The 277,758-nt window shown below is 49.6% G+C and overlaps 2 protein-coding genes, 6 long non-coding RNA genes, 1 other non-coding gene and 2 pseudogenes across 16 annotated transcripts, besides 41 other annotated features; 5 read left to right on the top strand and 6 right to left on the bottom strand.

Annotated features, from left to right (window-relative positions):
- Positions 13,518-13,812: a silencer, noted in NCBI's record as "tiled region #3838; HepG2 Repressive DNase matched - State 21:Repr, and K562 Repressive non-DNase unmatched - State 21:Repr". NCBI's record gives its function as "represses a minimal TATA promoter and a strong SV40 promoter by Sharpr-MPRA in HepG2 and K562 cells {active_cell/tissue: HepG2 | K562}" and the evidence as "EXISTENCE:reporter gene assay evidence [ECO:0000049][PMID:27701403]".
- On the bottom strand, positions 19,337-21,626 carry LINC01944 (long intergenic non-protein coding RNA 1944). The gene is made up of 3 exons (NR_146726.1): positions 21,551-21,626; positions 20,479-20,707; positions 19,337-20,114 (listed from the first exon to the last, which is right to left on the bottom strand). It is a non-coding gene; the product is annotated as a long intergenic non-protein coding RNA 1944 (long non-coding RNA).
- Positions 38,392-39,139: an enhancer, noted in NCBI's record as "H3K4me1 hESC enhancer chr5:172002783-172003530 (GRCh37/hg19 assembly coordinates)". NCBI's record gives its function as "activates a minimal SCP1, AML or CMV promoter by ChIP-STARR-seq in naive H9 embryonic stem cells {active_cell/tissue: H9 hESC(naive)}" and the evidence as "EXISTENCE:reporter gene assay evidence [ECO:0000049][PMID:30033119]".
- Positions 47,268-47,768: an enhancer, noted in NCBI's record as "H3K4me1 hESC enhancer chr5:172011659-172012159 (GRCh37/hg19 assembly coordinates)". NCBI's record gives its function as "activates a minimal SCP1, AML or CMV promoter by ChIP-STARR-seq in primed H9 embryonic stem cells {active_cell/tissue: H9 hESC(primed)}" and the evidence as "EXISTENCE:reporter gene assay evidence [ECO:0000049][PMID:30033119]".
- Positions 58,116-58,615: an enhancer, noted in NCBI's record as "H3K27ac hESC enhancer chr5:172022507-172023006 (GRCh37/hg19 assembly coordinates)". NCBI's record gives its function as "activates a minimal SCP1, AML or CMV promoter by ChIP-STARR-seq in primed H9 embryonic stem cells {active_cell/tissue: H9 hESC(primed)}" and the evidence as "EXISTENCE:reporter gene assay evidence [ECO:0000049][PMID:30033119]".
- Positions 59,555-60,477: an enhancer, noted in NCBI's record as "H3K4me1 hESC enhancer chr5:172023946-172024868 (GRCh37/hg19 assembly coordinates)". NCBI's record gives its function as "activates a minimal SCP1, AML or CMV promoter by ChIP-STARR-seq in naive and primed H9 embryonic stem cells {active_cell/tissue: H9 hESC(naive and primed)}" and the evidence as "EXISTENCE:reporter gene assay evidence [ECO:0000049][PMID:30033119]".
- Positions 65,119-65,697: an enhancer, noted in NCBI's record as "H3K4me1 hESC enhancer chr5:172029510-172030088 (GRCh37/hg19 assembly coordinates)". NCBI's record gives its function as "activates a minimal SCP1, AML or CMV promoter by ChIP-STARR-seq in naive H9 embryonic stem cells {active_cell/tissue: H9 hESC(naive)}" and the evidence as "EXISTENCE:reporter gene assay evidence [ECO:0000049][PMID:30033119]".
- LOC105377729 (uncharacterized) lies at positions 68,528-79,454 on the bottom strand. The gene is made up of 3 exons (XR_941229.2): positions 79,378-79,454; positions 69,871-70,076; positions 68,528-68,666 (listed from the first exon to the last, which is right to left on the bottom strand). It is a non-coding gene; the product is annotated as an uncharacterized LOC105377729 (long non-coding RNA).
- Positions 79,233-80,149: an enhancer, noted in NCBI's record as "H3K4me1 hESC enhancer chr5:172043624-172044540 (GRCh37/hg19 assembly coordinates)". NCBI's record gives its function as "activates a minimal SCP1, AML or CMV promoter by ChIP-STARR-seq in primed H9 embryonic stem cells {active_cell/tissue: H9 hESC(primed)}" and the evidence as "EXISTENCE:reporter gene assay evidence [ECO:0000049][PMID:30033119]".
- LOC107986478 (uncharacterized) lies at positions 80,284-101,090 on the top strand. 2 transcript variants are annotated; one of them, XR_001742996.2, is made up of 3 exons: positions 80,284-80,438; positions 94,031-94,086; positions 95,017-101,090. It is a non-coding gene; the product is annotated as an uncharacterized LOC107986478 (long non-coding RNA). The 2 variants fall into 2 exon arrangements; XR_001742995.2 differs by lacking the exon at positions 80,284-80,438 and adding an exon at positions 93,237-93,280.
- Positions 84,694-85,379: an enhancer, noted in NCBI's record as "H3K4me1 hESC enhancer chr5:172049085-172049770 (GRCh37/hg19 assembly coordinates)". NCBI's record gives its function as "activates a minimal SCP1, AML or CMV promoter by ChIP-STARR-seq in naive H9 embryonic stem cells {active_cell/tissue: H9 hESC(naive)}" and the evidence as "EXISTENCE:reporter gene assay evidence [ECO:0000049][PMID:30033119]".
- Positions 88,862-89,516: an enhancer, noted in NCBI's record as "H3K4me1 hESC enhancer chr5:172053253-172053907 (GRCh37/hg19 assembly coordinates)". NCBI's record gives its function as "activates a minimal SCP1, AML or CMV promoter by ChIP-STARR-seq in naive H9 embryonic stem cells {active_cell/tissue: H9 hESC(naive)}" and the evidence as "EXISTENCE:reporter gene assay evidence [ECO:0000049][PMID:30033119]".
- Positions 93,161-93,661: an enhancer, noted in NCBI's record as "H3K4me1 hESC enhancer chr5:172057552-172058052 (GRCh37/hg19 assembly coordinates)". NCBI's record gives its function as "activates a minimal SCP1, AML or CMV promoter by ChIP-STARR-seq in naive H9 embryonic stem cells {active_cell/tissue: H9 hESC(naive)}" and the evidence as "EXISTENCE:reporter gene assay evidence [ECO:0000049][PMID:30033119]".
- Positions 103,637-103,926: a silencer, noted in NCBI's record as "silent region_16623". NCBI's record gives its function as "represses an Ori minimal core promoter by ATAC-STARR-seq in GM12878 lymphoblastoid cells {active_cell/tissue: GM12878}" and the evidence as "EXISTENCE:reporter gene assay evidence [ECO:0000049][PMID:35858748]".
- On the top strand, positions 103,875-154,152 carry NEURL1B (neuralized E3 ubiquitin protein ligase 1B). 3 transcript variants are annotated; one of them, NM_001142651.3, is made up of 5 exons: positions 103,875-104,049; positions 132,397-132,942; positions 146,031-146,750; positions 148,783-148,908; positions 149,293-154,152. In NM_001142651.3, the coding sequence occupies exons 1-5, from the start codon at positions 104,019-104,021 to the stop codon at positions 149,535-149,537; spliced, it is 1,668 nt and encodes a 555-aa protein (NP_001136123.1). In that variant the 5' UTR covers positions 103,875-104,018; the 3' UTR covers positions 149,538-154,152. The 3 variants fall into 3 exon arrangements, with proteins under 3 accessions (NP_001136123.1, NP_001295107.1, NP_001295106.1); NM_001308178.2 differs by lacking the exon at positions 146,031-146,750; NM_001308177.2 differs by lacking the exon at positions 132,397-132,942.
- On the bottom strand, positions 118,971-119,349 carry LOC100130394 (translation machinery associated 7 homolog (S. cerevisiae) pseudogene; annotated as a pseudogene).
- Positions 121,427-122,421: an enhancer, noted in NCBI's record as "H3K27ac-H3K4me1 hESC enhancer chr5:172085818-172086812 (GRCh37/hg19 assembly coordinates)". NCBI's record gives its function as "activates a minimal SCP1, AML or CMV promoter by ChIP-STARR-seq in naive H9 embryonic stem cells {active_cell/tissue: H9 hESC(naive)}" and the evidence as "EXISTENCE:reporter gene assay evidence [ECO:0000049][PMID:30033119]".
- Positions 122,717-122,806: an enhancer, noted in NCBI's record as "active region_23639". NCBI's record gives its function as "activates an Ori minimal core promoter by ATAC-STARR-seq in GM12878 lymphoblastoid cells {active_cell/tissue: GM12878}" and the evidence as "EXISTENCE:reporter gene assay evidence [ECO:0000049][PMID:35858748]".
- On the top strand, positions 124,777-124,875 carry MIR5003 (microRNA 5003). Its single transcript, NR_049799.1, has one exon. It is a non-coding gene; the product is annotated as a microRNA 5003 (primary transcript).
- Positions 140,190-140,774: an enhancer, noted in NCBI's record as "H3K4me1 hESC enhancer chr5:172104581-172105165 (GRCh37/hg19 assembly coordinates)". NCBI's record gives its function as "activates a minimal SCP1, AML or CMV promoter by ChIP-STARR-seq in primed H9 embryonic stem cells {active_cell/tissue: H9 hESC(primed)}" and the evidence as "EXISTENCE:reporter gene assay evidence [ECO:0000049][PMID:30033119]".
- Positions 145,789-146,289: an enhancer, noted in NCBI's record as "H3K27ac hESC enhancer chr5:172110180-172110680 (GRCh37/hg19 assembly coordinates)". NCBI's record gives its function as "activates a minimal SCP1, AML or CMV promoter by ChIP-STARR-seq in naive H9 embryonic stem cells {active_cell/tissue: H9 hESC(naive)}" and the evidence as "EXISTENCE:reporter gene assay evidence [ECO:0000049][PMID:30033119]".
- Positions 146,290-146,790: an enhancer, noted in NCBI's record as "H3K27ac hESC enhancer chr5:172110681-172111181 (GRCh37/hg19 assembly coordinates)". NCBI's record gives its function as "activates a minimal SCP1, AML or CMV promoter by ChIP-STARR-seq in naive H9 embryonic stem cells {active_cell/tissue: H9 hESC(naive)}" and the evidence as "EXISTENCE:reporter gene assay evidence [ECO:0000049][PMID:30033119]".
- LOC107986479 (uncharacterized) lies at positions 148,917-163,036 on the bottom strand. The gene is made up of 3 exons (XR_001742997.1): positions 162,728-163,036; positions 160,188-160,332; positions 148,917-149,149 (listed from the first exon to the last, which is right to left on the bottom strand). It is a non-coding gene; the product is annotated as an uncharacterized LOC107986479 (long non-coding RNA).
- Positions 153,155-153,214: a silencer, noted in NCBI's record as "silent region_16624". NCBI's record gives its function as "represses an Ori minimal core promoter by ATAC-STARR-seq in GM12878 lymphoblastoid cells {active_cell/tissue: GM12878}" and the evidence as "EXISTENCE:reporter gene assay evidence [ECO:0000049][PMID:35858748]".
- Positions 160,259-160,418: an enhancer, noted in NCBI's record as "active region_23640". NCBI's record gives its function as "activates an Ori minimal core promoter by ATAC-STARR-seq in GM12878 lymphoblastoid cells {active_cell/tissue: GM12878}" and the evidence as "EXISTENCE:reporter gene assay evidence [ECO:0000049][PMID:35858748]".
- Positions 160,489-160,548: an enhancer, noted in NCBI's record as "active region_23641". NCBI's record gives its function as "activates an Ori minimal core promoter by ATAC-STARR-seq in GM12878 lymphoblastoid cells {active_cell/tissue: GM12878}" and the evidence as "EXISTENCE:reporter gene assay evidence [ECO:0000049][PMID:35858748]".
- Positions 175,401-176,008: an enhancer, noted in NCBI's record as "H3K4me1 hESC enhancer chr5:172139792-172140399 (GRCh37/hg19 assembly coordinates)". NCBI's record gives its function as "activates a minimal SCP1, AML or CMV promoter by ChIP-STARR-seq in primed H9 embryonic stem cells {active_cell/tissue: H9 hESC(primed)}" and the evidence as "EXISTENCE:reporter gene assay evidence [ECO:0000049][PMID:30033119]".
- Positions 177,224-177,829: an enhancer, noted in NCBI's record as "H3K4me1 hESC enhancer chr5:172141615-172142220 (GRCh37/hg19 assembly coordinates)". NCBI's record gives its function as "activates a minimal SCP1, AML or CMV promoter by ChIP-STARR-seq in naive H9 embryonic stem cells {active_cell/tissue: H9 hESC(naive)}" and the evidence as "EXISTENCE:reporter gene assay evidence [ECO:0000049][PMID:30033119]".
- Positions 189,265-189,765: an enhancer, noted in NCBI's record as "H3K4me1 hESC enhancer chr5:172153656-172154156 (GRCh37/hg19 assembly coordinates)". NCBI's record gives its function as "activates a minimal SCP1, AML or CMV promoter by ChIP-STARR-seq in naive H9 embryonic stem cells {active_cell/tissue: H9 hESC(naive)}" and the evidence as "EXISTENCE:reporter gene assay evidence [ECO:0000049][PMID:30033119]".
- Positions 206,444-206,945: an enhancer, noted in NCBI's record as "H3K4me1 hESC enhancer chr5:172170835-172171336 (GRCh37/hg19 assembly coordinates)". NCBI's record gives its function as "activates a minimal SCP1, AML or CMV promoter by ChIP-STARR-seq in naive H9 embryonic stem cells {active_cell/tissue: H9 hESC(naive)}" and the evidence as "EXISTENCE:reporter gene assay evidence [ECO:0000049][PMID:30033119]".
- Positions 206,946-207,445: an enhancer, noted in NCBI's record as "H3K4me1 hESC enhancer chr5:172171337-172171836 (GRCh37/hg19 assembly coordinates)". NCBI's record gives its function as "activates a minimal SCP1, AML or CMV promoter by ChIP-STARR-seq in naive H9 embryonic stem cells {active_cell/tissue: H9 hESC(naive)}" and the evidence as "EXISTENCE:reporter gene assay evidence [ECO:0000049][PMID:30033119]".
- Positions 212,497-212,846: an enhancer, noted in NCBI's record as "heart enhancer 25". NCBI's record gives its function as "activates a minimal c-fos promoter by transgenic reporter assays in zebrafish embryonic heart {active_cell/tissue: heart(embryonic)}" and the evidence as "EXISTENCE:transgenic organism evidence [ECO:0001131][PMID:20075146]".
- On the top strand, positions 218,115-225,174 carry LOC101928093 (uncharacterized). Its single transcript, NR_161233.1, has 4 exons — positions 218,115-218,311; positions 220,746-220,904; positions 221,703-221,765; positions 224,827-225,174. It is a non-coding gene; the product is annotated as an uncharacterized LOC101928093 (long non-coding RNA).
- Positions 224,689-225,934, bottom strand: LOC401218 (cyclin Q pseudogene; annotated as a pseudogene).
- Positions 228,026-228,245: an enhancer, noted in NCBI's record as "active region_23642". NCBI's record gives its function as "activates an Ori minimal core promoter by ATAC-STARR-seq in GM12878 lymphoblastoid cells {active_cell/tissue: GM12878}" and the evidence as "EXISTENCE:reporter gene assay evidence [ECO:0000049][PMID:35858748]".
- Positions 230,549-230,741: a silencer, noted in NCBI's record as "fragment chr5:172194940-172195132 (GRCh37/hg19 assembly coordinates)". NCBI's record gives its function as "represses an EF-1alpha promoter that drives an FKBP-Casp9 reporter gene in an ReSE screen in HepG2 liver carcinoma cells {active_cell/tissue: HepG2}" and the evidence as "EXISTENCE:reporter gene assay evidence [ECO:0000049][PMID:32094911]".
- DUSP1 (dual specificity phosphatase 1) lies at positions 230,708-233,807 on the bottom strand. The gene is made up of 4 exons (NM_004417.4): positions 233,198-233,807; positions 232,773-232,918; positions 232,187-232,406; positions 230,708-231,744 (listed from the first exon to the last, which is right to left on the bottom strand). Exons 1-4 carry the CDS (start codon positions 233,562-233,564, stop codon positions 231,374-231,376), a joined length of 1,104 nt encoding a protein of 367 aa, NP_004408.1. The 5' UTR covers positions 233,565-233,807; the 3' UTR covers positions 230,708-231,373.
- Positions 233,155-233,264: a silencer, noted in NCBI's record as "silent region_16625". NCBI's record gives its function as "represses an Ori minimal core promoter by ATAC-STARR-seq in GM12878 lymphoblastoid cells {active_cell/tissue: GM12878}" and the evidence as "EXISTENCE:reporter gene assay evidence [ECO:0000049][PMID:35858748]".
- Positions 233,294-234,055: an enhancer, noted in NCBI's record as "H3K27ac hESC enhancer chr5:172197685-172198446 (GRCh37/hg19 assembly coordinates)". NCBI's record gives its function as "activates a minimal SCP1, AML or CMV promoter by ChIP-STARR-seq in naive H9 embryonic stem cells {active_cell/tissue: H9 hESC(naive)}" and the evidence as "EXISTENCE:reporter gene assay evidence [ECO:0000049][PMID:30033119]".
- Positions 233,294-236,618: a biological region, named in NCBI's record as "VISTA enhancer hs1828".
- Positions 233,365-233,634: an enhancer, noted in NCBI's record as "active region_23643". NCBI's record gives its function as "activates an Ori minimal core promoter by ATAC-STARR-seq in GM12878 lymphoblastoid cells {active_cell/tissue: GM12878}" and the evidence as "EXISTENCE:reporter gene assay evidence [ECO:0000049][PMID:35858748]".
- Positions 233,805-234,254: a silencer, noted in NCBI's record as "silent region_16626". NCBI's record gives its function as "represses an Ori minimal core promoter by ATAC-STARR-seq in GM12878 lymphoblastoid cells {active_cell/tissue: GM12878}" and the evidence as "EXISTENCE:reporter gene assay evidence [ECO:0000049][PMID:35858748]".
- Positions 234,056-234,817: an enhancer, noted in NCBI's record as "H3K27ac-H3K4me1 hESC enhancer chr5:172198447-172199208 (GRCh37/hg19 assembly coordinates)". NCBI's record gives its function as "activates a minimal SCP1, AML or CMV promoter by ChIP-STARR-seq in naive H9 embryonic stem cells {active_cell/tissue: H9 hESC(naive)}" and the evidence as "EXISTENCE:reporter gene assay evidence [ECO:0000049][PMID:30033119]".
- Positions 234,282-236,618: an enhancer, noted in NCBI's record as "VISTA enhancer hs1828". NCBI's record gives its function as "enhancer in: neural tube[5/11] | hindbrain (rhombencephalon)[5/11]" and the evidence as "EXISTENCE:transgenic organism evidence [ECO:0001131][PMID:17130149]".
- Positions 234,818-235,577: an enhancer, noted in NCBI's record as "H3K27ac-H3K4me1 hESC enhancer chr5:172199209-172199968 (GRCh37/hg19 assembly coordinates)". NCBI's record gives its function as "activates a minimal SCP1, AML or CMV promoter by ChIP-STARR-seq in naive H9 embryonic stem cells {active_cell/tissue: H9 hESC(naive)}" and the evidence as "EXISTENCE:reporter gene assay evidence [ECO:0000049][PMID:30033119]".
- On the top strand, positions 234,823-244,946 carry LOC105377730 (uncharacterized). Of its 5 annotated transcripts, none has more exons than NR_188285.1 (3): positions 234,823-235,099; positions 240,104-240,522; positions 244,684-244,946. It is a non-coding gene; the product is annotated as an uncharacterized LOC105377730 (long non-coding RNA). The 5 variants fall into 5 exon arrangements; NR_188287.1 differs by lacking the exon at positions 234,823-235,099 and adding an exon at positions 239,104-239,162; NR_188283.1 differs by lacking the exon at positions 244,684-244,946 and having other exon boundaries at positions 240,104-241,583.
- Positions 234,855-235,084: an enhancer, noted in NCBI's record as "active region_23644". NCBI's record gives its function as "activates an Ori minimal core promoter by ATAC-STARR-seq in GM12878 lymphoblastoid cells {active_cell/tissue: GM12878}" and the evidence as "EXISTENCE:reporter gene assay evidence [ECO:0000049][PMID:35858748]".
- Positions 239,978-240,427: an enhancer, noted in NCBI's record as "active region_23645". NCBI's record gives its function as "activates an Ori minimal core promoter by ATAC-STARR-seq in GM12878 lymphoblastoid cells {active_cell/tissue: GM12878}" and the evidence as "EXISTENCE:reporter gene assay evidence [ECO:0000049][PMID:35858748]".
- Positions 250,310-250,811: an enhancer, noted in NCBI's record as "H3K4me1 hESC enhancer chr5:172214701-172215202 (GRCh37/hg19 assembly coordinates)". NCBI's record gives its function as "activates a minimal SCP1, AML or CMV promoter by ChIP-STARR-seq in naive H9 embryonic stem cells {active_cell/tissue: H9 hESC(naive)}" and the evidence as "EXISTENCE:reporter gene assay evidence [ECO:0000049][PMID:30033119]".
- Positions 264,869-265,777: a transcriptional cis regulatory region, noted in NCBI's record as "candidate enhancer chr5.4451 targeted for multiplex CRISPR interference". NCBI's record gives its function as "positively regulates DUSP1 and STC2 gene expression with high confidence in K562 cells {active_cell/tissue: K562}" and the evidence as "EXISTENCE:mutant phenotype evidence [ECO:0000015][PMID:30612741]".
- Positions 268,427-269,243: an enhancer, noted in NCBI's record as "H3K4me1 hESC enhancer chr5:172232818-172233634 (GRCh37/hg19 assembly coordinates)". NCBI's record gives its function as "activates a minimal SCP1, AML or CMV promoter by ChIP-STARR-seq in naive H9 embryonic stem cells {active_cell/tissue: H9 hESC(naive)}" and the evidence as "EXISTENCE:reporter gene assay evidence [ECO:0000049][PMID:30033119]".
- Positions 269,525-270,724: an enhancer, noted in NCBI's record as "MED14-independent group 3 enhancer chr5:172233916-172235115 (GRCh37/hg19 assembly coordinates)". NCBI's record gives its function as "activates an origin of replication core promoter dependent on BRD2, BRD4, P300/CBP and CDK7 cofactors, and independent of MED14, by STARR-seq in HCT116 cells {active_cell/tissue: HCT116}" and the evidence as "EXISTENCE:reporter gene assay evidence [ECO:0000049][PMID:35650434]".

Consider the following 277,758-nt stretch of genomic DNA (forward strand, 5'->3'; position numbering starts at 1 on the left):
CAAATATTTTCTCCAGCCTGTGACTTGTCTTTTTGTTCCCTTAATAATGTGTTTTTTGTTTTTTGGGGGTTTTCTGGTTTTTTTTTTCTTTTTTTTTTTTGAGACCAGGTCTCACTCCGTCACCCAGGCTCACTACAGCCTTGACTTCCAGGGCTCCCGCAATTCTCCCACCTCAGCCTCCTGAGTAGTTGGAACTAAGGCACTCACCACCACACCTGGATAATTTTTTGTAGAAATGGGGTTTCACCAGGTTGCTCAGGCAGGTCTCGAACTCCTGGGCTCAAGTGGTCCATCAGCCTTGGCCTCCCAGAGTGCTGGGATTACAGGCACCTTAATAACATCTTTTGAAGAGCAAAATTTTAAAATTTGATAAAGTCCTATTTATCAATTTTTTTCTTTTCTACTTTGTGCTTTTTGTGCCCTAAGAAATCTTTGCCTAACCCAAAGTCACAAAGATTGTTCTCCTGTGTTTTCTTCAAGAAGTTTTAGAGTTTTAGGTTTTATATATTTAGGTCTATGATTAATTTCAAGTGTTTTTTAATATATAGTATGAGATAGGGGTTCAGGTACTTTTTTTTTTTTGCATTTGTATGTGTAGCTGTTTCAACATCATTTGCTGAAAAGACTATTCTTTCTCCATTGAATTGCCTTTGGACCTTTGTCAAAAATCAGTTGGCCAGCTGAGCATGGTGGCTCACATCTATAATCTCAGCACTTTGGGAGGCCGAGGCAGGTGGATCATCTGAGGTCAGGAGTTTGAGACATGCCTGACCAACATGGTGAAACCCCATCTCTACTAAAAATACAAAAATTAGCCAGGCATGGTGGCACATGCCTGTAGTCCCAGATATTCGGGAGGCTGAGGCAGGAGAATTGCCTGAACCTGGGAGGCAGAGGTTGCAGTGAGCCAAGATCGTACCACTGCACTCCAGCCTGGGTGACAGAGCAGACTCCATCTCGCAAAACAAAACAAAACAACAGAAAAAACAATTGGCCATATATCTGTGGATCTGCTTCTGGATTCCAATCTGTTCCATTGATCTATGGGTTCATCCTTTTGCTAGTCCCACGTTGTCTTGATTACTGCAGCTTTATAAGAAGTCCTAAAATCAAGTAACACAGTCCTCCAATTTTGTTCTTCTTTTTCAAAATTGTTTTGGCTGTTCTAGTTCCTTGGCCTTTTTATATGAATCTTAATTTATCAATTTCTATCAGAAAAGGCCGATTTGGATTTTAAATGCTATTGTATTGAATTTTTGGATCAATTCAAGGAGAACTGACATCTCAAGTATATTGAGTCTTCCAATCCATGAACACAGTATATTTCTCTGTTTAGGTCTTCTTTGATACCTCTCAGTGGTTTATAGTTAGATAGTTTTCAGTATGTAGATCTTGCACATATTTTATTAGATTTATCTCTAAGTATTTCATGTGTTTTTGATACTTTGCAAATTGAACTTTAAAAAATTTTTCAAATTCCAATCATTCATTTTTGGAGTATTGAAGTTAAATCGATTTTTATGTATTGACTTTGTATGCTATGACCTGGCTAAATTCACCAGTTAGTTCAAGTTGCTTTTTCATGGATACTTTGGAATTTTCCACAGAGCCACTGTGGCACTGCAAATCAGGATGTTGAACCCTTATATTTCTGTATATCCTTGTATTTGCAGGACTGTCATCATAAAGTGTAGCTGTGGAGAGCACGGTTTTGCAGTCAGACATGGGTTGGATTTTGGTCCTCCATTTCCCAGCTGTGTGACTATGGCCTAGTTATTTGGCCTCTCTGAGCCTCCATCCCATCACTTGTAAAATGGGAAAAAAATCACCCCCTCTAAGATTACATTAGAGAATCGTTAGTTTTCAGAAGTGGAATTGCAGGTTAGCAGGCAGTCACAATTTAAGGTTCTTGGTATCTATCGCCAAAATGTTTGAATTGGAGTGCAACTCTTCACCAACCCCAGTAATATTGCCACTGCTATAGTCTGAAGGTTTGTGTCCCCCAAAACTCATATGCTGAACTCATAACCCCCTAAGATGATGGTATTTGGAGGGGGGAGCTTTGGGAGGTGATTGGATGATGAGGGTGGAGCCCTCATGAATAGGATTAGTGTCCCTATAAAAGAAGCCCTAGAGAGCTCCCTTGCCCGTTCTGCCATGTGATGACGCAGGGAATAGACAGCCATCTACGAAATAGGAACCCTCATAAAACACTGAATCTCATAAAACACAAACCTTCAGACTATAGCAGTGGCAATGTTGCTGGGGTTGGTGAAGAGCTGCACTCCAATTCAAGCATTTTGGCAATAGATACCAAGAGCCTTAAATTGTGACTGCCTGCTAACCTGCAATCCCACTTCTGAAAACTAACGATTCTCTAATTATAATCTTAGAGGGGGTGATTTTTTTCCCATTTTACAAGTGATGGGATGGAGGCTCAGAGGGGCTGAATAACTAGGCCACAGTCACACAGCTGGGAAATGGAAGGACCAGAATCCAATTCACCTTGATTTTGGACTTCCCAGCCTCCACAACTGAGAGAAATAAATTTCTGTTGTTTATAAACCACCCAGTCTATGATATTTTGTTACAGCAGCCCAAATGGACTAAGACACACATTTATAATTATGTGTGCTTTAAAAGATTTGGAGAATAATGTATACATATATCAAAACATCATGTTGTACACTATAAGTATATACATTTTTTATCTGTCAACTTAAAAATTAATTAACCAATTAATTTTAAAAAGAGAGAGAGACTCGGAGAGACATTCTTATCCTGTGTGCTCATAATTGTCAGCCAATCAATCTTCTTATATTTCCCGTCTGTTGTTTCTGGCCCATAGATGGCCATCACTATTGGTTTATACATGTTATTCTTTGATGTTTGAAGTGTTTTCCTTTTCAAACTGGAAACTTGATAACCACAAGAGCAAAAAGGGTTGACCTTCAGGGAGCACTTCCTCTGCGCCAGGCTGCGCTTCTCAGATATTAACTAATCCCCATGACAACCCTATGTAGTCTCTTTTTACCTCTATTTTGCAGGTGAGAAACTTGAGGTGAGAAGTCACTTGCTCAAGGGCACAGCCAGAGGGTAGCAGAGCTGGGATTTTTGCCCCCTCCCACCCCCCACCTCATTCAGTAAACCTAGAGTCTGAGCAAACTGGCCAGGGCTGAGACTAATTCCTGTCCTCATGAACTGGGTACCCATGAGCTAAGCTCTCAGCCCCTCTGACCCAGCTGGCCCTCTGCTCACAAAATTTTGATGAGTCTTCTGTGTCAGGCTCTCTGTTAAGTTCTAAGCCTCAGTTTCCTCATCTATAAAATGGGCCAAATGGTTATGTCTATGGCACTTGCCTGTTGTGAAGACTGGATAAGATGCTGGGGCCACAAAGGTTTGTTGATGAGCTTATGAAGGTTGGATTCTCGGAAGTTCCTGGCCATGAGTGGGGACCTTTGAGACATGATCAGGCTCCTTGACCTTGGTCTGTGCCTGGCTTGTCTCTCCACCTTCTGTTAGTATAAAAATGCCAGCTCTGTTCTTTTCAGTTCTCACCTTGTGAGAAAAGAAAAGTAGTCTAAGTTTCTCTTCTTTGTCCTGAACTGGGAGGGCGGGAGGGCTACCTCAAGCAGGAGGCCGTAGTCAGGAGACCCAGGTTCTCATCCTTGCCCCACCCTTCAAAATCAGCCTGGCTTTAATCCAGTGACTGCCTGTCTCTGAACTTCCGTTTCCTCTGCCGCAAACTGAGGAAGATTCTTCTGTCCCCCGCACCAGGGCCGAGTGAGTTAAATGAGATAATGAGTGGGAACACTCATTGTAAACTACAGGCTAAATGTGTTTTTATCATGGGTCTGCTTTGTGTCTCAGGGGCTACATGTGGTCGGAAGACGACGGGCTCTCGTCTGGTTTGGCTCGGGGCTCTGTTACTTATCAGCTGGGAGCCTGGCTTTCCCCTTCTATAGTGCTGGGATAATATTGGGGTAGTCTGCTCGTGGGGCCCTCTGCCTCCTGTGTACATGATAGGATTACACGTGCTGGCCTCCCTGTGATTGAGTGGGGCCACATGACTAGCTGTGAGTAAAAGTGACATGTGTCACTTCCAGGGGGAACATTTAACTGCTTGAATTGAATCTTCCCTTTGTGTGTTCTGGTAAATCTGCACATAAATGGGGCCTCAATCTGGGCCTCTGAGTGAAGCCCCTTAGGTAAAATATGTATTGTCAGCAAAAAAGTAAATAAGCAAATAAATGCAAGCTTTAAAATTTGAAGCTGTTAAAATTAAAATTATTGGTTATCACAGCATAACTGTGCCTATCCTGGCTGAGACAATCTCTCCTTCGCGAGGTGGCTGTGAAACTTCAATGTGAGGATACAGGTAACACTCTTGGTTAAAAGCCTGACAGGTAGTAAGCGCCCATTGAATGGGAACGGTAATTATTACTGTGGTAAGAACACAGCAAGAAATGGTTGGATTCAAATCCCAGCTTTGCTCTTAGCCCTCTGGGTGACCTTGGACCGAGAACTTAACTCTATACAATTTGGGGCTCAGTTGGGGGATCACAGGAGCTGAGCTGAGAGCCAGGGTTGCCTTGTAGTTTTAGGGCCCTGGGGCCAGACTGCCTGGCTTCAAATCCTGCTGTGACCATTCATTAGCTGCTGTATGACCTTGGGCAAGTCACTTAATCTCTTTGTACCCCAGTTGCCTCATCTATAAAATGGTGATAATAGAAGTACCTACTTTAAAGGGCTATGGGGAGAATTAAATAGGTTAACGAATGCAAAATGCTCAAAAGATTTCCTGACACATGGAAGCACTCCAGAAATTTGAGAGCTTATTTATTATTGTCCATTGGACAATATGGAACAGTGTTTGGGAGCCCTAGCTGGATCCAGCCCTGGCTGGATCCCAAACCTGTGTTTCATCAGCTGTGTGATCTTGGGGCCGTCAGATTACTTCTCTGAGTTTCACTTTCCTCATTCATGGAACAAGGGTAGTAATACCTACTCATAGCCATTTTGTGAGGGTTAAGTGAGATAATGTATGGCACTGGTAATGTATGCAGTGCCTGGCCCCGCAAGAGCTCAGTCGGGACCAGCTGTGATGATTAACACAGGAATGAACACCCAGCACCTAGTAGGTGCCTGGTCAATATTTGTCCCTCCACCATCCCTCATCTCGGACAATCTCTCCAAGGGAAAAACAAGGCTCACCCAGGCAAAGCAACAGCTTCCTGACTCAGGCGTGCTGGTGACCATGCTGGGGCAGAACTCCATTCTCTGCACCCCCACATCCCCCACCCCAGCTGGAGAGGCCACCATCCTGCTGGCGCCCCGGCAGGCCCGCTGCTGCCCACCTGTGCTTTGCAGTGGGATGGTGAGTGGCAGCTGGACTCCGAGGGCCAGGTGGCAGAGGGGCGGGTCTCTCCCCTGGGCATTGCAGCCACTCTAGTTACCCTCTTGGATTTCCTCACTCTCCAGGCTGCACGCTGGGTGGGCCTTTAGGGGCTAGTGAAGTGTTCAGCATCTTCCCCGTACCTTGCTGTTTCTGAGGACCAGGGGTGCTGCCGGAGCTGGGCCCTTTACCAGGGCCACCATGCAGCGAGCAGGTCCCCAGAGAACCTCTCCCCACATGCCGTGTGGGGGTTGCGAGACCCTGTCCCTGCGGAGTGAGCTGAAGGCCGGGAGCTGCCAGCAGCTGCAAGGTAGGGAAAGCCTCCCAGGCCCAGCAGAGAGCTGTCCCCAACATACATGCCTGGGTGCTCCCACCTTGGGCGGAGACTAGGGGGGAATGAGAGGGACCACTTGTTTCTCTCAACCTACCCAAAAATGCACATGGATCGAACCCTGACTTGGACCTGGCCTGACACTGAAGCTTGAGTCCAGCTCAGAGCACAGCTACAAACCCAGGGCCCCCACAAACCCAGGGTCCCCACAAACCCAGAGCCCCTGCAAACTCAGGGCAGAAGAATGAGGGATGCTGAGGAGGAAGGGCTGTTGGAACCTTCAAAATCCTCTTAAAAATTTCTTTATTGGTGTATAATAGTTGTGCATATTTTGGGGGTTCATGTGATATTTTGATACACTCATACCATATGTAATGATCACATCAGGGTATTAAGGATAGCCATCATCTCCAACATTGATCTTTTCTTTGTGTTGGAACATTATAACTCTTCTTTTCTAGCTAAAAAAATTCTCTTTTTAAAAATAGTGTGCACCAAACTAGATCTGTGCAGCACAACAAAAATGTATTGAGCACTGTATTAGTCAGCTCCGGCTGTCACCACCAATTACCACGGACTGGGTGGCTCAAACAACAGAAATGTATTTTTGCACAGTTCTGAAGGCTGGAAGTCTCAGGTCAAGGTCTGGGCTGGGTTCTGGTGAGGGCTCCCTTCCTGGCTTGCAGACGGCCACCTTCTGGCAATGTCCTCACTTGGACTCTTCTCTGTGCATGCATGGAGGGAGGGCAGTGAGTTCTCTGGTGTCTCTGCTGTTGAAGACACTAATCCTATTGGATCAGGACCCCACCCTCGTGACCTCATTCAACCTTACCTACTTACTAAAGGCCCTGTCTCCAAATACACTCACCACAGGTGTTAAGGCTTCAGCATGAGTTTGGGGGAGGGGCATAGGCATTCAGTCAGTAAGAAGCACGTATTTGAGTCACGTGCCGGCAACAAGACATGCGAAGTGCTCATTAGCATGGAGCTTATGCTCCTGAGGGGTGTGTGTGTAGGTGTGTGCACACGTGTACACAGCATGCATGTGTGAACAATTACCAGCCAGATAAATAAGCACACGAGTTCATGGGCAAGCTGTGGCCAGGCCTCTGGTTTGCAGTGCCTGAGCAGAGTGGTGAATAGTGCAACGTCTTGAGCTGGAAGGACCAGGTTCATTCATCTCCTGGGTCTGTTACTTCAAAGCTGCGTGTCCTTGGGCTTTCCCTCTCTTTATGTCGGCTTCCTTATCTGTGAAGTAAGATTAGCAATACCCACAACAGAAGGCTGTTGACATGACTTAGAATACTGGCTAGTAAATGCTCGGTACAGGGTTTGGAAGGTCGGTTATGAATAATAGATGGTTATTATCATCATGAACAAGGAGATTACCTCTAATTGAGGTGGAGGCTTTGAGCTAGAGGCAAACTAACCTTTGAGGTCATATGTTAGAAGGTCTTAGCTACAGAGTGGAGTATATCAGGGAGAATAGGCACTATTTGGGTCTGATATGTGATGCTCTTCTTGGGTACATATCATTCATTCATTCACTCATTCATCATATTTTCATCAAATTTACCCACTATCCCCACAAAGCCATTTACCCACTACCCTCCCAAAGCCACCAAAATCAGCTGAGATCTTGTCACACTGATCTGGCTCAGATTCTTACAGGTCAGGCAGGGGCTGAGAAGTTTTATTAGTGCAGCTGGCTGCCCACCAGATGCAGACAGATGGAACCTACTTGACACCCATAGCATTGTTCTTGGCAACGCCAGGAGGCTCTGAAGAGGATGCCAACTGCCTGATGGGGCGACTGAGCCCACTGTGAATTCAGGGTTAGCACGCAGATGTCTGGGCAGGAGAAGAATTGTCATGCCTTCCAACCCAAACTCTTTAAATATCCATTCAACATATTGAGCAGACTGTGTTCCCTGTGTCGTGGAAGGCAGGGCCCTTCTGGTGGCTGCCATAGCCTCTCCTGTACTGTGGTTGGCATTTGGGCTCCAGCTCCCACTTGGACACCCAGCCACAAAACAAAGCCCCATTGTTCACCTGCTGTCCCTGGTCCCTTCAGAAAGCCTCTCTGTGGTTACAGAGGCTCTCATCTTGAGGACCTAGGCTAGATGGGGTCTAACCTCCAACCAGAGGAGTTTGTAGAAGGATTCTTCCCAATCCTTCCAGTCCCTGCCTGAGAGGAGGTCTGTGCTCCCCTGTCCCCATCTCATCACATCCCCAGGGCTGCCTGAGCACCCCTTGGAGACCAGCGCCTCAGGGCCCAGCCTCTCAACCTTTCCTACCTGACCTGGGGCCCCTGAGCATTTACAGGGCAGCCTGGTGCCTGGGAGGGGTGGTTGGGCTCGATGGACCTGCAAGTTCCTTTCCTCTCGGCTGTTCTGAGGTTCTAAACACCCACCCTCTGCCCTTGTCTGGGCTTCTTGGTGGGAATTCAGGGAGGGACCAGGCTTGAGCCTGCCCGTGGGAAAAGCACAGCATCGTGTGCCCTTAGCCCACAGCGGAACTGTCCCCGCTTCAATTTTCATCATCTGTAACATGAGGATGACCACAATAGCGCCTGCCTTCCAGAGCTGTGCTGAGGATTAAATGAGTTAATTCATGGGCAGGGCATAGACTAGTCCTGCCACATGGGGCCAGGACGTAGAGCTAACACAGCTGTTAGCTCTCCACCTGGTCTGGGATTGAGCCCATCCAGGAACCAGCGGTGGAGCAAGATGGGGGCGGTAACATTCCAAATCCTATTGGCGATTGCATTTTCACCTTCGGATTGAGATCTTCCAGCCAACGTGCTGGGGGAGTTTTGGGATCAACACAGTATACAATGGCTAGAGTTCAATCCTTTCAGAGCTTGAGACTCTGGGTCACACAGATGCATCCATCTACAAGTATTTATTGGCATACCTACTCCATGTCAGGCACTGATTTCAGCACTGGGAATACAGCAATGAAAAAAATTACTGCTCTTGAAAAACTTACAACCTAGTAGGGAGGCAAATAGCCAATAAACCTATCTCAGAGGGTGACAATGATTAAAAACAAAAGTAAAGCAGAATGGGGGGACAGAGAGGGATAGGGGCTACAGGAGGCTTTATTTTTTAGAGAGGCCTAGGAAGTTCTCACTGCGATGATGTCACTTGAGTAGAGGCTGGAGTGATAGAGGCACTGAGCCATGAGGGCATTGGGGGGAAGTGCATTCTGGGCAGAGGGGACTGCCACTCCTGTGGCAGGAGTGTATCTGGCATAGATGAGGCACAGCAAAGAGGCTGGCATGACCTGAGCAGAGTGAGCGAGGGCAGGGGGGCAGGATTTGAAGTCAGAGAGGCGTGGGATTCAGAGGGCTTTGAGGGCTGTTGTAAGGTTCTAGCTTTTACTCTGAGATGGAGGGCTTCCGGGGTGGGGGATGAGCAGAGGAGAGACAGAACCCAACGTACATTTTAAGTAGGCTGAAAAATGCACCCCTAAGACATCTACAGCCAATCTCCAGACCGTGAATATGGCTAAAAGAACTTTGCAGACGTGATGAAGGTCAAAGTCCCTGAGATGGGAAGATTACCCACGGATGTAACCACAGGTGTCCTTATTAGAGGGAAGCAAAGGAGATGCTGGTCCAGAGGAGGAGGGGAGGTGATGGCAGAAGCAAGACGTGGAGAGACGTGAGCTGAGGCAGGTGGTCTCCAGAAGCTAGACAGAGCAAGGACCAGATTAACTCTAGAGCCACTGGAAGAAACCAACTCTGCTGATGTCTTGACCTTATTCAGTGAATCTGCTTTTGGGCTTTGAGCCTCCAGAGCTGTAAGAGAATAAATGTGTGTTGTTTTAGACTATCAAGTTTGTGTTAATTTGTTACAGCAGCCACAGGAAACTAATACAGATCCCTGTAGCTCCTCTGCAGAGAACTAAAAGTAGTCTTGGGAAGAAGAAGAAAGACCTGTCGGGAGGCTTTTCAACCATCCCCCAGAAAGGCAAGGGGGCTTGGGCAGCATGGCAGGTGTGAAAAGGTGGTGGCAAGTAGCTGGATTCTGGCTCCATGTTGAAGGTAGAGCCGAGGAGAATTAGATACAGGGTGGCCAAGGAAAATCAAAGATGGTCTCAAGATTTTTGGCCAGAGTAACTGGCAGAGCAGGCACCGTTTCCTGAGATGGGGAGGGGCAAAAGAGGGGCAAGTTTGGAGGGGGTGGGGGCAAAATCAAGAAATCAACCTTGTGCGTATCAAGTGTGAGTCCAGGAGATCATCAGATACGTGAGTCCATTTCTGGGGCAAGGTCCAGGATAGCGACATAAATGTGGGTGTCTTCAATCCAAGTTCTCGCTGTCTGCCTGAGACAAAGGTGCGCTTTTCACTGAAGATGGGCTTTGGGCAGTGGTCCTAAAGAGCTGCGTTCATCTGATGACTGCTCTGCTCCAGGCCTTTTGCACATTATGTCGTCTGTCCCCACCAAGCCTTCGAGGCACTGTTATCACAATCCCCATGCTACAGGTGCAGACATGGAGGCTCAGCAATGCAACGTGAACTATGTGAACTGCCCACAGTCGTCAGGGAGGAAGGGGCAGAGCTGGGATTTGAACCCAGGTCTGCAGGGACACCAGGGAACCTTCAAGGGTTAAGCTGGAGACTGGCCTCTTAAATTCCTCCCCCTGCAGCCTGGGAAGGTGAATGCCATTATTTCCAAATTGTGTCGGCAGCATGATACCCCCTGCAAAGGGAGCCAGGCTTGGAGTGTTTGTCAGGAACCACCAGGAGGAAAAGAGAAGTTGCATGGCCGAAAAACCTTGAACTTGCTGAAGGCCGGATATTTCTGTAACTTTTGCCTTAGGCATCCCAAAAATTGATCACTCAGGGGAAACTGAGGCAGCACATCAGCCTTGTGCTCCTCGAAAGCTGGGCCCAGGTCAGCTCCATCTCTGCCTTCCTCCTGGCACTTAACGTGCAGTCCCTTACCTGCAAGAGGTGAAGGGCTTGGTTCTATGGAGCCGCTTGTACTATATTTGGGAAGGGGAGTTGGTCCTCCAGCCCTTCTCTTCTTTGTCCCCTGGTACCCTCACTCTCTGGGCCTTGCCAGCTGTCAGGCTGCTGCACACACCGGCCCTCTGATGCCCTCACACCTGAGCAGGGTAAGCCAACAGTGTGTGTGAGTAGCTTCAGAGAGAGTGTGGTGAGTGGGAAGTACGATGAGAACTTCGCTATCCAGATCCTGTGTCTTGTACAGATGCATGAGCCACGGCTATCCACCGAGGATGCCTGTCATCTCCTCCAAGAGCTAAGCTGCCGCCCAGCCTCTGACAGCTAGAAAGAACCTTTTGTTTCTTCTGTGCCTGGAGGAAGGCCTTGTATTGTCTGTTTGTTCAGCGAATAGGCTCTGCCTGATTGTGGGCCACTAATAAATGCATCTGTTTGGATTTCACAAGTATATTTGAATTCCCAAGTCTTCCATGGCATACCAGGAAGCAAACACAGCCAACACTTTCAGAACTAATACCCCAGCAGGACACGTGCAGGATTAAACTGGAAACTGCCAGAATGGAAGTATGCAGAGAAAGCACCTGGCACATAGCGAGGACCTGCTGTGTGTTGGGTGAGGTGGGCAGAGCTGGGCTGTGGACTCAGACAGATCGGGGTTTCAAACCTGTATCTGCCATTGACCAGCTGTGTGACCGTGCAAGGGACTGGCCTGCCCGAGCCTCAGTTTCTTTGTGTGCAGCTGAGAATTTCAATCCCTAATTGCATGGATTGTGTGGTATAACATGTGTAGAGTGATTGCACCGTTGCCTCATTTATTCCTTACTCTCTAAGGCAGGTATTAGGCATTCCCACTTTGCAGACGAGAACACTGAGTCTCAGAGAGGAAGTCAATTGCCCCAAGTCCTACAGCCAAGAATGCTCTGTTGGGTTACAAAGTCACTGCTGACTGCTAGTCTCTGCCTTGGACTAGCCAGTTAGCTCTTTAGTTTTTGTAAAACTATGCAGGGATTGGAGCTGTGGGATGATCTTGTCCAGGCCTCCTTATGGACCAGGCTGGTGGCTGCTGGTGGGCTGGGTTAGGGACTGCGTGGCCTTCCCCTGGACCCCAGGACTTCCCAAAGGGCGGCTTTGGGCCTGATGGCAGCTCGGCCAGTTGTTTCAACACAGCCTGTCTGCTCTCAGCTTCTTGGTCGCAGTTTGAATTGTTCGTTTCCTCCTGATACTGGGCGCCTGCTGGGGGCTTCTCGCCTGCCTCTGGGGCGGCCCATCCTGGTGGATGTGGATTTCCATGTATGGACTCAACACGGCTCTCCCCAGACCCTGCGTTGACTTTGCACAAGGATTTTTTTTTCCTCTCTTGTAGCTTCCTGGGAGATGGCCTGTTTGATTTTTACAGGAGCTGTCACTGTAATTAACCTTCACTGAGTTCTGCGTGGAGGCTGACTCAGGCTTTGTCCGGGAAGGAAGCGTGAAGGAGTGAAGTGTCTTATTTCTGCCTCTCACTTGCTGAATGATCAACTTACATGAGGGGATTTTGCCCCCCTGAGCCTCAGTTTCCTCCTCTGTGAAATGAGCACAAGGAAACGCAAAGGAGCCAATGAGATAATATTAACTTCATGTTTGCTAGGAGGACGAAGGAGATGGCCTGCACACAGGCCAGCACAGCAAGGGGCACACCCGTGGGTGAGCGCAAACCCCATGAGGGCAGGGCCCGGGTCAGCCTTGCTGTCGGCTGCATCCACAGTGCCCAGGACACTTCTGAGCTCCTAACAGGGCTGGGGAACGTGTGTTGAATGAGTAGTTATTGCTGTCACCTGTCTCTAGGGGCTTCCACTTAAGAGCTTCATAGTCTCAGGAGAGCGCTAGGAGAGACGGCAGCTGGAACAGCTCACAGGCAGAGATGCCTGCGAGGGGGAAAGGGTGTAATTAAATTGCTGTTTAAGGAGCAGCTCGTCCGCAGGCTGGGAGCATCCCTGCCTGGGTATGGGTGCACACGGCGGGCAGTGGGGCAGAGGCCTGGTGCCCCCTGCATGCCGGGTGCCATGCGAGGCAATTCATGCACCTTAACTCATTGAATGCTTTCAAGCATTCCTCACAGGCGGGAGGTCACCCTGTTTTGCTAATTAAGAAATTGAGGTTCAGGACAGGAAGTGACTGGTCCAAGGTCACATGGCAAAGAGGAGGGGGGCCAGGAAGCCCGATTAAGTCCCTGGAGAGTGTGTCTTTATGTTTCTGCCCATTGGCCTCTCCTCCCTTTGGGGAAACACCTTCCTCTGCTCCATGACCCAGGCTTGGCCACTCAGAGCCCCTCCGGAGGCTGGGGCTGAGGGCTGTATCTGCTGGGGTGGCTGAGCTGGCACAGTGGGGTCTTGGGTGCTGCTGCCAGCCATCTTGCCTCTGTGGGGAGGGCCTCCTGAGACGATAGCCCCACAGAGAGCAGAGCCACACGCAAAGAGGCCCTTCCCGACAACACAGTAGAGCCCCTGAGGCCGGCTCTGCCCTTGGCCTTTTCAGTCCTGGGAGCAAATAAAGGCCCATTTGGGCTAAAGCTAGCTGGAGTTGGACTTCTGCCACTTGCAACCAAAACAGTCCTGGCTTGTGTCATCTGGGGTGGGAGACCAGATAAGCTCTGTGAACAGAAAAACATGGAGGGCATGGCCTCATGTGCTGGACTGGAGAAGGGCTTCCTTGGTGGGAAAGGATTTCAACCATGCATCCAAGATCTAGGGGAATCCAACCGACACAAGTGGTGCTGGCTTTGGTTCTCTCTCTCTCATTGGGGCGGAATCTGATTGTCATGGACAGTTGGGTGAGAGTCTTTTCCTTGACTGACTGTTAAGCCCACCAAGGTAACACCCTATGAGTAGACCCTATGAGTAGACTCACTCAGAGCTTTGGGAGAAAAAAATTACATCTTCTCGGCATGAGCTGAGGATTCCATCAACTTGCTGGCTTCCTCCCGCCTCTGCCTGCCCGGCACTGCCTTGCTCTTTGAGAAGAGACTGGGCAAGCTGACTTCCCTGTGACTGGGCCCCAGAGTCCCCAGCAGGGAGATGTGATATCTGGGGAGACTCCCCACTCCCAGCCCTTCCTTCCCGGAGTCCCCAGCAGGGAGATGTGATACCTGGGGAGACCCCCGACTCCCAGCCCTTCCTTCCCAGGGTCCCCAGCCAAGAGCAGGGAGAGTGAGTAACAGCTCAGAACACCTCGGCCGATACCAGGGCTCACTCCCGCAGGGGAGCGCTTGCTCCCTGGAGCCCAGGAAATGCCAGGGCAGCATTCTTGGCCAGCAACCTTCCCCTCTACCCCTCCAGGCTTCCCTCATTCTTCAGCCCCTTCTTCCCCATCACTCAGAGGCCAGAGCAGCGGTTCTCAGAGTGTGGTCCCTGCACCAGCGGCATCAGTGTCATTCACATGCTTGTCAGAAATGCAACATTCCAGCCCCCATGCCAGACCCACTGTAATAATTTGCTAGGGCTGCCATAACAAAGTCCCGTAGTTTGGGTGGCTTAAACAACAGAGACTTCTTTTCTCTTCGTTCTGGAGGTTAAAAGTATGAGACCAAGGTGCTGCCCAGCTTGCTTGCCTGCCTTCCTTCCTTCCTTCCTTCCTTCCTTCCTTCCTTTCCTTCCTTCCTTCCTTCCTTCCTTCCTTCCTTCCTCTTTCTTTTCTTCTCTCTCTCTCTCTCTCTCTCTCTCTCTCTCTCTCTCTTTCTTTCTTTCTTTCTTCCTGAGACAGAATCTTGCTCTGTCACCAGGCTGGAGTGTAGTGGCACTATCCTGGCTCACTACAACCTCCACCTCCCGGGTTCAAGTGATTCCCCTGCCTCAGCCTCCCGAGTAGCTGGGACTACAGGCGTGCACCACCATGCCCGGCTAATTTTTTTTTGTATTTTAGTAGAGACGGGGTTTCACCATATTGGTCAGGATGGTCTCGATATCCTGACCTCATGATCCACCCATCTTGGCCTTCCAGAGTGCTGGGATTACAGGCATGAGCCACCGCACCCAGCCCGGGTTGGTTTCTTCTGAGGCCTCTCTGCTTGGCCTGCAGATGGCCACCTTCCTGCTGTGTCTCAGGTGGTCATCCTTCTGTGTCTTGTGGCTCACTGTGTCCTGATCTCCTCTTCTTATAACAACACCAGTCATATTGGATTAGGGCCCACCCCAGCGACTTCAGTTTACCTCATTTACTTCTTTAAAGGCCCTATGTCCAAATACAATCACATGCTGAGGTACTGGAGGTTAGGGCTTCAACATGCGAATTTTTTTTGGGGGGATGCAATTCAGCCCATAACACCTACTGAATCAGAAACCCTGGGGAGGGACCTGGCAGTCTGTGTTGTAAGGAACCCCTGGTGATTCTGCTGCCTGCTCAAGTGTGAAAACCACTGGACTAGAGTTTAGATCACCCATGAGGTACCAAGCCCTGTGCTAGTCGCCTAATCAGTCAACAAATGGTGTTAGCTCCTGGTTGATGGGTGCTGGGTCACACATAAAACCACCCCCAGCCTCGTCCTCCTGGAGGGCACACACAGTCTGGACAGGGGGACAGATGCAACAATTGATTTAAAAGACTCCATTAAATGATTACGAGAGAGACCAGGGCTGGAAGATACTCAGGGTGCCCTGGAGCAGAGGAGGCTTCTTGGAAGAAGCGAGGTGACCGCCTGGATCTGAAGGAAGAATGATGGTTACCAAGGTCGGAAGCAGTGGCTTCAGACAGGTGCCCCAGCCTAGGGATAGCACAGACCAGGAGCCTCGAATGTGACCATGGGCACCCCGGGGAATGTGCAAGGTAATTCCCTGGGGTACAGGAAGAAATCACTAAATTTTTAAAAATCTTGATAAACATTCAATAAAAGGATCAAAATGAGGATCCACCAATGAGGATCAGTGGTTCTCACACTGGGTTCCTTGGGACCCTGGAATTCTGTGGAGATGCCCCAGGGGGAGTGGTGGACTGAGCATTTTCATTTTCATTTGCCTTATATGTCTATTTTTCATCTTGCCTTTCATTCATTTCAACTATTGAAGTATACTTTAAATGTATGCAACATGTTAGCACAGAAGTACAGGTAGCTACTTTTGATGATAAAAAGTGTACCAGTATTGGAGGTGTGCTGAAAATAATTCTATGAATGTGGTGCTTGTCAACAAAATGTGGAGACCACTGTTGTATATATACAAAGGTGGGGAGGCTGGAAAGAACCAGGAAGGCTGCTGTGGCTGGAATCCAGAAAGGAGTGGGGCAGTACATTGACATGAGGCTGGAGAGGTATCTTAAGGGGCAGTGGGGAGCCACTGAAGGTGCTTGAGCAGGAGAGGGGCTCCATATCATATTTGTGGTTTTGTTTTTATTTTTTTATTTTTGAGATGGAGTTTTGCTCTTGTTGCCCAGGCTGGAGTACAAGGGCACGATCTTGGCTGACTACAACCTCCACCTTCCGGGTCCAAGTGATTCTCCTGCCTCAGCCTCCTGAGTAGCTGGGATTACAGGTGCACACCACCACACCTGGCTAATTTTCTGTATTTTTAGTAGAGACGGGGTTTCACCATGTTGGCCAGGCTGGTCTCGAACTCCTGACCTCAGGTGATCCACCGGCCTCGGCCTCCCAAAATGCTGGGATTACAGGCGTGAGCCACCGCGCCCAGCCAGATTTGTGTTTTAAAAACAACAGTCTGGCTTCTCTGGGGAGGATGATGTGAAGCAGGCAAGAGCAACTCCAACTTAGAACCTCTGTGCTCTTGGGGGTAGCAGTCTGGAGGGGTAAGGAAAGGATGTGTTCTGGAGCCCCTCGGTCTTGTTTCCGGTTCCCTCTCTACTCCTTTTAGTTGTGTGACCTCATTTACAGTGTTCAATCTCTCTGTGCTTTGTTTCCTCACCCTAAAAACAGGAGTCACCACAGGGCTGTAGTGAGGATGAAGCCACATCATGCAAATCAAGGACTGAAAACAGAGCCCAGCACAGAGAAAGTGCTCTGTGTGTGTTCGCTGTTTTTACTGCTGTTGTTTCCGCGATTTGCCTGGGCCCTCCTCCAAGGCAGGAGACTTATCTGTCCACCCTGAGCCCTCAGCAGCCCAGGCTGCTCCTGGTAATGCTACCAACTCACTGTGTGCCCTGGGGCAAGTCCTATCTCTCTATTTGGAGACTCAGTTTCTCCTTATGCAAAATGAGGACCAAAATGAGGATCCACCAATGAGGGTCAGTGGCTCTCACACTGGGTCCCTTGGGGCCCTGGAATTCTGTGGAGATGCCCCGGGGGAGTGGTGGACTGAGCATTTTCATTTTCATTTGTCTTATATGTTTGGATCATGTAAAAAATTTCATTTGAACAAAGAAATCTGTTGCTTCTAACAACCTTTTAAAAGCTTGAATACAAATGGATGAGATGTTCCGTAAAGGTCTTCCAGGTCCAGAGTTGATGAATCTTGTTGCAAAATCATAATGGGCTAGCAGCTTAAGTCGCCCGTTATAAATGTCTCCCCGGCACAGAGTTCAAGTTTCTCACGTATAATCCCTGCCCCCATTAGGCCCGGTAATGCCTGTGAGCAAGGATGTATAATACCTCTCCCCCATCGGCTGCCAGCTGGCCCTCAAGATTTACGTGTGGCTCCTGTTTTTCCTCATGCAAACGCTGCCCGTCGGTTCCTTCCATCTTTCCTAATAAGTCATCTTCCTCACCCTTGGTAATCTCTCTCACTTTTCCCTGGACCGCCTCCAGCCGGCCTTCGTTTATGCAGCCGGCAGATGCCAATTGGCAGCATCCAGGGGCTCCAGTGTGTGAAAGGGGCCCCAGTTCAGTGGGGATATTTGAGCTGAGCTTCAGGCTGCAGGTCTCGAACTTCGGTGAACATCAGAATCTCCTGGCAATGCAGTTTTCTAGGCTTCAGGTCTTCTGACCAGAGGCTGCCTTGGAGTCCAGGAATCTGAACACTTAACGAGCCGCATGTGGGCTTCTGAGGCAGTGTTCTTGAGAGTGTTCTAGGGATCTAGGCCTCAGTGTTCTAGAGACGATGTCTTCAGATTAACTTGAAAACCACTCCCCTTTTCACTCACATCCCTCCTCCATTCATTCATCCAGCCAGTCGGCAAACCCTCACCGAGCACCCACCTATAGCCAGCGTTGCACTGAGAATAAAAAGATAAGCCAGACCCCGACTCTCCCCTTGCCAAATGCATGGTACAATTTGGGAGCTTACAACTTTATGTCTAATACAATGAGGCATGAAAGCAGCAGGTTAAAGAGGAGATGACCCAGGCTCTGGAATGAGATGGGCTGCTCACTAACTTACTGGCTGTGATGGTTAATACTGAGTGTCAACTTGACTGGATTGAAGAATACAAAGTATTGATCCTCGGTGTGTCTGTGAGGGTGTTGCCAAAGGAGATTAACATTGGAGTCAGTGGGCTGGAAAAAGCAGACCCACTCTTTATCTGGGTGGGCACCATCTAATCAGCTGCTAGCACGGCTAGAATATAAGCAGGCAAAAAAATGCGAAAAGAGAGACTGGCCTAGCCTCCCAGCCTGTATCTTTCTCCCATGCTGGATGCTTCCTGCCCTCGAACACCGGACTCCAAGTTCTTCAGTTTTGGAACTCGGACTGGCTCTCAGCCTGCAGACGGCCTATTGTGGGACCTTATGATCACGTGAGTTAATACGTAATAAACTCCCCTTTATATGTATATCTATTCCATTAGTTCTGTCCCTCTAGAGAACCCTGACTAATACAGCGACCCTAGGAAAACAACTAGGCCTTCCTCTGCCATGCTATTATTACAATGGTGATAATAACAGAATGTGCTGCTGGGGGTTATCAGGAAGATTAAACAGGGTCATGGACGGGAAGCTCTTGGCTGATGCCTGGCACACAGCGGTTTTCAATAAACAGTGGTAATTCCATTTTAGGTGGAATTTGCTTTCTTTCTTTTTTTTGAGATGGAGTCACGCTCTGTCGCCAGGCTGGAGTGCAGTGGCGCGATCTCGGCTCACTGCAACCTCCGCCTCCCAGATTTTCCTGCCTCAGCCTCCCGAGTAGCTGGGACTACAGGCGTGTGCCACCATGCCCAGCTAATTTTTGTATTTTTAGTAGAGACGGGGTTTCAGGCTGGTCTCGTTCTCCTGACCTCATGATCCGCCCGCCTCAGCCTCCCAAAGTGCTGGATTACAGGCATGAGCCACTGCGCCTGGCTGGAATTTGCTTTCAATATTTAGGATATTTAGCTTCCTCTTTAATCATCCAAGTCATCTCACTGTTAAAAAAGAATTTTCTTTTTTGCCTTCTTGCAATGAATCAGAGCCCTGAATGAAGGCAGGGAGAAGGCAAAAAGTATTTCTTTTCAGATCAAGGTTCCCCTTTCCTAGGATGCCTTGGGCTGGGGCGTGACTAATCCTTCTCTAAACAAGTCCATGGCCATGTCCTCTCTTGGGAGAGTGGCTGAGAGCTCAGGCCCTGATGCCAGGTGAGTTTGAATCTGGTTCCAGCTGTGTGGCCATGGGCAAGCCACTTCGCCTCTCTGAGCCTAAGGACAGTATGTACAGCATGGTACTGTTGAGGTGTTATATACAGTGAGATCTACAAAGCTTATCTAGGCACATATTCAGCAGTTGTAAACTATTAGCAACAATTCGTCATTCACTGAATAGATATTTATTGAGCACCTAGAATCTGCCACATGTTGGACTTTACACCACAGACATAGCACTTCATTCAAAAACAGACCCAACAATAAGTAAACAAATACAGACATAGATATGTCAGGGTGCTGAGCACCATGAAGAAACATAAAGCAGGGGAAGGGATAGCGTACGATGGGGGCATGGGTTGGGGTATTTAACTAGGACACTGCAGGAAGTCCTATTGCAAATGGGCTGTTTGAGCAGAGCCCTGAATGAAGGCGGGAGAAGGGAGCCTGTCTGTGATGTCTCCTGACCAGGGTCTGGTGGCGGCAGAGACTGGGACTGCAGCCCCGCATTGGCAGCAGGTCTTCCACGATGGGGTGTTCCTCCCAGCTCCCCCCCTCCCTCCTCCTGCTTCTGCTCCCTTTTGGCAACCCCAAGAGGCTGAGAATGTCCTTGGCCACGCTGCTCCCTGGGGCCAGGGCTGTCTCCCCAAGAAGGAGTCCAGTCTTCCCTGTGGAGCTCATGACAGTATTCCCTGGGAACACAAGCCGCGCAGAGGAGACGCCCCGGGAGTTAACAAAGGCACTGAACTATTTAGCTTAATCTCTGACTTCTCTCTCTTGACCTCTCCTCCAACCAAGTAGATAAATGGCCTCGCTCTGTTCAGTGCTTGGCTCGGGTCACAATAAATCAGCTGGCTGTGTATGCATGCACGCTTACTCTCCCAAGCTGAGGCCAGCCTTCCTGTGATAAACCACCAGTATTTATTCCAGTCTGTCCTGTGTGTGTCCTGGAAACAGAAATAATTTGGGGTTGGGGTGTGTTTTCAGGTTCATGCTCTGCTCTTCTTATCCCACAGAGTTTGACAGAGCTAAGCCAAGCCAGAGTTACGCTGACACACAAAAATGACACAGGCTAAATCACAAACCCTGCAAAGGCTGCTGAGTTTCATCATCCCCGTCCCAAAGGCAAGCCCCTCTTCCCTTGAGTAAGGATACCTAATGTGTGTCAGGGGATTCACCAGATGCAGACAGGAACCAAGCCCCATCCTGCCCTAGAAGAGCCTGCAGGCCGGTGAGGAGGGCAGACAACTTTCACCCAGGACAAAAGTTGCTAAGAGAATAAAGAGACATCACATTTTCTTGAGTACTCACTATGCACCAGGAGTTGTTCCAAGATCCCAATTAGCAGTAACGCATTTAAACCTCAGAGCAGCTCAACATGGTAGAGGTGTGTTCCCATCCACAGCACTGCACTGACACCAGACAGCCTGGGAGGGCTGTGGGAGCCAGACTGGGTATGACTCTGTGGCCTGGGGTCAGATGTCTGCAGCTTCCCAGAGAAGAACACACTTGATTGAGCCTTGTTGGGGTGAAGAAGCACCTGACAAGTGGAAAATAATTCCAGGCAGAAGGACCAGTGTGGGCCAAGAAAGGCACATGTGGTCCTGTGGTGTACTCTCAACCACCCAGGTCCTATTATCGTGCCCATTTTCAGAGATCAGTGAGGTTGAGCAAGTTGCCCAGGGACACACAGGAGACTGTTCAGATTTTCACTCCTGGTCACCAACTACTGGGTCTACTGCCTCCAGACAATGCAGGTCACAGGGGCACATCATATGGGACCTCCTGGAGGGCTCGTTCTCATCTCAGATGTCAGGAGGCACGGCCCAGAACGTGCAGGGCCCTGAGATCTGTGCTCAGCGGCTTGGACTGGAGGCTGAGTAGACCAGTTGTGAGCAGGCTCTGGAGGCTATGGCCCCAGCAGCCCTAGTGGCTTAGCAGGAAGACCACAGCCTGCACCAGCCACTCACTTCCAGACCCCACACCAGAGGCCCCTGAAAGGGGGCAGGATGTGCCTCTGGACTTGCAGACACCCACCCCCCATGACAGTCCTCCAGGGGCCCATCAATCCCCACAGCCTTTCCTTCTTCTTCAAGGGCCTCCGCCCTAGAGAGGGACTTTTTCGTGAGAAAACAGAGGTGCCTTACCCCACCCAGTTCCCCTTCCACACTGGGAAGGCAGGGCTCGGAAGGCAGGGCTCAGACCGCAGGGAGGGATGGAGAAGGGGGAGCTCGGAGGCTGCTGGAATGAACTGGGCTGGGGGTGGGAGGCATTTCTGTAAAGGAGGACTCGAGGCCTCCAGGGGCTGGGGCGGGAGGCAGTCAGGCTGCTCGAGATTCTGGCCACTTGGCGCAGTCATATTTCAGAGCCTCGGCTTCCTCACCTGTAACCTGGGGACAGTGGTCGTTCCTTGAGGCACGCCAGGAGGGGAGAATGAAGCGGAATATGGAAAGGGCCTCCCCTTTAGTAGCTGTTCCCGGCACAAGGAGTTTGGGTGGTGGGTCCCCGGGAGGACCTATTTATTGTTAGTATGAGCCATGACGGCAATCATCTAGCAATGCCTGCTGCGGCACGAGACCAGAATGGCGGACACGGTGGAGAAAGGCAGCCCTGGTTGAACTCAGCCGCACGGGGCTGTTTTCCTTCTGCTGGTGGCTGCGGCTGGGGGGTGGAGGGGGCGGGTGGGGGCTGAGCTCAGCTCTTAGCTGGAGATGTCTCAGCATCTGATGTGACACTGCTGTTGTTTTTGGCTTCACATCCAAGACTCTTTCGCGGCTAATTACTCACTGTCTTGGGAGACTGGCCCAGGAACCTGAGAAAGGAGAGAGGAGAGAGAGTGCCGGTTTCTGTTTTGCAACCAGTTAAGGAGGCAGCAGTGCTGGGACCCATGGACCTGGCTGGAAGGAATAAAGTCTTTTGCACGCTCTCAGCTTTATTGAGATATAATCCACGTACAATAAAATTCACAGTTTGGATAAACCTACTAAAAACCTACAAAACCCACAAAACCAAAAAATCATCACCCCCCCCCATCAAGATTTAGAATCTCTCCAATAACATTTCCTCTTGCCCCATCTGTCAATACCCACTCTGCCCTAACTAATCACTAATCTGCCTTCTGTCACTATGTGTTGGTTTCACCTTTTCTAAAATTTTATATGGATGAAATCACCTAGGATGGACTCTTTGGCATCAGGCTATTTTCATGCCACGAAATGTTTCTGAGATTCACCTACATTGCTGAGTGAATCACAGGTCCATTCCTTTTTTTTTTTTTCTTTCGAGATGGAGTCTTGCTTTGTCGCCCAGTCTGGAGTGCAGTGGCGCGATCTCGACTCACTGCAACCTCCGCCTCCCAGGTTCAAGCAATTCTCCTGCCTCAGCCTCCCGAGTCGCTGGGATTATAGGGACCCACCACCACGCCTGGCTAATTTTTGTATTTTTAGTAGCTGGGATGACAGGCGTGCACCCCTACACGCGGTTAATTTTTGTATTCTTAGTAGAGATAGGGTTTCACCATATTGGCCAGGCTGGTCTCGAACTCCCAACCTCAAGTGATCCACCCCCCCCGGGCCTCCCAAAGTGCTGAGATAACAGGCGTGAGCCATCACACCCGGCCGGGTCCATTCCTTTTTAGTGCCAAGTTGTATTGCATTTATGTGGACACGACACAATTAATTTACTCATTCATTTACTAATAACCATTTTAGGTTGTTTCCAGTCTTTGGGTGAACATATGCTCTCATTTCTCTTGAGTAAATACCAGGAGAGTAAATATCAGTGGAGTTATTAGTGCATATTATAAATGTATGTTTAGTTTTATAAGGAACTTCCAGTCTTTTCCCAAAGAGGCTGTACATTTTACACTCCCATCAGCAATGTCTAAGAGTTCTAGTTACTCCATATCCTTGCCATCACTTGATATTGGAAATCTTTTAAATTTTAGCCATGTTGTTAGTAGGGGTTAGTAGGTATCTTACTGTGGTTTCAATTTGCATTTCTCCGGTGATTAATAATGTTAAGTATCTTTTCACAGGCTTGCATCTCATATGGGATTTTGAAAATGAAATGTGGGGAGTCTTGAACCAAGGCCTTGACACTCCCATGAGAAGACCTTGGAAATTTGGGAGGGGATTAGAGGATCATGTGCCATTATCCCTACCTCTCCTAACCTAACTTTTAAAACTGGAATGGTTTATTACATGAGTAATATACATAAATGTATTCATCTTGCAAGAATAGGAAAAATGTCTTATGTAAGACTTGAGACTCCCATGAATGCACTGAGGGATCCCTTTATAACCCCTTGTTTCTTCTCAGAGATCCTTCTTTATTTTTAGTTTTTTGAGACAAGGTCTTGCTTTATGGCCTAAGCTGGAGTGCAGTGGTGCGATCACAGCTCACTGCAACTTCCAGCTCCCAGGCTCAAGTGATCCTCCCACCTCAGCCTCCCAAGCAGTTGGGACCACAGATGCGTGCCCCATGTCCAACTAATTTAATTTTTTTTTTTTGTGGAGACAGGGTTTTGCCATGTTGCCCAGGCTAGTCTTGAACTCCTGAGCTCAAGCGATCTGCCTGATTCAGCCTTCCAACATGCTGGGATTACAGGCGTGAGCTACCACGCCCAGCCCCTTCTTTATATTTGCAGACATGTCCCCCCCATCACAAATATCCAGTATATGTTTTTATGGGTGTGTTCTTACATGCATGATAAAATGCTGTACAAATCATTCTTCAGCTTGCTTTTCCCAATCATCAAACTCTCTTAGAGGTCTTGCCATGTCAGTACATGTTGATCTGCCTTGTTCTTTTTGTTGGTTAGAATTCCATTGTAAGGATGAATCATAGTTTATGAATCAATTTTCCTACTGCTGGATACTTAGGTTTGCTCGTGGTGTTTTGTTGTTGCAGTGGTGCAACAAACATCCTTGTCCTTGCTTTCTTTGCTGATATGTGTGTGTTTCTCAAGGCAGATTCCAAGGAGTGGAACCATCAAGGTTTTGTATCAGTTATCTATTGCCACAACAATACTGTGTAACAAACAACTCAAGATTTAATGGCTTAAAACAACAATCGTTTATTCTCATCAGTCAACTGGTTGTTGGTTGGGTAGTTCTGCTGATCTGACCTCAGCTTAACTGATCACAGCTGAGTGTTACTTATGTGTTCAGGGCTGGCTGGCGGGTCAGCTGGGGGCTGGCTGGTCTTGGATGGTCTTAGCTGGGAAACTCATCTCTGCTTTATGTGGCCTCTCTTCCTCAATCAGACTGGCTTGGGTTCATTCCCGTGGTGGGGACAGGGGCCTGAGAGAGAGTGGAATTACTCAGGGCTTCTTGAAGTCTGGGCTTAGAACTGGCTCACCATCACTCATGCTCCATTCTATCAGCCAAAGCAGATCAGGAGACCCCACAGATTCAACAGATGGGAAAATAAAATCCACTACAGTCTGCCTCCTGGGCTCAAGTGATCCTCCCACCCCAACCTCCTGAGTAGCTGGGACTACAGGTGTTCACCACCACGCTTGGCTAATTTGTAAATTTTTTTGTAGAATGGAAGTCTCATTATTGCTCAGACTGGAAAACTCACTTCTTGATAGGAAGAGTGGCAAGTCACATTGCAAAGGGTATGAACACAGGGAGGGGAGGAATTGGGGCCATTTTTTGCAGTCTACTATGGTTTTTGAATATGTACATTTTCCATTTTATTGGATATGCCGAATTGCTCTCCTAAATGGTTGGTTCAGTCTACACCCCATGGGCAGTGGGCAGGAGAGACCGTTTCCCTATAACGTGTCATGCATAGAGTCTGTGCACTTTGCCAGCATGCGGGCCAGATCTGTGATTCTCCAACATAGTGCAAGAGCTTACAAGGCTACAGGAGAAGTGAAATGCACCCTCCAAGAGGCTTCGTTTTACTCATCTTTATGGAGGCAAAAACCCATTTCTAAAAATTGAAACAAACATGGAGATAATGCATGACCGTGCAAAATTCATGTGACGTTTAAAGATAAACCATAAGATTTCAAAGAAACGTCTTGCTAGCAAGGCCAGCTACTTCAGACTTGACACTGTACACTCAGAACTTCTGCATTTGCTCATTTGTGTGCCCAGTGAATATTTAGAGATTGCCTCCGGCATACCATGCATGGTTCCTCGTATGGGGTCATAGCAGTAGATGTGAGAGTCAAGGACTCCGTCATATTGGAGTTAAACATATAGGGGGAGGAAAGAGATTCTAAACATTAATAATTTCCGAAAGTAATAAATGCCATGAAGAAAATAAAACAGGGTGATATGATAGAGAGCCACCAGGGCTGGCGGCTGTGACCTTAGTCTGGGAGGTCAGGGAAGGTGATTTGAGTAGGTGACATTTGAGTTGAGCCCTAAGTGACAAGAAGGAGACAGCAAACTTGAAGAGCTGAGCTTGGAAGTGTGTATCAGCCTGAGGAAACACAATGCAAAGGCCCTGGGGTAGGAACAAGCTTGGTGCTGCCTAGCAACAGTGGGGAGGCCAGTGAGGCGGAAGCCCAGGGAGCCCAGGAGAGAAAGGCAGGAGAGGAAGACATAAAGGGTGGCAGAGGCCAGATGGCTATTGAGCACTCACTTGTGCCAAGCACTGTGTTAGCTACCTTCACAGTCTTCTGCCCTTGGGGCAGAGAAGAAGTCAGTGCACCCTCTGCAGGTCTGCTATGAGCTGGTTAAAATGGATTTACATCACAAGCAGCAAGAACCAGGGGAGGGTTGGCAGTGCTCACACTGACAAAATGGTGGTGATCTCCTGCCAGCATTGACAGGGCAGAGGGTGGACTTCAGGTCATGGTTTGGTCCATGGAACTGGAAAGAAAAGGGATGGGTTCAAAAGCAAGCAAGGGGGCTCCAGGAACAGCATCAAAGACCACTGGGAAGGGGCTGGCTGTGGGGACCCAATGCCAGGTGAACCTGGGAGTGAGGCCAAGCCACCCGGACTCCACCAGCCAAGCACACATGCCCGCACTTGACCATTTGGGGAACAGAAAGGAGAGCCCCCGGCCAGCATAGGCCACCCCCAGCAGCAGCACATCCCAGGCAAGCCCACACCCCCAGGTGCTGTCCAGGAGAGACCTGCCTTCCAAGACTCTGCTACCACAGCCCAGTGGCTCTGGGACCCTAGGCAAGTTGCCTCTTCTCCCAGCTTTGGTTTTCCTAGTATGCTAAGCCTCAGTAAGAAAACTGTCTCCAACCACAAAGGTATCCTACTGCAACTCTCCTAGAGGTCTCTGTTCAAATTTTGCCTGGGATCAGTCAGTAAGCCCTTCTTTCTGTCCAGCCATGTTCCCTCATGTGGGATCAGAAGCCCTGGGCTTGCATGCTGCCTTGGTTTCTCATTAGCTTTGATTGCCTTTCTTGGACCTCAGTATCCCCATCTACCAACTAAGGAAACTTCCGACTCCCAGATCCCATCAGACAGGAGACCAGCTACCCTCCCAAGGAGATTCTGGAGAAGTGGGGACAAAGATGAGCTGATGACAACCTCCTCCCCGTCCCCTCCCATCATGCACAGGGTGGAGTGGGGGGAACAGAGCCAGCAGATGAACATCCCAGAAGGTTATAAGCCAAATAAACAAGCAAAGAAAACACCACAAGCTTCGTATACCCAGCCCAGAACCATGCCAAAGGGCTCCTTTGAGGTTTGTATCGGGACTGCTGCTGCCAGGTAGGTCTTGCCCCTGCAAGACACGGCCTGGGAGGCCCCTCACCATTCCTGAGAGATAAGATCCCTTTCCTAATCGATTGCCTGAGTAAATGCACGCTAAGCAGCATGGGTGGGTGAACCAACACGAGCAGCGCTCACATTGATACACACGGTCTTAGGCAAACACTCAACTTGTTTGTTCAGGCTCAGACGCTGGCTGAGCACCTGCCATGTGCTGGGAGCTTTCACCTGCATTGTTTCATTTGATCCGCTCTGTGAAAGCTGGGGAGCAGCTTGGCAGCAGGAGATACTCCTGGTTTGTTCGTAAATTCCAACCAGTGACCAGGCAGCAACATATGCGTTTCCTCATTCAAGTCTTCCAACAGCTCTTGGAGGTGAGGATTTCCATCCCCGCTGTACAGATGAGGACATGATGTGCGGTGCTAAGCGCAATAGTGCATCCTCCTTTCATTTGCTCCCCTCAATGGCCCTGTAAAGTGGGTACTCTAATTACCCCTGTCGTACCAATAAGGTAATGAGGACTCAGAGTGACAATGACTTAGCCAGGGCCACCCAGCTAGCAGAAGCAAAAACAGGATTTGAACCCAGCTCTATGGACATCAGACTTGGTGGCTGACTACCCAACTGGGGCTGAGTTTGGGGAAGGAGCTGGCAAGAGCAGATTGGGAGAAATAAAGGGTGCAGAGCCCACTGAAGACACACCATTTCTCTTAAGACCTCTCTCTCTGCAGAGGAATAGGGGCATGTCGCTTGTGGCCCAGGGGCTTTGCAGGAAGTGAAATCCAGGGATGAGGCAGGCAGCCAGTCTCAGCCTAGTGGGCCCTGCTACGCTGATGGCAGCTGGTGGCTTTTCTCAGGCAGTACCTGGCTCCGGGAGGGCTTTAGGAGGACTCAGTACACAAGCTGTGGGCAACTTCCCAGGGAACAAGGACAGCTCTGCCTGGATTGCCACTGTCATGCCCCCTGGAAAACAGGAGAGCATGGTGGTTCTATCTTTGGCTCGGAATAAGAGGGAATTGGATCTGAATCCCAGCTCTGCCACACCCTAGACAAAGACCTCTCTTCCTGTTTTCCCATCTGTAAAATGGGAACCCCTCTAAGGTTGGCAGGAAGACTGAATGAGGACTGAATGAGGATGCTGGGGACTGCCACAGCCTCTGTCTGGCCTGGAAGACTTGCTCTCTCTGGGACCTCCTTTTCTCCTGTGGTCTGCCAGGGAACATTCAGAAATGGGGTGGGAAAACCCAGATTGCTGGCAAAGAAGGCCTGCCCCTCGCAGAGAAGGCAGCTCTCTCCTGCTGAGTGCTTGCGGAGAAGCACAAGTTTATGAGGGCTGCTGTAGCAACATGTGACACGCTGGGGGCCCTAAACTGCACAAGTGCATTGTCTCACTGCTCTGGAGGCCAGAAGTCCGGGATCGGGGTGCTGCCAGGATTGGTTCCTTCTGAGGCTGTGAGGCAGGACCTGTTCCCTGCCTCTCCCTGAGCTTCTGGCGGTTTGCAGGCACTTGGTGTTCCTTGGCTTGTGGGCATGTCACCCGATCTTGGCCTTTATCTTCACATCTCCCTGTGTCTGTCTCTCTGTGTCCGCATTTTGTGTTTTTATAAGGACACCAGTCATATTGGAGTATAGCCCACCCTAAAGACCTCATTTTAATTTGATGGCCTCTGTGAAGAACCTATCTCCAAATAAGGTCCCATTTAGGGATACTGGGGGTTAGGACTCCAACGTGTAAATTTGGGGATGACACAGTTCAGTTCCTGACAGCTGGGGAGGGAAGGAAATGGCCTCTTCCATCTGCTGTCCTTGGGAAGCTGCAGCAAGGCCGGGCTCCCGTCTGTAGCACCATCGCCCAGAGGCACCCTCTCCCCATTAAGGGGAAGGTGAGGCACTCGGAGAGGTAGGAGGGGCTGCCCCACTGCACCAGTGCAGGAAGGTGGGGCCAACAGAGCTGGGCTGGGACACTCCACCTCTCTGTAGACATCGCCACTTGGCTTAGCATCTTTGGAAGTTTGTCAAAAGGGGTAGGTAGGGTTTTCTGAAACACCTTTCCAAGAAAAAGGCCACCAAATTCTCCTCAAGGTCACCTCCCTCCACAAGGAACACCTCTAGGGAAAGGCCTAGACCTCATTCACATGTGAATTGACACCGACTGGCACAGGGCCTGGCTGGTGAGTGTGAGGAGCTCTGGCCTCAAGTGCCTGTCCTACCTCTTCCTTGCTGTGTGGCCTTGGGCAAGCTGCTTGGGCTCTCTGAGCTTCAGTTTCACAACTAATAAAGTGGAGGTAGGAACTGTACCTACTTTCCAATGTTATTATAAAGATTAGCTGAGAGAGTGTGTGAGAAAGCCTCAGCACAGGGCTGGGCACACAGTAACCACTCGAAAAACATTGGCTCTTCTTATAACTGATTATTGCACTGGATGGATGGATGGATGGATGGATGGATGGATGGAATGGTTCTTAAGTTGATTGGTTTCCTGGACATTCTCTCCGTTGAGAACTCATGAAACCTGCTTCTGGCATCAGATCCAAATACCAGCCCCATCACCTATTGGATGTGGTCTTGAGCAGTTACTACCACCTGACCCTCAGCTGCCCATCTATAAAACAGGGAGAAGAAGAGGCCACCCACAGAGAGTTGCTGTGAGAATAAAATAACATGATGATGTCTGGAATGAGCTTAACCCAGTGCCTGGCATGTGGGTGCTCTTGGAAGACGCTCACTCTATCTTGGTGGCCGAACAGGCATTCAGACGAAAGCCGCTTTCACCCACAGGCGGGCGCAGAAGGCCACGCCTCCTCCTGCAATAGTGTTTCCATGGCAGGCCCAGGCACCTTCTATTTTCAGATGACACTCAGTGACATCTTAACAATGCTGAAGCTAGATAGGACCCGCCGAAACAACTGTTTCCCACCAACATCAGAGCCCTGATGGACAGGGAGGGAGGGAGGTGTCCCCAGTCCTGGTGCAGTCCTGAGCTGGGTTCTAGCAGAACAACAGAGTTCGGGCCCTATGGTCTCTGCAGATGACCTCCTTGACCTCTACTCTCCCTGTGTGGCTCTGGACTCACTTTCCACTCAGCTCCCTGACCTGAGCCCCTGGAAGCCAACCTCCATGGCCTCTATAGTAGCTCCATTGCATGGTGACTTCTAGCTGGGTCCAGATGACAAGAGTGTGGCAGGGGCCACGGCACCGTTGCTGCAGCTGCGTCCCTATAGGGCCTCTGTGGGCTGGCTTCCGCCCAGGCAACACTGCCTGCAGCCCGGGGCATGACCAGCTTCCCCACTGCCCAGCTCTGGGCTTGTACTATGCCATGCTGATTTCCCTACACTCTGCCCACCCCTTTGAAAATAACTCTTCAGATTACCAGATTGAGTATACTTAGGTTATCTTCCAAATCCTATCGGATGCATTACCTTCATTCACCGCTTCCTTCCTCCCTTCCTCTCCTCCCCTCCTTCCCTGCCACCTCCCCTCCCTTCCCCCTCCTTTCCTCTTTCCTTCTGCCATAAATATCGATGGAGCATCTACCCTGTGCCATTATCTGTTCCAGGTGGCACCACAGTGAACGGGCAAGGTCCCTGTTGCCCCATGGAGTTGACATTCTAGTGGGGAGGCAGGTGAAACCAGCAAATAAAGAAACAATTTCACAGAGTGATGTGTGCTAAGAAGAAATCAAGCAGAGGGGTGGCCAGAGAGGGATGCGGGGCAGGAGAGGTGCTGGAGCGGGTGGCCGGGGAAGGCCTCTCTGAGGAGATGCAAGCTGGACCAGGAGCAGGCTCCAGCCACGGGAGGCTCTGGAGGGAGGGCCTTTCAGGCGGAGGAACAGCAAGTGCAAAGGGGCTGGGGCAGGCTTGAGCTCAGTGAATCTGAGAACAGAATAAAGGCCAGTGTGGCCTTCACAAAGAGCCACGCCCCTTCCTCTGCTGGGTCTTTGCCTGAACCATTCCCTGGGTTTCCCTTCCTCCAGGCCAGGTAAATGCTGACCAATCCTCCATCCCCAGCTCCAACATCCACCCCTTCAGAAGTGGGGTGGGGGGGCCCTCTCTCCTCTTGTCAACAGCCTCAGGGTCCTCTGCCACTAAGTCCTGGACTGTACTGTCTGCACTGTCACATCACAAGCCATGGATGCCTGTCTCCCACAACAGGACAGGGCGGGAGCTCCTTCCAGTCCAGCCTAGACCGAGTTGCCTTTGTGTCTTGAGTCCAACAAGATGCCCTGGGCCTGGCCCAGGGTGGATGCACAGTAAACATTTATTGGGTTAAATAAATGTACTGTTGGAAAAAGTCCAGGGATTTCAAAGGACAAGATGGTCACAAGGAGCAGAAGCAGTCAGGGAAGCCTTCCTGGAGAAGGTGGGGCTGGACCTGGGCCTTGAAGGAGGGTATGGAAGGGACCAGTGAGGGAGTTCCCAGCAGGGGGGATATTCCCAGCAGGGAGCTTCCAGCAGTGAGGGAGTTCCCAGCAGCAGGGGTGGCATGTGCAAAGGCCCAGAGGATGGATCAGGGGCCAGTCAATGGCTCTATCAGACCCCAGGAGAAGCTCGGGAGATAAGTTAGAAGGAGAAGGTAAGCCCCTTCTAAGCCTCAGTTTCTCCATTTGGAAATGGGGATAATAATCTTGCCTGCATTAAATGAGATTGTACATACAAGGCACTTGGTGTGTTATAGGCCTGGCCCATGGGAGTTTATCAGCAAATAACATGGGGTGAGCTGGTGTCACCCCAGCAAGTGTAGGACCCCAGGTCCTGGGGCACTACATGTGCCCGAGTCAGACTCTTGCTTCTTGGGAACTCGGACTGCCGGGCTTCCTGGATCTGACTGAGCTCAAAACCAGCAGGCTCCTGATACTCCTGCCCTCATCCAGCCCCCATCCACACTCCCAGAAATTCCCAGCCTCCAAGCCCCATCCTTTTGTGGGAAGTGCTGATCTCGACAAGGCTTCCCCATAAATACTTAGCAGGAGAGAGGTTCTCCTGGGCACTGTATAGCACTTAGAACCCACCAGACTTGCAGGGGCCACAAAAATGTTCTGATTTACTGTAAAATCACAAGAAAAAATGAATATAATGTACTCTGGATATATTCGTCTCTATACCAATGCATTCATAGTTATCAATATTTTTTTCTGGAATAAGGGGCCATAGAGACAAATGGCCTAGGGCCCACACATGTCCTAACGGAGCCCTGCCCATTGGAAGGTGTGGGTGAACCATGGGGGGACATGGAAACTGAGGCTCAGACCTGGATGGCCCAAGGTCACACAGCGTCTTAGTGTTGGATTTGAACCCAGGGCAACCTGGCTCCTAAATCTTTGATGGTTGTTTTTCTTCAGATGGCCTATCAAACCTACATGTTCCAGTCTTCTTTGAGGCCTCAGATTTTCTGACTGCAGTGCTCAGGAGGCGATAGACATCCCTTCCTCACCACCCACACATGCACACAGGGGGTCGCCCCCCTCACGCCACAGGCATCCTAATGGGGAGAGCTAGGAAGAGTCCTTCTGGATCATCTGGTCTACCTGGCTCACCACACAGCTGGGACTCCGAGGCTCCATGTGGGGACGTGCTCTCGTGGTGCTGGGGATGGGGTGGGATGGAGATTACCCATCACCCAGTGCTCCCTTCCACTCCCCACCACCTCGTTTACATTGAGTCTGAGTTAGACAAGAATCTGATGTTGTCCAGATGGAAAAGTCCCCCTGATTTTGGCTGAAAAGCTCCTTGCTGAGGGAACTATTCAAGGCAGGTGTACTACAGCCTAAACCCTGCTGGAAACACTCACCCGGGTCGGAGATCTGCTTTCTCTCCTGCCCCCGCCCCGCCCCGCCCCGTCCCACCTGTCTCTGTCAGAACAACAGGAGCCGGCCAAGAGGCCAAGCCCCGTCAGTCCTGTTCTGAGGGAAGGTGGTGGGTTAACTTAAGGTGGCGTGTTCATTTAAGGGCAGGCTGTCATCCTGGGCAGTGACTGGGGAGGCTTCTCAGCGGCACCCTGGCCTGAAGACATCCCCCTCTTGAGTGCCTAAAATCCCACCATCTGGGCTCGATTCAAAGCAGAAAGGTTGTTTACTGGGCATTTCCTTTAAAGGCAAAGAAGTGAGTGACTCTGTCAAGATCCTCTTTCCCTGTGGCCATGCGCCTGGGCAGCATGGGGACTCTGAGGTTCTGGCTGGGAATCTGGAGAGGGGGAGGGGATGTCATCACCGCTTTAGCCCTATATGGCCTTTTAGAGTCAACAACTTTGACCTGTCATGTCCAGGGAGGCAGGAGAGCTTTGTAGTTAAGAATACAGGCCGACCTGGTCACAGTCCTCACTGTGTAGCTCTGAGCCCCTCCCATCTGTCAGATGGAGATGAAAATTTTCTAGGAATATTTTGAAAATATTAAGCCAATACATTTTCTTCTCTCTTCCCTGTTAAAGGGAGGAAGGAAGGAGGGAAAGATGGAAGGAAGAAGGGAGGGATGGAAGGAAGGAGGGAAAGGAGGGAAGGAAGGACGAAGGGAGGGAGGGAAGAATGGAAGGAAGAAGGGAGGGACGGAAGGAAGGAGGGAAAGGAGGGGAAAAGGAAGGAGGAAGGGAGGGAGGGAAGGAGGGAAGGATGAAAGGAAGAAGGGAGGGATGGAAAAAAGGAAGGAGGGAGGGTGGAAGGAAGACAGAGAAGGAAGAAAAGATCCAGGAAGGAGGGAGAGAAAGAAGGAGGGAAACAGGGAAGGAAGGAGGGAAGGAGGGAAGGAAGGAGGGAAGGAAGGAAGGAAGGAGGGAAGGAGGGAAGGAAGGAAGGAAGGAGGGAAGGAGGGAAGGAAGGAGGGAAGGAGGGAAGGAAGGAGGGAAGGAAGGAAGGAAGGAGGGAAGGAGGGAAGGAAGGAAGGAAGGAAGGAGGGAGGGAAAGGGAAGGGAAGGGAGGAAGAAAAAGATCCCCAAACATGGAGTTTGTCCCTGGCTCCTAGGGAGGAAGGAGGATTTAAGAGAATGACCCAGTTTAACAGGAAGCAGAGGGAGAAGCCCCCTCCGTTCCAAGCTGGTTGAACATTTGTGAGTGAGGGACATTTCCTAAACATGTGAGGTGAGGGATCAGGAGGGGTTTACTCACAGAAATACAGATGTGGTGCAGTGTTGGAGTCCCCTCCTGAAAGGGACTTTCAGCCAGCACTGCAGCCCTTCCTCCCTGGCCCTCGTACTCTCTGGCTTTCTCCCTGCATTTCTTTCTGTCTGTTCCCTGCCCGTCTCTTTCCTTCTCCCCTTGCAGAGCCCAGCACCTGTGAGCTGTGTCTCCAGGCACAGTGCATGTTTCTGCCTGGTGGCTGTCTCTACACCTGCACCTTCAGAGTCTCACTCAGTGCACTGTGAGGTCACCTTGTGAGAGCCACACCACATCCCTGTCAGGAGGGCACTGCTGCTATCTGCATCCTACAGATGAGGATGCCAGGGCTCAGAAAGGGGAAGTCAGTTCTTCCTGGCCTACCTTCTTCTTGCCCAGGGGGCCAGGGTTCTGGGAAGGAAGCTTGGAAAACCCTAGGACTCAAGGGTTTCCATGAGAAGGGAGCCATCTTGAGTTCCGCATGCCTTGCAGCTGGGAGGTAGCTCATTGTGGTGGAAAGCAACTATTGTTGAGCCAGGATTTACACTCAAGTTGGAGCTAACGGACCCCCTGTGGCGGATCTCAGTTCATCTCAGTTAAGTGAAATGCATTGTCTTAATCATAAAGCTAGCGAGGAACGGAGCCAGAATCTGAAGTCACATCTGTGTAACGTCAAAGTTTGTGCTCAACCACAAACGTGTTCAAATCGCAGCTCTTCCTCTTGTAGGCTGTGTGGCCTTGGACAAGTCACTTGACCTCTCTGTTCCTTAGATTTGCCAACTGTTAAATAATGATAGTAATGTTTCTGATGCTTATGCTTATCTAGAGGATTAAATGAGATAATGTCTAAAGTTGTGTCCCTGTGGGAATTCTGGGGGTTACCAGCCATGTCTTGGCTCCCGTGAAGCGACAGTGATGAAAGCTGACATTTGACAGGCACCACTTCACTTTCTCCTCACCACAACCCTATAAGGTGCTGTTATTCTCCCCATCTCCAGATGAGAGAACTGAGGCACAGAGAGGGAGGGTCATTTGCCCAGGGGTCACAGAAGTCACACCAGCCAGAGGCCTGGGTGTTCTCTGTGCTTAGCCCCATGCGAAGCTGTCTTCCTACATTAAAAAATAAATAAATAAAATGTGAATGAAGTTAACCCTTTAAAAGATGCAGCATTAGAAGTAGAGGATTTCAGCCCTTTCCGAGAAACAGAGTCAGAGGCAGCCTGGCCATGCAGAGATGCATGTTGTCTGCCAGGCTCCCTGCTAGGACCTGCTGTCTTAGAATTTCCAGCTGGGTGGGAGGGAGCGAGGCTGAGGACAGACAACATGCCGAGACCCAGAGGCACAAGAATGGGGCCAGGACAGGGGGCTGGGGAGGGGTGTTGTATGAGGCCAGGGCAGGGAGGCATAGATTCTGCCAGGGTGAGGGGCCAGCCTTGTGCATGTTTTTGTTGGGGAGGGGGATGTTGAAGAGTCACAGGAAACTGAGGTGAGGAAGGTAACAGGTCAGCCCAGTTGGTGGACAAAGAGGGTGGTCACCAGCAAAGGCACAGTAACCAGAGAGCTCATGCAGTGTTTAGGGAACAGCTTGCTGGGGACACAGGCTGCTGGGGTAGGGATGATGGTGTTAGGGGGTCAGAATGGAGGCTGGAGAGAGATCTTGAGCCTAGGAATCTGTTTTTATTCAGCACCAGGTGCTTCCCATGGGCGTTGTCCAAGGATTACGCTTTGGGAATCGCAGGCTACACCCAGACAACCTGTCCTGGGGCCGCTACTCCAGAGTTGGGAAGGAAAGATGGTGTAGCTCAGCCAGGAGTCAGGAAGGCCTGGGGGTCAGCCCTGCTCTGGCATTGCTGGCTGTGTGCCCTTAGGCTAATCATTTGCTGTCTGTGCCCCAGGCTTCTTGCAGGTAATATTACGCTAATATTGAATTTCCAAGAAGGCCGTGAAGATTAGCTCTGAAAAAGATCTGCAAGTCACTGGCATGGTGCTGATTCATAGCAGGTGCAGGAAGCAGCCTTCCTTTCTTTCTCCTTCAGAAGGCGCTACTGTCCCCTCATGTGAGCAAAATCACAGTGACCAACTGAATTAGTCAGGTTGGTTCTACTGTCAGGGACAGAAGCCAACTCAAATTGGCTTAAAAGAAAACTGAAGAGGCTCCCGTCAAAGGGCCCAGCAGCAAAGGAAGCATGTGGGTGCCCGTCAGTCAACATTCTGTCTGTCTCTGCTTCTCTTTGCCGTCGGCCTTCTTTCTCCTCCTGTTGCTGTGCTGCCTCCAGGAGGCCAAGACTGAGGCTCTCAGAAGCCCCGGCCCAGCAACCCAGAAGAGGGAGAGCCGCTGTCTCCCGATATCTGTAGCTTAGTCCCAGGGAAGGCTCTGATTGGTTGTGCTTGGGTCATGTGCCCATTCCTTGAGCCAATCACGCTGGCCGAGGATGCAGTATTTTAAGTGGCCAGGCCTCTGACCAGAGGAGTGCCATCTAGGACCAGGGGAATAAGCAGCCCTCCCTGGCCAGAAAAAAGCCCAAGCGAAACAACTGAAAACCCAGAACCAGCTCAGATGCTTCTTCGTTTCTGTGCGTAACCTACCTTGCACAGGCATATGCATGTTCCAAGCTGCCTCTGGATTATTTGTCTCCACATCCTCTTCCCCCAAATGCGAGTTTCTCCAGATAGGACTAGACCCCACATCTCCACGGCCCCGATGCCTGCTATGGGGCTGGTCACAGAGCATGGGCTGACACGTCTTTACAGCCAGCGTCCAGTGTCCTCTCCACGGCCTCCATCTGAACCCACCCTCTGCTCTCTGCCTGCCTGTGCCCTGCCTTCTTCTAGGCACTGCTCCCGGGACTGCTGTGTCCTCTGGCTGGTAGGCGGACGCCAGCCCTTCTTTCCTTCTGAGTCCCCGAGGTCGGGCTGGAATCCCAGAGGCTGGCATCCCAGGTCACATGGTTACTTGGCTTCATGGTTGATCCTTCCTTCCTTTCTTCCATCTTTCCTTTCCTTCCTTCCTTCTTTCCTTCCTTCCTTCCATGTTTCCTTTCCTTCCTTCCCTCCTTCTTTCCATCTTTCCTTCCCTTCCTTCCTTCCTTCTTTCCATCTATCCTTCCCTCCCTCCCTTCCTTCTTTCCTTCCTTCCATCCTTCCTCTCCTTCCCCTCCCTCCCTCCCTCCCTTCCTTTCTTTCTTTTCTTCTCCCTCTCTCCCTTTCCCTTGCTTGTTCACTTGGAAGCTCAGTGGTCCTTCACAAAATGAGTGGACTATTTTATGTTCTTCTCCAACTCTGGCCACGAAGCTGAGGAAGGGAGGGCTGCTGCTGTTTCTGTGTGGGTTAGGCTGACCCCACTCACAGCCCCTCTTCCTCCTTGTGGCCTGAGTATCCTGAAGCCCAGTTGGCTACACCAGAGAAAAAGAGTTGCTGCTTTTCTCCAAGATCAGTTCCCTGCAGATACCACTGGGGATTTGTTGTCTCCTCTCCCCTCCCCCATTGGCCAATGCCTCCTTCCAAAGAGACGTTCTTTCTTTTCTTTTTTTCTTTCCTTTTTCTTTCCTTTTTTTGGGCACTGTTTAAAAGCGAGTAATATAAGTCTCAGATCCCCTCACATCATGTTAATGTTAAAGTACGACTAAAAATAAATTGTGGGTTGCCATAGGAACCCTGGCTGTTGCTAGGTTTAGTCTGTGGGGGATTGGGAGCCCTGCTTTTTCTGGCCCTGCTGGAAGGCGGTCTCTGTGGCTGCCAGAGCACCTGGGAGGGGCCCCCAGGGCACCACCCCACCCCCCAAACCCCTTGAAAGGTGGCCTCAGAGTCAGTGCTCCACTGGGAGCACTGAGATCACCCTGGAAGGAGGACTGGGTCTCTGCAAAGCCTCTGAAAAGGAATTTCCAAAAAGGGGGTTGGAGAGGGAGAAAATAAAGGAAGGGAGGTAAAGGGAGAGAAGAAAGGGAGGGAGGGAGAATGGACATAGAGAGGGAAGGAAGGGAGAGGGCACAGGCTTGGCCGGGCCTGTCCTCCAGCCAGACCCCCTCCAGGTACTTTTGGACAGAGGTGCTAGTCCTCCACAACTTTCCTGCTGTGCAGATGTTGAAGCAGAGGCAGCGAGATGGGAGGTAACGTGCCCAGTGGCACACAGCTGGAAAGAGGCACAACTGGACCCCAGATCACAGGCTTTCTGACCCAGCCTGGGCCACAGGGCCTTTTCTGTCCACCCTTTCCCCCTAAGCCCTCTCTGCAGCTGGACCTCTGCTTATCCAGTGGGCCTTGGGCCACTCGGGCTCTGTCCATCCCTGCCCCACGAGTAGACTTCTCAACCTCTGTCCCCTAATCGGGACGCACTGAGGACACTGTATGCCAGCCCCTAGCTGTCGCCCATGCGCAGTGGGAAGTGCCTATGTCCCTTCTCAGTCAGCCCCATTTGCAGCACAGCATGGGATCAAGAGGCCTGACTTGAGAATCAGGCAGACAGGAGTTCAAATCCATTCTCAGTGCTTGCTGCTGTGTGACTTTGAGCAGTCTCCCTGCCTCTCTGAACTTCAATTTCCTCATCAGCATGGATTCCTCCCTCGAGGGGTTGCTGTGAGAACGTGTGGGAAGATGGCTGTGGGCCCTGGGCCTGGCACGTTTGAAGAGCTGGCTGCCGCTGTTATCTGGATGATCTCGCAAAGATGCCCTGTGTTTGCAGCCACAGCACATGGCACTAGCCCCACAGGGGGTATGTCCCCCAGCCATGTGACCCAGGAACGCATTGGGACACTTGAGCGTTGTGCAAGCAATGCTGAAGAGGTGGGGGACTCAGGCGCAGGCCCTAGGCCGTGGCCCCCACGTGCATTTCTAGAACTGGCCAGAGTGCTGCCCAAGGGAGTCCCTTGCAAAGAAAGTAAATGGCAACCAGAGATGAAAGAAGGCTGGCCATCATGCAGATGCCATTGTTACCAGACTTCCCTCCCTCCCTTCCACAGACATTTCCTGATTGGATCCTCAGTGCTGGACACAGTGCCAGGGCTCCAGAAAGTGAGAGGAACACTCTACTTAGTTGTCCATGACATGTGGAATAAACAGAACAAAGACACCATTAGAAGGGGATTCCAGATGCCTGCAAGCTCAGAGCACTCATCTCCAATGACATCCAAAGGGCAGAGGGAAGCAGGGCTCTCAGTTGTGGGGGCAGACCTTGTATTTTGTCTGTCATAGACTGGAGCTGATGGGTTTACAGTCCCACTGACTTTATAGAACCTCATTGGTTCTGTCATCAGGATGCAGTAGGATCTCCTACCAGCAGGGTGGGGAGTATTAAAAAATGACTGTTGTGATCGAGACCATCCTGGCTAACACGGTGAAACTCCGTCTCTACTAAAAGTACAAAAAATTAGCCGGGCGTGGTGGCGGGCGCCTGTAGTCCCAGCTACTCGGGAGGCTGAGGCAAGAGAATGGTGTGAACCCGGGAGGCGGAGCTTGCAGTGAGCCGAGATCGTGCCACTGCACTCCAGCCTGAGTGACAGAGTGAGACTCCGTCTCAAAAAAAAAAAAAAAAAAAAAAAAAAAAAAAAAAGACTGTTGTCTGGAGGTAGCTTCTGAAAGCAGGAAGGCCTAAAAGAGGAGGGAGAGGGAGGCACAATGGGGAGAGAGCCAAGGTGGGCTTGGGTGGAGGTGGCAGCTTTTGGCTTGGCCATGCAGAGTCAGCCTACCCCATGATCCAGCTGCTGATGAAAGAGTAGGGTGAGGGTCAGAGACTGAGTGGGACTTAAGGGGCCCAAGAGGAGTGGGAGAGGACTTTGAACTACAAGAGAAAAAGAACACAAAGGGGCCAGATGCGGTGGCTCACGCCTGTAATCCCAGCACTTTGGAAGGCTGAGGCAGGTGGATCACTTGAGATCAGGACTTCGAGACCAGCCTGACCAACATGGTGAAACCCCATCTCTACTAAAAATACAAAATCAGCCGGACCTGGTGATGCATCCCTGTAGTCCCAGCTACTTGGGAAGCTGAGGCAGGAGAATCACTTGAACCTGGGAGGCGGAGGTTGCAATGAGCTGAGATCACGCCATTGCACTCCAGCCTGGGCAACAAGAGTGAAACTCCGTCTCAAAAAAAAAACAAGAAACAAAAAACAAAAGAACACAAAGGATGAGCAGTTCCCAGAAGGGTCAGCCTTCTTCGTTGCTGGGCTACCCTGCGCTTATCCACAGCTTGGCCCTGAGAGAGAGCTACAGAAAGGCAGGCTCTGTTCAGACAAGAAGAGTTTTTAAGGGGGAAGTTTGAACAAATATTGTGTTTGGTGCTTTGCAAATAACACCTCATTTTATCCACATAAATGTGCAACAGGTGATATTGTTATCCCCACTTTATAGATGGGGAATCTGAGGCTCAGAGAGGTTGAGTGACCTGCCTAAGGTCACGCAGCTATCCAAGAAGTCTCTAACACTGTACTCTTTTTATGACATCCATTCTTTGTGTTGCACAAGAAAGAACTTGGCAAGGGGGTCAAGGAAAAGGGAAGGAGCATTTATTGATCACCTACCAGGAAAGCCAGGAGCTTTCCTGATTTAAGGGGTGCATCCTCACTTTACAGATGGGAAACGGAAGCTTCGAAGAGACAAAGGCATGGGACAAAGAGGCAGAGCTGTGACCTTTTCAACTGCACATCCCCAGCACAAAGTCCAGCACCAGGTGCGCCAGACAGGATAGTGTATGTTTGTGGAGCCAAACTTGGGGGCCAGGGTAAGTCAGATTCTTGGATCTACAGAGGGCCACAGCTGCCTTATCTGTAGTGAGATGCTCATTTTGAGAAGAATTCAAGGCTCCTGCCTGAAGTATGGTAGAGAGAAAAGGACCATCCAGGAGCAGTTTTCCGTAAGTGTCAGTTTTCAAGTTCAACCATCACTAATCAGCCCTCCACTTGCACTGACACTTAACACTTACCTTTTTATTATCTCCTTTTTAAAAAAACTTAATTAAATCCATCCTCATTATAAACTCTATCTTGAAAGCATGTATACGACAGGCTAGTTATGTGATTTTTCTAATGCGTCTTAAAATTAATGCATACTTTTTGTTTTTTTTGAGATGGAGTCTCGCTCTGTCGCCAGGCTGGAGTGCAGTGGCACGATCTCGGCTCACTGCAACCTCTGTCTCCTGGGTTCAGGTGATTCTCCTGCCTCAGCCTCCCAAGTAACTGGGACTACAGGCACCCACCACCATGCCCAGCTAATTTTTGCGTTTTTAGTAGAGACGGGGTTTCACTATGTTGGTTAGGATGGTCTTGATCTCTTGACCTTGTGATCCACCCACCTTGGCCTCCCAAAGTGCTGGGATTACAGGCGTGAGACACTGCACCTGGCCAATGCATACATTTTAAATGTTTAAAGAAAAGCCTTCTCCTTGCCCCCTAAAATCCTCTCATGGCCCACACCTGGGAAGTGCTGTCCTAGAGGCCACCAAGTGTCCTTCAATCCCTGAAGTCTGGGACTGAGGCATAAATGGAACTGGAGGGTGGGGTGTCCCAACCTGTGCAGACACAGGCAGGGCCTGGGATCCGAAGGTGGAAAGCTACCCGCAACACACCTGCTTTGGCTCCGTTGGTCCCAGGGTGATGGGGATTTGTTGAGAAATACACAGAGGATCATGGGGATGCTCACATATGGCGGAGTCCTGCCTGTGGGGATGGGGTTAGCTTTGAGGGACCTCTGGGGGTGGTCAATGTCCCTTCTTCTGCCCCACTCGGGCGTGCTGAGCTCTCCCTGCTGGACTCTGGCTCCCCTCATTTTATTGCTCCCCTCCCTACTCGCTGCCCTTTTCTCTCGTGGCTCCTGCTTCCTTGTGGCCCACTCATGGCTCGTCATGGCCCCCACCTCCCTCTACTCTGGAACTTCATGCCTTTGCTCCTGCTGCTTCCAGCTCGAGGCCTCCGCACCTCCAATTCCTCCAGCTCGAGGCCTCCACACCTCCAATTCCTCCAGCTCGAGGCCTCCACACCTCCAATTCCTCCAGCTCGAGGCCTCCACACCTCCAATTCTGGGTCTGCAGAGCAGGATCTGCATCAGTCAGCCCTTTCTTGCTGGAGTCAGTCCCCATCGTGACCTGCGTGGAAGGGATGGAGAGGAAGTTATGCCAGCACACAGCTTCTGTGTCTGACATCCCCAGTACAGCTTCCCAAAGGAAACAACACTGGGGCCCATGGCTATAGCCAGAAATCTGTCCTGCCTCCATGGGCCAAAAGCCCTATCTGGGAGTTGTCAGAAATTTCTGGCAGACAGAACATGTGAAGGCAGACAGAGACCTTCGCAACCCTGCTGACCTCCCAGCCAAGGGCCACCCAACCCAGAAGATATCAGATACCATGGGAAGTGGCCACCCACAAGCAGGCCACCAAGGGGGAGCTCTGTCTGGCTGCCCTACACCACACCGCCCCCACTCACCTCCATCCTCACCTGCTGCCAAGTGAGGCTGGGGTGCAGTGCCCGACTCTGAGCAGCGCAGTGTTACCAGTGCTCTTGGCACAGCTTGGCTGGCATCCAGATGCCTGCCTGGAGAATAGGAGGCCAGCCCTCCTCTCCCCTGGTGTGGGCAGCAGCCTGCTGGCTGGACCCCTGCTTTCAGGGCTTCCTCTCAGATGCCCCATCCCTAGAGCCCCCAGTGATCCTCCCAATCCACACCTTGTCATTCTCCCACCTGACCCTTCTAGTAACTGCCTGGGAGCCCACAGACTCACAGCCATGTCATAGGGGCATGACAGCCAAAGCCCCCTGGGACCTGGCCTGCCTGGCTCTCCGGCTTCCTACCTGTACATGCCCTGCCTCCCATATGACATGCCAGCAACACTGACCTGCTTAGCTTCTTGTACACCCATGCCATTCTAGCCTCAAGCCTTTATTTTTGTTGTGCCTTCTGCCTACTCCTCAGACACCTAGAATGGCCTTTCCACTTCCCTGTCCCTGCGTCCACCAACCCTTGCTTCTCTGTAAGACTTGGCATTGGTACCCCCTATGGAAGGGGGGTCCTGTCATCCTCCAGGAAGCCTCCAAGGCCTTTCATGGTGCTTCCCTATCATCCCCCACTGTGCTGTCTGCTGCGTCACCGTCTTCTAGGGATGCCCATCTCCCCAGCTGCTCCTGGAGAGCAGGGGCTCTGTCTGCATCATCTGATTCCCTGGTGCCCAGGGCAGGGTGCAGAGCACAATTGGGTCCTAAGGTATTTTAACCCTAATCTTCTGCAAGGGGACAGCAAACACATCCTCTGCCTGGATGCGGGGTTTGGAGGGATTTTCTTTTAGGCACGGAAGTGGTGAGACACTTCCTTTGCCAAGCTCTCACTGGGTTGCCTTGAAGCCTGGGAATTTGTCTCAGGCCCTCTTGGAAGGTCTATGTAGTTTTGGGGGGTTTCTATTTTGGTAGTGATAGGATAAATAGATTCAAGGTTTAGAGATGCAGCCGTTCCGAAGAGGCCACAAGATAGCTAAACCTGGAGATTTGCATGCTGAGGCCATGCCCATAAGATCCAGGCTTGCTGATGAGGTCAGAGAAACCCAGTGCAGCCTCAGAAAGGGTGCTCAGAGTAGCTGAACCTCTCGACTTATATTTCTTGGGGTTTTTCTGTTTGTTTGTCGTTGTTGTCGTTTGAGGCAGGGTCTGGCTCTGTTACCCAGGCTGGAGTGCAGTGGTGCGATCTCAGCTCACTGCAACCTCTGCCTCCCGGGCTCAAGCCATCCTTCCACCTCAGCCTCCCTTGTAGCTGGGATTATAGATGCACGCCACCATGCCCAGCTAACTTTTGTATTTTTTGTAGAGATGGGGTTTGACCATGTTGTCCAGGCTGGTCTCAAATTCCTGAGTTCAAGCAGTCTGCCCATCTCGGCCTCCCAGAGTGCTGGGATTACAGGCATGAGCCACCTTGCCTGGCTCCAATTTGTATTTCGCAAACACCATGATGGGAATTCCTGGTTCCTAACAACTTTTCTTAAAGTCTCTCTTTCCTCTTCCATCTGTTGCCTCCATACCTGCAGAGCCTCCAGGTCCATCCCCTCCCCTGTTCTTCCAAATCTGCATCATCAACACCCCCAAAGAACTGAGGATAGTAGATCCTTCCTAGGACGGAAGGGGAAGAACCTGACTGCCCCTTTCAGTGCAGGGCCCAGACAACAGATGGGACAAGGAACTCCAGTCTCCCAAGGAGGGGTTAACGTGGCGACTATTTGGAAAGGTGCCAAAAACCACAGAGACCACCCTAGGCCTGAAAGGGAAGAGAGGAGGGAGCAACTGACCCAAACCTAGAGGTTGCTGGAAACCAAGGAAATAAAAGATTGACCTCTCTCCTCCCTCCTTCCCTCCAGCCTCCAGCACTGCCCACTGGGCAACCCGACTGGAAGCTAAAAGGGAGAACAGTGTGGCATTGAGCAGGGTGGGGAGGGACAGGGGGTCTGGAGACACAAAGACAAGACATCCAAGCCAGACGGTCTTTAGTGGCTGGGGAAGGGAAAGGCTGGGACACTCAGACTGTCATTTTTGCTTGGCACAAGTGATGAAGGACAAACAAACACAACAAAACAGTTTTTGATAATAATAATTTTTTTTATAAGAATGTATTCCCTTCTTAAAAAAGGAAGAGTAGCCAAGTCCAAGGACATGCCTCGGAAAGTTCTGGAAGATTATACCATGTGTCAGGCAGCTGATAGGAACCCAAAGGGGGGTTTTTGGAGCAAGCACAAGCCACCTACCTAGCACCAAAGAAATCCATTAACTGATGAGATGCTGCCTAATTTCCTTTCACTGACATATCCCAAGCTAAGGTCCCAACCTCCAGATTTGCAAAACGAAATGAAAATGATTAATGCAATCTACTGCAATTGTTTTCAAGCTTAATATTCTGCCTAGAACCCATTCAGGGAAATGTACTATAATTGCATTTTAAACCACGAAGTGAAAGAAAGGGGCTGGGGCCAGACAGCCGGAGTGTGGGAGGAGAAGCTCCATCCCGGCGACCAACTAGAGGCCGAGAAGGAGACCTGAGGGTGCAAGGGCTTTGGGGGAGATTTTCAACAAATGAGGTTAATGAAGGTAGGTGGGAGAGGGAGCCTGGGGAAGGGTCTCACCCTAGAAGCCCTTGTAAGCCCTTCCAAAGGAACTGGAGGGACTGGGGAGAAACAGAGACTTTCTTACCCGGCATGCAATAGGAACTTAAACCCAGTTCCAATGAGCAAATGAAATTAGGCAACAAAACTGATCAAATTTTTATTTCTCAAAATGTATTGTTCAAACTACTAGTCCCATGAGATGCCTTTGGAAAAGAGGGTTTCGTGGTCAAATATCTTGGGGAAGAACCACATGTAAGGCACAGAGCTCATTAAGCCATTGAAGGTGCTGAGTGAAAATACATTGAACCAGACACCACAGTGTCCACATATAGAACCAGGGCCCTTGGCATGGATGGCTACTAACATCCAGCGGCATCGCTCTGAGCAGAACTTCTGGGTGGTGCTGTCGGATTAAACTAGTGAGGAGGAGGCTCCCTGCGGAGGAGAGAGGACCAGGGCTGGGGTTGTTTTCTCCCCATGACCAGACACCAATAAAATGTATCTTTTTTTTTTCTTGGAAGGGTGAGATGGTCACAGGTGGCCCAAATAAGGCTATGTCCAACTCTCCCTCTTCATCTGCCAGGGATAAGTCCAAGATACTTGAAGTTCATTCATTCATTCAGCAAACATTTGCTGAGCACCTACTGTGTGCCAGGAACTGTTCTAGGCACCGAGTGCAACAAGGCACAGGACAAAAAAAATCGCAGCCACGGAGGAGCTTACATTCCAGAAGAGTGCCATGTCCCCTCCTTCTCCCACAGCCCGGGAGTGTTCTGTGACACCCCTAAACCCATCCTGCCGCCATTGCTGATTGGGCCGGGGAGGGACACCTGATCCAGGGAGACCCAATCCAGACACTGGGTCAGGCCAATTCATTTCAGAGCTCAGACCTTGGAGCCCAGCAACCTGGGTTCAAACCCCAACTTCCTTACCCATTAACTAGGTGATCCTGGGCAAGTTAACCCCTCCTAGCTTCTGTGTCCTTGTTTATTATCTTCATAAGTAAGGATGACAATACAACTTGCCTTGTAAGGTTATTTTGAGAATTACATGAGAAAACTCACATAAAGACCTTGGACCAGTGGCTGGCACATCACTGGGGCTCCACAAGTTTGCTGTCGGGTCGTGATGGTCATTCTTGCTCCCACAGAGGAAGAGACTAGATTAGTTGGCTGGGCCTGGGGGATCTGTAAGGTTTGGGAAGGAAGACTGCCATTTGAGGACAGCCATTTGGGGACCCTCATGAGCAAACAGAGGGAGCTGATCTCCAAAGCAAATCAGAAAAAATGGTGATGACGGAAGAGAGGTGGGCCAAGGAGGGACAGAGTGAGCATCCCCTTTGCGTCTGACAGTTTGCTTCTTGCTTTGTGTCTGATGGTTCTTCCTCTTGAGGCTTGGTGGTTCCCCTTGGGTTCCATGACCTTTCCCAGTCTCCCACTAATTTCAGTTATTTTGACTGGGTTTTCTGTTCCTTAGAGGCAAGTAGCCCCTGACCAAGTCAAGGTGTCCCGAAAACCCTGCTCAAGAGTGTGACCTAATCAGGAAAAAGAAATTTGTTTACAGCGAGCCCAAGCTGGAGAACAAACAGGCTTCCTCTGCCAGGGCTTCCCCTCACTACGTGGGGCTCGGCATCGCACCTCCCACCTCCTGGAGGAGGAAAAGGAAGGAGGCATTTGGAAAGTAGGAGAAAGGCCAACAAGTGGGACCCAGAAGCTCTCCCCACCCAACACTGCCAGGACAGAGGGAAGACGTCCAAAGCTCATTAGCAAGTCCCAAGAGCCATTTCCTGTGATTCTTCAAGGCTGACTAGGTCACTCAGAGGAGCAGAAGACATCTGCTGTTTCTTCCCCTGCTGCAGATAGAGTCCCTGTCCAGCTAAGAAGGATAGGCCTGGAAACATTCCAGAAAAGCCCTCCCTCTGTTCCCTCTTCCTGGAAGGAGAGCCAGGGACACCGTGCTCTCCACAGTCCCCCTGAATGACATTTCCACTCTGCTGGGAGGCCTGGGCAGTGCTGAGATTAGAGAAGGTGGGAGGGCAGGCAGGCCCCCGGGGCAGAGGTTGAGCATGTGGGATTGCTGGGGGAGAAGGCAGCAAGAGGGGCTGGAGGTGGGGAGTTGACAGGCAAGCCCCAAAATGGCTTGAAATAGATGGTGGCCGTGAATGCTGTGTCGAGGAATGGGGGAGCCGCCAAAGGTCTTTAGGAGGGCATGGCAGGGTCTAACCTGAGTTTTAGGTAGATTGCTTTGGAAGCAGCACAAAGATCTGATCAATGACAAGGTGTGGCTTGGTCACAAAGAATAAGAAGCTGGGTATGCGGCCGAGGGCATGGCATCATCACACAGGGACCCTGACAAAGTTGATGGGGATAGAGCTGTTGACCTAGAGTCCTTCAGGTCCTTCCCTGCTTCCCCCATGGCAGCCTCAGAGCTGAGGGCTGGGCCTGTGCGTGAAGCCCAGCTGTGCTTCCAGTCTCGCTAGGGAGCTCCTTCATGACAGGCAGCTTTGGGCTAGAGTGAGATCCGTGGGGAGACAGGACAGAGACAAGACGATGTCACATACTGCAGGCATATTTATTCACTCAACAAACACTCACTACACATCTGCGCCGAGTCCTGAGCAGACACTTCCAGCCCTCCAGGGAGCACTCTTGATCGGGGCACTCTCCTCTTCCTCCTCCTCTTTTTCTTTTTTAAACCCTTGGCCCTTTCTAGTACATAAGTAAGGCTTGCTCTTTATATTAATTTCCTGTGGCTGCCACAACAAATTATAAAAGCTGGGTGGCCTAGAGCAGGAATTAATTCTCTCGCCATTCTAGAGAACCGGGAAGTGTGAAATCAAGGAGTCGGCAGGGCTGTGCTCCTTCTGAAAGCCCCAGGAGAGAATCCTTCCTCCCCGCCCTCTTAGCTGTTAGTGTTGCTGACAAACCTTGGCATCCTTGGCTTGGTGACACATTGCTCCAATCTCTGCCTCCATGGTCACACAGCGTTCTCCCTGTGTGTCCCTGTGTCTCTCCTCTTCTTACAAGGAGACCAGTCATATTGGATTATGGCCCACCCTAATCAAGTATGATTTCCATCTTAATGTGATTACATGGGAAAAGATGACAATTTCCAAGTGGGATCACACTCACACGTATCAGAGGTTAGGACTTCCACCTGGCTTTTGAGCACACAATTCTACCCACAACAACTTGGGTAGGAAATCATAGGGAATTTGTAGGCAAAAACAGAGATAAACAAAAGAAAAAAGAGATAAAAATAAAATTGTTAAAAAGTTGCATTACCCAGAGATAACAACTCTAACCTTTTGGGATGTCTCCTAAATATTATTCCCTCTCTACAAAAATATGTCATTATTTATGCAAAAATTCAGTCATCCTGTGCACACCATTGGGACCTGCTTATTTCACCCGATGAAATACAGTGTATGTTCTCATTGTTTTTCAAGCCTGGATTAGATCTTCCCTATTAAAATTGAGATGCACTACCTATGTGTCCTTCTTGATGCAGAAAATACGACTGATATCGTCTTAGCCTTGCTCACTTCCTTTCTTGTTAATGTCAATCTCATCACTTCCCTATAGGTCAATATTTTGGTCCTGCTTTACAGGTGAAGATATAGATTCAGAGATGTTAAGTACCTTGTCCCAGGTCACGAAGCCAATAAACATCACACTGGAGATCTGCACCCAGGGCCGTCAAAGGATAGAGTTGCTTCTTTGTGTTATTACTTGAAACCACCTCCTTCGATGGAGCTGCTTCTTGGGTATTATTCTATCAGGGATGCTATTAAGATTCACCTTGCAGGTCTTGATGGATGTGAATGAAGGAGAATTTGCAGGTGAAAAGGCAGGTGGAGGAGGTGTCATGCAAGGGCACAAAAGTAGGAACCGGCTCGCCCTGAGAAGGAAAACGTGAGCTGTTTGCTATAGCAAACAGTGAGGCAGGGCGAGGTGGGAGGTGTCAGCTGGGTCCTGCGAGGAATCTGGGCGTTATCCAGACAGCGATTGGAGCCCCTGGCACTGTCAGCACGGAGAAAGCTTGCGTTTTGGAGAGCTCATTCCGGCTGCAGGGTGGAGGATGGCTGGGAGAGGTTGACCAGGGCAGAGAGATTGGGGAGCCAGGGGGCGAGTAAGGGTGGGGGCTGGGGATGGGGTGGGGTGCGGCTTGACCAGTTGTATGAGGAAGAGCGAGGCTGGGGAAGGCGGAGTAAGATCTGAGGTCCAGCAGCTGCTCTCTGGTCTCCAGAGGAAGCTGAGGTGTGGGCCTTGCCCTGGGTGGCTCCACTTCAGCCCTGCTGGCCAGATCGACCGCCCTCGTTCTCTTTCTTAGCAGGAGACCTCCTAGTTGGCATCAAGCTAAGCCTCAGGCCTCACTGGTTGGAAGCCCTGGCTCCACACCACAGAAGGCACAGAGAGAAGTGGTGTGGCAGATGTACTGGGAACATGGGATTAAACACTTAGGGAGTGACGGAAAGCTGCCCTCTGGAGGGTGCGGGATGGGGCCCAGGCCCTGCCTCCTGCGCAGGAAGGCTGGGTGGTGGGGGCTGGAGGAAACAAGTCCCCTCTGGGGAGTGGAAGCAGGCTCACCCGTCTGTTTCTGGGGAGTGGAAGCAGGCTCACCCCTCTGTTTCTGGGGAGTGGAAGCAGGCTCACCCCTCTCTTTGCCCCCCCGGCAACACACACACAGTGGACCTAGCCCACACTTCCATCATCCGTCCTCGGGCAAAAAGATGTGCTTGTTTCCTCCAGCCCTCGCCACCCAGCCTTCCTGAGCAGGAGGCGGGGCCTGGACCCCATCTCCCACCCTCTGGAGGCAGCTTGATGCACACATCAGTGGTGCAGTCCACTCTCAGGAGGTGGAACTCGGTCCTCTGTGCGGGCCCTGGAAGTTTGGGCAGAGAATTCTGGGCTCCTGAGTGTCTGGAGGAAAGTCAGAAGTGGGGAGAAGGAGGGTTCTGGGCTCTGGGTCTCTGGCTTGGACAGCTGAATAGACTTAGGTGCTGCTCCCCGGTTTTGGAATCCCAGAAAAGGGAAGAGGCAGCTGGGATAGGGGTGATGATGAATTTAGAGCGAGCAGGTTGCCCTGAGGGGCTTGTGGTCGAGGAGGCTGAGTGGGGGAGCTCACCAGTCCAGGCTTAGCTACAGACCGAGGAGGGCCTCAGCTGCTGACCCCCAACACCCCAGAGAGATGAAGGATTCCTTCCAAACTCCTGGGCCAGTTGTTCCTCCCTCCCAGGTGCCAACTATAGTTACGGAGCTCGAATCATGGGGGATGGTCAGCCCTGTCTCCTCTGGTCCCTCCCTTCCCTGGCCTGCTCTATGGAAGGTCTCTGGGGTTCTGAGCCTTCCAAGAAGAGGAAAAGACAAGATGTCTCAACTCTAAGGTCAGAGCACTTTTCTAAGGAGTATCTGGATGTGGAAGAGTAGGCAAAGACATGAAAATATTAAACCTGGATAGGCCAAAGCATAAAGAGCTCTGGAATAGATGGGAAGGAAGCTGCCACTGATGGACTGACTGACTGATTGACTGATTGATTGATCGATTGTAGTAAAATGCATATAACATAAAAATTGCCCTCTCAACTGTGTTAAAGTGTACAGTTCAGTGGCATTAAAGACATGCACAATGTCATACAATGCCTACTATCCAGTTCCAGAACTTTTCATCACCCCAAGTGGAAACCCCATGAGCTACCATTGATTCGGGAGAAACTATGCACTGTGCTGCATTCTTCACTCCCATTAGCTCAGCTAACCCTCCTCATAGCTTTGAGAGGAGTCTGTTTCGCAGATGAGGAGAATGAAGCTCAGGAAAGAACAATAAGTTGCTCAAAGCCATACAGGTGGTACATGCCCAAGACAGGATTTGTGTCCAGGTTTGTCCAACTCCAGAGCCCATTATGTCTGATGGGGGCAGTTGGAGGATGCTGAGACTGGGGTAAAACCCACACAGCTGCTGCTGCTGTCCACTGGGGTACAGCTGGGTTGATCTCTACCCACACCCCAGAAGATGGTAGAGGACCTAGCAAGGCATTCTGCTATGCAGAGGAACTGTCTAGATGAACCAGGGACTCAGGCTGGAGATGGGGCTTAGCTGGGGGAGCAAGGGAGTGGGGCACAGTGCCAGGGCTTGTGACCTATTGAGGGCAATCCCAGTTAGGGGCTGGCAGTAGGGACCAGGGTCCTATCCCTAGGGAAGAGCGCTGATCCCAGCCGTGCAGTGGACAGCCGGCGTCAGAGAGGTCCTCCATGCCAGGCAAGGGGCTGCCAGGAGCACCAGCTGGAGGTGGGGCCTGACTCCAGATCCCAAACCCTTCCCAGCAGGGGTCTGAGTCCAAGCAGGAAGTGCTCGTGGCCCTCAAATCTGTGTCTCCCGTGGACTCCGAAAAACTCAAGATTTCATTGGTGTGAAGGCCTCAGATGCACCCGTGCAGCAGGAAGTCAGAAAAGCTTTCACCTTTTCTCTTCTCTTTCTTCTACGTGTGTGCATGCAAATACACTCAGATGTAAAAATGGAATCTTATTATACATCCAGTTTTGCCACCTGTCTTTTTTTTTCTACTCAAAAATGTCACGGGAATCTTCCCAAGCTATTTAGACATCATGCGGTTTAAAGGCGACACAGCAGTCCATTGCACGGCTGCCTCCTAGTTTATCTGACCCAAGGTTCTTACTTGGCAGCATCTGGAGACATTTTTGATTGTCACAACTTGAGGGGCGGGGTGCTACTGGCATCTAGTGGGTAGAGGTCAGAGATGTTGCTAAACATCCTACAATTGACAGGACAGCTCCCTCTAATGAAGAATTACCTGGTCCCAAATGTCAATGGTGCTGATCTAACCAATGTCCCACTAATTAGCATTTAGACCTTATCCAGTAGCCAAATGGTTTGATTATTACAATGTCGCCATTAACATCTTTTTGACACACAGTCCATCCTCATTTTTCGTAGATTCCTTTTGGCAAATGTGCCTACTTGCTTAAATTTATTTGTAACCCCAAAAGCAATATTTGCTGCACTTTGACAGTCGTTCTCAGATACGCACAGAGCAGTCAAAAGCTTGCCTCACCCAATGGGCACTTCCCAGACGAGGTGGAGCGAGGCCAGGCTCTGCCTTCCTGTGTCAGCTCTCGCACTGGAAATTAGCGTCCTTTTGCAGTGTATTTAGTGCCACCATTTTTTGTGCTTTTTGTTGGTGATGTCACTGTTAAAATGGCCCCAAGCACAGAGCTGACGTGCTGTCTAGTGACCCTAGGCACAAGAAGGCTGCGATGAGCCTTATGGAGGAAAGACATGTTAGAGAAGCTTCATTCAGGTTTGAGTGATGGCCATGAGTTCAACGTGAATGAATCTGCAATATACACTAAATAAGGTGTCTTTGAACAGAAACACACATACAACGAGGTGGTGTATTGATCACTCGACAAGTGTGTTGTGACCAGAGGCTGAAAGGACCCTAACCCTGTATTTCCCCTGGGAGCAGTGCCTTGATGTTTGCTAATTCGGTGTTCCCAGCAACTTTAAAGAACATGACTGGCACAAACAATGAGAACTGATGGTACACCATGATTGTTTTACATGTTGTATACCCTGGAAGTGTGGTGGCTGCCTCACACGGTGAGGTCCTTTTGAGTATTGATACTTAGGATCAAACTAACATGCAGCAACAATGCTCTCACCAATGGGATATGAGAGTCTCAGTTCCCTGCACTCTTCCCAGCATGAAGTAGGGTTGATTTTTTGCATCTTTTTCAGCTATTAAATTTTTTTCATTTTTTTCCAACTATTGACAATTTCTTGAACTCCAAGGGAATGTGCACGGAAAGAAATAGTCTTACAATTTTGTACATTGCCCAACGTCTAATTTTTCATTTCCCATAATTAATACTCCTCAAAAAATTTAACATTCTAATAATTAAGCTGCTGAGTTCTTAAAACTTATGAATTTAATAAATTAGATGTTCCCAAGCATTTAAGCTTTGATTACAAACTTAACCAAATAAGCTCTTCACACATCTATTATTTCAAATTCTCGTAAGTGCTTTAAATATCTTGAAAAGTAGACAATTATATAACGATAAAGCTGACAAGAACACTTTCACCATAACTGGTGATAGCAGGACCAACATCATGGATTTCAACTTGTCTTTTTATTACTTCTATTCTTATTTTCATTTACTATCTCTTGTTATTTCTAGTTTCTTCCTGGGGCTAGGATTTTATTTACCCAACCAAAGAATTGAAGTTTACTTCCCAGGCTGCCTGAGCCTGCAGATACCAGCCAATGGTAGATGACTCAGGAGCCTGGTTTGTGAGACTTGGGTGCATCTTTCACCCATTATGTTGCTGGGCACACCCCTTTTTAGGACTTCCTATGCATTCTATCTGTTGCATTAGGCCCAGTGCAGTGGCTCATGCCTGTAATCCAAATGCTTTGGGAGGCCAAGGTGGGAGGATCACTTGAGCCCAGGAGTTCAAGGCCAGCTTGAGAAACATGGTGAGACCTCATCTCTACAAAAAATAAAAAATAATTAGCTGGTTGTGATGCACGTACCTGTGATCCCAGCTACTTGGGAGGCTGAGGTAAGAGGATTGCTTGAGCCCAGGAGGTTGAAGCTACAGTGAGCCATGATCGTGTCACTACATGCCAGCCTGGGTGACAGAGCAAGATCTTCTCTCAATAAATAAATAAATAAATAAATAAATAAATAAATAAATAAGGCCCCTGTTATTGCCCCCAACCAAATGGATTCATTTAGATTTGTTCACAGCCTTGATCTTTTCCTCGAAAGGACATTTGTTCATTCACATCCCTTGCTGCTGCTGAATGACTTGACATGAGCATTTTTTGCAATCCTTTGCTCCGAATGCTTCATCTGCAGAGGATATCTGCTCATGACACCATTTCATGAAGGTTTCTCCTGAAGGTTCTTTCTTCATGATATTATATAACCTGAGTGGTTTTATTTTGTAACTGCTTTTTTGTGAATGGGGTTTGCCCCAATTTGGACAAATCTAAAGCTTTTGGCTACTCTAATTATAACAGATCTTTCTTATCTACCACGAAGACCTCCAGTATTGACAATAACCCAACGGGACACGCCAGCCTTTTTAAGATCTTCTTAGTGCTCTGCTGTGGAGACGCATCATATTTTATTTAGTCAGTGCTGCATTGCTTGACATCTAGTAGCATCTAGTCTTTCACTATTATAGTTAGTGCTGCCATGGATATTCTTATGCATGAATCTCTGTGTATTCATCCAATTATTTCCAAAAGTAGAACTGACTGGGTCTAATTCTGAAGCAGTTGCCAACAATTAAAAGTCATATTCTCACGGAAATCTGATTTCTGACTATGGTTGACAGGTGGAGCAATCTGGCAGCCCAAGCCCATCCCTGCGAGATAATGACCTGGACGCAGGGTCTGCTCCCTCTAGAAGCTGGTCTCTTGGGAGTCTCACTTGGCTCTTTCTCCCATTTGCAAGACCTGCCTGGCTTTTATAGATTCTGAGTGTGCAAACCCTGGCATTTGTCGATTTGATGGGTTTAAAATGACATCTGATTGAAGTTGTAATTTTTATTTACTAAATGATCGGTGCAATTGAGCCTGTGCAGCTGAGGAACGTCTTCTGGCTTTTATTAGTCATTGATGTGTCTTGTTTTGTGACTTGCCTGTTCACGGTCTTTGCTCTAATTTTCTATTGGGTTGTCTGTAAGAGCTCTTTATCCTTTTAAAGTTAAAAGAAGAAATAAAAAAGCATCTCTACTTTAAATTAGCCTGGTTTGGGCAGCAGACAAGATATAGGCTGTCTCATGCACACCTAGAAGACTTCTGAAGTTGCCTGAGTCCAGGTTGGAGGGGCAAGAGATGACAGGTGGGCAGCCTGGCACTCTATTAACCATACCTGGATGCAGCTTGGGCTAGAAAGGACATACAGACTGAAAACAGGATCTTGAAATAATACTATTTTAGGTCAGCCTATCCCTTGATATGCACACAACTTTACATCCCATGGAACGTTCTGTAGGCAAAGAGCAATGGACCGGGAGTCAATTAGACCTGGAGTTCAGTCCCAGCTCTGCTACCTCCTAGCTGTGAGATGTTGGGTGAATCACTTCACCTCTCTGAGCTTTTTTTTTGTCCTCCCTCACGCTGTCTTATGGTCTTCCTAAAGCCAGCAGGTTCTTGCAACCATGGTCTCAAAAGAAGAAAGCCAAAAAAAAAAATCTTGAACTGGAAGAAATAAGTTCTGGGATCTAGTCCCAACTCTGATGCTTACTGTTTCTGGTTCTTAGTTTTCCCATGTGTAAATGAGGGGCTTGGGCGCTACAAGCCCTGAGGATGCAGCCATCTCTGGCATTCTAAGATGAAAAACTGCCTTCTACTGTCTTATCTTGAATTCCTGGTTGGGCCAGCTCAGCTCAGTAGATTTCAGCTTGATTGAAATAATAGCCATGTCCTGAGCTTCTTCAATGTACCGGGCACAAATTGGGTCAGGGACTTCAGAAAAAAGCAGAACAGATATGGTCCTTGCCCCCATGGCATCCAGGGCTAGACCAAGGGAAATTGACAGGCTGTTAATTTCTGGGAGCCCAGAAGGCATTTAGCTGAGCCTTGGGTCCTGGGAGGCTTCCTGGAGCAGGAGCGGTCTGGGCCCGAGGGTCAGCAGGAGTCAGATGCCCCAGGAGGGGGAACAGCATGCGCAAAGGCTCGGGAGGAAGATGAGGTGTGGCTCAGTGCTGGGAGTGAACTAAGCACGGAGGAGGTGGGTTCAGGGTTGGGGAGGACCACAGAGGTTGGCAGGGCCAGATCATGGAGACCTTTGCAAAGATGTTAAGGAATCAGGGCCTCTTTCCAGGCATGGAGAAGAGTTTTGATGACAGGACTGACAAGTCAGCTTTGTATCTTCGGAAGAGCACCCTGGCTGCTGAGAGGAGGCCCGAGGATGGACTGGAGGGAGGGAGACTATGAGGAGGAGAGTGGGATGAAGGGAAAGGGGTGGGGCTGAGGGTTTCCCAGGCCAAATACTGCCGTGGGTGTGGGGTGAGGAAGAGGAAGGTTAGAACGGTGGCCGCCAGCGAGGCCTGGCAAGGGCGTGGGAGAGCAGCTTTAGCGGGAGGCAGATGGCCAGCGAGGTGGGGCGGCTGTGGACATTTGGGGGGGATGACTGTCCGAAGGCCACGAGGGTAGGTTTAGTGGCTGACAGATTCATTCACTCATTCATCTATTGTGGCCCACTTTGGACCAGGCCCTGGACTGGGCCGAGCCAGTGAATGAAAGATAACTTGTCTCTGCACTTCAGGTGGGAGAAAGGCAGTAATGAAGGGATGTATTATCCAAGGACTACCAGGATGTGGAGAGCAAGGAAAAGACAGCAGAGGTGGGAGGTGGGGCTGCCAGGACTCAGGAGGGGTGGCAATTCTACTCAGGAGGACCAGGGAAGGTCTCATGAAGAAGGAGGCTTGTGAAGAAACTGTGCATCCGTTCCTCCGTCGGCCCATCCATTCATCTGTATGTCCAGCAACACTGGGAGAGGCACCAGCGGGAGGAAGTGAAGGAGTACGCTGCAGAACTTAACCTGTGAGCAACTGTGGGCGTCCGTCCTCTGGGGGTGAGTCAGAGGAGAAGCAGGGGACCAGGATGGGCTAGAGTAGGGAACTCCAAGCCTGGCAATGCCTGCCCAGCTTGCTTTTGGGGATCATCAACAACTACAGCAGGAAAAAAAAAAGCAGAACCACTGTTGCTTAACTTGGGTTTTGTTTGTTTGTTTGTTTTGAGACAGAGTTTCACTCCCGCCATCCAGGCTGGAGTGCAGTGGCATGATATTGGCTCACTGCAACCTCCGCTTCCCAGGCTCAAGGAATTCTCTTGCCTCAGCCTCCTGAGTAGCTGGGACTACAGGCGTGCACCACACGCTCGGCTAATTTTTTTGCATTTTTTTAGTAGAAATGGGGTTTCACCAAGTTGCCCAGGCTGGTCTCAACTCCCAAGCTCAAATGATCCGCCCACCTTGGCATCCCAAAGTGCTGGGATTACAGGCGTGAGCCACTGCACCTAGCTGGATTTTTTTCTTTTTATAAATCAAGTCTTCTTTTTAATGTTATTTCAAAGGTCTGTGGGGCATCACGACCCAGGTCCCCAGCACTAGCCTGCTGTCCTGTCTCCTCCCCAGGGCCAGGCTGACCTCTCACTTTTACCGTCTTCAGAATGGCTGAGTGCAGACCTGTCTCCTCCAGTGTGCAGGCTGCGACACAAGCCATGAGGCACAGTCACCAGAAACTATTGGCCGGCTTTGGGGGCTCAGGCCTTGATTCCAGCTCCTGTTCCGCCTCTGACCCACCATGTGGCCACGGGGAGTCCTCCTCACTTTGCTAGGCCCCTTCCTTCCTCTTTATAATATGGGTCGGAGAGTCCATACCTGCCTTCCTCAGAGGGCTGCTGTGAGGGTCAGATGAGGGAATGGACTTGAAGATACCCCAGGTGTTTGTTAAGCACCTACTGTGTGCAGACACAAGGTGAGCAGAATAGTCCTGGTTCACGCTCATGGAGTCATGGTCTGTGGAAGGGAGAGACATTAGTCAGATAAGCCCCCGGGCTGGGCACTGCGGGCAGGCTCAGGGCACACAGCTGTCCAAGCCGAGACAAGCCAGGGACATAGGAAGCCATTTGTGCCCCACTCAGAGGCAGAGTCCTCGGGCAAGGCCCTGGCAAAGGAACTGTGGTGAGGTGTTTGTGCTGAGGTCTTGGGAATCAGCTCTTACCGGTGTCTGAAAACGTAGGTTTTGTCATTGCTGTCCAGGTGTGGTGAGGCTAGCAGATCAGGGCTAATTTCCATTGGAAAGTGTGTTTGTGACTCATAGTTCTCAGGAGGAGAGGGGATGCCACACCCCAAAGGACCACACAGAAAGCACCAGGGCCAGTTGAGAGGCAGAAGGACAGATGGGAAAATGTGGGCAAGAGCCTTTGTTATCACGTCTGCAGGAAGGAGCGGGTGAGGCAGGGTAAGCAGGCTTAGGATTGACTAGTTGGAATAGTTGAAGGGGGTTCTGCAGCATAGGGTTTGTCCCTAGATGTCTTTGCCTGGCCCTGGTGTGATCAGGGCAGGGGGAGAGTGGCTGTTGTGTGTGAGCTGGATGGAAGACGTGGTGGATGTGAGCTCTGGGCTGGTTAGTTTGCAGAGGAAAGGCATGCTCTCGAGGAGTGGTTCACTAACCTAGGAATTGGCCAGTCCTGTCATTGTCAGTCTCCAGGGTCAGCGAAGCCACAGATGTCAAAGCATCAGAATTACATGGTTAATACACCCAGCTCCCAATCTCTGCTCAGCAATTCACAAGCTTTGTGACCAGGAAGTTATTTGGCTTCTCTTTGGTTCAACTTCCTCGTCTATAAAATGGGAGTGATAATCCCTTTCCCCTGGGCTGTTAGCGGTGGCTGATGGAGTGTGGGTGCTAGCAGAGGCTTTTTGCCTGGGTGACTGGGCTTGCTGCGTTCCCCTTTCTGGGATGCTGACTTTACTGGTGAACTGGGAGGCGGAGGCTTAGAAGCAACTAATGCCCCTCTCTTGACTGTTCTGCTGCCTGGGTCCACAGTCCTGGGCCTGCGGGCAGCCTCGACCCCTTCCTTCTGATTGCAAGACTGTGTCCCTTCAAAACCCCACTTCCCCTGGCTTTTGTGCACTGTGTAGCCCTAAAGGGTCCCAGGGAAAACCAGCTCCAAATCTCCAAGCACCTGCTGTGGGCCAGGACGTCCACAGGCACCACCTCTTGTAACTTCATCTCCACAAGACTGCATGGTCAGCGTTTTTTCTCCCCATTCTACAGATGGGGAGACTGTGGCTGAGGGTGAGGTGACTTGCCTATGCTGACTCAGCAATTCGAAGCTGTCGGGGCTGTTGTGTGTACCTGTGCATGTCTTCACCTCACAAGGCACCCAGATGCGAGGGGAGCAGGACTAAAGTCTAGCCCAGACCCTTCAAGCCAGCTGTGTGCTGCGGGCTGCCTGTCAGCCAGGAGGGAGGGCACCTTCAGTGTAGGGGCTTCGGTACTACTAGGGGGTTTAGGCCCAGGTGCACTCTTCTCTCTGCTTCTTTTCTAGGGACAGGAGTGTAGAGGCAGGTACATCCCAGCCTCCTCAGGCGAGGCTTCTCCTTCCTCCTGGCGCTGGAAGGATCTGTCCTGGGGTCCTGGGTGGGCTGGAGACCGGAGTTGCCTCAAGGACACAACCTTAGGCCTGTTTTGGGCCTAAAGGTTCACTTCCACGCAGGGTGTAAGGGAAACACACCCCCCCCACATGTATGCACACACACACACACCACATACACACACACTCCCACGCACACACACACACACCACACAAACGCACACATACACCCCACACACACAGACACCACACACACATACACACACCACACACATATATCACACACACCACACACAGACACCACACACACCCCACACACACACGTACGCACACACCACGCACACACATACACACACACATACACCACACACACACATATACCACACACATACACCACACACAAACAGACCCCCTCACACACACACAGTCACCATACATATACACCACACACACATACACCATACACACATACACATACACATACCACACACACATCTCACACACACACACACCACACACACACCCACACACATACACACATACATACACCACACACACACACAGACCACCCTCACACACATACACCACACACACGCCACACACACATATACCACACACCTACACACACCACACACAGACACCACACACACACCACACACACCACACACACAGACACCACACATATGCACACAGACACCACACACACATACACACACCACACACACCACACACGCACACCACATACACACACACACGCACACCACACACACCACATACACACACACCACACACACACTACACACACACGCACACCACACACACACCACGTACACACACACACACGCACACCACACACACACCACATACACACACACCACACACATGCACACCACACACATGCGCACACACACGCACACCACACACACACCACACACGCACACACACACGCACACCACACACACACACCACACACCACACACACGCGTGTGCACACACACACAGACACAGGTTTCCCTGAGCTTGATTTTCCATGCACCAAGGGCAAGGCTTTCCCCAGCCCCTGCCTGTGGTGACCATGTCCTTGGTGGGACGCTGAGGACGGGTGCGTGTCTGTGTGGGAGGGGAGCGGGGAACAGGTAATTACCCAGGTGTGTGTGATACACAGAGCATGTTTGCTGTGACATCCTCTAGAATGTGACCGGTGTGTGTCCTGGGATGCGGTGTGCATAATGCTGCGTGTGGGGTGTGCTATGTGTGCTGTTTGTGGGTGTGGGTGTCACTGATGACTGGGCGGAGCGCTCATACTGGCAGGTCCCAGGAGCACGTGGCGGGTTGGGATGCACCGTGTGGGCAGCCGGCCCAGGCCCAGGAGCAGTTTCTTCCCCCGGAATCAAGTCATAGCCTCTCCATCCAGCTTATTTCCATTTGCTAGGACCCGTCTGGCGCCAAGATTTTAGGCTAGCGTGATCCCTCAGTTCTGGAGTTTTCCGCAGCCACAGCCTTCATGGGCAAAGGAAGAGGCCAAGAACAATAGCGGCACCTTCCTCTGGGCCCCCAGGAGAGGAAGGCCATCAGGTGGGGAGGGCTCTCTGGATGCGAGCACAGGGCCAGGACTGACCTTCGTGTGTCATTTTCTTATTTAATCCTTTTCACGCCTGTGAGAAAGGGTCACCAAATCAGTCAGGGACCCAGCAGGAAACGGGAGGTTGAAGAGGAGTCCCGGGGCTACCAATTGTACCAAGCTGTTACCTCCCTCTGCCTGGCATGAAACTGGCAAGAGCTGGACAGGAGCTGTGGCCACTGCCACCCCCTAATGACCGTCGAGGAGGGGCCAGGGGAACCAACGCCGCAGCCTCTCTCCTCCCATTCTCCGAGCTCCGTCGGCACTGGCCAGCCCAGCCAGAAGACAGAGGGTGGGGGGCCAGGGTGATGGCTCCTGTGGAGGTCAGGCTCTGGGTTCACAGCAGGTGGGGAAGGGTGGGGAGTGGCTCTGGAGAGGCAAGCAGAGACCTCCCAGAGCAGTTCCCATCCTGGCTTTATGGAGGAGGGCACCATAGTGATATCCACTGCCCAAGGTCACCCATGCGGAGGCTGCAGAGCCAGAATTGAAGCCTGGCTCTGACGGAGGACTCCCACCCACTGGGAGTCGGTGGGCTGGTCGAATACCCTCTCAGCCTCCAGTCAGACCACAGCCCCCACGGGGCCTCTGTCTCAAGACTTTTGGGAGGGGCGAATGAGGTCTTGAAACTGTAGCAGAGGATCTTTGATCTGAGTGGCAAAAATAAATAAATAAATAAATAAATAAATAAATAAATAGTTTTTAATGCAGCTGCCAAGGTGACACAGGTGATTACCAGAATAATAAGGGGATGGGATGGGAAAGCCATGTGCTGGGGAACTCAGCTGGAACCTTGCTTTAAGAGGCCCAGAGAAGTCCTGTGGCTTGCCTCAGGTTCCCACAGCATATCAGGGGCAGAGCCAGGGCCGGTAACTGTCTCCATGTTGCTGAGGAGATCCCAGCCACGGGCTAGGAGGTCTGCTCCAAACATTCTGCCAGAATCATGGGCAGAACCCACTCAGGGTCCCTCGTCTGCTTGGGAGGGGTTCATTGCAGCCTAAGACAGGAAATAATCCAAGTGCCCATCAATAGGGCGGTGGTTAAGTAGGATATAGTCTTATGCTGGAATAAGAGGTAAGTAATGAACAGGTTGAAATGAGTCTATGACTCAGAGAAACCTTCAAGATACAACAAGAGAGAAAGCCAGGCTACTAATCAAGGCCACAGTGAGATGTCACCACATCACACCCACTGGGATGGCCACAGTCCAAGAGAGAATAACAAGTGTTGGTGAGGAAGTGGGAAAGATGGAATCCTCGGACGCTGCTGGTGGGGATGTCAAATGGTACAGCTGCCATGGAAAATGGCCTGGCGGGTCCTCAAGCAGTTAAATAAAGAGATATCATGTGGCCCAGCAATTCACCTCCAGGTACAAACCCAGGAGAAATAAAAATGTGTGTCCACACAAAAACTTGTAGACGAATGTTTATAGCAGCTTTATTCATAATAGCCAAAAGGTGGAAACAACCCAAATATCCATCAACTCAAGAATGATAAACAAAATGTGGTCTATGTTTTCTGGTTTTTTTGGTTCTGTTTTGTTTTGTTTTGTTTATTTAGTTTTTTGGGTTTTGTTTTGTTTTGTTTTTTTTGAGACCGAGTCTCACTCTGTCACCCAGGCTAGATAGGGTGCAGGGGCACGGTCTCAGCTCACTGCAGCCTCTGCCTCCTGGGTTCAAGCGATTCTCCTGCCTCAGCCGCCTGAGTAGCTGGGACTACAGGGACGCGCCACCACACCTGGGTAATTTTTGTATTTTTAGTAGAGACGGGGTTTTACCATGTTGGCCAGGCTGGTCTCGAACTCCTGACCTCAAATGATACGCCTGCCTCGGCCTCCCAAAGTGCTGGCATTACAGGCATGAGACACTTCTCCCGGCTCAAAATGTGGTCTATCTATACAGTGGAATATTATTCAGCCATCAAAAGGCATGAAGTACTGACATGTTACAGCATGGATGAACCTTGGAAACATTATGCAAAGTGAAATAAACCAGACACAAAGGACACACATTGTATGATTCCATTTCTACGAAATGTCTGGAATAGGCAAATCTATAGAGACAGAAAATAAATTAGAGGTTGCCTGGGGCTGTGGAGTATAGAGGAATTAGTGGCTGATGGCCAAAAAGTACAGGTTTCTTTTTGCAGTACTGAAAATGCTCTAAAATTGATTGTGGCGATGGTTACACAACTCTGAATATACTAAAAGCCATTCAACTGTACACTTTAAATGGGTGAATTTTACGGTATGATAATATTTCAATAAGGCTATTTAAAAACCAGGTAATTGAAGGGTAGGTAGAGTATGATTCTAAATATGTAAGGAAAACCACATACATGCAAATGATTGGGTAGGCATTAAATCTCTCTGGAAAGATGTCATCAACAAACTGTCAGCTGGGGATGCTCAAGGAGGGGCATTGAGTGGGAGGCACAGAGGGCCCCCTTTTCACTGTGAAGTACAGTATGTCAAATTTTCACCATGTGTCTTGTTTTTCTAATGGAAATATGCCCTGCATCTGGTCCTTGCTTGGGCTGGCCCAGCCCTCCTTGAGAAGCAGGCCTTGCTCCATGGGGGCTGATGTGTCTGCCTGAGCTCATGGGAGTGGTTCTGTCCAAGAGGGCAGGTCAAAAAGTCCTCCTTCCCAGGCCTGAAATAGATTCCTGTTCAAAACCTAGCAAAGCAACTATTTTTGGCTGCCTGGCCTACCAGAGGCGGGTCCGAGAGCCTGCTAGGGCACCATGCCCAGGCTCCCAGGATGGTCGCCCTAGGGACCATAATCAGTCCACCTCCCTGCCCAGGCTCTAAGCAGGCATTGTACCCTGCACCCATCGGATGAGATTTCAGGGGGCTCCTCTTTTAAGCCCAGTAGCAGGACTGGTCTGTACCCCAAGGGAACAATTCTGGAGCCAGTACATACTAGGTGCTGAGTACTGTGTTAGAGGTGCCAATTATGTTGTGTCTCTCCTAGTTGCCCAGTCAAGGAGGGGCTGTCATCATCATTTTACAGGTGGGGAAACAGGCTCCAAGATCCCACCCCTGGAGATGGGTCTCAAACTCAGGTCGGCTGCTTGACCCTACTACACCACTTGTATCATTCGAGAACCAAGTGACAAAAACCCTAACTAAAGCTGATGAAGATAATAGAGGAGATTCATTGATTTATTGATTCACATAGCTGAGAAGTCAAGAATGGGTGGGCTTCGGGTGAGGCTCGATCAGGACTCCAGCTCCATTTTTCAGTGGTTTTCTCAGCTCTACCCTCCTTTGTGTCTGTGAATTTCATCCTTTTTATTTTTATTTTATTTATTTATTTATTTATTTATTTATTTTTGAGATGGAGTCTTGCTCTGTTGCCCAGGCTGGAGTGCAGTGGCACGATCTCAGCTCACTGCAACCTCTGCCTCCCAGGTTCAAGCAGTTCTCCCTGCCTCAGCTGGGATTATAGGCACCCACCACCACACCCGGCTAATTTTTGTATTTTTTAGTAGAGACATGGTTTTGCCATGTTGGCCAGGCTGGTCTCAAACTCCTGACCTCAGGTGACCCGCCCGCCTCGGTCTCCCAGAGTGCTAGGATTACAGATGTGAGCCACCGCGCCTGGCCGAGCTTCATCCTTAAGATGATTTCTCTTAAAGTAGCCAGATGGCTTCTAACATGTCAGGGGGATCCTCATGCATCCTCAGCATATCCAGAGAGACAGCAAGAGTGTCCTGCCCCAGCATCCTGACCATCCTGCCAAGACTCTGAGATTCACTGTGATTGAATGGGTTTAGGCCACTCCTGCCCTTGAACAAAGTCCTGTAGCCAGGGCACAGGCCTGAAGGCAATAGGATCCAGCCCAGAGCTGGGTGGAAGCTCAGCCTTCCATGGAATATAGGGAATTTGGGGGAGCAGATGGGTTGCTGAATAAAAACTAGGAAGGGGAGAAAGTGCAGGTATGTTGTGCAGGCAGTCATTCAGACCCCCAACCTCCTCTTCTTAGTGAACTACATTAAGACATCATTCTGGGAATATTGCACTGAATACAATTATTTCCCAGTTTCTCATGTGTAAAATGGACGTGCAATTGGACCAGGCCTTTAAATCTAGGATGATTATTCATTTTTAATCAGTCACACTTTGGCTTGGGACACCATAAGAGTAGCTGGATTGGTTGATACCATCAGAATGCTTGCCTTTGTTCCCCAGACCCTAGCCTGACCCCACTGTGACCCCCTCCAGTCCCTGCTTGAGCTCCTCCTGTTACAACTTTGCCCCCATAAGAAGCAATCCAAGCCCTCTGTCCAGGCATCGTGATCTTTGGAGCTCTGCCTCCTGCCTGCTGTCCCAGCTACTGTCGCCAAAAAAGGAAGAATGGGTCCAGCCTGGACCTTGGGCTCATCTCAGGTCCCCAGTGGAGTCAGCATCCCCAAAACCACAGAGATCCCTCAACAGAAACAGGAACTGTCGGGAGAGGGACCCAGGACATGGTCACTTAAGGCCAAGTGTCAAATACCCACTCTACCCTATCCCAAGGCCCCCTGGTTGTGTTCCCTCGGGCAAGTCCCTTCACTCTCTGAGCCTCCATTTCTCCGTCTGTGAAATGGGAGCATTGATAACTGTCGCCCCGTGGGATAGCAGCAGGAGGTCTGTGTTCAGCAGACATCTTCCCCTCCTTGTCCTGCCAGAGTGGCGGGGCTGACGTGGCAACGGTTGCCTCACCCTCCTGTACTTCCCTCCCCTCCTCCCTTCTCCCTCTAGGCTTCCTTAGACGCCCCTCATCCTGGTGACCCCTTGCATGTGCCCAGTGTCCCTCCAGGCCCCCTCGGCCCACATGGAGGGCACTTTCCCAGCCCAGGCGACTCCGGGACAAATGGATTTTGGAAAGAGCCTAGCCCTGCCTCCTGCCAGTGCCTTGGAGAAGACAAAGAAACAGGGGTCAGGGAGGGGACAGGGAGGGGGCAGGCAAGCCCTGTCCCAGCAGCCTTGGGGCCCCTGGCCGGGCAGGGTTTCCGTGAGCGGTTCTCCATTGCTCCCAAAAATAACCAAGTGTGTATCTCGTCGGCCTCACGCCGCAGATGTTTAGGATAAACCTTCGTAAATCTCTGTTAGAAAAATGCTGAAAATCAGAGGAACGTGGCAATGGCCACAGACTCACAATTTCTCTCTCTCATCTCTGTTTCTAACTCCATCTCTCTTCTCTCTCCATCTCTGTCTCTCTGTGTTCTTTCTCTCTTGTTCTCTGAGTGTCGCCTTCTCTGTCTGTCTCACTATCCCTTTCATTTCTTCCTTTCCTCAGCTCTTTCCCCCGTTATTAAGCCATGAGAGAGGCCTCAGCCTACCAGACGCCCACGGAGCACATATTTTAATGCGCCTTCACAGTCTTCCAGAAAAACAGATGCAACATCTACGACATTCTTCCTGCTCGCTGCAACAGCAATTAAAGAGAGGATTGGGTGAGGGGGGAGGCCTGGGGAGAGGATGCGGGGAGAGGAGAAAAGAAAAGCTCCTTGTCGGGGCTGCTTCTCAACAAAGGGAGTCGACGGTGCACGGGGCTGCTTGTGTGACCGTCTAGCACTATGACATCTTTCTCCCGGAACGTCAGCTTGGGGAGGGTGGCTGGGCTGATGGTGGCTCGGTCAGCAAAGCCTGGCATTGGAGAGGCAGTCAGGGTAACCAGGGCCCAGGCTGGGGCTTTCTTTGCCAACATGATGTTGGGAGAGAGCACAGGATTCTGAGCCCTGCGTTCGGAGCCAGGCTACTTGGGCCTATTGGAACCCAGGCAGCTTCAACCCATTCACTCCCTCACTCATTTGTTCATTCGACAAGCATGTGCAAAATCTACAGCTGTGTGGCAGGACCACGGGGTAAATCATTACAGCACAATACGAGGGCGAGTGTGAACAAGGGTCACCTGGTGGTCCCAGTGGCCCTTCCAGGGGAGATGGCTCAAGTCTGAAGGGTGAGAAAGGCTTAGGTGAACGGGGTGGGATGGGCAGGAGTCTCCATGAGGAACTGAACTCCCACAGAGAGCACTGCAATTTACAAATGAGAAAACCAAGGATGCCCAAGAAGCTGAGAACCCAATGAGTTTGCACAGGATGGCAGAAGACCTTCAAGAAGGTATGGAAGGTTGTCCAGACCCCAGCATCATCCGTGCTGCCATCAACCAGAGCTCAGCCTCAGACGCCAACAGGGGAAGACAGAGGCCATAAGTAAGTGAGGCTCACCAGCCAGGGACCAGCACAGAACTCAAGGATGTATGCCCGTCAATGAGGGTACCAAAGATTGCCATGTGTGACTGATTGCCCAAGTTTTCATGAGAAGATCAGATATGCAGACTTTTTTAAAAAAAGGTGAAATATTATTTTCAAATGATGGTGACTTAGTTACTCTTTAAAATATTGATGGGCCAAGCTAAATCCATCGGCAGGGCATGTGGGGTCCTCGGCTGCTGTTTGTTAACCTTTGGTTCATTCTGAAGTACCACGTGACAGCAGGCTCCACCTAAGCCCAGCATTTAGTAAGAGGCAGGCCTGATCTTCGTGGTCCCTCCAGAAGCCTTGTTTCCAGAGGGCATGTCAGTACCCACTTGAGCAAACTCAGGCCCCAGCACCCTGGCAAAGTCGATAGGCCTTGCCTTCTGCTTTCAGCCTTGGGCTTGAATCCTAACCCTGATGCTAAATAGTTGTGAAATCCTGAGCAAGTCCCGTATTTCTTTATCCTTCACCTGATTCCAAAGAGTGTTTAAGGTTCTTCTATGAACACATTAGCAATGCAAAATGTGGCCAGGTGCAGTCACTCAGGCCTGTAATCCCAGCACTTTGGCAGGTGGATTGCTTGAGCTCAGGAGTTCGAGATCATCCTGGGCAACATGGCGAGAACTCATCTCTACAAAAAATGCAAAAATACCAAAAAAAAATTATCCAGGCATGATGGTGCACACCTGTAGACCCAGCTACTAGGGAGGCTGAGGTGGGAGAATCACTTGAGCCTGGGAAGTCGAAGCTGCAGTGAGCTGTGATTGAGCCACTGCACTCCAGCCTGGGTGACAGAGAGTGAGACCCTGTCTCAAAAAAGGAAAAAAAAAAGGGAAAATGTTATATAGATAAATAGAATCAAGCAGGAGGTCAGAATCTTTGGAAAATAAGAGACACCAAGTAATGGAAACAAAGGTAAAGTTTGTCTACAGAGCACAGGTTCTAATGACCCTGTACCACGACTAGAGTTGGACCTAAAACATTACCTTGGGATTCCCAGCAGCCAAAGCAAAGAAGGAATCATGTTTTTGTGATTTATTGTCCTTGAAAATAAAAACATACCAGTTGATCAGAGAAGCAGTTTTCCTGGTATTGGGCTTGAGATAAAATTACTTAATGGCTCTCCCTAAAAAGACATTTGTGTGATATAATAAATAATAATTCTATGTGCTAGTAAAAAAATTTCAATTTCCTATAGCTATTTCTTTAATGTCCTTCTATACAGGCTGATGATGTAATATCAAAACAGATCAAGTAACAATGGAGTGAGACTGAAGAATGCAGTTCTCCATTGCTTTAGTGGACAAGTTACTTCATGCCTCTGAATTGTATTTTTTTTCTTTATAAAATAGACCAAATATAATGCCTATATCTTAGGATTGCTGAGAAGCTCAAGTGGAATAAGGTAAATAAAATGCCTGTGATGATTTCTGGCATGTAGTAGATCTCATGGGATTCATCAGTGAGATTGCTGTAACAAACAACCCCTACATCCCTTAACATAATAACATTTTATGTATTGCTCACATCGTCCTCTAGTGTAGATTATCGGGGCACAGAGGGCAGGTGTGTGTATAGGTGCTGTGTTGAATCCATGCAGTCATTCAGGGATCCAGGCTTCTTCTATATGTGGTTCTGCCCTCCTCTAGAATGTCAAAGTCTTCTCCAGTCAGCAGGTGATGGAGAAAAAAGTTAAAATTGGGTATGAGAAGTTTCTATGGGCCAAGACTAGAAGTGACACACTTTCACCCACAACCCATAACTTCTGCCCATAAGCCACTGGCCAGAAATAAGTTCCTTGCCACAATTAATGGAAAGGCGGGCTGGCAAAGGTGGTCTGTGTGCTGCATGTCTGGGAAGAGGAGGATGACATGGCTGTTGGTGAGGGAGCCTGTTAGTCAGTGGAATCTCTGCCACTATCAGGAATCAAAATGAAGCTGGATTCCTCATGTTGGCCAGCAGTGAGGCAGCTCTGGGACCATCAGATTTCCCCCGGCTGTCCACCCCTTCTTCCAGACATCCTCACTGCTTTCTTTGGTCTTGAAGCACAGGAAATTTGAGCAATGGTCATTGGCCTTTCCCACATGCAGTTGTTTTTAGTTTTATGGACATGAGAGAGCAGAGACCTCCTGGGTCAGCTATTTCCTCTCCTGTTGCCGAGGCAGGGAGCTTCTTTGAGTTCACTGGCCTTTTGCCCTTTTCATCTACTTGTCTGCTCAGCATGGAATGTGCTGCTAAACAGTGGGGCTAAGGCGGAGGGGGTTGAAAAGTGCCTCAGAGGTGGTTCCTACTGTCCAGGGACTCACACTTTCACTAAGGAGGCACAGGTAGCCACATAAGCAGAACATTCTCATACAAAATACCCAATCTCTTACCAAAATGATTAAAGGCAGTTTTCAAGGGCACATAAGTTAGAGCAAGCTACACATGTAAATAGTAGAATAAGAGAAGGAACAAATGATAGAGCTGGGACATAAATGAAGCCATGAATAAACCCATTCACACAAAAAACCCTGATTACCTAGATATTTGCTGTGGTTGGGCCATGGAATCAATGTTGAGCTTCCTAGCAGCCAGCATGAAAATGGAAATTTGGTCAGTTATATAAATCACAACGATCATGCCATTTGAACAAACCAGTTACCCAAGAGAATAGTAATAATAGCTAGCATCTAGTCGGTGTTTACTATTCCTTATATACCTACACAAGGCAGAGACTATTATTATCCCCACTTAATGGGGAAAGAAAAGTTTACAACTGCCCACAGTCATACAACTGGTGGGACAAGGATTGGGTAATACAGATTGTTTAAATTCAGAGCTGGGCTCTAACTCATCTCCTAGTTCTAAGACAAGAATCTCACCAATGTTCTCACAGTGTGGACACTGTGTAATAACCAATATTCTTGCAGTGGCCGTAGCAGAGGTTTCATGTTCTCATCCTGTCTCACCAGATATTTGTGCTTTCCTGCCAAAGGACGTTTCAGGTTTTCAGCTGTAGTCCCTGTGGTGAGTCCTTTCTTCTGGCAGGCTCTCATCTGGCTGCCCCCAGGGGTGGATTGGAGCATATCTGGAAAGGAAGATGGACAACTTGTCTTTGACGCACACAATCCTTGCTCAATACCATTTCTCTCAGCTGAGTTTTGACTAAATATTGCTTCATTCATTCAACAAATTCATCTTGAGGATACACACTGCCAGGCATGCCTCAGAGCTCTGGCCCCACCGCCATGAACACAGCAGACAGAATCCCCATCCTCAAGAAGCTTATAGTCTTACAGAAGAGAGAGGCATTAAGTGAGTAAAAATGCAAAGAAAATACATCTTTACATGTTATGATAAGTCTATAAAGGAAGCATAACGAAGTGGGAATAATTTCGTTTGGGTTGGAGTGCTGCAAGTCCCTCTGGAGGAAATACCATTTATTCTGGAAACTAAATAAGGGCAAAGAGATGAGATAAAAGCCTTCCAGGCCAAGGGAAGAGCATGGAGAAAGGCCAAGTAGAGAAATAGCTTAGAGGGTTCAAGGAGCTGCAAGTCAACTGAGTTGCTGGAATATGGTAGATGGGTGGTTAACAGGTGAAATCAGAGAGATGAGCAGGAGCAAGAGCGTGACAGTCAGGGGGATGGAGGGTTTTGTTTTGTTTTTTAATTTGCTTGAAATTAGACTTCCTGGTAAGTGCATGGATTTCAGTAATTCCGTATTGTACAGCTAAGGATAAGATGAGTAATCAATTTGTTGGAAGGATGAGTGGATGGATGGATGGATGGATGGATGGATGGATGGATGGATGGGTGGATGGATGGATGGATAGCAGGCAGGTTGTGTGCTGGGACACTCATGAAACCATCTCAGGGAGGGAAGATTGACTGGGGAGGGACAGGAGGCAGGAGCCCCATCAGGACACTTTTGTCCCAACCCCTGCAAAGTCAAAAAAGACCTGATAGAGGAAGCTCCTGGAAGAAGACTTTAGATCTGTTCTCAGAAAAGTTGTTGTGTTTGGTCAAATGAAGGCACTGGGGCCAAAGAATCCAAAAGGGGTCCAGTTCATCCCAGAGGAGACTGGCTTTGGAGCTGGATGTGCAAGGTCCGTGGTGACCTGCCTGGTCCAGAGCAGAGGGGCTAGAGGAAGCTTGAAGGATTGTATGTGATATTACTACTTCCCATTCCTACATTTTACAAAGCACTCTGACAGTGTGATAATGATGATGATGATTGTCACCTACTGCCCACCTACTATGTGCTAGGCCCTGTGCTAAGCACTTAAAATGCTTTGGCTCATTTAATTCTTACCACAGTCTTGCATGGGCCATACTATCCCAACCCCACCTTGCCCCCCTTTTGCGGATGAGGGCACAGAGGCTCAAAGAGGTGAAATAACTTGTCCAACATCACACAGCTGCTGAGTTCAGTTAGACCTTCCACCTCTCCAGGTCTCCTTTATTTGTAAAGCACTTTGGATATTTTGTGCTGCCCAACTCGGCCTTGCCTAAGCGCAGGTCTGAGTTGGTGTCATTTCCTACAGCATGCTAAGTGTATGGTGTGGCATTTCCAGGTGTTCTTGCTGGAGATAAATGTAGGAGGGGGTGATGTCATAGGGGGTGAGGTAATCATGACAATATGGGATTGAGCGATGCCTCAAGGTGCCTTCTGGGAAAAGCTTTGATGCTGTTTGGTGGAGGAATGGATCTCCTATTTGATCTCATTAATGAGCAAAGCAATGCATCAAAGCCATGATTCCAAAGTTGCTTTCTGGACACCTATAATCCCCAAGGGCTTCATGAAATGTCCCTAAAGTTGCCCAACTAACACTTCATTTGACCATAAGTTTATAAACAGTTATTCACTAAAAACGATGCACATGAAAATAGCAAGGAGCTACTAGTATTCCATCGATCAGATGGGCAAGATTTAAAGCCCTGATAATAGCCATTGTTGGAGGGGTGGGGAGGGATGAACAGGCATCTCTCGCACTGCACGAGGCTGGTGGAGCACATACTGATAACGTCTTTCTGGAGAGTAAGGGGGTATTGCGCATCAAAAGCCTTGGGGTTGTGCATATGTTTCGACACAGCCCTTTCACCCTGGGGAGTTTATTAAGGAAATAATTAGGGACACAGTTATGAAGAGAGTCATTGGTGAGGTTTTGGTGTGCCAGAGCCAGCTCACACAGGCTCTCAAGGACTGTGCTGCTCTCTCGGTGACATGTTGGCAGCTTCAGTGATATTGGTAGCTTGAAATCGGTCATGGTGGGAATATTCACACTAAGACAATTTTTTTGCAAACACTGCAAACCAGGGTTCTTCCCCCGAGAGAGCCTAGCATGTCCCAGTTTAACAACCCTGGGTGGTTGTGAAAATGTATAATTGGTGGCCGGGCGTGGTGGCTCACACCTGTAATCCCAGCACTTTGGGAGACCGAGGCGGGCAGAACATGAGGTCAGGAGATCAAGACCATCCTGGCTACCATGGTGAAACCCCGTCTCTCTACTAAAAATACAAAAAATTAGCCGGGAATGGTGGCGGGCACCTGTAGTCCCAGCTACTCAGGAGGCTGAGGCAGGAGAATGGTGTGAACCCGGGAGGCGGAGCTTGCAGTGAGCCGAGATCGCGCCACTGCACTCCAGCCTGGGCGACAGAGCGAGACTCCGTCTCAAAAAAAAAAAAAAAAAGAAAAGAAAAGAAAAGAAAATGTATAATTGGTAACAACCAAAACGTCCCACAGTTGGAAATTGGCTCAATAGACGAAGGTGCATCCATCCCATAGAATACTGTGTGGCCATTAAAAATCAGACTGGGGAGGAGTGTTTCTTGGTTGACACGAGAAATATTCCTGAGGGCCACTAAGTGAAGACAGCATTTGCAGAACCATAGGCACATTTTGATACCAAGCACACATATATGCCTGCACACTCACGCGCGCACACACACACACACACTTGTACATGCATAGATTCTCTAGAAGTCTCTACAAGCATGCGTTAGCATCAGTTATTGCTAGGGAAGGAAAAGAGGAGAACTCAGGCAGGAACAAAATATATAAGCTTACTTTTTACTATAAATTCTTTTTACCGTAAAGGCTTTCTTACAAGCATGCTATCTGTAAACCTTTTTAAAATTACCTTTATTAAAACATACCTCTGCTCCTTACTAACTCCGGCACAGAAAACAGGACTGGAAGCATAAACACTAAAATATGAGCAGGGGCTTATCTCTGAGACTACCAGTGACTTTTAAAGTTTTATTTATTTATTTATTGTCTTCGGATTTCATTTCCTTCATGCTTTTCTGGGTTTTCTCCATGTCAGTAAAACATTATGTTTAATAAAAACAACGATCCAATTAACATGCCAAGTCCTTTTTTTGAGAGGGACAGGGTGTGTTGGAAGACTGAGGGTCACAGCTCTGACGGGTCAGCAGCATCCATTGGGAACTAAATAACACTTGACCGTGGAAACAGCTTCCCAGCCCCTGGAGTTCCAAGGGGACGCCTGTAAGACGGTTGAGTTCAAATAAAGGCTAGTGCTGCTTGGGCCCATGATTGCAGGTTTCCTGGGACAGATTTGAGGTGAGGGAATATAGTGACCAGCCTCCTGTGCTTGGGGAGAAAGGATGGGTTTGGGGTGAGAGTGGGAAGATAGATACCAGGTGGGAGGGGCAGGCTTGAGAAGACCTGGGCGTCCCTTGGGGAGAACTGGAGATTTGCAAACCTTGGGGGTGAGCAGGCAGGATGGCTTTGTGACTAAATGTGCATGCATTCATTCAGTAATTGATTGATTCATTCATTCATTCTACAGATAGTTCCTAGGTACCTCCTCTGGGGCAGACCTGGGTTAGAGCTGACATAAGTTATTGTAACTAATCCTCGTAGTCATACCGAGAACTCTGATTCCTATTTAAAAGTTGAGGGCTGAGCGCCATGGTTTGTCTGTAATCCCAGCACTTTGGAGGTAGAGGCAGGAGGATCATATTGAGCCCAGGAGCTTGAGACCAGCCTGAGAAACATGGCAAAACCCCATCTCTACAAAAAAATAAAATAAAATAAAATAAAATTTAGCCAGGCATGGTGGCATGTGCCTGTAGTTCCAGCTACTAGGTGGGGGCTGAGGTGGGAGGATCACTTGCGACTGGGAAGTCGAGGCTGCAGTGAGCTGTGATTGCACCACTGCACTCCAGCCTGGGCCACAGAGTGAGACTCTTTCTCTAACAACAAGAAACAGTTGAGGAAACTGATGCCCAGGGAGATGAGGTCACTTGCCCAGGTCTGTCTGTAGATGCAGGTTCTCTTTTGCTGAAAGGACATGCCTTCCTTTTAGACTGGAGGGACTCTTGCAGGATGGTCAAGGCTAGTGACAATCATCAGACTTTGGCAATTCATTTTTTCATCCCTTCCTTATTTTCTCTTTGGTAGCAAACATGGTAGCATCTCAGTGGAAGAAGGGATCTTTTTGACCAAGACCTCAACCCAAGCACTCAAAAGGGCCTTCTAGATCTGCTCACTCAGCACACAGATGAATGAGGAGGCTCAGGGAGACAGACCTCCTTCCCCTCGCTTCACACCACAGCCGTGCAGGGCTTAGAGGAGCTGTGGGCATGGGCGGCTACCCCACAGCCCCTCCGCTGCCCTTGCCTCTGCTTGTTATCTGCACTTGGCAGCCCCACCCTAATTGCTGAGGCCAGCAAGGCCCCACCCCTGACCCCTGGAACACCAAGGTCCAGGAGACGGGGCAAGCAGGCAGGACTGCTGACGTGGGTGCCAGAGCCCCCAGAGCCTTGTCCTGTCTCAGCTTGGCCTTCAGTCCCAGCCCACCCTGCAGCTGATGAGTGTGACCTCAGGGCTGGAACCATGAGCCCGAGCTCCTGGCCCTCCTTCTCAGCCACTCTGGTTCGGACTAGCACTCTGCCCAGAGGCAGTAGTTGTATTAGAGAGAAGGAACTTTGGGTCAACCAAGCCTGGTGCTAATTCTGGCTCTATCGCTTAGTAGCTATGCCACCTTTACCTCTCTGTGTCTCATATTTCGAAAGGTCTTGGACCCTGAAAAAGGCAATAAGAGTGTGGGGGTTAGTGTCATTCATTAATAACAGCTAATGCAGGACTTCTGCTTCCGACCACAATGGAATAACACAGTCTGCACTTACCCTCCCATCTGAAACAACCAAAAGCCAGACAAAATATACAAAAGAATGGTTTTCAAGACACTGGTCATAGGGCAACAAAGAAGAGCAATCCTAGAACATCAGGAAACAAATGAGGCCAAGCTTACTTACTGGCTGGAGAGAGTTTCTAGGCCATAGCATAGAGTACAACGGAGACCCCAACAGTCTCTCTGATTGAAGAGATGGAGCTGAGAGTCCAAGGAGGTTGAAGCTGCTAGAATTCACACAACAGAGTTTTGGACAGAAGACAGCTCATGGAGAGAGAGACCTCCAGGGAAAGTTGGAGGGTCTCCCCTGAGTATTCAGCTGAGCATTGACCAGTGCATGCACGTGAAGAAACTATCTGAGCCTGGGAAAGAGCCACCCAAGTGACTTAGATGGAACAGCGCCTGGTGCTCGCACAGGGCCAGGACCAGCACCTGTTCTCTCCAGCCAGACTGGAAAGCCTCATGATTGACAGAGCATTAGATAGGATACTACTGAAAGTCTTACCTCAGCTGCCGAGAATAGTTGGCCCTGCACTAAACTCTGCTCAGATCCAGCCTATTAAATTTTAAAAGCAAGACTTGAAAGGATTAAACTGTTTCTAAGTAACTTAACTTTGTCCCAGAACACAGGAATACAAAAATATCCAGTTCCCAACAAGGTAAGATTCACAATGTCTGGCATCTAACAGAAAAAAAAAAAAAAAGAAGAAGAAAAGAAAAAAATGACCAGACATGCAAAGAGGCAGGAAAATATAACTATAATGAGGAGAAAAATCAATCAATAAAAGCTGACCCAGAACTGACACAGATATTAGAATTAGCACACAATGACGTTAAAACATTTATTGTAACTGTGTTTCGTATGTTTGAAAAGTTAATTAGAGACATGAAAGATATAAAATAAACTTCTAGACCCCATACTCAATGGTGAAAAGTTGAAAGCTTTTCCTCTAAGATCTGGAACAAGACAAGGATGCCCACTCTCACTTCTTCTATTCAACGTAGTACTGGAAGTTCTAGCTAGAGTAATTAGGCAAGGGAAAGAAAGAAAAGGCATCCAAATCAAAAAGAAAGAAGTAAAACTATCTCTGGTTGCAGATGACAAATCTTGATGGGGGCACAGAGGCTTCACAAAGAAAATCCTAGAGACTCCACTAAAAAATCTATTAGAATAAATGAATTCAGTAAAGTTACAGGATACAAAATCAACATACAAAAATCAGTAGTGTTTCCATATGCTAACAATAAGCTATCTGAAAAAGAAATCAAGAAAACAATCCCATTGACAATAGCTACAAAAAGAAATAAAATACTTAGTAGTAAATCTAACCAAGGAGGTGAAAGCCCTGTACACTGAAAACTATAAAACATTGATGAAAGAAACTGAAAGTTACATGAATAAATGGAAAGATATCTCATGTTCATACATGGGAAGAATTAATATTGTTAAAATGTCCATACTACCCAATGTGATTGACAGATTCAATGCAATCTCTATCAAAATTCCAATTACATTTTTCGCAAATATAGAAAAACAGTTCTAAAATTCATATGGGACCACAAAAGACCCAAAAGAGCCAAAGCAATCTTGAGCAAGAACAAAGCTGGAGGCATCACACTATTTTACTTCAAAATATACTACAAAGCTATATTAATCAAAACAGCATGGTACTGGCATAAAAACAGACACATAGATCAATGGAACAGAATAGAGAGTCCATAAATAAACCTACACTTTTGTGTTTTTTTTTTTGAGATGGAGTCTCACTCTGTCACCCAGACTGGAGTGCAGTAGAGCAATCCCAGCTCACTGCCACCTCTGCCTCCCAGGTTCAAGTGATTCTTGTGCCTCAGCCTCCCAAGTAGCTGGTTACAAATGTGTGCACCACACCTGGCTAATTTTTGTATTTTTAGTAGAGATGGGGTTTCACCATGCTGGCCAGGCTGGTCTCCAAATCCTGACCTCAATTGATCCCCCTGCCTCAGCTTCCCAAAGTGCTGGGATTACCGGCATGAGCCACCATGCCTGGCCCCTAAACCTCCACTTTTACAGACAATTGGTTTTCAACAAAGATGCCAAGAACACACAATGAAGAAAGACCGTTTCTTTAATAAATGATATTGGGAAAACTGGATATCCACATGCAGAAGAATAAAATTAGACCCTCATCTCACGCCATGTACAAAAATCAACTCAAAATGAATTAAATGTAACACCTAAAACTATTAAACTAATAGAAGAAAACATAGGGGGAAAGCTCCACAACATTGGTCTGGGCAGTGATATTTTCAATATAATCTCAAAAGCATAGACAACAGAAACAAAAATAGACGTGGGATTACATCAAACCAAAAAGCTTCTGCACACCAAAGAAAACAATCCACAGACTGAACAGATAACCTACAGGACAGAATGAAGTGAGTATGTTAAGAGATATCTGCACTGCCATATTCATTGCAGCATGATTCAAAATACTCAAGCTATGGAATCAACCTAAGTGTCCATCCATCGATGAATGGATAAAGAAAATGTGGTGTACATACACAATGGAATACTATTTATCATTTTAAAAAAAAGGAAATCCTATCATTTTCGACAACATAGATGGACCTGGAAGACATTATGATAAGTGAAATATGCCAGGCACAGGAGGACAAATACCACATACTCTCACTTATATGTGAAATCTAAAAAGGCCAAACTCATAGAAGCAGAAAATGGTTAGCAGAGGCTGAGGGATGGAGGAAGTGGGGAGATGTGGGTCAAAGGACACAAAATTTCAGTTCAACAGGAAGTATAAGTTCAAGAGAGCTTCTGTATGTCATGTGACTATAGTTAATAACAATATATCGTATGCTTGAAAATAGCTGAGTCTATTTTAAGTGTTTTCAGCACAAAAAATAAGTATGTGAGGTAATTCATATATTAATTAGCTTGATTTAGCCATTCTACAATGTATACATATATGAAAACATCATGTTTTACGTCATAAATCATACAATTGTATTTGTCAATTAAAAATTAAAAAATAAATTTCGTAACCAAAAAAATCCCAAACTTCTAGAAATGAAAACTTCCTGTGTGAGAAAGTACATTGGATGGGATTAATGGTACAAGAAAATATTAGTGAACTTGAAGACATAGCAATAGAAATGATCCAAAAGAGGCCGGGCGTGGTGGCTCACACCTGTAATCCCAGCACTTTGGGGGGTAGGTGGATCACTTGAGGTCAAGAGTTCGAGACCAGCCTGGCCAACATGGTGAAATGCCCATCTCTACTAAAAATACAAAAAATTAGCCAGGCATGGTGGCGGGCGCCTGTAGCATCCGTTACTCGGGAGGCTGAGGCAGGAGAATCGCTTGAACCCGGAAGGTGGAGGTTGCAGTGAGCTGAGATTGAGCCACTGCACTCCAGCCTGGGCAACAGGGCAAGACTCTGTCTCAAAAAAAAAAAAGCAAAAGAAATTATCCAAAACGAAACACAAAGATAATTTTTTTAACAAATGAATGGCACATCAGTGAGCTATGAGACAACTTCAAGCAGCTTAATATATGTGTAATTAGAGGAGTGAAGGACAGAAGAAACATCTGAAGAAAGAATAGCTGACATTGTTTAAACCCAGATCTAATAGTGAACGTTCATAGTTGTTTACTACACACCAGATGCTAATCTAAGCACTTACACATATTAACTCATCCACTTACAATTCTTACAAAAGCCCTGAAATGCTTGATCTATCCCCATTTTAAAATGAAGAAAGTGTTAACCTCTCGCCCGAGGCCTGACAGCTAGTGAGTGAGTGAGCCAGGAATGGAATCTCAGAACTTCAAACCTTGTCTCTGTCGTTTGTGAATGCTTTCCACATTAGCAAGCCACATCTGTCCACCATTTTTAGTGGCTGTGTAGTATTCCATCGCTGGGGTTTATTTAACAAATCCCCTGTGGTTGAAATGTGGTTTCCAGTTTTTCACTATCATGAAGAATGCTGCCCAGGATAGCCTTAGAGCTGAGATGTTGATGCCCAGGTATATTCCTTGCCTCAGTTTCTAATAGTGGAGCAACTGGAGTCAAAAGGGCTCTTACTACCTATTGTCAAATTGTCCATGGAAAGTTTCTACAGCCCCCAGAAGCCCCACCACTGACTTTCTGTGCTGCTTTGGACAAGTGACTTAACTTCCCTGAGCCTCAATGTCTTCATCTATAAAAGGAGAATACTATTCCCTACCTCTTGGGCTGTTAGGAGGATTCAGTGAGATACCGGGGTCAAGTGACTGTCACAGCACGCTGTGTGGCACGCAGTGGGTGCTCCCTTTGTATGACATCAGCGCTGAAGGAGGAGGCGGTCAGTGGAGCTTCCTGCGGAGCTGATTTGCGCTGGGGGCGTGGGAGGAACGCAGAGGGGCGCATTCCAGCCTGAGGCCACCCCCGTGAGTCTCCCTGAGAGACCCAGGGCTGCTCTGAGCGGCTCCAGCTGGAGCTCTCCCTATCCTGATCCACCCGCTGACTCACAGTCTCACCCAAGCCCTGGAAAAACAGGGCTTCGCTGTTTTCTTTCTGCGCCCCTTTCCCCGATTCTATCAGCTTCTTTCAGGTAGAGGAGGTTTACGCTTCATAGGTATAACACAAAATCCCCCCCTGCACACACCCACACACGCCCGTGTGTCTCCCCACCCCTATTTTATTCCCCTAGGGACCCACACTGGCTATTTTTCCACAGAGACCTCCTAGGGACACAATTAATGCCAGGAGTGCCCCTCACGTTGGGACTGCAGGCCCAGGGGAGCTCGGCTGCCTCCCTGTATCTCCAGCTGCACAAGCTGGCCCTGGGCCCCTGGTCATTCCCGTTGTGCCTTCCTCACAGTTCCACCGATTGGACCCAAACAGAATTTCCTAACTCAGCCAGGCGTGGTGGCTCACGCTTATAATCCCAGCACTTTGGGAGGCCGAGGCAGGAGGAACCTCTGAGGTCAGGAGTTTGAGACCAGCCTGGCCAACATGGTGAAACCCCGTCTCTACTAAAAATACAAAAATTAGCCAGGCGTGGTGGTGGATCCCTATAATCCCAGCTACTCAGGAAGCTGAGGCAGGAGAATTGCTTGAACCTGGGAGGCAGAGGTTGCAGCGAGCCGAGATCGCGCCGCTGCACTCCAGCCTGGGCAACAAGAGCAAAACCCCATTTCAAAAAAAAAAAAAGAATTTTCTAACTCGAACCATCATTTCCCACTAAATCGAACTCAAGAAGAAATGTCTTCCCCCCAAGCCAGGACACCTGGAAGCCTGGAAATGGTGAGTGTTTGGGGACAGCTACCCGAGATCCGGCAGGGGCTGATTGGAAACGGCCAGAACCGGCTGTGGCAGGACCCCAGGCTCCCTGCAGGCGACTTCGGGATTTGGGACCCGAGTTCTGGCGCAGTTCGGCCCTCGAGCTCCTCGGCCTCAAGGTGGGGTTGGGCCAGCAACCGGGACCCGGGGCGTTCTGTCCCGTCCCTGCCTGGCGACTGCGGCCCGGAAGCCTTCTCTGAGCAGCTCCGCGCCCGCAACCTCACAGTCTTCCCAGATTGTGCGGGGGCCACACATGACATAAGGAGAGTCCTGCCTTGGGTGTAGGGTTCGTGTGGGAGGAGCTGCGGTCCGTGGGGTCCCCAGTACGTTTTCTTTCTGTTAAAAATTAAACTGAGGAGCTTCTGGGTTGCTGAACACATGGGCGAGGCTGGGATGGTGGGACGCCCAGAGAGAGCAGGGAAGCGCTGTATCCCCCACTCCACATCTTGCTCTGTCATTCTCAGCATCTGGTGTTCATCTACATCCTTCGTAATGTCCTTTGTAATATATAGGTAAACAAAAAAAATTAAACTGAGGCCCTAAAAAAAAAAAAGAAATGTCTTCCTCCCTTCCCTTCGTTTTCTCCTCTAAGAACAGCTTTTAAAAATATGGTATTAATGTGGTTTTTAAAGCCTGCAAGCTAGTGTGACTAGAGATAAAAATCCTATGAGAAATATGTTCTGACAGACTGAATTACATCTTATTTGCTAAGAAGGGAAGGAACGCTTATTGAACACGTGCTATGCGCCAGGCCTAGGGCCTGCCACTCTGCCTCCAATCACTCCCTTCATCCTCAACAACGCAAAAGTAGGTATGATAATTTCCCAGGTGAGGGATGAGGCCCAGAGAGCCCAAGGGACTTGCCCAGGTCACACAGCAAGTTGTGTCTGGGCCAAGGAATGGCGCCCAGGAGCCCTGACTCAGAAATGGAGTAGGGGTCTCCTCCTCTGGGGGATGCAGGAGGCTAAATGAGTCCTTTCTGGAAACAGCTAGCCCGGTGAGCCAAAGATGGTCTTTCCTCACCTTCACCTCACTCTGCTTAACTCAGCTCTGTGCACACAGTGGGTCCTTCTTACCTAATGACTTCTGGGCTTCGTCCATCTGTTCCTTTGTTCATTTGTTGAGCACCTACTGTGTGCTGGCTCTGTGCTAGGAGCCAAGGACATAGCAGCGGGCAGATGCTGTCTTAGTTGGTTTGGGCTGCCATAACAAAACACCATAGACTGGGTGGCTCACAACAACAGATATTTATTGCTCCCAGTTCTGGAGGCTGGGAGGTCCAAGATCAAGGCGCCAGCAGATTCCGTGTCTGGGGAGGGTCTGCTTTCTGGTTTCAGAGATGGCACCTTCTTGCTGTGTCCTCACACAGTGGAAGGGGTAAGGCCGCTCTCTGGGGTCCCTTTTATAAGGGCGCAAATCCCTCATGGCCTAATCACCTTCCAAAGGTCCCACCTCTTCATACCATCACATTGAGAACTAGGATTCCAACAGAGAGGAATTGCTGGGGGATACCATCATGCAGACCTTAGTAGATGGTTGTGGCCGCTGCCTGCATGAGCTCACAGACTAGGGGAAAAGGCAAGAATCAAATAAGCTCATGATTAAATGCACACTGGGACCCATGAAAACTGTCACTAAGAACAAATGGAGGCAGGACACCATGGTTCATGCCTGTAATCCCAGCACTTTGGGAGGCCGAGGCAGGCAGATCATGAGGTCAGGAGTTCCAGACCAGCCTGGCCAACATGGTGAAACCCCGTCTCTACTAAAAATACAAAAATTAGCCGGGTGTGGTGGCGGGTGTCTGTAATCCCAGCTGCTTGGGAGACTCAGGCGGGAGAATTGCTTGAACCCAAGAGGTGGAGGTTACAGTGAGCTGAGATTCCACCACTGCACTCAAGCCTGGGTGACAGAGCAAGACTACATCTCAAAAAAATAAATAAATAAAAAATTAAACAACAAAAAGAACAAGTGGAGAGGGGTCCATGAAGTTGGAGCAAGTGGGGAGGGAAGGGAAGGGAGGTAAAGGCACTGCTTCCTTGAGGTCTTCAGGGTGCTACCTGGGCAAAGGAGGAGGGATGGGAAAGACCAGGTGCCTGGAGAGACAGAACTGAGAGTGGAGAGATAAAGTCAGAAGACAAACAGAGGTCAGGCCAAGCCAAGATCAGTGGGTCACAGGTGGGAACTGGGGTTTGATCCCAGGATGATAGGGAGTCACTGAAGTGTTTTAAACAGGAGTGTGAGATGATGGGATTTGTGTGGATGGCACTCTAGGTGCTGTGGAGGGGAGAGGTTGTTGTGTGCGATGGGTTAGCATTAAGTTTGGAGGAGCTGCCTGGATCAGATGCTGGGAAGGCAGAAGGCACTGGGACAACAGACACACAGTGCAGCCGCAAGGAATATCAGTCTCCTCCAATATCCCTCTGCTTCCTCTGCACCCCTGCTCTTTAAGAGACTTGTAAGAAATGTTGGTCCCTTTCATTATTCCTACCAGGGACCCTGACATAGTCCCCACCTGTAACCCTTACAGGCCACTTCCCCACATTCCACACATGCTCACCCCCCGCAACAGGCCTGAGAGCCAGGTGGTATTTGATACCAGTTTTACAGAGGTGCGAGCTGAAGGTGGACGCTGAGAAGCAAACTGCCCTAGGTCATTGGCTTCTAAGAAGTGGAGCAAAAATTGAGGCAGGTCCTAGTGGGTAGATTCTTTCAGCCTCACTGTCAGTTCATTGGAAAACAAACTTGTGCTTCCTGAAAGAGCAGAAGGAAGTACATGTCCACCCGGCCACAGCCTGCCACTCCCCCTGGCTGCTGCCATGGCAGGGCTGTGGGCCCCCCGAGGGCCGGGGCCTGCCTTCATTCAACAGTGGGCACTTTGTAAGTGCCAGATAGACGGATGTGACATCGCAGCAGCCCGCTCATTGGGGAACATGTCTCTTTCCTCTCTGTCCTTCAATTCATTTGTCACTTGCTCAAAATCCCTCTCTGGCTCCCCATCATCCTCCACCAGACCTCTGAGGACCAGGGCCTCTCAGCAATCAGGCTCTCACTCCCCTCTCCAGCTTCGTGTTTGGGATAAAGGATGTTTGAGGAGCCATAAGAACATCAAGCAAGGTTGTAAAAAAGAGAGCTCAGGAGTGAGGCCCAGGCCTTTTGGTTTTTCTATAAACCATTGCTAGACCACCCGCTAAGTGCCAGGAATGTACACAGAAGCACTGTCCACCCCTGCACCTACAGCCAGCAGCTCGCAGCAGTGCCTAGAACCCCACCATTAGAGCCACTCCTTTGCAGGAAGTTATGATCTCCCCACAGACCTCAGGAACATGCAGAATGATGGACAACCCACACCCACGCTGTAGACCTGTACGCTACCGTCCAAAGAGGGCTGGGTTCTCAGGGAACTGCCTCACAACCTGCAGCAAGCACAACTCGAAGAGCTGTGGGAACAGGAAAACGAGTTTGAACTCAAGTGGAAATGAAAAGGTAGCCAGCCTGGGTGCAACTGTGCTATCTGCTAAGAAACATTTGGGGTGGTGTGCTTGCTATTGTACTGCTTTCCCACTTTACAACCAGAAGGGCACTGATTGGGCATTTTACAGAGACTCCCTCGGGCCTGTCCTGCTGGTCAAGACAAACTTTTTTTTTTTTTTTTTTGAGATGGAGTTTCGCTCTTTTTGCCCAGGCTGAAGTACAATAGCACAATCTCGGCTAACTGCAACCTCCAGCTCCCAGGTTCAAGCGGTTCTCCCCGCCTCAGCCCCCGGAGTAGCTGGGATTACAGGTGCCCACCAACTCGCCCAGCTAATTTTTTGTATTTTTAGTAGAGATGAGGTTTCACCAAGTTGGCCAGGCTGGTCTCAAACTCCTGACCTCAGGTGATCCACCCGCCTGAGCCTCCCAAAGTGCTGGGATTACAGGCGTGAGCCACCGTGCCCAGCCACGAACTTCGACTCTAAGGCTGAGAGCAGCACTTTGCAGCATTCCCGACAATGGAATCACAGGATGGGCTTATAAGAATGCAGATTCCAGGGCCTCGCTCACACCTGCAGAATCAGGGTCTCTAGGGCAGGGCCAGGGAGTCTGCATTTCAAATACACGACCCTTCGTGACTCTTATGCCCACTGAGGCCTGAGAGGCCCTGACACAGGAAGAAGCCCTCAGGGTGATTCTATCTGTATCACTGCAGACAGACAGGAGGATTCTATCTATGTTGCTGCAGACGACTCAGTTGCTCTCCTTGGAGAACTTATTAACCCCTTTCTGGGCCACGCTGCAAACAAGAGTTCCTCCTACTGAGATCTGAGGCTGGGAGAGCCACAGACGGGGTTGTGTCTGGGCTGGGTCGGGGAAGGTGGACTGTAACTCACCAGGCGGAAGTGGAGTGGATGACCAGGAAGGGCACTCCAGGCAGAAGGAACAGCCTGCACAGAGGCTGGAGGCTGAAAGCACCATGGAGAGGAGAGGGAGCTGTATATACTAAGCGGTTTGGAGGACCGCTGTTGGGGGTCATCACTGGTCCTCTCTGAGCAGGATCATCTTTGTGAGATGAGAGTAGGTTTTGGTTTTGTCAATTCTGCAAGACACACGGGTTCGCATTTCGACCCGTCTGAGATCGGAATGCCCTTTACAACAAACAGCATCTCGGGTTGGGCAATGCTGTGACCGCACCTGCCTCCCACGGCCACTGGGAGGGTTTCAGGGGAGAACGGAAGGAAAGCACCTCAGTGGCGTTTGGCACGGCAGGAGCCCCATCAGTGTGAGCTACACTCTGAGCTGGTGAGACCCTTTGGGAGCTGGCTTGGAGATTTCTTAAAGGGCTCCTCTCCTCCCACTTTCGTTCCAATGCCCTTTATGGCCCCAGCAATGCCCCGTAATAACTTGACTTTATGACAACAAACTCAGGTGAGCTGCTAGTCACAGCTGCTGGCTCAAATGGCACAATCATCTGTGTGGGTGGAGTTCTGGTTCCATCACCCGTGGGCTGGGATCAAAGGCCTGTCCTTGCTGCCTGGCAACCCCCGCACTAGTTAATTAGGAGAACATTCAGCCTTTCCTTCCCTGTCCCATCAAGGTTTATTACTGAGGAGCAAAGGAGGGTGTGGGCTCAGTGCTGGGTTCCCAGCCCCAGACACATGCTGGGGCCTCATGGGGCCAGGCAGGGTGCCTACAACTGGGCTGTCGTGACCTTGGGCAAGTCACTGAACCTCTCTGAGCCTGTTTCTTAATCTCTAAAATCAGGGAAAGGGCAAAGCTTTGGTGAGAGTTGCTGTGAGGAACCATTCATTTGTATATTTAACAGATATTTATTGAGCACCTACTGTGTGCACTTAGGCTCCAAAGATACATCTATGAACAAGGCAGGTGAGATGCCTGTCATGTTGCTGACCTTCCAGTGGGAAGGAAGACAATACATGGGTAACCCTATCAATATAGTTTCAGCGTCTTTGAAGAAAATAAAGCAGGGGGCTGAGATAACCCCTTGCTGGAGGGAGAAGGAGCAGGAAACTTAAGTCTATCTAGTCTGAGAGGCCCCTGGGAAAAGGTCACACTTGAGCTGAGCCTCTACTGGTAAGATGAAGCTGCTTTGGAGATCTAGGGAAAACACTTCAGGTAGGGGAATGGCAGGTGCAAAGGCCCTGAGGCTGGGTGAGGCCCAGTGTTGCTTAAAGAGCAGAAGAACGCTGGTGTGGCAGGACCAAAGTGAACACAGGCCAGGGTGGTGGGAGATAGATGAGAGGTCCACAGGGACCAGATCACAGAGGGCCAAGTGGGCAGGTCAGAAAGTGGACTTCTATCCACAGAGCAAGGGGACACCAGTGGAGGGACTCAACCAGGGCCATGCCATGGAGTGAGGACTCTGGCCCTGAGAGAATAGATCCAGGAAGCCCGGCTCGGTGGCATAGATCTCACTATGACTACTATCTCATCCCTGGGAGATCAGGAGAGCTGGGATCCCTCACACAGACCACTAGGATTGAGCACAGTCCTCCCACACCCACTGAGCTCGCGGATCTGTTCCCCTTATCCTGACGCCCCAAATGGTGATTCACGTAATGCGACAGTCAATAGCTGATGCACTCAGGTTAAATTTATGCAGACCTCGTGTGATATTAAAAATCCAGGGAGCATATATTTTGAGCACAGTGGATGCCAAAATGTATCCGCTTTATTTAAGGAATTATTGGGCTGGTGTGAGCGGATGTTTATCTGAGCTTTTGCTCCCAGTGGGGGAGAAACAGGTATGCACAGCTTGGTTGCTAAAGATAGGGGAATCCTCAGTCTGTTTTCATGTAATGGGTCCTGAAATATCACCCCCCACGTTTCCCACCCCCACCTCGGGCTGAGCAGCAGAGCAGATTCACAGAGATCTGGCTGCGGAAGAGCTTTGCCTGGGAAAGGATTTGAGACCACACGGCCTCGCTTCAGGGTCAGCAGCTGCTGAATAAATTCACACACTCAGTGCACGCCTGTAATCAGGTCCCTCTGCAAGGCAGGTCTTTGGAGTCCCAATCCCCTGCTTGAACCTGACTCTGTTTCCCCTGTGTAAACTTGTGCTAGGACGCTGGGTCCAGGTGGTTGCCTCTACCCCTAGAAGACAGGGGCAGTAAGGCCCACCTTGCAGGCTGTTGAGAGGCTGGAAGTGGTGAGGCTCAGAAGTGAGATCTGTGCTATTAGCAGATCCGCTCATCCCAGGGTCTTCCCTGGTTCTAGTGGGGGCAGGGTCTTCAGAGCCTGACTGCCTTTGGCCAGTGGCCAGAACAGAGCCAGGAGGAGGGTGAGGCGCTTGCTGCTCGGAGAGTCCTAGATGAGTCCATTTTACAGATGGCACAGAGGCCTGGGAGGCGAGGCTGAAGGTGGCCTGGCTGAGCCTGGCCCCGGCCTTCGTCCCCCTCTGACCTTCCCCGCTGAGCCATCTGCCAGCCTGCACTCTCCACGCTAGCTGTCTGCCTGGGCATCCCTTGCATTCATTCAGTTACTCCATCATTCATTCATTCATTCATTCATTCATTCATTCAGTTACTCCTTTCATGCATTCATTCACTCACTAATATTCAGCAACTGTTCTTGGGCCATTTCACAGCCCTGGTTCAAGGCCTTAACTGGGGCATCCGAGGCCGGGAAATTTAGACTGCAGAGGGCTTTGCCCCCCAGCTGGGCTGGGCAGGAGCTCCACTCTCTGACAGTGGCTCAGAGTGGCCTCAGGTGAGGCTGGGAGACTGGACAGATAGGGAAATGGAGGGAGCTGGGGAGGCTCCCCCAGGACGGGGCTGGGCAAGACTCCTTCTGAGCTAACGTCTGCCTCTTTCCCACAGTCTTCCAGGAAGAGAGGAGCACTTCAACCTCTAGTTATGGTGAGGTTGGCAGTCAGCTTCAGCTGGTGACACTTCAGGGTCAAGGACTTTGGGCACAGAAAGATCTGGGTGAAATCTCTGGGTGAAATCTCTCAGCTTGGCCACCACCCTTCCCTCAGGTAATACCCAGGTCATTTGAAAAGACACCTCCCAGCTCATGCAGTCCCCTCTGCCTGGTGTACCCTTCCTCACACACCCACCTGGCTTCCTTCCCGCCCCTCACAGATCCCCTCACAGGTCCCCTTTGCAGAGAGGCCTTCTCTGATCACCCTGGATGGAGGGGCCGCCCCCACCCACACATCGTGCTGATTCTTTTGTCTCAGTCCACATAGCCCCCTTCCTTAGGTCAGGGACCCCAGCTCCCCTCTGAGTGGGGGAGGACAGTGGTCAGTGGCCAACTTTCCTCCCGATGGGACACACCCACCGGCTTCAACTTTGGTGAGGGAGGAATGGGGAAAGGGGATTCACAGTGTGGAATGTTCTGAGATCAGTGCTATTCCTAGCCCCATTTAGCAGGTGAGGAAATGAGGCTCAGAGAAGTAAAGCACTTGCTTGAGGTCACACAGCAGGAGCAGAGAAGGGTGCACACCCAGGTTGGTTGACTGAAGCCCTGGCTGTTTTCTCCTGGGGAGGTTTGTGAAGAGGTAAGGGGATGACTAGAACACATAGCAAACTGGCTGCAGTAGAGACTGACTGAGCGCGCAACTTCACTTCAATCTTTCTACCACCCGGGCACTATTTGAATTTTTAAAAAAATTAACTACTGAGTCTTTTGTATTGGCAGTTTGCTGAAAAGAGATATAAAGGACAGAGTGGCCCAGGGCCTGCTGTGTGAAGTCTCCTGCTCGGTCTCTGTCCCCAGGCTGGGTGGCAGGGTGGCTTTCCCCTCCCCGACCCCCATCTGGCGAGGACAGGGCCTGTGTTGCTGGGAGACCCTGGCGATCATAAGGGATGGGGTGGAGGATGGTGGCAGATGGGTGGGCACAAGGCCCTTTCAAGGCAGCTGTTAGGATAGGGGCCTGCTTTGTGGGGTCTTTTCAAGAGCTGTGGCCACACACAACAGGGGATCAGAGAAGCCCCTTTCTTTGCTTTCTTCTTCCACACCTGCTCAGCCACCTGTTCCTCCAAAGGCTCCGGCCTCTCTCCTTCTCCTCTTGCTGACTCCACTGGGCTCCTCCTCCCTCTCCTGAGCCTCTTCCTGCTCCCCCACTGAGGCCCTCAGGGCTCCTTACAGACCAGACACCTGCCCTTCTTCCTCCACAAATCCTCAGCGCAGCACACAGCTTGGCTCCCAGGCCTTTGCCTGTGCTGTTCCTCCCCCATGAGTGCCCTTCCCGCTTGTCGTCACTTGTCAGAGTCTACTCACACCCCTGTTAAGAAAGAGCTCTTCTGGCCTGGCGCGGTGGCTCACGCCTGTAATCCCAGCACTTTGGGAGGCTGAGGAGGGTGGATCACCTGCGGTCAGGAGTTTGAGACCAGCCTGGGCAACATGGAAAAACCCCATCTCTATTAATAATACAAAAATGAGCCGGGGGTGGTGGTGGGTGCCTGTATTCCCAGCTACTCAGGAGGCTGAGGCAGGAGAATAGCTTGAACCTGGGAGGCAGAGGTTGCAGTGAGCCAAGAGCGTGCCATTGCACTCCAACCTGGGTGGCAGTGTGAGACTCTGTCTCAAAAAAAAAAAAAAGAAAGAAAAGAAAAGAAAGTGCTCTTCGTATTTGGGGTTCACATAGCCCCTAAGAGAATTTTGAAAACCACGTCCCCCACACAAACGCTTTTAGTTGGCATCTGAATGTTTTATCCTAAATGTAAATAGTTGCAAAGGTAATTTCTAGCGTGCTGTATGCTGAACATGCGCTTTAAATAAAATCTCACCAAAACCTTGGAGCTGTGGATTCCGCTCACTTATTTGCCTGAAAACTCTTCCATGCACACTGAGCGGCAAAGCCACTGCTCTCCACCGCACCATGCAGCCAGGTCAGGCTGACTTTCAGGCAGGAACTATATGAGTTCATTTTCTAATCTGCAAACATGCTAATATGCATGTCTGCATCACCTCTCTCTTCTGAATTTTATTTCTAAGTCTAAGACGGACAGGGCATTTGGCACCTGGATGGAACGAGGCTTCATCCTTCTGGCTTTCTCATGATGCTGTCTTGCTCTCCTGCCTGGGGATGCTTCCTTAGCACCTGGATGCAAATTGCCTTCCATTTAGTGCCCTGGAAGACGTTCTTTTAAACTTCTTATTGTGAAATTCCACACACAGAGAGAGGGCCCATTGTGTACGGATAAAACTCACGTGAAAACTAAAATGTGCAGTTCAATAATTGATCAAAAAGCAATCATCAAGTGAAGAAATAGAACATTTCTAGCTCCCCAGAACCCAGCCTTGGGCCACTGCTAATCACTACTCCTCCCTCTTGTTCAAAGGCAATCACCGTCCTGCATTTTACGATAGGCATTTCTTGCTTTTCTTTTGAGTTTTATCACCTACACACGCTGGGCTTTGAACATCATGTAAGTGGAGTCCCGTAGTATGCATTCTTTTGTGTCTGGCTTCTTTCACAGAACATTATGTGTGTGAATCACTCGGGTCGCTGTGTGTAGCTGTATTTTGTTTTTTCTCATTACGGCATAGTATTCCACTTTGTAAGGGTCTCCTAACTTATTGATCCAGTCTATAGTGGATGGACATTTGGGTTGTTCTCAGTTTGGGGCCATTTTGAATAGCATTTGATGAAAGCTATGATGCATTCATCAGCAGGTCTTTAGGTTCACATAAGTAAGCATTTCTGTTTGGCCTATGCCCAGGAGAGGAATTGCTGGATCATGGGGGTAGAAGTATGTTTAACTATGATAGATACTGCCAAATACTTTTCTAAAGTGGTTGTACCATTTTACACTCCCATCAGCCAGGTAGAAGAATTCCTGTCAACTCTTGGTATTGTCAAAATTTCTTCACATTTCTGTCAACTCTTGGTATTGTGAAAATTTTAAATCTCAGCCAATCTAGTTGGGGTGCTGTGGTTATTTCATTGCGACTTTAATTTTAGTTTTCCTGGTTATTGACAAGATTCAGTATCTTTTATATATTTATTGGCTATTGGAACATTCTTGTTGTGAAGTACCTGGTTTTGCTCATTTTATATTGAGTTGTTAGTTTTTGTCATATTTTTAGTTGTGTTTATTCTGGGGGAAAAAGTAGGCTCTCTTGTAGTTGTATGTGGGCAAAGTATCTTTCCCCACTCTGTAACCTGCCTTTTCACTCTCCTTTGAATGTCTTTTGACAGAAAGAATTTAAATTTCAATGGAGTTGATTTCATCAATCCTTTTGGTATGGCCACCACTTCCTGTGCCGTGTTGAAGAATCTGTCTACTGCTCTGAAGGCATAAAGCCGTTCTCTACTTTCTAGAAGTTTTACATTTTGTCTTTAACATGTATGTCTACAATTCCCCTGAAATTGATGTCATGAATGGTTTGAGGTCGGGATCAAGCTCCATTTTTTTCCATATGGATGGCCAATTCACCCAGCACTGGTCATTGAAAAGCTTGGCCTCTCTCCCAATACTTGGCAGTGTCACATTTGTCATAAAACATGCATCCATTTATGTCTGACTTTTTTATTCTATCCCATAGATAGATCTATTTGTCTATCCTTGTACCAACACTGCACTTATTTACCATCGCTTTATAATAGGTTTTGATAGCCAGAAGAGCTATCAACTCTTCTGGCTAAAAGTTCTTCCTTTTCAAAAATTGGTTATCCTTTACCCTTTGGGTTTCTACATACATTTTTTTGAAAACTAGAATTTGTTTTCCAAGTTAAACACACACACACACACACACACACACACACACACACACCCCTGTTAGGATTTTGATTAGAGGTGTATGTGTTGAATCTATAAGTCAGTTTGCAGAGAATTGACTTATTTAAAATATTGAGTGGTCCCACCATGAATATGATATATCTATTCATTTATTTTAGCATTTTTTGCTTCCTCTTAATAATAATCTATAGTTTTCTGAGTATTTTTTAGGTGAACCAATTTTTAAAAATCTATTAAGTGAATGATAGTACCGGCAACATTTGAATATGGAAAATCACGAAGACAGCCTCCATCCAGCAATGTTTCCAGGATGTTTTCTCTGTACCTCCAGCTGGCCTGGTATCAAAGGGACTTCAAACTGTACCTATGTCTGGGCCCTGCCCCTGGCCCTTCTTCCCCTGCCCAATCAGAGGCTAGCCCAGAGCTGGGGCCCCTAATAAACATGTACTGAAGTGAACACTGTCGGTCACAGGCTCAGCCCCCAGTGTTCAACTCATTACTAGAAAACTGACAATCCAATCCATGCCAACATGCTAAGGACAAGTCTGTTTCAGCTCACTGTATAAAACTGTATTATTTCAAAAGTAGTCTATTGAGTTCTCTCCCATTAGAAAAGTTTTGGTCAGGTGTTGTGGCTCACACCTGTAATCCCAGGACTGTGGGAGGATCACTTGAGCTCAGGAGTTTGAGAGCAGCCAGGGTAACATAGTGAGGCCTTGTCTCTTAAAAAAAAAAAAGAAAAAATTAGCTGGGCATGGTGATGCACGCCTGTGGTCCCAGCTACTTGGGAGGCTGAGATAGGAGGATTGCTTGAGCCCAGGAGCTTAAGGCTGCAGTGACCCATGATTGCAGCACTGCACCCCAGCTTAGGTGACACAGTGAGACTCTGCCTATCTCAAAAAAGAAAAAAAGTTTTATACATACTCATTACAGAATATTTAGAAATTGGCCAATAGGTAGAAAAAGGTGGAAAAAAATCACCCATATTCCTGTTCCTCAGAGATCATCACTGGCCATGTTTTGCTATGTTGCCTTTCACCTTGTTTCTATACACATTTTATGTTTGCTTATTTTCTTTTTACAAGCTTGAAATCACCCTGAGTTTAGAGTTCTGTGTTCAGCCTTTCTCACTTAACATTAAAACAGCCTTCTCCCTGCGACTCTAAACCCTTTGGGAATATCACAGCCAGGAGCTCTGTGATTGTATTGAGTGGCTTGCCTGTTTACTAAGCCACTGCCCTGTGGTAGGAAGTGTTTGTGACTTTATTCAGGTGTACGTGGTGTACAGTGAGCGTCTCTGGCCATCAATTAGCTTTGTCCCTATCTATCTGGGATTACATCCTCAGGACAGGTTCCTAGAAGTGGATTCCAGACTTGAAGAATGTGAGCAGAAGCCTATGAGGAGTTTAACAGCGGGAGTTCGAACCTGCAACTGTGGCTGTCATGGGGCACCTGTTTCTTGAGGATTTACTATTGCCAGACACTTGTGTAAATGCTGAAGCCTTATTAACTCATTTAATGCTCATGGCCCCCTCAGCTAGTTTCTGTTATTTGACTCATTCTACAGATACAGAACCTGCAGCACAGACAGGTCACGTGACCAGCCCAAGGTCACACCTGGTAAGTGCCCAAGCTGGGACTCAACCCTGGACCCTCAGGCTTCAGGACCCTGCCCTGACACCACAGGCAAATGGAGGATCCCGTTGGCTCCTTGAGACACTCGCACCTCCTCTCGTGGGCTTCTTCCTCTTGGCCTAAGGAATCTCTTCCTTCTGCAGGCGAGGAGTGAGGTGGAGGACGGGCCTGAGTCCACTCTGTCCCAGCTGCTTAGCCAAAGGGCAAAGCCTTCACCTCTCCGAGCTGCAGTTTCTTCATCAGTGAAACGGGCAAAGAGGGTCCCATAAATCTGAAAAGAGGCCACAAAAGGGGAATGGCTCTGTGAACTCGAAAGTGCTCCCAGGTGCTGGGTTCCCACAGATGGGCTGTCTGCTGCATGAATTTGCTTGGGGAAGGAAGAAGTCTCTGTCCCTGTCACCCACTCCTGGCTGGCCCAAGCCTGGAGTTCTTCCCACTTCACCTCGACTGACTGATTTTCTCAGAGCAGCGTCCTGACACCAGCTGGGCTGTGATGGGCAGTCCTTGCTGGTGGCTGAGTGGGAGTGGCTGCTCATCCCATGGTCCCCAGCGTCTGAAGCTAGGTGCTGCACAGAACAGGCGCTCCAGCAGCAGTCATGGGAGGCAGTTTCAGAGAGCCCTCCTGGGGTGTCACCCAGTTAAGATGCCGGTGGTAGCAAAGCAAACAGGAGTGGCAGGGGGCCAGAGATTATCATTTTACACCTCTGATGGCATTAATGACTCTCCTTTATACAGTGTTCTTGTGTCCCAAGAGTTCGGCCTGTCACTGAGACCCCACTGCTCTGAGCAAGGTAAGGTCACTTGCCCAGGTCACACTGCAAGTAAGAAGGAGAGTTGGGATTTAAACCAGGGTCTGTGTGACCAAATGCTGGATTCCCAACGTGGCCCCATATATCCCACCGCAGGACTGTGATGCCCACAGCCTCAATGTCACAGTCTCATGAGAATCCCATCTGATCCCCACAACAGCCTTGCAGCCCTGATCTTTTCATGGCCATTTTACAGATAAGGACACTGAGGCCTGCCTGAGGTCCCCCTAGATGGGTAAATGCTGCAGCCTCAGCTGGTCCTGGGTTTTCTGAGTCCCGGCCAATGCCCAAACTCCTCCAGCCTCCCAGGACAGACATGTCCCCTCGAGAAGAGCAGACAAAGTGATGAAGAACGGGCCTGACATGGTGGCTCATGCCTGTAATCTCAGCACTTTGGGAGGCTGAGGTGGGCGGATTACCTGAGGTCGGGAGTTCAAGACCAGCCTGGCCAATATGGCGAAACCCCATCTCTACTGAAAATACAAAAATTAGCCAGGTTTGGTGACGTGCACCTGTAGTCCCAGGAGGCTGAGGCAGGAGAATCAGCTTGAACCCAGGAGGTGGAGGTTGCAGTGAGCTGAGATTGTGCCACTACACTCCAGCCTGGGTGACTGGGTGAGACTCTGTCTCAAAAAAAAAAAAAAAAAAAAAAAAAAAGAAAAAGAAAAAGAAAAAAGAAGTGATGAAGAACAAAGACTTGGAGCATGAGCCAGATTGTGGTGGGAAGGCTCCAGTATGGGCTAGAGTGGCTCCTTGGATCCCTAAATAAATAAGGACCATGGTCCCTTGTCACAGAGAACAAACAGAGTCCCACCCTCTCTCCTGGGATAGTAATGGTGGTTCCCAGAAGACTGAGCCTTCACTCTGCACCAGCTCCTTCCCAAGCTTCATCTCATTTCATTCCCACTCTAGGTGTTCCTGTCCTCACTCTACAGATGAGGAGCCTGAGGCTCAGAGCAGGAACATGACATGGTCAGTATCCTCCCAGCTGGGTAGAAGGGGACTGGTTGCATACCCAAGCCAGGGGCCCAGAGCTGGCCTCTGTGGCATCTGTGCCAGAGCCAGAGGAAGGCCTGCGTCTACTCCCCAGGGAGCCCAACTGAGCCCACGGGTGGCACATGAGGACTGGCCTCCTGGACAAACAGAGCCCAGCACATTAAGGTTTGGCTCAGGAGGACACACATGTCCCTGCTGCCCAGGACCCCAGTTCTGCCCTAAATCCTTCCCAACTTGGGATCCCCCCACTCAGGTTCCTGCTGCAGCTCATGTTACCCTGGGTGCTTCTGTGACTCCGCTGATGCTCTGAGCCCATATGGCCCCAGCTCAAGGCAGCTGAGAAGTCCCGAAAGACCACAGAGCAACAGAGGCACCCAAAGGTTCAAAGCCCATCAGTCATGATTCACTTGCACAGTTCAGTGTGGCATCATCAAGCCCCTGGCTGGCCAACCCCTCTGGTTCCCTGCTTGGGTTCCCAACCACTTGGCTGCTCCTGACCCCGCCCAGCACCAAGACATGAAGACACCACAGTGATCAGGGCCAAGAGAGGCAACTTCACCTACTGGGCCTACCCTGTGTCCCCGCTCTGTTCTTTTCCTCTAGGAGAAATGTGCCTCCACCCAAGCAACTGACCCCAGGAATAATCATAATTAATAATAGTGGCGACTTCCCTTTATTAAGCACTTGCCATGTGCCAAGAACTCTTCTAAGTACTTGATACACATTATCTCATTTAATCCTCAAAACAATCCTATAGGGCTAGTACTATTATTAGCTGATTTTACACGTGAGAGAAGTAAGCACAGAGAAGTCGAATAACAAGCTCAAGGCCACATAGCTAGATAGGCAGGAAGCCAGATTATGAGCCCAGATGGTCTGGTTCCAGAACCTGACCCCTTAATGAATACCCTATAACCTGTGAGTGAATCCAGTCCCCACCACTGGGTTCATCCATCCACTCATTCATTCAGTAAACATTTATTGAGCACCTACTCTGTGCCGAGGACTTTCCATGCATTGCCTCATTACAAGTTTTATCACCTGTGAGGTAGATATTACTGTCATTCCCACTTTACAGATGAGGCAACTGATGTTCAGAGAGGTTAAGTACATGCACAAAGACACACAGCCAGCAAATTGTTCAGCAGGGCAGGAGGATGCAAGTGCTCAGCCTTCAGAAGGTGGCATGGGCCAAAATATAGTAGACCTGCTGTGCCCAGCCAGGAGGCCTGGGCTCTGCCCTGCTCACAGATGATCTCTCTATTTGGCAGAGGAGGTGGAGTGGCCGCAGAGGGCTGAAATGACTTGCCCAGAGTCACCCAGCCAGAGAGTGGCAGAACCAGGACTCCAACCCAGGCTGTTGGGCCCCATCTAAACCCTGTCTGCATGGGAAGGGATTTTTAGCAGAGAAGGGCTGCAATCAGCTTATGGGCATGCAGGGGTGGTCCGGTGGGGGAGATCCTGAGAAGGATAAGGCCTTCCCAAGCCCACATCTACTGACTGTTCACTGTGTGCCAGCCCCTTTTGATCAGTGCATCTATTTCTCCAAATGCCCTGTGACATAGACTGTCAGCAGCTCCATTTTACAAGTGTAGAAGCTGAGGCACAGAGAGGACATATAACCCTTAAGGTCACTCAGTTAGTAAGTAGCCAAGCCAGGATTTCAGCCTGGGTTCTTAAGTGCCACCCAATCCATTATTCCAGTTTTTCTTCGAAAGTCCACATCCCCCTGGGTGGGTTCTCTGCTGCTCCAGGAAGTCAGGAGGGGACAGTGGTTTATCCCAGGGCCAGACCAGGGCTGGGCACTGGACTCAGATGAATTAGCACAGCCCTGCCCTCAAGTTACTGCAGGTAGGATGAGCCAGGCCCTCCGCAAACTCTCAGCCATCTGAAGGGCCAAGAGGAGGAAAGCACAGACTCTGGGGTCAGAGTGGGCTGGGTTCTAGTCCTGATCCTGTCGCTCTTGGCTGTGTGGCCTTAGACAAGTTGCTTCACCTCTCTGAGCCTCCCAGCATGCACTGTAGAATGGAGATGATAACAACCCCTACCTTGCAGGAGGAGGTGAGGATTAAATGAGGAGACAAATACAAGAGTCTGAGAAGCAGCTCCTTAACCCTTAACCTCCTTTCCTGTTAATAGGGTTGTTATGAGGATGAAAGAAATCAGAGTCTAAGATGTTTAGCCAAACTGTTCTCTGTCTGTGTGACTGTGGCCAAGCTATGTACACTCTCTGGGCTTCAGTTTCCCCATCTGTAAAATGGGCACGTTGACAGTACTATCTCATAGGGTAATTGTGAGGTTAATACATCTATTGTGAGGCTTAGAACATACCTGGCACTTAATAAATGTTAGCTATGATGTATAGCAATTATTGTAATCATACAGTGAATGCCAGTTATTGGGATGATAGATTGATTTCAGTTCAATTCAACCCCTGCTGCAGGCTTCTGTCCCATGCCCATGACATGCATTTCAGAGCATCTAAGCTCTGTCCCTGTGTTGTGAGAAAGTTGAGTGTGGAGCACCCATGACCCCAGCTCCCAGTAGTGCTGCCTCCCTTGGATTTCAGGAAAATGTCAGTCCTTGGCCTTTTTAGATGTCTAGTATGGGACTATCCATCTAAATGCTGTTGATGCGTCTTTGGCCAAACTCAAGAAGAAGTTCTGTCTACTCAGCCTTCCTGTGTACCGCCGACGAGCTTCCTTTGGAGCCGGCCCCAGGACCAAGCCTGTGTCTGCATGCACAAGACAATGAAAACCAGGCGGTGAGCCTTCTTTCTTTTTTTGCCTTGGCTGCCAGGTACGTGCTGCCAGACTCCACCACATAAAAGTGACTTGCTCGGCCGGGTGCTGTGGCTCACGCCTGTGATCCCAGCACTTTGGGAGGCTGAGGCAGGCGGATCATGAGGTCAGGCGATCAAGACCATCCTGGCTAGCACAGTGAAACCCAGTCTCTACTAAAAATGCAAAAAAAAATTAGCCGGGCGTGGTGGCGGGCACCTGTAGTCCCAGCTACTCGGGAGGCTGAGGCAGAAGAATGGCGTGAACCCAGGAGGCGGAGCTTGCAGTGAGCCAAGATTGTGCCACTGCACTCCAGCGTGGGTGACAGAGCGAGACTCTGTCTCAAAAAAAAAAAAAAAAAGTGACTTGCTTATTGGGGACAGTGCAGTGGGAGCAACAGGGTTTTTTGGTTTGTTTTTACTTTTTCTTTTTAAATTTAAGATTCAGGGGGTACGTGCGCAGGCTTGTTACATGGTTATATTGTGTAATGGGGAGGTTTGGGCTCCTAGTGTACCATCACCCAAATTGTGAACGTTGTGCCCAATAGGTAATTTTCAGCCCTTACTCCCCTCTCACCATCCTGGCTTTGGGAGTCCGCAGTGTCTATCGCTTCCATCTTTATGTCCATGTGTACCTGTTGTTCAACCCTCACTTATAAAGTGAGAACATGTAGTGTTTGATTTTCTGATTTGTGTTTGTTTGTTTGTGGAGTCTCATTCTGTCCCCAGGCTGGAATGCAGTGGCACGATCTCTGCTTACGGCAACCTCCGCCCCCTGTGCTCAAGCGATTCTCCTGCCTCAGCCTCCTGAGTAGCTGGGATTACAGGCGACCGCCACCATGCCTGGCAATTTTTGTATTTTTAGTAGAGATGGGGATTCACCATGTTGGCCAGGTTGGTCTTGAACTTCTGACCTCAAATGATCTGCCCACTTCGGCCTCCCAAAGTGCTGGGATTACAGGCGCATGCTACCACACCTGGCTTATTTTTGTATTTTTAGTAGAGATGGGGTTTCACCATGTTAGCCAGGCCGGTTTTGAACTCCTGACCTCCAGTGATTTGCCTGTCTCAGCCTCTCAAAGTGCTGGGATTACAGGCATGAGCCACTGTGTCTGGCCAGTGTTTGATTTTCTGTTTCTGAGTTATTTCACTTAGGATAATGGCCTCCAGCCCCATCCCTGTTGCTGCAAAAGACATGATTTCATCCTTTTTTATGGCTGCATGGTATTCCACAGTGTATATGTACCACATTTTCTTTGTCAAATCAACTGTTGATGGACACTTAGTTTGGTTCAATGACTTTGCTATTGGAGCGCTGGTTTTGAAGCCCGAGGGATGCCGGCTCCTGGCTCCTCTGCTCACTGCTGTGCTACATCAAGCAAGTGGCCTCATCACCGGAGCTTGTTTCCTCTGCAGAGAGGACTAAGAACCCTCTGAGTTCTGCCCCCTTCTAGCTGTGTGACCTGGGCAGCTCTTTTCCATCTCTGAGCTTCAGCTTCCTCTCCTGCAAAATGGGAATTGACTTGTGTTAATGACCATGCCGCCATGCTGGGACAAGGATCACTCAGAGGGTGTAGCGTGGGGCCCACTATGCGGCTGGCACTTTGTAACCAGCAACTGAAAAATGATGCTTTTTCAGGTAAAGATCTGTTGGAAATTGAAGGTTTCGTAGTCAGGGTTTGTAGAAAAGCACAGCCTTCCTGCAGCCATTTTAAAACCGAGCTTTGCAGTGTGACTGCAGATACTCGGCTCTTGAGTTGTGAGGAGGAGGCTGGGCAAACACCCTGAAGGAAGGGGTCATTTCACGCAGGTATCTGCAGTGGGCATACCCCCTAGCCTGGCACAGCAGCTCAGTGTGCACCCTTTTTACAACATGCACCTGATTGCCTGTTATTGCATGGGGCAGGGCCTGCCAGGGCATGCCCCCAGGGAGCAATGCCAGGGAGCCCGGCCAGGGCACTCCCACTACCAACTGCCCCGGGAGGCTCTGCTGACGCTGCATAATCAAGAGAGACAGCCCCACCCAGAGGCCCCTGCAGCCCATGTATGGGTACTGGTGCTAAAGGAGGGTGGCACAGTCTGTGCAATTCTGGATGTGATTGGTAGAGATGTGTATGTGTGTGAAAGTCAAATCCAGGAGCTGCTGTGACTGGAGGCTGCTGCCCGGGCCGGAAGATGTCCCCACCCCATGCTCTGCCCCACAGGCTCTATGGCAGCCGTTAGTGTCTGCGGGTTCTGGTTCTGAGACCCCACCCGTTCCTCTGCAGCCCTGGTGTCCTGCCGCCTTGGCGCCTGGGCAGAGCTGTCCTCTCTAACTTTAAGGGACACTGCTTAGAAGATGAGGCTTGGATATGGGCACACGTAGGTTCACATCCCAACTCCTCTTAGCAGCTGCAGAGACTTAGGCATGTGACTTTACCTGTCTGAGGCTTGGTGTCCTCGTTTGGAAAATGGGGATGCTAGAACCTATCTCCTTGGATGTGGTATGACTATAATATTTGGAGAAGGAAGAGATTCACATTCCATCCCTGTGGTTATAAAGTCTCCTGTGCGGCAGGTGCTGAGTCCAACAGTCCCTTCCCTTCCCTTGTTGCTGTTAGACATAGTGCCTGGATCCCAGGCCCCTAATACATGCAGACAGCATTTCCACAGTGTCCCGGCCAGCCCTGCTTGGGAGCTAGTGGGAAGAGGTGAGATTGGGAGAGGCAACAAAAATGGGAGGCCCACATCCCAGGAGATCAGCTTGGTACACAAGCTGCAAAGACAGGGGAGCACCTCTGCAGTCCTCTCAGGGTCAGTAGAGGCAGGACCAATCAGACTCATAAACCTCAAACCATAAATCACCCCCATGGCTTCATGTGGGTTGTAGGGGCTCAGTGGATGATTGTACTGGAAGGTATACTTTAGAAGACATGTGACTCAGGAAGCCCCTCCTCAACTGCCTGGCAGGAAATATATGGTTTCTATTTGCACACCTCCTGGGACAGGGATCTCCCTCTCTCCCAAAGCCACCCTTCCACCTTCGTGGACTAGCTTTGTCCTCCTTCTCTAGTGTGGTGCCCAGAGCCAAAGCGACTTCTGGAATGGTCTAACCAACATGCACTGGAGCAGCAAGCCCCTCCTTTGTCCTAAAGACTATATTTCTGTTAATGCATCCCTATTTTGCTCATTTGCTTATTTTTCCCTGCACATATTACTATTCATCACACCAGGGTCTAGGGCTACTAATGGCAAAAACTCATTCTCTCACAGCTCTTTCTCTCCTCTCCCTTCTTATTACCTTTCTCCATTCCTTCTTTCTTCCCTCTCTCCTTCTTTTCTGTTTTTCTCTCAGCTCAGGGCAATGCATCTCTGCAGTCAATTTATGCAAATGTGTATTGAGCACCTGTGTCTGCCAGCCCTGTTCTGGGCACTGGGGTTTCCTAGATGATTACAGCCTTCTTCCTGCCTGCAGGAGCATCCTGTCTGGCAGTGGAGAGGACGCAAAGGTAACAGCTACAACACCTGTCTTGAGGGTGTAATTGAGGGGACAGCACAAAGTGCAGAGGGATCTCAGATGGGTGAGCAACTGCTGTATGTGCCCAAATATAAGGTAATCCAAGTAAAGATTACAGGCAATCCCCATTCTCCCTATGAGAAGATGCACTTTCTTATTGAATAATATAAACTTAATGGGGTGAAGATGAAATAGACATCTACTTGAAATATTTCATTTATTACTTTAGTTATATAAACATATTTGCAATTATTCTCATAGAGAATACTAATATGGAAAGATTGCTTTTGGCAGTTTCAAATTTCAGGAAACAATTTGATTCTAATTCTTTTCTGTGTGGCTTTGACACTAGTGTCACCATCGTGTGTGTTGGGGGCAGCTTTTTACTAGAGCAGGTCCTACTCTCAGAGATCCAGAGGCTAACACACAGCCCTTTCGAATCCACATGTCAGGCAACTGCTGGGCACAGTGTCTCCACCGCAGGTCCAATCCGCATCACATTTTGACAGTAGGGATTCATTTGCTGCAGGTGAGTATTTGTGATCTGCACAACATGGCCACTTACTGAGGTACTCTGAAAGTGGCCTTTAAAAGGCCTGTTCACAACCTCTCACCCTTGCCGTCACAAAGTCATATTTGTTTGCATTGCCTTATCTGAGGAAAATTCCCTCAATTCCCTTTATAATATTGCTGACCTCCATATGCAACCCAATGTCACATAGATTAAAGGAGGATCAGCCAGGTGAGGTGGCTTAGGCCTGTAATCCCAGCACTTTGGGAGGCTGAGGTGGGGGAACCGCTTGAGGTCAGAAGTTTGAGACCAGCCTGGCCAACATGATGAAATCCCATCTCTACTAAAAATACAAAAATTAGCGGGGCGTGGTAGTGGGTGCCTGTAATCCCAGCTACTCAAGAGGCTGAGGCAGGAGAATTGCTTGAACTTGGTAGGCAGAGGTTGCAGTGAGCCAAGATTGTGCCATTCCACTCCAGCCTGGGTGACAGAGTGAGACTCTGTCTCAAAAAAAAAAAGAAAAAAAAAAAGGATCACGCTAACGGACCTTTCTCAAACAGAACTTTGGGGTTAAAAATTAAGTCACTGGGCGAGCACCTGTAATATGAGAAATTAGTAACTCAAATGCAAGGCAATCTTATGTTCAGACATATGACGTCAGGGGGGAGTGGGGAATCAAGGTTTCCCGGAAGTGGAAGCTTGGAGCTGGCCTTAAAGACCCTAGAACCCTCTGGGATGGGTCATGTACTGTAAGCAGAAGGCACCGGAGATGCAGAAGGCTGTCTCCTGAATACCCCGCTTTTATTCGCATAGCTTCAGGCTAGCTTTGCCCTGTACCATTGGAAGATCTTGGGCACCTCTCTTCCACTCTCAGAGCCTCAATTTCCCTATCTGTGAAATGGAAGTAATAATACATATTTCATAAAGTCTCAAGGGATACAAGAGCATGAAAAATAGAATTGAAAAAAACAGCTCATTTGGAATCGGGTCTTCTTGGGGAAGTCATTGCACTTCCTGGGCCTCAGCGTTCCAGCCTGTGAAATGGAGCTCGAGAAGGGCACAGCTGCACTTCCCACTGAGTGTGGTCCAGGTGCCTGAATGAGGAATGCCTGTTACTGCCTCTGCCAGGAACACTCTACCTATCTCTTCTCATGGCCGACGCCTTCTAGTCCATCAGATGGAGCTTATGTGCCCCCACCCCAGATTCTCCCTATGCCCCCAAACAATGTCATCTCCTCACTCTACTGGGATCTGTTTTATTTTCTTCCTGGCTTTGATTATTATATAATGTGATCGTAATTGCTTGTTATTTCTATCTTCAGCATGCCATCTCCAGGGCAGTGGGGACCTTGTCTGTATCTACCCGGCCCAGCACAGTGCCTGGTGCATAGACTGTGCTCAATAAATATTTTAGTGAATGAGCGAATAAATTAATGAATGTGGGTTCCCTCTTCCCAATCTTTGGACACTGGGTTTCTTCTATTCCTCGGTACCTGGCCTAGGGGATAGAAAAGACTCCACCCAAACCCGGGAACCCTGGGTGTACTGTCTCCAAGCCCTTTACATGGTCCCAGGGGCCCGTCTGCCTCTGTGTAAGTTCCCCCGGGGCCGAAGCACTCTCCAAAGAGGTCTGCCGGGGCTAGGACTCGGCCGGCTGGGGCCCCGCGCCTGGAAGAGGGCCTGGCACACAGTGGGCCTTCTCAAAGTGTTAGAACAAATGGGTGACAGGCCAGCAGACTGCCGATCCTGGCACCCGAGGGCACCCAGCTGCCCTGCGCGCCTTCCCGGCCCGGGCGCGGGAGCGGCGAGGGCGGGAGGCTTGGCTGTGCTTCTCCCGCCGCCTGGTGCAAACTTTCAAAAGATGCGGCGGCCGCGGCCCCGCCCCTGCACTGTTGGAGGCGGTGGGAGGCGGGGGCGGAGCCGGCGGGCCCGGGCCGGTGGCTCCGCCTCCTCCTCCCGCAGGCGCCGCCGCCGCCTCCCTCCCGGCTCCCGCCCCAGCTGCCGCCCGCCGGCTCGCCCGTGCAGCTGCGATGCCCCGGAGCGTCGACCCCGGTCCTGGTCCCTGGCCCGCCGCGTAATTAGCCTCCGCGCGCCCAGAGCGCGCCGCCGCCAACGCCGCGCCCGACGCAGCGATGGGCAACACGGTGCACCGGACCCTGCCAGGTACGCCGGGGAGCCCTGCCCGGGAGGCGGGCGCCGGGCTTCTCTCCTCCGGGGGACCCGCTGGGTGACTCTGGAGAGCTACCCCACGGCCCTTGGAGCCCTCGGCTCGCAGCGGGCTGGAGTCTCCGGTACCTCCCGGACCTCAGCTCGGCGCGCGCCCCGCGGCTGGGCTTTGCGCCCCGGGAGGGCGGGTACCGCGTCCTGGTTACCTTGGGGACCCCAGTCCTCATTCTCCCGGCTTTGGCCAGATGCGCAAAAAGGGCCGCTGGGGCGATGCCGCGCGCCCCCTCGCCTTTGTTCCAGCCCGAGGGCGCTGATGAGCAAACTCAAGGCGACCTGGGTGGGGGTGACTGGAGCCGGGCTCGCCAGGGCTTCCGACGGTCAGAAGCCACCCGTGGTGCCAAGACTGCAGCTGCCGAGAGTGAGGGGTGCTCTCAGGGGCACCCCAGTTTCCAGCCTCCCAGCGCCCCCGCGGCACATGCTGCCGTGCTTTGGCCACGTTCCCACGCGCACCCCGGTTGCGCCCCCCTCTGGTGTCCGCTCCACTGGGGACTCCTTCGCCCCCTCGGAGTCGCTGCTGCAGATCGCATCGCCCCCTAGTTAAAATCGCCCCAGAATTTCTGGGACCGGAGTGAGGGGATCCGGAGCAGGTTAACGGGGTAGGAGGAGGCCTTACTGGAAAATACATGGTAATTGTGGGAACAGATCAGCGGTCCCGCGCCCGCGCGTGCCCGTGGAGGTTCAGTGCCCAGCACTTTGCATACCCCAGCTCGGTATGCAAAGAAGCTTCGCGATAAAGATGTGTATCCCAGTTTTACAAATAAAAAAATTGAGTGTCAGAAGAGGTGAAATGACTCACCCAAGGTCACACAGCTAGTAGTGGGAGAATCTGGAGTGGGACCTGTGTCTCTCTGCCCTCCCTCCCCTCACACGCCCAAGTATTTAGAAGTATTTTGTCTTAAGGCTGGGCCTTTGTAGCATCCTTTGGGCAAAAGGTGAGAGGAGTGTGTGTGTGTCTAAAGCACAAAGGCTCGGCTCAATGGGGAAGCAAGTCAGCTGTGAGGTTAATTTAGTGTGAGGTTCTGGAAGAGGGACATATCACCCCATCTCTGCTATAACACTCCCATATAGCTCTCCCTTCTAGGCATTACATGCTCTTAAAGAATAATTTCCCCTGGAGCGGGTTGAAGTGGACAGTGCTGAGCCCAGGATTCCCAGGGTCAGCTTATGGAAGAGGAGCCAACTCCTACTTTACAAGCCTCTGAGCAACTGCACTCAAACGTTCAAATTCCCAGAGAGCTGTAATCATCAGCAGAGTCACCAGCTAGTCAGTGGCAGAGGTGGGATTAGAACCCAGGTCTGCTTACTGGAGGGTGGCCTCTACCTCCTGTGGACAGGGCTATTGCCAGGTTGGGGGAGAACCCACCCGCGGGTCAGGAGATATCTGGGGATGTTGGCAAATAGGGCAGCAGATATTCTCGCCACATAGACACTGGGATGAGGCACCTCGGCACAGGCCCCTTTCCTTGGTTTCTTAATTTAAAAATGTTTATACTATTCTAGTAAAAAGCCATTCTGCCACCTGTGGGTCAGCCCTGGGGTGCGTAAAGGGACAGACACACGCCAGGCAGGCTAAATATAGCTAGAGATTTATGTATTCTCCATCCCTCTCAACTCTCTCTCTGTGGACTGGGCCACCCTAGTCTGGGAGCCGGCAGTTAAGGTTGGTTACCCACTGCAGTGTCTAAGTATGGGGAATTCAGACTCTTCTCTGGGGATTGAAGCTTGCACTGAGTTTGAGGAAGGGGTCAGAACCGGAATTCCTGAGTCACATCGGGTGGCAGATGCCAAGAATATGAAGGGCCGTTAATTGTTTTCCGACCTACCAGTATGAGTTTCTTGCACACCCTGTGCTGTTTTTTGTACCTCTGTGCTTGGCATGTGATGGTCCCCATGCATGGATTGTCCTTTCTTGTCTAGTCTGCCTTTCAAAATCCAGTTGTCGTTACCTCCTCCAGGAAGCTTTCCCTGACCACCCACAGTCTCATCCTTTGCTCTGCTATCTGGATGCCTGAAGTCCTTTCCTGCTCATCGTTGCAATGACTGCATTGTCACTGCCTGTCTCTGTGACTCTTTGCGGTTCCCTGAGGACAGAGCCCTTGTCTTGATCATCTTGTATCCCTGGTTGCCCATCCCAGAGACTGGTGCCTGGCAAGGGCTCAAAAACTGGTGGTGGAGCTCGAATGTTGCCTGAATCTTAGGCTGAAGGAACACTTGGCACAGTCTTGCCCTGTAGAATCCTTGTGCTTTCGTTCTCAGGAAAAGGACACATGCGTGGGGTTCTTTCTGCGGGACTTGAAATAGAGAGCTGGCATTTGCTGAGCACCTGGATTCCATGCCAGGCTTCCTGCATATGTGGCTTCATTTACACGCCAAGCATGCTTCTCCTCAAGGCTTCTGCACTTCCTGATCCCTCTCCCCGGCACATTCTTCTGCCCTCCTCCCCATGGCTCCCACCAGGCTTCCTTGGGGTCTCTGCTTGAACGAGGGGCCTGCTGTTGCCCCAACCCCACTCACTCCTTTGACCCAGCTTTAAGTTTCTCCTTAGCACGTGTCACTATGCGACACGCTGTATGTGTAGTTAGCAGTTTCTTGTCTGTCTCCCCCAGGGAGATTTTGTCTGTTTTATTCACTGCTATACGTTTAGCACCTGGAGCAGTGGCTAGTACAGAGTAAATGTTCAGTAAGTACGTGTTGGATGGGATGAATGGATGAATTTAATTCTTCTAACATCCCTGCAATGTAGGCATTATCATCTCCATATTACAGTTGAGAAGCCGAGGCTCAGAGAGGTAAAGTGGCTTGTCCCAGCTCACACAGTTCACCTAGTTGGCAGAACTGGGATTGCAATTTAGGTTAACTTAGCTCCAAAGTCCTGCATTCTTATTCTGACATGCTGTGGCCTCCCAGCCCGTGATTTAGATAACATTTATTGGGTTCCCCACCATGCACGTGGCATGCTACACTATACAATAAGGAAATGCCAAAGAAAGGGAAGGTTGTTTATGATCGATTGCGGAAGCCTCTTGGCAGCTCTTGCAAAGTGCATCAGCATATTCAGAGAAATGCCCTTTAAACAGAACGTGCAGCACAGGACCTCACATCTACTAAGCTCCTACTGTGTGCTCTACACTCTCTTTCCAGTTGCAACTCAACCCTGCAAAGTAAGGTGCCATTCTCCACCATTTTAAAGAGATTAAGACACTTTGCATACAGTTAGGCAGTGGCAAAGCTGGGCTTAAAAGACTGAGACCTGTCTGACTCCTCATACCATGTAGTCCTTCTCTCTCGAGTCCGTTAGCCTTCATCTGGGTATTTGAAGGGAGAAAAAAAGTGTAAGCAGGTGGGGATAGGGGAGGGCAGCGTTCCAGGATGAGAGTGAGGGGAGGTGGAGGGAGGGACTCATCCCCTTCTCCTAACAGCACATTCCAATCCCTTCCTTCTCGCCTCTTGGGCTCACCTGCAGCTCTGGTTGGAGAATACACTAAATTCAAACAACAGGTTGGGTTTCATCATTAAGTTGGCCCACGCTTGACCGAACCAACAGCTTTTTCGTATTAGCTCAATAACCGGGCATCCTGGAGCTTTGGAGTGAGGAAAGTGTGTTGATCCCGCTCTATATCAAGCCCTTGGTCAAGGGCTTTACCCACAGTATCTATTTGAAATCCTCATAACAACCCTTTAGAGGGACTATATTTATCCCCATTTTACAGGGCAGCAAGTGGAGGCTCAGAGAGGTCAAGGACACAGAGTAAGGGGAGAAGCAGCCTCCCCTAACCTACGTGGACAGTCTGTAAGTGCTGCATCCAGACAAAGAAGCACTCGCTTACCCCAGACAGTCTGACATCCTCCCTTGCAGAGCCCTTTTCTCTTTTTGGCCCAGATAAGGGGCCATGTGGATGCTGAGCCTAGCCGGGACACATCTGCTGCTCCCTGACTTCCCATCTGAGCCATGGGTGGTGTTGCTCCCAGGGCCTGGCAGCCACTGTTTTCCCTGGATCTGGACTTTCTCAGCTCTTGGGAGGACAGCGACCCTTGTCACCCTCCTTCCAGCCATGGCAATACTGCATGGATGGCCCATGGAGTGATATTGCCTCTTCTCTTTCTACCTCTCCTCCCCCTTCCCCAGGCACAACTTCACGTTCACTTGGGCTTTACCTTGCTTGTCTTGTCCCATCTTCCTCCCTTCCACCAGGTCATTAAGAACCACCTCTATCAGTGATTCTGTAGAATCAGAATCGCTTGCTACCCTCAGGAGCTGGCCCTAGTGGAAGGGGCCAACATGCTGTAACAGAACGGGACACCCAGTTGGTCACATCACTAAAGAGCACAAGTTACTGCTACCCTGTGACTCAGAGAGGGAAAGTCAGCACCCAACACTCCACGCAAGGCCTGGCCACCAGACCATGTGGTCTCTCCACCGTGGGTTGTGACCAGCTGTAAAAAAAATCTTTAATGACATAGAATTTTAAAAATCTGGTGCATTTATGTAGTAAGAGTATTTTTGCTTCATAAACTTTTGTTTCAGTTGCGCATGCGGGTGTGTGTGAGATGTGTGTTTTGTGTGTTGCCATGTAAAATGCATTTCTTTCCCTGGGACACAGCGGGAGCCGTTGAGAGTTGGAAGGCCCCTGGCCTACAGCAGTGCAAGGCTGGTGTTATGGTGTTAGACTCAGATCTTAGAGTCAAGCTGCCTGGGTTCAAATTTCAGCTCGGCCAGTTCCCAATGGCATGACCTCTCTGTGCCTCAGTTTCCTCACAGGGAGACTAGGGGTAGCTCCTTCACGGTTGGTGGGGGTGGGAATTACATGGAATAGAGAAAGTGAGTGTTCAACAAATGCCCAGGATGGTAGCCATCATGGTTCTGGGAAGAGAGGCCTCGGGCCTGCTCCTAGAGTCCCGGCACGGGGCTGGCTGACAGGTGCCCTTCACTCCTTGCCTTGAAAACCCTGCCCCAGGTGACCACAAGCCTCAAACCAAGGGGCTGAAGATGGGGAGGCACCCCTTTCCTGTCTACTGTCAGCAGTTCCCAAGGGTTCCTTGGGCTCTTTCCTGAACACCTGATTTCTGCTAAGAAGGATATGCCTGGTGGGTTGCATTTACAGTTCTCCTGCAGGGGAACACAGCCTGGGTTTAAGGACTCAAGTTCTAGCAGGAGAGACCGACAAAGACACAGCAGTTACAGTACGCGGTCGGCAGGGAAGCTCAGGGAGTTGTGAGAGCCCAGAAGATGCAGGGGAGGCTTCCTGGAGGAGGTGCGCTCTGTCTAGCTGAGCCCGTAAAGAAGAGACATCAGCTAGGAGAAGGGAGTGAGAAAGGCTGTTCAGGGCACCATGTGCAAAGGCCTGAGGGAGGGGGAGCAGCACAGGTGTGGGGGGCTGTGGAGTTCTGAGGACCCCAGTGCAAATGGGGGTGGGATGTGAGGTCACAGCAGTGGGAAAGTCTGGAGGCGGGGGCCGGGGGTAAGAGGAGGCTTCTTGTAGGCCAGGCTGCAGTCAGGAGGCTTGGATTTCTCAGCTGCCACACTCCCAACCGGGATAATGTGCTGTGTTTGCCAGCAGGGGCGTAGCATTTTCCCTGGGCTGGACCTCAAGGGCCGCTCAGAACAGGCTGTTTAATCTCCCCCATGGAGAAGAGTCAGCTCTGCCTCTCTTTTGGACCAAAGGGCTTTCTGTACTTATGGTGCTCTCTGAGGGCTTAAAATAGAAGCCCAGAGGCCAGGTGTGTGGTTAGAGCTTAGAGCAGAGAGGGAAGAGGGAGGGCGCCAGGTCGCAGCCCGACAGGTAGCACACGCTCACCTGGGCAGTGTCGCGGGGTGGTCCGAGCTTCTGCACACCTGCCCTGCACTAGGCCCTTTATTCCATCCCATTGAAGCCGTCATGAGAGCCTTGCGAGGCAGTCTTCTCATGTCACAGAAGGGGAAACTGAGGCTCAGAGGGGTAGTGAGACCTGCCCGGCCCAGGTGGCCAGGAAGTGGCAGAGTGAATTGGATCCCAGGCACGCTGGGCTCCACACCCCTTCCCCTCCATCCCACGGGGCACTGCACCCTGGGGCCTCTTGCGGCTCCTCTTGCTGACTTGCTGCTGCCCCTTGTCCTCGTCCTGAGCACCTGAGCCCCACCCTTATTGCAGGTGCACTCCCTTTGCCCTCTGAAGATGAATTACTTCTGTCCACAGCCGCCAAAATGAAGCTGTGCCTAGAGAAGCCCCCTGCCCCCGCCCACCTCACCCCAGGCCTGTAGACTCTGGAACTCAAAAGCTGGATGTGGCCTCTGGGAATCTTGCCTGAGAGGAGACGGGGTGAGCTTGAGTTCTGTGCTCCTTCTTCCTGCCCAACTAGGACTCAGGCTCCTGACTCATCTGCCTGGTAAAAACTGGCCCATGCTGACACCCCCAGCCCCCAATGGCAAGCATCACAGTGCTCCCAATACCTTCCCTGGGCCCAGGGTCCTCACAGGCCCTTCCCCCATCCCGGACTTCCAGGCAGCCCCCACCAGTCAGTGAGCAAGGGCCCAGGTGAGGGTGAGAGCCCTTTGTCATCCAGGGCCCGCGTCTGTCCTGCAGGTGAGAAGTGTCCTGTCCCCATGCTGTGCCCCCAGCAGCAGCAGATTAACCGCACAGGCTGGAGTCCTTCCTTCTCGGGTCTGAGTCTGGGCCTCGCCCCTTTTTAGCCAGACAAGTGACGTAACCTCTCTAAGCCTTGGTTTCCTCTTCTACAGAAAGGGGAGAATGATGTTACCTCTCAGGCATGCCAAGTGTCCAGCAGGTACTAAGTGTTCACACGTAGCACCTGCTAGGATTATGTATTCACTGGGAGATGAGCCCCTCCTCCACACTGATCTTAGGATTGGGTGCTCTCAAGGGAGACAGACACAAAAGAATAACCACTAACTTGTATCACGTAACCACTAACTTGTATCACGTAGCCCGTCTGTGCCAGACAGTGTTCTCAGCAGGTACGTCCATGTCTATCAGGACAAGCCCTGGGAGATGGCTCCTATTATTAGTGCCCCAACTCTTGGGAGAACGTAGGCACAGAGAGGGAAGGTAACTTTCCCAGGGAACACAGCTCAAGCAGTCCAACATGATTCCAGCTAGAGGGAAGGAACGTCAGTGTGGAAGGGAATGTTGGGTCAGGGTGGAGGGTTCCCATGGAGGACATTTCCCATTTGCACTGGAAGCCTTCATTGTATTTGGCAGAACTCTGTAAGCATTTAGAAATCTTGGCAGGTTCATTTTTAATTGCTCACCTAGTTCTTTTACTTTTCTTTGTCTCACATCGCACCTCTAGGCATGGCAGGGTGGGGGCCCTCTCCAGGCAGCCTGTGGGTTCACCATGGGGATTCCCAGCAGATAGTCCCCAAGGTCTGGTGTGCAGATCTCCAACTCCCTGCCCAGGCAGGTCAGGGGAGAGCTGATGCCCTGAGGGCTTTCTGGGCAGCAAATCAAAGGCCATGCCATCCCCAGGGAAGCAAAGACTCTCCAGCAGCATAGTCTGCGGGGGCTGTGGTGGCCTGAGAGCTGCCTGCAGACCTGAAGGGGAAGTGCATGGTGGACCCAATGCAGACATGACCAGTGTGTAGACATCAAAGGAGAGCAGATTCCAATTCAACCAAAGGAGGAACTAACTGTGGGAACTGTCTGGAGCTGGACAGCGGGGAGAACGTGCCTGTCACTGGAGTACACAGGTAATTAGTCAAACTGGGACTTGACATGGTTCTTGCAGAGGCCCTGGAGTATCCAATGCATCTCAGATGAATTATCCACGAAGACGCCTTTTGACCCTGGGGTCTTCCAGGGAATGCCTTCCAGCGCCCATCTGCCGAACTCCTGCAAAGCCCTTCACTTCTTTTTTTTTTTTTTTTTTTTTTTTTTTTTTTTTTGAGACAGAGTCTTGCTCTGTTGCCCAGGCTGGAGTGCAGTGGTGCAATCTTGGCTCACTGCAACCTTTGCCTCCCGGGTTCAAGCAACTCTCCTGCCTCAGCCTCCCAAGTAGCTGAGACTATAGGCACCCACTGCCACACCCGGCTAAATTTTGTATTTTTAGTAGAGATGGGTTTTCACCATGTTGGTCAGGCTGGCCTTGAACTCCTGACCTCAGGTAATCTGCCCACCTGGGCCTCCCAAAGTGCTGGGATTACAGGTGTGAGCCACCACTCCTGCCTGGCACCCTTCACATCTTTCACTTAGTCCCCCTTTCAGTTCTGCATGGCAGAGGGTTTAGCCCCACTTTATAGATCAGGACATATAAGGCACAGGACGGTGACGTCACCTGCCTCAGCCCAGTTCTCATACCTCCCTGTGTCCACCCAGCCTCAGAACTTTCAGATAGCGGCAGGTGTTTCTGAGCAGAGTTTGGGACAGCCATCCCAGGACCACAGACCCAGCAAACTCATCCCTTCTTCTCCTTTCATCTTATTACCAGGACTCAGGGCCACCCAGAGCTGGCCGCTAGCCTCACTTCTAGGCAAGGGGGGGAAAGTTCTTTAATGACTAAGCCATTTGGGGAAATGGGTGGGGTCGAGGTGTCTTGGGCAGTATTGGCACTTGGCAGAATGCCCACAGCTATTAAACAGTGTATTTTGTTTACATCCTCAACATTACACATTGTTTATATCACAATTGCATCCCTCAGGCACGTATTTTCTTTCCTTTTGCTACAAGGATGGATTTATGAGATGGGTCTGCGCTGTACTCCGTGTCTCCATTGCCAGGTCTGCCTGGTAACTTTCCAGTCCAAACAAGCAGATCTCCATGTCTCAGAAAAGCTTCCCTTCCCTTAAAGTTTGGTCCATTCAAGGGCAGGAGATGGCAGAGTGGAATTTCCATGTCTCTGCAGGAACTTCAGCCCTGCAGATAGGTCACTCAGGGGCTCTGTTCTCAGGACCAGAGGGTGCTCAGAATCCCTGTCCCAGCTCCCACGTGGCAGATGGGGATACTGAGGACCAGAGCCTGGCACAAGGTCACCAGGTGATTACAAATGGGGTCTTTCGCTGGAATCTCAAGAAAGGTGGCGGAAAGAGGGTGGGTTTGGAGGCAGTCCCAAGTTTGAATCTCAGTTCCACTGTCTCTAAGCTGTATGATCCTGGGCAAGTCTGTTCCTCCCTGAGCTGTGTTATACACAAAGTTTTGGTGCCGCAAAAGGAATAGCACTCAAATATACATTTTCTTAATGCTCAGCAAGGCAAGTTACTTCTATAGAAGGGTATGCCCTTACAGATGGAGCAATGGTGAGCGCACACTTGGACAAGGGAGGGGAAGGGGTTCGTATCCCTGACGCACGTGACCCCTGCTGCTGTGTTGTTCCCCTATTGGCTAGGATTAGACCGCACAGGCTAAACTAATTCCGATTGGCTAATTTAAAGAGAATGATGGGGTGAGTGCTTTGGCGGGAGTCAGGGCAGAGCAGGTAGCAGGTAATCGGAATGAGTTAGGGTGGAGCAGGTGATCAGAATGATGGAGCAGATAATCTGAATGAGTTAGAGTGGAGCAGGTGATCAGAATGAGTTAGGATGGAGCCTATGATCGGAATGAGTCAGGGTGGAGTAGATAATCGAAAAAGGTTGCTTTACGAGGAAGTTTAAAAGTAGAAGGCAAAGCATTGAACATACTGACATATTAATTATTTGAAAAGAAATTTAGAACTCATATCTAACAACTCCCCTTGTATTTCCTTACAGCTTTCTTTTCAAACTTTTTTTAACATGTCTTGGCTTAGTTGTTCTGCTTGATTTTCCAAAAGCAGTAGCTTCTCTGGATAAGGTGGAGGATAGTTAAGTGAGGTTTTAGTAAGTGCTGTTTTTATGAGCCTTTGCATCAACTTACAGATACATGGTATGACATAGCACCTGACAAGAATAAGTGCACCTATCATGGCTGCGAGGGAAATAAGAATTGAGGGTATTATTCCTTTCCATTTACTGAATTACTTTTTTAGCCATCCTATAAAGGGGTCATTTACCCGAGTTGCTGGCTAACTCATTGGATAGAGCAGTCAGACCTTGCAATGCCTTTGTTATACTTCCATTAGGGGCGGTGTTGTTTGGGATGAAGGTGCAACATTGAGTTTTAATCATGACGCAAACTCTTCCTCTTTCTGCTAGTATGTCTAAGGCTATCCTATTTTCCCAAGCCATCTGGCTAGTAGCCCCATTTGTTCAGCTATTTCTTTAACAGCATCTCCAGCGTAGTTAATAAATCGCTGTTGGTTGTAATAGATGTAGTTTATCCAATCTACATTTTTATTAACTGTCACCCACCAAAATATTGACTCAAATCCTGCAGCTATTTGATTTCAGGCTTTAAATTGATCTGGTATTCCCCATGGGACTCCAATTGCATCTAAATAGACGTGAGAGTCAAAAGACCTGTAAGGGCTTCTCTTGCTTTATGATGTCTTGTTTTTCCTCCCACTGGTTGATGAAATGCCAGGGTGAAAGGGATAGCCAACTGGACTAAAACACAAGTGCCACTCCAGTTATTCGGCGGAGTGTCCAGTAAAGGTCCACCACAATACCACCATACATCCGCTCTGGGATGAACAAGGGCTGACTTATTGGTAAGCTCTTGAAAGTTCTTAAGCTCACTGCATCCCTTCAGGTCTCCAAGGAAGGCTAAGTTTCTTCCCTGTCATGAGAGACACGAAGTGAACTTAGTGTTGGGAGATGGAAGCTGGATGGCCCTCGGGGGCTGACCCGCAGGGTGCTGGACTTGGGGATATAGCAGAGAGAGAGCTTGGCACCACTTATTACTTCAGGCTGTAGAATCCTGGAAAAGAGCTACCATGCAGGCCACACCTGGTCGACTGGAAGACCACCTTAGTGGAAAGGTGACAATTTGGGCCTCTGGCCTGCCATGTACACAAGCATAACAATTGCTTTTGTTTAACGTGCAGACGGAATATTTGATCCATTCCAACCAGGCATTTGCATCTTGGTATTCTGTCTAATTGCCAATGTTTGTTTTAACTCTTTAACTTCTATGATCCTCTAGCAAAATGAATGTATGGTTTTTAGGAAATTACAGAAACCGGTTGGGGCAGTCCATCCTTGCTGTTTAGTGGTCCACAGAACGTTGGACCAACTACGGCATAAAAGCTCTACATCAGGGGGCAAGACTCCTAGTTGACACTGGGGTCTTTATCGAAATCTTCCCAGATTAAATGGTCCTAATTTACTAATGCCCAGTCTGAAGAAAGTCAGGAGGGATAGAGGTACTTTTCTGAAGCAGAGAGCTGTCTTTGACTTGGCAAGTCCCCACAGGGTATAACAAGGCAAGCATTAAATGCAATAGTTTGAGGTGAAATTGACTTGGTTTTGTTAATAACTAGATGGTCAGCAATAGAGCGAGGAAGAAGAAAGAGTAATAGAATCAAGAGTTTAGCTTTAGTCTGGAAGGGTTTTCCCCTGGGACTATGGCCCACGACTCTGGAGGGGGTGGTGCTTTCTTGACTCAGATGTGATGAGTCCATCCCTTTTTCACTGTACAAACAGCAGTCTTGGTGGTTAGCAGCACAAGGTAGGGTCCTTCCCAGGCTGGCTTGAGTTTTCCTTCTTTCCATCCTTTGATGAGAACGTGATCGCCAGGTTGGTGCTGCTTTACTGGAAATTCTAGGAGTGGTACATGTGCTAAAACACTTAGTTTTGAGGGAAAGGTAAGTGGGAGATAAACCAAGTATATAATTTCTAAGAAATTGACCTTTGTTTTAAATGTGGGGACGTCAGCAGTGGACTTTATAGTGCTTGGTGCCTTCTTACTGAGAAACTTCCTTTAGCACCTGTTTTTTTTAGTTTTTAGACTGAAGAAATCCAAACACCATTTTATATTTGACAATGCTTCCAGTATGATTTTTATACCAGATAAGCTAAATTTCACCTTTATATTAGTGTGTCAATGTTAAACTTAGTTTTAATAAAACTTTGTAGACATTTAATTTTTAATGTCTGACCATAAGGTAAAATGTTTATAGACTCTTTTTAACCTTTTATAATTTTTGTTAAAGAGCAGGTTAGTGCTTTAAGAAAAACCCGTCATGTTATTTTAATGTCCAGTTCACAGAAAAACTGGATGATACCCTTTTAACTTTAGCCAATATGTTTACACACAGAATTTCCTTTACAATTTAACGTTTTAAAACTTGCTTAAACCTTCAAAACAAAAAAAATTTTAACCTTTTAATGTAGGTAAAAATCCACATTCTTATGCCTCTTTATAATCCTTTTACTAAAAGTATATTTTACTTTCCTTATACACCTTGCACATAAACTTTTTTCAATAGTTTTACATTCAGGAGGCCTAATTACTTTTAAATTATACAACATTTCTTGCGTAAATTCCCTTTTATAACACATTTTTTTTTCTTTCACGACTTTCAGACAATTCTTCAACATGCCTCAACTTTCTGACTTACTGCAAACATCTCTTTCTTTAAACAACCAGTTATTTTAGGACAATAATTTACCATATAACATACTTTTTACATAAATTCTCCCCCAACTTTTTTTTTCCCCTAAAGATGATAACCATTCTTTTCCAAAGTGAACTTCCTTCATGTCTGTGGACTAGACTGCCTAAGGCCATAAGATTAGAAGTTAGGATAATACATTTTACACTGTTAACTTTTAGCAAATTTTACTTTTATTGAAAACCTTGTAAGTTTGGGATTTCAATTATCCTTTGCTGTTAATAAAACCTTGTTCATTCCAAATTAACTTAGAATTGGTATAGATGGTTCCTTCCCGGTTCTGTAAGTACTTTAAGGCTTGGCTGAGTGGAAACAGCTCGCACTTTGAGCAGACCAATTATTAGGCAATTTTCCTAACTCTGCTTTTACAAGAGTTTCCTTATCAATTACTGAACACCTATTGTGTCTTTTTCCCTCAATCACCTGGGAGGAACCATCTATCGTCCAGTCCTGAAGGGAGCTCCTCCTAGGTCTGGTGAGACCTTTGCGTGGTAATTAATTAAGACTTAGATCCCCTGTTAGGAAACCTGGTGGGTTAAGGGAATTATCAGTGGTTAATGTTAAATCATCTAACAGAATAGCCCCATACTTTAAGATTTTTGAGTTAAACTATTTTTTTTTTTTTTTTTTTTTACTTAGGATAGTTCTGAACTGGTGAGGTGTGCTCACAATGAGGTTTCCTCTAAAAGTTATTTTTCTACTTTTTTCTGTTAGCAAAGCCGTTGCCACTACAGATTGAATGTATTTGGGCCATCCGCAGGGTACTGGGTTAGGGATTTTTGATAGGAAGGCTATGGGTTGTCAGTGGCCTCAGTGCTTTTGGGCTACACCCTTGTTTACACTGACAACAAAGTGGTATTGGAGTGTTATAGGGTCACGGAGAAGACCTTTAATTATCAATTATAGGTTCTAAATTTACCTTGGCTTTTAAAGGAATAGGGTACACTGGTTTTTTCTTAACTACTTGTATATCTCTCCCTTTCTCTTTGACTTTGTCTCTGTTTGACTCCCTCTTTGTCTTTCTGTCTCTTCTCTCTCTTTCCCCTCTCTCTTTTTCTCTCCTCTCTCTCTGCTGGTCTTTCCTTGCCTCTGCCAGCCACTTAGGCTGCTGTTCTCCCCTCTCCTTCCTCTTCACCTAGGGAAGGGACCGGAGGGAGTGGAGCTGCTCTTTCTTCCCCCAAGAAGAAAGTGGGGGGGTTGTGTGAGGTTCAACCCTTGAAATCAGCAGAAGGCTCAACCCCTCAAACCAGGGATGTCTCGCCTTGCCTGTCCCGGAAGTCTCAACCCCTCAAACCAGGGGGTGTCTTGCCTTGCCTGCCCTGGAAGGCTCAACCCCTCAAACCAGGGGGTGTCTTGCCTTCCTCGTCCTGGGAGGTTGACCTGTTTCCCTCCTTTCCCCCTCTGAAGGTCCTTTGCACACTTCCCACTTGTGCTGTCCTCTCTGGCTGCTCCCTAAGGGAGAATTAGGCCCCTCTTAGTGTTGGTGTGCTGGTATAAATCCTACGGCAGGATCCACCCTAAACCATATGAGGTAGCTACAGAACCACGGAGAGGACCCACTCACTCCGTCCAGCAGTAGGACTTGTACCATCCACACACAACACCACCAGCAGGGTGGTCATTCACGCACACACACATTTAGCCCTCCAGAATTTGATCACCAAGGAAGTATTTTACCGGCTTCCACGGCTGCTGCTTCCTTGGTCTATGCACAGTTGTTGCTGCAGTATGTGAGGATCCTTTAAGCTAGGTTGCTGGCCAGTGTTTGTTTTTTTTTTTTTTTCCCTCTGCATTGCTGAGAGCTCAGGTTATTCCTCACACTGGGTGGGTCTTGTTTCTAACCCTTGAGGCTGCCACAATAGGGCGGGGTGCACCTCCTCACAAGAACCAGAGACCGCCCCCTGAGGGGAATATAATCACGGGCGAGCCCCCAAATTGTTATATATAAAGTTTCGGTGCCGCAAAAGGAATAGCACTCAAATATAACATTTTCTTTTTAATTCTCAGCAAGGCAAGTTACTTCATAGAAGGGTACATCCTTACAGATGGAGCAATGATGAGTGCACACTTGGACGAGGGGAAGGGGTTCTTATCCCTGACGCATGTGGCCCCTGCTGCTGTGTCGTTCCCCTATTGGCTAGGATTAGACTGTGCAGGTTAAACTAATTCTGACTGGCTAATTTAAAGAGAATGACGGGGTGAGTGCTTTGGCGGGAGTCAGGGCAGAGCAGGTAGCAGGTAATCATAATGAGTTAGGGTAGAGCAGGTGACCAGAATGAGTTAGGGTGAAGCAGGTAATCGGAACGAATTAGAGTGGAGCGGGTGATCAGAATGAGTTAGGGTGGAGGAGATAATCGAAAAAGGTTGCTTTACTAGGAAGTTAAGTTTATTTTTTATTTATTTATTTATTTTTACAAAAGTTTATTCTTAAATGTACAACAGCTCCAAGACAACACTTAATTCCAGCTATACGTGGCAAAAGATGTTATGGCAGGGAATAGAGAGGTTTAAATACAGATGAAATAAAGGGTCACCATCTCCTCAGGCACAAGGAACAGCTTACTTTTTGCCAGATTTCTTAATTCCACCTATGGCCAAGAGCCCCTTCCCCGCGGCCTTCGCTTTTAGCTCCTCGAGTTTCTTCTGCTCCTCTTTTTGTTTCTGCTTGAAAGCCTTATCTTCCTCGTCCATCTCCTTGGCCTACTTCTTGGGCTGTTTCAGTGGCTTCTTCTTGCCACCTTCGCGGCCGGACATGGCGCCTGCCGCCGCTTCCCCAGAAGTTAAGTTTAAAAGTAGAAGGCAAAGAATTGAACACACTGACATATTAATTCTTTGAAAATAAATTTAAAACTCCTAACAACCGCCATGTCCTCATCTTTAGGATGGGGATAATGACAGTCCCTCCCTCCCTCATGGGGCTGCGATGATGAATAAATAGGAGATTCTAGGTGAAGTCCAAATCCAGCACAAGCTGGGAACTCTGTTAAGTGGCCATTACCTTTTTTCCTTGGAGGCAAGGGATCTGTGCTCCCAAAATTGATCTGTGCAGTAGGACCAAATAGTCCTGCTATAGACTATTTGAGTCAGTCCCTCACGTCCCCATGATGGATGACTGGTTGGCTAGGGAAGCAATTCTGCATGATAACCAACAGCATGCATGGGCTTTGGATTCAGACCTGAGTCGAATCCTCACCGTGCTGTTTATCTGCCTCATGAACTTGTGCCAGCCCCTTACCCTCTCTGGGCCTAATGTCCCTATATGTGAAATGGGCTCACAGGGCTATAGAGAGGACCAGTGAACCAAGGACTGTCAGATCGCCAGAACTTAGGACACATGGGATGGAGATTCTAATCAGGGCTCCTGTGGGTGGAGGATTACCCAGGTGCCGAGGCAAGAGACTGAAGGCACAAACTGTTTCAGTATAATAAAGAAAATGGTTAGAATAAGAATAGTCATAATACAAATTAGATATAGAGATGATCATGGACAATTATCAATCATTATTATAAACATTATTAATCATTAGCTTTTAATATTACTCTTTGTTGCATTACTAATATAACCTAGGAATAACCGGTGGGTATAGGGTCAGGTGCTGAAGGGACATTGGGAGAAGTGACCTAGAAGGCAAGAGGTGAGTCTTCTGTCACGCCCGCATAAGGGTTGCTTGAGGGCTCCTTGGTCAAGTGGTAACGCCGGTGTCTGGGAAGGCACCTGTTACTTAGCCGACCACGAAAGGGAGTCTCCTTTCCTTGGAGGAGTCAGGGCACACTCTGCTCCACCAGCTTCTTGTGGAAGGCTGGATATTATCCAGGCCTGCCCGCAGTCATCCGGAGGCCTAAACCCCTCCCTGTGGTGCTGTGCTTCAATGGGCACACTCCTCGTCCACTTTCATGTTCCTCCCATACTCCTGGTTCCTCTTTGAAGTTCGTAGTAGATAGTGGTAGAAGGAATAGGGAAAATCTTAAAGTGTTTGATCTTTCTTATAAGTGCATAGAAGAAAACGCTGACATATGCTGCCTTCTCTGTCTGCTTCAGCTACCTAAGAGGGAAGGGCCCCCTGTCCAGTGATCACGTGACTTGCTTCACCTTGTCAATCACTTAGAAGATTCACCCTCCTTACCCTGCCCCCTTGTCTTGTATGCAATAAATATCAGTGCACCCAGCCTTTCGGGGCCACTTACCGGTCTCCACGTCTTGGTGGTAGTGGTCCCCCGGGCCCAGCTGTTTTCTCTTTATCTCTTTGTCTTGTGTCTTATTTATTACAATCTCTCGTCTCCGCACACAGGGAGAACACCCGCTAAGCTCCGTAGGGCTGGACCCTACAGGCTCCAGAGCATGCCTTCCAAGCACGTAGCCCTTTACCTCTTGGGGAAGGGAGCAGAAGTCCATGCGGGCTTCCTGCAGGCATCCTCAGTCCACACTTACCTGCTCTCATGAGGCTTTCAGGCGTTTGGGGGAAGCCCTGCGTGGTGAGTGAGGGGGAGAGAGAAGAGAAGGCTGCATCTCCAGAGAAGGACGAGACACGCATCAGAGTCACTTCCTGGGGGGCCTCAGAGCCGAGTGTGGCTGGGAAGATGACATTAGCTGACCTACCTTGTGTCAGGCACTGTGTTGACCTCCTTCCCTGCAGGGATGACTTCTGCACTTTGCCGTCAGGAGCCATAGCATCTTTGTCATAGCCTTGGGAGCCAGGCTGGTATGAGTTCAAACACCCATGCCACAATTCCTGGTCATGGGCAGCTCACCCAATCTCTCAGAGCCGCCCTCCTCCCTGGGAGGGGGTCTGGTAGCCATCACCTCCTCCATCACCGTCAGGAGGTTCCTGCAAGGTCCTATGGGTGGGGGGCCATTGTCCCCTGGGAGGTCTGCCTCTCCCATCAGGCCCTACCCCCAATTCTTTTTCAGGCCTCAGGGACACTCAGCCCTGGGGCTCCGTCCCCCTGCTGTAATCAGTCACTTTCTTCCTTTTGTAGATGCTTTGCTTATTGTTCGTCCCCAAGTTCCGCCAAACTGTGGCCTCTGAGGAGCTCAAAACAAGCTGATTGATGACATCCACCACCACCCCTGCCCGCCCCCCCCCCCCCAAAGCTTCCTTCCTGAGACCAAGCCAGGGTATTGCTCACCCTCTGTGCCAGAAGGTGGATTAAGCTACTTATACGTAGTCTAGCTTTTTTCTTGTAGGTCAGGATGTAAGTGAGAGACCTTGGGACCAGCAAACATTTTGCCCAGCTGTTGGGGTGTGAAGAACATTTCTTCAGTCCAGGAGCAAGAACAGTGTTGCTCCAGGGGAACTTGGGCCAGTGGGTCTATTGTGCCAAAAATGCTGACCTTCAGGCCCCGCAGGTGCTCTCCTGGGGCTGAAGTTGGGAGCAGCCAGGCTTCTGGGCACCACCCAGGCTGGGGGAGTGGCTGTCCTCAAGGCAAAGAGAAGGAGAAACGGTAGGCCTGGCAACCTCAGCCAGCTTATCACTGGGCAGCTGCCAGGGGCTGCCAGGAGGAGAAGCAGGCGCTGAGGGGCAGGACCATGTCAGCCGTTGGAAGAGACATTCAAAACCTGGACTGTTTTCTTACTCCTGCCACGCTGGGTCACTTTGACTGGCATGGAAGAAAGGAAGGCCCAGGGTTTCAATCTCATTTTTCAGAGAGGTGGATCCACAGGAGTTTTTCTTCCCTGATCCCAACCCTTCAGCAGCCCCCAGAACCTTCTGGAGGACTTTAACCTCCCCTGCATGGCCTTTAAGACCCTTTGTGATACTGCCCCTGACTCCCACTCCACCCTCCCCTCTCCCTTCTGGCCTGTACTCCTCACAGTTCCCCAGTGCTCTCAGCTGATTCTCATCTCCAGGCCTTTGCTGGTGCTGTTCCCTCTGCCTGAAACACACTTCCCCATCCTTTGTCATCCTCCCAGCCCTGCTTCCTCAGTCTGCAAAGCAGCTCCCCTGAGAAGCTGTCGCCACTGCCCCAGCCCTCCCTGGCCACCACCCTGTGCAGTCATGGGGTCTGCTTATGTCCATCCTTGCAGCTGGTCTCAGCTCGAGGGGGCGGGGACAGTGTGTGACTTGTCAGTGCATGTACCCGGCAGCCAGCGCGGGCCCTGGCCCAGAGCAGATGCTCTGTAAATGTCAGATGAAGGAGGAAGTGATGTACTCGAGAAGGAATGAGGGCACATTCCCCCCACCTCTCACTGCAGTGGGGCCCTAGCCCTGGGAGCCGGCGCCTCTGAAGTTGGAGTTTCCTGGGTCCCTTTATCAAGAAGAGACCACAGTCAGGGGGCCCGGCAGAGGGTCGGAGTCAGCTTGGGAATCCCAGCCCTGGCTGAGCATGCTTTGAGGGGGCGTCGGGATGACCTCACCCCCTGGGAACTCTCGCATCAGAGCCCACTCAAGCTGAGAGGTCTGCCACTTAGGCCTGGATGGAGTGAGCTTTTCTCCCCACAAGCAGCATTGCGACCTCTGGCCTCTCTGGGATGTCCTTGCAGCTGTTGACGGGGTTTTGTTTGCAAAGCAAAGGGAGCAGAGTGGCAGTTACCAGCGCGGGCTGGCCCTTTTCCCTTGGGGATGCTGGCCAACCAGGCCTCTGAAAAAGGGAACAAAGTCCAGTAAGCTGGTGTCTGTCTCCTGAGTGCCTGTCACTGCCCCATTTGGCAGAGGTGAGGAAGGGTTGGTTATGTTTTTTCTTTTCTCTTTATTTTTTTTGAGATGTAGTCTCCCTCTGTCGCCCAGGCTGGAGTGCAGTGGTGCGATCTCAGCACACTGCAACCTCCGCCTCCTGGGTTCAAGTGATTCTCCTGCCTCAGCCTCCAAGTAGCTGGGATTACAGATGCCCGCCACTACACCCGACTAATGTTTGTATTTTTAGCAAAGGCAGGGTTTCACCATGTTGGTCTCGAACTCCTGACCTCAGGTGATCTGTCCACCTCGGCCTTACAAAGTGCCGAGATTACAGGCGTGAGCCACCGTGCCCAGCCTGGTTATGTTTTTTTCCAGCCCACTTTTAAACCCACCAATGGAAAATGGAACTTTGTTGGCAAAGGTGACTGATATCTTGGCCCCTCTGGATATGGCGGGAAGCCTTGCTAAATACCAGCCTTGCCTTTTCCTCTCTCTAGAGCACAGCCTGCCCCCCTCACCCCAACACACATGAGCACCATGTTGCTTCCTACTGCCAACAGTGCTGGTTTACATTTTGGACTGGGGCAAATGTCATTTGAACCAGAGATTTCTCACTCAAGGTCTACAGTCCAAGGACGCATGTTATAAAGGTCCAGGTCCAGGAAGCCCCTGAAGTTGAATATCAGATTGTGCATGGAGTCTGGGTATGTTTCTGGGGGGAAACCCTGAAGTTGAATATCAGATTGTGCATGGAGTCTGGGTATGTTTCTGGCGGGGAAGCCTCTATAGATTTTATTGCTTCTAACAAGGTCCATGAACCATTCCCCACGCCCCGCCAACCCAAAAGTTATGGCAGCTGCCTTGAAGAAGGGGTGGGGTGGAAGAAAGGGCATGAGCCTGGTCCTCTCAGACCCTCAGTTTCCTCATCTGGGAAATCAAGGTGGTAAAACCCACTCTGCAGAGTTTTCCTGAAGATTAAACCCAATAAACCAAGACATGTACCCACTACATAGCAGAGGCCCAGTGAAACTCCAGTGTAATCCTCATGTTCAAAGGAAGAGGCAGAATAGACGATTCTCCCATTTGGCAATTCCCTTTCCTGGTGGAGAGGAATCTGCTGAAAACCTCAGCCAGCATGCCATCTGCGGAACTCCAGCAGGCTGGAAGCCGGCGTCTCGGGGCCAGAGTATCGGGAGCTGTTGCTTCCTGCCATCCTCCTGACGGTAACTGCCATTTCCTTGGGCTCTTTTTAGATCAAAGGAAGGGCTAGGCTGGAGAGATGAGTGGGGACCATTCAGGGGATGGCACAAGGCGCATTTAGGACGCCTGCTGGCATAGTTTAAAAATAGGCTTCTGTCCTTGGACACCAAGGGGAAGCAACCCCAGGGTTTTCAAGAGGCCTCTGCTGGCCAAGGTTATGAGCCCTACACGGGAGAAAAATGTTTCAGAACGTATTTTCCCAGCTGCCACAGGTAGGTATCTCTGACCCAGGAATAAACCTTTCCTAGTCAAAGGAACTAAATAAGGTGGTTAAAGGAGGAGATCAAGTGTTTAATGAGCACCTACTACATGCCACACACTGTGTGTCTGATGAGTTTGCTTTGTGTCATCCTCACAACAACCTTGCAGGGTAGAGATGATTTTTCCTACTTTTCTAGGTTGTTGGGGGCTGGGGCAGGGGGAACAGAGAAGTTAAGTACGGACCTCAAGATCACACGGACCGCAAGATCACACAGCTAATAAATAAGCAAAACCAGAATTTAAACCCAGGTCTGACTCCAAGCCTGTGCTCTTTTTAACCACCTCTCAAACTGTGATGTAGAAATAAAAAGCATGAAAGAGATGGAGGTGAGGGGCTTACCCAGTGGTTGGACTTGTTATTTCCCATGGGGAAGGGAAGGGAATAGCTGTTTATTTAACATCTACTATGTGCCAGGACTTCTGCCGGGATTTTTCTATGCTCTCATTGCCCCTGCCAGCAGCCTGAGACAGGGGTCTAAGGTCACGTGCCATTTAGACATGACAAAACTGCAGTTCTGGGAGGTACAGTGACTTGCTCAAGGCTCTCAGACAAATCAGTAGCAAAGCACAGGCTTTCATCCAGAGCCCATGAAGTAAATCTCAGAGCCACCCAGGAAGCAGTTCTTATGTTGACCGGCCTTCCAGAAAGACTTGCCAAGGCTGGGCAGTGGTGACCCTGACAGCCAGAGTTCCCTCCTCCCTAACCACCCACAGACACTCATCACCCACCCTCCAAATCTCTGCCATGCATTTCGAGTCTGGGCACTGTTTCCTTGACTAACTGCTGGAAAGACACTGCCCTCTAGTCTTGGTGGGGCTGGAGCAGCCTGTGATTAACCATGGGGGTTAGGCTGGGCATGGTGGCTCATGCCTGTAATCCCAGTACTTTGGGAAGCTGAGGTGGGTGGATTGCTTGAGCCCAGGAGTTCGAGACCAGCCCCAGCAACCCTGACTCTACAAATAATAATAATAGCCGGGTGTGGTGGCACACACCTGTCGTCCTAGCTACTTGGGAGGCTGAGGTGGGAGAATCACTTGAGCCCGGGAGTTTGAGGCTGCAGTGAGCTGTGATCATGCCACTGTACTCAGCCTGGGAGACAGAGCAAGACTCTGCCTCAAGAAAAAACTTAAAAAGCCATGGGATTGACCAGGTGCAGTGGCTCACGCCTGCAATCCCAGCACTTTGGGAGGCTGAGGCAGGTGGATCACAAGGTCAGGAGTTCGAAACCAGCCTGGCCAATATGGTGAAACCCTGTCTCTACTAAAAATACAAAAATTAGCCAGGTGTGGTGGCGGGCGCCTGTAGTCCCAGCTACTCAGGAGGCTGAGGCAGGAGAATCGCTCGAACCCGGGAGGCGGATGTTGCAGTGAGCCAAGATCACACCACTGCACTCCAGCCTGGGGGACAGAGGAAGACTCCATCTCAAAAAAAAAAAAAAAAAAAAAAGCCATGGGATTTGGGCCAGGGCTGTCCCTTCTCCCTTCTATGAACGAGAAGGGCAACTGCAAAGGTCTCCACTGAGTCCCCACCTCACAGAAACCGCACCTCCCCCACTTCTTCTTAGAGTCCCTGGCCTCAATTCTTGGTCAGAAGTGGGGGGCACGGCTCACTGGCTGGGGCCAGCACCCACCCAAGGCCAGCAGGGCCTTGGTCTTTCATGGGAGGATGGCCCAGGGGATTTAGTCGCTGGCGTGGTTTGGGGACCTCTTCCTGGCAAAAGAGGTTTTATTTGTTTATTATTATTATTATTATTATTATTATTTACCAGTGACAGGGTATCTGTATGAGTCTGGTCCTGGTGCCAGAAGCTAAGGATCTCTGCACCCGCAGACTTGGCCATTTTGGGGGAATGGCTGTAGTGACTGCCAGGAGGCGAAGGGTGGGGGACATTTGGCCCTCGATGGAATATTCTGCAGCCATGAAACAAGCAGAGAAGGCTTGGGAGCGATGTGGGGAAATGCTTTCGATGTAATGTTGAATTAGAAAACAAAAAGCAGGACACAAAATTGTCTGTGCACTCTGATGGTAAGAAAGTTAGGAAACTACTTATATTACTGAGTACTTCAGTGGTACTTATGGAAGAAAGTTAGGACAGGGGGAAAAAGCACGGGCTTGAGGTCAGACAGGCTGGGGTCATATCTCAACGCTGCCCCCTTGCAGCTTCAGGGAAGTGTCTTTGCTGCCTAGAGCCTTGTTTTCTCCTGGAAAAATGGAGACACCAATCCTGTAGGTGAAGCTTTGTTTTAAGAATTAGCTGGTATCATGTGTCAAAAAAAATCCAGCACAGCCATGGTACATCGTGAGGGCACAGCCCACAGTTCTCATGTGGGATCAGGACTGGGACAATGAAAAATGCAGAGACAGGGAGCAAAAGTTGGGAGAGGCAGCGGGTGGGGGGGACGGGTAGATTTTTCTCCTCTTTTCTGAACTTTCTATGATGTGGCTGTTGTGTTTGTTGCAGCAATTTCAATGATAAAGTTCAGGTTTGCCACTGACATCTCCAAACTAGGATGATCCGCAGGGCCCTTGGAGTCCACCCTCCACATTTTTCTGTTTCTTATAGGAACCACTTGCCCTGAACCCAGCTAAAAGCAGATGCTGGTGTACTATTTGAGATTGCTTATTGTTTTTCTTTTATTTTAAGCATCTTCCATTTGTGTAAATAACACATCCTCTTAGAAACTTTTTAACTCTAGTTTTCTTTATCTCACGTCAGCGCTGTGGTCTTGGGGAGGAAAAAAATAAAGACTGTTTATCTCTTATTCCCTGAAGGAAGTCAGATCATATAATCAAGATTAAACAAATATGTAAACTTCGCTGGTTACTTGGCCGCATTTTATCCTAACATATAGTTGGTTTTGCAGGAAGCTTCCCCTATAGAAACAAGGCAGTACTTCTCTCCACCCCAGTATTCATTTAAATTGCAGGCCGCTCTTAAAGAACATCTCTTGGGATTCCCAAGCCCTTCTGTAAAGAAACTCTCTGACTGAGAGATGAGGTCGGAAAACAACAGTGATGGGGAGGGGAGATAAAAATAATCAAATAAGGGTGGCCATGGACGCTGGTGCTCAGAAGGGCTTTTGATATGTGGTCATATTTAATGTTTCCTGGAGGATTTGCCAGCTGGAGGGGGCCTTGGCCTGCTGGGCACTGGGGGAAGCTGCACCAGGAGCTGAGTGTCGTGCACAAGGCCACCGTGAGCGTGGACAGCACAGGCTTCTGCTGTCCCTGAGCTATCTCTGCCGATGGTCTGCACCCGGGTGCTGTTTCCCCTGCTCACTTGGGATTTGTCCATTCCTCTTAACCTCGTGGTTCTAGAGATGGCCCACAGCCTGACTCTGCGTCCACCCTCCTTGCTGCCCTGGAGGCCCCTCCCTGACAGGCAGTGCAGGTGTGGCCGTGGCCCTGCTTTGCCAAAAGCCCTGTAGCGGCTCCCTCTTGCCCATGCAGTGCGTTCTGAGCCTCTTGGGCTGGCATTCAGGGCCTTCCCACCTGGTTCCTGCGGTGTCTGCAGCACCCTCGCCCTCACCTCTACAAGGCAGTGACTGCCCAACCTGGCACACCCCCTGCCACACCTACCGTATCACTTTACCCTCCCCCCAAATTCCAGCCTCCCCCTGCCTCTGCCCCTACCGTTCCCCTCTGCTCCCTCTCCTCCCTCGAGACCTGGCTCAGTGGGCATCCCACTATTCCCAGCCCCTAACTGAGTCCAGGGCCTCCTCCAGGCCCCTAGTCCCCCCGGTGCCATCGCCTGAGATGGTCTTTATCACGCCTGTTGTCGTTGGGCATTCAGCTGTGTGTCTGCTTGACCTGGAGAGACTCAGATCTCCACGAAGGCAGGATGTGTGTGATCTGCAGAAAGAATAACTGGATGAAGAAATGAATGAGCAGTGGAATGAACGTTTTGTCTGCTGCCTGTGCCAGTCCAGTGCCTGGCAAGTCTGCCCAGGGGTGAAGGAGGTCAACAGGCAGCCTCTTGCCTCCCTCTCCTACCTTAGGGGTCTATGGCTCAGCCCTTCTATCCATCTTGTGTTGGTTTTTAAAAGGCAGAGAGACTATGGTAAAATGGTAAAAAACAAACAACAACCACCACCACCACCACCAAAAAAAAACAGAGCTGGGATCACACACACCTGGCTTCAATCCCTGGTTTCATCTCTGCCCTTAACTAAACCAGCTGTGTGACTTTGGGCAAGTGACTGAACTCTCTGAAACTCCATTTCGTCATGCATGCTGGGGATGGCTAACAGTAGTCCTTACCTCACAGAGACACTACGAGGATTAAATGATGAAATGCATGGCACATGACCAACCTAGAGTAAGTGTCTGAATGTGCGGTGATTCTATCAGTCAGGACATTGTTGGTTGCTAGTATCAGAAACCCAGCTCAACCTGGCTTAGAGCAGAAGAGGGCGCCCCTAGCCAAAAAATCTGCAGTCATCTGATTGGCCACCCTAGTATCTAGAGTTGGAGTGAGGTCGATCCACTAGCTGGCGGAAAGCGAGATCTCCCAAGGAAAACTGGAGCATAGTAGCCAGAAAAAGAGGGATGGATACTGGGCAGGCAGAAACAGCAGGTGCCCCCATGACTAACTGTAGGTGGGAGGTGTAGAAAGGCAGAGGCCTTCACCACGGCCCAACGCTGAGGGAGGTGGTGCTCAGCCACCCCTCGTGGGCCTTACCCTTCTTCCATGAAAATGACCTCCATATTCTGCCTCCCTGCATCAGGGGAGGCCTGGCCAGAAGAGCCCAAGAAAGGGTTTTCTGCCCTGACCCTGACTGACCTTGAGCTTGGGCAGACCCCTCTCCCTCTGTTGGCCCATTTTCCCATCTGTAAAATGGGCTTGTTGGAGGAGATGATCCCTGAGGTCTGCTCAAGCTCTAACTGTAACACAGGCAGCAACTGGTGTTTATCAAGCCTGGTGTGTGCTGAGCCCAGGGAAACCAAAGACGGCATGGACAACCCCCTGCCCTCCAGGATCTACTACTGGTATCTCCCTACCCTGTCCTTACCACCACTCTGCTTCCCATTCAAGTGTCTGTTGTAGAACCAAAAGGCCAGCTGGGCATGGTGGCTCATTCCTGTAATCCCAGCACTTTGGGAGGCCGAGGTGGGCAGATCACTTGAGGTCAGGAGTTCAAGACCAGCCTGGCCAACATGGTGAAACCCTGTCTCTACTAAAAAAAAAAAAAAAAAAAAATTAGCCAAGCATGGTGGTGCACACCTGCAATCCCAGCTACTCGGGAGGCTGAGGCAGAAGAAGTGCTTAAACCCAAGAGGTGGAGGTTGCAGTGAGCTGAGATCATGCCATTGCACTCCAGCCTGGGCAACAGAGAAAGACTCCATTTCAAAAAAAAAAAGAAAAGATCCAAAAGGCCTTTTTCAATTTGTTTTATCTATTAAATATAGTTGAAATGTCCAAAGCAAGTAGACTGAATGTTTTCTATTTTCCTACATAAAAATGAATGAAAACCTTCAAATCTCTACTACCTTCAAGACATATCCAGAATCTGACCCCTTCCCACCAGCTTTACTGGTACCTACCCCCAATAGGAGCCATCATGATCTCTGCCCTGGAATAATCCAGTAGCTTTGCTGGCCCCAGCATCCTTGCCACCGCCTCCCAGCAGTCCACTGTGCACACAGTGGCCTGAGCACTCCTACCATGTCTCTGCTCTAAACCTTCAATAAGGTCTCATTGCATTCAGAGTAAAATGGTTAAAGAAAAATCAAACAATAGGATCTCCCCACCCCCCACCCCAGCTCTGATCTCATTTCTACCCGCTTCCCTCCTTGCTCCCACCATTCTGGCTAACTGGCTTCCTTGTCATTTCTCAGTGACACCTCAGGGCCTTTGCACTTGCTGTACCTCCTACCTGGAATGGTCTTACCCCAACCACCCTCCCAGCTCATTTGCTTACCTCCTTCAGGTCTCTGCTCCAAAGCCACTCATCAGGGAGGCCCTTCCTCAAAGTCCTAAGAAAACACCTCTCTCTGCCCCGCCTTGTTGGCTGAATTTTACTCTGTAATGTTTCCCTCCAGGAAGAGTACGTTTTTCATTGTCTGACTTTGCCCACTGGAACGTCAGCTCCATCAGAGCAACAGCCTTGTCTGTCTTGGTGATTGCTGTATTCCCAGTGCCTGGCATGGTGCCTGGCACATACTAGACACTCCCTTCATATGTGTTAAGTAAAAGAATGACTGAAACCCCTTATGTTCCTTTCTAATGTGGAACCTTGGCTTTTTTATTCCTTATATTTTGTCTTCTGTGGGCCAGCGGCTTCTGTTTAGAGAGGAGCCTCCCAGCTTCCAGGCGTGATTTCCTCCCCCCGTGACTGGGCCTTCCTTCTCCCAGGGCCTGGGAAGGGGAGCCATGTCTTGTTTGCCTCATCATTGCCTCTCCCTCTTCATTTTCCCCTGCCCTAGCTCCCATCAGGCTCAGGATTCATCAAACCCCCCCACTTCCACTCTGTGGTGTGCCCAGAGCACAGTGCACCCCGTGGCTGGGTGTGGGAGGAGTGGTCTTTCATTCCTGGGGTCGCCATTCTTCTCATTGTGTGCCTTGGGCGGCCTGTGGTTTCTGAGAATTTGCCATGAAAATTGTACTCAGCTGCTGTGCGAAGAGCAGCAGAGATTCATGTAGTAATCTCCCGCCCTGCCACCTCCCAGGATCCCAGAGCCCCCCAGGAACCGCCCCTAGGATGGGAGAAGGAAAGGCAGGGGGAGAGGAAGACTCCCACTTGATATTGAGCCACCTGGCTTTGTGATCAGATCCTTTGAAAGACCACGCCGGGATTCCCCAGGTCCTTCAGAGCAGAATGTCTTTAGAAATGAACCCCAAAGGTGTCCGTTCCGGAAAAGCCAACGTTGCTCATAAGCAATGCCTTCATTTTCTGTGGCTGAGGGGAGGGGAATCCCTGAATCCTGGCTTGGATGTGCTTTGGAACCTCAGTAATATATATCATCAGTAATAATATCATATTATTAATGACTTGTTACATACACACGCTGTGCCAGGTAGTACTCCAGGGATTTCATCCACATTCTCTTTCAGCAGCTGTGTGAGTGGAGTCATGTCAGGCAAAAAGACAAGCTAGAGAAGTGACAAGTCTGCCCCATACCTCCCACCTAGGAAGTGCCAGAGCTGGGATTCAGGCTGCCTTGGCCGTTTCTATTGCCTGACCTGTCTTAGCTTTTGAATAAAAGTAGGGGAGGTATTATTTGGATGATTTGCACAGAGAAAAGCAGCCAAATATCTCCACTACTCACCCTAAGAATCCAGGGCTCTGTTGCTTTTGGAGGGACTCTGTGGCCCAGAGGTGGCCCCGCGAGGTCCTTGTAGCTGTGGAGGGATTTGATGGGGATGGAGAAGTTATTTGGCCCCTGGCTGGCTGTCGTGGGCTCTTGGTGTTGGCGCCTCTGACAGGGAAACAGCTCTAGTGCTTCACCACACACACTAAACCTTGGTTCGCTTATCTGTGGCACGGGTATGCTGACTGCTGTGGCAAAGAGATTAGGGCCAGTTAGGGTCGGTCTCCCTTTGGTCAAGCCTGGAACCTTCTTAAGTTTATCAGTAACCAGTCCTGTTAAAATGGAATTTCAAATGAAAATGATTGTTAAGTAAAGACCAATCGGGGCCCGCAGGAGTTCGGAGGAGGCCTAACCGTGCTGCCTGTGTCTTTCCGCAGACCCGAGCCCACCGGCGCGCCTCCTGGCCACCCGGCCGTGCTGCGGCCCCGGCCCCGAGCGACGCCCGGTCCTGGGCGAGGCGCCGCGCTTCCACGCGCAGGCCAAAGGCAAGAACGTGCGGCTGGACGGCCACTCGCGCCGGGCCACACGGCGCAACAGCTTCTGCAATGGCGTCACGTTCACGCAGCGGCCCATCCGGCTGTACGAGCAGGTGCGGCTGCGCCTGGTGGCCGTGCGCCCTGGCTGGAGCGGCGCGCTGCGCTTCGGCTTCACCGCGCACGATCCGTCGCTCATGAGCGCCCAGGACATCCCCAAGTACGCCTGCCCGGACCTGGTCACGCGGCCGGGCTACTGGGCCAAGGCACTGCCCGAGAACCTGGCGCTGCGCGACACGGTGCTGGCCTACTGGGCCGACCGCCACGGCCGCGTGTTCTACAGCGTGAACGACGGCGAGCCGGTGCTCTTCCACTGCGGCGTGGCCGTGGGCGGCCCGCTCTGGGCGCTCATTGATGTCTACGGCATCACCGACGAGGTGCAGCTTCTGGGTAGGTCGCGGGCGCGGCGCCCCCTGGGGACCTGGCAGCGGTGCCTTTGCGCGTGGGTGTGTGTTTCATTAGTAGCCACAGTCACTTATGGAGAGCTCCTTTTGCCAGGCGTGGCACTAAGCGCTTTACGCCTTTTAACTAATTTATTTCTCACAACAACCTACCCTCCGGTTTTACAGATGCGAAAACTGAGGCATAGAGAGGTTAAATCATTTGTGCTGCAAAGCCAGGATTGGAACCCACATGGTTTGAACCCATGCTCTGGCCCAGGTTCATTCACTCACTCATTCCTTCACTTCCTAGTTTATTTGCTCATTCATTCATTCATTCATTCGCTCACTCATTCCTTCACTTCCTAGTTTATTTGCTCATTCATTCATTCACTCATTCACTCATTCGCACATGTATTCATTTGCTCACTCCTTCACCCATTCATTCACACGCTTCCATTTGCTCATTTAGTCGTTCATTCACTCATTCAGCGTCAAACTTAGGCTCTAATCACAAACACCCATGGAGTACCTCCATGGCATGTGCAGAGAGGAGTTAGGTGTGGCGAACCCCGGCCCACATTAAGGGGCTGGAGGTGCTGGGGAGGCTGACAGGTGTGAGCCCGATTCTCACGGAGGAGGCAGCGGCTAATGCCCAAATCCTGATGGTGAGAATTCATGGGAGTAGAAGTTTGCTACCTGTATCTCAAGACCTTTTTTTAAAAATTGAGGTAAAATTCACATAATAGAACAGCAACCATTTTAAAGTGTACAACTGAGTGGCATATAGTTGTCAGCCATCACCTCTATCCAGTTCTAAAACATGTCATCACCCCAAAGGGAAACCCTACCCATTAAGCAGCCACTCCCTGTTCTCCCCTCGCTCCAGCCCCGGCAACCACTCATCTGCTTTCTGTTTGAGACCTTAGCTCTTGAACCTACAGGTTGCACCGGAACCAGCCCAGCCTCGACCTCTAGGGGAGTAAAGGGAGAGCAGGTTTGTCAGGGAATCTGGACACAGCTCTTGGTGTAGCTTAGTGTAGCTTATGTGCAGTGTTGAAATGCATGGATCTAAAGGTTTGCAGGTGTTGACAGACTGATGCACCTGTCCGTAACCCCAGAGGTGATCCTTCTGAGTCAAGCCTTCTCTTCTCCAGAGGTAGCCACTGTTCTGATTTTTCACCATAGGTTAGTTTTGCCTGTTTTTGAACTTCATGTGAGTGGAATCGCACAGTATTTATCCATTGGTATCTGGCTTCTTTATCTCAGCATCGTATTTTTCAGATTCATCCACATTGTTCCTGTATCAGTAGTTCGTTCCTTTTTATTGCTAAGTATGCTAAGTAGTAGCCCATGAACTGGATTACCAGAGTTTGTATATCTGCATGTTTGGGCTGTTTCTGGCTTTTCAGCCCTGCATTTTGTGGGAAAACCCTGGCCTGGGATTCTTGATCCTCTACCTCATCCCCTTCATTACCCCACCATTGGGCAAGGAGGAAAGATTCATGCATCCAAGCTATGCCCCAACCCACAGAAGTAGGAAGACAGTGGAACATCTGAGTGGTCAAGAGCAGGGTGTTGGATCACATAGACCTCTGTTCTAGAACTGACTCTCCACTTGCCAGCTGTGTGGCCTTGGCCAGGTAACTGAAACTTTCTGTGCCTCAGATTTTTTTTCATCTGCAAAATGGGCACAAGATAGCACCCACCTCATGGGATTGTTGATAAGGTTACATGAGATGATGTCTGAAAGGGATGCAGCACAGTTCCTGACACAGAGAAGGCACTCAAGAAATAACAGCTAAGAAATAAGAAGCTCTGCCTATTTGCAAGTGAGCCGGAGCACATGTCCAAATTCCAGGCTTAGACCAGATTGTGAAGAGCTACCCACCCTCCAAGCTGGAGCCTACTTGGGCGTTTTAACTATGTCCCCTCATGCTCTTTTCCATGAAAGGCTTTGGTATTTCACCTCCAGGAGATGCAGGTTTCTGAAACCTCCTAGATTTCCCATCATCTTTTTTGGAGCTCTTTTTTCCTATCCAGCAGGGAAGCAATCCCACCTCACTCACCTGCTCATTTGCAGCCCATGTCTTTGAGTAACAGCCAAGAAATCACAGCCACTCCATAATCAGCTCAAGTGGATTCGGATTTTTAAAAATACAAATTGGAAGCAGCCTTTGATGACTTAATGAGATTGCATAAATCTGTGAGGTGAACTCTCCCCCCCCCACTCTATTTCCTTATTCAGCAAACTCTTATTGAACTCCTTACAACATTCTAGGAAGGGAGAGGTAGAGTCTGCTGGAACACCACTGTGACATGGCAGACATGAGCCTCAGCTTCCCTTATCTACAAGTCGTCCCTGAGCTGTGCTTATTGATGGAAACTACCTGGCACAGGTGCCACAGGACAATGATCACAAAATTATTCTGTCCTTTTTTTTTTAATCTGCCTCATATGATCTGCAGGAAACACAAACATATATAAAAGAAGAAAATGGTATTAGAAGGAATTTCATCCATGGGTGATGAGATAATGGGTGAATTTTACTTCCTTATATCTCTGAGTCACCTTTAAAAAATACATATATGGAAAGAGCTTGTATTGCTTTTACAGTCAGAAAGAGCAATAAGGTTATTGTCCTTTCTGAAGGTTATATGAGATAATAGAGGGGAAGTTTCTGACACGTGATTGAGGCTCAATGAATGTTTATTTTCTTCCCAGAGGAAAAGCGAGTTGTCATTGGATACATCTGGGTAAAGGGATTATGAGTGACTTTTTATTTTTCCAAAATAACAGTGATTTATAATCAGGAAAAATGTTGTAATAAAAATAAGCTAAGCAGTCATGATTTTGTATGGTTTAAGTACAGGAGACAAATACCCTGCTGTTTCCAGGACAGGATGAGGCACCACGAGAACATCAAAAATCCCACCCAAAATCTCCCAATACCTGGGAGAATTTGGCTTCCTGAACGTGGTGTCCAAGGTACCCAATGGAAACATAAAGAGACAGCCAGTTTCTGTGCTATCCTGAGCACTCTGAACTCCTTTCCATCACAAGGAACAAGGGGCTGACATGGTTCCTTTAGAGCTGCTCAGTTGTAAATTCTAGAATTGAAAACCCCTGAGACCTCTTCATTCCTCCCTCACCACAATCAGGTCCCACTGGATAAAACCTGAAAACCAACAAACAAAAGTGGCATCTGGGTAGGGTTGTCAAATCAAGCAAATAAAAATATAGGACACCCAGTTACATTGGAATTTCAGATAAACAAGGAAAAAAAAGTTTTTTTGACACAGGGTTTCACTCTTGTTGCTCAGGCTGGAGTGCAGTGGCATGAACACAGCTCACTGCAGCCTCGACCTCCTGGGCCTAAGGAATCCTCCTGCCTCAGCCTCCCGAGTAGCCAGGACCACAGGCTCATGCCTGGCTAATTAGGAAAAAATTTTAGTACAAGCGTATCCCATGCAATGTTTGGGACGTACTTATGCAAAAAAAAAAAAAAAAAGTGTATTTATCAGAAATTCAAATGTGGCTACACGCGGTGGCTCACATCTGTAATCCCAGCACTTTGGGAGGCCGAGGCAGGCGGATCACCTGAGGTCAGGAGTTCGAGACCAGCCTGGCCAACATGGTGAAACCCTGTCTCTACTAAAAATACAAAAAATTAACCAGCCACGGTGGCAGGCACCTGTAATCCCAGCTACTTGGGAGGCTGAGGCAGAAGAATCGCTTGAACCCAGGAGGCAGAGGTTGCAGTGAGCCGAGATGGCACCATTGCACTCCAGCCTGGGTGCCAGAGCAAAACTCCATCTCAAAAAAAAAAAATTAAATTAAATAAAAACATGTAACTGAGCATCCTGCATTTCATCTGGCAATCCTTGTCTAAGAAGCATCCACCCCATCTTGTGGGGCTGGGGTGTGTTTTATTTGCCCTCGAGCCAAAGTCTCAGAAATAAAAAAGGGCTCGTAGGCCTCACATATTTTTTTTGCCTGGTGGAACTTTGAGCCCAGCCCAGTATCCTCCTGCACAGAGTCCAGCTGCAGCAGTGAGTGCTGCATCTATGGGGCCAGACCGTGGGGTGCCCTTTCTAGGTAAAGAATCCAGAGTCCCGAGAAGGAAAGTGACTAGCTTAGAACCACCAAGACGGTCAGTGGCAGAGCCTGGACTGGAAGACTGCTGCGGCAGTATTTAGTTCGCATTGTGCTCACCTGGGGAGCTTTGACAATCCCACTTCCCAGGCTGCACCCAGACCAATTAAATCAGAACCTCTGGGGGTGGCACCCAGGTGTTAGGATTTCTTAAGGGCCCCCAGCTGCTGCCAGGGTTGTGCTAACGATTCCCTTTGCATAGGTGTACATTGCCCCTTCCTTCCTCCCTCCCTGCTTGGGAACCTTGGGAGTCAAGTTCTTCGGACGCCTCTGTCCAGGGGATAGACTCATTGGGCCATGTAGACCCTGTCTCTTGCTTTGACTTTTTCGCTTCATCCCCAATCCCCACTCCTTTTCATGTCTTCTCCTGACCAGGTAGGCATCACTCTGATTCATAATCCCATGAATGTATCTTTTGGAGTCTCGTTCTGTTGCCCAGGCTGGAGAGCTGTGGCGCAATCTTGGCTCACTGCAACCTCTGCCTCCCAGGTTTAAGCTATTCTTCTGCCTCAGCCTCCCAAGTAGCTGGGATGACAGGCGCCTGCCACCACGCCCGGCTAATTTTTGTATTTTTAGTAAAGATGGGGTTTCTACTGGGTACCTGTTGGTCAGGTTGGTCTCGAACTCCTGACCTCAGGTGATCCGCCCGCCTCGGCCTCCAAAAGTGCTGGGATTACAGGCATGAGCCACCATGCCTGGCCGAATGTATCTTTTAAAAATAGGTAGATTTGTTTTATATGCTTATGTGGATGGTATTGTGCTAAGGACCTTATTCTGTTTTTCTTTTTCCACTCACCCTTCTTTAGGATCTATCTGTACTGTGGTATGCCTATCTGGTTCCTTTCTCCCTCGTGGCTCCTGCCCATTGATGGACACCTGGATTACGACCAATCCCCCAAGCCACACACACAGACAGTACTGTAGGGTGCATTGTCTCAGGGCTGCTCTATGCTTGTTTAATGGTCTCTGGGGTACAGATCAGGAGGGGCTTGCGGGTCCTGGAGTGGGTCCATCCTGAGAGGCTTAGATTTCTCGAGATGCTCCTCAGGGCCAAAGAGAAGGGACTGAGTGCAGGAAAATTACTTTTCGCTGAATTTAGCAGTTCCTGGAGCCAGGAGAGGAAGCTTCTGCCAGGCCATGCGCTCCCTTCCCTCCCTTCTCCCTGTGGCTCCAGGAAGCATTTATCACAGGTGGAATATCCCTTGTCGGAAATGCTTATGACCAGAAGCATTTCAGATTTTAGACGTTTTTGGATTTTGGAATATTTGTATTATAGTTAACATTTCAGCATCACTAATCTGATATCCGAAAATCACTGTTGATGATTCTAGATTAGTGTTTTTTCATGTTTTGTGCCCAAAAACTTCAGAGTTTGTAGCATTTCACATTTCAGATTTTCAGATCAGGGATACTCAACTTATGTCTCTTTTCTATGGAAGCCCTTTCTGGAGGTCCTCGAGTTCAGGCCAGGCCCTGTGCTTTTTTGAGGCAGCCCTGCCCTCCTTCCTAGGCAGCTCCAGGGTGGTCAGTGTCAGCCCTGCTGTCCTTCCTTTGCCCAGTCGTGGGAAGCTGGTCAGATTGAAAAAGCAATGCCAGTCGGGGGTCATGGCATAGCAGACCATATTGTCAGAAATCTTTGGTTGCAAGGGACAGAAACTCAGTTCAGTCTCACTTAAGGAAAAAAAAAAAAAAAGAGGAAGCATTAATGTCTCATGTGGCTGAAAATTCCTGGGAATGGTTGCCTTTAAGCCTGGCTCAATGCGGGGACCCAAAGAACTGCACCTGGAATACTTGTCTGTCTTCATTTCTCATTTTGCCATCTTCTTTGGTGGCCTCATCCTCAGCTGGACTGTCCCTTTGGGGTGGAGGAAAGGCCACCAGCATTTCCAGTCTTGCATCCCACGAGCTTAACAAATCCAACAGAAGAGCTGCTTTCCTAGAAGTCTGCCTGTCATCTCTAGATGTAGCCTCATGGATCTGGCCTGGGTCACATGCCTATCCTTGAACCCATCTCCATGGCCAGGGGCATAGGATGAAGTGATTGGCCAGGTTAAGGCCCCCCTCCTGACTCCTGAGGCAATGGGAGGTGGGGGTGGGGCAGTTCCCTCCAAAGAAAAGCTGGGTGCTGTTACCAGGAGAAGGGGAGTGGATGCCAGGCAGCCAGAAACAACAGTCCTGCATGGGCCTTGGAAAGGTGTCATTTGCCCAGCTTGGAAGCACTGAGATCCCTTGTTAAAGATAGTTACTAGGCACTTACTCTGTGCCAGGCACAATGCTGAGAGCTTGATGTGGGTCATGTCTTCTGTTCCTTACAAGAATCCTGTGAGGCAGGAAACTCATTTGCAAACTCCACGTGGATAGAGAACTTGGCCAAGGTTGCATAACTGTTGGTGGTCCTAAAGTCAGAGTTTGTTCATTATTGTTATAAACAAAGTGTGTGATAAAGACCTGAACTTATGGAGTTAAATGCAGGGTTCGGAGGTCTGAGCGCACCATTCCAGGCTGCAGGAGAGGAAACTGAGGCCCAGAGAAAGGCAGGGACTTGCCCAAGGTCTCCCAGCTGGTCAGTGGCCACGGTGGGGGAGGGAGGTGTGGACCCAGGGGCTGTCTCGGTGAGGGGCCTGTAAGCACACCTTGGGCCGGGAGGAATGCTGCTGTGCTGCTGGCTTCAGGCAGAGCCCCAGTGGGAGCCACGCGGAGTCATTAGCTTTGCGGTTAATGTTCTTTTTTCCAAACAGACCAGGCCAGCACCCACCTCCTCACCCCAGCGTAAATCATTTGCATGGCAGGGTGTCCTGAAGGGTTGTCCTTTCTCAGTCTGGAGCGAGACCGCCGCTGCATGGCCGCCAGCCTGTCCCACCAAGGGCTTCTGAAGGCCTGTTCTATGCAGGCACGGAGCTGGGTGCATCGTGATCCCACTGTTCTGCCCTCTTTAATCTTCCCCACAGGCCACTAAGATGGGATGAGGGTCCCCACTTTGCAAGTGGGGAAACTGAGGTCACAGCCAGAATTGGCCAGGGTCCAACCGAGGCCTGTGTCTGCAGTCCAGCCTTCTCTGGTTGGCAGAAGGGCATCTGGAAAAGCACGAGGTCAGTGGCGCACAGACCCAGGTCATGCCCCAGCACACCAAGGCCAGTGTTTGCCATCTTTTTTCCTAGAACCTCAAGCCCTCTCCCTTGGTGCCCACCCCCTCGGCCTTCCCCCCGTGGCCGTGGATAAGGAGCTCTGCTCCTGTCCCCTCCTGCCTGCTCATAGACATGGTTCCTGTCATTTGTCTACTTCCTCCGCCTCCACGGAATCACCCCCATGAGCACACAGAAGAGCCCCGGTGGCGTCCGTCTTTTCAAAACACCCTCCATCAGCCCCCTCACCAGCCACAGTCCTGTCTCTCTGCCCTCCCTCCCTCAGGGCAGGTCTTTCTTAAGTGCTGGTTATGCCACCCTCTCCTTTTCCCTCTTAAGCTGTGCCCTGAGGCGTGAGTCCCTGCCCATCACTGACCTTCAGCCTGTCAGACCCTGAGCCTACATCCTGGGCCCACTACCGGGCCCCTCGCTTTCAGCCCAGGTGACCTCTCCCGGCTGTGTGAATGTTGCTGCTTGTGGCTCCTGGGCCTTCCCGAGCTCCCGCCGTTCCTCCTGCTTTCCTGGCCACCCCTCGCCCTACCTGTCCTCCCTATGTTGAAAGCCCCATGGTTCTATCCTGGGCCCACTCTTTCCTTTTTACTTTCTTAAATTGTGTAATACAATATGCATATAGGAAGGCATCTAAGAACAACTGTAGCATTCAACAGATTGTCATAAAACAAGCCTGTGTCTGTCTGCCCTCTTTCTCCAAGTTATCTGAGCCCATCATTGGGCTTCACATCTAGACTGTTGACTCCCAAACCCATCTTCCCAGCCCTGACACCTCCCTTGAACCCCAGGCCTCCCACCACCTATCCAGCCTCTCCTCCTACATCTGAGGGGCATCCCACACTGAACATGCTCGGACACAACTCTTGAATCCCCCACCTCCTGCTCCTCAGCCAGCCCCATTGGCAATAAGTAGCACCACCCCCTTGGTTGGCCATTGGCAGTAAGTGACACCACCCCCTTGGTTGGCCATTGGCAGTAAGTGACACCACCCCCTTGGTTGGCCATTGGCAGTAAGTGACACCACCCCCTTGGTTGGCCATTGGCAGTAAGTGACACCACCCCCTTGGTTGGCCAGTAACCCGGTGTCATTCTCGATTCCTCTTTTCCTTGCCTTGGATCCATTCTGTCAGTGAGTCCTGTCATTTCTGCCTCTAGTACATGGCCCGAGTCAGTCCCACAGAGTGGTGATTGATGGATATGTTTCTCTGTCCCCAGTTGTCCCTGCCTTCATTTTCGTGTCTACACCAAGATGGTTTCATTTGAGACATACATTTTGCTTTACTTCCAGCCCAGATATATTGGACCTAAGAGAGAAAGGGGAGGGGAAAAAGGGAAGAGCTAGGCCCTGGAAGTGGCTTGGGAGAGTGGGAGGTCAGGGGCCTGTCCCAGCCTCCTCGTACCTGACTGGGGACTGCTGCAGTGTGTTGGTACTCAGTGGCTATTCATGGCAGGGAGGCGGGGACATTAGGCCCGTGGAGACTGAAACTCCAACTTTGGCCGGAGGCCAAGTCCCGGTGCTGGGCTGCTCTCAGAGCTGAACGACAACAGCAGCATTGGGAGGCAGTATTGCTAGCCAGGGGCCTTGCTCTGGAGTCAAAGCCTGGGCTGGAATCCTGTCTGTCACCCCCAGGCTATGTGACCTTCAGTAACTCACTCCACCTCTCAGCGCCTCAGTGTTCTCCCACTGTGAAATGTGCCCATTTTACAGAGCCACATAAGATAGTGGTGAGGACCAAAGGGGACCATCAGGGTATGGAGCTGCGTCTAGCAGGCGCTCGAGAACGTGGTTATGTGTGTACTTGTTTCAGCCACCGGTAGAAGCTGGGCAGTCTCGACACGCTCCCTCGGTGCCTCTTGATGTTGCTGGATTTCTGCCTATAGCCGACTGGTTCTCCTTAGAAGAAATGCCCCTTTGAGCAATGCATTCTGAAGTGTCTGGCCTAGGCTGGCGCTGTGCTGTCTTGGGCCTGTCTCAATCAGGGCCCATGCCCAAGAGGAACAAAGCTCCTTCCACAAAGAATAAGTGAGGCCATGCAACCTTTTCTGAGGGGCTGCCGTGTGCCAGGTACCCAGCACAATGTCACATTCATTATAACCCAGCCTTGTAGACACGCCAAGCTTCCAGCACCTCAGTGCCTTCACATGTGCTGTTCTCTGTGCCTGGAGAACCTGCCCGGCCACAGATCCCTTATCTCCAGGTCGCAGCCTGTTGATCAGTCAGGGAGGCCTTTTCTGGCCTTAGTCCCCCTTTATACACCCTCAGAGAATCCCAGCTCTGTCACTCCCCAGCTGTGTGACCTCTTGGAGCCTCAGAGTTCCCCCACTGACACTTCCCCACATAGGACAGAGGCTCTTGGTGGCACTTGGCCCAGTTTTCTGTAAGATGGCTTCGTAGAGCCTTTATCTCCCACTTGAAAGGGAATTCCATAAGCACAGGAGCCACGCCTGTGTGTTCACCTCTGTTCACCCAGCACACAGCAGCGCTGGGCCCACAGTGAGTGCTCTATACGTTTTTATGATCATAATTAATGTTTTGAGCACTTAGTGCCATGCTCTGTATTACTCTTCATGACAGTAATTTCCATAACATGGGGGTGTTTACCACTATCACTCTATCACTCTATGTTATGCTGAGGGAGCTGAGGCTCTGGGAGGTGAAATGGCATACCTGAGGTCACATAGCCAGTAAAAGCCAAAGCCAGGACTTGAATCTAAGTCCGCCTGTCTCCATAGGCCATGCTCTTAATAAGGATGCTGCACTGATGGGCTCCTGTGTGGAGCCGCTGGGGGACAAGAGGAGGAGAGTTGGCGGGGGGGAAGGAGCAGGGCAAGTAAGGCCAGCGCCTTTAGGGGCGGGCGACTGTGAGTGGGGCAGGGAGCCTGGGAAAAGTGCATTGCACCGACACTTCCAGAAACACGTACTTGTCTAAAATGCCTTTTCAAAAAAAGTGCTTGTTTTATTCTACCTTTATTTATATGCCTTTTTTCTGATTATAAAAATCAATTTATGTTCATTAGAGAAAAAGAGAAAACTAGAAAACTATAAGAAGCAAATTTCTACCCAGAGATAACCACTCACATTTTAATGTATTTCTATATTTTTCCTATGAATCCTATGCACACATTTTCCACAAAAGTAGAATCAAACCATGTGTTCAGTTTTGAATGTTTTGTTCATTTGATGTTATATCATAGGTATTTTCCCATATTATTAAATATTAATTGAAAACTCAATTTTTAAAAATATTTTTTCCCATAAAAATTTGTAGCTGTATTAGTCTGTTCTTGAACTGCTATAAAGAACCACCTGAGACTGGATAATTTGTAAAAGAAAGAGGTTTAATTAGCTCTTGGTTCCGCAGGCTGTACAGGAAGCACGGCTGGGGAAGCCTTAGGAAACTTACAATCATGGCAGAAGGTGAAGGGGAAGTAGGCACAGCTTACTCGGCCAGAGAGGGAGGAAGAGTGTGAAGTGGGGGAGGTGCTACACTTCTCAACAACCAGATCTCGTGAGAACTCGCTATCATGAGAAGAGCAAAGGGGAAGTCCACTCCTATGATCCAATCACCTCCAACACTAGGGATTACAATTTGACATGAGATTTGGGTGGACACAAATCCAAACCATATCAGTAGCATACAAGTTTATTGAAGGAAAACTAGATAATACAGAAAAATCTAAAGAAAAGTCCTTCATGATCTCACCCCAAGAGATAATTACTATTAATATTTTGTCTCTCCATCACTTGATTTCCTATGCACATAAATAAAATGATACAGACAGATGTAGACAAATGCACACATATGTACTTTTTTAAAGAAACAAACTGAAACCCCACTTCTTCCCTCGAGCTATGGGAAGCACCCTCGCTAAGGCAAAGCATACACACTCAGATGCCCAGAGTCCAAACAAGTAGCTGACCCCTTTTGCTGAGACCTTGAAGAGGGCCACCTCAGGCACATCAAGAGAGATCAAACCACCTCAATACAAGGGCAAGCTTCTTTAGCCCATTGTGGCCAGGGCAGAATTCAGGTCCTACTGCCAGATTTACTGGTTTCCCAAGTGCTATAAATCCAGTTTAAGTGAAAGGTGTCTGAGGGGGTGCATTTGGACCCACCGGGGCCTGGGGCATAATTCGAAAAAGCATGTGCATTCTTATGATTTCATTTCATATTTGGAAAACTAAAGAGGAAATATTTTTCAAGACACTATAGAATGGTAACATTTAACAAAATCTTGGCTCAAAGTGGTCTGTTTAAAAAGTCTAAAACACTTATTTTCCTATTATGGTAAACAAAAATGTTTGTATCACTAAAAAACACCTTCACAATATTTTAATGACTCTTTCCTGATGTTGTTGTTATTTAGCATAGCAGTCTCTTCTAGACCTTAGTCGTTCCTTCATTCATCCAATAAACTATTAATAGTGAAGGCTATTTGCCAAGCCCTGAGAACATGGTGGTGACCAGACTGACACAGACCCTGCCCTCAAGAGACTCATATTCCAGCTAGGGAGGCAGAAAATAAACAGGTAATCTACTAAAGTACGAATACCTGTATTACCCAAATGATAAACACTATTTTTGCTTTTTTACCTATGTCATATGAAGAACATTTTTTCAAATCACTAAAAAGTACTTTAAAATATTTTCATAACTGTAACTTTTAAAGAACTTTCCCTTCGGCCGGGCGTGCTGACTCACGCCTATAATCCCAGCACTTTGGGAGGCCAAGGTGGGCAGATCACTTGAGGTCAGGAGTTCAGGACCAGCCTGGCCAACATGGCAAAGCTCCGTCTCTACTAAAAATACAAAAATTAAGCCGGGAGTGGTGGCAGGCACCTGTAATCCCAGCTACTCGGGAGGCTGAGGCAGGAGAATCACTTGAACCCAGGAGGCAGAGGTTGCAGTGAGCCGAGATCGCGCCATTGCACTCCAGCCTGGGTGACAAGAGCGGAACTCTATCTCAAAAAAAAAAAATTTCTTTTCCCTTCATTTAGTTTTATCAACTGACTCAATCTCCCGTAGACTTTTTTCTGTCAATGCTTAAACACCTATCCAGGGCCAGGCACTGTGCTCTGTGCTGTGAACACAGCAGTGAGGACAGACCCAGGTCCTCCCTTCTTTCAGAGGCAGCATGTGTTGAAGAGCCCAGACTCTAGAGCCAGACAGCCTGGGTTCAACTCATGGGTTCAAGTCGGGGCTTTGCCACTTAGTAGCCATGTGCCCTTGGTCATGTTCCCCAACCCCTCTGTGCCTCAGTTTCCCTGTGAGCTCAATAGCAGGCAGTAACCGTACATGCCTCACAGAGTGGTTGTGTAAATTAAATGAGGTAGCGCGCGAAAGCTTAGAAGTGCCCGTTGCGTAAGGCCACGAGTACAGGTTTGCTCTTTTTATTGGAGCTTATGTTCTAGTTGGGGAGACGGACAATAAACGATTTTTAGATGCCCTTTTAATGATCAAAGTATGGAAACCTCGGAAAGAGGGAGAGAAGGGGAAAGGGTGGAGAGAAAAGGAGGGATGGAAGAAGAGAAAGGAGGAGGCAGGGGAAAAAGGGCCTTATCTGCCGCTCCCAAAGGTAAGAGCATGTCAAGGAAACCGAGGATGGTGCTTAATGCAATTCTGTGCTCCTGTGACTCACTAAATAACACAGATGGACAAAAGGAGAGTTCGAAGCCGGGGTGGGGTGGGGGCTGCTCGAGGCCCGGGTCGGTCGTGGAGGCCTGCAGGAGGCAGCGGGCGAGGAGGGGCTCGCGACCAGCCTGACGCGCGGCCTCTCCCCCTCCATGTCCCTCCCTTTGTCCGCACAGAGAGCGCCTTCGCTGACACGCTGACGCCCGCGCGCCTCAGCCAGGCCCGCTTCAGCGCCTGCCTGCCGCCCAGCAGCCACGACGCGGCCAACTTCGACAACAACGAGCTCGAGAACAACCAGGTGGTGGCCAAGCTGGGCCACCTGGCGCTGGGCCGCGCCCCGGGCCCACCGCCAGCCGACGCCGCGGCCGCCGCCATTCCGTGCGGGCCCCGTGAGCGCCCGCGGCCCGCGTCGTCGCCGGCGCTACTGGAGGCCGACCTGCGCTTCCACGCAACACGCGGGCCCGACGTGAGCCTGTCGGCCGACCGCAAAGTGGCCTGCGCACCGCGGCCCGACGGCGGCCGCACGCTGGTCTTCTCCGAGCGCCCGCTGCGGCCCGGCGAGAGCCTCTTCGTGGAGGTGGGCCGTCCGGGGCTGGCGGCGCCCGGCGCGCTGGCCTTCGGCATCACGTCGTGCGACCCGGGCGTGCTACGGCCCAACGAGCTGCCCGCCGACCCAGACGCGCTGCTCGACCGCAAAGAGTACTGGGTGGTGGCGCGCGCCGGGCCCGTGCCGAGCGGCGGCGACGCGCTCAGCTTCACGCTGCGGCCCGGCGGCGACGTGCTCCTGGGCATCAACGGGCGTCCGCGCGGCCGCCTGCTGTGCGTCGACACCACGCAGGCGCTCTGGGCCTTCTTCGCCGTGCGCGGCGGCGTCGCGGGCCAGCTGCGTCTCCTCGGTGAGTCCCCGGCCCCGCGTGCGCGAGGCCCCGCCCCTCCCCCGTCCCGTGCCGTCTCACCCCGCTGCGCTCTTCCCCGGCCCCGCCCCTCTCGCTAGGCGCTGCACCGCCCGAGGCCAGCCCGCGGTTCCCAACTTTAAGCGCCCGGGCACGATCCACCCCGTCCAAAATTGCCGGACTCCACCCCAGAGTTCCGGATTCAGTGGGTGCACGGTGCGCCCCGAGAACGTGCATTTCCGACAAGTGCCCGGAGATGCTGACGTTGCGGCTCTCTGGACCACATTTTGTAAACCACCGACCTAGATAGGTAACCGGCTTATCTCCGAGCTTGGCAGGCTATATCCCCTCGGTAAATGGTCGGTGCGATTTTTAGTTCCGTTGTTACGATTTGTTACATTAGGGTGTTTTTAACATGTAATGCACAGTAAGTGTAGGGAAAAAATAAATTCGACTGCACATGAAAGAGGAAATAAGAATAGTATCGTCCACAGAAAGTGGAATGGAGGCCTGAACCATCCTATTTTGAGATAATTTTTGCCTTCATTCATGCCACAAATAGGCAGGAGCAGCCACCAGCTGTGGGCCGGGCCCTGGGCACCAGGATAGGGCCAGCAGAGGACAGGACACACTCCATGCCGGTTAGGAGCTCACAGACACCCTAAAGGAGAGTTGCACGGTGTGACATTTGCTACAGCCGGGGGCTCCTCTCCCAGCTTGGTGGAGTGAAGGAGATGTTCAGAGAAGGCTTCCCAGAGAGCCTGGCTCCAACTTCATGGCTCAAAAAGTAGAGTCCAAGCAATAAGAAGCAGTCAACAGCTCATATGTTCCCTCATTGAATTTTATCCTCCCTTTGACTCTATTGAAATCAGTATCATTATCCCCACCTACAGATAAGATAATGAGCACAGAGAGATTAAATGACTATCCCAGGGTCACATCGCTGGTCAGCTTTGAAGATGCTGGACAAATCACAGATTCTCCTGAGCCTGTTTCCTTCTGTAGAAAGAGAGTGATACCTGCTTCATGGGGTTGTCATGAGGATGAAATCATGTGCATATAATGCCTTGAGCGGGGCCTGACACTGGTTTAATCAGTGGTAACAGTAACAACAGCAGCTGTTGCTGTCTTCATGAGGGCAGAGGAGGAGCCGGGTGGCAGTGTGGTTATTTGGTCAGAGTGTTTTTTGGGGAGGGGGAAGTTGTGTTGTTTTGTGTTTTTGAGGAACCATCAGACATAGTCATCATTTCAGCCCGAGACGAAGTGCCCATTATCTGTCCATTCATCCTCAGGTAGGGCAAGGGAAGGGGCATCTTTTCATCCTAAGAAACAAGCTGTTATTGTCTGAACCAACAGCAAGCTTGGGGAAGAAAACTCATCCATGTTGAGCACTAGTAGTCAGGGATCTTCTCGCAAGGGGCAAAACCCCACTCAAAGTGCCCTAAGCAAAAAAGGAAATGTCTGGGAGTATATTGGGTGAGTTCAGGAATAGCTGGATCTAGGTACTGGAAGGATATCAGCAGGATCCTACCTCTCTTTCCAACTCAAAGCTCTGCTTGCCTCTGTGTTGGCATCACTCTCAGGCAGGCCTTTGCCACGGGTTGGCTCTTCCAGCTCCAGGCTTCCTTCCCAATGAATGGAATGAGTTCCTTCTTTCCTAGTAGTTCCAGTAAAAGTTGCAGAATTGGGTCTCGGGCCTTACGGGGGTTATGTGCCCTTTCCTGAACCACCACTATTGAGACCAGAGAGTGGAAGTTCCTGTTGGCCTGGCCCTTATCCTATGAGGGAGGGCACATTAGTATCCCAAAAGAACATCCCAGGGCTGTTTCTGAAAGAGAAGAGAATAGAGGCCTGGTAGACAAAGAACAGAGGCACCACACTGGGATGCACTCTTCACTCCTCAGCAGAACCCTGGGAGATACCTCTGGTCCTCTCGTTAGACGGGAAAGCTAAGGTGCAAAGCAGTGAAGAACCATGGACTAGCAGGGCAGGTCCAACCTTCCACTGCCCCTGATGGAATCTCTTTGGGCCTCAGGTACCCTGCAGTCCAGCCCTGCGACCACGACTCCATCAGGGTCCCTCAGCGGCTCCCAGGACGATAGTGATTCAGATATGACCTTCAGTGTCAACCAGTCCTCCTCGGCATCTGAGTCATCCCTGGGTAAGGAAATGCAAACCCTGGCAGGGGCAGGGGCTGGCGGCTGGCCTGGCTCCTCCGGCTGTGCCAGTGGCCTTCCAGGGACTGAGCAGGGTGGCCGCCTTTCCCCCGCATCCTCTCCTTCCCTCAGCTGTATGCTCAGCTGGAGGGAGGAGAAGTGTCTAGATAGGGCATTCCAAAGGGTGACGATGGTGGCATTTTATCTTGGTGTTTGGGAGTAGAAGAGTAGAGAAAGGTGCAAAACCTGCAAGGTAAACTCAAATTAGTATCTCCCAAAAGTATTCTCCCACCGGTCCCAGCAAGAAGCCCTGCATTCTCGGGGTTGCCCCAACAGAGCCCACCTGAGAGAGACATTGTTAACATATGTCCTCTTCTCCCTTTCGGCAGTGACGGCCCCCAGCTCCCCGCTGAGCCCCCCGGTGTCCCCCGTGTTCTCCCCACCGGAGCCGGCAGGCATCAAGAATGGCGAGTGCACGGTGTGCTTCGATGGCGAGGTGGACACGGTCATCTACACGTGTGGACACATGTGCCTGTGCCACAGCTGCGGCCTGCGGCTCAAGCGACAGGCCCGGGCCTGCTGCCCCATCTGCCGGCGGCCCATCAAGGACGTCATTAAGATCTACAGGCCATAGCCTAGCCTGCCCACGGGCCTTGGCCGGTGCAAGGTCACCTTTCTGAAGGCCCCCTGGGCTGGGCAACCACATGGCTGCCAGGGAGTCCACGGGCAGCGGCCATCTCTCCAGTGGTGGGCAAGGTGTGACAGTCGTGGAGCGAGGCCCACAGGGCCTCAGCCCAGGCAGGGGTTGCTTCTGGCTCCAAAGTGCTTTGCCCCCAAAAGGCCGTCCCAAGAGCAAGCTCAGGAACTGCCTGGCAGATCACCCTGTCCCTTGGTGACCTTTCAACTGGGAAACAGCGTCCTCTGTCTGTGCAATGCTTCTTGCTGGGGTTGGGTTGAGTGTGAGAGAAGGGGAGGGGAGGGAGGGAGAACAGAGAGAATGTGTGTGTGAGAGAGAGAGAGAGAGAATGAACGTGTAGCGATTTTACCAGGGGTCCCGGCTCCGGGAGGAGACGTGCAATCCGGAGCCCCGACATTGGCATGACTAGAAGTTGTTCACTTTCTGGGGATGGGACATAAGCTGGTTTTGAATGTATGAAGCTGACCCTCACAGAACTCCCTGGGGTGGTGTAGAAAAGAGATGCTCAGATTTTCTAAGGGGAGGCAAAAATAACTCATTGTTTACAGCTCCAAAGCATGAACTCCTTGAGGGGAAGGTGGGTGAAGAACAATTCACTTCTTCATTTCTTACTGGGTCTTAGAGCTGGGTGTGATGGGCACCGAGGCCAACCCCTCTGGATTGTGTCATCTTTTCACCCCTTCACCCCCAGACTGTCTAATAATACACACATCATACCTTGTCTCCGTCTCTGGAGGCAAGTCTCTGTAATGCCCTTCCCTATCTCCAAGGAGAAGACCAGCAGTAAGTTCTGTTTTTCTGTGGGAGAGAAAGAATCCTAGAGGCAGGTGACCCACCTGGAGCTGGAAAGCCCACTCCACGATGCAGACAGCTCTCTACCTTCCTGTGGTGGCCCCTGGGCCTGGCATTCCCAGGGGACCTGCTGGCAGGAGGAGGAACGAGGGCTTTATAACTTTGGTTATAACTTTTGGTCTTTGTTCTGATTCTCAGTGTATCTTCCTCCGCTGGTTACTAAAGTGTTCACTGATAAGTATGTTAACTAATGATCGAGACAGTAACGAAAAATGCTGGCACTGGGATTCTCTCCCTTCCCAGACCTACCTGCTGGTATTTCCTGGGACCTTGACCCTGCCCCACCCCCTCAGCCGTGCCCATCTCTGCAGACTCCCAGATCACATCTGGGCTGATGGGCTGGCCCAGGCCTGTCCCTCCCTTCTTGCCCCCAGTTCTGGGCTCCACCTCTGCCCTCTTCTGTGCTGTCCCATTAGGGAAGTCCCTTGGCCTGTCTATTTTTCAGTTCCCAATTAGAAGTCTAGAACCTGACAACTCCAGGAGTTCTTGGGAGGACCAGTACAACGTTCTAAAAAGCCTGAGACGCCTTACAAAAAGCAAGTATCATTTGGAGTACAATTCCTAATCTGTTCATGTCCTGCTGAAGGAGGGAAGGAGGGAGAGGAAGGCAGGGGAGTTGATGCATTCATATAACAAACACTGCTGGGTGTCTGGGTGCCCAGAGCAAAGCTGGGCCAGGCCTTCACCAGATCAAGCCCCACAGACCAGCTGGTGCCCATGCGCTGCTGGTGGTTTGGGGCCTCCTGTTCCTCCTCTAGCTGGGAGTAATCACAGTTGTCTGACCTGATTCCAACTTAAGGTCCCCACTCTCTTGCCCCATCAAGAATCCCTGATTATTTACTTTTCCCTAGAAAATCTGGGGAAATTCCCACATTTTAATTTTGCAGCAGAATCTTTTGAGCAGCTTTTGGAACCACAGTGTTTGCCAAGATAAGAGTTTGAGAATCCAGCAGCCCTGGGTGCCTGGCTGAATTTGGTTTCCTGCATGTGCTGGGTGTGGGCGGGGCCACGCACAGGCCCTGCATGGGAGGACTCCTCACCCCAGGCCTGTGGTGCTGCAGACAACCGTCTCCTGTCTACACTGCGACCCAGCCACAAGCTGTGGGGTCTCAGTGGCCTGGGGGAAAGCAGCTCCACTCTCCTGCCCTTCCTGGCTGCCCCTTTGGGTTCCAGCCGGGGTCACGTCCAGCCTCCACTGGGAAACCAGTGACTGAGGCCTGGACCCAGAGGTGGACCAGGCATCTCCTGGCCACCTGTGACCTGGGAAGAAGCGAGTCAGTGGCCCGTTCAACCTGCTCTGCAGCTGCTATAAATAGCCTCCCTGTTTCCAAGAGGAGGTAAGGAAGTGTTTATCTTCTAAAAACCAGACGTTTCCTGATGCTCTGAGCGTTACTCAGTGCTACAGAGGAGATGCACACGTCCCCACTATGTTCTGTCTTGAGAAGGGGACAAGAGAAAGAGGAAAAGGAGCCACTGTACTTTATTTTGCACCTACAGCGTGCCTTGGCACTGGGCTAGAGAGGCACCTTCCTGCGTGAATCCTGTGCGGCAGGTCTTATTGCCATAATAAGTCACATCAAAGACACTGCTGGTCATAAAACACTGTTTTACATACCATAGGGAAAAACGCTGCCAATCTTAACTAAGATGCTACAACTGTACAGTTCCTTCCAATCAGAGATGTTCACGTGTGAAAAAAAAACTGTGCTACTTACAATCTATGAAAGCTGGTGTTATCCCACTTGGCAGGTAAGGAAACTGAGGTCCTGTGAGTGAAGTGACCTCATGATCACACAACAGGAGATGGCAGGGCTGGGATTCAAACCCGGGAGTGTCTGCTGCCACATCCCACACTCCCACTGCCTGGCTCCAAGTCCCAGGAAGCTCGAGACTGTGAGTTTTCTCCCTTGAAACTCACCTGGAGAGAGTCCGGGCACCTGTGCCTATGTGGAGGGTTCCAGCCCCAGCCAGGCCCCTCCGCTGCCCACACCCTGGGAGGAGAAGCGGCCTCCCTTCCAGGCTCATCTGCTCACTGCCCGCATTCTCCTGGCAGAGCTGAGGTCTGAGAGATCTGGACTCCAACCCAAGGGCCCTCTCTTGTTATTCAGGGGTGTCCACAGTTAGGAAGGGACCTGGGGCCTTGTCCCACCACCTTCCTAGGCCCCGTGATCACCACCCCCTCAAGCGGGGCCCCAGCCCCCTGAGCACCCCCTCACGTGACCCAGCCCTCGGCTGTTCCAGGCTCACTGCCCATGGTGTGCTCTTCTGGGCCACAGCAGCCAGGGCTCCAGGGCGAGGACAGGGGACACCTGAAAACACCCCGTTGTTCATGGTCTTGTGCCCATTCATTCGGAGACTCCTGAAAAACTGGGCTGTTTGCAAAGCAAATCCAGCTCCTTGTCCTAGCAGGTTCTCAGAACGGGGAGTCCCCTGGGATGGAGCTGCTCCCCTCACGGCAGCACCACGTTTCCAGTCCCTCGATGCCACTAATCAGCATGGACTGTGTTCAGGACACAGGGTGAACTTTTCTCTGACCCCCGGTGCTGGTCCTGTGCCAGCACGTAGTAGTTACTCAGTAGAGGTTTGCTGAGTAAACCAGAAATCAGATTATGAGTGTTCAGGGGTTTGATAAAACAGCACCACATAACGCACACAAAGATACTCCAGAAACATTTGCTGAGTACCTAGTACGTGTGAGGTGCTGTGAGGATAGAGCAGAGAGGACTGTGCCCCAGCTGTGATGCTGGCAGAGGTGACACTAAGAGGGAAATGAGATATTTGGGGCAGAATCCACTGGGCTCTCTTGGCCATCCGCTGCCTTGGGTCTGTTGAGGTGGGTGCCCAAAGGCTGCCTTCTTGACCAGAACCTGCTGTGCGCTTCACAGAACCTCCTCTTCATTGGAAATGCTGGGCACATTGCAGTCAGTGAGCTGCTGCCAAAACGGCGTTAAGTAGAACCCCCAGAGGCCCCGCCGGTTGGTGATCACCCTCAGGTCCTGCCAGGGAGACACAGTGAGGAGGTTGGCTAATTGCTGCTTTCAGGCCCTGGAAATCAGTCGCCAAGGCCCAGGAGAACCCCGGTGAGTCCGTCCAGTTGAGGCAGAGGCAATAACCTCCCATTGCTCGGCCCTGCGCCTGCCCCAGTCCTGGCAGGGGGCACCGGCTCAGGAACATGCGGCCTCCTGGCATTTCTCGGTATTTAACTGTCTCGCTGTCTTATCCGAGTCCCTAATGAAACGACTTGTGTGACAATCTGTCTGTGCCTTACGAAAGTGTCTGTGCACTTTTTATCCTTTTTAAAAGCAACTTTTAAAAGTGGATGGGGAGGGGGGCTAGCATACGTGGTAGGGTTCTAGAAATCTGTGGTCATCGCTGAAATCCTTTTTGCATCATGTTTTTTGATGTTGGAGTGATGAAGTGTACATCCCCCACCCCACACACCACTACCTGTGTACAGACCTTTTAAAACATGTCTTCTTTTTCTGATTCAATACTGTGACCTCTCCGATACAGTCTAATCCTTGGGGATCTGTAATCAAGGTTTTAAAACCTGGGAAGTGGGTTGGGAAGGGTTTGCACTGGTCTTGAGTGTTGTGCTTTTCTGTGTTGTGTGTTTTGATTTTTGTCTTTTTATCTGTTTTATATTGACATAATTTTCCTGTTTAAAAAAATACAACTTTGGCTTGTTAAAAAAAAAAAAGTCTTCAGAACTCAATTTTTAAAATCCCACTTACATACACTGATGGGGAGTGAAGGTGAGGATCCAAATCATTGCCAGTCTTGAGGAAATAAGTTGCAAAATGGCTATAGAACCCCGACAATGTTTGATGCCTTTGCCAAATAACTCACTTCTGTGAAAATCACAAGGAAATCATTCTAATCAAGGATGAGATCTATGTGTAAAGATATTCACTGCAGCATTTTCTAGAGTGGTAAAAAGCTGTGAGCAACCCTCATGTCCAACAACCAGGGTGTATTCACCAAGACTTGGTTACAAGTGACAGAAACCCAACTCGGATAGGTTTTAGGGGGATAAAGAACTAGGGAACTGAAAAGTCCAGTAGCAGAACTCACTCTACGTGCAGGTAGAACCAGGGTCTGAAATGCTGCATCAGGACTAGCCTCTCCCCTCTCGCTCAGCCCTGTGATCTGGCCCCATTCCCAGGCAGGTTCTCAAGATGCCTCCTGCAGGGCCACCAGCATCCTGCCTTTGAGCATTCCCTGCACGGAGCAGCTCAGATCACGTGTCCGCTCCTGAACCAGTCACAGGACAGGGAGATACGGGGCTCTGATTGGTCAGACCCAGGATGGGTGCTCACCTGCACCCAATAGCTGCCCTGTCTGAACTCTGGGCTGAAAGTGGGGAATCGCAATCTCCAGAGAAAATGAGTCCTAAAGAATGCATGCCCAAGGTGGGCAGATCATGAGGTCAAGAGTTCAAGACCATCCTGGCCAACATCATGAAACCGCGTCTACTCAAGATATAAAAAATTAGCTGGGCGTGGTGGCGTGCACCTGTAATCCCAGCTACTCAGGAGGCTAAGGCAGGAGAGTCACTTGAACCTGAGAGGTGGAGGTTGCAGTGAGCCGAGATCGCACCATTGTACTCTAGCCTGGGTGACAGGGCGAGACTCTGTCTAAAAAAAAAAAAAAAAAAAAAAAAGAAGAAGAAGAATGCAGCGTGGGCAAAAACAACAGGCCTCTGTGTAGGGAACGGGAAACCATGATACCGATACATATGGGGCTAATGGCATGAGCATGAAGCCAGACTGCCAAGGCCTCACCAAGACATTGGGGAAGATGCTTAACGTCCTTGTGCTTCAGCTTCCTCATCTTCAAAGCAAGAACAATAATAGTTCCTGATTTTAGGATGGGTGTAAATGTTATTGAGATCATACCAGTGATGTGCCAGGCACAGCATCTGGCACCCAGCACCAAGCAACAATTGTTAGTTTGTAACACAGGAACGGGTTTATGTTAAAGTGTGGTTAAAAAAAAAATCAAGATATAAAATTGCACATACACCGTGATCTCACAGATGAAAAAAAAAACAAAAACACCAACAGCCCAAAAACCTACCCATGCATTGGAAAGACCAGAAAGAAAGGAGTGAAATGTCCATGAGGGCTGTGTCTGAGTGATGGCCTTATTGGTGCCTTTTTCTCATACTTGCTCATTATAGAAAATTTCCCAAATTTCCCAAATTTTCTATAATGAGCAAGTATGACTTTTCATTTAAACTTGTTACTTGGAAAAAATGATCTCCCTACTCTGCAAAAGCCAAAGAGAACAGCTGGCCCTTGCTGGAATTTGTCAGGAATTCCCAGGCTGATTGTCTGTGAGTTTAAGATCCAAATTTAGTCCGGTGGAGATAAGGACCTGTACGTTTCTAGCAGAGGCCAGGCCAGGCTGACCAGTTTGGTTGGGCTTCCTCCAGGCTAGGTTTTGGGGCCCAAATTTCTGGGGTGGAACATGGCAGTGGTAGCAGGAGTGGGAGCTGGGAGTAGGGGAATGGGGTGAACAAGGAGAGGGAGCTGCCCAGGCCTGCTCCTTCTGGATGGTTAGAAGAGCCTGGCTTGGTGACACTGAGTTTTAGGAAGCAATGGGATAAGAGAAACCAGCATTTATCAAGCAGCACAAACCATGGTTCTCACACATTCTCACAATGGATCTTCACAATAGTGTTCTCATTTTACAGGCAAGGAGGCCAAAGTCAAAGTAGGATTGGCCCCCAGGTGGGCCTGCTCCAGAGTCAAGGCAAAATCTTTCAGAGACACATTTCGCACCCCTTTACCAAAGTCTTAGTGAGGGGCCGAGTCTGTCCAAAACCCAGGATCCTTTCTCCCCTTCCAGATTTCCTTCCCACAACGCTATGTCCTTCTACTGGACCAGGCAACATTTTCACAGACGCTATCTGATAATCAAAACTTTTTTGAATAAAGAAAAAAAGGTAGGGCCAGGCGTGGTGGCTCAAGCCTGTAATCCCAGCACTTTGGAGGCCAAAGCGGGTGGATCACCTGAGGTCAGGAGTTCGAGACCAGCCTGGACCACATGGTGAAACCTCGTCTCTACTAAAAATACAAAAAATTAGCCAGGTGTGGTGGTGTGCACCTGTAATCCCAGCTACTCAGGAGGCTGAGGCAGGAGAATGGCTTGAACCCAGGAGGCGGAGGTTGCAGTAAGCTGAGATCGTGCCACTGTACTCCAGCCTGGGCAACAAGAGCAAAACTCTATCTCAAAAAAGAAAAGAAAAAAAGGTCATATTAATCTAGGCCCACTGCATTGTAAGAGACTGAAACCCAATTTAAGAAAAAAAAAAAAAAGAGCGGGCAGAATGTACTGACTCACGCCCAGAACAGATCAGTCTAGCTTCAGGAACAGCTAGATCCGGGTATTCACATGATGTTGTCAGGCCTCTGCCTCTGTCTCTCAGTTCTGCCTTCCTCTGAGCTGATGGCACTCTCAGGCAGACTCTCCCTTTGCAGCAACCAGAACAACCTCCAGTGACTCATATCATGCCAGTTTAGTGACCCTTTAAAAAAGTTTCGGGAAAAGTCCCAGTGCTGTCTCTCCTTTGACTCCTTGGATCAAAAGCTCAATCCCTGAACCTGTCACATGCCCACACCTGATACAAAACTAGGTATGGTATGGCCCTTACCCTCAAGAACCAACCAATCTGGAGGGGAAGGCAGACCCCTAAACAGACATGTTTAGACCAGTGCACTTCTGAAGCTGTGGGAACGATCCAATTCAGGCCACGAGGGCTCGGGATCATTTAGCGATGCAGTTAGGCATCCTTCTTTCTCCTGGCCCTGTGTGTTCTTACCAACACCTGAGCCATGTTCCCTGGCACATCCAATTCCTCCTCCCATGCTGCAGTGCACACAGCCCGTGCGCTGGCCCTCACCAGCCCCTGCCACCTGCGGTGCACCTAGCCTGGTGCGGTGGGGGTTCACTATTGTGCATGCAAATCCCTTTTTCTCATTCCCTGAGTTCCTGCAGGACAAGAAATCCTCCAGAAAGATAATAATACCAGATCATTTAATAAGCACTTAGTGTGTGCAAAGGACATCCATGACATCAGTAAATCCTCACAACAGTTCTCTGAAGTGGCTCCATCATTACCTTCATTTTACAGGCAAGAAGCCAAGACTGAGAAGGAATCAGTAACTTTCTCCTACTTTATATGGCCTCTCAAAGACAAAAAGTTTCTTCGCTTTCTGTTTGTAATTATGTCCTTGGACCTAGACCCCCTGGTTCCCAAGTGCAAATGGGCCTAGAACATTTGCAGCTGTGATTTCACAGACTCCCACCAGCCACCCATTGTATTACGGTCCCATTTTACAGGGAGGGGAAGGGGCTGCCCCACATCACACTGCTTAGGAGCTGTGGGGCCAGGATTTGAACCAGGCCTGGCTCTTTCCACCACATCACAGCATGTCTGTGGGTACATTGTCAGGAGGAGGGGGAGGGAAAGGAGGAAGGAGAGTAAGAAGAAAAGGACAAGAAAAAAACAGCCAGATTCAGCACCTCGAAGGGCTTTTTCTAGAAGAACATCAGCTGTGTCCTGACTCACACAATGCCTATCCGTTCAATTCCAGGGACAGGGAATATTTGCTTTTCCCTTCAGGCTCTGATCTCCCAGCTCTTGGAAGCTCCCACACAGGGATGTGGAAAACACGATTATTCCAGGCATCGAGCTATGGGAACAGAACCCCGACCTTGGCTGTTAAATACACCTATGGAGAAGCTTCCAGAAGCCCAGCAGTGGGGTGTGTTGGGGAGGAGATGCATCAAAACGAAATGCCTCAGGCAGCCTGATCCCCTTTCGTCAGCCTCCTCCCCTCTCAGCTTGGGCCTTCCCAGGTCTAAACCCTTCTCCCCAGACAGACAGCCTGACTCTCCTGACTCTCCGACTGGCCAGCGAAGACCTTGGCCATCCTTTCAGGAGCATGTGGGCCTGCTTAGGAGGGCTGGGCCGGCCTAACTGAGTTCACATCCATGCTCTGCCCCAGCCAGCAGAGGACCTGCCCTCCCCACTGGGCTTCCTAAGGGTGCCTCTCACATACCAAACTTTACGTGAATGTGCCCCCTGTAGCTGCACGATGGGGATGCCCCCTTCTGAGCCTCCCCCTCGTGGCCCCTACGTGGGCCCTGTAAGACCACACCCTCCCTCAGCCCTTAGGAGGCTGCATCCTGGCATCTTAGCTCTGAGCTGGGGTTTCCAGTGTGATGGGGTCTAGTGTGGTGGGTGAGTTCCCTCCAGCTGAGGGGACAGGCCTGCCTGTGCTGTGGGATCTTGGGCAAGTTACATACCCTCTCTGAACCTCAGTTTCTGCAGCTTCGAAGGAAGAGGGGTGTCAAATTGTGTCAGAAAGTGGCTGGCATATAGCAGGTGCTAAATGTTTTTTAGGAGTATTCTAGACCCTGCTACACCAGCTACCCCTCGCCCATGCCCTCCCCTGTCCCATCTGGGCCAGGGGCTGCCTCCATCCTCCTACAACCTCCTGGGCCTCCCGTGCCACCTCAGTGAGCCTGCCCTGCGACACTGTCAGCAGCATCTGCAGGTGACGCGGCGCATCCCCGGCTCCCAACACAGGGTCTACCAAACAGGAGAGTCTTAGTGTGTACACCCCTCACCCACACCCAGCGTGGAATTTCTGGCATTAGCACACCTCCCTTCCACAAAGAATGAACCGGAGTGGTGATCTGCTGGTGGGGTCGTGCCAGGCCTCGGGGCTGGCCCAGGCCCCCGCCCCTTGCTTGTCTTGGTTCCCAGTCAAGAGCGCTGGCCCCAGGCCTGGGAGGCTGACCGACCTCAGACTCCAAGGGGAAAGCCACACTTTTGCTCAACTCCCAGGAGCAGCCCCGCATTCCAGGAGGGGCGTGGGAAGCACCAAGCCTTCCCCAACTGAGCTGAGCGGGGAGCTGCCTGCAGCCACGCTGGCCCCCCCAGCCTCAACGCTGGCCCAAGCCCACTTTGGGTTCCCCAGGGACAACCACCCCACCTCAGAGGGATGGAGATGGGGCTCTGAGAGATTGCCACGGCCACCCCAGGAAAGAAACACCAGGATGTTCCCAGGAACCCTCTCTGGCTTCCCCATCTGCCCGCAGTTTCCCACGCTGACTCCGTCTCCTTTTTCTGGTGCCACCCCACCCCTGATCAGCACAAAAAGAGTTCCCTACATGACTCTGAGCAATGGCAGACTCCCTTCTGCCTCTGTCCCTCTGACAGGTGGTCCCAGGGCTGTCTAGAACCTACTCCAGGGCCATCCCTCCCGGCTGACCTTGCTATCTTTCCACCCTGGAGTTATTTCATCTGGAGGTGTTATGAATACAGACCCGGCTTGGGGGAGCCTCCCGCAAGGTACTACCCGAGCTGGACCTTAGATGCTGGACAGCCCTTGGCAGGCAGAAGCTCCTCCTGAGCACTCCCTGCAGAAAGGAGCTGCCCAAACGCAGAAGCTGATGGGCCCCGTGCTGGAGGAGCCCTCCAGGGTGGGGGCAAAGGTCCCAAGAGACATTTGCCTTCTGCAACAAACCAGCCTTTCTCCAAGAGGTTCACACGACCCTGCTGGCTGGCGCTCCTGAGCAGGCTTCCTCCCACAGGGCAAGCTCCCCTTGGCCTCCCAGGAAAGGATGGACGGACAGGCAAAGGGCAATGAAACGGCCTGGGCTGGGAGTGATCCTGGGTAAGGGCCCCGTCCCCTCGGGCTTCCCTTTCCGCGCCCTCACCATAAGGGAGTGAAACTGAAAGTCCTGAAGTTCAGGGAGGTGGCTCGCCAGGCTCCTCGGCAGAAGGCGCGGGGATTGGACGGTTTCTTTCTAGAAGATGGAGCACTGTCGCTCTCTAGTGGCCACGGTGAGAAGTGGCAAAGACCTGAGCAGAAAGACATTGGTCAAGGTCCAGGTGCTGGACAGATTTACACCCCCTACCATCCCCCCGAGCGCATCCTGCAGAAGCCGCAACGACCGGGAAGCCAGACTCCTGCAAATGGCCTTGTGGATCTGGGTAACCTTGAGGAGGCACGTCAGGGTGACATTGAGTCTGGGTCTGGGGTCAAGTCTGCGTTTGGGGGTGGACTGGAGCTGAGGGTGTGGTGGGCTGGGGCTGGGGCTGGGAAAGGATCTCCCCGCCCCTGCAATGCTGGGAGGATGGCACATGGACACGACGTTTCTTTACTCCGGTCCTACTGACCTGACCCGCTCCGTTTAACCCGCACGTCTGACCCTGTGCCGGGCACATTAGAATAAAACAAGTAGGGGAGGAAAATGCAATATTTTTAAACCCTCAAAGATAGACAGAAATGACAATGCAGCTAAAACTGCACCTTTGGCCATCAAAAAAAAAAAAGTGCCTCCCCAGTGCTTGAGATATTTATGCCCCAGCTGGTTCAAAAGAAGTTTGCTCTGGGGCAGGGCACGGTGGCTCACGTCTGCACTTCTGGAGGCCGAGGTAGGTGGATAACTTGAGGTCAGGAGTTCGAGACCAGCCTGGCCAAAATGATGAAACCCCGTCTCTACCAAAAATACAAAAATTAGCCGGGCGTGGTGACGGGCGCCTGTAATCCCAGCTACTCAGGAGGCTGAGGCAGGAGAATCGCTTGAATCCAGGAGGCAGAGGTTTCAGGGAGCCGAGATTGCACCATTGCACTCCAGCCTGGGCAACACAGCCAGATTCTGTCTCAAAAAAAAAAAAAGAGAGAAGTTTGCTCTGGGTTTGTGACAAGCTCTGTAGATTGGAAACCTCTGTAGGTTCCGCCTTTCAAGCAGGAGTAGCAGAAACCCAGCACAACTGGCCTGTATCAGTCTCAGTGCAAAGTATTTACTGGCTGTGGGGTGCTGAAAGCTGTTGGACTAAATGGGTTGCGAATGATGATAGCACCATCCTCCTCTCTCACTGCCTCTGCACACGGTAGCCCTGGCGTGCCCAGAGTCATATTCTCCCAGCTTGAGGTCCAGCCTTACAGCAAGATCTGGGACTGTATCTCCCTGGACCAACTTCAGTACGAGAAGAATATTAACGATACGTTGTTAAGTAAAAAAATTTAAAAGCTACAAAATCATATATACCATATGATAACATTAAAATATACATGAACAATTAGTCATGGGAATAAAAGGCTGAAGGAATGTACCAAAATGTTAACAAAAGTCATCTGGATGGAAGTACAATGAGGGTGAAATAAAAGTGGTTTAATTTTCTTCTTTTGCTTCTCTACATGTAAGAAAAATTTTAAATTCTATAAGAAACATTTATTGTTATAATAAGAAAAAAGTTATTATTGTTTAATGCAACAAAGGCCTGGATAAGGACATAAAAAAAGAACTGACAAGAGGAGACAGTCCTCTAAAGACAATGGTCAGGCCAGCCGTGGGGCTCACGCCTGTAATCCCAGCACTTTGGGATGCCAAGGTGGGCAGATCACCTGAGGTCAGGAGTTCGAGACCAGCCTGCTCAACATGGCGAAAGCCCGTCTCTATTAAAAATACAAAAATTAGCCAGGTGTGGTGGCGGGCACATGTAATCCCAGCTACTGAGGAAGCTGAGGCAGGAGAATCACCTGAACCAGGGAGGTGGAGGTTGCAGTGAACTGAGATCATGCCATTGCACTACAGCCTGGGCAACAAGAGCAAAACCCCATCTCACAAAATAAAAAATAAAAGACAGTGGACAAAGTAGAGCCCAGTGAATTAGCAAATCAATCTAACACGACAAATCTCTGCTCTCACCATCCTCATTGCCAGGGGCCAGGGCCAGAAATGGAAGCAGATGTTACAACAGAATGGCCAGTGTTCTGGCGAGGGTAAAACCAGGACATCGTGGGAGCCCTGACTAACCTGAGAGGGTCAGGGGAGGTGTCCAGGAAGAGGAAACTTGGAGGAGCATTTTGAAGGGGGCGCGTGATAGCCTCCAGGTGGAGAAGAGGAAGGAAGATTGCCAGGCAGATGGAAGAGCACAGCGAAGGCCCAGGGGCAGCTTATTCCAGCTTGGGTGGCCCATCAGGCCAATAACCACAGTAACAACAAAAGGTATAGAAGAAGCTGGTTTGGAGAGGATGCTGAACTCCACCTTGAGGATTGCTTTTGAATATTTCTTTTTAAATAATTCTTTTGGCTTTCCTTTCCTCCCTCACATAAAATAGAAAACACGCTCTCAGCTGCTAAGCCTCTCCCCAGGGGTGTGGTTTGCCTAATAAATTGCAAAATTGACCTACTAATGCTAAGAAGTTAAGTCAAATTAAATCACAAGAGAATTTCCAAGGACCGCTTACCATTCCCTACTTGTCTGCCAGGGAAGAAGGCGCCATGCCCTGGGTGTGGATAAGATAGGAGCTCTGTAAGCTCTGTGACCCCAGCACAGCCATTGGCACTTGCTACCCTCGGATCTCCAGGAACCGGTGGAGAATAACCCCAAACCGCCAAGAGTTTGCCTCTCTCGGCATGCTCTGGCTCCAGTGAAGTTATGAGACTCCCACCCCTTAAAGAGCTTAAAGACCTTAAAGAGCCCACCCCTGCTGTAGAGAGAAGCGACAGCTGCCAGGCTCCGCCCACCCCTCCTTCATGGGTAAATGAGAAGGGCCCACCCCTCCTTCCTGGATAAATGAGGGTGTAAAGGGCCCAGCCCTTCTCTACGGAATGCCGGGGCTGCTTTGGGATGTGTGGCTCGGTGTTCACAGTCACCTTGGGAGTCAGAACCAGGTTCAGCCTCCGTGGCAGGACACCCAAGCTCTGTCACGTCTGTTCCTACGGCTCCTCCTGCCTCCCGCCTTACTCCTCCACAGCTCCCACAGCCGCCCTGCCCCTTTGTAGTGCCCCAGCCAGCTCGAGCCGCCTCTACAGAAGGATTGCTCATGGTTCTAAGTGTTAACTGAGTCTCCTTGACCCCTCGCATTTCCCGCCCCCCGCTCCCCGCCCCACCACCCCACCCCGCTTACCTAGAATCTTTCCCTCCCTCCCTACTCAATGGAAAGAGGCCTCAGGGCAGAAAGCAAACAGGAAGGACTCCGGATTTACTGCATAACTGATGCTCTCGGAGCAGCCTGGGCTGCCAGGGGAGCAGGCAGAATAGTGTTCTGCTCCTACTCCCCATCAACGCCTTGGCACTATACCTCTGGAACTTGGCCATGACCTTGAGTGAAAGGGAAGGCACCCCAGTGAAATGCAGTCTCAAAATAGAAATGAAGTTGTTGGGAAGACAAGCTCATTAAATGCATGCCTGAGTTTATGGGTTGAGACTCACACCTGTTGCACACAGGTGTCTGCCTCAGTCTGGAAGGTTCCCACCCACACCCCAAGAACACACACACACACACACACACTCACACTCACACAGCCTGGATCATGCCTCCTTACCTGCTCACCATCCAAACCTTGGTTTCCATATGACCTCCTCCAGAAAGCCTCCCCCGACAGACCTCACCCCTGCCCCCACATCACCGGGCTGGATTAATCTGTAAGCATTTTCTTCTCTGTCTCCTTCAGTACCTATCAGCTCCTCAAGAACAGGGACAAGATCTAGTTCACTGTGGCATCCCTATTGCTCAGAACAGTGCCTGGCACGTAGTGGGCACCCCACAAATATTTCTTCACTTAAACAAATGACCACATGGCAGATGAGGAAGACAGGACTTGGGGAAGGTATCCTAAGAGGAAGTTTTCTGACGGCTACAGACATCGGCGTCAGGCCATGCCTGGGACGTTCCTTCCACCTGGGTGCATGCTGAGCCTTTCTTGCCTCTGTCCTGCTGGCTTAGTTTGTTCCACTTCTCCCCTCTCCACTTTTTGGGAGGGTTCTGGGGAGGGTGGGCAGAAGGGGAGAAGTGCAAGAGGCAGGCCCGCTGGGGCTGGAGGGAGGATTTTGCGGCATTTGGAAGACACAGTAGGTGGGAGACGAAGCTAGGGCGTCAGTCCCCTTGATGGTGACTGGGAATTACAGTAGAGAAACGGCGCTGTACGGACACTGCTGGTTTTGTGTTCACAGGACTTTTCTCGCACTGGCACATGGATCACAGCTTTACAAATGCCACATCCTCAAGAAACCACAGCAGACAGTTCCTGCCTCTTCCTCCACCTCCTCCTGAATCAGAAGGGAAGTGAGATTTCTATTTGCCTGGCGTGCACAACCCTCCATAGTTTACACCTGGTACAGCTCTTCAGTTCATCAACATTTACTGAGCCCCACGTGTCCCAGGTGTAGAAGGTCCTTTATTTTCTTACGCTTTTTATTTGCATAATATTCGCTTTTAGACACACCGCCTTGGTCCCTGAAGTGGACAGCTATTATTTTTCTCCTGCCCAGCCTCTTGGAAACAGCACTTCAGTCTTCGTCAGGGGCACCACCCTGCCCCGCCCTGTCCCTGCGCATCATTCGCTTGGCCAAGAACTGTGGCCCGGCCCATCAGTGCCTCCCCGCTCCACTGGACCCCACCCCACCCAAATTCATTGTCCACGCAGCCACAGGAGGGATTTTTCGTTTTCTTTTTTTCTTTTCTTTTCTTTCTTTCTTTTTTTTTTTTTTTTTTGAGGTGGAGTCTCGCTCTGTCGCCCAGACTGGAGTGCGATGGCATGATCTCTGCTCATTGCAACTTCCGCCTCCTGGGCTCAAGCAATTCTCCTGCCTCAGCCTCCGGAGTAACTGGGATTAGAGGCGCCCACCACCACGCCCAGCTAATTTGTGTATTTGTGTATTTTTAGTAGAGACGGGGTTTCACTATGTTGGCCAGGCTGGTCTCAATCTCCTGACCTCAGGTGATCCACCCGCCTGAGTCTCCCAAAGTGCTGGGATTACAGGCGTGAGCCACCGCACCTGGCCGGGATTTTCTTAAAACATAAAACCAGATTCCATCATTCCTCTGCTTAAAATCCCTCAGAGATTCTCATATCAAACTTTAAGCTCTTTACCAGGGCCTGCAGGGCCTTGCCTGACCTGCATAAAAGTCTCAACTGAAATGTGACTTGCTCAGAAGGACCCTTTGTAGCCACACTATGGAGACCTTTGTCTATCTCAGCACACTGCTTCTTTTGTTTTGTTTTGTTTTTGAGACAGGATCTTGCTCTGTTGTCCAGGCTGAAGTGCAGTGGCAAGAACAGGGCTCACTGCAGCCTTGACTTTCTGGTCTCAAGCGGACCTCCCACCTCAGCCTCCAAAGTGCTGGGATTACAGGCATGAGCCACTGCGTCCAGCCACTCTGTTTCTATTCTTTGGAGCATTTATCACATTTTGTCAGTTCAGTTTCCCCCTCACAATGGAGAGGGTGAGGGAGGGCAGGGGCAGCCCTCTCCCCCTCACTTCTTATTCCTAGCATGTGGCACATGGTAGGTGCTCAACCCATCTTTGAAGAAGGCTGGGATAATGACCTTGGGGTGAGGGAGGCCAAGCAGAGATGTGCTGGGCTAGTGCAGTGGCCCAGGACAGAGATGGAGGTGGTCTGTGCTCAGGGGCTGTGAAGCCAATAGACCTTACTGGATGGAGGATGCATCTTATCCATCCGGGCTGCTATGACAGAATACCATAGACTGGGCAGCTTATCCACAGCAGGTACTTACTTCTCATAGTTCTGCAGGCTGGGAAGTCTAAGATCAAGGTGCCAGCAGATTCCGTGTCTGGTGAGGGCCACTTTCTCATAGACGGTGACTTCTCGCTGAGTCCACACGTGGTGCAAGGGGCAAGGAATCTCTCTGGGGACTCTTTTATAAGGGCACTAACCCCATTCACACGGGCTTCATACTCATGACCTAATCACCTCCCAAATGCCCCATCTCCTAACACCATTACATGGTGGGCAGTGGGGTAGAATTTAAACATGGATTTTGGGGTGATACAAACATTCAGACCATAGCAGGGAGGATGTATTTTGGGGGCAGAGAAAACAGAATGGAAACTGCCTTTGCAAAAATCATAGCTGAGAAAATTACGACAGTGAAAGACACCACACCTAACTGACCCCATCTTGCTTCTAACCGTGAAACTGTCCTTGTTCATTCCTTGGCATAGGCCGAACTCGCTTTGGGAAGGAATTTAGTGTATAGTTTATATAATAGGCCTTCCCAAAAGGCTAAACTGTTCTTGTAAAACAAATGAAAGGCCACCAGCCACCAAGTCAAGATGAGAGGGGCTGGAATTCTAAATATTCCCAGCCATTATTCCGGAGGTCCTAAGATTTGCAACTTACCCAATTACTCTTGAAGGTAACATTACTATTGTGAACCTAAGATCGGCCTTTGGAGATGTCTTTTTAGGTTTTTGCATTTCTAACAACTAAATGGCCCCACCTGGACCTGCCAACCAATTATGTGGCCCCCACCCCGGAACTGACTCAGCAGAAGTGAACAGCTTCGACGCCCTGTGAGTTTATCTCCAAGCCAACCAATCAGCACTCCCAATTCACTGGCCCCCTACCCACCAAATTATCCTTAAAAACTCTGATCCTCAAGTTTTCAGAAAGACTGATTTGAGTAATAATAAAACTTCAGTCTCCCACACAGCCGGCTCTGCGTGGATTACTCTTTCTCGGTTGCAATTCCCCTGTCTGGACAAATCGGCTCTGTCTAGGCAGCGGGCAAGGTGAATCCCTTGGGCGGTTACAGAATGTGCTGGCAGGCTGAATGGTGGAGCAGAGAAGAAGGATGAACCCTACATTTCCCACTTGAGCACCTGTGTGGGATGGTGGTGCCAGGGGACAGCGGGAGAGCAAGCATTACAGGAAAACCCACACGTTATGTTTAGGATACATTCGTGGTGTGATGTCTGTAAGACATTTAAGGGAGGGGTTGTGTAGGCAGCTAGACTATGAGTCTGGAGCCGGAGGGAAGATCTAGATTCAAGTATGGGGGTCAACAGCACATTGACGGTGCCGAAAATCACAAATGGTATGAGATCCATTGGAGAGAGCACCTATGGAGAGAATATGGGAGCTCAGGACTGCACTTGAGGATGCCCAAGATTCTGAGATCACATAGAGAAAGAGCAGCCAGCAAAGGATACTGAAGAGAAGAGGCCAGTGCAGGGGACAGGGAAACCAGGCCAGTGTAGTGGCCCTGAGCCGAGGGAAGAGTTTCTCAAGGAGAGGGAAGTCAACAGTGAAGACACTGCTGAAAGATGTGCTGTGATGGGAACAGAGATGTGGCCTTTGGATTCACAATAGGAAGGTCCTGGGAGCTTGGCAAGAGCTATTGTAGGGCCAGGCTCAGTGGCTCACACTTGTAATTCCAGCACTTTGGGAGGCCAAGGTGGGATCACTTGAGGCCAGGAGTTTGAGACCAGCCTGGGCAATATAGTGAGACCTCATCTTTAAAAAAAAAAAAAAAAAAAAAAAAAGTCCGGGCACAGTGGCTCACGCTTGTAGTCCCAGCACTTCGGGAGGCCTAGGCAGGTGGATCACCTGAGGTCACGAGTTCAAGACCAGGCTGGCCAACATGGTAAAACCCCGTCTCTACTAAAAAATACAAAAAAAAATTAGGCAGGCGTGGTGGCACACAGCTATAATCCCAGCTTCTGGGGAGGTTGAGGCAGGAGAATCTCTTGAACCTGGGAGGTGGAGGTTGCAATGGGTCAAGATTGCACCACTTTACTTCAGCTTGGGAAACAGAGTGAGACTCTGTCTCAAAAAATAAAATAAAATAATAAAAAATTAGCTGGGTGTGGTAGTGCACTCCTGTGGTCCCAGCTACTCACGAGGCTGAGGTGGGAGGATTGCTTGAGCCCAGGAGGTTGAGGCTGCATTGAGCTGTGATCACACCACTGCACTCCAGCCTGGGTGACCAAGTGAGATCCTGTCTCAAAAAAATAAATGAGTAAAATAAAATAATGGATAAATAAAAGCCATCCCCCATTTTCCAAAGCCCTCCTCATGAGCAGTGCTGAATCACAACTAAGAACCATTGCTCTAGCACAAAAGTCAACAAACTTGTTCTGTAAGAGATAGATGGTAAAGTTTTTCAGCTTTGCAAGCTGTATGATTACTGGCACAACTATGCAATTCCATCATTGTAGTTTGATAGCAGCCACAGACAATTCCTAAGCAAATGAGTGGGACTGTGTTCCAATAAAACTTTATTTAAAAACACAATTGGTGGGCCAGATTTGGCCCATGAACTATATAGTTTGCTGGCCCTTGCTCTAGCATGTGTGCTGATGAGGATCACCTAAAGAAGAAGGCACTGGTGATGTGGAAGGGAGAGAAAACCAAACAAGCAAGGCTTCCAAGAAAGCAGGAGGAGATCCAGGGCCCAAAAGCTGTGGTGGCTGTGGTGGGGAGAAGGACATTTGCTGCTGTATGGCAGGCAGAGAGAAGATGCAGGAAGGAGGTAGGTTTGGTGGTGGGCATATGCAACTTGCCCCTGGAGACCTTCTATTGTTCTGTGATAAATGAGTGGAAGCCTCAGCTGAGAGTGGGGGAGAAGAAGGGGTTCTGAGAATATACAGACAAAGGAAAACCATCTTCTCAGGAATGAGCAGAAAACCTTCTAGAGAACCATGGTAGGAGGGCAGGGCAATGAGAGACCATTTGGGAATCATAAAACTGAATTAAAAGTGAACTCAGTCAGCTTGGCAGTGGTATTTTTGTCTCCTCCCTTCCGAAATTTGTATGCTGAAGCCCAAACTCCCAATGTGATGGTACTGGGACTTGGGGCCTTTGGGAGGCAATTAGGTCATGGTGGAGCCCTTGTGATGGAATTAATGCCTTTACAAGAAAAGATATGAGAGCTCGCTCTCTCTCTCTCCACCCCCACACCCCCCGCCCCACCGTTTCCCTCTCCCTCCTCCTCCTCTCCCCAACATGGTGTGAAGACACAGCAAGAAAGTGGCCATCTGCAAGCCAGGGAGAGAACCCTCACCAGGAACCAAGTCACCAGCGCCTTGACCTTGGACTTCCAGCCTCCAGAGCTGTAGGAAATAACAGTCTGCTGTTTAAGCCCTGAGTTGGTGGGATTTTGTGAGAGCAGCCAAGCTGACTGTGATAGGTGGGATTTTACCCAGCAACACTCAGCTGCTCCAGAGTGCCCTGGAGAGGGGAAAGGGTGGATTTATCCAGGGTCAGGGCTTTGCCAGGCAAGCAAGAGGAAGGAAAGGGGGCACAGCAGGGGGCGGGAGGAAGCAAAAAGGCATGGGTGGCAGACCCCAGGACCTGAGCTGGGGAAAGCAGGAAATAACGGCTGCCAGGCAGGATGGATGGTGAGAAGAGGGTGAGGCCAGTTGGCTGGAGGGCGAGGACCAGGGATGGGACATCAAGGAATCCTGAGCAAGTGGCCTGGAGGGGTGGGAAGTGGTGGCCGAGAGCTGGGACCTAGACTTGACACATCAAAAATGAAGCCCCTTCTGAGAATGGTGGAGAATGATGTGATGGGGCAGGTGGCTGAGCGGCAGGAGCAGGTGGCTGCAGGTGGGGAAGGGGTGAAGCTGTGAGGCCTGGGGACTTGGGTGGGTCACTCCCATGTGGGTTAAAATCCCCCCACCCACCCAGTGAGCTCAAGTCTTCTGTAAATACAGGGACGGGGCAGAGGCACGAGGTCTCCTGGGGGCCGGCAGATGGCACCAGTGACTTGGGAAAGAGCAGCACAGCCAGATGTCTACAACTCCCAAAGGAGAGGAAGGAGCCCAGAATCCGCACATCCGCTCCAGCTCCCAGGGCCCCAGTGTGGGGAAACTTCTTCCACCTGAGACACCCAGGGCACCGCGTCCTGGGGACAGCCCATTTTAGGCGGAGGAGGGGATGGAGATGCTGCTCAGAGGAGTGGGGCATGAAGGCCTGCTGAACTCAGAGGGGACAGGTTGCACAGGGAGGGGAGTGTGGGCTGGGAGTGGGGTGAGTGCCTGAGGGCAAATGTGCGTGAGCATGGGGATGAGGATGTGGCGGTATGTGTGAGTGTGCGTGAGCTGAGGGTGTGGGAATGTTCGTGCGTATGCAAGTGACTGCAAGTGTGTATGTGAGTGTGGGGGGTGTGAGTAACAGTGTTAGTGTATGAATGTAGGTGTGTGAGAGTGTGAGGGTGAATGTGTGTGTGAATGTGTGGGTGGGTGAGTGTCAGTGTGGATGAGTGTGGATGTGAGTGGGTGTGTCTGCAAGAGAGAGAAAGAGGAGAGAGAGAGAGAGAGAGAGATGGATAGGATGGGGATGGCTAGCGGGTGGTACAGGGCAGTGCGGGGGCGAAATCCAGAAGCTGCTGGAAGGCCATGAAGGCTGACAGGTGGGCTGGGGTGGTCAGGGGCCTCAGGGAGGGCTGTCACCACCTCCACTCCTGTGTACTCCGAGGCCTCCCCAGCTGAGTGGCGGCTCTGGGGCAGCTACTCCTCAGAGTTCCTTTCATCTGAGTTATTGGCATTTTCTGGATTGCTGCTGTAGGTCCTCGTCATTAATTTTAAGATTGCAGCCAGGTGCAACGGCTCACGCCTGTAGTCCCATCTACTCAGGAGGCTGAGGTGGGAGGATCTCCTGAGCCCAGGAGGTCAAGGCCGCAGTGAGCCATGACGGCAACCACTGCACTCCAGCCTGGGCGACAGAACGAGGAGACCCTGTCTCAAAAGAAAAAAAAAAAAGACTTACATGGTATTCCATTGATTGGGTATTGCATAATTTATTCAGCATTCCCCTATTAATATAACACACATTCTCATTGTGTGCAGAAATGATCAATTACCAACATCACTGTCACACGGGTCCCAAAGCTATCTTTTGGCTCATCCCACAATTGCTTCTACAGGATAAATTCCTTGAATGGAAATTGTTAGGTTAAAACTATGCAGAGGTCTAAGATGATAAACCTATGCTGCCAAAACGCTCTCCCAGAGGACTGAGACAATTTACAAGTAAGCCAGCAACGTGAGCATATCCACTTCTCTTCAATCTCACCAATTCTGGGTATTATTTATTTTTTATCTCTGATCAGTTAGATACTTTAGATACATGGCGTCTCATTGCTCTTGCAAAATACTGTTATTTGATTATTAACAAGCATATACATTTTATTATTTGAGTATTGGCTATCTTCCTGTGAATTGCCTTTCCTTGTCTTTTGCTGATTTTGAAGCAGAGTCTTCCTGGTTAGTAAGAGCGTTGGTAAAAACGAAAATCTTTGTTGGTCATATATGTTAAAAATATTCCTCCCAGTTTATTATTTGACTTTCTATTCCAATGGGGAAATTGTGCATTTTCCTATTCCCCAAATCCTATTATTCTTTATATTTAAATCGCATAAACATCCTAAGGTAATTACTGAGAATTTATGTCTTTCAAATATTAAATTCTCCTCTCCAGATACATAATAGCTATCTCCGTTATTTTTTCAAGTGTTCTTTTTGATTCCTTGTAAACTTTTATTGTTTTCTATATTAGCTACTTCCCGTGTGGCAGGACGCTGACTACATGAAGATGTCTCCTTCGTGGTGGGCGGGGGACTAACTCGTTTCAGATCAATCCTCCCACTTAGAACAACTAGAGAACCTGGACGAAATATATACATATATTTTTTATTTTTGAGACGGAGTCTTGTTCTGTCACCCAAGCTGGAGTGCAGTGGTGTGATCTGGGCTCACTGCAAGCTCCGCCTCCCGGATTCAAGCGATTCTCCTGCCTCAGCCTCCTGAGTAGCTGGGACTACAGGCGTCCGCCCCCATGTCCGGCTAATTTTTTGTATTTTTAGTAGAGACGGGGGTTTCACCGTGTTAGCCAGGATGGTCTCGATTTCCTGACCTCGTGATCTGCCCGCCTCGGCCTCTCAAAGTGTTGGGATTACAGGCGTGAGCCACCGCGCCCGGCCACGTCCAGCTAATTTTTGTTATGTTTAGTAGACACGAGGTTTCACCATGTTGGTCAGGCTGGTCTCAAATTCTTGACCTCAAGTGATCCTTTCGCCTCAGCCTCCCAAAGTGCTGGGATTACAGGCATGAGGCACCATGCCCAGCCCTTGGATGAAATACGTTTTGATTTAGGTAAAGACATTAGTGAAGTACCCAGGCAGACAGGACTTGCGGGGCCAGTGTTTGAGGCTGCCTTTCCCTGAGAGCAGCTGCCTGTTCAGAAACAGCGACCCAGCAGCAAGTAGCAGTGGCAAGCCTAAGACGAGCAGAGCTTCCACGGGTCTCATGAGGACAAAATGCAGATTTCGGGACTGGCCACAGGCTGAGGGGAACGCCTGAACACCCCGGATTTTCAGTTGAGATCCCTCCCAAAGGGAAATTCCCTAGAAATAAGGGGAAATCAGAAGTAGGTCAGACTGGCTGGGCACAGTGGCTTGCGCCTATAATCCCAACACTTTGGGAGGCTGAAGCACGTGGATCACTCAAGGTCAGGAGTTCGAGACCAGCCTGGCCAACATGGTGAAACCCTGTCTCTACTAAAAATACAAAAAAATTAACCGGGTGTGGTGGCACATGCGTGTAATCCTAGCTACTCAGGAAGCTGAGGCAGGAGAATCACTTGAACCTGGGAGGCAGAGGTTGCAGCGAGCTGAGATCGCACCACTGCACTCCAGCCTGGGTGACAGAGCGGGACTCTGTCTAAAAAAAGAAAAAAAAAAGAAAGAAAGAAAGAAAAAGAAATAGGTCAGTCTTTAAAATAATGAAACCCCCCACAGGCTCATAGATATTCGGTAATTTTATTTCAACCCTCCTTCCTTTCCAATCCGTGATCTAATCTGTAATCTAATCTGTAATCTAATACATCTATCTCATACCTTTTTATATGTTGTATTTCCATTTTTATTTAGTTTTTATTTCCATTTTTATTTAGTTCCAAATATTAATATTTTCTCTTTTCCATTGAGTTCTTTTTTGACCCAGATTATTTAGAATTGCATTGCTTAATTTCTAAGTAGTTGGGGATTTTCTAATTATCTTTTGGCTTTTGGTTCCTAACATAATTCTACAATGTTTGGATAATATACTCTGTATTAGTTTGATCTTTTGAAATTTGTTTTTGCCCTGGCACATGGTAAATCTTCACGAATGCTCTGTGTGTACTTGAGAACAATGGATATTTTGACATTGTGGAGTGTGGTGTTTGAAATACATGAATTAGGTCAAGTTTGTTTATCATGTGGTTGAAATCTGTTTTTTTAAATTTGTCGTCTGCTTCAGCTGTGTTAAAAGTCCTCCCCTGTGACTGTGGATTGAATATGTCTCCTTTAGTTCTGTCGACTTTTACTTTATATATTTTGCAGTTATGGCATTAAGAACATAAACACTTAGAATTGTTATAGCTTCGTAGTATACTACAATTTTTACCCTTATGAAATGTCTCTACCCTTAGTAATGTTTGTCTTAAAATCTACTTTTCGGGGTCCTTTCTGGCCCATCCTTATCTAAGCAGCCATCACAGGTGGGATCAGGATCAGCCCTTGCCTCCTCCACCTGCACACTCTTTCTTACAGTGGCATCCTCCCCTGTAGTTTTTTTTTTTTTTTTTTTTTGAGACGGAGCCTTGCTCTGTCACCCAGGCTGGAGTGCAGTGGCATGATCTTGGCTCACTGCAACCTCCACCTCCCAGGTTTAAGCAATTCTCCTGCCTCAGCCTCCGAGTAGCTGGGACTACAGGCGCGCACCACCATGCCCGGCTAATTTTTTTTTATTTTATTTTTAGTAGAGATGGGGTTTCACCATATTGGTCAGGCTGGTCTTGAACTCCTGACCTCGTGATCCGCCCACCTCGGCTTCCCAACGTGCTAGGATTACAGGTGTGAGCCACTGCGCCCGGCCCCTTGCAGCTTTAATAACCCAGCTGAGTCCAGAATCCCTTTCTCCCTTGGGCCACTCTCCAGAGCACTGTACCCTGCAGCCACTGGACAGCTCCTCCAAGCCACCACCTAGGAACTGCAAACCCACCCTCAATCCCAGTACCTCCACCCATCAATCAATTACTCAATCTGTCAATCAATCAAATAACAACACCCTGGTCCTCATCTCACGTTCTCTCCAGGTGAGAAGTCCTGGTTTGTGGAGTTGCATTGGACTCTGTCTCTCCCTAATCCCCCCACATTCAATCCATCAGCCAAGCGCCACTGGTTTTACCTCCTAATTATATCTGGAATGTGCTCTCTACTGCCCACCAGAATCCTTGTCCACAAGGCCTCCATCTCCCCTCAGGAGGGCTGCAGCAGCCCCCTAACAGATCTCCCTGCTCCCATGCGGCTTTAAGCTGTCTCATGCAGAGGCTGGAGTCCTCCTGCCACCAGGATTCTCACCCTGTCACCCCCAGCTCAGAACCCTCCAATAAAAATAACAGCAACAACAAATCGGCCAGGTGTGGTGTCTCACACCTGTAATCCCAGCACTTTGGGAGGCTGAGACAGATAGATCACCTGAGGTCAGGAGTTCGAGACCAGCCTGGCCAACATTGTGAAACCTCGTCTCTACTAAAAATACAAAACTAGCCCTGCATGGTGGTGCACGTCTGTAGTCTCAGCTACTCGGGAGGCTGAGGCAGGAGAATTACTGAACCCAGGAGGTGGAGGTTGCAGTGAGCCAAGATCGTGCCACTGCACTCCAGCCTGGGCAACAGAGGGAGACTCTGTCTCAAAAACAAACAAACAAAAACAAAAAAACCAATAACAAATCTGCCAGCCCTCACTGAGCACTGCCAAGAACCTGCACTGTTCCAGGCATGTTGCTTGTGCAGATTCATGGAATTGTTACAGAAGCCCTATGAAGGGACCTCTGTTACCACTCCATTACCCAAGCGAGAAAGCAGGCACAGAGAGCTTAAGCAACTTGCCCAAGGTCACCCAGCTGACCAAAGCAAAAACAGGACTCAAACCCAGGCAGCCTGGAGCCAGAGACCACCCCCTTAACCAGGCATCACTCCGATGTGCCAAGAAGATAAATGAATCTTCTCACTGAGGCTGAGAAGGCCTTGTGAAATCAGGCCTGCTGGCCTCCCAGACATTGTTCCACAGCTGCCTCCTCCCATCCAGCGTCTCTGGCTTTCACACTCACCAGACTTCCTCCCTGCCCAGGGCCTTTGCACATGCTGTGTGCTCTAGGAAACCTCGCCCCATCCCCTGCTCATAACTTCCAATCAACCCTCTCCCCCAGGGTCCTTGGCTGCCTGGGCCACCGGGCAGTCCCTCGGGTATATGCTTTCATGCACCCTGAATTTTTCCTCCACGCATTTCTAACAAAGGCTGTATTAATACATCTGTGCAGGCGCGTGAATATGTTTCCTGATGGACTATGAATGTGGCCAGAGCAGCCATCGTGTCTAGCTTCGTCCATTGTGGTCCCCGGTGCCTATCCCAGTGGCACTGAATGTTTGTGGAATGGATGGGTGAATAAAGAAATGAATGCATCCCCGCAGATGGGGGGCTGCAAAGCCCTGGGGTCAGGCTCTCTGCCTTCCTCGCCTTTGTTCCTTCGTTCGCTGACCGCCAGAGGGCGCCAAAACCCGGGAAATGGCCCGCCTGATGCGTGGACTCCAGGGGGGTTCCCCAGCAAGGGGAAGGGGCCGGGTGCCCAGTGGGTGGGCGCCGTGGCCTCCCTGAAAAACACTGTGGACAAATAAAGACTAAGGCCTGGTTTGACTCCTTCCCCGGCAGCTTCTCAGCTGTGACCAGCAGACACCCTGCCTCTCAGGGGGATGGCAGAAATCCTTGCTGCCCGGTAGGAACTGAGCCCAAGGGCCTGAGGTAGGAAGGGATGTGTTTGCACAGCAAACATTCGTGGATGGAGCCAGCCTGAAAGGGGACTTCTAAGTGGGAAAGAAAAACAAATACTGGTCCCCTACTCTCACATGCCTACAATCCTGGCAACTCCCATAGGTAGGTAGGCATTGCTGTTCTCCATGTCTGCACTTGGGGAAACTGAGGCACAGCTGTACCCAGTGGAGCTTGGTGATGCCTTCCCACCCCTTGCCTGCCTACTGGCCACCCCTGCATCTAGCTGCCTCCACATGAGTGGTTCTCACAGTGTGGTACCTGGAGCAGCAGCAGCTCCTGTCCACCCAGACCTCCTGATTTAGAGACTCTGGGATTGAGCCCAGCAACCTGTGGCTAAAAGCACTCCAGAACATTCTGATGTGCAGTCAAGTATGAGAACCTCTGGTCTGCACCAGCCCTTTCTCGGGCCTGGGCAACACAACTGTGAGGACAGTGAGGCGGGACCCTGAGGGAGGGGAGTGAGAGGTGAGGCTGCTCCATGGGAGAGGTGAGGCCAGTGTCCCAGGCTGCCCAGAGCCCCCTGGGTGGGCAGGGCCCACCAGGTGGAAAAGCCCCAGAAGATACCTTGCACCTTCTGTGCCCACTCAAGTCCCAACAGACAGCCCGAGGGCTGCAGAGGGTTGGCAAGCACTGGCCATGCAGGTTCCCAGGACCCTCCCCTGCCTCCCCCGGAGGGGGCCTGGACAGCTGCCATCTGAACCGGTCCCCAGCCATTCCTCTGCATCCTAACATTGGAGAACTGCAGGCTCTGGAGGTTTTGGACCAGCCAGAGCCAGGTGTGAATTCTAACACATCTGTGACCTAATACAAACCCTGTCCCTCCTTTGATCCTTGGACTGCTCCCGAATAGAAGACGGTCATTATGAAAAAAAAGAAAATGAGAGTGGTTTAGAGAATCGGAGGTGGCTTGGGACATTCAGAGCAGGAAATGGGTCTTGGGGGTGGGACCAGCCGCAGATCACTGGCAATGAATGCCATCCTCAGAGCACAGATTTTGTCCCTGGGGCAAAGGCATTATCCCAGGCAGGCAAGATAATCAGATTTGCATGTTCCAACATTGCACCTGAGGGTCTGAGCTGATGAGAAGGCTGTCCCTGGTGGGCTCCTGGCACCAGCTCTGGGCCAGACCGCCTGGGTCCAAATTCCTACCCTGCCCCATCCCCACGGCTGCAGGACTTTGTACAACAGACATAACCTGCCAATGCCTCAGTGGCCTCATCTGTCAAAGGAAGATAAGGGGAGTAGTGTTCACGAGCATCAGATGAGAGACCTCATGTAAAGTCCATGGCGGAAGGGCCCCATCCCTGATAGCTGTTACTGTCAATCGGTGAGATTGGCCCCAGTTGGTGGGAGCCAGCTGAGGAGAGCAGTCTGTGAAGGCCCTCTATAGGCAGCTTTAGGAACAGCATGGCTCCGTGGGCACAGTGTTACAGGACTCCCTCCAATCCCCACTCCTGGGTGCCCCAGGAAGGGAACTGACGCCCGGATTGGACACTAGCCCCCTCCTCCTTCTCCCGAGGCCTTTGGCCTGGCCCTGCACACATGACCCAGCTTCCTGTTTGTGATGCCAGCGCTGGAGGGAGGAAATTCAGTGCCCCAGCCCCAGGGCTGCAGGGCAGGAATGTGGACGTGTTGACGTCAAAGCTTGTCCTAGTTCTGGGGAAGTGGGATGGGAAGGGCTTCCTGCTGAGCCACCTTTGATCCCAGGTCTGATCTGGGAGAGTGACCCTGGACAGCCGGCCCAGAGGGAGTTCAGACACCCAGAGCTTTCTCTGGTGGCCACCATGGGCACCAAGCTCAGGGTCCTTCCCCAGCATAGCTGTTTGGCCTTGGGCAAATCACCACGCCCCTCCAAATCCCCCACCTGTAAAGCAGGATTAAAAATGTGTATCTCAGAGCATCACCCACTCATCAGATGCGTAGTAAGCTCCTACTTTGTGCTTCATTCTAGGGATGAAGCCTGCCCAGGCTGTGGTGGGCTCTGGCCAGCATCCCCCTGGCTGGTGGGCCAGGGAGTGAGAGGGGCCGGGAGGAGAGGATGCTCGTAGACAGAGGCACAAAGCATGTCCAGAGGTGGCTGCTAGGAGATTTCCCAGCACTAGGGCTGTGACTCAGGCTGAAGCCTGAGCCCAGGCACTTCCTGGCTGGTGACTCAGTTTCCCCAATTCTACAGCGGCATCACACAACATCTGCTTCTCAGCATCGAAGAGGCGTTGAGGCATGGCCGGTATGTGTCTGTGGGGTCCTTCAAAATCTTATTTATCAAGCAGTTAGAGTGGGCTCAGGACTTTGTGTATGTGTTTGCTCTCTCAGGTGAGCCTGAAAAGATCAGGACTGCGACTCCCATTTTACAGAGGGATAACCTGAGGCTCAGTGAGGTGAAGGCAGTTCAAGATCCTTGACAGAGGCTCTGGATCACTGCGCTAGAAAGTGGTGGGGTGGGGAAAGACCGCTGGGCTTTCTGACTTCAGCAACACGTTCTCCAGTAACCAGACTTCCGAACAGTGGCAGACAGGGCCCTCTGCCTGGCAAGCACACACCACAGGACCTGTCCCACAGAGGGCCTCCCAGCCCGCTCTGCCAACCTCACCCACAGGCCCCCAAACTTGAGAGGGTTGACATAGGCCATGGAGACCTGTGCGAATGTCTGCCTTCCCTACTCCAGTCGACCCCCTGCATCACCCAGAGCACCAGGCCAGGGCCTGGAGTCACGCTCTCCTCTGCCCAGCACTGCCAGGAAGGCAGAAGGTGAGACACAGGAGAGAATGCATGGCGAGAGTGGGCATTTATTTGGCACGTCCTAGGTGGGCTGGGCTGCTCGATGAGATTTTAGGTATATTATCACCATCAGGAAGATTCTAGAGGTAATGAAACTGACATCCAAGAGGGGAGGTGACCTCTCCAGGGTCTCCACCCTGTGCGCCTCAGTTCCCCCAACTGTGACATTGGATGAAGGAGCTCATGCTCAGGGAGGCTGGGAGGGGTCCTGAGGAGGGCTCAGAGCAAGGCCTTGGGACAGCATAGTCCCTGCAAGGGAGTGACCGCTAGGGGCCTTCCTGGGAGCCTGCTGTGCCCTCAGCCCCAGCCCTGCCCACCCTCCCTTTCCCTCTCTGCCTTTCTCCAGAGCACGGCTCAGCCCTTTGGGGCTCTGCACTTTGGGGCCAGAGAGACCTGAGTTAGAATCCAGACCTGCCACTCACTGGTTATGCGACCTGGGCTGAGCGGTTCTTTTTCTCTGAGTCTCAGTTTCCTCATCTGTCTGCGTAAATAAATGAGGGTAATAACCAGCCGCATTTCAAGGGGTCTGGAGGTTAGGACATCATATCTTTCAAGTACCTGGTACGCTGTCTGACGCAGAGTAACCATTTAATAAAGCGGAGCTGTTGTTGCTGTCGCTGTCATTGTTGGCGTTTATTTATGAATGTCGAGGCGGCAGGTGGGCCTTGGTGGGACTGTACGGACATTTCCCGGATGCCCGGAAGGTGGCGCTAGAGACCCCCTTGTCGGCTCCCAAGAGAGCGCTAAGCATGGTCTTCACATCATCGGGAAGAAGCCAAACTTAGACGCCCGGATGGTTTCCAGCTCTGTTAATTCCCTGGGCAGATGCTTCCTGAACACCCCAACAATGTTCTCAGGTCCACCACTGGGGCTGCGGACCTGGGGCTCCTCCCCACCAGCCACCCCGCCCTCCCCAACAGGCCTCCACTGCCTTTCTCTCCCTCCCTTTGTCTCTCCTGCCTCCTCCCTCCCTTCGTTTCTTCCTTCCTTCCTTCTTACAAATAGGCACTGTGCACCTACTGTGTGCTGGGCTCTGTACGATGAACTGGAGATGCCCAGGGAAGAAGACCTTTGAAAGGCTGTGCCCTCTGGAACCTCCAAACTACGTGAGGACACAGAAATAAACAAGAGAAAGAAGAAAAAAAAAGATGCTTTCAGATCCTGGCAAGCATCGGGAGAAAATACAACAGGGTGGTGGGATAGAGGGACGGAGGAGCTGGGGTGAGGAGAAGGCGGGAGGTGGTCAGAGGGAAGGGCCGGTGTGGAGGGGGCCGCCGGAGCAAGGACCCTCGGACACGCAGCCCAGCATATCAGGGAGAAGAGACAAGAGGAAGCAGTCGGGTGGGGGCAGATGTGGCCAGAATCAGAAGCGGGTCTGCGAGGTACAGACTAAAGGGCCGGTCAACTGCTGCAGCAACCACAGCCACCACTAATGCTTACTGAGCACTTACTAGGTGCCAGGCACTGGCATTGTCCCATTTTATAGGTGGGGAAACTGCAGAAGGGACCGCAGCCAACAGTGTTTTCAGGGGCCCTGGGAGTTCCCAGGGCCACTGGTGGAAGAAGGAAGAGAGAATGCTCAGTGAGAGTGGGCATGCATTTGGCACGTCCTCGGTGGGCTGGGCTGCTTTATGCTATTTTAGGTACATTGTCACCATCAGGAGGATTCTAGAGGTCATGCAACTGGCATCCAAGAGGGGAGGTGACCTGCCCAAGGTCACAGTCGGGGATTGGCAACCCTGAGACCTGAACCCAGGTCTTCCCCATTTGGGCAGGTGGCCCCCTGTGCCCAGAAGCCTCAGAGCCCTCTGGAACGCCATTTTCCTTGGGCCCCACAAATAATCTGGCTTCAGTTTGCCCCTGAGCCCACCTGTCAGCAAATCCACTCCACATCCCTCGGGGATCCTGCTCTATTCCACCTCCAGCACTCCCACGAATCCCCATCTCTCCCTGGATGGCTGGATCCTGTTTCCTCCTTTCATGACACTCTGACCATCTAAAGTTATCAGACCTACTTGTGTACATTCATCTCCCCCACCAGACTATACCCTGACCCCAGTGGGTCTCCCCAGCCTCCTGCCTCAACCCCCCTAACCTTTCACCCTACCCTTCACCACACAGATGTGCTTACACCATTCTGAACAAGCACACCACTCATGAGAGCAGGCACAGACCCATCTTCATCCCCCTCTCCTCACAGCTGAGCACAGTGTGTGCATGGAGAAGGGGCTCAGTGAAGATAGGTGGATGGATGGATGGATGGAAAGACAGATAGATGAATGGATGGGTGGATGGATAGAAGTCGAATGGATGGATGATGATGGTGGACAAATGGATGAATGACGAATGGGTGGAAGGAAGATTAGTGGATGGATGGATGGATGGATGGATGGGATGGATGGATGGATGGACAGGATGGATGTATGAATAGATGGATGGATGCATGGATGTATGGATGGATGGATGGATGGGTAGATGGATGGATGGATGGATGGATGGATTGGATGGATGGATGAACAGATGGATGGATGCATGGATGTATGTATGTATGGATGGATGGATGGATGTATGGATGGATTGGATGGATGGATAGGATGGATGAATGGATGAATAGATGGATGGATGCATGGATGGATGAATGGATGGATGGACACGAGGGATGGATGGATGGACAGGATGGATGGATGGATGGATTGGATGGATGGATGGATAGGATGGATGGATTGGATAGGATGGATGGATGGATAGATGAATAGATGCATGGATGCATGGGTGGGTGGATGGACAGGATGGATGCATGGATGGATGGTTGGACAGGGTGGATGGATGGATGGATGGATGGATGGATGGATGGATGGATGGATGTTTGAAAGACTACTTGACCTAAGCCTGTGTTTGCTTTTTGACCCACAGGAAGGAGGTCAGAATAAAAGATGGCAGCAGTGACCCAGGTAAATAAGTCCTCCAGTGTGGGGCTATGGTGGGGAAAAGGGGTTAGGTGCCAGTGCTGGGGATGGGCCATCAGCAAATTCTGGCAACATCTAATGTGCACAGAGCAATGATGAGTAAACCCCAAGACGTGACCTGGAGCATCTCTTGTAAAGAACAGGGAGAGGGTGTAGTCCCTGAAGCTGGGACCAGGGCAGCAAAGCACGTCAAGGCTCTGACTCAGCCAGGAGCCATGGGAGTTTGAGAAACTGGGCGCAAACACCCACCTCATGCATGAACACGGCTCTGTATAGGCATGAAGGACTCTCACTTGTGGTGCCATGACTGAGCTTCCAACCATGGTCCTTGAAGCCAGTGGGACTCTACTCATGGTGCAGATGGAGAAACAGATGCTTCCAGAGGGGAAGTGACTTGTCCAAGACCACCCAGTCAGAAAATGGCTCACAGTTGGCTTGGGTGGGAGTTGGTGGGGTCAAATGGTTCTGGAGGGGCCAGAGGCTTGGGGTACGGGACTGTCAGGCCGGACTCAAGGGTCCTCAGGTGTAGACTCAGACCTGCCGCTCCAAGCTATGTCTCGAGTGCCCTGAGTGCCCTTCCCCAAATGCAATCTGACTGTGTCACGCTGTTTTTTGGAATCCTTAGGTGGCTCCCCAGTGGTGCGGGATCCTGTCCCAGACACTGGCTTGGCCTTCTGGTTCCTTCATCCCCTGCCCCGCAGACTTCTCCAACCTTGTGCCTCCACCTTCCACTCTCTGCACCCTGCCCTCCACCATCCTGACATGCTTACGTTTTCCTGAACAAACAGACCATATGTGCTTTCTAAGGCCCACACACATTTACACAGGCTGAGCCCTCTGTTAGGGACACCTTACCAACCTTCTTCACTCCAGTAGTTCCTACGGTGTCTTCAAGGTGTAGCTCTGGCCTCAACTGTCTCTGATCCACCCACTTACGTTTAGGCGGGGCAAGGTAGTCCCACTCCTTTCTGCCCCAATTACATGCTATGCTGAACTCTACCATCAAGACAATTACCATAGGCGATAATTAGCTGGTTACTAGTCTGCCTCCCCAGCTGGACTGTGAATTCCAAGAGAATGAGCTTTGGGACTTATTCACCTCCGTATCTGTAATGCCTGGCACAGCAGCTAGTTATTATTTGTGGAAGGGAGGGAGGGAAGGTAGAGAGCACCTTACAGTCTGTGAAGTGTTCTTTCATGCATGTAATTATTTTTAAACTTGGGGCAGCAAGGAAACATGCTGGGAAGGGTCCTCACCTCAAGCAAAGTTGTCATGCAGCAATCCTTTGTAAACCTGGTGTCTGGAACTCAAAACATAGAGGAAAATGGTGCCAAAGTGTTCGACTTTTGGAATATGGATATGCAGAGAAGCACCTTATGCTAGGGAAAGGACTCAAGCTTTGGAATCCAGAAGTACTGCAGTTTCAGAACGTTTCTAGCTGCAGGAAAGGAAACCCAACTCCAAGCCTCCACCTGACTTAGATAACAAGGGAGCTTGTTGGCTGGTGTGAGCAGAGCTGAATCTTCAGAGTGGTGCAGGCTGTCAAGGAGCTGGGTGAAGCTTTCGAGGACCTCTGTCCTCTTCATAGGTTCCCAAGTCAGTGTTACCCTGAGCGCATGGCACATGCTTCTCATTCCGCTATAGGAGGGGACATATTCCAATATCCATCCAGGAGTCCATTGGGCAGTTGTTCTCATTGGACAGTCTTGGGTCACACGACTACCCCTGAACCAATGCCTGTGGCCAAGGGAATGGGAGGCATTATCTGGTTCCAGCCCATCAGAGCCCTCCTTGGAGTTGAGGGGGCTCCCCTCCAAGCATGCTGGCTGTGGTCGGGGGGTGGTGGTAGGTACTTAGAAGGAGATCTGGGGATTGTTAGAAGGAATGGCTGCTGGGTAGGCAGCCAACAAGTGTCCCCAGCTCCTGAGTTCAAACTTTGACCCTGCCTCTTCTGTCACCGTGGGCAAGTCACTCCACCTCTCCAGGCCTCGGTTTCCCCACCTGTAAAATGGAAGAGTTGTGTTTCCATCACAGAGTGGTTGTGAAGACTCAGGGAGACAGAGTTTAAGAGGCTAGCCCAGTGGGAGGGGCCCAGGGGTGGGTCCCAGGGTCCCACCTTCTTGGTTCCTGAGGTTCTCAGGCTAGCCCACATTTCTCCACAAAGGAGCAGTGGTCTAGCCTATGAGAAATGTCACATGAGAAATATTTCTTGTTGTTTGTGAGAAAGGAGAGCACGTTTGTCCCAACGGGGCGAGGTGAGCCATTCAGGGGACAAGAAGGGCCTGTATCTCACCCGGACTTGGAGTCCATCTCAGCAGCACTGGGCACATCCTCATACTCAGCCCCTCATCCGTCCCAGACTCACTGGTGTCCCTTGACACCTCAAGTGTTCTCTTCTGCAAAAGGGGCCTGCCTGGCCACGTGGCCAAGGGCACAAACTCTGGAGCCAGGTGGCCCAAGGTCACCTCCCGGCTGTGCAACTTGGGGCCAGTTAACTGACCTCTCTGTGCCTCAATCCCCTCATCCGAAGAACAGGGACAATCATCATTCCTACCTCCCAGAGTTGTTACAAAACTTCAAATAAATCAAATCTTTATAAAGCATTTTATGAATGGCTATAGCGCAAAGCTAAAGCTATTGGAACCGGTTCAATGAACGCCAGAGCGTTATTTTCCAAACTCAGTCAGTTCCAGCGCGCTTTGATGATTTTTGCTAAATCTGCAGAGCACTTGTTTTCAAACTTAATATTTGTTTTTAATTGGCTCACTGAACTAAATGTATCTTAAAAGGAAACGTTGCATCACCACCCCGAATGGAAAAGTGGAATCATTTCCCATCAACACAAAAATGAATATAACAAGTGCTTACCATGTGCCAGGCACTCTGCTAAGCACATTACAAACATTAACTCATTCATCCCCATGAAAACCTTATGAGATGGGCACCACTGTATCTCAGTTATACAGAGGGGAAAACTGAGGCACGGGGATCTTAAGTAACTTGCACAAGGTCACAGCTGGAATGCAGCAGCATTATGATTTGAAACAAGGCAGCCTGGCTCCAAGAAACAAGACAGATAAATAAAACAAGGTCACCTCTTCTGTCTCAAGGTGGCCGCCTCCTGCAGGCTCTGTGCTGGGACCGCTATCTGTCACGCTATCTGTTAGATCAGCAAGTGGTAAAGAGGCGTTAAAACCAGAGTAGCACAAGCTGAGACTTTCTCCTTGAAGCAATCAGAAAATGGAAGGACAGCCAGAAAAAACAAATTTCTCACTGCGGGATTTACTGATGTCCTTAACGCCGAGAGTATATAAAAGCATCTTTCCTGGAGCCAGCAGTGTGCAACCCGTATTTTGTGAAAGCCCAAAGCAGAGGAAGCGCCCAGCGGCACCACCAGCATTTGCATCCCCCCATCCACACCCCCAGCCCCTGGCATTTTTTAGGTCAGGACATTGTTCAACATCGAGATGGGCAGAGCCACAGACAGGGATTAAGAAAGACATTAAATCCACTTAATAAGAATAGGCGAAAACCAAAAATTAATCACCAATAAAAGCAAATTAACTACCTGTACAGCAAAGTAATATCATATCACTGTCATACTACAGAGAGGGGGAAAACGAGCAAATCCATATAAGCGCTTAACGACCTGAACGCTACGTTACCCTTGGTGTAAAGGCAACAGTACTGGAAAGAAGGCTTGAACTTTATTTAATAGATTTATTGTTCACCAGGCCTGAAACCATTCTGTGGCTATTGTAGCTTTCAGCAAATGAGCAAACATGTTAATGTTGGAGAGTCAAGGTTTTCAGCAAGGAAGCTGCAGATATGGAAAAGGGGAGTTAAGAAAGAAGCCTGTGGTGTTGGACTGGAATTTGAGGTAAAAGCATGAGCTCATGACTTAAATATACCCAAACATACTCTGTCTGCTGCAAGGGCCTGAGCCCAGTGACACCCCCGTGTCAATGAGCCCACCTACCACCTACCACCCCCATCTTGGTTTCTTTATTTTTTTTTTTTGAGACGGAGTCTCACCCAGGCTGGAGTGCAGTGCAGTGGTGCAATCTCGGCTCGCTGCAACCTCTGCCTTTCCCAGGTTCAAGCGATTCTCCTGCCTCAGCCTCCCAAGTAGCTTGGATTACAGGCATATGCCACCACACCCAGCTAATTTTTGAATTTTTAGTAGAGATGGGGTTTCACCACGTTGGCCAGGCTGGTCTCGAACTCCTGACCTCAAGTGATCCACCCACCTTGGCCTCCCAAAGTGGTAGGATTACAGGTGTGAGCCACCGTGCCTGGCCCCTAATCTTGGTTTCTAAATCTCCTTCCCCAACAAAAGGAACCAGGGCAATTTGGGGAAATGGACAAGTCCAAGGCTGAAGGAGGAAAGATACAAGATGAGCCTGGAACATCGAGTTTTGCCAAGAAATAAGGAAGTGACCAAAGAATGATGGGGATGCATCAAAAGGACACAGGAGCCAGTTTAAAGAGGCCACTGTTCCAACTGTGGAACAATTTGGGCATTGACTCATTGTGGACAATTGAGCATTGAATAATGATGGCAGTGGATTATAGCATGTTAAATGAAAGAGAACCCATGAATTCACCCTGGTAAATATAAAATAAAGGAAAAAAAGGAAGGAGAGAAAGAGGGAGGAAGGGGGAAGGAAAAGCTTTTCCTAACAGAAAAATGGCACCTAATAAATGAAGAGGGAAAAATGGGTTTATACAATCCTCATTTGTTAATTATCGCAGTAAACATTAATTCATTTATCATCAGTGGATGCCGGGGGATCATCAGGTCAGAATCACCCAAGAATGGTGGAGCTAGAAAATCATTAGATTCCGTAAAAGTCAAAATTGATTTGGGTAAGGGAGAGAGGTTTGTTGGGAAGTGGGCAGGACCTATACACAGTCTCGGAGCATCATCCTCCGTACCGCTTATGGATCCCAAAAGGGAAAAGTGGCCCTTGGCAGTGGAGAAATCTGGCAGATACCAGCTTAACCAAGGGATCAGCTGGGACCATCCAACGTCGTGCGCCTCTTGTCACGATGTGCTTAGGACACGGCCGCACTGCTGTGTAATCCTTGCCAAAAATGAGAAACCTGAATCTCATCACAAGGAAACAATCTAATAGACCCAAACTGAGCTGGAGGACATGCCCACAACAATGAGCCTGTGTTCTGCAGAAAATGTCAAGGTTGTGAATGAGGAAGAGAGCTGAGGATGCAACTACTCCAGATGAAAGGCGGGGAAAGAGGCGTGGCAGCCGAGCATCGGCTGGATTCCGAGCTGGAGTTTGGGTGGGAGAAAGAAGTACTATCAAGGGTGTTATTGAGACAAGATTGGCAACGTCTGAATGGAAACTGTATGTACGATCCTCATACTGGAGCAATGTAGCCTTATCAAATTTCTACTGTGATTAAGCAGCGGGGGATACTGAAGTATTAATATTTAGAGATGAAGAGCCATGATCATGATGTCTACAACTTACTCTCAAAGGGTTAAGCAAAATAATAATGTGTGTGTGTATATGTGTGTGTGTGTGTGTACAGAGGGAGAGAGAGAAAGCAAGTAAGTCAAACATTAGCCATTGGTCAATTTAGGGCAGAGTTTCTCAAGCTTGTCACAATCGACATTTTGGACCAGATAATCCTGTGTTGTGGGGACAGCTGGCCCTGTGTATTGTATGATGTTTACCAGCATCCCTGGCCTGTACCCACAAGGCGCCAGCAGCGTTCCCTAGTTGTAACAACCAAAAATGTCTCCAGACATTGCCTGCAGACAGGTCCCCGTGGGGAGCGGGCATACCCGATGGCCGAGAGCCACTGGTGAAGGACAGAGAGGTGTTTATTGAGCTATCCTTGGAACTTTTGAAATTTTTCCAAATAAAAATTTTTTAATGTTCGGCTATACACCAAAGGAAGAGGGCTGCAGGTGGTGGGAGCGGGGTCAATGGAGGGTCATTTACTCTCCTGGCTGAGCTTTTACGGCTTTGCCGCCCCCGCCACCATCAAGCGCCTTACGGGTAGATGACTTTTTCATCTCCATCGCCCCGCAAAGGGGGTTGGCCACAGTGATGTGCACCAATGCTGAGCAAATTCACAACACCGTCACTTACAACTGGGGATCAGTTAATCAGCCATCAGATGGGCCTTGTCACCAGTCAATAGAGCCAGCGTCAAGTCAACAGAGGCGAGGCTGGCAATGGAAGCCAGACCCAAAGGGCAAAGGTTAGGCGGACAAGTGCAGAGGGCGGCTCAGAGCCACGGCCGGGACTGGAGCTCCCAGTGGATCCAGTGTGGGACGTGGAGACTTTTGATGGAGCTGGACAGAGGGGATGGGAAGTAAATATTGATTGGGGTCCTAGGACCTCAGTCAGACAGAACAGCCACATCTGAGAGTGAGGGGACATCAGGCCCCCAAATGCACCCCTCCAAAGGCAGTGAGATCCCTGACTGCAGCCTTCCACCCCTGCAGTCACCATGGTCATCCCAAACTGGACTGATGGAACATTGCAGAAGGAGAGACTCAGACAAAAAGGAGGAGAAAGGGGTAGGGGGCGTCTGTGGGATCTCAGTCCCTCTGCACAAAGCAGGTGTTTTATCTGGCCTTGCCTGGGAGCAGACTGCTGACTTGAACCCAGCCTTGCTAGAACATCCGTGGCAGTCCCAGGGCCCCAAAGACAGGGGTCCAGCAGCCCTGCCTGGCCTGGCTCTCAGTACCTCTCCGACCTCCTCTCCTAGCACTGTTCTCCTCCCTTACCCCGCTGCAGCCATGCTGGCCTCCCTGCTGCTCCTCAGGCTCATTCCACCAGTTCCCCAGCCGCAGGGCCTTTGCACTTGCTATTCCCACTATTGGGAACACTTTACCTCACATCCTCTTGGCATTCCTCTCTTGCTTGTTTCAGGTCTCTGCTCAAGGATCACCTTCTCAGGGAGGTCCAATCCGGCCACCACCCCCACCCCAACCCCCACCCCCGCCATCCTACCCGTCTTATTTTCTTCACAGCACTTATCACACCCCGAAATGACATTTTCATTTGCTCACTTGGCAATTGCCTCTCTTGCTAGCATGCAAATTTTGTGAAGATGAGGACTTTGTCCTATTTGCAGTCATACAGCCTGCACTAGAACAATGTCTGGCACATAGTATGTGCTCAATACATACTTTAATCAATGAAATGACTTCATTAATTCATTTTCCTTCTGCTCTTTGATAAGATTGCTTTCATCTTCAGAGGAAAAATGTGAAACCTGCCTCTCTTCCTCTTGAGTCCTTGCTTGGCCAAACCCTTTTCTCCTACTCCAGGGGAGAATTTGATTAAGTGCTTTTTGTTTTTTGAAGGGCAGGAGAGACCACAGTGAGCATGCCATTGAGCTTCACTTATCACTGCTTTGCTCTTGAAAGTAGATCCCTGAATGCAGATTCTGACCAAACCCAACATCCTATTGGACAGCATTAGGGCCTGGCTTCTGAGCCTCGCCACAGCTGTTCCCTCTGCTGGAATGCCCTTCCCTCACTGTGTGTATAAAGACTTCCTGCTAATGACCCTTTTCACCTTAGCTCAAATGTCGTTTTCTCTAAGAAGCCTTCCCCAATCTTCCAGTCTAAATTAATCTCTCCCACGAAAGCAAATTCTCTTCATTGTGGGGCTCACATTTATAATGAAATACTCTCTGCTCATTGGTTGATTTTCTGCCTCCTGCCCTAGACTGTCAGCCTAGGAGGGCAGGGGTCTGCCTGTGCGGTGTCCCACTGCACACCTAGTGCCCAGCGACGCCCTGCAGCAGGTGTTGGCCGAGCTTGTGTTGGAGGAGCTGGAGAACAGCCCCTTCCTGGAAGCCTGCAGCCTACAGAGCCCACCTCACTGGTCCTCCTCGGTGAGAGCTCATCTGTGTCCCGTCTGCCCGTAGGGGAGCCCCACAGCTCAGCTGCGCTCCATGTGTCCCAGGAATTCTGCTGGAACACGCCAGAGACAGGCAGCTCACTACCTCCTCCCCAGCACTGCGCTAGGCATGGGATAGAAGGAGGGCGCCACTGGGGAATTTTCTTGAGCAGTAGAAGGGCCCCTCCTGGCCATGGGGGTGGTCATGGAGACTGTCCCTTTGGGGAGGATTCAGCCCCTCAGTCCCCATCCCCCCACCCCCCATGGTAAAATAAAGGTTCCAGTTCAAGGTCATGACCTTCACTGTTAAGACCTCAAAGGGAACAGGTCCTGGTTCTCATCCTCCCCAACTTTCCAAAGCCCTCCTGAGGCTCCCCCTGGCCGTCAGAGAAACCCCTTAGCCTGACATACCAGGATCCCAACTGGTGACAGCTCTGGTCTCATTTGCCACCACTCCTCCCTCCCCCACACCTGCTCTGCCACACCTGGCTGCCTAGCATCCCGGGGCACCCGAGCCCTTTCACAACCTCACAAGTCTGTGTGTGTGGAGCCACTTCCAGGACACCCTCCTGGCAGGGCAGAGCTGGCTTTTCCTACCACAGCGCACCCTTCGTCTAGCTGGGCCCCCGAGCCTCTGCAGCAAAGGCAAAGCTATGCTGAGCACTGGCCCATGCAGGACATGGCCAAGGTGCTGCTCATGAACTCATTCAATCTCACAACAAACCTATGGGTAGGTGCTATTCATTCATTCAGCACGTGTTAGTTAAATATTGACTGTGGGCTACACACTCTTTTAGGTGCTACGGATACAGCAGACAGCAAAACACACAGAAACCCTGCCCTCTGCAGCTTCCATTTTAGTGAGGGGAGGCAGTCACTGAGTAAAATCTAGGAGATATTCCGTGATTATTGGAGTTACATGGAAAAATAAAACAAGGAGGGTGACAGAGAGGTCCTGGGGGGGATAGGAGCTGCCTTTTAAGTATGAGGGTCAAACTTTGGGAGGCTGAGGTGGGCAGATAACCTGAGGTTGGAAGTTTGAGACCAGCCTGAGTAATATGGAGAAACCCCATCTCTACTGAAAATACAAAATTAGCCCGGCGTGGTGGCACATGCCTGTAATCCCAGCTACTAGGGAGGCTGAGGCAGGAAAATCGCTTGAACCCAGGAGGTGGAGGTTGCGATGAGCTGAGATCACACCATTGCACTCCAGCCTGGGCAACAAGTGCGAAACTCCATCTCAAAAAAAAAAATGGGGGTCAAATAAGATGCTTGAAGCAAAGACCTGACAAAGGTGTAAAAGTGAAGGCCCATGTCTGGGGAAGAACATTCCAGGCAGAAGGCACAGCCAGTGCAAAGTGCCAGGGCAGGACTTGACCCTGCAGGTGAGAGGGAGGCCAGTGTGGCCCAGGCAGAGAGAGCAAGAGAGGGGTGGTAGGAGACGAGGCAGGGAGGTGAGGGGAGGCCACATGGAGAGACCACGGGCCACATGAGGACTGCAGTTTGTACTTTGATTGAGACAGGTAATCACTGCAGAGCATTGGGAATGAGCTATTGGGAGCTGTGGCGGGGAGCAAAGAAAACAGGCCGATGACCCCTGCAATATGCCAGGTGAGAGGCAATGGCTCTGAGCAGGGAAATAAACTGGAAGGAGAAAGACGCAACTGGACTCCGGAAATATCTGAAGGTAGGGCCACCTGCACTTCCTGATGGATCAGATTTGGACGTGAGAAAAAGAGAAGAGTTAAAGATGTCCCCCAGGTTCTGATCTGAGCCACTAGAAGGATATAATTGTCAACTCTTTTATAGATAAGGACACTGAGGCCCAGAGAGTCAAGTAACCTGCCCAAGATCACCTAGCTGGTCATTAGCCAAGCTGGGATTTGAACCCAGACCTCTGGCCTTGGAAACTTTGACCTCGCCAATCTGCTCCAGTTCACTGTGGTGCTTGACAAATGTTGTTGAACTTTGGAAGTAGGGTTTTCAAGAGAAAGAGACACAGAGAGACAGAGTCAGTCCCTGACCTTGAGACACGACTGCTTCCAGGGTTGAGATGGAAAGTGTAGCTTTGGAGCACGTGGACTTGGTCTTACAGAGCCTCCCCAAGACTGGCTGGTCTACCTGCCCTGGGCCTGCCCTGGGTCTCACTTTCCAATGTATAAAACAGAAGAATCATGATCACTGCCACCATTATAGAGCAGCCCCTGGACCTACTTCACATTATCCCGCCTAATCCTCCTAACAACTGTATGAAGTGGGTGTTAATATCCCTTTTTCACCGATGAGGAACCTGAGGGTCAGACAGGTCCACAGCTAAGAACCAGCAGTCTGGGGATTTGAACTAGAACCAAATGGACACTGGGGCCTGGGTAACTTCACTCTTGCCTGGAGCAGTCAGAATATAACGTACTGAGTACTGCACACAGTAAGCCTTCAACCCATGCAAGTTCTTTTCCTCCCTCCCCACGTTCCCCTACCCATGACCCAGTGTGGGAGTCTTCCACACCCATTTGCAGGTTCTCAAGAAAGTGCCTGTGTGCCAGTACCCGAGACCTAGCTGCTCCTACGGGTTCACTTGGCTGGCCCTGGCCTGTGCGAGCCGGCTGTTTCCTGCAGTGTCCCAGGGACGGGGACAGCACCTGCGGGTGCCTGACACAGAGGACACTCCCTCGCCCCCATGCAGCTTGGGGCACTGTCACCATGGAGAGGCACCAACAGGCCTCCGCAATATTTGGGTAACACAAGCTGGAAGGGTTCCTCCTCGTTCCAGGGCCCAGGCCTGGGCACGTCGGGCTGTGGGCTTGGGGAGGGGCCTGGGGAATTCTGAGGCGCAGACTGACAACCCCAGAGGAAAGCAGAATCCACGATCAACACCAGTGGGGTTCCCAGCACCCTTCGTCTCAGTGCTTCCTCCCTCAACCCCACCAAAGAACAACCGCTAATCCCAATTTTCGTATAGGGAAACTGAGGCTCAGAGAGGCAAGGTCATTTGGCTGGAGTGAAACAATCCAGAAACGGTAGAACCAGGATCTGCACCCCAAAGCCTATGTTCTCTCGCTGTCACAGGCCTCTCGCTAAGCCCGACACGAGGGTCATCCATTCTGGCTCACGATCCCTTACCCATAATTCCAAAACCCTGAAAACCAAAAGATAGTTCATAAGTTTGGCCCCAAAGCTCATTTGGCATGACCCAGCTCCACCATTCACAAGCCATGAGGCCTTGAACAAGTAATGTCATCACTCTGAGCCCCACAGTCCTGTAAAATCTGAAACACGGGAGAGTCGCCGTGCTGTCCTCACCAGCAGCCAGGAGGCCTGAGTGACTGTGGGGGCCCAGGATTCTGCATTTAACAAGTCCTCGAGGGACTTCTGATGCACACTCTGTTTGGGCACCACTCTTTTAAGGCATCTACCTGACCATGCCACTTCCACGCTCTAAAGTCTTCTGTAGCTCCCTATTGCCTTCTGGATAAAGTCCAAGAGCCTTAGCATGGCCTGAACTAATGGGAAGCTACATACTGATAGTTTTTATTTTTTTCCACTTTGCACGTGCATGTTTTGATGCAGAAACAGTTGTGTGTTTGTTTATGGATGAAGATCCCCATTGGGTGTGTTAGGTGATAAAGGGTGTACAGTTAACCTTTGAATAACACAGGTTTGAACTGAATAAGTCCCCTCTTACATGGATGTTCTTCTGCCTCTCCCACCCCTGAGACACCAGGACCAACCCCTCCTCTGCCTCTCCCTCCTCCGGCTACTCACCGTGAGGAGGATAAGGATGAAGATCTTTATGATGATCCACTTCCGCTTAATGAACAGTAACTGTATTTTCTCTTCTTTATGATTTTCTTAAAAACATTTCCTTTTCTTTGGCTTACTTATTTTAAGCATATAGTATATACAACATATAACACACAAAATATGTGTTAACTGACCATTTATGTTATGGCTTCCAGTCAGCAGAAGGCTATCAGTCATTAAGTTTCAGGGAAGTCCAAAGTTATAGGTGGATTTTGACTGTGTCGGAGGTCAGCACCCGTAACCCCCATGTTGCTCAAGGGTCAACTGTATTTCCCTTTTTAAAACCTGAAAAACCCAGAATCCTGAAACCTCCAGTCTCAAGGGATTGTGGGCCCTTAGTATTCTAAGGCACCTGTTGTTTGCTAGGCACCAGGCTGAGCACTTTGCACAGGTGATCGTGTTTCGTCCTAGCCGACCTAGGCAGACGCGCTGTTATCATCCCCACTGGACAGATGAGAACACTGAGGCTCCAGACAGTGAAGCAACTTGGCCAGTTCACACGGCGGTAACAGAATGAGCCTCGAACCGCCACCAGGAGCCACACACGTCGTTAGCATGTGCTCTGTCATTTTCTCCTGCCCTCGTCCCTGTCTGTCAGCCTGGCTGGGCACCAGGTAAACAGGTCCGAGGCATGAGTCACCTCCAGCAGCCTGTCACGGGGCTGGGAAAACAGGCTGGCCACCTCCTGTCAGCCAGGGCCACAAGGGGAGGGCTTTGAATGCTGGTTAGAGCCTTTCAATTTTATCCAGAAAGCAGTTGGGAGCCATGGAAGGGTTTAGAGCAGGGAAGTGTCGTGGTTATGTGGATGACCTAAAGGAGTGGTCCCCAATCCTGAGTGCACATCTGAATCCCCAGGAAGCTTGTTCAACACAGAGCGCTGGGCCCCACCCCAGAGTTTCTGATTCAGTCGTTCTGAGGTGGGGCCGGGGAATTTTCATTTCTAACAGGTTCCTGGGCAACACTGTTGCGGGTGGTGCGGTGACCACACTTTGAGAACCAATGTTCTAGAACAACACAGTGGGGGGAGGGTAGCAGGTGTGCCCGGACTTTCCACTGTAATAAGAGCCGTCATTTTGGGGTGCCAGGGATGTGCCACATTCATCACCCCCACAGCGCACACAGGATGAACTGAGCCTCAGTAAGGAGAAACTGCCTGTCCGGGGCCACACAGCTCAGAAGTGGTGGCCAGGGACTCCCATCTTGGGGACTGGGGTTCCAGAAGGATCCCCCCCTCCCACTGCCCTACCTCTTACCTGGTACCTGTGACAGCTTGGAGGATAGCACGGGTGGCCATCCTTAGTGAGCTGCACTGAACCGCTATGGACTAGGTCAAGGCACTCTGGAGTCGAGCAAACAGATGCGGGAACTGGCATCCCCGAGCTCTGGACCCCAGACCCACTCCTCCTCTGGGCTCCAGACCCACTCCTCCTCTGGGCCCCAGACCCACTCCTCCTCTGGGCCCCCAGCTGTAAAGAGATTGTTCTGACTCCCCGTCACTCGGGCAGGGCGAGGAGCAGTTTCAAGCAGACCCAACTACAGATGCTGCAGAGGGAGGGAGGGGTCGTCAGAGCGAGCCTGGAGACCCCCATCCCTGGAGAAGCCTCTGCCTCCAATCCCCCAAATGGCTGCATCAGAGAAATCCAGGCCATTTCTCCCACAAGCCCTGCTCTCCAGCTGGATGGTGCCCTCAGCCTCCCCTCCGAAGGGCTCATCCTGGAGATGGCCCTCCTCCATGTACCCCCAGGAAGGGATGGCACTGGGGGAAGAGGGGCCCATCAGTGGCTGTCATCGCTCTGCTCCCAACAAGGCCTTGGCTCGTTGTCCTGGTCCCCTTTCTGGCTGAGTGACCTTGAGCCCCAATCTGGGCTTCTCTTTCCTCATTTGCAGACTACTTGCCTGCCTCACTGGCTTTCAGGTGGGACGCAACACTATCAGGAAAACCACTGCTCCCTGAGGACCTACTATGATGCCAGGCCTATTGTCAGAGACCTGCTAGACATCCACGACGGATGTGATAGGCATTGGAATGCACACAAAGATACTGCCCCTTCCAGAGCCTTCTCTAGCTCTGCTGGTGGGCTTCCTCCCCAGACAGGCCTGGGGACACCCCACCATCACCCCCTGAAACAAATCAGGCAGATCATTAAGGATTAAACAGGAGTGACGGCTGTTTGGCCGAAACATGATTTTCTGAACTTTTCCATATGCTTGAGATATTTTATGGTACAATCACGCCGGCCCAGTAAGTGTGAAGCTGGCCTGGGAGAGAGGAGGCAGGATGGAGGAACTGGGTCAGGAGCTGGCCAAGCTCCTGGCCCTCCAGATGTAATGATGGAGCAGATGGGAGGCTGTGAGTCACTGAGAAATGCCCGGATGATTGGGATATTGCTAAAACTCTGAAGTCCCAGATTCCCTTGTGGGCTCCTGGCAAGGGTGTGGAGCTAGTGAACCCATGAACCAGCAGAGCAAACCAGGATGTCCAGGGTGACTGAGTCTGGGAGCAGGGACCAGCCAACAATACCCTTCTCAGTCTCTCCACGTGGTGGAATGGGGAAGTGAAGCCATTCCCAGGAGCCCTTGTGGTTCTGTGTCCAGCCTGAGCCACAGCTTCACCCAACTGGCGCCGGCCAGGTGGACCTCCTGAGGTCTTGGGGTGGGCCTCGGGCTCCTCAAGCCAGCCAGAAGCAGCAGATCAGCTCCCAGCTCCTAACCCCTGGGCCTGGCCGGAAAGCACCTCAGCTCCAGGGACGGGTCAGCTGCAGCTTGTTGTGCGGTTGCTAAGTTCTGTGCTGATCAGTCCGGGCCTCATGGGTTTTTTCCCTCTGGTTTCATGTTCTGACGGGAACTGAGTGAATCTGGAGCGAGTTAATTGCAGCCACAGCATTCCAGAGGGTGTTACGCTGCAAGTTCCTCCCTGGCCCCAGCTCCCCGAGTCCACACCCTCCCCGGCTGTGGGCTGGAGGCTGGAATATGAGCAGCTCTACAGGACTGGACCCTGAGGAATCCGCTGTTCTTTCTAGACACTAACTTGCCTTCCAGGGTGAGGAAAAAGGTTTAAGGTCAAAAACGCATATCTGCCCCTTGGTTCCACAGCTCTCTTTTCTGGCATTTAAGGCTCCACACATTTTGTTCCAAAAGTCATCCCCCAGCCTCATGTCCCACAGTGCCCTGCACCCTCTCTGAGCCAGCCAGACCAGGCTGTTCCCCAGATATCCCCGCACGGGCTCACCTCTCCCCTCCTTGCTGTCTCTGCCCAGCCAGATCTGATCCACCCTCCCTCCCTCCCTTCCTTCCCTCCTTCCTTTCTTCCTTTTTCCTTCCTTCTCTCCTGCAGACGATATTTGTGCTGTCATTCAGTGAGACAGGCAATATTGTGAAGCTTAGAAACAATTGATTTATACATTTCATAAATAAAATTATCAGAGAGTATAATTTCAGGTGGAAATGAGCACTTTGAAAAAAACTAAGAAAACAGATGAAGAGGGGACTAGGCTGTGTGTGTGTGTGTATGTGTGTGTGTGACATATATACCTTAGTCTCTTCTTTATTGCTTCCCTCCTATTTATTTATTTATTTATTTTTGAAACAGAGTTTTGCTCTGTTGCCCAGGCTGGAGTACAGTGGCGCAATCTTGGCTCACTGCAACCTCCACCTGCCAGGTTCAAGCGATTCTCCTGCCTCAGCCTCCCAAGTAGCTGGGGTAACAGGCGCCGGCCACCACACCTGGCTAATTTTTGTATTTTTAATAGAGACGGGGTTTCACAATGTTGGCGGCCTGGCTGGTCTTGAACTCCTGACCTCAGGTGACCCACCCATCTCGGCCTCCCAAAGTTCTGGGATTACAGGTGTGAGCCACCACGCCCAGCCACCTCCTTAGCTTTTTAAAGTGCTTATTTCCACCCAAAATTATATTCTTTTTTAATTTTATGTATGAAATGCACAAATCACTTATTTATAAACTTTACAATATTGTCCATCTCTCTAAAGTGTAAGCTCTATGACGGCATATTGTATGTATGTGGACTTGTGTGTGTATGCTGTGCCTGTGTATGTATGTGTAAGTGTGTGTTTGTGTGTATATCTATGTGTATTTGTGTATGTATGTGTGTGTGCATGTGTGTGTGTGTTTGTGTGTATGGGGGCCAGTTGGGGAGACCAGGGAAGGCCTCTCTGAGCAGGTGAATTTGGGCAGAGACCTGGGGGAGATGCTGGCACTGTGGGGCAGGTGCCCAGGCTCTGCGGGCACCTGGGAGGGAGGCCTGCAGGGTAAAGCAAAGAGAGTGAAGGCAGGGAGGGGGTGGCAGGGCCTGAGCAGCTAGGGCTTGGTGTACCAGCCAGGCATTGGAGGTGTCCCCCAAGCGTGTTGGGGAGGTGGGACTCTCAGAGCCATATTTTCAAAGGACCCCTCTGGCTGCCTTGTGGCCAAGGATGGAAGCCCAGCAGGGACTTGAGGCCAGGCGAGAGACAACTGGGCAGTCCTGAGGGGTGGGCCCTGGAGGGGTGGGCGGCAGCCGAGCCAGCATATATTTTGGAGGAAGAGCTGCGAGGCAGGCCTAGGTGGGAGGGAGATAAAGTCATCAACACAGCTCCAGGGTTTGGGCTGATCCACTTGCAGGAAGGGATGGAGGCCGTGGTGGGGAAGGTGGGAACAGAGCAGGGTCACAGAGGCAAACCCCAGAGATGGGCAGGGTTCCAGCCCACAGGGAGCCTTGGGAGCCCTGCAGGCAACCAACGAACCCCCTCTGGACTGCTCTGAGGACAGCGGAGGAGCCATCGAAGGCTTGCAGGCAGGAGAGTTCCAGAACAATTCTGGTGTGACCTCCTCGCAAAAGCCTCTTGGTGCACGTGGCCTCTCCCCTGCACAAGTCATAAAGTCACTTCATCTGGTGATCTTGACTCAGTTTCCCCAATAATTTGTTGCATTCTAAAAGCTTTTGCTCTGTGCCAGGCACTGGACTAACTCCTATACCAGCGCTCATGCATGAATGATGAGGCAGAGACTATTTATCCCTCCACTATTTCACAGAGGCAAAGACAGACACAGAGAGGGACAGCCACTTGCCCAACGGCACACAGCTGAGAAGCTGGGATTCAGACCCAGGCAGTCTGGCTCTCGAGTCTGTGTGTCCAACCACTCCACTCCACCCCCTGGCTCCCCACACACATACCTGCATGCACACACACACACACACACACACACACACACACACACACGCATAAACATACACACATGTGTGCATCTGCACATGAGGCGTGGAGAGCCTGTGCTGGAGGATGCTGTCCCGGCCGGCCTGGTTTTATGTGCAGGGCCCCCTCTGTGTTTATTCATTCACTAGATAAATATTTCTATGGGAGGGCCAGACTGGGGCTGCTGGGAAGCCGAGATGAGGAGCCCGTGTTTCCTGCCTGCACAGGGATAGGGAGAGGTGGGGACCCGGGGCGGTGAAGTCCATCAGGCAGGTTGCGCGGTGCCTGGAGAGAGGGAAGCCCCACACAGGGCCAGGGGCGGGCAGGAGCAGGGACAGGAGAGCATGGGGAGTCACCCCAGCCCTGTGTGACCATGGGCAAGTCACCTCTGCTCCCAGCCTCAGATTCCACCTTGCTGTCATGGGGACAGGGACGCCTACCTCCTAGAGCTGTCATGAAGGTTCTGCAGGAAGAGTCACAGCACCAACCCTCTCATGGTTGTTCTTTCTTTCCTACTGTGGCGAAAAATGGTGACTGTTACGCTGCCACTCCATGGAGAGAAGCAGGACTTCTGTTTCACAGACTGGGTTTAACATTCCCAGGGCCTTTTTTTTTTCTCTCTCTCTGAGAAGTTCCTTTGCTCAGCAAGGCTGTCGGGGGCACTGGTAAAGGTTGGGTGCTGGGTCTTGGCTCCTTAGCACCCCACTTCCCACCCCCCACCCCCCACCCCCAGTGACTCTGGCAGCGGATGTGGGGACACCGAGCCACAGGGATTCTCAGCTGTCGCTCGACACAGCGGATCCAGGGCCCTTATTTAGAGCCTTGGCTCAGGGGGCTGGGGGAGACGCTCTCTGTCCCAACAGTAATTCCCTTGCTCTCCCCACCTCCTCACCCTCCTAGGGGTGGGGCTCAAGAACTCAGACTCCCCAGCCTTGGGCCTGGGCTCAGAACCTTTCCTGGGCCCTTCCAGAAACCCTCCCTGCCACCGGCTGACCAGTGGCCTGGACTCCTGCATTTAGTGGCTGCTGCAGAGTGAGTTAGTGACCTGGAGAGAAGGAAATAGAGGCTCCCTCTGGAAGGGAGGTGTGTTATGAAAGTGTTTCCCTCTGCTGGGACACCCAGACCCCTACCAGTATCATTGGACTTGAACACCACGTTAGACAACATGTGTCTTCATACGAATACACATAACATAGCAGACAGCCTAGAAGGAAGACTAGAAGGAAAGATGGCAACATGTTGATATTCCTGTCTCTGGGTGGTGTGAGGTTATGAGTGGTCTTTATTTACATGTCTTTTTTTTTCTGTATTTGCTAAATTTTCTCCATTGAAAATGTACTACTATTAAAATCACAAGAAAAAAGTACCTTTTAAAAAGGATCTATTGTATATTTTCCATTTTGTTAAATGGAAGCATAAGATATAAAATATCTCACTTCTGGACACAAAAATATACGTGTAACATTGAAAAGTTAAAATTGTAAGATTACATATAACCCACATGAGAACAGAACATATGTCAAACCTGCGACTACAGTAACGTGTATGTGTATTTGTAGATTCTGAATAAGAAAATTTTATGTGAGAGAGAATGGAAGTACTATGCCCTGTAGGGTCCCCCACTACCACACAAAGAGAGGGCTCCCATTTATTTATGTCTGACTGTCGTGCTAGGCTACGAGGCAATTGAGGGTCAAGGGAAACTTTTACTTCTCTCTGTGTCCTAATGAGGACTTGACACTCAATAAACATTTGTAGATGAACAAGCAAATATCTGCTTTAAAAATAAATGGGCTGCGCACGGTGGCTTATGGCTATAATCCAGCACTTTGGGAGGCCGAGGTGGGCAGATCACTTGAAGTCAGGAGTTCAAGACCAGCCTGGGCAACATGGTGAAACCCCATTTCTACTAAAAATACAAAAATTGCCGGGCATGGTGGTGTGCGCCTGTAATCCCAACTACTTGGGAGGCTGAGGCAGGAGAATCGCTTGAACCTGGGAGGTGGAGGTGACAGTGAGCTGAGATGGCGCCACTGCACTCCAGCCTGGGTGACAGACTGAGACTCCATTTCAAAAATAAATAAATAAATAAATAAACACATTAAAACTCTACAAACAAAAAGCATACCAGGAAGTGGTGTATGAATGTGTCTGGTAAGTCAGTAAAACACAGAGGGTTGTATATTTTCTTTTTTTTTTTTTTTTTAGACAGAGTCTTGCTCTGTCGCCCAGGCTTGGGCACAGTGGCGCGATCTCGGCTTACTGCAAGCTCCGCCTCCCAGGTTCACGCCATTCTCCTGCCTCAGCCTCCCAAGTAGCTGGGATTACAGGTGCCCGCCACCACGCCCGGCTAATTTTTTAATATTTTTAGTAGAGACGAGGTTTCTCCGTGTTAGCCAGGATGGGCTCGATCTCCTGACCTCGTGATCTGCCCGCCTTGGCCTCCCAAAGTGCTGGGATTACAGGCGTGAGTGACCGCGCCCAAACAGATATCTTCAAGGGCCCTTGGGGCTACTTGTGGACCATCTGTCGTGCCCACCAGGCTAGGAGGTACAGGTGGATAGGGGCTCTCTTTGTTAATCTCGGAACCTGAGGCACCCAATGCAGTTTGGATGTACTTGGGAGTACAATGAAAATACGTGGAAGTGGCCAGGCACAGTGGCTCACGCCTGTAATCCCAGCACTTTGGGAGGCCAAGGCAGGTGCATCACCTGAGGTCAGGAGTTCAAGACCAGCCTGGCCAACATGGTGAAACCCTGTCTTTATTAAGGATACAAAAATGAGCCGGGTGTGTTGGCATGCACCTATAATCCCAGCTACTCGGGAGGCTGAGGCAGGAGAATCACTTGAACTCTGGAGGCGGAGGTTGCAGTGAGCCGAGATCGCGCCACTGCACTCCAGCCTGGGCAACAGAGCGAGACTCCATCTTAAAAAGAAAAAAAAAGAAAAAAATGGAAGTATGTTGACAATCAGAAAAAAGCAATAGGGAAGATACACTTTATTTCATAAAAGAGATCAACAGGTCCTCAACTTCAGACACAAAGATAGGGACAGGTGTGTCCCAAGTACAGGCCAACATCCTCCTGAAGATGGTGCTTTCTCTTCCTACTGGGGCTTCTCCCATGGAGACAAGAGGCAGCCCACAACAGGAATTTAGGGGACGTGCCATTCGCTCAAGAAGGAAATGCCAAAAGTGAGGAGGACAGAAAAGAGTCCCTGCTGTCCTTCCTGTGTCCTGGTGCTGGGTTTACTTGTCTGCGTTTCCCTCTAGACTGAGTTCCTTACATGCGGGGCTAGGGTTGGGGGTGCTTCTCCATCTTTGTCTAGGAAACCCAAAACAATCAATTAAATTCAAGTAGCATTTTTGTCACATTTCTACCCCCTGGGCCTTTTCACTGGGGACAACGGAATGAGTGAGCATTTGGGCATTTGTTCAGAAATATTCACTGGGCTTCCGGGATGTGCCAGGCACAGCTGCAGCTCCCACGCTTGTGAAGTTCACTTGTGCTGTTGCCACTGCCACTGACATCTTAAACCCACTCCACACTGTATGTATTTTGACTTGGGGAATGTTTTCTTTTTTTTTTTTTTTCTTTTTAAAAGAAAATAGTGGCCGGGCATGGTGGCTCACATCTGTAATCGCAGCACTTTGGGAGGCCAAGGCAGGCAGATCACTTGAGGTCAGGAGTTTGAGACTACCCTGGCCAACATGGTGAAACCCCATCTCTACCAAAAATACAAAAATTAGCCAGGCGTGGTGGCGCATGCCTGTAATCCCAGCTACTCGGGAGGCTGAGGCAGGAGAATCGCTTCAACCCAGGAGACAGAAGTTGCAGTGAGCCGAGATCACGTCATTGCACTCCAGCCTGGGTGACAGAGTGAGACTCTGTCTCAAGAAAAAAAAAGAAAACAGATTTCCACTCCTAGGAATATACTAGGTATATACTCAAGAGAAATGAAATTATACATCCACACAAAAACGTGTACACTCACAAATGTTCATAGCAGCATTCTTCATAATAGCAAAAAAAAAATGGAAACAACCCAAATGTCCACCAACCAAAGAATGAATAATAAAATATAGTTTATTCATACAACGATGGAATATTATTTGGCCCTGAAAAGGAATGCAGTACTGATATATGCCATGACATGGATGGCCTTGAGAACATGAAGCTAGGTGTAAGGAAACAGTCACAGAAGGTCACATCTTGTATGATTCCATGTATATAAAATGTCCAGAGTAGACAAAACTATGGAGACATAATTGGATTATCGGTTGCTTACGCTGGTGGTGAAGGGGAAGAGGAGTGACTCCTGATGGGGTAGGGGGTTTCTTTCTGGGGTGATGAAAGTGTTCTTAAACTGATTGTGGCGATGGTTGCACAACTGTGAATATACGAAAAACCATGGAATTGTCCATTTTGCGTGGGTGAAGTATATGGTATGTGATTATATTTCAATAAAGCTGTTATAAAACAAAAAAGAAACAAAATAGAGAATTTCCCCTTTCAAGCACACCAAGTGTCACGGAAATTGATTTCACAACCGAGTGTTCTGCTTTGGTTTATGAGTGGAATTTTTATTTTTCAACAGCTTTGAGCTCATTCTTCAAGTCTCCTTTTCTCAAGGTTTGCTTTGTCCTCAGAAGCCTCCAGTTTCCCTTGCCACCGCCTGTCTCCAGTCCAGGGAACGCTATCTGTGGCCCTTGGCCCACCTCATTCCTCGCCCACCACTGCCCCCACCCCCAGTGCCCACCCTGCCAGGCTGCTGCCAGCTCCCAAATGCCAGAGCTGCCACCTGGGGCCCTGGAGACACCAGGGCCCACACTGTTGTGATGTGTTTGGATGGGGAGTGCGTTCGGTGCCAGCGTTACCAGGCTCGAAGGGTGACTAATCCCGTCTGCATTTTTGGTTTCAGCTGCCTGGCCTGCTCAGCTGGAGAACCCTGCATCTGTCAGCTGTTTTCAGAGAAGCTCACCTCACAGTTGTGGATGCCAGAGCATAAGCCCATTCCCCAGCCCCCCAGCACCACCTACACATGAGTGTGGGCCACAGAAATCGATTGAACACCTACTATGTGCCGGGCACTATTCTGAGGACACAGCAGTGATAAGAAAGAGTACTTGTTCTAACAGAATAACAAAAATACATAGGAAAGAAGGAAGGAAGGGAGGGAGGGAAAAAGAAAGAAAAAGGAAGGAAGGAAGAAAGGAAGGAAGGAAAGGAGGGAGGGAGAGAGGGAGGGAAAAAGAAAGAAAAAGGAAGAAAGAAAGGAAGGAAGGAAAGAAGGAAGGAAGAAAGGAAGGGAGGGAGGGAAGGAGGGAAAGAAAAAAGAGAGAGAAAGAAAGAAAAAGAAAGAAAGAAAGAAAGATCTAGATAATGTTAGAGGCTCTGCTCATCTAAATTAAACAAGGTGAAGTGATCGTGAATACTTAGAAGAACTTCTGATTGAGTGGTTGGTGTGGGGAGGCAGCCTCTCTGGGGAGGTGGCTGAGGACAAACCGTCTGAGTGAAGATCTGGAAAGAGAATGAGCCAACATGGTTCCTGCCTCACAGCCAAGGGGGAAGGAGAAAAAACAAAGTTGGGGCAGTGGGCAGGCCAGGTTTTCCTTTTTAAATGCCACAGGGCCAGGCATGGTGGCTCACACCTGTAATCCTAGCACTTTGGGAGGCCAAGGTGGGTGGATCACGAGGTCAGGAGATCGAGACCATCCTGGCTAACACGGTGAAACCCCATCTTTACTAAAAATACAAAAAAATTAGCCGGGTTTGATGGCATGTGCCTGTGGTCCCAGCTACTCGGGAGGCTGAGGCAGGAGAATCGCTTGAACCTGGGAGGCGGAAGTTGCTGTGAGCCGAGATCATGCCACTGCACTTCAGCCTGGGCAACAGAGCAAGACTCCATCTCAAAAAAAAAGCAACAGGAAACCATTGGGGGTTTTCACTACAGAGGAACAGAATTTGATTTACATTTTTTGAAGCTCACTCTGGCTGCTGGGTGGGGAGTGGACAGGTGTTAGGTAACGGGAAAGTTGGGACCAGGACAGCCTTCAACCCTGGTTCAGGCCCTGCTCTGTCTGCCCCCTACTTCTTCCAGTGGGGCCTGGGCAAGACTCCCCCACTCACTCTGGTAACACTGTAGTGGTTTTGGTTGGGGTTTATTTTTCAGCCTCGGGTTCTTGCTCTGTTGCTAGGCTGAAGTGCAGTGGGCTCAAGCAATCCTCCCGCCTCAGCCTTCCAAGTATCTGGAGTCACAAGCATGACCGATGGCACCCAGCTAACTTTTTTTTTTTTTTTTTTTTTACTTTTTGTGGAGAACAGGATTTTGCTGTGTTGCCCAGGCTGGTCTCAAACTCCTGGGATCAAGCAATCCTCCAGCCTCAGCCTCCCAAAGTGCTGAGATTATAGGTGTGAGCCACTGCACCTGGCCTAACTTTATTTTTTAAAAGGAAATTATGTCATAGCCAAAGGCCATGGGTTTGACGCACAGGTTACATGTGTTTTCTAATCCACATGAACATAAATGTATAACTTTTTTTTTTTTATGAGACAGAATCTCACTCTGTCGCCCAGGCTGGAGGGCAGTGGCGTGATCTCGGCTCACTGCAGCCTCTGCCTCTCGGGTTCAAGTGATTCTCCTGCCTCAGCCTCCCAAGTAGCTGGGATTACAGACATGTGCCACCATGCCTGGCTAATTTTTGTATTTTTAGTAGAGACAGGGTTTTGCCATGTTGGCCAGGCTGGTCTCAAACTCCTGACCTCAGGGTGATCCACCCACCTCGGCCCCCAAAAGTGGTGGGTTCACAGGCATGAGCTACAGTGCCCAGCCTCCAAAATATATAACTATTTTTAAAGTTTAGGTGAATGAGTGAATATAGTCTTAATGCTAAAGATGAATAGTGAAATTATAAGAATAAAGGTTTATGGGAACACATGGATTTGACACAGTATTTTTTCTAATATACATTAAAATAAAATACTTATTTTTTAAAAATGTTAACCCAAGTACCAGTTTGAATCATCTCATGCAAGTTTGGGAAATAGCAATACATAAATTAGGGTCGGGGACTTCACGCTAGCCGGGCTCTGGCTATGGTATTTCCTGGTTGTGAGGCTTTGACCTGGTTACTTAACCTCTCTGAGCCTGAGTTTCCTCTTCAGTGAAGTGGAGATAATGACCCAACCTCATCAGGGTGTTGTGAGAACTAAATGTATGAGAAGTGTTTAGAATGGTGCTGCACAGAGCGCTGGCTGAACACACAATATCTAGTTACACAAATCAAACAGGCTGCAATTAAATTCCACCAGAAGGCTGGGTGCACCACGGCACTCCAGCCTGGGCCACAAAGTGAGACTCTGTCTCAAAAAAAAAAAAAAAAAATTCCACCAGGCTTTCCTGAGCACCTACTATGTCCTGGACCCTGTAATAAAGACTAAGGGTCCAGAGGTAAACAAGAACAGTCCCTGCCCTGATACTGCTAATCATCTAACTGGGAAGACAGACAAGCCTCTATGTAATCACAACCCATGGTAAAAGGGGCATAGTAAAAGGATGCTACAAGGGGCACAGGTGGTCCAGAGGAAGGAGGGAATGCTGCTGCCTAGGGCAAAGTCATGGACAGCTTCTAGGAAAAGGTGCTGGTTAATTTGGGTTTTAATGGATGAATAGGAGTTTGCCAGGCAGACAGAGAGGAATGAGAACATTCCAGGCACAGGGAACAGCATATGCAAAGGTATGGAGGCCTGAAGTAGGAAACTACTAGAGCATAAAGTGCAAGAGGTTGATGGCGATACTCCCAGGTCCTACCTTTACCCCAAGCTTGGAAGGTGCCTAAATCGAGGGGGGCTGTGAACGCACGCCCCTGCCTCCATTTTCTCCTGAGCCTGAGTGGAGATAAAGAAACTGCTGATTCAAAGATGAATAGAAAGAACTCAGACTCCAGAGTAGATGGCCATGGCGTGAAACCTTTTACCCTGTGCAAACTGGGTCCATATTTTCCTCATCTGTGACATGGGGATGAGGTACTTGATTTGCTGAGAGTTAAACAAGACAAGTGAATAAAGGGCTGGGCACAGGCCTGGCTCACGGTAGGCACTCAATGCCAGGCTTCCTCGTTCTTGTCCCCACCCCACCCCCACTGCAGTGTGTAGCGAGCTGAGCCACCCAGGGAGGGTGGGAAGGAGACTCCCAGCAGCCTGCATGCCCAGCCCAGCAGAAGCCAGACCAGCTAAGCCAGACCAGCTAATCCAGCCCCAGCCTGTCCTTCCCCTGGCCCCACCATGCCACTCTCCACACCCGGGAGTTCCCAGGTGGGCAGGTCATGGCAAATGAGATGCATACACATTGCTGAGGACAACTGAGTGACCTGTGTGCTCCAGCCTCTGCACACACGATTCCAGCCAAGGACACCTTTGCTGGATCTTATCACAGCCCATTTTATCACCTACTGTGCAGACAAAGAGGCCTTGTCCAAGGTCACACAGTCAGGATCAGGATTGGTAGGGGCTCCAGGATTCCTTCTTTGTCTCCTGCACACGCAAGTGCATGTGTCTGTGTGGTCTGAGTCCCTCCAAGGGCCCCCCCCGACCTGCCTTTCTGGCCACCAGCCCCACCCCTAATTTCCTCCCTCACTCCTTCCACCCACGTCACAGTGAACCGCTTGCAGTCCCCAATGACTCTGCTTACTGTACACCCTGTGCCTTCTGCGGGCTATCCTCCACACCTGAAATGCTCTTCCTTAACCCTCACTCCTCTATTCACTCCTCTCCCATCTGCCAAACTCCTACTCATCCTTCAGGGCCCAGCCCAATTGCCTCCTCCAAGAAGCCTTGCCCAACAGAGTCAGTCTTATCATCCTTTTTGATCATAGGGTATCTTGAAATCACAATGACCGAAGAGAGAACAGACTTTCAACTTTGATCCTCATTGTGTCTACTAATAACTTCTTTTTTTTTTTTTTTTTTTTTTTGAGTCTCACTCTGTCGCCCAGGCTGGAGTGCAGTAACGCGATCTTGGCTCACTGCAAGCTCCGCCTCCCGAGTTCATGCCGTTCTTCTGCCTCAGCCTCCCGAGTAGCTGGGACTACAGGCACCCGCCACCACACCCAGCTAATTTTTTGTGTTTTTAGTAGAGACGGGGTTTCACTGTGTTAGCCAGGATGGTCTCGATCTCCTGACCTCGTGATCTGCCTGCCTCAGCCTCCCAAAGTGCTGGGATTACAGGCGTGAGCCTCCGCACCTAGCCTACTAATAACTTCTTAATGAACAAATAAGAGAATTCATAAATCAACTACTTTGCCGTTGCATGCTTTTAAGAGCTGCGATTTTGTTTATTGATTTTTGTTGTTGTTGAGAGCAGAGTGTGGCACGCTGATGGGGTTGCCATGTGCAACCTCATAGAGTGTGCACTGCGCAATGCCTTGGGGTGCTGAGCACACAGGCAGTGATGTGAATTACACTGTCTGGAGATGGGCAACGCGCCAGCCCTGACCCTTGGCCATTCTGGAAATATTTGCAACTCATCAGGTGGTGGAGCAAAAGGGGCACAGGCATTGCATTCAGACTCACTTGGGTTCAAATCCCAGTTTTGCCACTTCCCCACTGTGTGCTCCCAGACAAATGACTTAACCTCTCTGAACTTCTGTCGTAAAACGGGAACAGGCACCCACCTCACAGAGCTTCTGCTAGAGTTATATAAGTCAATAGAAAATGTCTAACATGTAGCAGGCCCACAATAAGTGTTCATTCCCCTCCTTGAACATCTGGAATTCCTGCTCTTCTCCCCTAACTTCCAGATTGTTTGCATGTCTAGGATGCAAATGAGATATCCTAAGCCAGGCTCTTCCTAGACTGGCTGCAATACCTTTTTTGTCCTTGCTTCTATAAGCTTTGGCACTAGGTCCAGTTCTGACATGAATTAGTAAGGTCCTATTCCTCCAGGAATTTATCTCACTGGTGATCTCATATATGTGCAAGAGAATGTGCACTGAAGTATCGTGAATAGAAGCCAAAGACTGGAAACAACCTCCGTGCCCATTAGAAGAAACAGATCAATGAATTACATGCATGCATGCAGTGGGTACCAGACAGTCGTAACAAAGAGACAGCTCTCCACATACTCACAGTAAGTCATCTCCCAGATAATGTAAGAGAAAAAGAAAGGTATGGGATAATTTGTTGCATTGAGCAGCTGGGGGTCAGGGTCTAACCACAGAACAGAGAAAAATGGCATGAGGGACTAATGCTCAGTTTACCCAAGGATGGCGCAGACCTGGAACCATAGGGATGTAGAGGAGAGAAGTTAATTCCTTACACACCACAGATGCCGTGGGGCATTGAGACCTAGTTCTCTTGTGGAAGCCCCCTGAGAAAGCCTGGACAGACCATCTCTGGAAGAACATGCAAGAAACTGATAACATCAGTTTCTGGAATAGAGAATGAGGTGACTGAGGGTAGGCTTGGAAAGAAGTCACTTGTCACAGATCAGACCCTTGAGTAGTTTTAAGTATTTTGCTATGGATGTGATTTAATCTGTAAAAATGAAAGCAAACCATTTTAAATAAGGATTTTGTAAGGCCCATATGTCTGAAATAATAATAACTTGCTGTTTGACCTTGGGTGGGACTCATAGGGACTCCATATCTCCATCTTTGAAATGAAAAGACCGTCTCAAGAAGAAATGCAGGCTGCACATCAGAGACCCATTCCTGAGTCCCAGCACCCAGGGCTGTGGGCCTGGGCAGAACATTGCATTTCAGTGGGGCCAAACCAACCAAGGCATGTTTGTCCTCAGAGGGAATGAGACATCAGCCATCCTGAGCCACTCCAGATTCAAGCACACGCTTCATGTCCCAATAACAGAAGCTTGTTGTTTACATCGTTTCCCAGGGAGCAGGATTACAGCAGCCCCTGGCTCAGGGGGCCTAATTTTAAACACTGGGTTCTGGGCAGACAGCATAAAAAGGCCAGACCCTGGCTACCTATAAGACACAGGTACTAAAAAAAAAAAAAGGTGACCCTGAGGGTAGATAACAGAAAAGAGAAAACAGTCTCTCCCTTCTACCTTTCTCCTCCCACAAACTGACTTTTTCAGCAAGTACCTATCCTCCAGGAGCTCCAAGGAGCAGGAGACAGGCAGCTATCACTGCCTGGGGGGCAGTTCGCATTTTACCCAAAGTCTCAAAGCTGCCTGATCCTAAGAATGCCATCTGGGAGCATCAGTTCAAAACAGATCACTAGGCCCCAGACAGGTGGTTCTTAGGGATCTATTTGAATTTCCTGATTATTTCATAATGTTTTTCATTTGTTTGATTGGTGAGTTTGCTTCACAGTTTGTTTAGATCAGAGTCCTAATGAGATCCAGACATGGTGACTGGTTGGCATGTCTCCTAATCTGCTTTACTCTACAGATTCCCCCTCCCTGTATTTATTTATTTACTTGTTTAGTTCTTATTTGTCTGTCTTTTTTCTTGCATTTTATTTGTAGAAGAGACCAGCTGTTTATCTATAGAATGTCCCACATCTGAAGTATGCTGACTACATCCCTGTGGTGCTACTTAACATGTTCCTCTGTCCCCTGTAGCTTCTGTAACCTGGTTGAATCTAGGGACTTGTTCAGATTCAGGTTAGAGTTTTGGGCAAGACTGTTCCATGGGCGGTGCCACGTTCTGCCACCCACAGGCTCATACTACCTGCTTGTCTGTCTCTTTGTGATGTGAGCAGCTGTAGTTGCCCGATGCCTGGTTCCATTACCCCATCAGGAGTGGAACGATGACTTTCTCGTCTATCATCCCTTCTACATTTTTAAGCAGAAATAGAAACTTCCACTCATCAACCTTTTGATTACCTGGAGGTGCCATTTATACAGAAAGTGCAGAATTAATTATTTAAATCCTTTTGGCAAAGTGAATATGAACTTGCAGTGGGAGTGGGCAGGTTCCTCTGAGCCGGTCTACACAGGTGTAAACTGGAGGTGCTGGTGACCTCACAGCTTTATCCTGGTATCTGGGGAGAGCTCATCCTCTTAGCAAATGCTGTGTGCATATGCATGCTTTCCAGGGCACCTCACAAGGTTTTCCAGCCTCTTCCCTGGCCCCAGCCTCAGTCCCAAACCCACTGTTGAAAGACGGCCAATGCCCGTAGGACCCTCTCTAAGCAATGCACAAATTCTAAGCAAGACACAAATCCAGTTCACCTCTGTGGCCCGGTCTGCAGATAAGAATGCTAATACCTCCCTCCCAGGGTGGCTGTGGGTACCAAATGAGATAAGGCAGAAGGGCCTGACACTTGGGGAAACCCAGTAAGAAGTCCTCCTTTTTCCCAGTCAGGAAGCATAGGGCTCTACGGCCCTCCCACCCTAAGGATCGTGCGCGCGCGCACAAACACACACACACACACCGGGCATCAGTGCCTCCCAGCAGCCCCGGCAGCCAGCCGGGCAGCCCTATTGTTCAGCCACTTTCCCAGCCCGAAGGGGGCCGCTGGGAACGCGAGGAGGCCCCGGCCCTTCCTGCTCCGTCGCTGACGCGCGGCCTGCGGAAGGAACAGCGCGTCTCTTGGGGCCAAACGCATTCCATTCATGCCCCGGCGGGCAGCACGCACGTCCGCACCTCGGCTCCCAGCGCACAGGCTCACTGGCGATCCGGGCCCGACTTGCTTAGGGAGAGAGAGACTTGGATGGAGAAGTCAGATGAGCAGATCCCGCTTGATATCCCGAACCCTCCCTTCCGGGAGCCCTGCGAGGATGCGCGCATCAGCCCATTCTACGGCTAAGAAAAGTGGAGCGCAGAGGCCGGGTGCGGGAGCTCATTCCTGTAATCCCAGTTCTTTGGGAGGCCGAGGCGGGCAGATCTCTTGAGCCCAGAAGTTCGAGACCAGCCTGGCCAACATGGCGAAACTTTGTCACTACAAAAATACAAAAATGTACCTGTTATGGTGGCGCAAGCGTGTAGTCCCAGCTCCTTTGGAGGCTGAGGTGGGAGGATCACTTGAGACAGGGAACCCGAGGCTGCAGTGAGCCATGATCGCACCGCTGCACTCCAGCCCGGGTGACAGAACAAGACCGTGGAGAGACAGAGAGAGAGCCAATACCTCCTAAGCACCTGCTTTTCTCCTTTCATCCTCCTGACAACCTGGCCAAATACAGTGTCTTTCTAGGAAGTAACTGAATCCAGGTTTTCCTGGGTCCAAAGATATTATTTCTCCACACAGCACAATGGTGGACTCTGACACCATCACAGCAGAACTTAAATCCTGGCTTCATCACTCAGATAGCGGCCAGGCAAAGGCAAGTTGCAGCATTTCTCTGTGCCTCAGTTTCTTATGTGTAAAATGGATATGATAACAGTCCGTACTGATAGAGTTATTGTGAACATTCTAGAAAATGATACACGTAGTTCAAGCTATTGCTATAATTTAGCTTCTAGAACTTAAAAAGCTGTGAAATGGAGCCGGAGTGACCAACTGTCCCAGTCTGCTGGAGCCGAAAGCCCTGCATGCCGGAATTTCCATGCTAAAACCAAGACAGTCCCTGGCAAACCAAGACAGATGGTCACCCATAACAAAGCTGTTGGTTTTTTTGTTTGTTTTTATTTTGTTTTGTTTTTGAGACGGAGTCTCACTCTGTTGCCCATGCTGGAATGTGGTGTTATGATCTCGGCTCACTGCAACCTCCATCTCCCGGGTTCAAGCGATTCTCCCGCCTCAGCCTCCTGAGTAACGAAGCTGTTTTTAAAAGTCCATGCTCCTCTCCAAAGGGCAGGACAATGGCCATTCATGCTCTCACTATCGAGATTTTCCCAGAATTCCTTGGGCCTCGAGCCCTTTGTCCTGCTCTCCCTGCTCCACCCTTGCTTAGCCAAAGGGAAACCAGACATTCTTGACATGAAAATTTTCCACATCCTTCAGGGCAATCTTTTGGTGCCAGAAATAGTCAGTAGGATTTGGGAGTTAGCCCAGGCCACTAAAAATAGCTTTCATTGCCCCCCGGAAGGCCTGCGCCATCTCGACTCCAGACGGCCTAATGAGCTGCCCGCCTGGGCCAGCGCCTTAAATGACCAAGAGCTCTGCTGGTCTGGCTGATCAAGGGCGCAGAGGAGGTCAGCTCCCACTCAGCTTCCTCAAACCGCCTATCAGGCCAGGACCACCCGGGCCGCCCACCCAGAGACATCCCCTCCTCCACCCACTGGCATGCTTATGTCCTTGACTCAGGCAAGCACAGCACCATCACACGCGTCCACACCTGGACAATCACCCACAGCCTCACGGGTGTCTCTACAAACGGGAACACACAGCCACACCCTCTCTGCCTTCTATACACTTCAACACACCCAAAACAGCCACACACATGCGCTCATGGCTAGCATATCATTTTCACTATATAAATGTCAAGCTGTCCTCTGCATTCCTAACACAGTGGTTCCAAACTTTCCTATCTTTGCATCTATTCCTCCGCAACTCCCACTCCGTCCCAGGAAGATTTTTGTTAAATTTGCATTTTTCTATTGGGACCTGGAGCTTGAGAACAAGAAAACAAGAAGTTTGAATACACATTCTCAAAATATTTTCAAACTGTCTGCTTCTCCCCCGATCTGACATCTGTCCTCTACCTGCCTCCTATCAAGTCAACGAGAATCCAAGGCCAATAAAGAAGGAGGATCTGGCCAGGTGCGGTGGCTCACGTTTGTAATCCCAACACTTTGGGAGGCCAAGGCAGGTGAATCACCTGAAGTCAGGAGTTCGAGACTAGCCTGGCTAACACAGTGAAACCCCGTCTCTACTAAAAACACAAAAATTAGCTGGGCGTGGTGGCAGGCGCCTGTAATCCCAGCTACTCAGGAGGCTGAGGCAGGAGAATCACTTGAACCCGGGAGGCAGAGGTTGCAGTGAGCCGAGATCATGCCACTGCACTACAGCCTGGGCAACAGAGCAAGACTCTGCTTCAAAAAAGAAAGGAAGGAAGGAAGGAAAGAAAAGAAAAGAAAGGAGGGAGGGAGGGAGGAAAGAGAAAGAAAGAAACAGAAAGAAAAAGAAAGAAAGAAAAGGAAGGAAAGAAAGCAAGAAAGAAAGAGAAAGAAAAGAAAGAAAGAAAGGAGGGAGGGAGGGAAGAAAGAGAGAAAGAAGGAAAGAAAGGAAGGAAGGAAGGAAAGAAAGAAAGGAAGGAAGGAAGGAAGGAAAGAAAGGAAAGAAAGAAAAGAAAAGAGAAAATCCCTGGGGAGCACCCAGGGGGCTCCAGATCCTCAGCCCAGCCTTGCAGCTTGACCCTCACAGCCCGGTCTAGGAGGGAGAAGGTGGGAAGGTGCCCTGCCCAGGGTGAGGGGCCAGGGCTAGGAGGCCAAGACACCTGGAGGTCATTGCTACACACAGGAGCAGAAGCATTTGCTGGTGCTTCTACCTAGATTCAGCCCCAGGCTGCCTGCCTGCTCTCTGAAGGGGAAACAGAAGAGGAAGAAGAAGAGGTCTATACTGGAACTAGCCCGCAAAAATGTGGAGGCCACATCCTTGCCCTGCGGAAAAGCAGAGAAAGAAGAACTGCCTGCCAGGGTCTGACAAGACCCCAGCAGCAAGGCAGGAAGTGGGGTTCCCGTCAGGACCCTCCCACCCACATTCTGACCTGTGCCGGGAACTTTCCCTTCACTACACTTCAGCTCCCACTGGCAGGTGGTGTACACAGGGCACCTTCCTGTGCAGACAGTCCATGGTCCTGTTCATTCACTCATCCATTTATTCCAAAACACATTTCTTGAGCACCTGCTATGTTCTAGGCCTGGGCTGGTGCTGGGAGAAACAGCTGTGAACAAGACCGCCAAGGTCCCTGCCCTACCAGTGCCTACAGGGCCGTCAGGAAGATAACACTAAGCCACAGTCACCCTTTAACAGAAGCTGGAGCAGTGCCTGGGGCATCGCGTGCTCAGGGAATGCAGGCTGCATGGGACAGCCATGGCTGAGGGTGCTATTAACCAAGGAATGGGTGCCCAGACAGAGCAACGTAGGCCACAGGAGGTAATGCAATCGATAAGACCCTCTGAGCAGGGGGAGAAGCCAGCCTCACAAAAGGGTGTGGAGAGGGGTGGGAATATGTTGGGTGTGAGTGTGCATGCGTGTGACTACACGTGAGTGTGTATGGGAATGGGTATTGTGTGAGCAAACATATTTGAGTGTGAATATTATGTGTGTGTGGGTGCGTGAGTGTGTGTGGTTGCTTGTGAGCGTGTGTGTGTGTGTTAGTGTTCGGGAATGTGTGGGTGGGTGTGAGCATGTGTGAGCGTGAGCATGTGTGAGTGCATGTATTTGAGCGTGTATGTGAGCATGTGTGGTGTGCGTTTGTTGGGTGGAGGGGTTAGAGTTCCAGGCAGAGGGAAAGGTGCAAATGCTCTGCAGTGGGAATAAGCTCAGTTTCTTGAAGAAATGAAAGAAAACCCACGTGTTGTTTGCAGTGGTCAGTGGAAGGGACACTATGCCGTAGTGATACATAGTGAGGGCTTGCCATGTGCCTGACCCTGTGCTTACTACAGTAACTCATTTGGCTCTCTCCACAACCTGATGAGCTATATTCTATTACTAATCCATTTTACAGGTGAAGAACCTGAGACACTGAGAAGTTAAATAACACCCAAGGTCACAGACGTCGGAAGCAACACCACTAGAATTTCAACCACAGGCCTTGCTCTTAACCACTCTGCCAGGGACCCAGACTAGCTGGGCCTATGGAGGACACAGAAAGAGTTGGGCTTTATCCTGGATAAGATGGTAAGCCACTGGAAGGTTCTAAGCAGAAATATGACTTCATGTATTAGAATTAGGTTCATTTCCAATAAAAGCCCAGCATTACAGTAGCTTAAACAACACAGAAAGATAAAAATATAGTTTGCTCACACACACAAAAAGCCCACCAGATTTAAGAGAATGAGAAGACAAGCCTCAGGTTGGGAGAAAATATTTGCAAAAGATATATCTGATAAAGAGCTGTCATCCAAAATACACATAGAGCTCTTAAAATTCAACAGTATGGAAACAACCCACTTTAAAAATGAATAAAAGATACCTTAGATACCTTACAAACAAGATACACAGATGGCAAGCGAGCCTGTGAAAAAATGCTCAGCATCATGTGTCATCAGAGAAATTCAAATTAAAGCAACAGTGAGACACCACTACACACCTAGTTAAATGGCCAAAATCCAAAACTCGGATGCCACCAAATGCTGGAGAGGATGTGGGGCAATAGGAAGTCTCATCCAGGGCTGGTGAAAATGAAAAATGCTACAGCCACTTTGGAAGACAGTTTGACAGCTTCTTACAAAACTAAACATACTCTTGCCATGCAACCTAGCAATTGTGCTCCTTGGCATTTACCTAAAGGAATTGAAAATATTTCCACACAAAAACCTGCATGTGGATGTTTATAGCATCCAAACTCACAATTGCCAAAACTTGGAAGCAAGCATGATGTCCTTCAGCAGGTAAGTGAATAAACTGTAATACATCCAGAGAATGAAATATTATTCTGTGTTAAAAAGAAATGAGCTATCAAAGCCATAGAAGAGACATGGATGAATCTCAAATGCATATTACTAAGTGAAACACATTGATCTGAAAAGGCTACATACCATATGACATTCTGAAAAAGGCAAAACTACGGAGACAGTGAAAAGATCAGTGGTTGCCAGGAGTTATGGGGAGGGAGGGCTGAATACGCAGAGTATAGAGGATTTTGAAGGCAGTGAAACTCCTCTGTACGATACTACAATTGGGGATACCTATCACTAGACATTTGTCCAAACCCACAGAATGTCCAATACCAAGGGCGAATCCTAATGTAAACTATGGACTTTGGGTGATACTGATGTGTCAGTGTCGTTAACAGACTGTAACAAATGCACCACTCGCTCTGGTGGGGAATGTTGACAGTGGAGAAGTCTATGTGTATGTGAGGACGGGAGTATATGCGAAATCTCTGTACCTTCTGCTCAATTTTGCCATGAGCCTAAAACTGCTCTAAGAAATGGAGTCCATTGAAAAAATTTTTTTAAAAAGAGCCAATGATGCACACGAAAACATGGATTAATCTCAAAAAGCATGCTAATTGAAATAGACACAATAAAGGAATACTATATAATTCCACTTATAGAAAACTCTAGAAATCACAACTTTAGTCTACAGTGACAGAAAGCATAATGCTAGTTGGCTAAGGTGGGGAGGTTACGGACTGATTGGGAAGGAGCACAAAGGAATTTTTGACCACGGATATGTTCCATATCTTGAATGTATTGGTAGGTATAATACAGTCTGCAAACAATTGTTGAAATTTAAAAATATACAAAACTGTATAAATCTGTCAGAATATATTAAATTGTAAGCTTAAGTGAGATATAGTTATTAAAATAAATATTATCTCAATGAAGTTAGAAAAAGGAAAACTTTAAAAAGTGCACCAGAGCTAATGATAGTGCTCTGCTCCATGAAGTCCTTGTCAGACATATGAAGGGTCTGAGATTTCTTTTCTCCTACTTGCAAACTAACAACGAGCTTACCACAATTGCACAGATGCCAGCAGAAGACTCAGGACTCTTAGGTCAGAGACAAAGGACTTTATTACTCACAACACAGTAGGCAGCTCAAGCTTTATCTTTGCTCTGGTTTACTTGCCTCCTAAGTTCCATGGGGCTGGAGCAGGAGGCCCAGGTGGATCCTGTGCACACAGGGCTCATGTCAGAGCTGAGATATACTGAGCTTAGGAAACTCCTAATCTTATAAGCATAAGAGGCTGCTAACGAACCCGGTCAACATTCAACCTGGAGAAAGGCATTATCTTTATAATCCTGGTCAGGAAATAAATCTGTCCTCTGCTCCAGAGTGAGACACTATTCCTGCTCCCCCAGGCTATTTGTCATATAAACATCCTGAAAAGATGGTTCCACGCAAAAGGTGTCACAAGAGGTATAAGAATGCCATGGAGAATTGCCCCTCAACAGTCCTAAGGGAAGGAGACTCCCTCTGTCTTTCTGCTCTGCCGTCATTCCCGACATCACTTCATGGCTAAAAATGGCTGCCTCAGCTCCAGCCATCACTCTGTATTCCAGACCACAGGAAGGACAAAACAGGGAAGAAATGTATCAGCCCTCTCTTTAAGGACACTCCCTGGAAGTTGCACACACATTAGGTTTGACATTCAAACAGCTATGTCTGGCTGTAAGAGAGGCTGGGGAATGTGGACATATACCTGGCCAAAAGCCTATTACTAAGGAAGACTAGAGCCTGGGGAACAACCAGCCTTTCTGCTCTACATAGTCAGTGTCACAGTGGTCTGTGAATCTCTACATAGTCAGCATCACAATGGTCTGTCACAATGGTCTGTAAGTGGTCTATCAAGTGCTGAGGACACAGGACACATGAACCTTTATTCTAGGAGTCCTTGGGGGAGCTTCTCATTTAGTGCCATCCTTGGTACTTCCTACTTTCCCCAACCTTAAAGGGGATGTTAGGCCCCTGAGTGAGGGTGGGATTCACCCTTGTCTTGCCTGGTACAGTGGAAGGCCCTGCCAGGCTTAGGTCTTGGACCACACACTGTGTTAAACCTGAGCTGTGGGTAAGTCCTCTCCTTCTCCAGGCCTCAGCTACTCCCTCCAGGTGACATGGTGTATTAGTTTGTTTTGCATTGCTATAAAGGGATACCCAAGACTGGGTAATTTATAAAGAAAAGAGGTTTATTTGGCCCACAGCTCTGCAGGCTGTACAGGCAGCATGGTGCCAGCATCTGCTCAGCTTCTGGTGAGTCCTCTGGAAGCTTCTAGTCATGGTGGAAGCTAAAGGAAGGAGCCTGTGTATCAAATGGTGAGAGGGTACAAGAGGGAGAGGGAGGAAGGGCCAGGCTCTTTTAAATAGCCAGATCTCGGCAGGTGCAGTGGCTCATACCTATAATCCCAGCACTTAAGGAGGCCAAGGCAGGCAGATCACTTGGGGTCAGGAGTTCAAGACCAGCCTGGCCAACATGGTGAAATCCCGTCGGTACTAAATATACAAAAATTAGCCTGGCATGGTGGCAGTTGCCTATAATCCCAGCTACTGGAGAGGCTGAGGCAGGAGAATTGCTAGAACCCAGGAGGCAGAGATTGCAGTGAGCCGAGATCATGCCACTGCACTCCAGCCTGGGCAATAGAGTGAGACTCCATCTTAAAAAATATATAAATAAATAAATAAACAGCCAGATCACACGTGAACTCGTAGTCAGAACTCACTTGGCTGGGCACAGTGGCTCATGCCTGTAATCCCAGCACTTTGGGAGGCCGAGGCAGGCGGATCACTTGAGGTTAGGAGTTCAAGACCAGCTTGGCCAACATGGTGAAACCCTGTCTCTACTAAAAATACAAAAATTAGCCCGATGTGGTGGTGGGTGCCTGTAATCCCAGCTACTCAGGAGGCTGGGGCAGGAGAATCACTTGAACCCAGTAGGCGGAGTTTGCAGTGAGCCGAGATCAAGCCATTGCACTGTCCAGCCTGGGTGACAGAGCGAGACTCTGTCTCAAAAAAAAAAAAAAGAACTCACTCATTACCCCGAGGACAGCACCAAGCCATTCATGAGGGACGAACCCACCCCCATGGCCCAAACACCTCCCACTAGTCCCCACCTCCAATACTGGAGGTCACATTTCAAGGTGAGATTTGGAGGGGACAAAACATCCAAACTCTATCAATGGTTTGCTAAACGTGGCAATAATAATAAGCCCACCAAGCAGGCTAGATGGATGTACTAAATCAGTCACATATGTAAAGCAAATACTGGGTGAGACCTGTCTCAAAAAATAAAGCAGATAAGTAGGAATCTGAAGCCCAGAGAGGTGATGTAACTTGCTGAGAGTCACACAGCAAGGAAATGCTACACTTGGGGCTAGAACACAAAGCTGCTGCCTGAAGTCTTTGGCTATGGCTCAGAAAGTCTTAAGTCATTGATGATGATGAGGACACGACGAAGGAGAGTGGCCAGTGAAACCTACAACAGACCCTTCCTCTGGCTCATGGTGAAGGGAGAACAGCCTAAACTGCTCATCCGATGATGACATTGAGGGAAGCTGGGGCCAGCGGACAGGCTAGTGCTTTCCAGTCCTTCTTCCCGGCTGGTCATTTCCTTGGCTTCAGAGCAGCCCGGTGCCCACACTCTGAAACACCCACCGCAGGGGACACGGGGCTCTGATCCTTTTTGCGTAAAATAGCAGCATAAGGGCAGGGACCCTCATGAGGGCTCTTGGGAATTCAGTTCTAGGGAAGAAGGTTGGGCCTGGAACAAGTCCTGAGGCCTTTATTCCTCTTATAAAATCTATGGAACAGCAATAAATTGGCATCAGGTCATCCCTCGACACTTGAGATGGGAGTCCTTCCTGTGCCACGTGCTCAGCCTTCTAGGGCTCAAGGGTCACCTCTTCCAGGAAGCCTTCCTGTATTGTTCTCTCCTCTGCCCACTCTTCCCTGCATTTCTCCACCCCCTTGCTCTGCCCGCACCTCACCTACAGCCCCCAGATCACTGTGGCAAAATCATGGGCCAATGCATCAGTCTCCACCACTTGCCAGGAGAGCCTGAGGTCAGAAACCGTGTCTCTCCCATCCCTGTGCACCCAGCGTCCCATGCAGGGCCCGGCACTACTAATAGCTCAGTATGGTTGGTTCCCTGACTGAACTGTGGGCGGGAGCTAGAGCATGTGTCTCCACCAGAACTGTCTTCCAAAGCCTCCCTAGCAACACCCACAGCAGGACCCCAAACGCTGCCACTGCCTTGAGGCTCTTCCAGGCTGGTCATATCCTAGAAGGAGGTCCCTCGCCCACAAAGTGTTCCTTCATGTATTCAATCATTCACTTCCTCAACAATGTGCCTAGCCCTGCAGTGGGGGCTGGGGACACAGAAATGAAAAAGGCACAATCTTGCCCTCAGGTGGCTCACAGTCAGGTGAGGGAGGCCAAGACCCTCTCCCCTGCCTCCCTCCATCCTTGCCTGTCTTCCTTCTTCCTTTCCGTATGTATTTATTGGGCAGGAGACACACAACTACGCAGTGACAAGTGCCAGGAAGGTGGCTGTTGAGAGCTCTGCGGGAGTCCCGAGAAGAATCCCCAGCGGTCACTAGAGGCCTTGACGAAAGAGATTTCCAGGAGACTCAGCATAGATGTTGAATCTTCCTATTGGAGGAGAAGCTGTGAGTCATAAGCCCCGAGCAGCCCTACAGATTTCCCCATGAATCACTCACTGCCCTCTTCTCTTCGTTGGAGGCACACGCCATGGGGAATTCTCCTTCGGACGGGAGGGAGGAAATATGGGGGAAGTGGTAGGAGGACAGGGCTCAGAGTGGAGTCCCCGAAGTAGATTTTCCCATTATCTTTCTAGACCCAAAGCCCTGACCCCAGAAGCTGAGCCCCAGGATGGCCCCGGTCTTGAATAGCCAGGACCCTCGTGTGGCTTCCTGCTTACAAAGCGCTTTCACACACTTTATTTCATCTGCACACCACTGTGTGTTATGGGAAGGTCTCCAAGGGAAACTGCTTCATGAGGAAGGGAAAGAGGCTGGTCGAGCAGCAAAGAATCACTTCCGCCTAGCTTGGACCCAGGACCCACCCAGGAGGGAAGGGAATTGTCCGCAGCCTGCAAAGATCTTTCACTTATCCATCACATTCATTGAGCACTCCCCTGCACGCCAAGCACTGTTCTAAGGGCAGGATGGCCAAGGTCCAGGCAGAAAGAAGAGCATGGGGCCCAGTGCAGGAGTGAACGTTGCCAGCGCTAGATAAAGCAATGAGGCCAGGCTGGCTAGAAGAGACGAATGAGGGAGGAGAGTGGCAAAGATGCGGTCAGAGATGTGCAGCAAGATAGTATCAGGTCTTGTAGCCTTTGTTAGGATGTGTCTTTTAGCCTGAGTGAGATGGGAGCCATGAGAGGGTTTGAATAGAGGAGAAAAATTATCTGATATGCTAAAAGTTTCCCTCTGGATTTTTAAAAGCCCGACTCCCTTCTAGTCATGGCAGAGCACGGAATTCAGAACAATTCTACTGGTGAGGACAAGGTAAGTTGGACAAAATATTAACATATTTTCGTTTAAAGGCATTATGACACTAAAAGGCAGTGAGGAACTTTGGGACCAAGACCTGGGAAAAGAAAAGTCAGAGGGATGAGCTGGGCCCAGTAGCTCATACCTGTAATCCCAGCACATTGGGAGGCCGAGGCGGGTGGATCTCCTGAGTTCAGGAGTTCGAAACCAGCCTGACTAACATGGAGAAACCCTGTCTGTACTAAAAATACAAAATTAGCCGGGCGCAGTGGTGCATGCCTGTAGTCCTAGCTACTCGGGAGGCTGAAGCAGGAGAATGGCTTGCACCCGGGAGGTGGAGGTTGCAGTGAGCCGAGATCGCACCATTGCACTCTAGCCTGGGCAACAAGAGTGAAACTGTGCCTCAAGATGAAAGAAAGAAAGAAGAAAGAAAGAGAGAAAGAGAGAGAGAGAAAGAAAGGAGGGAGGGAGGGAGGGAGGGAGGAAGAGAGGGAGGAAAGGGAAGGAAGGAAGGAAGGAAGGTCGGTCAGAGGGATGAACACAGCCCTTGGGACCTCTTTTCCCCAAAGGGTATCTGCCAATTCTGAAATAAAAGGATCAAAGGCTGAGAAGTTGAGTGGAACTTTTAAAAGACTCATGGATCTAATGGGATGAAAGTTAAAGCTCAGGGCACACCAAGGGAGATCCTGGCACACCCCCATACTTTTGGGAGTATTACCCAAAAAAAAAAAAAAATCCAGGCTGGAGGGTCTGGTAGATTCACCAAGCTTTTAGTTGAAACTCCAAAGGGATACACCAATGGACTAAGAATGAACCAGTCATAACAGGATCTAAAGCCCAGCTTCAAGTCATCTCAACTCATCTCAATCTCTGCTTGGATTAAGGTGATGTGGGGTTCCTAACACCCCTAGACACCTCCTACAAATGGAAAATAACATTATCTTAAGCTTCAAATGATCTCTAAAATTTTTCATATACAATGCCTGACAACCAAAAATATGAGAAAATGAAACATAATCAAAAATCAAGAGAAAAAATAGGCAACAGAAATAAACACAAGGATCCAGATAGTTATTGGTTACACACATTAATTCTGTTTAATATGCTAAAGTATATAAATGGAGAAATAATAACTGAGATTTATCCAAGGCAAATGAAAGGAGAAATAATAACTGAGAATTATCCAAGGCAAATGAAAGGCATCAAACCACAGATTCAAAAACCCCATGAATCACAAGCAATATAAACAGGAAAAAAAAAACTATAGGCATATTATAAATAAAACTGCTAAAAGTCAAAAACAAAGAGAAATTCCTAAAGCAGAGAAAAAAGACAGATCACCCTCAGAGGGACAACAAGGCAGTTAGCTGACTTCTCAGCAGACGTAACAAGTCAGAAGACAATGGATTGTATCTTCAAAGTGATTAAATAAGGTCAAAACTTGAATTCTTTACCCAGGAAAAATTCTTCAATAATGAGGCCGGGCACAGTGGCTCACGCCTGTAATCCCAACACTTTGGGAGGCCAAGGCAGGTGGATCACCTGAGGTCAGGAGTTCGAGACCACCCTGGCCAACATGGTGAACCCCTGTCTCCACTAAAAATACAAAAATTAGCCGGGCAGTGTGGCAGACACCTGTAATCCCAGCTAATCAGGAGCCTGAGGCAGGAGAATCGCTTGAATCCAGGGGGATGGAGGTTGCAGTGAGCCAAGATCACACCACTGCACTCCAGCCTGGGTGACAGAGAGACTCCATCTAAAAAAAAAAAAAAAAAAATCTTCAATAATGAAGATAAAAACATTTGTAGGGAATTAGAAACTAGAATTTGTTCTCAGAAGCTAATGCCCTAAATGCAACACTAAAAGGATAGCTTTGCCTGCTGGTTGAAAATAGACATAGAGGGGCTGTGCTGAGGCAAGGAAGCCAGCTTGGAGGCTGCAACACTTTAGGCAATATATGATGGTGGCTGAACCGGAGAGGTAGGTTTGGTCTCAAACTCCTGGCATCAAGTGATCCTCCTGCCACGGCCTCCTAAAGTGCTAGGGTTACAGGCATGAGTCACCATGCCTAGCTCAGAGAAGTAGTTTTGGAAATGATGAGAAGTGATATATTTGGGAAATGGATGTGTTTGAAAGTGGACCTGTCTCAATTTGCCATTGAATTAAATATAGGTTATGAGGGAAAGGGAGGAGTCAAGGGTGTCTCCAAAGTTTTTGACCTGAACTAATGGAAGAATGAAGTTGCTATTAACAAAGGTGGGAAGACTACAGAAGGAGCTGGTTTTGGGTGACGCAAAGGTTTGTTTTTGGAATTGCCAAATTTGAGAGTCTATTTGACAAACAAATGGAAATGTCAAGGAAGCTACTGGCTATTCAAGTCTGCAGTTAGGGGAGAGGTCTAGGCTAGAGATATGAGTTTGTTTCCTTTTTTCATATTTCCCTTATAATGATGAAGATAATGACAATGATGGTTAAAATAGCTAACATTTATTCTTTACTATGTGTCAGGCACTGTGCAAAACATTTTATATATACTATTTCATTTCATCTTGACAGCTACCATGTGAAGTGAAGCAAATACTTTTTTTTTTTTTTTTTTTTGGAGATGGAGTTTCACTCTTGTTGCCGAGGCTGGAGTGTAATGGCGCAATCTCGGCTCACTGCAACCTCCGCCTCCCAGGTTTAAGTGATTCTCCTGCCTCAGCCTCCCAAGTAGCTGGGATTACAGGCATGCGCCACCATGCCTGGCTAATTTTGTATTTTTGGTGGAGACAGGGTTTCACCATGTTGGTCGGGCTGGTCTCGATCTCCTGAACTCAGGTGATCTGCCTGCCTCAGCCTCCCCAAGTACTGGGATTAACAGGTGTGAGCCACCGCACCTGGCCATGAAGTAAATACTTTAACTCCCTTTTTATTTATTTTATTTTATTTTATTTTTTTGACTTGCATCACCTTTTATTACACAAAATAGATTTCAGCCATGTTGCACATTCATTCTCGCTATAGATCTGGCTTTTAAAAAATCCCTAGGGATTCAGTCTCATCGATTTCATGATTTTCCTTTCATTGATGTCAGGCCTCTATTGTAGTCAGAGTCCTCTCAAAGGACAAAAGCAGATATGGCTGCCTTGGATCAGCTGCACGCAGTGCACTCCCGACCTGGCCGCTGGAGGCGCGGCTCCCATCACCTGCACCGCGACTGCTAGGGACTGTCAAAGCGGCAGCATGCCATCGCCTTCTCCAGCCCTTCTCCAGCAGCACAACCAGTCCTCCCAGCTGGTCCTCTGAGGACCAGCCGTCATGGCGACGTGGTGGCAATGTCCCCAGGCAGCCGACCATCCTGGGCTTCTCTTTGGACAGGCCTGGGCCAGGACCTTAGGGGATCTCTGTGTCCATGGTATAAATCTGAATGAGATCAGACACAATATTATCAATGATTGGCTTGGTAAGGTCTTCACCAAACACCTGCCACCACGGCTTCTCAGCCTTAACCTCGGCGGGCACCTCAACTCCGTAGACCTGCAGGGCCAGGTAGAGCACCGCCACCGCGATGTGCTGGGCCTGGAAACGGAGGCACAGACCCCCGTGGTAGCTGTCCCGCAACAGGGCCCAGGCAGTGACGGCAACCGGGGTCCGCTGCCAGCTGTGGCGGTTCAGAGTTTTTGAGGGAAACCAGGTAGTGGAGCAGGTACTTGTGTGGAAGCTGGAAGGAGACCTGGAAGCGCAGAACTCTCAGCATGAGAAGCTCACACTGCACAATGCTGTCCCGGAGCTCCCAGAAGCGGGATTCCAATTCCAGGGGCTCACCGCTCGGGTTAAAGTACCTGTTGGACACATTGATGATGTCATGAGTCCGCAGGTGCTGCTTTTCCGCTTTGCCGGCCAAGTAAATGGAAGACACGGCAATCAGGTAAGGGTCATAAGCGTCCAGGTTGGTATTGCAAAAGAACTTATGGTAAATGGTGCAAGCAGTGGCAATGGGAATGGACCTCATCCCTAGCTTGACACCTGCCTCCATGATGAACCTCGCCACTCGGAAGTGCACCCTGGCTTCGGGCGCCGGTTGCCCCTCGGGGCCCCGCGCTGCAGGCCCCCCTCCGCCGCCCTCCGGGGCTTCCATGAGGCCCGGCGGCCCCGGCGGAAGGAGAGGCTGCTTTGCGCGCAGAGGCCAGCAGAGCGGGGGGGGGGTGCTCGCCACTCCTCCGCCCCACCCCACACGAGGGTCCAACTCCCTTTTTAGAGATGTCAAAACTGAGGGTTTGAGAGGAGAAATAATCCACTCAAAGTCATACAGACACTAACTAGTTGGACCTATCAGTTTTGTCCCAGGTATTTGGAACAGAATCTCAAAATTTCCTTTGGTGGTATGATTTTCACATCTACTGAGTGTTTTACAAACCATGGGTACTTAAAATATGTTTATTGGATGAGTGAATGATTGGTGTCAATCTTGGTGAAACTTTTAAATCCCATCTTTGCAGTGTGCTCCACTGCAGAGGGCTGTGCAGGCTGGGAGGGAAGGAGGGCCCAGGGGTCAGAAGTATGCAGTCCCCCCCCGGCCCTTGTAGGGGAACCCATCCCTGCAAGAACCAGTCACATCTCCATAACACCAACCGACCTTCTGAAGGTCCAGGATCCCTCACTGCCTCTTCCCAGAAAGTGTCTATTTCCTTCCCACTTTGTCTCCCTGAACCAGCCTTCAGGAACCCTGGGGATTCCAGGACCCTCCCAAGTTTGGGTATGGAAGGGACTTAGCACTGGCAGATGGGTGGGAGAGGAGAATAGATGAGGTTCACCGCAGGTTCTTCTTACACATGAGGGTACGAGGCCCCGAAAGGGGAAGCAGCTTGCCCCAGGTTAGTGGAGCAGGGCTAGATGGGCTTAGAACAGAGGCCACTGCTCCAAAGCTCTGATGGCCTAGAGTAAAGCGTTGTCTGATGCGCGCCCAGGGTGTCACTTTGGTGAGGCAGCCCACTTTTGTGGGCGCTCAAGCACGAGCGCCCCTCCGGAGCGCTCCAGAGCCACTCCGGAGGGGCGCTCATGCTTGAGGGACAGAATAGGGAGCAGCTGAGTCACAAGAGAATATTACTGGGCCGTATTACAGATTGGGAAAACAGAGGTTAAAGAGTTTGATAGCAGGCCGGGCGCCGTGGCTCATGCCTGTAATCCTAGTACTTTAGGAGGCCCAGGCGGGTGGATCACAAGGTCAGGAGATCGAGACCATCCTGGCCAACCTGGTGAAACCCTGTCTCTACTAAAAATACAAAAATTAGCTGGGCGTGGTGGTGCGTGCCTGTAATCCCAGCTACTCAGGAGGCTGAGTCAGGAGAATCGCTTGAACCAGGGAGTCGGAGGTTGCAGTGAGCTGAGATTGCGCCACTGCACTCCAGCCTAGCGGCAGAGCAAGCGTCCATCTCAAAAAAAAAAAAAAAAAAGAGTTTGATAGCTTACACACCACTAACAGGTGGCAGAGTCAGGACTTGAACGCAGGTCTAGCCAACTCCAATTCACACGCTGTATCCACTGGTCCACAAACATACCTCTCAAACATCAGGTCTTTGCTGCTCTCCTGGCCTTGGAGCCCTCTTTCCAGTTCACCTCTCAAATGGGCAACTGGGTTATATCATTCAGGTCTTAGTTTATCCTGCCTTCATAGCCTTCATCCTTATCTTATTTTGTGATTATCTTATTTCTATAACCCACCCATATATAGTGCCATGAGACGGCAAGTGACAAAGTAAAATTACTTTTGCTGTTTAGCGAAAATAGCAAAAGTAATTTTAGCTACTTATAAGTAGGAATTTTGTCTTGCACCAAAGTATCCCCTGAGACTATACTTATCAATATTTGTTGAACACATGAATGAATGAATGAATGAACGAATGAGTGAATGAATGCGTGGGCCTCCTGCCTAGCTTTAAAAGCCACATTCAAGGAAAAGGTGGCTATGAGCTTATCTTCCTTGGCAGAGCAGTTTTGTCCACTGTGGCGCTAGCAGAGAGCACACCCTTTGTTCTCCACGGGGTGGAAGACACCTCCTCGGTGGGCAGAGGGGAGCAGGGCTGCTGGTCTGCACCTACAGGCTGTTCTCAAACAGGCTCACCCCGCAGAGCTCTGGAAACGAGGTGAGCAGCCCTCCCACCTGCTCTCCAGAAAGCAACCTGCAGAGAAAAACAGCCCGGGTTGACCTGGATCCACCCGGCGGGCGCGGGGAGGGGCCGCAGCGGCATTGTTTGCCTCTGTGTATGGCAACCAGAAACCACGGCAGCCAGCACTTCTCAGAGGCACCCCGCCCCCCTTTATTTTAATCTCCTAAACTGATTTGTCAGCAGCAGGAAGTGACATGACAGCTTTCCTCACAAAAGGGAAACTCCTCCGCGTTACCATGGGGATGGAGGCCACTGTAGGATCACAGATTTATATAATCTTAAAGGTGTACACACAATGATGTCATCCTCTGACGGGCCAGGGGAGGGAGGGAAAGGGACGCCAGAGGCTGCAAGTCCAAAGCAAATTAGCTACGATTTGCAAAATTCCAAGGAGAGGATGCGGTGGAGGTGGGGGAGGGGGAGTGTTAGAGGTATTATAATGAAATAATGGGTGCCTGGAAACCACAGAAAAGCATAATGTATGCATTGATGCATTTTCTACATCCCAGAATTAGAGAGATGGGAAGAACAGTACTCAGATCCAGTGCAAATTGGTCATTTTACGGGGTGGGAAAACTGAGCCAGAAGAACTGCCAGAAGCCATTAGGACAGAGACAAGGGGATGGAAACATTTCTCCACGGCCCACTGTGTGCCAGGCACTTTACATTCATCAGCCCATGTCTTTCTCACAAGTGAGCCTCAGTTTTGTCCTCTGTAAAATGGGTATTGCTGTCAAAGGTTACTTAACCTTAGCAGTACCTGGCACACAGTGCTCACTCTAAAACTGGCAACCATCATTGCCACATTATCAGTATTAAAAGTCTTATTTCAATCTCTTCCTGGGAAACACATTAATAGACTTTAAGTATCTTTCATCACGAGGTATTAATTTTTTCCCAAGGAAAGCAGTCTGAGGCCAAATATGAGATTTTTCTGGAGGGTCTGAACACAGTGACTCCGGTACATGGGGATCAGGGGTCATCATTCCTGGCTCTCAGGGCTGGCATGAGGCAGAGTGGCTTGAGCCGGGAGAAGTGAGTGACTTGTTTTCACTGGCGGCTCCCTTAGGCAGCCGCTGTATTTTTCCACTGCGTGGATCACACTGGAGATTAATTTTGGTTCAGCCAGTGCCTGCCAAGCAGAAAGCGAAGGCCCTAGCCCACGGGGAAGTCAGCCATGGCATCTGTCACAGACTCGATGTCGCTGGTACATTTCCACGGAGAGAGATATTTACAATAGTAAATTTCTAGGCTTTGATAAAAACACTGGGTACGATTTGTTTTGATAGGCATGAACATACTTGTAATCGGAAACCCAGCTGAGGAAATGAGCTTGCCAGCCCAGGGTAAGTTCTTAGAACTTAGAACACAGGGATCTTTCAGACCCTGGGAGTCAAGTGGCAGACAGTGAGCCACAGGGGCAAAGTCAAGGACACTGATTCTGCGTAAAGACCTTGAACAACAGGACAGGACCAGAACCATAGCACAGGGTGCTCATGGATAAGGCGAATGGGATATTTCCTTTTCTGCTTCCCATAGCACTTTGTCCAGAAACAAAGAGTGGGGTGGGGCGCTAAGGGGCCAGTAATCCAAGAGCTTCGCTGTTTCTTAACGCAACATTATAGACTGGATTATGGATTGGTAGCAATTACATCTCTTCTGTTTTTTGCCTGCTTGGCAAAGGAGTACAAATTCAGAATATTATCCTAGAACAAGTCAGGTTTAATTGCTTATCTCAACAAAACTATGAAATCAGAGCAGCAGGTGACATGAAGGAGGCAACTACCAAAAATGCCATGTCTATATGCAGAAATGCCAGCGTGAATGTCCTCCACAATGTTAGCAATGGTCAGGTTGGGGATGGGCTGTTGCGGGTGATTTCTTTACATGGTATTTGCTTATAGTGCTTGGATTTTTTTTCTTTCTTTTTTTTTTTTTTTGCCAATGTATTTAAATTTTCACAAAAACAAAAGCCTTTTTAAAAGCAAAAAGATAGGTCAGGAGTTCGAGACCAGCCTGGCCAACATGGTGAAACCCCCATCTCTACTAAAAATACAAAAATTAGCCGGGCATGGTGACGCGCACCCGTAATCCCAGCTACTTAGGAAGCTGAGGCAGGAGAATGGCTTGAACCTGGCAGGCGGAGGTTGCAGTGAGCCGAGCTCACACCAGTACACTCCAGCCTGGGTGACAGAGTGAGACTCCGTCTAAAAAAAAAAAAAAAAAAAAGCCATGAGACGGGCAAGTGAAAGTCTGAAACAGATGTAGATTCCAATTCTCCTATTTCTGCCACTTAGCCATGCTGGGTCTCAGCATCTCATTTGCAAAAGGCCTTGCTGAGTTTCTCTAGGGGCAGGTAGCACACACCTGCCTTATGTCATGTGTTTGGAAAAACTTTTGTCTCCTCATAACTCCAGCACAGCTCAGAGATGGGAAGGCGACTTTTTATATTAACCTGAGGAGGGTATTAAATGAAGAAGGCAATCCAGACAAGTGGCTATTTCCTCCTAGCTTTGGCTCTGGGGACACCTTGGCATCCTGGGTGACATGGTAGGTTACAGAGCCGCTAAAATGGGCATGGGCAGACACACTGATCCAATACTAAGAGTTCAGCTGTAGCGTCCGGTGTTTCATGATACTCACTTGTCTTCCTCCCTTGCAACCCAGCCATTTCATGGGACCAACGGGCCACCACAGGGCATGGGATCAGATCTCAACACATTCTGCAGGCCCTTGTCGAAATTCTTCCCTAGTTCACTAGTGGGAGAGGGATTGGGTGTGGTTGCCAAAGAAATAAAAGCGTTGAAATTTCAATAGAAATGCCATAATTTATTCCATTGTATAAAAAAGTCATCCTTATGTAACAAAATGTCTTCTTAGAAGAAGAAATATATTATTTCAGGTCATAAATAATCAGCAAACATACAACTGTTGGCAACTAAAAAAAAACCCAACACTGGTATTTTCCATCAGTGCTGAAAACAAACCTGCTTAAGATATATTTACAGGATAGTACAGTACTCAAAAACAAAAATTGAGGTATTTGGTTCTTCTAGGAGTAGACAATGACATTTGTGAAGGCAGACACCTACACAAAAATAAATAAGGTATATTCTCATATGTATATGTGTCGTCGGGAATAATACTGGTAGGTATGTCAAGCATGAAGAGATTCTACAAAAAACAGGGGCGAGCAAAAAGAAACCGGATCACACACTGAGTCCTTTCTCTTCTGCCCCATTTTGTCAGATGGACTTGATGTACCCACTATATATTGGTCCCGAATGTGCTGAGTTCAGCAAATGTCTTGACGCTAAGTCATCACCATAACTGCTTAGAAACCCAGAGGAACTCGGGTGAAGTTAAATAAATAAGGACCAGCCCTCTCGAGCCCCTCCCAGAGTTATTGCATTTCTCCTCTCAAGGAGCATGGAGTCCCAATGGGATGTGAAGAGCCTCACCTCCCGTGGCCTTTCAGCAGCTGGGAGAGGTCGTAATGGGGCTCTGAAGGTAGCTCAGCGCACTGTTCGTGGAGTGGACAGGGATGGAGACGGGGAAGTTGAACACGGTGGTGGTGGAGGTGCCTCGGTCGAGCACAGCCATGGCGGGGCTCCCAGCCTCTGCCGAACAGTGCGGAGCCAGCACCTGGGACTCAAACTGCAGCAGCTGGCCCATGAAGCTGAAGTTGGGAGAGATGATGCTTCGCCTCTGCTTCACAAACTCAAAGGCCTCGTCCAGCTTGACTCGATTAGTCCTCATAAGGTAAGCAAGGCAGATGGTGGCTGACCGGGAAATGCCTGCCTGGCAGTGGACAAACACCCTTCCTCCAGCATTCTTGATGGAGTCTGGAAAACCAAAGGAGCGGCTGGTTACTTGAGAGTTCAGGAGAACCACCCCAAGCCCAGGTACAGTGTATCTGAGAAAGGTCATGTGTGTCTTGTCTAGAAATGGTCAACATCACCACATGCCATCACATGGATACTGTTCATGGAGGCAACGTGGGCACTGTGCAAAGGATGGCACAGGATTTAAACTCAGACTGGGGATTTCCACTTAGCAGATAGATCTCAGACCAGTCAATTCAACTTTGTGAGCCCCACTTTGCAAATCTGTAAAGTGGGACATCGAATCAAATTCATATTTTACAGGAATGTTGCCCACACCAGACTGATACTGAATGTGTGGAAGAAGGCTCAGAAAACTTCAAGCTCTTGCCACAGAGGTTGGGCTTAGTGGCTAAAATGAGAAGAGAAAGGCAGAAAAGCCCCAGGCATCCATTCCATTTACCTATGAAGTCAATGGCCTCGTTGAACCAGGAGCTGATGTCTGCCTTGTGGTTGTCCTCCACAGGGATGCTCTTGTACTGGTAGTGACCCTCAAAATGGTTGGGACAATTGGCTGAGACGTTGATCAAGGCAGTGATGCCCAAGGCATCCAGCATGTCCTTGCGGGAAGCGTGATACGCACTGCCCAGGTACAGAAAGGGCAGGATTTCCACCGGGCCACCCTGAAATCCAGAAATATCCAACATTCATCAAGCTTGCTCAAAGCCAAGGCCAGTGCCCATACCCACAAAAACTTTCTGCTGGAAAAGTCAATTTCAGATACCGAGTGAACTCAGTTCTGTTGCTGGAGGATAAATAAATAGGGAACTAAGCCCATTTGCCTGGGCAGGACCAGCAAGTTCATTTCCGTAGAGCCTACAATTGGAGACTCGGCTCCGTCAGACCACTTAACTGTGGAATAAATCATATCCCTGTGTCCCCTCCGTTATAAATAATGCTGCAGGTCACTTTCTATATTCTCCCTGGCACTACTCTTCCATGCCTTTGCCAGTTCTTACTTCTTCCCTGTGGCAGGGACACCTACTAACCTGATCGTAGAGTGGGGTACTGCAGGAACTGCACCCAGATTCCGCGCTGTCAGGGACGCTAGTACTCAGGGGAAGGCTGAGCCCCATGGGGGTCGACTGTTTGCTGCACAGCTCCGGGCAGGAAGCCGAAAACGCTTCGTATCCTCCTGGGAATACAAAGACATTTTTTTTCCCCATTAGTGACACCGGGACACGGCACCTTCATACAACTCCCCCACCCACCAAGGGCTGGAAGTTTACATCGGAAAGGCCCAGGCAAGTCTTTGTTTCCAGAGCCAAACAAAGCCAATGACAAGTTCCAGAGATAAATGTACTCCAGCGCCCACGCGCTGCAGGTGGGGCGATCCCCCGGGAGCCGAGAGCCAGGGGTACCGGGCAAAACCTCAGGGGTGTGCGGCCCGCCCCGAGCTTCCCCGAGGGCGTACCTTTGAGGAAGAAGACTTGCGCGGCGCGCGCCTCGCGGCAGAGCGCGCCGGCCGCCAGGGCCAGGGTGCCGTCGCGCTTGGCGCCGTCCAGGGCGGCGCTGCGCTCGTCCAGCAACACCACGGCGTGGTAGGCGCCGGCCAGCAGGCGGCCGCGGAGCTCGGCGTTGGGCACGATGTGCTCCAGGCCCATGGCGCCCTTGGCCCGGCGCCGCACGATGGTGCTGAAGCGCACGTTGACAGAGCCGGCGATGTGGCCGGCGTTGAAAGCGAAGAAGGAGCGGCAGTCCAGCAGCAGGCATTGCGCCGCTCGCTCCCCCAGCAGCGCCCGCAGGCCTCCAGCGTCCAGGGTGCCCACTTCCATGACCATGGCCGGCCTCAGCGCCCCCAGCGTGATCGGCCCTGCGGTGCTCTTTGTCTGTTCTCGGGGCCAAGGGCAGGGCGGCGCTTTTCGAGGAAAAGCTAGACCCCCGGGTCTCTCTGCGCCGAACCAAAAGCCGCTTTTGGACTGAGAGAGGAGCGTCACGCGGGGCTCCGGGCTCCTCGGCTTCTTCGCGGTTCCCCCGACTGCCCCTCCGACCCGCGTCGCACACACAGCCCAAATGTCCTTCGCAGCGAGCCTGGCCCGGGGAGCGCGTTTATATGCGGCCTCTGGGGGACGGGGCGGGCCAGACCCGCGCGCAGGGGGAGGGGGGGTGTTTGTTTGAATGGTGATCACGTGACGGGGCGGTGACGTCACCCGCCCTGCCAGGCCAGGCGCCGCCGAGCCAGAGGGGGAGACGTCATCAGCCTCGGAGCTGGGTCCGCTCGCCGCGCGCTGGCTCGCGGCCCGGCCCCCGCCCTGCTGTCCGGCCTGCTCTTGGCGCGTCCCCAGGGACCGGACCCGCGCCGCGCTCCAGGCCCAGCGGGGAGGAGGAGGGCTCGCTGCCAGCTGAGGCTGACCTCCGGGATGCGAGCGGCCGGGAGAACGGGCGACGTGCCACCTGCCTTGGCCTCGCCGCTCCTCCCTCTCTCCCTCCCCGAGTCCCCTTCCCCGTGCCCCTCGGCCGCCGACCTGAACCGAAAGGGGCTTCCTGTGCTTTTGCATACTCTTGTGCCCCTTTTCCTCATTTCCTCATCACTAACAGGCGGGGAAACTGAGGTTCCCCAGGCGAAGCGACTGACTTGCCCAGAACCACACTACTGGGGTGGGGGCAGCAAATAGGCGCCTAAGATGAAGTTTAGAGAAAAATGAACAACTCTGCCGATAGAAAAGTCGTCCCTACCAAGACCGACTCGAGCGAGTTGGGGCGGAGAGGTTCAGGGCAATGCTTTCCTGTTTCCCAGACTTTTCTTTAAGGTGGCTTTAAAATATCTACATTTGCCATGAAAGTGTGAGCAAGCAAACTCCCACCGGGAAATAATGCTATTCCTAGTCTTGTGGCCCCCGGAAGACTTGGAGCCAAGGGAGGCAGGTCAGGGGGCTGAAATCCCGGTGAGGGGTCGCAAGGCCCCGCAGTGGATTCCAGGGTTTGGCGTTTGGAGGGGTGAGGGGCGACCCGCAGCGCGACTCGACGGCGCCCCCCAGGGGCCGCCCGACACGTTTCTGTCACCTTGGCTCCAGACTGAGCTTCTCCATCCCTTTCTTTATTATACAAATAGGCAGTATACACAGTGAGCGCCCACTAAGCGCTGGGCTGGGGGCCTCCAACCCGGAACAGAAGCCGGCCACAACCCTCGCTCCCTGTCGTCGCGGCCGTTATAGGCCGAAAGCAAAATCCAATCCCGGGCCATTGTGGGCGGATTGCCAGGACCTGGATCGCAACACTTGGGAAGACCCCCGCCCCGCCCAGCGATCTCCGTGCCCTGAGTCCCAGTGACGGCCCCCTGGACAGCGGAGCCTGCTGCAGCGACGCGACGCGCTGGGTACACAAACATAAACATTGCGCCACCCGCCCGGGTGCCGAGTCAGGAACATTCTGCGGTTTCCTCCCCTCCTGGGGGAGGGGATTTCGCTGGCCACCCTGTGTCGTCGCTGTGCGAGCTGTATCACCAGTGGCAACTTCTGCATTTGCCTCGCTTAGCTTGTGTGTTTTCGCCTGCGCAAATGTTCTGCCTGGATTCTTCTAGAAAAGTTCAGGGCATGGAGTGCTTTTTTTTTTAAAAGGGCGTCTTCTACCTTCATTTGAACATTGGTCGAGGACAGCAAAGAGGTCCTCAGATAAGGGCAACGCCCTCCCTGTATGGAGAGATAGAAGAAAAAGAAATTGTTTATACTACTTATTCAGCTGAGGAACTCAACATAGTTTTTGCGTTGAATCATAGAATGTTACAGCTGCTGACTTTTCACTGCATACCGACTTGATTTGTCCCATTTTTTTTCTCACCAAGAGCATTTATTATACCTTCCCCTACCGAAATTTTTCAAAAAGAAAACTTTTTAAGAGCTGGGCGCTGTGGCTCACACCTGTAATCCCAGCACTTCGGGAGGCCGTGGGGGGGCGGATCATGAGGTCAGGAGATCGAGACCATCCTGGCCAACATGGTGAAACCCTGTCTCTACTAAAAATACAAAAATTAGTTGGGTGTGGTGGTGGGCGCCTGTAATCCCAGTTACTCGAGAGCCTGAGGCTGAACCCGGGAGGCAGAGGTTGCAGTGAGCCAAGATCACACCACTGCACTCCAGCCTGGTGACAGAGCAAGACTCTGTCTCAAAAAAAAAAAAGAAAAGAAAACTTTTTAATGCCGTTATCATAGTAGTAGTGGCGCAGTCTGGCCCTAGAGCCAGGTGTCTGCTGGCCTCTCCTGCTTTTCTCTCTCCTCCCTTGCTGGAAAGAGTGCAGAGAGTAGACTTGAACCCTGTCATTTTGCTGCTGGATGGTCAGAGGTGAGTCTCGACCCCTACTGAGCCTCCAAACCCACGTCTGTACAGTGCGTCTACACTGGCCCACTTTGTAGATGGTTTGAGGCCCAAGTGAGAGATGGGGGGTTTAGGGAACTCAGGCCCTACCTCACCCCTGCTCTTTATGATTCACTGTATCTCTAGGGTTTCCCCTTCCCAGCAGAATGGTTCTTTATATATCATCATGCCCCTGTGCCTTTCAGAGACTTGCCTCAGAACCAGGGAGAAGGTCACTGCAAGCCATCTGCTTATGAGATACATCAGTGGACAGGGGCCCAACTCAGGCAGAGCTCCTCTTTAAGGCCCACTAACACACAGTGCTCGGGCCAGTGGGTCACCTGCCCGGCGACAAGTGGTAAACGTGTAGCCACCTAGGCCCCCAATCCAGGCAGTGGAGATGCTGCTTCTGACTGAGGATGGAGCCAAAGAGAGCCCAGCATAATCTGGTCTCTGTAACCACAGAAGGAGTGAGGGACTGGCCTTGTGGGCCTGGCTGCCAGAGGGAGTGAAGCAGATAAATCAGTGGATGTTGACTCAGGGGAGAGAATTGGGCCTTTCTGACCTGGGCTGTTCCCAATTCTACCTAGTCCTGCTTAGGAATAAACCTGGAGACAGTGAGGAGTAGCGGAAAGAAGGGTTCAGGGTTCCACACTCCCCAAAAAGCTGGCCTGGATTTTCTACCTTTAATGTGTGGCCTTGAGTAAGTGCCCCCATGGTGCTGAGCTCCACCCCCTCCTTCCCATGATGGAGAGAAGAATAATAACATTCACCTCCAGGGACTCTGGGGAGACTCAGTGTAGCCAGGGTTGGCCCTAGCTCACAATCCCTGTCCTAATCCTGCTCTCAAAGGCGACTTTGGATCTCTCTTGGGATCACAGGAAAAGAAAAGAGTTGAGCTCCCGCTGATGACAGTCAGAAAGAGGCCCCCGCTCACTGTCTGCTTGGTGACCTTGGGCAAGCAGCTTACCGTTTCTGAGCCTCTGTTTCCCCATTTGTAAACTGGGAATAACATCCATTTAGGACCAAGTAAAACAGTGTATAAGAACCTGATGTGGATGACACCCAAAGAGGGTGCTCTCAAGAGAGGGAGCAGGGCCCCACATTCATGTTCCCTCTTTCAAAAACCACGGCGTTTTTCCTGTCTCCCCTGTGCTGTATGGGGGTTCCTCCCCTCAATAGCCTTCTATAACTCCCCATTTCTTAGCAAATCCAAAACTCACTGCCACTGGGCCTCGGCCATCTATATGGCTCAGCTTCCCACTCTCTTTGCTTTCTCTCTTGTGCTCCAGGAAAATTCTGTGGGCCTGTGTTCCTAGAATGTTCTTGTCCTCTCCCACATCTTTGCTCACATTCCTCCCCCTCCCCCTGCCAGACAGTGGCCCCTCTGGGCTCCCCCATAGTCTTTCCAGGTGAAGACTCCTCTGGTTTCTCCAACTTCTCCCTCTCCTGCGTCTGGAGGACATTGTCCGTATATTCTGATTGTGTACAAGTCACCTAGATCTTTGTCGTACTCTCCCCAGGTTCTAAGTTGGTCAGCTTGAGGGCAAGGGGTGTGTTTTTCTCAACATTGCACTCCCCAGCCTACTACCTTTGATGCAGTGCCTGGCACATAGTAGGTTCACAATTTGGGAAACGGTAGAATTGTTTCAAAGGGTACTGTTGAAAAGTGTCAGAAGAGAGGAGGGTGGTCACTGACACTCATTAGGCCTCACCTCTGGGCCAGGTGCATTACAGGTATCATTCCATGAATCTATCAGTGATCCTGTGAGGTGCTTGTTGTCCCCATTTTATAGGCAAGGCAAGAGGCTCAGAGAGGAGACATACCAAAGGTCACATGCCTAAGGTTATAAAGCTGGTAATCATCAGACACAGATCCAAACCCAGCGCCTGTCTGACTTGAGAGAGGGAGCTGGGCCTGGGTCTGTTGAGGCCTCCGCGTCTGCCAGCCCCATGTCTGGCAGCACTGGCTGAAGCCTCTGCCTCCCAGCTTCCTGGAGTTCTTCTCGCTGGACGGAGTGGTCCCTGGTGTCAGCCCAGCAGGGAGCCTGGAGCCTTCTAAGACTCCCAACTCAGGCCCTAGTGCCGCTGCTGAAGAGACTCTGTAGCCACTCAGGCCTACCTTGAGGGACTGGCAAGGGGCTGACTTCACCCTCTACACCCAGGCAGTTGGGACAGAGCTAGCTGCCATTGCACAATCTTTACAAACAGATCTCCATGCTCAGACCTGGCAGGGCCCACAGAGCTGTGTCATCCTGTCTAACCTCCTCATTTGAGAGGCAAGAGCCCAGAGAGGTTAGGCAATCTGTCCAAAGTCACACAGTGTTCAGAACATTCTAACCGTAGTCAGCATTGTGTGAGCTGTGTGTCCAAACCCTTAACAGTGTTTATCTTTGGAAGGTGGAGTTCCTCTCATTTTCTTCCTTATGACTCTGAATGATTTGAACTTTTTAAACTTAAATGTGTAACTTTTGTAACGAAGAATAAAAGAAGATTAGAAGGCAATCATATGTAGGTAACAGCATTGTTGTTAAAACCAAGTTACAGAGTTAGACTGCCTGGATTAGAATCCCAGCTTGCTTACTCACCAGCTGTGTGTATTTGGGCAAGTTACTTTACCTCTGTGAGACTCAGTTTTCTCATCTTTAAAGCGGGAATAATAATCATATCGATCTTGTAGGGCTGATAGGAAGGTTATATAAGACAGTGATTGGCACACTAGAGCCTGTGAACCAAACCTAGCTCGCTCCCTCCTTCTGTACAAACCACAAACTAAGACTGGTTTTTATATTTTAAATGGTTGGGGGAAAAAAATCAAAAGAAGAATCTCATTTTATGACATGTGAATGTCATATAAAATTCAAACTTCAGTGTCCATAAATAAAGTTTTATTGGAACACAGCCACACCCGTTCCTTTACATGGTATCTGTGGCTGCTGTCACACTACAATGGGAGGCGTATATTGTGACAGAGACAGTATGGCTCACAAAGCCTCAAATATTTACCCAAGTCCCTTTACAGGAAAAGTTTGCCAACCCCTGATAGGAGCTCATGGATGAAAAGTACTGTAGAACAATGCCTGACACAGAGTAAGTGTTTAGAAAACTTTGTTATTATTATTATATAGATATTTATAAAATCTTCTTCCCTTCCGATGTTTTTAAAAGCAGTAATTGCTTTCATCATATAATTCATTGTGTTGAAGGCACAGTTTTCATATTTTAGCATTTCTCAGAGTGTAACAATTGGAGGCATGTCATCATTAATTGACAGCATTTTCCTTTCTTAATGGTGCACAGATTAATGAAAGGGCCTCAGAACTGATGACATCTTAGAGCCAGTAGATGCAGTAAAGTATAAAAGGTTTAAGATGGAGAAGAATTAAAGTGCTACAGTCATTCAGTTAACATCCGTTCTAGTAGTGGGACAGACTTGTTAAGTGCCAGGATAGAAACTGGGTAGCCCAGGAAAGATGCCCAGAGGAGGGGACGTCTACTTGGAGATGTAAAGGCTGATGTAGGATAGAAATACCTGGAGGAAATGCCTTTGAGAGGTGGGCCTCAGTTACTTACCACTTTCCCCCGGAAGCCTCACCTCCCCATAAAATAAGAATAGTAATAACCCCTAAAGACCACTTTGTGATTCATTTTCTTTTCTTTTTTTTTTTTTTTTTTTTCATTTGGAGTCTCGCTCTATCGCCCAGGCTGGAGTACAGTGGCGCGATCTCAGCTCACTGCAACCTCCGCCTCCAGGGTTCAAGCGATTCTGCTACCTTAGCCTCCTGAGTAGCTGGGATTACAGGCACCTGCCACCACGCCTGGCTAATTTTTGTATTTTTAGTAGAGACAGGGTTTCACCATGTTGGTCAGGCCGGTCTCAAGCTCCTGACCTCATGATCTACCTGCCCTGGCCTCCCAAAGTGCTGGGATTACAGGCGTGAGCCACTGCGACCGGCTTATCAATAATCATTTATATCTCTCCCACTAGCTTGGAAGCTAGGGCATGATTTCTTGTCTCTCTTGGTCCCCAGTACAGATCTCAAAGCAAGGCTTGTTGGACAAATAAATGAAGATGAGCCCAAGAGCCCAGGAGAGGGACCGGGAACAGCAGGGCCTCCGTGACTCACACAAGCTTCATCCCTGAACCAAGGACGCAGCCTGCCAACAATGGCCCCAAGCCACACCCCGCCACAGGGGGAACTGATGCTGCGGTGAGAAGTGACAGCTTTCTGTTGACTCTTTTTTTTTTCAAGCAGAATATGAATTGAGACATACTTTCATTTTCATAATCAGAACCTAACACTTAGTAACCAATGTTGGTGGAAGCAAATGAGATCACAGTTTGTCTGTTCCAAACTCATCTCTGGGAAAAGGAGGAGGAAAAATTATTGGCACTATGTTCAGAATCATAGCTGAAGATGCAGAAATTGTTCATCCCAATTTTGCCTTTGTAAGTAATGTGGGGGCAGTTCTTATTAGTAATTGCCAATCTCTACTGAGACACAGTATTTTGCTAGGCGCTTTATATTCATTTCCTGGTATGATCATGACATTAACCCTGTGAAATGCGTACCCTTACTATCTCCATGTGAAGAAATGAGGGAACTGAGGACCAGAGAGGTGAACTGACTTGTCCAAAGACACACAGTAAGGGCTGTGACTCTCCGCTTTCTAAGATTTTTGTTCTTATCGCTCCACAGCACATAGCAGGCGTAGTATGAAGGCAGCATGCTGCACAATTTCGCTGTTTGTTTCTTGGAATAATAATTTATAGGGGACTGCTTCTAGATTCCAAAGGAAAGAGAAAGGAAATATGCCCCAAACTCAGGCTTTCAGCCTGGCCCTGCCTGACTCACTGAGCTGCATTGGACAAATGATTCATTCACTGGCCTTGACCTCAGTGGGTTTGGCCACCCATTGAGAGTGAAGTCACACCTCCAGCACTGCGATGCATTTATTGATCCACTCACCTAGCTTCATGGCAGGCAAGAAACAGGCCTGTGTGAGCCTGCCCAGGATCAGGGACAGGAGAGCACACAGGTGTTTCTGGATATCCTCAAGCTGTAGCTGGGCTGCTCGATTCTTCCCTAGGAGATCCTCCGGGGGCCTGAATTAGTTTGCTAGGGCTTCCGTAACAAAGCGCCACAGACTGAGCGGCTTAAATAAAAATGTGTCATCTCATGGTTCTGGAGGCTGGAAGTCTGAGATCAAGGTGCTGGGGATTAGGACTTGAACATATGTTTTTTGGGGGCACACTTCAACCCTCCGGAGGGCCTGTGCCCCAAAGAGAGCCTCCTTCTGTGTGCAGTGAAGGTGTGAGTTCTAAACATGAGAAAAAAACACCCCTTGTTCTTGGATAGGGTGACTCGATACCACAAGCAGGTCCAACTGGCCCAGGTAAATATATTCGTTTAACATGATCGTCACCAAAATATTGAGGGTAGGTGTTTTTTTCTGGAGTTAAACAAGTTGATTCTGGAGTTGATATGAAATAATAAACAAGCAAAAATAGCCAGAATTGTTTTTTTTAAAAAAGGGCAATGGGGTGGAGGTAAGCCCTACCAGACATTAAAACACATCATAAAGCTTCTGTAATTGGCAGGGCACAGTGGCTCATGCCTGTAACCCCAGCACTTTGAGAGGCTGTGATGGGAGGATTGCTTGAGCCCAGGAGTTTCAGACCAGCCTGAGCAACATAGCGAGACTCCATCTCTACAAAAATAAAAAATTAAAAGTTAGCTAAGTGTGGTGGTGTGCACTCGTAATCTCAGCTATTCCAGAAGTTGAGGTGGAAGGCTTGCTTAAGCCAAGGAATCTGAGGCTGCATTGAGCCATGATCACACCACTGCACTCCAGCCTGGGGGATGGAGTGAGATCATGTCTCTAAATATTTTTTTTTTTTTGAGACAGAGTCTCACTCTGTCGCCCAGGCTGGAGTGCCATGGTGCGATTTCATCTCACCGCAACCTCTGCCGCCCATGTTCAAGCAATTCTCCTCCCTCGGCCTCCCAAGTAGCTGGGATTATAGGTGCCTGCCACTGCGCCCAGCTAATTTTTGTAGTTTTTAGTAGAGACGGGGTTTCATCATCTTCGCCAGGCTGGTCTTGAACTCCTGACCTCATGATCCAGCCGCCTCAGCCTCCCAAATTCCTGGGACTGTTACAGGCGTCAGCCACCGCACCCGGCCTCTAAATTTTTTTTTTTTAATGTTTTAAAGCCTCTGTAATAAAAATGGTGTACCTGGAAACAAATAGCGAGACAGACCAATGGAACACAATAGAAAGTCCAGAAATGTATCCAAGTACACATGAAGATTTGGTGCATGGCCAAGGTGGCGTCTCAGATCACTGGAACATAAGACTTCTTAATAAGCATGCTGGAACCATGGCATTGCATTTGGAAAAAAGATAAAAGTGGATCCATACCTCACACCAAACATCAGAATAAACACCGAATGGTCCAGAGATCCAGATTTTAAAAAATGAAACCTTACAACTTCTTTTTTATTATTTTTTCATTTTTTAAGACTAGTCAACTACAGTAGTGAGAAGAGGGGAAAGGGTAGAACAAGGAGTTTGATCAGTAACTGACAGTCAACAAATCATTGAGATAACTCTCTACCTTTGAACCAGCCAAGGAAAGTTTACAACTCTTTTTTTTTTTTTTTTTTTTTTTGATACAGAGTCTCACTCTGTCACCCAGGCTGGAGTGCCGGGGAGCAATCTCTGCTCATTGTAGCCTCCGCCTACCAGGTTCAAAAGTCTCCTGCCTCAGCCTCCTGAGTAGCTGAGACTGCAGGCACCCACCACCATGCCTGGCTAATTTTTCTATTTTTAGTAGAAATGGGGTTTCACCATTGTTGGTCAGGCTGGTCTCAAACTCCTGACCTCAAGTGATCCATCCGCCTTGGCGTCCCAAAGTGTTGGGATTATAGGTGTGAGCCACCACACCGGCCAGTTTACAACTTTTAAAAGAAAACAGAGGGAAATGTATTTATAACCCAGGAGTAAGAAAATTTTTTATCTATTTAGGACTCAAAAGCCACAAACAATGAAAGAAAATTTTGATAAATTCAACTATATAAAAATTAAAGCCAAATTTTTAGAAAGCTTTTTATGCCTAAAGCTCCATAAGCAAAATTAAATTTTATTTAAAAAAAGGCAAATGGGGCTGGGCGTGGTGGCTCATGCCTGTGATCCCAGCACTTTGGGAGGCCAAGGCAGGCGGATCATGAGATCAGGAGATCAAGACCATCCTGGCTAACACGGTGAAACCCCATCTCTACTAAAAATACACACACACAAAAAAATTAGCTGGGTGTGGGGACGGGGGGCCTGTAGTCCCAGCTAGTCAGGAGGCTGAGGCAGGAGAGTGGTGTGAACCCAGGAGGTGGAGCTTGCAGTGAGCCGAGATCACACCACTGCACTCCAACCTGGGCGACAGAGTGAGACTCTGTCTCAAAAAAAATAAATAAACAAAAATAAAAAATAAAGGCAAATGGGAAAAAAAATTGTAATTTACAGATGAAGGCCAATTCCACCTATCTTAAAGGAGTTCTTAAAAACAAAGGATGAAAAAGCCAAAAATATGATTTTAAAATAGACAAAAACTGTGAGCAGATAGTTTACAGAAAAAGAACTACAGTCCTTCTGAACATGTTAAATGCCCATTCTTTTTTTTTTTTTTCCTTTTTGAGACAGAGTCTCGCTCTGTCACCCAGGCTGGAGTGCAATGGCATGATCTCAGCTCACTGCAACCTCCGTCTCCTGGGTTCAAGCTATTCTCCTGTCTCAGCCTCCCCAGTAGCTGGGACTATAGGCACCCGCCACCACACATGGCTAATTTTGTAATTTTAGTAGAGACAGGGTTTCACCATGTTGGCCATGCTGGTCTTGAACTCCTGACCTCAGGTGATCTGCCTGCCTCAGCCTCCCAAAGTGCTGGGATTACAGGCGTGAGCCACCACACCTGGCCTAGATTTCCACTGTTAATCATAATAAGAGACAAGAAAATTACTTAAGAGACTGTTTCTCATCCATCATCAGATTAGCCAAAATCCAAAAACTTGACAGCACCCTCTGGGACAAGGGAAACCTGACTATGGACTGGATATTAGGTAATATTATGGAATTGTTAATTCCACTTTGGTGGGTGCCTAGAAGAATATCTTGTTCTTAAGAGATGCATGCTGAAGTATTTAGCAGAGAAGGGTCATGATGTTGGCAACTTGGTCTCAAATGGTTTGGGGAGGAAAAATATGCACACATAAATCAATTAATCGTGGCAAAACATTAACAATTGTTGTGTCTATATGATGGGCATAAGGGTGTTCACGTGCAATGCTGTTGAGCTCAGAGGGCATTATGCTGAGTGAAATAAGCCAGACACAGAACGGGATCTCACTTACATGTGGAATCTTAAAAGTCGAACTCATAAAATCAAAGAATAGAATGGTGGTTGCAAAGCACTGGGAGGTAGGGGAAATGGGGAGATGTTGGTCAAAGGGTACAAACTTTCAGTTATTGAGGATGAATAAGGGTTAAGGTTAGGGTTAGGATCGAGTACACCTTATATTTATATAATTTTATTTGTCAATTATACCTCAATAAAGCTGAAGAAAGCCACCACTAAGAAAACGAAAAGAGAAGCAGCAGACCAGGAGAAAATATTTGCAAAACCAAATCTGATAACGGACTTGTATCCAGTATTTGCAAAGAACTTCTAAACTTAATAACAACAACGACGACAAAGGAGCAAAATCCCTGGTGGTCTAGCAGTGAGGATTAAAAAAGAAAAGAAGCAAAATATATGAACAGCTGTTTCTCCAAAGGAGATATACCAATAGCTAATAAAATATGCACAGATGCTCCACAACATTAGTCATTAGGGAAATACAGATTAAAATCACCATGAGGTACTACTTCACACACACTAGAATGACTAATCAAAGACAGATAATAACAGAAGTTGGCTAGGATGTGGAGAAACAGAACTGCTATGGTTTTAATGTCCCCTCTAAAACCCATGTTGAAATTTAATTGCCATTTGCAGTATTAAGTAGTGGGACCTTTATAAATTACCCAGTCTGTGGTATTCTGTTATAGCAGCAGAAAACAAACTAAGACAAGAACCCTCATACATTGCAGGTGGGAATATAAAGTGGTGCAGCCTCTTTGGAAAACAGTTTGGAGGTTCCTCAAAAAGTTAAACATACAATTACCATATGACCCAGCAATTCCACTCCCTAGGTATCTACCCAAGAGAAATGAAAACAGGTACTATACAAACAAAGACTTGTGAGTCACTGTTCATACAGCATAATCCATAATAGCCAAACACTGGAAACAACCTAAATATCCATCCACTGATGAATGAATAGGCAAAATGTGCTCTATCCATGCACTGGAACACTATTCACCAACAGAAAGGAGCAAACTGCTGACGCACGCTGCCGTATGGATGAACCTCAAAGGTGGGAAAGTTCAAGAAGCTAGGCACAAGGAACTGCGTATTGTATGATTCCATTTATATGAAATGTCCGGAAAGGCAAATTTAGAGAAACAGTAAACAGATTAATGGCTGGGTCTGAGGTGGGAACATGATTATCTGTAAGTGGGCATCAGGGAGGAATATTCCTGGGAACCATGAGAATGTTCTAGAATTGATCTTTAATTAATTTTTGTTGTTTTTGTTGTTCTTTGAGATGGAATCTCATGCTGTCACCTGGGCTGAAGTACAATGGCGGGATCTCGGCTCACTCCGACTTCCACCTCCCGGGTTCAAGGGATTCTCCTGCCTCAGCCTCCCGAGTAGCTGGGATTACAGGTGCCCACCACCACGCCCAGCTAATTTTTTGTATTTTTAGTAGAAACAGGGTTTCACTATGTTGGCCAGGCTGGTATTGAACTCCTGACCTCATGATCCGCCCGCCTTGGCCACCCAGATTGCTGGGATTACAGGCGTGAGCCAACGCACCTGGCCCTTTAATTAATTTTTTAAGAGATGGGATCTTGCTCTGTTGCCCAGGCTGGAGTATGGTGGTGTGATCCTGGCTCACTGCAGCCTCAACCTCCCAGGCACAATCAATCCTCCCACCTTAGCTTCCTGAGTAGCTGGGACTGTAGGCATGAACAACTGTGCCTGACTAATTTTAAATTTTTTTTTTGTAGAGATGGGGTCTTGCTTTGTTGCCCAGGCTAGTCTTAAACTCCTGGGCTCAAGCAATCCTCCAGCCTCAGCCTCCCAAGTAGCTCGGATTAAAGGCACACGCAATTGCTCCTGGCTATAAAATTGATTTATAGTGATGGTTGCACTACTTGGTAAAGTTACAAAAAAACATTGAATTGTATACTTGAGTAGGTTGAATTTTACAGTATTTAAATTGTACCTCAATAGATCTATTTTTTAAAAAAGATTTGAGTTTCTTTTTTTATGGTAATCCAGTATTTTATTTGTTCTGCCCATTAATAGCTATTATTTGAGAACATTTACAATATTAATGGAGCTTAATCTAAAATAAATTCAACTTACTTTTTAAAATATCTCAATACTGGGTATTAATAAAAAAAATAGTCAAAATAATTATGGTCAAAATTATGCCAAAAACTTAAAAACAAATGCTTCGTATTAGTATGTCTACACACAATTCAGTATTTGGCATAAAGTGTTTTGGCTGCAAGAAAGGATGCTAGTTTTACTTCACTATGGGGAGTATCTCTTAATGCTTGGGTGACCTCTTTTGGTATTCCTTCTGTTGTTGGTTTTTGGCCTAGTTATCTGTGACTGTATGAATGGAATTGAGTGGAGGGGTATCCATTGTGTTAATTCCAAATAAGAGTGCATAACTTACATAGTTTGGATATTTGTCCCCACCCAAATCTCATGTTGAATTGTAATCCCCAGTGTTGGAGGCGGGGCCTGGTGGGAGGTGTTTGGATCATGGGGGTGGATCTCTCATGGCTCGGTGCTGTGTTCATGATAGATCTGGTCACACCTGTAATCCCAGCACTTTGGAAGGCCAAGGCGGGCAGATCACTTGAGGCCAGGAGTTCGAGACCAGCCTGGGCAACATGGCAAAATCCAGTCTCTACTAAAAATACAAAAATTAGCCAGGCGTGGTGGTGGGCGCCTGTAATCCCAGCTATTCAAGAGGCTGAGGCAGGAGAATAGCTGGAACCTGGGAGGGGAAGTCTGCAGTGAGCCAAGATCATGCCGCTGCACTGCAGCCTGGGGGACATAGCGAGACTCCGTCTCAAACAAATAAAATAAAAGTATATGGTACCCCCCACACCCTGTCTCTCTCGTTCCTGCTTTCACTGTGTAATGTGCCTGCTCCCCCTTGCCTTCTGCCATGATTAGAAGCTTCCTGAGACCTCCCCAGAAACAGATGCTGGTGCCATACCTCCTGTATAGCCTGCAGAACCATTAGCCAATTAAACCTCTTTTCTTATAAAGTTCCCAGTCTCAGAATTTTTTTTTTTTTTTTTGAGATGGAGTATCACTCTGTCCCCCAGGCTGGAGTGCAGTGGCTCGATCTCAGCTCACTGCAACCTCTATCATCCTGGTTCAAGTGATTACCCTGCCTCAGCCTCCCAAGTAGCTGGGATTACAGGCTCCTGCCACTGTGCCCAGCTAATTTTTGTATTTTTAGTAGAGACGGAGTTTCACCATCTTGGCCAGGCTGGTCTTAAACTCCTGACTTCATGATCCACCTGCCTCAGCCTCGTGAAGTGATAGGATTACAGGTGTGAGTCACCGCGCCCAGCCTCAGATATTTCTTTATAGCAATGCCAGAATGGCCTAACAGTAACTGATTACTAAAATAAGGAATAAGGAGATAGACAATGTAACTGCCCAATAATTTTGAGGCCCATAAGTTAAGCCTAAGGAGTTTAACCATGATTCAGGAATAAAGGCCCACACAATATACAGTATGAAGTTAAACTGGAAACAAGAAAAAAACAAGGCCCGGCACCGTGGCCACACCTGTAATCCCAGCACTTTGGGAGGCTGAGGTGGGAGGATTGCTTGAGTCCAGGATTTCGAGACCAGTCTGGGCCACATGGTGAATCCCCATCTCTATAAAAAATACAAAACTTAGCTGAGTGTGGTGACACACACCTGTAGTCCCAGCTACTCAGGAGGCTCAGGTGGGAGGATCGCTTGAGCCCAGGAGGTCAAGGCTGCAGTGAGGCAAGATTGTGCCACTGCACTCCAGCCTGGACGACAGAGCAAGACCCTGTCAGAAAAGAAAAGAAAAGAAAAGAAGAGGAGAGAGAAGAGAGAAGAGAAGAAAAGAGAAGAAAAGAAAAGAAAATCCATAAATGCCTCTTTCTGGCAACAGCAAGGGTGAACCTTCCACCATTTTCCTTGTGACTTTGGACAATCTCAGCACGTTGTTCACATTGCTCTCAGCTCAACTCTGGCCAGGGAACCACAGGGTCCAGAGTTCAAGGTTCAAGTTCAATAATTCAGTGTTGAACACCTGACCCAAAAGGCCTTCTGGCTGTACTAGGCAAGGATAGGACCCACTTCTTTTGCCATGGAGCCCTTGCTGGGCATGGTAGCATTGTAGACACCACCCCACCCCACGTAGGATGGGCACTGGTTTGTATTCATTTATATAGTCAGCTCTCCACTTCGGTATAAACTTCTGAGGACAAATGGGACTTAATAAAGGCTTACAAAGTTAATAAGTGTGATTTGGAAAGCCAGAGCCAAGCAGAAAGAGAATGCCACTTCCGATTTTCTTTTGTCAAGGAAGTGTTTGATTGAGATTTACATTAGTGTGAGAATAAGAAAAAAAGAAAAACTTAGCATGGCAAAAGTACAATATATTTAACCTAATGTGATTTTATCCTAGATATAAGAGAACCCTGGGCAAAAGGGAAAATAGCCCACTTAACGTGAACGAAGTGAGCAAACAACCTACTGTTTCCCTAAAAAGGGTTGGTGGAGAATAGAAAGTAAGAGAAAAATATAGGTAAACGAAAACTTTGGTTGGAGAAGCTGATGCATCTGGATGATAAAAACATGTTATATGAAAGAAACAGAGAGACAGGAAGAATGAATGAAGAGAAGGAAGGAGAGAGAGAGGAGGCCAGTGTAGGGGGACAGCATAAGTGAGGGGGAGAGAGGAGGAAAGAGTGCAGAAAGGTAGGGGACCAGACTTTGCAGGGCCTCTCAGGCCATCAAAAGGATGGGGGGTTTCTCCCCTGAGTGAAGCAAGAACCCTGGACACAGTGGGCAGAGCAAGGACGGATGGATGTGTATGGTACCAGGACAGTGGGACACACTTCATTTGGGAGGGTGAGGAGGAGATAGGTTCACAGGAAAGTCCTCAGCACAGTGACACACAGTAAGCACCAAGCCCACCACTTATATCATGAGCCCTATTCTATCCCCCAATACCTGCAGGCCCAGAGAGGTAAAGCGCCTGCCCAAGGTCACAGCCACAGAAGCACACAGACACACACAGAGACATTTGTCTAGAGGACCGTGGGGAGCCGGGCTAAGCGAGCGGGAAGTCCAGAGGCAGGTTGGCTGCTGGGCAGGAAAGGGCAGAGAGTACATGGTTACCGTGCCGCCGTTGGCCTCTAAATCTGTTCCTTACCTAGGGGATGGGGGAGTAGCAGTGACATCTCCTACATGAGTCATTTAGGTGGTGCACACACACACACAAAGAAACAAACACACACAGACACACAGAGAGACATAGACACACAGAGGCACACACAGACACACAGAGAGACATACAGAGACACACATACATACACACAAACACACACACACACAGATACACAGACATCTGGAGACACACAGAGACACACAGATACACAGAGAGACCTCTAGAGACACACAGACATACAGAGACACACACATACATACACAGAGACACACAGTTATACAGACACACAGAAAGAGACACACAGACACACACAGACACACACATTCATACACACACACAGAAACACACACGTAAACACACATAATACATTAGTAAACTGAACTGCCAAATTGTCAAAATAACAAATTCCAGAATGAGCTAAGCGTTGATGAAATTCTTCCTGTAGAAATGAACAGAAGAGGTGACACCAGGGCTAACCTACTCAGGAATGACCTGGGTAAGCTCTTCCTAGGACAAGCTGTCACAATCTCCCCAAGGAGAAAGAGACACTATGCCATTATGGTTAAAATAAAGGGGTATTTCCTTGACTTCCCTCCCACCATTTTCCCAGGCAGAAAGCAGCACAGTGAGATTCAGATGCAAGCACACACTACTTTTCACCTTGTCAGGCCTCTGAGCCCAAGCTAAGCCATTATATCCCCTGTGACCTGCACGTATACATCCAGATGGCCCGAAGTAACTGAAGAATGACAAAAGAAGTGAAAATGGCCTGTTCCTGCCTTAACGGATGACATTACCTTGTGAAATTCCTTCTCCTGGCTCATCCTGGCTCAAAAGCTCCTCCACTGAGCACCTTGTGACCCCCACCCCTGCCCGCCAGAGAAAAACCCCCTTTGACTGTAATTTTCCTTTACCTACCCAAATCCTATAAAACGGCCCCACCCCTAACTCCCTTCACTGACTCTCTTTTCAGACTCAGCCCGCCTGCACCCAGGTGAAATAAACAGCCTTGTTGCTCACGCAAAGCCTGTTTGGTGGTCTCTTCACACGAACTCAAGTGAAACACCTCACATGCCACGTGGAGGGCCGGCTCCGACGCTAGCGGCCCGGAGAAGCCCAGAGCAATACTCCATCCCAGGCTCCTCACCTAGGACCTTTCGTGATTCCTGCCTCCTGAGCCCCACCTCCAGAACTTCTGATGTCACTCACCTGGGGTAGGCCTGGGCATGTGGAATTTAAACATCTTCACAAGGGTCCCAACATACAGTCTCAGGGCTGCAAACTACTGACTTAAAGGGTTATCTTTCATGCCCAGCATATATTATGGAGAGAAAATAGCAAGTCAAGGAATCTGCATGGTGGTTGGCAAATAGTAGGTGCTCAGCATATGTTCACTGGAGGGTTGAAGTATCCAGCATGGATTCCCTCCTATTATTAGACTTGCCCTTTTCCATGCTTATTTTCTAGCTTTGGCATTCTTTACTCCAAGCTTGTATGCTTTTTTTTTTTTTTTGAGACGTAGTTTCACTTTTGTTGTCCAGGCTGGTGTGCAGCCTGGACACTGCAGGCTCACTGCAACCTCCGCCTCCTGGGTTCAAACGATTCTCCTGCCTCAGCCTCCCGAGTAGCTGGGATTACAGGCATGCTCCACCATGCCCAGCTAATTTCGTATTTTTAGTAGAGACAGGGTTTCTCCATGTTGGTCAGGCTGGTCTCGAACACCCGACCTCAGGTGATCTCTCCGCCTCGGCCTCCCGAAGTGCTGGGATTACAGGCGTGAGCCACTGCGCCTGGCCGCTTGTATGCTTTTTAAAATCAATAATAATGGAGATGATTTGCCAGCTGTTCAAGGACCCACAGGTCAGTTTCTTTTGCTTCCTTTTACTTTCCCTATTCAAGGGACAGGAAACGCCCATAAATAGCCATGGAAAGGAAACGCCTCAGTGGGGGCTGAATCTGTGAGCTGAAGCCCACAGGGCTGAGCTGCTGAGCCCTCCAAAACCCCTTCAAAAGTCCCTAAGCTCGGCAGCCTGGATCCCGCCGTGGGTTGTGGTAACAGAAAAGCTGGGGAGGCCCTGTGGGATGGTGGCACTGGTGGGGGTTGGGGGTGGTCCTGGGTTCCCGAGTCAGCTAGCCTTGGAGCTCCACTAGATCACTAGATCAAGGTCGTGGAGACAAGTCATTCTAGTGACCTCACACTGACATAGCCACCAGGCCCCGCCTCTGGGTGTTTCAGAGAAAACTCCAGGCAGCGGTAGGAGAACGCTCCAAGGGCTGTGTTATCTAGGGTAAAAGCCACATGACACTCTGTGAGGGCCAGCTCAGGGTCCTTGGGCTGCTGATAGGGACACCAAGGCTAGGCTCAGGGTCCCTTGGTGCTGGTCCTAAGCCACACAAGCTCCTGAATTTTAGGACCCTGAAATTCATGGCATCCTGAGGCCCGGCTCCACTCTGGCACCGTCCTGGGACTCTGCCTCAGGCTCTCCTGGCTAGACACAGAGCAGAAGCCAGGTAACTCTACAGCCTAAGGAAGACCCCCAGGAAACCTGAAGCATGGGGAAGCGCTAGGAAATCCCTGCTCCAGCCCTAAGCCTGTTGGAGCAGGGTCCTAGCAACTGCTTCCCCAACCAGAAGCATAGCACCTGCCAGGCCAGGAACTTAAGAGAAATGAAGGCCTCCCCTAATCCCAGGGAGGCAATACTATTATTTCTCCTGTTTACAGACAAGAACCCTGGGGCTGAGAGCCATTTGGTCACGTGACCAGGGCCTTCCCTGCAGAATGGGCAGAGCCAAGTCCCCTGACCCCAAAGTGCAGGCCTCACAGTGCTTTCAGAGTGCCTGAATGGTGGAGGGGGCTGAGGGCTTTCTTCCCAGCCCTGGTCATCTCGCCCCAGGCCTCAGCTGTGGGCATCTACCCAGGAAGGCCAGGAGAGGCAGGCCTGAAGAAGAATCTGGAAGGAGGAGGTCCACCATGGGGCATCAAATACTTCATTTGTATGCTGAGCCAAGCTGGGCTGGAGGCCGGGGGCCCCTCGAGGGCAAGCCTCTGGGCCGGGAGCCAGGCTGACCTCTGCCCACTGAGGCCAGGATGAGTATGTCCTTTTCTGCCTCCCTCTTTCTTAGAAGTACTCTCAGCCCAGTACTTCCTGAGATTTCTGCTGCAGTGCCAAGCAGCCTGCTTAACCCCTCACCTCCCACTCCTTCCGAGGCGACTCAGAACCCAGAGGGGAAGGGTCAGAGGTGTACAGGTGCCCAGGGGTTCCAGGGAAAGAGAGCATGCATCCGGGACCCTGGAGGGCTCTGTTTCAGCTTCACCTCTTAGCCTATGCCTTAAATGGACCACTTCACCCCTCAGAGCCTCTTCAGCTTCAAATGGAGTTTGGCGATGACAACAGCCTGGTAAAGCATGCTTGCAGATGGAACGAAGACAGACCTAGATGGGACACCAAGCACCTTCTCTGGGCCAGGCACTGGCATTACTGATTGACGTGCATTTCCTATTCATTCCTTGCAATCACCCAGTGAGGTAGAAATTAGTATTTCTGCCATTTTTTCATTTTCATGGGACTAAAGCACAGAGAGGGAAGGTAATTGTCCAGGGTCACGCAGCTGGCAGGTGGTAGAGCGGGGGGTAGCTGAGTAGAGGCAAAAAGAAGTCTCATTTGGCCTCTGATGAGTATTCTCAGCACTTTAGGGGCTTCTGGTAGACTGTGGCTCATGCAGGGGTCAGGCCTGGCCCATTCACTGTGCATCCCAGCACCAACACCTAGCAGGATGCCTGGTGCAGAGTCGGTACTCTGAATGGCAAGAGAGCAGCAGTGCAGACATAGGAAGGAAATTCCCTGGGCTCTGGAGTGAGGACTCCCCTCCATCCCCCACCCCCACTGTTTGCCAGCTCTCTCACTTCTCCACTCTGTTACTGCTTGATTGCTTCTGCCTCTTGGAACCTCTGTCTCCTCATCTGTAAAATACAATCATAATAATAGTACCACAAAGGGGATTATGAAGGTTCAAGGGTAAGAGGTGCATATAAAGTCCCCTCACACCTGCGACGCTTGATAAATGGTACCTGCCATTACTAATTGGAAATGGGGAGCTGTCTGCAAAGGGACTTTGAAGAGCAGACCCAGTGTCTTGGGAGATGTTTTGCTGCTATTGAACTTCCTGAGTTCACAGACAGAAGGAGAACTTTCCCAGGTCAGGACGGAGGTGTGAGGGCCTCAGCTCAGAGGAGGGACTCAGGGATATTTGATATCACCTTGTGAGCCAGCATGTGATGGGGCCAACCAAGGATGTGAGACACAGCCTGAGACTCGGGTGGGGCCAGCCTGGGAGCAGGCTGCCTGCTCTGGCCCAGAAGAACCCGCTGAGGGCTGCCAGCTGGATTCTCAGACCAGAGCCTAAGGCTGATGCCAGCCAGGTCGGGGGCCTCAGGCGGGTCCTACCCCCACTGCCTTGGCCAGCTCAAAGAGCCTGCCAGGACCACCCCCACCCACACCCAGCTTCTTCATTCTGATAGGGAAAAGCAAGGCCCAGTGAGGGGCAGGGACTGGCCAAGGTGCCCAGCAGGCACTCGGCAGGGACCAGGATGCCCAGCTCTTGACCCCAGCCATGCCCCTCACTTGGCTGGGCACTCCAACTGAGGCCACCCTGCCCACCTCCAGTGCCCAAGAGGGGACAGACTGTGGACAGGTTGATTTCTGCCCCATGATCACCAGCACCAAGCTGATCTTCCCTGGTTCAGGCCCTGGCATGTGGTAGGGCTTGGAAATACCCGCTGCGCAAGTGAGACCCTACTTGGTGCTGGGCACAGGGGTAGGACCCTTGGAGCCTCACGGGGCTGCCCACCAGGAGACCGTGAGGTCACAGAGGTGGAAACCATGTGAATCGGTGAGGAGGGTGACACAGGCGTGATTTATTAGGGTAGCAGATTTATTAGGGTAGCAGGCTGATGTGGAGGGTCACAGGCTTTGGGCCACACTGTCCAGGTTTAAATCCCAGCTCTACCAGGGACCAACTGTGGGGCCTTGGGAAAGTGCCTTAGCCTCTCTGTGCTTCAGTTTGCTGGGTCCTGGAGTGCTGACCCCTTAGGGTTGCCATGAGGATTAGTGAGATATATGCACTTGGCATGGCCCGGAGTACAGTCAGCACTCACCCAATGGTGGCCATTGTTGCCCTCCACCATCGTTGTCTCCAAGCCATGCACATGCCTGTATATGCATGTGGGGTCCCAGAGAGCTGCACTGCTTCCAAAGAGGAGCTGTCACCGTGACTCACTGGAGCAGAGCTTTCTAAACGGTGTCAGCTCTTCCCTGCTGCTGCTGGTTTTTACATTTTTATTTATTTATTTATTAGACAGGGCCTTGCTCTTGTCACCAAGGCTGGAGTGCAGTGGCAATCCTAGCTCACTCCATCCTTAAACTTCTCGGCTCAAGCAATCCTCCTGTCTCAGCCTCCCAAGTAGCTGGGACTACAGGTGTGCACCACCATGCCTGGCTAATTTTTTTGGTTTTTTTTTGGTCTTTTGCACAGACAGGTTCTCACTATGTTGCCCAGGATGATCCTGGCCTCAAGCAATCCTCCCATCTTGGGCTCCCAAAGTGCTGGGATTACAGGCATAAGCCATTGCATCTGGCCTCTGCTGCTACTGCTAATTCCCTCTGGATCTTTCCAGATGACTCCAGTCCGTCTGAAGCCCCTTCATTCCTGCCCTGGGCTGTCACCCAGCAATTCCTGGGGGTGGGGGCACTGAGGCCCATGAGCGTCCTTACTCTAAATGGCCCCAGAGTGCTGGGTGAAGTGGGGTCAGCCAAGAGCCCTGGGCAGTGGAGCAGGGCTTCTATCCTGGCTCTGCCTGTGGTTTGTGGCAGCCTCAGGCTGGGCATCTCTCCCCTTGGGGCCTCCACATTCTCGTGGTAAGGTAGCAGATGATCTAAAATAAGATTGTGATCTCCACTGCCTCTTTGATGGCACAGACTCCGTTATTCTATTTTTGCGTCTTCTGTTAGTAGCATCGTTGTCCTCAACAGTAGCGAGCATTTATTGAACACCTGTTTTATGCCAGAGACTAAACTTGGTGGTTTGTATCATGGTAGCTATCAGTTACTGCATGCTCGGATCCACCAGCCATAAGCGCGTGGCAGGAGCGTCTCATTCAATCATCACAGATCCCTTCTGGGGAGGAATTATGATCATCCCAACCATAAGGATGAGCAAAGCAGGTTCCACATGATGAGATGCCCTCATTCTGCCAATTTGGACGTAATCACCAAACCATGCCCAAATCCCACTGCTCTGTGAAGGAGGAATTTTCATCTCCCATTCATTGATTAAAGAAAAACCAAAACCCGCTGCCCAGAGAGGGGAAGTGACTCAGCCCTCATCCCACTGTTTGAGATGGTGGCCTCTGAGGACATTCTGCCTCTACTCTCTATCTTCTTTGATGCCAATGGTCTCAGCTGAGGCTTCAAAGAAATGTGACCTGGGCTTTGTGACTCCCAGTTCCTCCTCAGAATTCCTGTTCAGTTACTCTGGGCCTACAGTGGACTCCAGGTAACTAAGGGTCTAGCCTTTGGCCAGAGGTCTGACCTCCAGATAAACTTGAGCTCTAGGGAAGAAAGGCACAGACCATGGAAGGTCACACCGTCTCCACTGCTCCTTCCTCCCTGAAGCTCAAGCAGGGGCTTCTTCCCACCTGGGCCACCTGCTCCGTGATGCACCCACGTTATCTTCTTTGTGGCCTGTGACAATTTCCTGGCTCGGGATGAGGAGCTTCATTTTGCAGATGAGGAAATTGAGGTCGAATGGTTTATCCAAGCAGGGAATCATTCGGTGGTGCCCCAGGCAAATAATATTATCAAGGACGCTTTTTAAAATTCCAGCAGACTGGAGAGGGTGGGTTGTTTTTCCACTTTTGGGTAAGGATTTTGGACTTCAGCCTGCAGGCCCTGCCTCCAGCCAGGCAGAGGAAAAGGTCGCATGAGAGACGCAGCTCTGGTTCAAAGGTCCCTCACGGAGAAGCCTTTTCCTTCCAGCAGCCGCCACGGAAGGCCGACTTACTTGCTCTTTTCAGGCCTCTATTATACTTGCCTTTTACCCCTAAGAGCAAAGAAAAGAGGAAGCTGCTGTTTGCTTTCTGGAGGCCCAGGCAAAGTGAAAATAGGAGCACCCATGAGAAAGATGGTGACTCATTCCCTGACGGAGGGACCAGGCCAGCTAGAGCAGAGGGGCCTTGGGAAGACCTGGGCTTTTGTTCCTTTTGGGACCAAAATGAATCACTGATCTCATTAAGTCACACCGGCCAGTCCCGAACTTTCCCGGGTAGAACCACTGCAAGCATCAAATCTTAGGTGAGGCCCCATCAATGGTCATGAACAGGAGCAAAAAGGTTGAGCTTCTCCTCATTCAAAAGGCCAGAAAAGACCTTGTTCTCCTTGGAGCAAAGTGGTAACTGGACCCAGAAGAGGAAGGTCAGGCACGATGCCTCGAACAAGGCCGGTCAGCAAGGTGGTAGCCCCCTACCTAGGCACACTAGTGCTTTGGGACGCCATACAACACACCCACTCATTTGCCCATGGATTCAGACAGGGAGTCAGCAAGCATTGACAGGACATCCAGCTGGTGCCAGGTGTTCTACATGCCATCTCTTCTCCAGACCCTGCATAAGAGGAAGAGGAGCCTCATTCCACAGACAAGAAAACAAAGGTGGCTGGGCGCAGTGACTCACCCCTGTAATCCCAGCACTTTGGAAGGCCAAGGTGGGCTTATCACCTGAGGTCAGGAGTTCGAGACCAGCCTGGCCAACATGGTGAAACCCTGTCTCTACTAAAAATACAAAATTAGCAGGGCATGGTGGTAGGCACCTGTAATCCCAGCTACTTGGGAGGCCAAGGCAGGAGAATCGCTTGAACCCAAGAGGTGGAGGTTGCAGTGAGCTGAGACTGCACCATTGCACTCCAGCCTGGGCAAAAAGAGCAAAACTACCCCCTCAAAAAAAAAAAAAAAAAAAAAGAAAGAAAGAAAAGGAAAGAAAAAAGAAAAGAAGAAAAGAAAAAAAAGAAAAGAAAAGAAAACCAAAGCACTGGCCTGGCTCACACAGCCAGGAATCCATCCCAGAGCTGGCTGACCCCGAACCTTTCTTCTTTTGATGTTTTCTCTACAGAGACCTACTCTTCATCAGCAGGCACTGAAGGCACATTTCACACATCATCATCTGTGTTTGTCTAGGAGAGCCTAGAAAGTCAGAGATTTTTCTCGACAAAGCAGCCTGGGTTATTTCAGAGGAGGAACCTGCTGCATGGAGAAGCAGAAACTTGGGCCCATCCTCCAAGGCTTCAGCATTCCAGAGGCCAGATGTGTGAGCCTGACGTCACCCACCAAGTCGTGGCCCCATTCCAGGCTGCGCTCCGATGGATTGCGACCCCTGTTCCTCCATGCTGTCTCCTCCTCCCTTTCCTTGGCGTGAAGGAGACTGAGTGGTGCTGGCAGCCACTCCCCAGCATCTGGCGGAACATTCTGCCCCATAGTTGAGCTCTTTTCACTCCCTAGCTTCCCCTAGGGATGGCTGGTGACTCATATTTCCATTTTCAATGTGGGGCCAGGAGCCTGATCTTTCCATGACCACCAGGACTGGCTATATAGCGTCGGAATCAAGGACATGAGCTATGACATCAGATAGGCCTGAGTTCAAATCCTTCTCGACTGCTTGTTGGCTGTGTGATTTCGGTCAACTAACTCACCCTCTCTGAGCCTCTCTTTCCCCATTTGGAAATGCAGGCCACAATGATCCACTCTGATGTCTTCCTTCTTGCAAAAGTCCCTTCCCTTTTGCCTGAAGCTCTGAAAAATGAACCGTTCCCTCTATCAGCTTTCTCTTTTAAATATTTACCTTTCACAAGCCGAGGAAAGAGGAAGCTGATATTAGATTTTTTGAAATAGAATAGTAATATTTATATGCCATTTACTGTGTGTAAAGGATCTATTATCAGGTGTTATTATTCACCCCATTTTATAGGTGAGGAAACTGAGGCCCAGAGAAGTAAAGTAACTTGCCCGAACCAGTAAGTGGCATGGCTGAAATTCACACCTAGGCTGTCTGTCTTCAGAGCGCATGCTCTTAATCCCGATATAGAGAAATGCAAACGAGATGAAATGGGGAAGGCCTTGGCACAGTGCTGGGCCCACAGTGAACTCCAAGTAAGTGTTTGCTGCTAGTACTATTACTACTATTACTTCATCAGCATGTCAGAGTCTCATCCTTGCACGCGAGAAGAAGCAGGGCAGGGATCCCTGCCCTTCTGGCCAAATCCAGCAGTCAAGATGCTCTTGAGTTAAAAAGGGCCAATCGCTCACCCCAAATGTGGGGGTCCCTTGCATGCCAATGGAATGTTCTTGTCACGTGGCCTGCCAAGGGGGGATGCTCTCCCTTGTCCTTAGGGTGGAAACAGGAGAGGCCCCATAGATGTCAGCAGATTGTCAGGTGACCGTCCAGCCCAGGCAGCTTGGCTCCAAGAGGCCAGGTTTAACCACTGGGCTCTCTGCTTCCCCGAGAGACCACTCCTATCAAAAGGTGAAGCTTGTGATTTGGGCCCTAAAACCAAAAAGCCAATGAGATGCTGGTAACAGAAGCCCTACCAGAGACAAAGTATCCCTTCGTGGTTACATGTGAAAGGCTGGGCACAGGAGTATCAGGAAAACACAAACACAAAGAAAGCAGGGCTAGCAATATGGATGGCAGACAAGACAGAATTTGAGGAGAAAAGCATGAAATTGAAGGATAAGGGGACCTCTTTGTCTCCATGTGCCACCTCCAACTGGCCTCTCATTTTTATTATCCTTCCTAGACCTCTTCCACCTCATCCAGTTCTTCTGTGGCCCCTTGGTGGCCAAGGCCCGCCCTCTTCATGCCCCACGAGAGATGAGCCAGCCTCCAGGTCTCCCACTGCTGCTTGGTTTCCTTTCTCAGGGGCCTTTGGGAGGTTGAGTTTTTTGTTTTTTTTTTTTTTTTTTGAGACGGAGTCTTGCTCTGTCACCCAGGCTGGAGTACAGTGGTGCCATCTTGGCTCACCGCAACCTCCACCTCCCGGGTTCAAGCAATTCTCCCGCCTCAGCCTCCCGAGTAGCTGGACTACAGGCGTGCACCACCATGCCTGGCTAATTTTTGTATTTTTAGTAGAGATGGGGTTTCACCATGTTGGCCAGGCTGGACTCGAACTCCTGACCTTGTGATCCGCCCACCTCAGCTTCCCAAAGTGCTGGGATTACAGGCGTGAGCCACCGTGCCCAGACGAGGTTGAGATCTTTACTGCTTGGTCTTCTTTGACCAGACATGGCTATTATCCCCTCTCTCCCCCAGTTTCCAAGGTTCCAACTCTGCCTGTTTTCAGGGCACTAGGGAGCTTGCCTCCCAGAAGGAGTGAGAGCGAGGGTGGACACCCAAAGGCCCTCTGCCTGGCTGGTTGCTCACACAGCTGTCTTTGAGTGAAGCGTCTGGCCCACAGTAGACATCCATAAATGTGTGTTGCCTAAACTCAACTGAACCCTTAGTCTATAAATTCTGTTACTTTAACTTGAAAAAAGTGATGAGGAGGTCTTATCTGACAGTATTCATCCTGAGCTATAGAGATCATTCTAGAAAATTTCCTACCGAATGTTTTCAGCTAGAAAATAAGCTCACTGGAAGCCCCCAAGCCCATGCCTGTCCCTTACTTCCTTCATTCAATGAGCATTGATCAAGATTGCTACCCAGCACTTGATGTTGTAAGAAATGCAAAACTGTGTAAGGCTTCAAGCTGCTAACACTATAGAAAGGACAGGAAGTCCTCCAGCCATGGGTCGATGTCTATGGAACATCAGCTATTTGCTCCCAGATATTGATTACTTACAGTGCAACAGGAAACAGAACACTTCGTGGAGCTCATAGTCTCCAGCGGGGGTTGACAGACATCAAAACCAAAATCACAGCCCCAAGCGCAATCATCCCAAGCCCCCATCACAGTACCAGGCACCCCATGCAAACAGCTGCCTTTCAAGACACTCGCTTCAGAGTTGGGCTCAGCTGGCTAGCACCTCAGCTGCATCACTTACTTTGTGTGACCTTGAGCAAAAGGTATAAACTCCCTGAGGCTTAGTTTCATTTTCTGTAAAATGTAAATAATAATCACTTTCTTCCTGGGGTCATGATAAAAATGAAAAGCAATGACCCAAGTAGCTGGCATATCATTATTATTATTATTATTATCATTATGATAATGACCATGACAATATAATAAATACCAGATGAATGGCACAGAAATGGGAGAGGGAGGGAATACTTCTTCCTGGAGAGAGGATGGTATGAGGATAATTTTCGGGAGAAGGTGGGTGTTGGTGCTGAGCCCTAAAGGAGGGGTTGGATTTCTATACAAGGAAGTGGCGAAGAGTGAATCAGTTCAAAAGTAGAAAAATGAATGATTCAGAAGGTCATTAAAATAAAACAAATAAAGAATCTAAACCAAATGACTGGGTTCCTTAAAAATAGGACATTGCATTGCCAAGCTAAGAAGCATTAGTCAGGCGGAGGAGGTGGCTACTGGGAAATTTCACCCAGTTCAGCATTATTGAGAAGTTGTGGGTTCCTGAAGCCTTCAGTGGGCGTTGTGCAATCCTGAGGGGTTAAGGTAACCCAAACCCTGGTCCAGGGAGTGAAAGGGAACTGTATAGGTTGGGGTCAATATTAGAAAAAAGCTCCTTGAAAAGCACAGTGGTCTCCACGGAAAGTGGTTAAGTGTGTTGGAGGAGTCTGGGGCGGTTCTACGGGCCAGGGGGCATCTGTCCGGGGAGCCATGACAGAGAACATCTGGAAGGCAGGGACTGTGCAGCCCGGGGTCTGGGTCTGACCCATTCATTCTCCCTGCAGTGTCTTGCAGTCTCTCCTTGCTTCTCTGCGCACTCTTCTGCGACAGGCACACTCCACCTTCCCTGTCCAACGGGTGGGGCTTGGTAGACGGGGCTCAAACCCCAGCTCTGCCACTCACTTGCTGTGTGATATTGGGCAAGTCACCTCACCTCTCTGTGCCTTCATTTTCCATCCATAAGAAGGGTGATCATAATAGGATTATGGTGAGAAATAAATGAAACACGCCTGACACACATAGGTCAGAAAATGTTAGTTCCAGCACCTTCTGTTCTCCTCCTTGTCCTGGCCTCATCCTCTCCTTCTCTACCTATTCTGATGATTTCTTGCTGGAGGTGACCATGGATTCTATTAGGCAAATAATTGAACACCTCCTGTGTGGTGTCCTGCCAGACAATGACAAATGTCATTGATTCATTTGTGTCATTCCACTTACATTAACAAATAACTATAACAGGATGAGCATTGTTCTTAGAATGAAAACAAAAATATGATACACAGACAAAGGGACGAGGGGCATACAGAGATGGAAAGGAAGTGGCCAGGGACTGGGAAGGGAGGAGCCAACATCTGCAGTGCCCCTGTTGTGTGCTGGGCATGGAGAAGGACCCCCAGGATCAAGAGAAGAATGGAGCCCAGCCTGGGCTTTGGAGGTGCCACGGCGCAGTGCGAGACAGACGCGCAAGCCTAAATGTTGGGGGTCCCAGGAAAGACTGTGGTTTTACTGTCTTGGGTGAGCTGGGGAAGGCTTTTGAGAGGAGGTGATAGAGGAGCTGGGTGCTGAAGGTTGAGTACTTACCAGGAAAGGCATTTGAAACAAGAACAACCCATGTGAAGGCCGAGCGGCATCAAAGAACAGAGTATTTGGGAAATAGTTGGGTGTTTCTTTAGAGTAAGTGAAATTCAACCTTTTCATTTAGCATAGGAACAGACACAGAGTAAGTGCTCAGTTAAGTGATTGAGCGTGGGTCCAGCACATTGGTACTGTTAGATCGTCCATCAATTTGCCCCCAGCTCTAAGCCTATATTCCTCGGGACAGCCCCATCATCTTCCAGGATGAGGGCAGCCTCAGGGTCAGAGGGAGGAGAGAAGTGAGCTACAAACAAAGAGAGGCAGTGGAGTGGGACAGGCCAGGGCTCGCTTCTCAGGGGCCTGTGCAACGTCTTTCCTGCCTGGGGCCGAATGTTCTGTTCCCTTCCCCGGACAGAACCCGAAGGTTGAGCCAGCCCGCTGACCCGGGCTGAGCTAACGGGAAAGTGGGCCGCACTGGGCCCCAAGTCATCAGCTCACCCTGATGAGCCAGGCCCTGGAGATTCCACCAGCCCCAGGCAGCATTTAGAGAAGTACTAGGCCGAGTCATCAGCTCTGTGCAGTCACTGCCTGCTAGGGCTGCGCAGGGTGAGTGGGGAAATAAACAGATTGCGGCACTGAGCCGTGGGAACCAAGCGCCGGGGCACTGGAGCTCTCTCCCTGGGTTTGTTACCAGAAGATGGTTATGTAATCAGCTCACTCATGCCTTCAACAAGCATGTATTGAGTGCCGACTGGGTGCCAGGCACTGTTTCTAGGCTCTGGAAATATAGCTGGGACAGATATAGAGACCCTGCCTCAGGAAGGTGACATTCTGGTGGCCAAACGCATGCGAACACTGTCCTCCCGCATTCAGTGAGTGTTTACCGGAAGCCAAGCTCTGTCCCAAGCACTGTGCTGATGATATCTCATTTCATCCTCTCTGTCACTGTAGGAGGCAATCTTTATTGTTATCCCATTTTACAGAACACACTCTCCTGCCTTAAGAACCCACCAGCAAGAACCCCCTTCCCCACATCTTCCCATGGTCCTTCTCATCCTTCAGGTCAAATTGCTTCTCAAAAGGCAGTGAGGGCCAGGCACGGTGGCTCACACCTGTAATCCCAGCACTTTGGGAGGTCGAGGTGAGTGGATCACTTGAGATCAGGAGCTCGAAACCAGCCTGGCCAACATGGTGAAACCCCCTCTCTACTAAAAATAAAATGTAAAAAAATTAGCCAGGCATGGTGGCGCACACCTGTAATCCCAGCTACTCGGGAGGCTGAGATGGAGAATCACCTGAACCTGAGAGGTGGAGGTTGCAGTGAGCCGAGATAGTGCCACTGCACTCCAGCCTGGATGACAGAATGAGACTCCACTCAAAAAAAAAAAAAAAAATGCAGTGAGGTAAGGTGGGGCACAAATGGTGACAACTTGCCTTACTCTCAGCTCTTGGTGATCTAATGGGTCAGGAACGAGGGGCCTAGCATCCTCTGATAACAGTCAGGCCCTGCCCACCCAAAGCACTCTCCTGAACTCACTGGAACTTAGAACTTTCAAATGCTGTCAGAGCCTTGTAATCATGCCTTTTCCAGCATTCCTTAATCATCATTACTCTGGGCTCAGGCATTTAATTGCTCATCAGTTTCTTCATACTTTCATGAATGGAGAATTTCTTCATTCTTTCAGGGCGAGTACAGCCTTTGGTCAAATTGTGCCGTAGGTGAGTACTCCCCACCGCACCAATTCTACCCCTGCCCCATAACTGGTATTCTGCCATATGCCTTCACTTACTCACATGAGCCCTGCTGTGTGCCAGGAAATTGGGTCAGGAGCCCCAAGGGAGGCAGAGGAAGAAGCAGCCACCATGATCAGGGGCCAGAGAGAAGGTGGCACCAGGGAATTGGTGAGCCCAGGGATCGTGTCACCCCACAGGGCTAAGAAAAACATTGCCTGCCATCAGCTGCATCTGGAAGGCTAATAGAAGTCATCCAGGTTCAGGGCTGTCTGGGAAGAGAGGAGTGAAAGGACATGTGGCCTTTGGGGAACCTGGACATAGCCAGGGGTGCACCACAACATCTGGGGAGTAAAGGGGCCCAGGCAGCCAAAGGGCCAGCAAAGAGATGAGGGTGGCCAAAAGGGCAAACTCATGGGAGGTCTTCAGATTGGGATTAAGAATTTAACTTATTCATTCAAGAATGAATTCAAGTTGTTGAGCCATATTTCTGATCTAGGAACTGTCCTAGACCTTAGAGACTTGACTACGAAGAAGAAGGCAAGGCTCCTGCCCTCAGTGGAGTCTACCTGGTAGTGGGAGAGTTGGAGCCAGACTGCACCTGCTCACAAGAACAGGTTGTTTTAGATTTTCAGGAATTTGGACAGCCATGTGACATCACTTTGGTAGTTTGAAATTGGCCACAGTGGGTATGTTTACACCACAGAAATTGGCAGACGCTGTAAGGCAGCCTCCCCACTACCCACAACCATCCTGCACCCAAAAGCCGATGTTAAATATTTGCCAGGATACCACTAGGGGATATAGACAATAAACAAGTAGGCAGATAGGCAAATGTGGTAACAATAGATTGTACATAAGGGAAAAAATCAGCAGGGCCTTATGGTACAGAGGGACTGATGGGATGGGGGTGACCAGGGATGGCTTCCAGGAAGTGAAGTCACCTGAGGCTAATATTTAGATCCTGAGGAGGAAGGAATCAGACTTTTATTTTGTTTGTTTGTTTGTTTTGTGTTTTTTTGTAGACACAGGGCCCTACTTTGTTGCCCAGTCTAGTCTCAAACTCCCGGGCTCAAGCGATCCTCCCACTCCAGCCTCCCAAAGTGTTGGGATTACAGGTGTGAGCCACCATGCCCAGCTAGAACCAGGCTTTTGAAGAACTGGGACAGTGTTATAGACTGAATTGCTACCCCCTCAAAATTCATATGTGGAAGCCCTAACCCCCAATACTTCAGTATGTGAATGTATTTGGAGATAAGGCCTTTAAAGAGGCAGTTAAGTTAGAATGAGTCATCACAGTGGGCCCTAATCCAATGACTGGTGTCCTTATAAGAAGAGGAGATTAGGACAGACACCAAGGATGCGTGAGCACAAAGAAAAGACCCTCAGAGGACACAGTGAGAAAATGGTTATCTGCAAGCCAAGGAGAGACCAAACCTGCCGGCACCTTAATCTTGGACTCTCAGCCTCCAGAACTGTGAGGAATAAACTTTTGTTGTTTCACTATCACACACTATCCAGTGTATGGGATTTTGTTATGGCAACCTTAGAAAGCTAATAGAGACAGTATTCCAGGTAGATGGTACAGCAAGTGTCAGCAGCCTGGGGACATGGAGGGAGGCCAGTGCACCTGGAGCACTGTTGGGAAGAGGGGCCTTGATAAGGTACCTTTTCAGAAATTTTTTTTGTGGAGACAGGATCTTCCTAGGTTGCCCAGGCTTGATTCAAACTCCTGAGCTCAAGGGATCCTCCCACCTTGGCCTCCCAAGTAGCCGGGACTACAGCCACACACCACTGTGCCTGGCTAAAGTATCTGGTTTTCATTTAAGTGAGTTGGTGACCATTTGGAGAGGTTTTATTTTTTAAATTCATTTGTGACTTATTAAGATGACTTTTTTCGTGATCTTTCTAATATTTTCATTAAAAACTTTTAATTGGTATTAATATATAATTGTACATATTTATGGGGTACACGTGATATTTCAATACATGCAGACAACCTGTAATGATTAAATCAGGGTAATTGACATATCCATCATCTCAAACAGTTATTATTTCTTTGTACTGGGAATTTTCAAAATCCTCTCTTCTAGCTGCTTCAAAATAAATAATAAATTATTGTTAATTATAGTCACCCTGCTGTGCCATAGAACATCAGAACTTATTTCTTCTATTTAACCGTTTGTACCCATTAATCAGCCATTCCCTACCCCTCCTTGCCCACTTCTCTTCCCAGCCTCTGGTAACCACTATTCTACTCTCCACCTCTATGGAATCAACTTTATTAGCTCCCACTTATGAGTAAGAACACGGAATTTATCCTTCTGTGCCTGGCTTATTTCACTTAGCATGATGTCCTTCATTTGGAGAGTTTTAAGCAGGGAGTAACAGTATAGAGCTCAACAATAATCATTTCTTCTTCTACCAAGAAGATCCAACCAAGATTCTACCAAGAAGATCGTGGGGGATCCAACGAGATGGTGAGCATTCCAACTGTTAACTGCTCTAAATATGATGAAATGTGAGACAAATTGGGAGAATGGTAATAAGGGGGAATAATCCAACTTAGAACAAGGAGAGTCAGAGGTAGACGGTTTAATGATGGGAAGTTCTTCTCCCTCTGTAACAAGCCAAGAGGCAACACGCCTGCAGAAATCAGCTTCTAGATTCAATTCACCTCAACAAGTATCTAGTGAGCCATGCCTGATGTGCCAGGCTTGTTCTAGATTCTGGGGATAACTGAGATTTAAAAACAGCAGACAGTCCAGGTGCAGTGGCTCACACCTGTAATCCCAGCACTTTGGGGGGCTGAGGCAGGAAGATTGCTTGAGCCCAGGAGTTCAAAACCAGCCTGGGCAATGTAACGAGACCCTGTCTCTACACGAAATACAAAAATTAGCCAGGTGTGGTGGCACACACCTGTAGTCCCAGCTACTCAGGAGACTGAGGTAGGAGGATCGCTTGAGCCTTGGAGGTTCAAGGATGCAGAGAGCTATGATTACACCACCGCACTCCAGCCTGGTTGACAGAGTGAAAGCCTGACTCAAAAAAAAAAAAAAAAAAAAAAGCCAAAAACATAGAACAAAACCAGCAGACAAAAATCTCTGTCTTGTGGAGTTGGCATTCTGGGGTGCGTGTAGGGGAGTTGGGAGACAGCAAACATGTAAGTAAGATATAGGCTATGTCAGGTAACTGTGGTGAGAAAATAAAGCAGGGGAGCATGGGGAAGGGTGCTTGGGTGGAGAGGGGTTGCCATTTTCAACATGACAGCCAGGGAAGACGTCAGTGAGAACATGACACTGGAGTGAAGACCCCAAGAAGATGATGTGGATGCTGCAGGGCAGGCCTGTGGGCCCCAGTGAGATGGGGACCCCTGGAGGGTTGTGAGCAGGAGAGAGACACAATCACTCTGTGTGTTGTACCAAGAATAAACTCTCACAGGGAGACAAGGAGACCGGGTGGGAGGTTACTTCAAGAATCCAACAAATGCCCTTTTAAAAAATTGAATGGATGACCGCAGGCCTGTCCAGCCCAGAAGCCACATGTGGACATAGTATCTCCTCAACCTTCAAGAATATGTCTCCTAACACATGCAGCCAACTTTGGAAGGGATGTCACAGATCATCATGGGCTGATGTAGCTGTCCAAGAGATGGCATTGAATTTAAAAATTAGGTTGCAGAACAGCATAATCCATTTTGTGCATGAAAAGTGAGTAGGTGATAGATAATAATAGAAGATAGATGATAGATAGATAGATAGATAGATAGATAAGGATAGACAGATAATAGGTAGATGGTAGGGAGGAAGGGAGAGAGAGAGGGAGTGAGAGAGGACGAAGGAAGGGAGGGAGGGAGGCAGGAAGGGAGGGAGGGAGGGAGGGAGGAAAGGGAAGGGAACAGAAGAAAGGAAGGAAGGGAAGGAAGGAAGGAAAGAAGATACGGAGGGAGGGAGGGAGGAAAGAGAAAGGAACAGAAGAAAGAAAAGAAGGGAAGAAAGGGAAGGAAGGAAAGAGGGAAGGAAGGAAAGAAGGAAGGAAGGAAGGAAGACAGGCAGACTCAATACCCACTTGGTACTGGCTCCTTCAGCTGCTCTCCTGCTGAACTGAGGTCAATCCCACCAGAGCCCATCTCCTTCCAAACCACAAATTCAACCCTATAGTATTGCCAAACATGTGGATTTTAAAAAGTATTTTCTTTATTATGAAATATACATATAAGGAGTATATATGTTCAGGTCCACCATATTGCCAGAACCCAGTGTCTCAATCACATAGATTTTACTGCTGTTTTCCTTTAGAGATGGAGGAGGGTGTTGCACCACACAAGGCCCATCAAGGCTTCTGAAAACTTCGCTTAAGTGCCCCTTCTCTTTTCCCCAAGCTCCTCTGTCCACGGCATCCCTGACGCCCCACCCTGCGCTGTCTGTCAAACGCCCCTCCCAGCTCCGCAGCACTCTGGCCGCCTTGCTTCTCCTTTCTCTTCCTAACATTTCCAAAGCTGAGAGACTGAGAACTGGGCAAAACAAACAGTGGGCTGAGGGCCAAACTGGGATGCTACGGTCCTCCAGGACTTCCCTGGGGGCCTGCTCAGACTCACAAAAAACTCTCTACAGGTGTTACCTTGGGGAAGGCTCAGGGGCTTTAGCTTACCACTTGCCACCCTTTTGAACAATTTCTTCCTTGGAGGTATGTCGGTTTTAGAGAGACAGTAATCATACCCCCACCCAGACCTGTCACTCCCAGTTTGGGACACAGGGAAAGAGAGCAAAAGGAGGTCCTCGATCCCTGCCTACCCCTTCCCTTCCTGCCCCTGATCCAGCCTCTGGGAAGCTGTGTGGACAGCCCAGCCTGAACTTGTCTTGCCCGCACTCTCACCCCTAAAGCTGCCCTTTGGTCATCCCTCAGCCCTAGGTCTACTCTTGTTAGATCAGATGTGGAAAGAGGCCTAGGTAGGCCCTGGAAATAGATTTGGGGATATTTTAGCAGGGAATTATGTCCTGGGTGCCCAGAGCATGGGGTGTGGAGTGGCAGAACAGAGGGGAGGTTAATACTGCATCCACCCAATGATAAGATTACCAGCATCTTTATCCTTTCATCACCTCTTCTGTATTCTGTATTTTCTTTTCTTTCTTTTTTTTTTTTTTTTTTTTTTTTTTTTTTTTGAGATGGAGTCTTGCTCTGTCACCCAGGCTGGAGTGCAGTGGCGTGATCTCGGCTCACTGCAAGCTCTGCCTGCTGGGTTCACACCATTCTCCTGCCTCAGCCTCCCGAGTAGCTGGGACTACAGGCGCCCGCCACCACGCCCAGCTAATTTTTTGTATTTTTAGTAGACACGGGGTTTCACCGTGTTAGCCAGGATGGTCTCGATCTCCTGACCTCGTGATCCGCCCGCCTCGGCCTCCCAAAGTGCTGGGATTACGGGCGTGAGCCACCGCGCCCGGCCTGTATTCTGTATTTTCTATCAAGCAGAACCCTGATGATCTTTGTGTGGTCTCCAAATTGTGCGGCCACATTTGGAGGAAGCGAGATGACTACACAGTGAAGCACAGTGAAGGGGAGGCCTGAGGAGCCACGAAGACCGGTAGCACATTCTGGATTTTGTCAAGTCTTAGCCGGGTGCCCTGAGCAAGTCCCCTCGGCTGTCTTGAGCCTCAGTCTCCTTCTCTGTAAAACAGGAATAATAATAACCACGTGAATGGCACAGAGATTTTTAAGATGCAGTTATTACTATTTTTTAAACGTCAATTGATGCCAGGAATATTCTGCCAGCCCTCCAAGGGTGGTTTCAGCAGGCTTACTTCCTGGTCATAATCACTTCCTCCATCCCCGGCTTCTGTCATGCTCAGCCCTGACCTCACCACCGACCCGCCCTGCCCCTCCCATTAGCTGCGTCACCACTGCCTGCCCCCACGTTTAGCCCAGCCCCCAGCCCAGATCTCAGCCTTGGGTGAAAAGTGTCAGCCCGCACACTTTCTGTTTTACCTCCGGCCGCTCTTTTAACCTTTATCCTTTCCCTGCCCCCTTTCAGACCCTCTTACTCACCTCCACAGATGACGTGTAAAAGAGCTCAAATCAGTGTGTTACCTTTCCTGGGGTTATTTTCTTTTTAAACTGAGGTTTTGTCCCTTGGTGAGAAAGCTGGGGTACCGCTGAAAAGAAAGCCAGCCTGGGAGCAAGAGACTTGGATTTAAATCTTGCATCTGTACTTTCTAGTTGTGGGGTCTCTGATGAGTTACTTTAGCTCTCTGAACCTCAGGGTCCTCATCTATAAAATGGAAGAATGTCCAATGCTTTGGGAGGCTGAGGTGGGGGGATCGCTTGAGCCCAGGAGTCCAGGACCAGCCCGGGCAACGTAGCAAGATCCCATGTCTATGAAAAAAACCCACAAATTAGCTGGGTATGTTTGTTCCCACCCATAGTCACAGCTACTTGGGAGGCTGGGGTGGCTCGATTGCTTGAGCCCAGGCGTCCGATGTTACAGTGAGCTGTGTGATCACACCACTGCACTCCAGCCTGAATGACAGAGCAAGACCCTGTCTCTTTAAAAAAAAAAAAAAAAAGAGAGAGAATGAATGATTGAACAATTTCTACCCAACAATTTTGTATATCGAACCACCAACATGTGTAAGACACAGAAGAGGAGTTTGGTCAGTGATAGGTATGTAACCGCCCAGTGGGTTCATCTCGTCTGCTGCCCAGGGGAATGGAAATAGAGACAGAGTTTATACACGCAGAGCCTGCTGAACAGGAAACCGGAGTTTCATTATTGTGCACATCAGCCTCCCAGAAAATTTGGAGGCTAGGGTTTTTTGAAGATAGTTTAGGGGGCTAGGGTATGGGTGCTGCTGACTGGGTGGGGATGCAATCGTAGGGGTGAGGAAAATGGTCCTCATGTACTGAGTCCACTTCTGGGTGGAGGCCTCAGGACTGGTTGAGTGGAGAGTCAAGGGTCCAGGTAGGGCCATCCAGTTGTCAGAAATGCAAAACTCTGAAAAGACATCTTAAAAGGCCTGTCAGGCCCAAAACCCTAAATTCTTTTTTATCTTTTTTTTTTTTTTTTTTTTTTTTGAGACGGAGTCTTACTCTGTCGCCCAGGCTGGAGTGCAGTGGCGCGATCTCTGCTCACTGCAAGCTCCGCCCCCCGGGTTCATGCCATTCTCCTGCCTCAGCCACCACGCCCAGCCCCTAAATTCTTTTTTTATTTGATTTTTGTTTTGTTTTGTTTTCTTTTCTTTTCCCAGATGGGGTATCGCTGTGTTGTCCAGGCTGGAATGCAGTAGCGATATAATGGCTCACTGCAGCCTCAACCTCCCAAGCTCAAGCAATCCTCTTGCCTCAGCTTCCCGAATAGCTGGGACCACAGGTGTGTGCCACCACACCAGCCAAGATTTTATTTTTCTGTAGAGATGGGGTCTCCGTATGATGCCCAGGCTGATCTCAAACTCCTGGGCTGAAGCAATCCTCCCACTCAGCCTCCCGAGGTGCTGGGATTACAGGCTTAAACCATTGAGCCCAGCCCCCAAACCCCAAGTTGTTAGGGGAAAACTAAACACCTAGTGAGACTGCAACAAAATGAGAACCAGAAATGTGGGTGTCCGATAATAGCAGGTTAGTCACCATAAGGAGAGGAAAAGCACATTATATGCAGTTGACTATAAGCACATTTTTGGGAAACCTATACATGGATACAAGATAATATTTACAAAAGCAATCACAAATATAAAGTCTCCAAGATAAGTCGTTGTGGTGTTATGATCTGTATTGATTTTCATCCACAGTTCCTGGTTCATAATCCCATAGCCCTAGTTACAGTGTTTTATTATAATGTTGGGTGAGTTGGGTCTCAGGAAACAAACTCTCCTGACCTCGTTTCACTTACTTCAAGGAAGAACTCTAATCTTCCCCCATCTTTTGGACTGTGGGTTTTAAGACCCTCCCCAGAAAGGGTCCTGTCCTATATCATGGAGGAAGGAATGCTGACTGACATCATTAAGCTTCCATAAAAACCCAAGAGGACGAGGTTTGGAGAGCTTCCAAGTAGCTGAACATGTGGAGGTTCCCGGAGGGTAGCGTACCCAGGGAGGGCATGGAAACCCCGCATCCCTTCCCTTATACCTCACCCTACACATCTCTTCTTCTTTGGTTGGGAGAGGATGGCCAGTCTTGGGAACTGAGCCCTCACTCTGTGGTATCTGACACTATCTCCAGGTAGATAGTGTTGAAATTGAATTGGAGGACACCCAGCTGTTATCCATTGCTTGGTGTATGGGGAAAATCCCACACATTTATTTGGTCACAGAAGTCTTCTGCTGTGTTGGTGACTGTTGTGATGGTGTGAGAGCAGAAGAAAAACATGGTTTGAGAGAGGTTTTCCCTGCACAGTTGTCAAGACTTCTTTAAGAAAATTATAAATAATATTAAGTGGCATTAAAGAAAACCTAAATATGTGGAGATGCATACCATGTTCATGGACAGAAAGGCAATTATCTTCACATTGTCCTAATGCTATTTCTTTTTTCTTCTTCTTTCTTTTTTTTCTTTTTTTTTTTGAGAGAGAGTCTCACTCTGTTGCCCAGACTGGAGCGCAGTGGTATGATCTCAGCTCACTGCAACCTCCACCTCCCGGGTTCAAGAGATTCTTCTGCCTCAGCCTCCCAAGTAGCTGGGACTACAGTTGTATGCCACCACACCTGGCTAATTTTTGTATTTTTAGTACAGATGGGGTTTCACCATATTGGCTAGGCTGGTCTCAAACTCCTGACCTCATGATCCGCCTGCCTCAGCTTCCCAAAGTGCTGGGATTATACGTGTGAGCCACTGCACCCAGTGTCCTAATGCTATTTCAACCAAAAGCCCCAAGCAGTTTTTCGTATAATTTGACAAGCTGAAACTTCAATTTATATGAAGGAGCAAAGGACCAAGGAAGGCTAAGTCTTGCCCAAAGCAGAATTCTGGGCAGGTACTTGGCCTCCAAATATTGAGATTTACTATAAACAACCACAAGTAAGATAGTATGAAAATGACATAGAGATTGACAAACAAATGATGGAACAGAATGAAGGGCCTCAAAATGGATCCACACAGGGATCCAGAATACCTGCTTTCTGGTGGAGGATGCCCTGAAGACTAGTGGGCAAAGAACAATTTATTTCATAAATAAAGCTGGGACAATTGGCTATCCAAATTGGAAAGACAATACCCCTTAACACATAAAAACTCAATTCTAGGTGGATCAAAGTCCTAAATGTGAAAATAAACCCTTAAAACTCTTAGAAGAAAATGTAGAATATTTTTATGATCTCAGGGTAGAGACAGATTTCTTAAGCAAAATACAGAAAATGCAACCACAAAGAAAAAGACTGACATTTTTTGAAACAGTAAGTATGTGATTAAAAAAAACAAAACTGGCACATTTGATAAAATAATTTCTGTTCATTAAAAGACATCATAGGTCAAGCACAGTGGCTCATACCTGTAATCCCAGCACTTTGGGAGGCCTAGGTGGGAGGATTGCTTGTGGCCAAGAGTTCAAGACCAATCTAGGCAACATAGCAACACCCTGTCTCTATAAAAAATACAAATTAGCTGTGTGTGGTGGCATGCAACCTGTAGTCCTAGCTACTCAGGAGGCTGAAGTGGGAGGATCACTTGAGCCTGAGAAGTTGAGGCTGCAATGAGCCATGATTACATCACTGCACTCCAGCCTGGGTGACACAACCAGACTGTCTCTTAAAAAAAAAATTGTTTTTGTCTGGGCACAGTAGCTCACGCCTGGAATCCCAGGCTTTGGGAGGCCAAGGCGGGTGGATCATCTGAGGTCAGGAGTTTGAGACCAGCCTGGCCAACATGGCGAAACCCTGTCTCTACTAAAAACACAAAATTAGCCGGGCATGGTGGCGCTCACCTGTAATCCCAGCTACTTGGGAGGCTGAGGCAGGAGAATCACTTGAACCCGGGAGGTAGAGTTTGCAGTGAACAGAGATCACACCATTGCACTCCAGCCTGGGCAACAAGAGAGAAATTCCGTCTCAAAAAAAAAATTGTTTTAAATAATAATTTAAAATACATCATAATACATGAAATGATGTCATAAATTTAGAGAAGATATTTTAATGTATAATCAATAAATGATTAGTATCCAGAATAAAGTCCTACCAATTCATAAAACTAAGATAATCTCATAGAAAAATGGGCAAAAGACTTAAACAGATATTTTACGTAAGAGGAAACAAATGTGACAAAGGAACTTATGACCAGATGCTCAATTTCATTATCATTCATGGAAATGCAAAATCAAACCACACTGAAATATCATTCTGTACCCACCAAACTGGTAAAAACCGAAAGTCTGACAATAATAAATGTTAGGATGTGGAGCAACTGTGATGACAATATATTCTTGATGACACTGTACGTTGGTGCTGCCACTTTAGAAAATAGAACACTCGGGCTGGGCGCGGTGGGTCAAGCCTGTAATCCCAGCACTTTGGGAGGCTGAGACGGGTGGATCACAAGGTCAGGAGATCAAGAGCATCCTGGCTAACATGGTGAAACCCTGTCTCTACTAAAAATACAAAAAATTTGGCGGGCGTGGTGGCGGGCGCCTGTAGTCCCAGCTACTCGGGAGGCTGAGGCAGGAGAATGGCGTGAACCCGGGAGGTGGAGCTTGCAGTGAGCTGAGACTGTGCCACTGCACTCCAGCCCAGGCAACAGCAAGACTCTGTCTCAAAAAAAAAAAAAAAAAAATTAGCCGGGCACGGTAGCAGCAGCCTCTTAAACCAGCTAGTTGGGAGGCTGAGACAGGAGAATCACTTGAACCAAGGGGGCGGAGGTTGCAGTGAGCAAGATCATGCCACTGCACTCCAGCCTGGGTGACAGAGTGAGACTCCGTCTCAAAAAAAAATGAAAAAGAAAATAGAACACTCACATCTTATGACCCAGCAATTCCAACTCTAATTACATAACTAGAAAAACCTCTTGTACATGTGCATCAGGGTATATGTACAAGAATGGTCATAGCTGTCGTTTATTAAAAATTCTGGAACCAGCTGGGCGTGGTGGCTCAAGCCTGTAATCCCAGCACTTTGGGAGGCTGAGGCGGGCAGATCACTTGAGGTCAGGAGTTTGAGACCAGCCTGGCCAACATGGTGAAACCCTGTCTCTACTAAAAACACAAAAATCAGCCTGGCATGGTGGTGCGTGTCTGTAGTTCCACCTACTTGGGAGGCTGAGGCAGGAGAATCACTTGAACCTGGGAGGCAGAAGTTGTGGTGAGCCGAGATTGTGCTATCGCACTCCAGCCTGGGTGACAGAATGAGACTTCATCTCAAAAAAATAAATAAAATTCTGGGACCATTTTACATACATTAGGATGGCTATGATAAAAAAAAAATTTTAAATAAAAATGCCAGAAAATAACAGGTGTTGGTGAGCATGTGGGGAAATTAGAATGCTTGTGCACTACTGGTGGGAAATGTAGCATGGTGCAGAGACTGTGGAAAACACACTGTGGATCCTCAAAAAATTACACATAGAATTACCATATGATCCAGAAATTCCACTTTTGAGAATACACCCAAAATAACTGAAAGCAGGGGTCTGGGGCGGTGGCTTAAGCCTGTAGTCCCAGAACTTTGGGAGGCCAAGTGTCTCACGCGTCCGTGTGACGAGACCACCAAACAGGCTTTGTGTGAGCAATAAAGCTTTTTAATCACCTGGGTGCAGGCAGGCTGAGTCCAAAAAGAGAGTCAGCAAGGGGTGGTGGGATTATCATTCGTTCTTACAGGTTTTGGGATAGGAGGTGGAGTTAGGAGAAATGTTTTGCGGGCAGTGGGTGGATCTCACAAAGTACATTCTCAAGGGTGGGGAGAATTACAAAGAACCTTCTTAAGGGTGGGGGAGAAACAAATCACAATGGTGGAATGTCATCAGTTAAGGCTATTTTCACTTCTTTTGTGGATCTTCAGTTACTTCAGGCCATCTGGATGTATACGTGCAGGTCACAGGGGATATGATGGCTTAGCTTGGGCTCAGAGGCCTGACACCGAGGCAGGTAGATCACTTGAGGCCAGTAGTTCGAGACCAGCCTGGCCTGAACATGGCGAAACCCCGTCTCTACTAAAAATGCAAAAATTAGCCGGGTGTGGTCGTACACACCTGTAATCCCAGCTACTTGGGAGACTGAGGCAAGAGAATCGCTTGAACTCTCTTGAGGCAGAGGTTGCAGTGAACTGAGATTGTGCCACTGCACTCCAGCCTGAGCAACAGAGCGGGAATGTTAAAAAAAAAAAAAAATTGAAAGCAGAAACTCAAACAGATATTTTATACTGATGGTCATAGCAGCATTCTTCACAATAGCTAAAAAAGGTGGAAGCAACCCAAATGTCCATCAATGGATAAATAAACAAAATATGGTATATACATATAATAGAATATCTTTCAGCCTCAAAAGGAAGGAAATTCTGACATATGCAACAACATGGATGAACCTTGAGGACGTTATGCTAAGTGAAACAAGCTAGACTCACAAAAAGACAAATACTGTATCATTCCACTTATATGAGGTCCCTAAAGTTGTCAAATTCATAGAGACAGAAGGTAGAATGCTGGTTGCCAAAGGCTGAGGGGAGAGAGGAATGGAGAGTTATGGCTTAATGGGTGCGGAGTTTTAGTTTGGGAAGATGAAAAATTCTGGAGATGGATGGTGGCAATGGTTGTACAACAATGTGAATGTACTTAATACCACTGAACTATACACTTAAAAATGGCTAAAATGAGGCTGGGGGTGGTGGCTCACACCTGTAATCCTGGCATTTGGAAGACCGAGGCAGGTGGATCACTTGAGGTCTGGAGTTCAAGACCAGCCTGGCCAACATGGAGAAATCCCATCTCTACTAAAAATACCAAAATTAGCCGAGCATGGTGGCAGGCGCCTGTAGTCCCAGCTACTCGGGAGGCTGAGGCAGGAGAATGGCATGAACCTGGGAGGCAGAGGTTGCAGTGAGCTGAGGTTTTGCCCCTGCATTCCAGTCTGGGAGACAAGAGTGAAACTGTCTCCAAAAAAAAAAAAAAAAAGAAAGAAAGAAAGCAATGGCTAAAAAGGTAAATGTTTATATATATAGACAGAGTATAGACATATATACACATGTATACAACATATACACATGTATATGCTGTATGTACATGTGTATATCATAATAGAAAAATACCAGTAATCATTTAGCTTAATAAAATGTTTTAAAGATAAAAAAAAAATTCCTGGAAACCACCCACATGTATATCAGCAGGAGCATAGATAAATACAGTATATTCATACGGTGTATTATTGTACAGCAATGACAATGAATGATCTAAACCTGCACCATCAACACGGGTGAATCTCACAAACACAATACATGAAAAGGGCAAATTACAAAATAATACAATCCAATTATATATAAAGGTAAAAAACATTACATCATTTTGGGACTCTATCTATCTATCTATCTATCTATCGTAAAACTATATAAAGAAAAGCAAAGGGGCCAGGCGTGGTGACTCACACCTGTAATCTCAGCACTTTGGGAGGCCGAGGTGGGAGGATTGCTTGAGTTCAGGAGTGTGAGACCAGCCTGGGAAACATGGTGAAACTCTGTCTCTACAA

The sequence above is a fragment of the Homo sapiens genome, chromosome 5 (assembly GCF_000001405.40).
Source record: "Homo sapiens chromosome 5, GRCh38.p14 Primary Assembly".
In the NCBI taxonomy this organism is placed as follows: Eukaryota; Metazoa; Chordata; class Mammalia; order Primates; family Hominidae; genus Homo; species Homo sapiens.

Excerpts from the sequence above, each read along its gene's own strand:
- NEURL1B (NM_001142651.3), top strand. The coding sequence starts at position 104,019 with ATGGGCAACACGGTGCACCGGACCCTGCCAG. Across the intron at positions 104,050-132,396 it reads GGTGCACCGGACCCTGCCAG|ACCCGAGCCCACCGGCGCGC; the intron begins GTACGCCGGGGA and ends GTCTTTCCGCAG. Across the intron at positions 132,943-146,030 it reads CGACGAGGTGCAGCTTCTGG|AGAGCGCCTTCGCTGACACG; the intron begins GTAGGTCGCGGG and ends TTGTCCGCACAG.
- DUSP1 (NM_004417.4), bottom strand. The coding sequence starts at position 233,564 with ATGGTCATGGAAGTGGGCACCCTGGACGCTGGAGGCCTGCGGGCGCTG. Across the intron at positions 232,919-233,197 it reads GCAAGTCTTCTTCCTCAAAG|GAGGATACGAAGCGTTTTCG; the intron begins GTACGCCCTCGG and ends TTGTATTCCCAG. Across the intron at positions 231,745-232,186 it reads CGAGGCCATTGACTTCATAG|ACTCCATCAAGAATGCTGGA; the intron begins GTAAATGGAATG and ends TTGGTTTTCCAG.